Below are 288,358 nucleotides of genomic sequence, written 5' to 3'. Positions count from 1 at the left end.
ATTTTCTTTGTATTTGTATATTCAAGTCTGCAATAGGTTGTGTCACACGTGTTGACCTCAGAAGTAGGGCGCAATGAGGGTATGTTTTGTTTCCGACTCTGGAATGAAAGTCGGTGTTTCTTTTTCGACTGTACGTGGTTATTCAAAGATAATGCGCTTTTCTACGGATGACGTTTATGGGTGTTACTTCTTGACTGAATCATCATCATCATCATCAACCGATAGAGAGGGTTTTAGTTGGGCAGAAATTCCACATAACGCGATCGGGTATCTAGAGACGATTTCCCTCCCCTTCATCATAAAAAAGGTAGGTATGGTAAATGGTATACATTTGATAACGATAAAGACTAGATAATAAATTCATTAAAGCTGTTGAGCTTTAATGAATTAATTATCTAGTCTCATTCAAAAACAAACAAACAAAGTATACGAGATTTTTGTCTGTGCCCAACGGGTTAACAATATTGCATCAATATTGTTATACCTAATGTTACCTGTAATGCAAAAAAGATAATCATTGTAAATAATATTGGAGTAGGTACCTGGTACATGTATAAACGGAACCCTCATTGCGCGAGCCTGACTCGCACTTGGCCGGTTTTTTTTTTAACTCCTCACTGATTTTCAAGTTCCACTCAAGCGAAGCCGGAGTGGGCCAGGCAGTTGCTAAAAATTATATCACATGGAAATCATATTCCTCTTTTAAAGTCGGTGTATGTTATTTCAAAGGTAGGAATCGTGAATCACAGCGGTTCGTATCTATATATTATATTATGTACCTATCTGAAATGTGAATCCTTTACGTTCAAACGACGACATCCGTCGCATTTACATTTCCCGCTATGCATTATTCCAATTCGCAATCTGGAACCGTTTGTTCAATCTAGCTTTAGGTACTACTAGCGACCCGCCCCGGTTTCGCACGGGTAGCTTAATACAATTTTTGAAAAGGAGATTGCCCATTTTCTTAGGAGCATTGGGCCCCCAAAATATTATTGTTATGTCACCACGGTTTTAATTTTATTTTGTAGACAAATAGTTACCTTTTTATATTCTGCAAACGCTTTCCATTTATTCACCCTGGTTATAAAGAAATCGTATTTTTATGTTACTGATATTGAGGTTATAATATTTAATTAATACTTCTTCAAAATAAATGGATGTTTACGATTCTTACTGTAGTTGTGGATATTTTCAATGATAGAGTGAAATAAAAGTCGTAGTAAAACATATAATCGTAAAAATAACACATTTTTAAAAAATTAATTTAAGTTTTGACACCGCGTCGCCACAAAAGAGGGCCCCGTTCACGGACGATCTCCTTTAGCTTTATTATTATTTAATTTTAATTATCATTTATGCTAAAGCTTATTTTATTTCAATTATAATTTATGTTACTCAGGAATAATGTAGCTTTCTACTCGTGAAAGAATTTTCAGAATCGGTTCTGTAGTTCCACAGATTACTCCCTACAAACAAACTTAACTTAATAACCGAACGGAGCGCTTCTACTTTCTACAAGGAACAATTATAAGCGTACAGTACTGCCACAGAGTAGGGTACTGCCAGCAACTGAGCTTTTTGCCGGCTCATCTCAGTAGAAGCTGCTTTCCGAATCGGTGGTAGAGTCACCTTTTCATTTTATATAATATTTAGATATTATGTATTTAGATATTATGTATTACTCATATTATCCAAGCCGAATATTAAATAATATATTACTCATATTATTATTAGACATTATTAAAATTACCGGGTAGTAACGTGTACCGTGTAATTAATTAGGTTTTAATTGGTTCTACATTAAATTAATAGCACGTGCTTACATTATGAACGGGCTTACAGAGGTACATAATATGTTTCAATAATATTTCCTGGTTTAACTTTTTATTAGGGTTCCGTACCTCAAAAGGTAAAACGGAACCCTTATAGGATCACTTTGTTGTCTGTCTGTCTGTCTGTCTGTCTGTCCGTCTGTCTGTCAAAAAACCTACAGGGTACTTCCCGTTGACCTAGAATCATGAAATTTGGCAGGTAGGTAGATCTTATAGCTGACATTTGGAGAAAAATCTGAAAACCGTGAATTTGTAGTTACATCACACAAAAAAAAATTAAATTGTGGTAATGAACTAATAATTAGTATTTTCAATTTTCTTCCTGTGCCTGTGCATTCTAAAACAGATTTTTATTTATTTTTATGTATCATAGTTTTTAAATTATCCTGCAAAATGTCGAAAAAATACGACTGTAGTACGGAACCCTCATTGCGCGAGCCTGACTCGCACTTGGCCGGTTTTTTTATTTTATTCAGATACAAGTTAGCCCTTGACTGAAATCTTACCTGGTGGTAAGTGATGATGCAGTCTAAGATGGGAGCGGGTTGGCTGAAAGGGGTATGGCAGAATTTATTTAACCCTTGTACCTTTAGTTTCTACGCGGCATCGTACCGGAACGCGAAATCGCTTGGCGGCACGGCTTTGCCTGTAGGGTGGTAACTAGCCACTGCCGATAGTTAATTATTATGGATATGTCATGGGTTATACTCACCGAGAAGTTTAACGTCTGTGGTTATACTACTCTAGTACCCCATAACTATGGTTGCCTGGAAGAGATCGCTATTTTAATAATGCCGCCTATTGTACTTGCAAACTTCTTTGTTATAAGATTTGATGTTCAATAAAGAATATTTTACTTTATAGTAATCATCATCAACATCATCATCATCAACCAATAGACGTACACTGCTGGACATAGGTCTCTTGTAGGGACTTCCACACGCCACGGTCTTGCGCCGCCTGGATCCAGCGGCTCCCTGCGATTCGTCTGATGTCGTCCGTCCACCTAGTGGGGGGTCTTCCAACGCTGCGTCTTCCCGGTAGTAATACCACGGTAATATTATCTATAAATATTACCGTGGTAATACTAATAACGGGTATTACAATAATAAACAGCTAGTGCTAAAATATGAACAGTAAACTACAAAAGAATTTTATGATTATTATTTTTTCAAACAGAGATTCTTTTGTTTTTCATTGTTTATAAGAAGTTTTAATTAAAACAAAATTGAGTTCGAATTTTTCACAATTATTCGAAAACACGACTTTCCCAAAAAAAATTATACTTAACAATGAACAGAAATTAATTACAACGGAGTAATTGTTTTTCTTCGCAAAATGTTGATTTATCTAGATTTGACGTCATTAATAATTGTAAATCAGCACCTACCCTTATTATAAATGCGAAAGTGTGTTTGTTTGAGTGGTTTGATAGTTTGTTGGTTTATCCTTCAATCACGTCGCAACGGTGCAACGGATTGACGTGAAAGACCTGAAGAGTGAGTGAGTGAGTGACTGAGTGAGTTGAAATCAAAAAGGGGAGGTTTCTCCGCATGTCCCTCTGACTAGCAGAGGGCACAGTGGATGAGGCGGAGGATAGGACGTCACGCGGGCGACGTGCGCCGCGTCTGCAGTTGTCGCCCGTTGGGTCCCCGGGTCGGGAGAAGCACGCACTTCGCAGTTTCGCCTCGGACGTGCGGTGTGGGGTCCTCGTGAGCGGGGTCCCCGTTGGAGGCTCCGCCTCGGCGGATGTCGCTGGCTGGGTCGCGGTGGTTTGCTTCGGTGTTCCCATGACCCAGCCACCAGGTGACGCGCAGGAGCGCCGCTGGGTTTTAGTGGGTATTCCGGTCGCCTCTCGGCCGGCGAGTCCCGCATACCTTCCCTCCAGTTGGTTGGCTGGCTGGTTAGCTGGCTGGCTTCCAGGAGGGAGGGATGCGTAAACGCATTTCCCAGCGTTAAAAAAACGGTATCTCACAATTCGTTATACTTTTAACACATTCTTTTCTTACCTCATTTATCTTCCTAAGCTTTCGACTTATCCTACTCCGTATGAAAACTACCATATTCGGGAATAAACCAGGTTTTGTAGAGTACTAACATACAATGTCTTTGTTTATTTTATATTCTATCATGATTGAATCCCTGTTTATGGTACCAGGCGTCCATAAATTATGTAGATTCAGGTTTGTCTCGCAATACGCCGCATCTTCAACACATACGGTGTGTATCTTAGACGCAGGATAAAGTCAGCTTTTTTTATTAGCTGATGTCCGCGACTTCGTCCGCGTAGTTTTAGATTTTCAAAAATCCCGTGGGATCTCTCTGATTTAACGGGATAAAAAGTAGCCTAGGTCACTCTCCATGTCTTTAACTATAGCCATGCAATCGATCCGTTTCTCCGTTGCGACGTGATTGAAGGACAAACCAACAAACAAACATACTTTCGCATTTATAATATGGTTACTGATTATGTGAAAGCATTGAGGAAGTAAGATGAACGGTTTATTTTATGCATGGTAGTCAACATGTATTTGCACCTAACTCATGCCCAACGGAAAAAAATGAGGTTAGGAAAGGACAAACTTACGGGAAATGGTCTATCTATCTTTTTCGTTAGTCTGTTTACACGTATATATTATATTGGGCTTCTACCCACTTCGTATACAATTTTATAGGGGCTTCGTTATACTGCATATTGGCTAAGTAAAACCTTCTGCTCTTACCCAATGGATGTCCTTTGTTTCGTTTACAGTAAAGTACCTACGGTATGCAGAGGACCGTGTTTGGTGGCGCTATGTCCAACAGTGGACGCATACAGGCTGATGGATTAGATTAGATAATAGGATCGCAAAGATATATGGCTATGCTAATCCACTTGTGTGGTATATTCAAATCAAAAGTTAAAGGTATCTACTAGACAACCAAAGAAATGTAAATGAATTGCTATTTTCTGTCTATATCTTCCATTAGTCTATTCGTACAAGTATATGTATATTCGGCTTCTACCCACTTCGTATACAATTTTATAGGGGCTTCTCGTTATACTGCATATTGGCTAAGTAAAACCGTCTGCTCTTACCTAATGGATTTCCTTTGTTTCGTTTAGAGTAAAGTACGGTAAACTGAGTAGTCTGGTTCGCTTAGTTAGTAATATTGTTGAGTAGGTGAACTAGTTTTGTACAGTTATATTCTGAACTTTGTACCTATTCTTGTTTTCAGGTAGGTAACTATTTCACAGTGAAAGCCTTGGTAGCTCAACGGTGAAAGACTGAAAACCGAAAGGTCGCCGGTTCAAATCCCACCCGTTACACTATTGTCGTACCTATTCCTAGCACAAGCTTTACGCTTAATTGGAAGGGAAAGGGGAATATTAGTCAGCAATTAACCTGGCTAATATTCTTTAAAAAAATACACGCAGTTTTGAGCAAAGTAGGTAAAATTCTAGGTATTGATTTATAGATTTTCCACAACTTATTGAGACCGAAACACTAAACGACGTAGCTTTGGGTTGCGTAGGTACCCTCCGTCCGTCCGTCTGTCTGTCTGTCAGCGATCTGTAGGTATCTCGTGAACCGTAATATTTAATAATAAGTTCCATGTTTTTAAAAATCCCGTGGGAACTCATTGATTTTCCGCCATAAAAAGTAATCTATGTCACTCTCCAGGTCTTTAACTATAGGTACCCATGCAAAAAATCACGTCGATCCGTTTCGACGTGATTGAAGGACCAACTAACAAACCAACAAACAAACACACTTTCGCATTTATAATATGGGTAGTTCAGATACAGTATTATCTCTACATAGTATAAAATAAAGTCGCTTCCCGCTGTCTGTATGTATGTATGAACGCGTAGATCTTTTAAACTACGCAACGGATTTAATGCGGTTTTCACCAACAGATAGAGTGATTCAAGAGGAAGGTATAAACCTTCCTACATATAAAGCTATAGGTTAGGTATAAGCTATAGTTACATTCTCAAAAAATAGGAGATTCCTCTCTCTCTCCGGTCGTTCCTTCATTGCTGAAGATCGTGGTCCTGGCAAACTGCCCTCGAATGACTTATCTGTTTCCATCGGCTTCTGTCGGTGGCCACTTTTACAATGTGATGAAATCCACACCTGCTGGACGCCTTTAGCTGGTCGGACCAGCTAGTTGGTGAGCGGCCTCTCGGTCTTTTGCCCTCAGTGTTGCCCGTCACTCTGAGATTTTCTAAGCTGTCGTCCCCCCGCCTTCGAGCCCCGCCGAGGAGATTCCTAGAGAAATTGAAATATTGTGAATTAGGTCGGAAAAAAATCCTCTCCTTTGAGTTTCCGAGGCAATGACACCACATTAGTATCTATATTGCACCCATGCGAAGCCGGGGCGGGTCGCTAGTAGTAATAGTAAAATATAGTAAGTGATAGATTATAGTAGAGAAATATGAATTATCTGCTATACATAGAAGCTAATTAATTAAGCTTAATCCATTTTTATCGTCTAAAAAGATATAGTCGGGATTATAAGTCATTCGAACACTAGCGCATTTCGGAGTTAATAATAAGTAATACAGATCTCTAGCATTCGCAAGGTTAGGCGCAACGCACAACGAGAGAGAAGAGTGGAGCGGAGGTGAGCCGTATTTCTGGATAATAATTTACACAAATATTATTATTTACTTTAGCAAAGAGCAGTATAGCACGCTAGCCATAGGTCACTCTTGCCCTGAGTTAGACCCATAGCCTAATATTTGACATATCGTCTATTCATGATCAAACCGAGAGTTCTCTCACTTTACCGTTCACTCAAGTTGATACTAATTTCAATCATAATAATATTTCAATGTAGATTAAGCTAAGTTTAACTTGTAATAGGGTATTTGAAGTGATAATAAACTATTAAAAAAATTACAGAAATTTTATTATATTACGATCGATAAGTGCAATAAAAATGCATTTAAATTTTGCATTTCTTCGCCACAAAAACGCTACGTCGTCGTCGGGTAGCGTTCTTCTTATGTTCATGACTTCATGAGCTGTTATGAATTCGCACGGATTGGCAAGCCACGGTGTTTTCTTAGTGAAATACAGTACAACTTCAATACATGTGACGTCATAGTCGGAATTAACATCCACTGAAGCCGTTCTGGTAATAGCAGGGCTGGTTCCTATAGCCAAGCTGGCCAAGGAGCGGGCGAAGCTATTTGAAAGCAGGGAACAGACACCTGCAGAAGTTCGGGAGAATACCCTGACGGAGTGGGAAATCGAATGGACAGGATAAGGGAAGGGCACCTGGACAAGGAAACGGGTGACAGACCTAAAAAGTGTCACAAGAGGAAGTATGGAGAGGTAGACCGGTGGCTAACGCAGGCCCTCAGCGGTCACGGGGTGTTTAACACCTACCTTTTCGCAATTAGCAAAGCACCGAGCGAAGACTGCTACTTCTGCGGAGAGGAAGACACCCCGAGACACGCAATCTTTAAATGTCCTGGTTGTGCCGATCTAAGGTCAAAAGCGCTAGGATCGACAGACGCGGAGGGTGTGAATGCCCGCAACCTTATAGCGCGCATGTTGTCGAGCGAGGACGCCTGGCAACGATGTAGCCAAATGCTGAGGGCTATAATGATAAGAAGAGAAGAGCGGGAAAAAGAAGAAAAGAAGAAGTTAGAAATTGAGGAGGTCAGCACGAAGTAATGCTTACGCAGTTCCGTGCTCACCTTGGTAGACATGGGGAGGTTATTTTAGTCCGTGCGAGTCGGACACACCCTGCCAGCAGGCAGAAGTCCAAAGAAAAAAAAAAGTCGGAATTAACATAGCGGCTAAGGTCTAATGCGTTTTGGATATTTGTAGAACAGATAAAAAAGTGAAATTTAAAATGAATTATATAATTTTAAAAGCTGAAATTAAGAGTTTTCGATTGCTTATTACTATCTATATTCTATACTATACTATCTTATTTATATATTTTTAGATTTTTACTCACTTAGTGTAAAATACCGTATTTAAAAGACTCGACTCAGCTTCGCCCTGTCTGTGTGCGCCGGCCCTAACTCTTTTGTTTATACCCTAGCCATGATTGGGTTCATGTTTATGATACGCGGGCAGCATAAATTATGGAGATCCCAGCTTTGCGGCACATGTCGCCACATTGTCTCGTACATGCTTCCAAAGTATAGGCTTTTCTTCCGCGTATAACATTATCTACCATGCAGCTGACATTCTAATCACAATATTTAGATTACAGACTTAAAATACAAATAAGAAGTGGTAGGGCCATAGAAAGTACGATGTATTATGGATAAATTCTACTTATTAGGGTTACGCATGTCCAGAGGAAAAACATCGGCCAAGTGCGAGTCAGGCTCGCGCAACGAGGGTTCCGTACTACAGTCGTATTTTTTCGACATTTTGCATGATAATTCAAAAACTATGATGCATAAAAATAAATAAAAATCTGTTTTAGAATGCACAGGTGAAGCCCTTTCATATGATACCCCACTTGATATAGTTTCTTGACAGACAGACAGACAGACAGACAGACGACAAAGTGATCCGCGTTCCGTTTTTCCTTTTGAGGTACGGTACGGAACCCTAAAAAGGAATCCGTATAGGATCATTTTGTCAGGATTCGAATCCCGAATCCCCAGACCCGTCAAGGTAATCAAAATCTATACTTATCGGTACTTAAGTACTTCCCGTTGACCTAGGCAGACCTAGACCTAGAATCATAAGGCAGACAAAAATGTGAAATGTAATACAATCTCAATTGTTGTAATTGGCTGAATTTGTGCTATTCTTGTTACAACAATAGGGAGCGAGCGTCAACCAATCAGAGGTGATTGCGATCGTGACATTGTTGCTGTCATTCTACCGCAATCGCGCAGCAGACAGACAGACAGACAACAAAGTGATCCTAAAGGGTTCATTTTTTTCCTTTTGAGGTACGGAACCCTAAAAAGACATGAATAATGTATTCTAAGGAATAATATGTATATTATGTAGACAAGTAGATACAGATTTTCACATCAAACTTCAGTTCCTACAGTTTTACTAATAAATAGATGAGACGAAAACAATAGATCCTTCACAAAGGGTCCGCTTTCAAAGAAAAGCTTTGTGTCCATATATTTTACGCATTAGGTACCCTCAGATCTATTGTTTTCTATATCCAATCAACGGTATGGAACTTAGATGGGAAAAAGTAGGTAGTAGGTATATATGCGAAAGTGTGTTTGTTTGTTGGTTTGTTAGTTTGTCCATCAATCACGTCGCAACGGAGAAACGGATCAACGTGATTTATTGCATGAATATAGTTAAAGATCTGGAGACTGACATAGGCCACTTTAATCCCGCAAATTCAAAGAGTTCCCATGGGATTTTTAAAAACCTAATCCCACGCGGACGAAGTCGCGGGCATAGTAGTGAAAAATCTTTCTCACATTTTTGTTTCATGATGGCCTCTTAAAAGTTTCATTTCACTATGCAAAAATCTCAAGGGGGCCTTTCTTCTGCAGAAATTGAGGGAAAAGGTGCAGAAAATTAAGCTCGGAATCTTTCAATTGACTGTCGACAGCCCCGCGTAATTGTCTGACTCGGCAGAAAGTTAATTACTCAAGCACTCCTGGTAGAAACTCCATTCGAAATTAATTTAGGCATCAAGTTAAACAAGTAATGAACAGGTTTTATGATTAGTTTTAAGTCTCTGTACACGCTGTGCAATGCAAACAGCTTATAAGACGTATTATTTTCACTTTAGCCACAAATTATTTTTCACTTCAAGACTTCCATGGACGCAACAGCAGCGTTATGATTCCGATCCAATTCAACGCTGGATTGCTTTGAAATAATGTGAATAGCCAGCCAATCTGCAAAAAGCCAGCGTGGCAGACCTAAGTCCTCAATAGCTCAATCGGTAAAGGAGTTTACTGAAAACCGAAAGGTCGACGGTTCAAACTCCGCCCGTTGCACTATTGTCGTACCTACTCCTAGCACAAGCCCGACGCTTAGTTGGAGAGGAAAGGGGTATAAAAGTCATCTAACATGGCTAATATTCTTTAAAATAAATTTTTTTACAAAAAAAATAAAAACCGACTTCGTTACACAAACACTAAAAATTGAAAAATAATTTAATTTATTACCGAATATATTATGTATACAAGAGTTAATATAGTTCCATAATAATATTTTTTGGTTCCGGTGCCAATTAGCTTTAGCTGCGCGAATCGTCTAGACTTCATATTTTTATAGGACTCCACAATGGCACCTCATTGGCACCGACCCCAAAAAATATTATTATGGAACTATATTAACTCTTGTATACATAATATATTCGGTAATAAATTAAATTATTTTTCAATTTTTAGTGTTTGTGTAACGAAGACGGTTTTTATTTTTTTTGTAAAAAAAATTTATTTCACAATTTTTAGTGGCTCCATGGAATTATGCTATGACTGGTTAAAAATCTACTGTTTACTAAGCTATTACACTGATCGCGAGCAATTTACTCTTATCCGTTGAGGAGTTCCAGTATCTATCTTCGAAGATGTTCATCAGATCTTCACCAAATTGAAATGGGACCAACTTTGAAGTATACCCTTTCAAACAAAAAAAGAATTTTCAAAATCGGTCCAGGCGTTTTTGAGTAATCGGGGAACATACATAAAAAAAAAAAAAAAAAAGATTCCGACGAATTGAGAACCTCCTCCTTTTTTTGAAGTCGGTTAAAAACCGCTGAAACAGATCAAATCTGTATGGTGCAACATGCAGCATGCGATATGCACCGCCCGCACTACCACTGCTGCACCAAGCAAGCAATACGCACCATCACCACACAGGGATTTGTGTGGTGCTACGTGGTACAGTAACGGTGAGGATAGGCTAGCACTATTAAGTAGATAATAGAGGTCAGTGATTGTAGCTATTAGTGATCTGGCGTTAGTCAATCATAGGTGATTGCGATGATCAATTATCACACTGTAGCATTCAAACTATGGTGGTAAGCCCCCTCTTAATCGGCATCCATTTTACGTCGGGGCACACAAATAGCAGGCGATAACTAATTTGTTTGAACGGTTGATTTATTGGCGGCCGTTCTGCAACATTTGTCGCGCGACTGCGACCGCAGCTACATGACACACGCGCTAGGCTTGTCGAAAAAATATCTATACTTCGATATATCGATATTATTTGTCCGATACTATATGTTTTCATTCAAAATAACGTTGCTCGATCGGATTAGACTCAAAAGGCTAGAAACCAGAGTCGTAATAAAAAAATATATGAAATTGGTCATTGATTAGTCCCCTTTAAATTTTATTATCGGTTGGAACTGGCTGTAAACTAAATTGTTTATATTTAAATATGTTCTTATTCTTATTTTTTCATTAATCCTTTGTTTTACGTTCGACGACTTTTTTACTCGCTTCAAATATATATATCTCAAACAGGACGTCCAAGTTTTTTTTAACTGATATTTTTCCTATAAATTCAAAATATACCAATATTATCTATGACCTACGACTTACCACTTACAAATTAGAAATTGGACAGATCACAGATATATAACAATATTTTTTGTGAAAATTTTAATGACGATTTCGATACTTTAAAAATATCGATATCGATATTTTTGCCACTTCCGACATCCCTGACACGAGCTACATTAGCGGGGAATCTACTGACAGTACAGCATTATAACCAATTTAATTGACACTCAAAATGAACCTAAATTATGTTAATATCAGTCGAAAATCTGGTACAATAATACCTATGCGTAAAGCTATTCATCATCATCATCAACAACCCGTAGAGTCCACTGCTGAGCATAGGTTTCTTGTAGGGACTTTCACACGCCCCGATCGTGCGCCGCCTGAATTCAGCGTCTCCTTGCGACTCGTTACTTATTATTACTGCAGAATATATACAAAAGTATATAGCTCACACACCCGTGTTCAGTAGTAAGCCGGCGACGGGTAAATGATGACGATGATGATGATTTTGCAGAACTATTTCATTTTAAGATTTTATATTTTGCAAGAATCATCACCTAAATGAAATTTTGCCAAGTTCATTCCACTCAGGACATTCAAAATTAAAACGAAATCTTATTTTGTCTCTAAAAGCAAGCGCGGTGGAGGACGAACCTAATTAGAGTAATCTGCAGCCTAATGAAAAATAAATAGGCTTATTACGGTCATGCTAATGGCTACTAAAAACTTTAGCTCAACAACTTTAATAATTGGGTTTGTCTTTCAAGGAAGAATTGTTTATTAACAACTTGCCAATAAAAATCTAGTAAAGCCAGGGCTAGATACGAGTTGCTTCTTCCCGAGCGTAACCTGTCAAAGTCAAAGTCAAATGATTTATTCAAAATAGGTAATAAATTACTCTTTTTGATAGTCAGATATTAGATTTGTAAGATATAGTGGTGATAATTATTACGCAAACTTAAAACTAAAGCTACGAGGAAAAGACTTATTTAAAAAAATTATATGCCGTTGGTGGTTGGTACCTACCAGGTATATAACTGTGCTCAACTTTGCAGGTCTCATAATTTACTTGCCTTTGCCCGCGACTTCACCCGCGTCGACTACATAAATTTTAAACCTTAAGGGGTAATATTTTACGCTCTTAGGGATTAAATTTTCAAATACCTATTATTTATTATAGAGTTCAGTTGGGCCCCGAGCATGACACTACTGTCAAGAAGATCTTGCCATTATTACAATCGAGCCCACATCTCACTGGTTCCGTACATGTTTTTTTTAAAGAATATTAGCCATGTTGAATGACTAATATTCCCCTTTCCTCTCCAACTAAGCGTCAGGCTTGTGCTAGGAGTAGGTACGACAATAGTGCAACGGGTGGGATTTGAACCGTCGACCTTGCGGTTTTCAGTCCACTCCTTTACCGGTTGAACTATTGAGGCTCCATGCAAGTAGTGACCGCGCCCGATGTTGCTTAACTTCGGTGATCGGACGAGAACCGGTGTATTCAACATGGTATGGACGTTGGCTCAACATGGTATGGACGTTGGCTCAACATGGTATGGACGTTGGCTCAACATGGTATGGACGTTGGCAAGTGAGTAAGTAGTAACGGTTAAAAGGTACTAGGTGCTAGGTACGAAATACTAAAAACGACTCTACGTGTGTTTTGAGGGGTGTATAGAATTACAAATGAAGTCAACGACTTTACGCCGAAAGTTACACACAAAATGTTTCCATTATCCGCCGCAGGAATTCCAAGTAGCGAGAGCTTATATCTGAGCAATTATGCCTAACGACTCACGATGACGTCATAAGCGCGTCGTGTGTGAACATGATAACACTTACCCACCTTTGTGGCATTCTACTAATGTTCCAGAGGTTACAGATTAGCGTTTTTGCGCGTACATTGTACAAGGAAGATCGCACATTGACTTGTTGCAGCGATATATCTAGTACAAAAATTGATAAAACTTTTTATTCCCATTAGGTACATTATAACCGTGAAATTGGATTCGAGTATAAATTTAAACTTTATATGAACGTTATTTTCTGTCAATTCTGCGTGCAAAATTATTATCAATGTGATGTTACGGGTTTCCTTCAATAATGCTACACAAAACTGATTAAACTAATTATTTATTATACACAACATGCACTTAGGCTAAATCTTATCCTAGGTTTTAGACGCCAGGAGAGTTTTTTACTATTTTTGTACTGGAACTCTGCCAAAACCAGACCTCGGCTAGCTGTATTCAGGGTTTGTAAAGGTCAGGGTCCAAGAAGGGCATTCCCGTTAGGCCCTTCTGGAATTTGATGCAGAACACATTATTTGCTAATCGCAAAGTAATAAAGATTTCTATAAATCATAAAATATCCAAAACTAACACATAATTATTGCGTCACACACGCATTACTTCCGTAGGTACACAGAACGTCTTGTTGCGTTGTACAACTGATCGGTAATCCGTCAATCGTAATGGCCGACGTTCAAACTTCACTATTTTATGGAACAAATTACAAAATACTAATTAGAGTCTAATATGATTTCGTCGAGATCGAACTCGGGTATCGCGATATACATTTTATACTTAACAAATGTGATAAATCGTATGAAATCTTCCTTATCCATTATAGTGACAAAACCACACAGATCAGGGGTGTTACCACGGACTAGAGCTTATATCTCTCCTCCGTGGGTGTTACGGATATTCATATCCACAACCGCAAATGCAGAACATAGATATCCGCATCCGCATCCACACTAATACGTGTTAGAGAGGTAAACTTTGTAAGTTTAGATGTAGAGGGTATAATCTCCGGAAGTAATGATTCGATTCCGAAAATTGTATGAATTATACGAACAAAGTCGCGGGAAAAAGCTAGTACACATTCAATCCCAACTTAACTTTTAGAGTAGAGAGTTCCAGTATCTTTTTAAAAGCTTTTTATTACTTTAACTTGTTGGTATGTTGTCATTTCGTCGAAATTCCTAACTGACTTTTCGGCGACTTCCGACTCTTCGATTCACATCAAGATATTAAATAAGGTAAGAAACTGACTAACTGACTGACACAAAATCTAAACGCACATCACAAATCGTTGGGTCTAGAAACTTTAGGTTTTCTATATTACGTGATCTTGGTACGTTACCAAACAAAGAATTTGCAAAAATTCTGCCCGAATGAATTCGGGTACTTTACATAAGTAGGTACCTACTTGAAAAGATGGTTAAAATTAGAGAAAAAGGATTTTTTCGTAAAGTTAGGTAATTTAAAGTTTGACTAGGTAGATTTTATCAAGATAATAAAAAGTGTAACAAACTTCTGTCTAAGCCACGAACTACTTTACCAATTTTACCTGTAAAAATGTTCCGAGCCAAGTTTAAAAACTTAATCCGCCACAACTTTTGAAATATCTCAATACTTGAACACTTTCCAAGATAAAGTTGTGAGTTAGACTTGTAGGTCATCCGATATACCAATTTCTCTACCTATAAACTCGATTCAGTATTTCGAATTTCGGCTATGATGTTCGCCATTATCAAGCGATAGATGACCACTGTAGCTGGACATAGGTCTCTTATAGTGACTTCCACAATCCACATGCCATGGTCTTGAGTCACCTGTCCACACTCCACCTAGCGGGGGATTTCATGAACCTTTTAGCGCAAAATAAACAAACAAAAACACCTACACCAGCGCAACGTGCTGATGAAGATGACGACGATAAGGACGATGCAAGCTTTACCGGCTTTGACAATACCCCTGTGCACAACGACGTGCCCACCGCCTACAATACGGGCGCCGCGGACCCAACACACAACCGAGACCTCGAGGCCCTAAGCCAAGAAAGCAGCCCTTAGCCGACAACGGCTTAAAGGACGTTACCGGGGAAGCGTTCTTCCCCGCACCACACCCGGGCAAGGAGGCCATGCCTCAAGGCCCGTACTCCCGTCTTGGCCTAGGTCAAACGGAGAAGACCCCGCTGCTGTGGCAAACAAAAAAAGTATTATGGCAGTCCTTAGACTGCATCGTCACTTTATCTTTTTCGATCTCTATAGTGAAAACGCAGTCAAGGTTTTTATTTAAAAAAAAATTAAAAATGTTAGAAATAGTACCTCTTTAGTACCTATATTTTTTAATAAACACGACGATCCTTTGAGTCTTTGGAGCGATACTAAATAAAAAGCATAAAAACGATAGAAAAAGGTTGCTCTCGATCAGAGATACTTTTTATTCTGTCCAGCAGACATGAATAGGTTCTTTGATGATTTTCTTGAATGAGCGTGCGGAGTGTTTGATTCCGAGGTTTTGTCGCGGATCTCGGATGCCCCTTTTGATCCTTTTTCCCGGATGACCAGTTGGGTGTACAACATTTGATTACTTTCCATTTGCACTATGAAATTGTGGACTTTGGAAATGTACCAAGCTTGACTCTGTCTCAGGAGTTTGCGGTTGAGTCGTTGCGTTGTTGCCGTCGTTGGTTTAATTTTTCATAACAAAAATCTTTTATATGGGACCGTAGCGCACTGTTTACAATTCTACAACACCAACACCAAACAAACGAACAACAGAAAAAAAAACAAAAAACACGACAAAGAACAAAATATGAAGACAAAAAGATCACAAATACTAACTAATAAGTACGGCTTTCCATGCATCTCAACCGAGAAAACTTTTACTTATTGTAAATCGTATACGGTCTATCACTGGAACAGTAGGTATGTATTTTTAAAAGCTTATTATAATTAAAAGGAAACTCCGATTTGCTAAGTATCAAAGGGTTAGCTGATAAAATTAAGGAAGGGATCACTCAGAATAGAATTTTTTAATAATAAAAAAAATACGAGTGAATATTGACAATTATTAAAAGCACTAATAGGCTATTGATTACGTCCTAGAGAAAATAACTTAGACGTTCGCTGGTTTTTAGGGTTCCGTACCTCAAAAGAAAAACAGAACCCTTATAGGATCACTTTTTTGTCTGTCTGTCTGTCTGTCTGTCTGTCAAGAAACCTACAGGGTAGGTACTTACCGTTGACGTGGAATCATGAAATTTGGCAGATAGGTAAGTCTTATAGCAGACATTCGGGGAAAAATCTAGAAACCGTGAATTTGTGGTTACATCACACAAAAAAATTAAATTGTGGTCATGAACTAATAATTAGTATTTCCAATTTTCAAAGTGAGATAACTATATCAAGTTGGGTAAGGGTCAAGAAAGGTCTTCACCTGTGCATTTTAAAACAGATTTTTATTTATTTTTATGCATCATAGTTTTTGAATTATCGTGCAAAATGTCGAAATAATACGACTGTAGCACGGAACCCTCGTTGCGCGAGCCTGACTCGCACTTGGCCGGTTTTTATTACTGGAATCGTTCATGGGTTATAAAAGAAGAAAAAACTGCGGAGTGCTATTAAATTAGAGGGCGCCCTACCATGCATTATTTCCCATCGAGCGCCACCACGCCCTTCCTCAGCCTTCCTCATCCAGCCGCTTCCCGCCACCCTCTTTCAGTTACTTTGAGAACTTACCAACTTCTTTTGAATTAATAATTCATTAATTAATAATCTAGTAGGTCTGTAACTTCTTACAACGTTAGTAGTTTTACTTCGTTCATTATTCCAACCAGGATGTAATCACGTGAAGTTTCTGGTGAGAATGCAATCTAACTTTAGCAAACACTTAGGTAGGAGCCTTATAAAAACTTGTTGCAATGCAGAAACAACGTTAGAAGTTAGAGCCCGCATACAAAATTACAAAGTTTTATAGAGTAGCGTGAAGTCCTACCTACCTCGTCCATCTAATCCATACTAATCCATCTCCATACTAATAATTACAAATGCGAAAGTGTATCTGTCTGTCTGTCTGTCTGTTAGCTTTTCACGGCCCAACAATTTAACCTATTTTGATTAAAGAGACAGGACTAGCTTACGTCCCGGAAATTGACATAGATAACTTTTTATCCCGGAAAAACAAAGAGTCCCATGTGGTTTTTAAAAAAAACCTAAATCCACGCGGACGAAGTCGCGGGCATCGGCTAGTTTTTAATAAATCGAGTTTTTGATATTACGGGATTTTAGCAGGATGCCGACGTAACAAAAATTGTGCTAAGTAATTGTGCTCTTTTCCAGTTTTTTCATTTCAAAACTAGCTGATGATTCAAAACTTAGGTATTTAAAACATCTCATGGGAATTCTTTGATTTTCCGAGATAAAATATGTCACTCTCCAGTCTTTTAATGTATCCATGCAAAAAATATCGTCGATAAGTTGCTCCGTTGGGACGTGATTGAAAAACAAACCAATAAACCAACAAACATATAAACATACTTTCGCATTTATAATTATGGGAAGTGATTTTCCTTTTTAACTGACTTCCAAAAAGAAGGTAGTGCTCAATTCAGCCAGTTTTTTTTTTGTATACTTAATACAATATTATACTTAGAAGAATACTGATAATAATTATTGTACCTACGGTTTTCTTCTTATGTTCTCGTGTATAAGAATTCACATATTATTTACTTCCCTATTACAAAATTCAGCAAAAATCATAATAACACCGGGATCTTTTTTTATAACAAGCTTTGTTATGTTAGCCAAAATTCCCTTTTGTTATTAGAACGCCCAATTTTCCTGTTTCATGCAGTAATTGGGGAGAGTCGGTAAATAGCCAATTAATTTTCCGTCGATACGCAGCTCCTAGAGAGAATGAAATGTCGGAAACAGAATTAAGGCGAAACTACTGTACAATCAATCATGGTAATTATTTTTTGTATAGGTAAGTAGATTTTATCATCATCATCTCAACCGTACTTCCCCTGGGTGTTACGGATATTCGCATCCGCATTCGCAAATGCGGAACATTCTCATTAATTCAGACATCCGTATCCGCATCAAATTATTATAATTCGGAGCTTTTACGGATGCGGATACATATTTGCAACAAGTGCAAGTCCAAAACTTTATAACCGATTACCGGCAGAATTCTTTGAAATAAACAATTATTTCAAGTTTAAAAATAAGTTAAAAGAGTACCTACCTAATAAAATAAGTGCTACTACACAATTAGCGAGTACTTGGGTTAATAATATAATAGATTCAATTATTAGAGTAATTTGCAATATTGACATTCTATTTACTATTGACATTTTGTTTACTATTTTATAATAAGCAATTTTATTGAATTAATTTGTGATTATGTTGAGTTTACATTTATTAATATATTTTCTACGTTAATAATACTTTTCAGTTTCCGTTTATCGTAATTGTCATTGTCATTAATGTAATTAACATAATAATTGTAAATGCTAGGTAACTATATACCATTATAATGATGAAGTGACGTTCTGCAAAGAAAGTGGACTGGGTAAGAATGGCGCGTGCTTCGCGTGTGTTTGCTTGTTGATATCTTCGTTCGCTAACTGACCAATCAAAAAGTGTACAATTGTACCCAACAGTGATGTTACGGATATTCGTATCCGCTTCCGCAAATGCGGAACATTCATATTAATTCAGACGTCCGCATCCGCATCCGCGGATGGCAAAATATTGGCATCCCTAACAATCCCGATCTCAACCCATCGTCGCCGGCCGGCTAACTATAGATAGAGATCATAATTGTACAGATATTATGATACGGAAATTACCCGGGTCAAGTTCTGCCTACTGATACGCTAATTCAGTGTCTAAATCTGAATGATATCCACCAAAGTCAAGGAAATTTATTTTTAGTCCATTGACGGTTTTCTACGAAAAATTATTTTTATATCACTCTGTGAAGCACCAATGTAAAATCAACTAAAGTGAAATAAGCTCGGTGGATATAATTAAATGTTAGACACTAAGTTCGAATCACCCCGCCGCGCTGGTGATGTATTGTCAACGACATCACTATTTCGCCACTGTAGTGTATTTTTAGGGTTCAGTACCTCAAAAGTAAAAAAAAACCCCTTATAGGATCACTTTGTTGTCTGTCTGTTGATGAAGTTCTCTATTTTAAGCTCACTATTTATTCAAGTTCTTTGCAAACGGAGCGGATTGGAAGGCTTTTAAAACACGGCTATAAGCTTCGATCTCCATTTCGGCGCTTTGCGGCATCGCCAATGTTTGCGCAATCACACGAGCAAATATTCGCAGTATTTATGTCGGCGCCTGTCCTACAAACTGCCAGAGTGAAATTTACCTGAGCGAATCATTTAACGGAGCGATTTTTTTTAATCTAGTGGTGTTAAATCGAAGGTTAACGTGCACTTTCGAGGGAAAAATTAAATGGACTATGTACGATAATATCTCCTTTAAGGTATAATATGTCACCTGTTTAGAGGGTCGAGGGTTTGAAGTTAAAGGTGTTTAACTTTACGGAGTTATGTTTATGTTGAATTATCATATTTTATTTTTAAAATAAGAAATTAAATTATAATATGTATAAGTAAAACTAGTATTATATGAAAAGGCAAAAAACAAGGAGGACAGAAGGATAAAGGTTGAAAGCAAAAACGAGTTGCAGTTTGCAAAATGTTTTGTTCGCAATATCCCGTATTGGTGTACTAACTACATTGAGATCGTTATCCAACACTTAGTAGAGAGAAACATGAATTTGGAAATATAGGTCCAGTTAAATTCCAAAAAATGTAGTGTAGTAATGAATATTTAGCTTAAAATATCGCCCGTTTCACTGTTTGATCGAATAATGATAATATTTGTTTTTATTTCAGTCCCGTGCTTTAGCGGGCAAATTAAATTCTCACATGACTGACTTCATGTGTGCTCGATTTCGGGTCGCCATTTGTATTATACCATTGTTATTATTCAACTATAGTTTACAGGCATGTAATCAATACAACAATTTTCATTTTTACAAAACCAGTTAAAACTGATTATTGTAACTCGAATTTTGTCGAAAGTAGGTAAACTTATAACTTACAGCACAGCTGATGTTCGTAGAGTGAGCACGAATAGGTAGCTTCATATTTCAATTCTCAAGTAAAGTAATCGTACCAAATCATCATCGTCAAACGATAGATGTCCACTGCTGGACATAGGTCTCTTGAGTTGTAGGAACTTCTATTCGCCGCGATCTTACAGCGCTACCATCCAGGGGGGTTTGTCAATACTGCACTTTCCTGTTCGGCTTTTTGGAGTCGCCTTGTTCCATCTTTTTCCGTTTTTGGATTTCCGTCACCTTGGGACGCCAACGTCCATCGGTTCTTCGAATCATACTTATGCCCTGTCCATTGTCACTTCAGCTTCGCATTCGCAACCCGTTGAGCTAATGTCGAATACTTTGGTTCTTCTACGGATCTCGTCATTTTAAATTTGATCACGTAGAGAAACTCCGAGTAATTCTCTCTTCATCGCCTGCTGAGCAACTCTGAGATTTCTCATGAGGCCCATAGTTAGTGACCAAGTTTCAGATCCGTCTGTCATAACCAGTACACGCACTGATCGAAGACTTTGGTTATCAGGCACTGAGACCTGTGAATCCATAATATCTGTGCCTGTAAATATTTCTGACTATCTGATGCTATTTCATCCGCGTAGATTTAGATTTTTAGAAATCCCGTGAGAACTCTATGATTTTCTGGGATAGAAATTGCCCTATATCACTCTCGAGAACTTAATATTCATGCAAAAATTACGTCGATCCTTTGTCTGTTGCAACGAAATTGAAGGACAAACCAATAAACCAACAAGCACACTTTCGTATTTATTAGCGTAGTAATTTTTCTACTGGATTTTATTTTCCATGGCAACGAATATATGTCTATAAAACATACATAGAGGTATTTTTTTCAGCAACGCGACGTGCGACAAACGAAATGTCTGTGTTAGTTAACATTATTTTTTTCCTTTTCTAATACCATTTTTTGATTGGGAGTCTAGTTTTTATTCATTTTGTGATATTTTTTACGTATGTATTCCTTTTTCCAAAAACTATGCCAAACATCGATAGGAAACATTTTTTATAGTTCGCATAGATTGTGTTAGAAAAATTCTTGTTTAAATTTGCGCTCTTATCACTAAAGTGGTGTGCCTACATCACACATTTCTACAATCGCAAGAATGTTGTAATAGGTGTAATATTATGGTAATCGGGGTGGGGGGGACGCCCCGCACATCCGCACAGCCTCGGCGCTAACCCGATGCGGGACAGCGCGAGGCAATACACGAGTTATAATATGTACCTAAATAATCGACCAAGATACTCCCGGGGTTATTTTTTTTTAGATTTTGGTTCGATTTTTATATTTCTCTAACGATTTCGTCTGTGGTTATAAGTTTTATAATAATCCCGTGGAAAATCTTTCTTTTTTAGCTATAATGTTGTAGGATATGAATGATACCTACTGTAATACCTCTGGGAGTACCGTACAAAGTTGCTTCGAAGTATCATTCATATCCTGAGCAATCGCCTCTTTATATTTAGCTTGTCTCTAATGTTGCGGACTCGCAAGTGTGAGAAAGTTGATAATAAATATAAGGTATAGGTATACGTAGAAAACATTTTTAGATAAGAACCAACTACAAATGGCTTGTATTAAGTAAATGATGGCATTTTCCCTAAAGCTCAAAGGACGTAACCATCGCCAGTTATCTGGCACTCGTTTCACAGCGGCGCTCGCCATCCCGCGCTCTTCGCTTAACGATATTGTTCTTTTGACCCGAGGTTTTAATACTGTACTTTAACTTATGATAAAACTAGCTGGTGCCCGCGACTTCGTTCGCGTCGATTTAAGTTTTTACAATTGATTCTTAGTCGAAGCCTAAGTAAATGACGGCATTTTCCGTAAAGTTCAAAGAGTAAATAGCTCCGATACAAACGGCAAAGGACACCAAACTCCTCGCCAGTTATCTGGCACTCGTTTCACACCGTTCGCCATCCCGCGCACGATATTATTCTTTTGACCCCGGATGCCACAGAGTAACTCGACGTTTAAAGGTGTCGGTTAAAAGGTTTTTGTTAAGTAAACATTGGAATTTCTTCTTCAAATATTTTGAGACGAGAATTACGTGAATGGCGGACGAGTTTTAGGTTTGTTACTTTAACATCTACATACTACACAACATAATTTGATATAGATTACACTGCACAATGCATGATGCATTACTAAAAAAAAAATGGCCAAGTGCAAGTCAAGCTCGCGCAATGAGGATTCCGTATTACAGTCGTATTTTTTCGACATTTTGCAGGATAATTCAAAAACTATGATACCTAAAAATAAATAAAAATCTGTTTTAGAATACACAGGTAAAGACCTTTCATATGATACCCCACTTGATATAGTTATCTTACTTCGAAAATTGAAAATAGTTATTTTTAGTTCATGACCACAATTTAATTTTTTTTGTGTGATGTAACCACAAATTCACGCTTTTCATCCTCATTTTTCTCCAAATGTCAGCTATAAGATCTACCTACCTGCCAAATTTCATGATTCTAGGTCAACGGGAAGTACCCTGTAGGTTTCTTGACAGACAGACGGACAGACAGACAGACAGACAACAAAGTGATCCTGTAAGGGTTCCGTTTTTCCTTTTGAGGTACGGAACCCTAAAAAGTAAAAAAAAACTAACGTCAACTTTAAATAGTAGTCTTCTAAATATATAAAACGAAAAGGTGACTGACTGACTGACTGATCTATCAACGCACAGCTCAAACTACTAGAGGGATCGCGCTGAAATTTGGCATGCAGATAGATAGCTATTATGGCGTAGACATCCGCTAAGACAGGATTTTTGAAAATTCAACTCCTAAGGGGGCAAAATAGGGGTTCGAATTTTGTGTAGTCCACGCGGACGAAGTCGCGGGCATAAGCTAGTCCTATCTAAACACGATTCGTATAACGGCGCATTGTACATTTTTAAGATTGCTCCGTAATGACACTTGTTGCTCTCCTAACTGCTCTATCTTACAAGATTAAAGTCCTTTTAAAAAGACAAACTATTTCTGTACTACAGAATCTCCTATTTAAAGGTCAAAATCACTTCCCGCCTTTTAATTTATATTAGCTGATTCCAACTACTTCGTAGGCGTGGATTTAGGTTTTCAAAAATCCTGTGGGAACTCAATTATTTTCCAAAATAAAAAGTGGCCTATGTCACCCTCCATATGTCTTAAACTATACCCATGCAAAAAATCACGACGATCCGTTGCTCCGTTGCGTCGTGATTGAGGGACAAACCAACAAACAACAACCACTTTCGCATTTATGATATGGGTAGTGATTCTAGCCATAGATACTATGTGAAGAGATGTTTTGAGTACCTACTTAATTATTAAGGATAGGTACTGGACAAAACTTTAGGTTAGTTAAAAAGGCAGAATTACTCTTTTTTCCCTGCTTATCCATAATGAGCTTATTGTCGCGACTTCGTCCGCGTGGACTACACAAATTTCAAACCCCTATTTTACCCTCTTAGGAGGGGTTGTATTTTCAAAAACCCTTTCTAAGCGGATATCTAGGTCATAATAGCTAACTGCATGCCAAATTTCAGTTTGATCCGACAAATAGTTTGAGCTGTGCGTTGATAGATCAGTCAGTCAGTCACTTTTTCCTTTTATATGTTTAGATTCTAATCTGTACAAAACGATGTTATTTGCGTGCGGTCGCGTCGTAATGCCAGTCGGTCCACGGAAGATTGATTCGTAATGACTCGTTGCTATTATGATCTAGCTTACTTCTATGTTCTAAATGCTCAATCTGGAGTCCTTTTAAAAGAACATAAATAGTACAGCTATTGAATGTCCAATTCAATTCAGTTCAAAATTCTTTATTGCGAATATGGGTAAACATTGAAGATGTTACAAAAACAAAAAGGTACAGCCAAATTCTGCCTATTAGCATGCAATAATGATATGATATACCTAAGAACGTGTACATAGTTTTGATAAAATTAGTCACATTAAATACTTGGTCACAAAAAAAATACAAATTTAAATAATAGTATTACAAATGTCAAAAATTAAAATAAATCTAAAACTTCTATACAAGGTAATCATTAATCGAATAAGTAATATGTCTTTTCTAACAGTAGTTTTTTTCAATAAAGGAAGCTCTCGCGTCTCAATTATATTTTCCTTTATATTCCTTACTAGCTGATGCCCGCGACTTCGTACGCGTGGATTTAGGTTTTTAAAAATCCTGTGGGAAATCTTCAATTTTCCGGGGTAAAAAGTAGCCTATGTCCTTCCCCGGGATGCAAGCTATCTCTGTACCAAATTTCGTAAAAATCGGTTGAACGGGTGAGCCGTGAAAAGCTAGCAGACAGACAGACAGACAGACAGACAGACAGACACCCTTTCGCATTTATAATATTAGTATGGATAGTCCTTTTCAAAGTTGACAATTTCTTTCGCTATTTAAATACTTCAATTCATATTTTACAACTGTTTTAATTAACGTAGTATATTGATACGTTAGTTTCAGTTTTAAATTTTCAATATTATCCATTTGAACCGAACACTTATCGCATTTCACTGATATCGAACTTTAAGGTAGGTATTTATCGGATTTCAGTCTCACCCCTAAAACTTCAATCTATTGAGGAATTTAATTAACCTGCTACCGAAACTGTAGAATAGTTTCGTAATTAAATCATATCCATGTAGAATCTACCTACCACGAATGCAAAACGCATTTCGAAGCTAGATTTATTTTTTTAAAGAATATTAGCCAAGTTGCTGACTAATATTCCCCTTTCCCCTCCAATTAAGCGTAAACCTTGTGCTAGGAGTAGGTGCGACAATAGCGCAACGGGTGGGATTTGAACCGGCGACCTTTCAGTTTTCAGTCCGCTCCTTTAACCGTTGCGCTTGAAGCAGCAATTATAATTAATCAGCAGATGAGTTGTTTTTTTTTCAAAGATTATGATTTAGAAAGATCACTCATCCGATCCGAATCCGTGAAAATACGGATATAAAAAAACTCGAAAAGAATTCGGATATTACTTACGCACTAATCCGATCTCTGATCCAAATTCAAGCTATTTAGTGGACATCTTTAAAAATCGGATGTAGTGCGGAAGCTACATACAAACATATACCTGTCATTTGTGTTTCTGTGGTGCAATAAAGTATATACATACATACATACATACATAGTTCTATGACTGCTTCGGAACGTATTTCCGCGGAATCGGATCGGATGAGTGCGTATAATCACCCTAAAAGTCCCGGTTGTTCCAATTTAATGGCGATCCCCATCCAGCGGGCTGCAGCTATGGAAGTTTTAACAAGGCTTGAAGATCCAAGCTTTGGGATAGACCGCTGCATAATATTAATGCCGAGAACGTGTTTAGAATATTTTTCAAAGCTTTTGAAATAAGGGTGGAATAAAACTTTTGATTAATCTACCCTATAGCTGTACCTACTGCGTGTGTAGTGGCAATGGGCAGGACACATAGTTCGTACAAACGATAGAAGTTGGGGTCCCAAGGTGCTGGAATGGCGACCTCGCACCGGAAGACGTAGCGTTGGAAGACCCCCCACTACGTTGGCGGACGACATCCCGCCCGGGTGGGTCCCTACAAGAGACCTATGTCCAGCAGTGGACGTCTATTGGTTGATGATGATGATAGGCTGTACTACTTACACGTACAGTGCGACAAGGCTCACTTGGCACTTGAATGACATTGACAGGGGGGGCTGTTGGAGAACAAAGGCTTGGACTATTCAAACAAGAACAAAGGGGACACTTGACGGCAACGTTAGTTTCGATTTTCGCCACGCGCCAATAGAGCCTTGTCGCAAACCTAAATCCACGCGGACGAAGTCGCAAGCATCATCTAGCAAGAAATAAAATTTAAGTTATCATACAAATTTAAATACATACATACATAGTATATATCCACATATAAAATACATGTACTTACAAATAAATATATTAGTTTGTTGGTTTGTCCTTCAATCACATTTCAACGGACCAACTGATCGACGTGATGTTTTGCATGGGTAGATATAGCTAAAGACTGGAGAGTGACATTAGCTACTTTTTAGGGTTCCGTACCACAAAAGGAAAAATGGAACCCTTATAGGATCACTTTGTTATCTGTCTGTCTGTCCGTCTGTCTGTCTGTCAAGAAACCTACAGGGTACTTCCCGTTGACCTAGAATCATGAAATTTGGTAGCTAGGTGGGTCTTATAGCTGGTATTTGGGGAAAAATTTAAAAACCGTGAATTTGTGGTTACATTACACAAAAAAAATTGTGGTCATAAACTAATGTTGAAGCGCCTACAACATCTTCGCAGCAAATGCGTACCAATTCGTCGACTCATAATTTTATCGTTCATTTAATTATTTAATTGTTTCTTTATAGTATTTTGTTATTATATAAATATAAATTAGTCACTTTTATAACTCATGTTTAATATTTTGGAATCAAACATTAATAATCTAAAATCACACATTTATTATCTTTTCCAAATGTCAGTTCATGCAACATAATATTTTTATAACCACCCGCAATTTTCTATATATTTTTTATATCAATTGACGTTTTCATAAATTCCTTTGTTCTTTTTGTTAAAAACTAACCAACGGTCTGCGCTCAATAAATCTTTTACAACCGCAAGAAAAATCTTTTAAATAGTCATCCACGCATCTACAACTAATAATTAGTATTTTCAATTTTCGAAGTAAGATAACTATATCAAATGGGGTATCATATGAAAGGGCTTAACATGTGCTTTCTAAAACAGATTTTTATTTATTTTTATGCGTCATAGTTTTTGAATTATAGTGCAAAATGTTGAAAAAATACGACTGTCGTACGGAACCCTCGCTGCGCGAGCCTGACTCGCACTTGGCCGGTTTTTATAACAGAAAATCAGTTAAACAAAGTCATATCAGCTAGTATATAATAAAATGAACACCTGAATATAGATTACATGGTGATACAAGGACAGCCCCATTAATATGACATACCTAAGCGATAACTAAATACATTAAAGGTCGTTATGGGATAATCATCATCATATCTTACATGCCGTTAGCCCACCTACCCTCATAATGTGACGATAGCGGTAATTGATGTTCATTTCAAAGGTCCGTTGAGCAATGGCCATATTTAATGAAGCATTCACGGCCCACGGGTTGTGTCTTTCATGTCATTGGAACCTTTAACAAACTGGTAGCTGGTAGAGTTGGTAATCCAAAGTATGGATAATAATATAACTTATTGAAAATAATAAGCATTGCTACCTCTTCTGCCGAATTTCATGAATCTATGTCAACGGGAAGTACCTACTAATAGATTTTGACCGATCTTTAACACTAAAATGACAACTTTTAGCGTAAATAAATAAGATTATGAGTGTGAGAATTCTAAAACAATTTAACATTGGTCCTAGTTTACTTATATTTTATTAGTTGAAATATCTTTACTTTCCAAACATATCTACATTTAGTAGGTATTCTTTTCTCAAAATCAATTTTCCTAAACCCTTGATTTCGTTATAAATCATCGTGTTCGTGCCTCTCACCTTTCTCATACAATGTCAGGTGAAAAGCAAACAGGGTTACCCACGTGCGCCACCAATTTCGGTCGAGCGTACTGCGCACGGAGTGGCTGCGTCACCTTAAGACGCAGCGTTCAACATTGCGTCACCAAAAGATTTCGTATTTTAACAATCAGGTCACCTTTTCAGGTCACATCAAGCAAGCATAATTCCTTCGCACTTTACCTAGTACCTAACATCACTAATCACCTAAACGAGCCGGCAAATCGTCCTGAATATCTAATGAGTCGGGATGTAGGGCAATCGTTCGGAAACTCTCGAAACATTTACAAATCACCCATTGACTGAGTGAAATGTTTTGTCTGTAAACGATATATTGACGAGTTTCACCAATCCTAATCATTTGTTTGTGAAAAGGAATACCATCGGTACAAATCTCTCTCTCTTTGTAATATTCCGTACCAGTACTATGCATAAGTATGATTTCCGGGGCTGCGGCGGAAGGGTGCCCGGGGACTCCACAAGGACCTCAGCAAACGCCTTAAGGAGGCAACAGGCGACCCTCGCCCGGGCAGCTTTCTCGCGCAACGACTTTCAATAGCTATTCAGCGTGGGAATGCTACCTGCATAATGGGCATTGGGCACCCTACCTAGGGCTCAAAATTTTGATAAGTACTTTAATTCTTAGTTTTAGTTATTTTAATTTATTAAAATGTTTCTAGAAATGAATTAATTATATTTTAATTTAATAAAAATATATTACTATGCACCATACGTGTAGAGTCCTGGGATCCCCAACCTCCGGAATAGGAGGCCGAGTCACCGCTCTGTGCATCGCGTTGCGATGCGGCATCGTTTTTGCGATGCGATGTCGCACCGCAGTGTTTTGGCCTCGCCCTCACGTCGGTCTCAAGAGTCTTCAAGGTGTCAGAGGATTATTCTCATGACGAAAGAGTCGTCGAAAAAAAACGTCGAAAAAAACGTCGCTATTACGTAGACGAGTGTGATATGTCATTAATAGGAGACTCCATTGAGCATTGAGTCTATCAACTCTTTGTGACGTTCTTTTAGACTCAGGATATTAAATTTAAATAAAGTCGTAAATAAAGAGTTGCATTTAAAAATTGGAGAGGAATTCTTTTGAAATAGCTACGTGTTATTACCTACTATTTAAGAGAGACTATCATCAACCTATATTATATACGTCCATAGCTGGATTTAAGAGTCTTATGTAGGGAGTTTCGTGCCTCTGAATCCAGCGGCAGCGGAATGGTATTACTATACCTACCTATGTTATTAAAAGATCTTATGGTATAAAAAAAACCAGTCAAGTGCGAGTCAGACTCGCGCACTGAGGGTTCCGTACTGCAATCGCATTTTATCGACATTTTGCACGATAAATCAGAAACTATTATGCTTAAAAATAAATAAAAATCTGTTTTAGAATTTGCTAGTAAATCCCTTTCATATGATACCCCTTTTGGTATTATAATCATACTTTGAAAGTTGAAAATGCAATATTTGTTTATGAACACATTTTAATTTTTTCCCCTTGGATTAACTACAAATTGTGGCTAATTCCTTTGTACACAATCTCTAGACTAAACTAAAATATCACGTCTAAATCTATTGCTATCCCTTTCATAATGTTGCTTGCGGAAAAGGAAAGCACTAGATTTAGACCTGTTAATTTAGTTTAGTTTAGAGATTGTGTACTAGAGAATCGGCCCCATTGACGGTTTTTAGATTTTTCCCCTCATGTCTGCTAGAAGACCTTTTCTTGACAGACAGATAAGGGTAGATATAAGGGTTCCATTTTCCTTTTGAGGTACCGAACCCTAAAAACTGGTGAGAATGCAATATTACGAGTGCTCTTACATTATTCTCTCTCCTAACATGTAATAACATAACATTTCAGCGCTCTCTCGAATATTTTTGCGTGCACTAAAAATAAGTAATATAGAATAGCTCTCACACCCCGCTAATGAATTTGGGTAACAACGCGAAACGTTCCACGACGGGAATAAAAGGCTTTCAGGGCTTTTTATAATGCTCCGTGCTCCGTGCTCTAGGATAGCCTTTTTCATTGTAAATTAGTTAAATTGAACCTCTGACCGTTATGATACTGGGGTACTTTCAATTATTGGAAGCTTGACAACTGCCCAAAAGAGGATTGTAGTTTCTCAGGGTTCATGTTCATGTATGTAAATTTTTTTTATTCCACTACCTACCTACCCATATTATAAATGCGAAAGTGTGTTTGTTTGTTGGTTCGTCCTTCAATCACGTCGCAATAGAGCAACGGATCGACGTGGTTCTTTGCATGGGTATAGTTAAAAACCTGGAGAGTGAAATAGGCTACTTTTTATCCTGGATAATTAAAGAGTTCTCACGGGATTTAGTAAGCATCATCCCTATTATGTCAACACTGGCAGCAATATCGTCTGATAGTAACTTTCCGAACTTTCATCCATCAATTCTTATTGAGGTTAGTGATAATGGCAATACCAAGAGATATAAATTACAACAATACAAATCGAGCAGCGAAAGTTGTTGCATTATATTATAATTAATGACACGTCATTACTTTCATCCCCGATCCATCCCCTGTTTCTAATATCCGCCGGAATTATATAAGTTCGCTTAGGTCCATTTATATGAAAACCAATGATATACTATCCCTTAGAAATGTTACACCAACTTGCCTTGAATCTTTATCTATCAAAAGGCACGCAGTACGCTCGACTAAATTTGCCAGCACACATGGGTTTACCTGTTTGCTTTTCACCTAGCATTGTATGAGAAAGGTGAGAGGCACGATGATTTTCACCGAAATCAAGCGCGTGAAAAGGGTTGAATAGTCGTTTAATACTAATAAATAAATAAGTTATCTGTAAATGTCAAATTATTTTAGTATTTTGAAACTCCTAATCTTATTTAGTTGTCATAAATTTAGTGTTAAATTGGAATATTTCGAGGCTCCTAACTTCAAAGCCAATATTTTTTTCAAATACTATATCATCCCTGTACATTTATTTAAAAAAAAATTGTACCTTAAAATAATAATAACATACAATTCTATTAAATAAACTTAAATCTAAATTAAAAATATTTTTTCAATGTTTTATACAATGTATATGTTTGAAGTAGATTTTTTGAAAGGTGCGATTTTTTTGACGCCGAGTGTATATAAGTAAACCTAGATAATGATAAGACAATTTGGAGTCTTGTTGGGTCTTCCAATTGTCTAATGTAGCTTGATTCCGGCGACTTTTTAAAAATAATACTTTCCGGTTATCTTCAATTTGTGTATGATGTGCTCTTGTTCATCTTACATTTTCTATATCAACGCTAATAGGCCTTAATTTATAGCTATTTATGGGGCTCATAACTCAAGGTTACGCAATAAAACCACTCTTTATGATCGCTTTATACTGATTATCTCTAATGGATTGCGGAAATTTTCTTTGCAAGATTAATTTAAAAATATTATTTTCTTGTTATATTCCTACAAAAATCCCGTGGGAGCTCTTTCATTTGTCGGAATAAAAAGTAAGCCAAAAAATCACGTTGATCTGTTGCGACGTGATTGAAGGACAAACCAATAAACCAACAAACAAACACACACACATAACACATTTATAATATGGGTAGTGATAGTATCCAAATCATTAATGACGGTTATAACAAAATCATGATCATGTTAAGCTTTGTCTTGTTGGGTCATTGCTAAACTATGTACTTAATTCTAGGTTGTTATCTATGTATGGTTGTATGTAACGTATGATGTATTTAATTAGACTGCTTTTAAATTTTTCAGAGAAAGAAAGACTGAAAAAGTGCTAAGTATTTCATGAATGAACACTGAAAAAATACTTAAATTAATTTTAGTGGTTAAATTTATATGGTCTATATAATATTGTGACAAGAAAATGGAAATTAATTTCAGGCAAACAAAATCACGAGTTAAATGTTTATGAATGTTAAAATTATAAACAGCCATATTTCAGGTGATTTCAGCCTTTTGTTTCGATTTAATGATTCGAAACGTGGTTGTTAAAACAAAATCAAATGAAACGGAACGAAACGAGCTCCCGTTTATGGTTTCCGATTAAATAAACGATAAACATTATCGCCTCCCTTTCAGCGATAGCAAATAACTGTATTAAAAACACCGATTCTGAAGGGTCGAATTGAAAATTTATGGGAATTCTGGTGACCCATAACTTGAATGGCTTGCCGACTAGCGCAAGACCGTGGCGTGTGGAAGTCCCTACAAGAGACCTATGTTCAGCAGTGGACGTCTATCGGTTGATGATGATGACTAGTCATTAATGATGGCTCACTACTAAGCATGTATCTTCTCTCAGAATGAGAAGGGTTTTCGTCATACTCTACCACTCTGGCCCACTGTAAATTAATAAACTTCACACACCTTTGAGAACATTATACAGGATGTAACCATAATGCTAGCAAAAACGAAGACATGTGATAGTACTTATGATCACTCATGATAGCACACAAAAATGCGAAAAAAAATTTAAAAAATCCTATATTTTGTAAAAGTTCACGATATTATATATATATATATAAATAATCATCGGTAATCACTTAACATCAGGTGACCCGCCTGCTCGTTTGCTCGCTATCTCTATTAATATATAATAGATATATATAAATACAAATAAACCATCTGACTGACTAAAATCTTATCGTTAAAAACCTGATTCCACGCGAACGAAGTCGCGGGAATCAGCTAGTGTTTTTTTTAAATGATAATAATTATTGGTAACGAGAGGCTTGGACCCTGGGCTTTAACTGGAACGAAGGAGATAATTAAACCACCAACTAATGAGTGAGATACAGATTGTAAAATTCCAAACTTTCCCAATTAGAGTCGAGCCTGTGGCCGTCGAGAAATATACGGGAAAATATTCTAAGTAAAAAACCAGTCAAGTGCGAGTCGGACTCGCACGAAAAGGGTTCCATACCATCATACAAAAATATAACTCTAGGTACAACATGTACTTTTTAATTTTTTTTTCAATTTGAATGGCAGCCATTTTGAAATTCGTCATTTCGGTTTTTAGGGGTTCGTACCCGAAAGGTGGTAACGGAACCCTATACTAAGCCTCCGCTGACTGTCCGTCAGTCTGTCTGTCAGCGGGTTGTATGACGTAATAGGTAGAGTTGAAATTTTCACACTGTGTGTTTCTATTTCCGCTATAATAATCTCTAACTATTACAGCTCATAAGATAAAGTCCGCTTGCAGACAGATGGAGAATGGAGGCCCCTTGGCGCTCTTCGGGTACCTAAGGAATCCTAAAAAGTTGTTCCAGCGAACCGAATTTCCGGGTCTGGTGCCCTCAATTAAGTTAGCTTTGTTTCTTTTCTCAAGCCTGGGGCCACAAACAAAAAGGCCTTGTGTACTCCGCTCCTTACAAACAAATAACTAATATCGAATAAAGAACATGTTTGCAGAGAGAGCCGTTACGCACTCATACGATCAAAATCTGTAAAAATACGACAAAAACTCGGACCGAATTCTTACGCACTCTAGTATTTTCGAGGTAATACCACGTTACGAAATCGTTCGAACAAACTACGTCTACTGACGAAGAGAAATCGAATGACGGAAGTGGGATATAGCGCGTAAACTACCGTACAAATAGTTCTATGACTACTTCGGAAAGTATTTTAACGTTATAAATACTATCTGTCCCGGCTTACTCACGTGTGTAGTCGACGTTAGCCCGACTAGTTTCGAACCCATACGGGGTCCTTTTTCAAGGGGCAGCGGCACGTGCGTCCCGCAGTCAAAACCGGGGCGCGGGCGCGGACGGACTCCCTTGAAAAAGGACCCCGTATGGGTTCGAAACTAGTCGGGCTAACGTCGACTACACACGTGAGTAAGCCGGGACAGATAGTATTTATAATGGAAATCACTCACGGTAGTTTAAACGCTAAAGTATTTTAACGGATTCGGATCGCTAGTGCTATGGATGAGAGTTACGGATGGAAGCTACGGATATCGCGGATACGTGGCGCAGCGCAGCGCAAATGCGTTACCTACCTTTATACGAAACCTTATATTAATTTATTTATCAGTTTGTAATGATACTTAATCGATTTAACGTGCTAATTCTTTATAACATTTTGCTTTACTTTACTGCCTTTTAAAGTCTTATAACATCATTGTACCTAAATCTTTTGTATTAGCCAGTTGTTAACGTTTATGCTATGTGTCCTTTAGTTATAAATCCTTTTGTATGTAAATACTTGTGTATGTGTAAATGTTTTTGGTTAGTCAAATAAAATAAAATAAAAATAAAATCAAATTATACTTTATGCGTTGCGTAGGTATAATACCTTTATACGAAAATACATAAGTAATACAAAAACGCTTCAAAACTTCTCAGTAGATCCCTCAATAAGAAATTCTAAGAACTTTATTCAAGTTGGCGGAAAAATGGCCGCGAACAAACTAAACTAGTTGGAAGTTTGTACGGACCACCTAAGCAATTAATTTGCTCAGCAACTTCCTGTAGGATATTAAAAAGTCTGTCATTTTTCTTTTCGCACTTTGTATATAATTTGGATTAGAGCGGGATGTAAGATTGCTTGACGAATAGGTAGGTACACCTAATTTTTCGTCGAATCAAAATGTCTTAAGACTTTTAAGCAATATATTTTGCTTTAACGGTAAAGAAAACATCTTGAGAAAACCTGCATTCCTGAGAGTTCTCCATAATGTTCTCAAAGGTGTGTGAAGTCTGCCAATCTGCACTTGGCCAGGTGGTGGGTTAAGGAGACCTGTACTCAGTAGTGGACTGGCGGCAATGACTTGAGATAATAACCCGTGCTAGGGCTAAGTGGTGTAGTAATAATAATTTTTATAGGCGATGAGTTGATATAATGATTATTATCCGTGCGGAGCTAAAAGGAAAAGGTGACTGACTGACTAACTTATCTATCAACGCACAACTCAAACTACTGGACGGATCGGGCTGAATTGGGCTGAATAGCTATTATGACGTAGGCATCCGCTAAGAAAGGATTTTTGAAAATCCAACCCCTAAGGGGGTGAAATAGGGGTTTGAAATTTGTGTAGTCCACGCGGACGAAGTCGCGAGCATACGCTAGTAATTATTATAGGTTCTACTAACACACTAAGCTAATGCTAACAAAAAGGCAAAATGTTGATATAGGTACCTACCTATATAAGCATGTAGTACATATAATTAATGATTAATGGATAAGGTTCAAACCATTTTGAAACTGAAAGTCATCCTGACTCTTCCTAATTCGACCCTGTAGTTTAAAGCCACTTTCTCTAGCTAAGTTGAAATGGCAATAGGGGAGGGAAGGCCCCGCACACTCGCATAGCTCCCGCGCTAACCCGGTGCGCAAGAGCGCTGGTGACATGCGGGTGTGCGGGGTATCCCCCCGCCTCATACCCCGATTGCCATCTCAACCTGTCGCGGACTATACGTATTATTACCTACCTATATTAGTAGAATGTAGATACATAATATTATTATATATGTACTCAGGCACAGAGATGTCGTATTATTAGAGCACGCAATGTCTCGCATAATGGCCGTAATTCAAATGGTGTAGGTACACAATACAATACCTACACGAGATCAAACGAGTCGCAGTGAGCCCCTGGATTCAGACGGCGCGCGCTAGACCGTGGCGTTATGGAAGTCCCTACAAGAGATCTACGCACAACAGTGGACGTGTGTGGATTTGGACCTACTTTTGCTCATTATCTTTATCATATTTTCGAAAAAAGATAGAAAGATATTATGTTTACTTAAAAATGGAATGCCCTTCTGTCTGAAATCGAGTGATTATGTATTTTCTAGGTAAGTTTTCTAGGTCTTCACTAGGGTGCATCTTCACTTGTGTAACTAGCTGATAGTCGCGACTTCGTGTGCGTGGACTTAGATTTTTAAAATCCCGTGGAGACTCTTTGGTTTTCCGAGATAAAAAGTAGCCTATGTCACTCTACGGGTCGTTAACTTTATCCATAAAAAACTCAGGCCAATCTGTTGCTCCGTTGCGGTGTTATTGAAGGATAAATCAGCAAACAAACACACTTTCCCATTTGTAATATGGGTAGAGATTAGAATCTAATATAATTAGATTAAGATCCTTGTATGTTTTTACTATGTTTACTTGTGTTGTTGTTGTGTGCAATAAAGTATAAATAAATAAATAAATAATAAACCTACGTGTTCAAGAATATTTTATGTTACAAACTTATGGTTGTAATGTATGGATTGGTTTCTAGGCGTTTTTTTAACGCCCGCTGGGCGTATGTCTGCTCTAGGAGAATTTAACTCGATGCGCTCAGCATAATGTTCCGTGAAGTTAATACGATGCTTAGAGCGCCAGAGCAGTTCCAACTTTGTTAATATTTGATGCTTACAACAACAACAGCTCTTGTCGTAACCTTGAGTATGTTGCTTTCTAATGAGAAGTCACAATAGAACAACACTGATACAGTATTATACAGGATGTAACCAGAACGCTAGCAGAAACGAAGCCAAGTGATAGTACTTACCTACTGTTGATATGTGATACCATAACAAAAACACCAAAAAAAAAAAAAAAACCTATATTTTGTAAAAGTTCACGATATATTGCAAATAAAACAGCCTGACTAACGCTAGAGGTCAACGAACGTTGCGTAAGTAGGCCACTCGGAGTCAATACCGCGTTGTAGGTGGAGCATTGACCCCAGTTTTGCACGCTTTACATTGCGGCCCCATCGTACGTGGGGCATCGATCTACACAACGTTCGTTGACCTCTAGCCTCAATCAGATGTTTTACTTACAATGCGAACTTTTAAAAATACAGGATTTTTGTCTTCGTTTTTGCTAGCGTTCTAATTACACTGTATAGATTTTGTCGGTCTCTGTTCGCCTGTAAATAAAAAGATTTTAAAAACTATTTGAACTAGGTATATGCTTAAAGCGATCAATCAAGCTTACACTACGCCTGAAGGGTCATTAGTCTTCTAGATTAGTTTTTTTTAGAAACATGACCGTTATTAATACCTATTTTCTTGGAAACAAAGTACCAATGTCTAGACTGTAATGACAGTTTTTCTTAATCGCTAACATCGATGTATAAAATATTAGAAAATTTCAAATGTCTAGAATGATCTATGAGTAAAATCTCCTTGAGGGCATCTAAGAATGATGACTATATTATAAAAAACATATTTAAAAAACCGACCTTTGTAGTGGTTTTGGAAGTCGGTTTTTTAATATATTTTTTTATTTTAAGCTTTTTAGTGTAAGTAGTCATTGCTTGATAACTAATTCACTATCAGAAATTCCCGAATCCCCATGGCTTAGGAGTTCAGTACCTTGCAGCATCAGCAATGAGGAGTTGGAATCCGAAGTTCAATAGTGTAGTCTATGCTTGGCACCAAAAATAATATTGCATCATCCGCAGTTCCTGAATCACTATAGTTTAGGAGTGCTGTACCCTATATCATCAGGGTTGAGGAGTTGGGACTTGGAGTTCAAGCATAAAGTCGTTGCTTGGAACCTACAACATTAATTCACTTTGAACACTTCCTGAATCTCGATAACTTAGGCGGGCAGTATCCCTGCAGCATCAGGATTGAGGAGTTGGATCCAGTAAAATGGGACCACCACCTTAACATCCTCTGTTGATTTAAAAAAATTGCTAATCGGTCCAGAAACCTGGAAAAAATCGATGTACCTACATGCTTACATTAAAAAAAAGTCGAAAAAAAAGAAAACGGGCCAAATTGAGAACCACCTCCTTTTTGGAAGTCGGTTAAAAAGTTACGTTGACTACCTTGGTGTGGATATTGACGAGGTCCTAGGTTGGAGTCATGGATCGGACCATAATAAGTTATTGGATTATTCTGAAACTAGCAGCATTTGTGATAATTAAAAAAACATTAACATTTTGTAACCACAACATAATATTATAAACCTAATAGGAGTTTTTTTTAATGTATAAATTATTAAAACTGCATTAAAGATTTTCCACAAACACTTTTTTTCTTACTTAAAATGAATTTTAATCCATAAATATCAGGAAATAAACCTACTTTCTCCATTACCTTAATAAACAATGTAAAATATAATGATAATTTTAATATTATTGCCATATTTTCCATATTGCTGTAACTGATACAGCAATATGGAAACCTACCTACCACAGACCATATAATAGTACTACTACTACTATAATGTAGTACACCTTACTATACTTATGTTTATAGCGTAACACCTCCCCCCACCCTCTGCTACCCACGTAGGGCACGCTACAGCTGAAACAAAAACGAAAATGTCTGACACAGCCTTTACTATACCCTTGAACTATAGCCCTTCAAAACTAAGAGATCTATTTCTAAAAATACTATCAGTATAGTTTGTTAGGAGCTTGACTTCATCAGTATAAAGTAAAGCTCCTAACAAAAGTGTAATTTTCTTGAATACTTTTTAACTTTACGCTAAAATAGTCATGCATCTTCCCAAACGTGACGATTCCACATCCCAAACTTTTGCTAACACTTCCGGAAAGAATCTACGAACTAATAAATTATAGTCTAAGAGACAGTGCCGTAATAACAGAAAACAATTACTTGCCTATTATTATTGTGACCAAGTAACCGTCATTACAAAATATGCCTACGACATGTGAAGTGTTTTGGACCGCTACAAAAAGCGATGAGTAACGACCTCTATCGACTACGTATTCGACAGGTCAATCAAAACGAAAATAATTGCGAGCTGCAACACGCTTTCGCTATATCTTGATGGCCAGTGTCCAGCCAATTTTGACAGCTTCATAGCACACGATTTTTGTTAGAAACGACCCATCCAGTGCTTAGTACAAAGAGATCGTTGGTGATAGGAAGAGTGATCATACCCTTTCCAAGTTAGCTTGCTTTCATCTTAGATTGTCTTGCATTTTTTTTGTCAGTGCATTTTACTCTGCTTTATGGCTGAAATAATAATTATACAATTCTTTGTATCTAATTTGTAATCTGTCGCCAAGTTACTTAGTAATAGCTTAGCAATATTGTTTGTTAAATTGAATTGTTTAGGTAATCTTTTTTGACAAAATAACAAAATTTTTAAGTAACTCATGGGCAGACTACGTAAAATTGATTATTATCGGCTGTTAGTCACCGTAGGCTTATTGATCACAATTAATAGTTGTCATAAAATACAATGAATGTATAGTAAAGATTACACATTCTTATAGGTATAACATACTTTTCTGGCAGTACTTACACAGAAAGATTTTCAATATAAAAACTGTCAAAATGTCATATTTATTCGATTAGAAACTCAACTTTAACTATACACCTTCTCTTGTACTATATTCATTCTTTTCGTATAAAGACTCGTACATTACGCTCGGAAAAATTGTCTTATTATTCGGAAATTTGTCTTCTGCCCCAAGGGAGGTAAACCAAGTTTAACAAGATCAGAGCCGTGTACCCCAAGAGTAGGTAAACGTAGTACACTATTCGCCACAATTCACAAAACGGGTTATCTAGTTTGTTAGGTGAGGTACACATGGTGTTTTCTTTTTCGAATTTGAATCCAGTAGAAAATCGCAAATATTCGAATGACATGTCACAATTTTAGATGGATAGATAAAATACTGTAATATTACTTCGGTTTGTCTTGCCATTATATAGGTTTATTGATAAACAATGAAAAAATATTGATTTTAAAGTTACAGCCCTCGAAATATTCCTATTTTAACACTAAATTAATTATGACAACTCTGGGCGTAGGTAACTAAATATGATTAGGAGTGTAAAAATTCAAAAACAATTTAACATTAGACATAGTTTATTTATTTACTACTTAGTTGTAATATCTTTACTTTGCAAACATTTATTTAGTATTTTTCTAAAAACACTTTTCCTAAACCCTTTTTACGCGCTTGATTTCGGGGAAAATCATCGTCCCTCTCACCTTTCTCAGGTGAAAAACAAACAGGCTACCCACTAGCGCCGGCAACTTCGGTCGAGCGTATTCGGTATTGCGTCACCCTAAAAAAAAATTACCTTTAATGAAGACATGTTCTAAATTTTATCTTACCCTCCATGTACACTCAGCTTAGTATTTCACTCCTCGGGCGGGCAACAAGACTTGTATATTGACCCTTTTTATCAATTTCCTCTTTGTGTATCTTTGGTTTACTCGAGAGCGAATCTTCTGAACTGAGCAACTTATTTGCTTGTAGGTACTATTTACCTATTCTACTATTCTACGTTTGCGATCGGAACGAACGGGCGGCTGTAAGCCACCAAGGGTATTAAAATAGCCAACTTCTATCCATATCAATCCATACTAATACTTATCTATTTATTCAGATACAAGTGGTAACTACATGGTGGTAAGTGATGATGCAATCTAAGATAGATGCGGACTACTATAAACTAGCTTATTCCCGCGACTTCGTCCGTCAAACCCCTATTTTGCCCACTATGACTAGGCTTGAATTTTCAAAAATGCTTTCTGGGCGGATGTTTATGTCATTATAACTATCTGCATGCCAAATTTCAGCTCGACCTGTCCAGTAGTTTTAGCTGTGCTTTGATAGATCACTATAGAAATATGCAAAATCTGGCTAATCTCCCTTACTCAAAGTGAAAACAAACCCAAGAACAAATAATGTGTGACGTAATAAGACGTTCGCACCATTTAAAAGTTAGATTGATATCGGCAAAGTTTCACACACTCCCATTTTGTGGGCGACGAACAAAAGTAATTCGAACACGGTTATACATGTACCAGTATAAGACTTGTTTAGACATGTGAAAACATGTTTTATTTTTATTTTATTTTTTATTCAGATACAAGTTAGCCCTTGACTGCAATCTCACTTGGTGGTAAGTGATGATGCAGTCTAACCTGGAACCGGGATAACCTGGAAGGGGTACAGCAGTTTTTATTAAACCCATGCCCCTTTGGTTTCTACACGATATCGTAGCGGAACGCTAAATCGCTTAGCGGCACGGCTTTGCCGGTAGGGTGGTAACTAGCCACGGCCGAAGCCTCCCACCACACCAGACCAGAAATTTAGAAATTATAAAATTCCAAACCTCTGCCAGGAATCGAACCCGGGACCTCCCACTAATAAGACCACAGTGCTTACCACTGCGCCGGGGAGGTCGTCTAAAATGTTCATTAAATAATGTTTAAAAGAGTTTAAAAGTAAATTAATAGCTACAAATGGATCAATTAATTTTTTGGCCTCATCAGCATCAGCATCATCATCATGATCAACCCATTTCTGGTTCCCTACTGAGCATGGGTCTCCTCTCAGAATGAAAAAATAAAGGTGATAGCTCGCCACGCTGGCACAGTGCGGATTGACAAGCTTCACACACCTTTGAGAACATTATGGAAAACTCAGGCATTAGGTTTTTTAAAAGAATTTTAGCCATGCTAATCATGACTAATACTTCTTTCCCCTCCAACTAAGCGTAAAGCTTGTGCTAGGAGTAGGTACGACAATAGTGCAACGGGTGGGGCTTGAACCGCCGACCTTTCGGAATTAAGTCCGCTCCTCAACCGTTGAGCTAGTGAGGCTACGAGTATCTGCTACCTAAAACTAAGACGTATATACCTGCTTCAGCTCATTATTAAAAATTGATAAACTAGATCCCGTTATAGGCTGACTCGATTTTCAGGCGGCTGGGGAAAAGCAAGTAGATATTTTATGAGAGACGTAGTATCTTATGACGTCATTGGGCTAGGTGCCAAATTAATGTTATAAAACTTCGCACAGCCTCCGCACTACCTAGCTACCTCCTAACGAGTAGGTAGGAAACTAGGTAAATTTACAGCGTGGCTCTTCAAATATTTATGCACACCTAAACGCTCGCAAACTCAATACGCTTAGTATAAGACTAGCTTATGATCGCGACTTCGTCTGCGTGGACTACATAAATTTCAAACCCCTATTTCATCACCTTAGGGGTTGAATTTTCAAAAACCCTTTCTTAGCGGAAGCCTACGTCATAATAGCTATCTGCATGCCAAATTTCAGCCCGATTCGTCCAGTAATTTGAGCTGTGCGTTGATAGATCAGTCAGTCAGTCAGTTTTACGTAATCACCCCACCGATCTCTCCCCAAAGAGATCAGATACCTTAAAAAAACCGGCCAAGTGCGAGTCAGGCTCGCGCAACGAGAGCTCCGTACTACAGTCATATTTTTTCCACATTTTGCACGATAATTCAAAAACTATGGTATTATTAACATTGTAATGAATTTTCAGGCAGAAATTATTTCCCAGAACTTCGCGAGATTCAAATTTCCACCACGTATCCTATTACTCGGCCCGCCAACATAAAAAAGGTCTAAAATATAAATTACAAGTGCCCTTCATAAAACCCAATAAATTACTGAAAAATAAAAACCAATAGGTACATTCAAGACGATAAAGTTGCGTCTAGAGAAATATGATCACTGAGCGAAACTCAATCAAATCTGTATGATTCCCGATATATACAGGGTGTAACCAGAACGCTGGCAAAAACGAAGACAGGTGATAGTACTGATGATTACTGATAAGATACCACAACAAAACACGCGAAAATTAAAAAAAAAAACTGACTTTTTAAAACTTCACAATATAAATTGCAAATGAAACATCTGGCTGACACTGGAGGTCACCGAACGTTCCCTAAATAGGTCATTCGGAGTCAATGCCGCTTCGTAGGTGGGTCATTGACCCGAGTTTTGCACGCTATACATAAATGTGGGTTTAAAAAATATTAAATCACTAAAACTACAAAATAAGGCAAATGGATTGTGTTTAGGTAGTATAATATTAACGCTAAGTTTTTGCTACCGTTCTGGTTACACCCTGTAAGTATATTGTAAGCTATAAACTTCAGAATCTTAAAACGAGATACAATTTAGTGACACGACTGGAACTATTAATCTTATTTAAATGCACAACTAGCTGATGCCCACGATTTTGTCTGTGTGGATTTAAGTTTCTAAAAATCCCGTGGGAACTATTTGATTCTCCGAGATAAAAAGTAACCTATGCCACTTTCAAGGTGTTTTACTACCTAGGTATATCCAAGCAAAAAAATCACGTCGATCCATTGGTCCGTTGAGACGTGATTGAAGGACAAACCAACAAACAAACGCAAATTCACATTTAATATAACATGGGTATACTTATAAGTCCTGCAAATTGCTTTTGCGCTGGAACCATGTCACATTAACATCGAAATGACGTATATTTAAGTAAAAATATACCATCAGCTCGAAACTTCAGTCTAGTGCTAACGTCACTAAAATGGCGGCCACACGCATTAGCAATTTGCGGGAATTATACCAAGTGATTAAACTTCAATTACTTTAGCAATACCTACCGCTGAACTTTTGATTCGAAATGAATGTTTGATCATCATTATCCCAATTTCACCTACCTGCAAGGTGAATCCTACCACCTACCGAAATGTTTTTACGGCTCTTTAATACATAATGCGAGGGGATTGGAGTAAAGTTCGACAGTTTTTACGACCATCCTAATATTTTTTTCATCAGGAAAACAGTCTTGCGTTTTAAGGCCATTATTTCCTGAGGAAATCGGTTTTACGAGCAGTTTTTACCCGACTACCGACGGAAAAAATATGATTTTCTTACCTTTATTCATCATCATCAACCGATAGACGTCCACTGCTGGACATAGGTCTCTTGTAGGGACTTCCACACGCCACGGTCTTGCGCCGCCTGAATCTAACAGCTCCCAGCGACTTGTCTGATGTCGTCCGTCCACCTAGTGGGGACACTCCAACACTGCGTCTTCCGGTGCGAGGTCGCCATTCCAGCAACTTGGGACCCCAACGTCTATTGGTTTTACGAAGTATGTGCCCTGCCCATTGCCATTGCACATTACCTTTATTTAAGACTCTGTAATTAGTCATTTATATTCCGTTCAAAATGAGTTCTCACGCCTTCAAGTATTGATGTGTGGCATAACTCTCGTAGAAACTAATAAATAAACGTTTCCCTTCCTTTATTTTTAGGGTTCCGCACCTCAAAAGGAAAAACGGAGCACTCATAGGATCACTTTGTTGTTTGTCTGTCTGTCAAGAAACCTATAGGGTACTTCCCGTCGACCTAGAATCATGAAATTCGGTAGATAGGTAGATCTTATTGCAGACATATGGGGAAAATCTGAAAACCGTGAATTTGTGGTTACATCACAAAAAAAAATAATTGTGGTCATGAACTAATAATTAGTATTTTCAATTTTCGAAGTAAGATAACTATATCAAGTGGGGTATCATATGAAAGGTTTTTACCTGTGCAAACAGATTTTTATTCATTTTTAGGCATAATAATTAGTTTTTGGTTTATCGTGCAAAATGTCGATAAAATACGATTGTAGCACGGAACCCTCAGTGCGCGAGTCTGATTCGCACTTGGCTGGTTTTTTTAGCATCATTGCCGTCAAGCGCATCCGTATCTCGCAATAAAAAAGATCAGCTTCAAAGGCATAGAAGGCTGCACTGAACTTCAATTTCCCAATGTACCCCAATGTTGTATTAGCTAAATCAACAATTTCCTATTTCTCGGCGAACCTCTTGAGATAAATCTCCCTTGAGACTCTCGACACGAGTGCTTCAACACTGTGTGCTTTCTCACAAACATTGTCTTTGCCGTCTTCGATTGTGTTGGTCCTTTTCTTGTCAGACTTGCTCTCAAGTCTCATTTGATGATTGACTTCTACTAATGATAAAAAAAAATGTAAAATCTGTCAAGTGCAAACCATGACTCGCACACGAAGGGTTCCTTACCATAGTACAAGAAATAACACTTAATTTATTTTTTAATTTTCATGGCAGCCATTTTGAAATTTTTGCTATTTATTGTTACAGCGGCAATAGAAATACAGATTCTGTGAAAATTTCAACTCTCTACACATTACGTACATACCTACAGCCCGCTGACAGAGAGACAGAGGACTGACGGACACGTGGACGGACAGACGGTCGGACGCGGAGGCTTAGTAATTTGTTTTTTAACGCTGGGGAATGCGTTTACGCATCCACCCCTCCTGGAAGTCAGCTAGCTAACCCGCCAGCCAACCAACTGGAGGGAAGGTATGTGGGACTCACCGGCCGAGAGGCGACCGGAATACCCACTAAAACCCAGCGGCACTCCTGCGCGTCGCCTGGCGACTGGGTCACGGGAACACCGAAGCAATCAACCGCGACCCAGCCAGCGACGTCTGCCGAGGCGGACCCTCCTCCGGGGACCCACTCACCGAATTCAGTCCAAGTTTTCTACATCATAATTATTCGTATCGGATGCAGTGCGTAAAGAGCCTTGCTATGTAGATATATCAAACGTGTGCAAAGCCCAAACGTAAACTTAATACAATTCCCAGGTAAGTGTTATTGTTGCAAATTAGCCTTACCCTTGCGTATCCTTTTACCCAATTAAGAACACCCCACGACTTGAGAGTTTCCCTGCTAATTCATTTAATATATTCTAATCCGAAATTGTAATTGAGAACGCTTAATGGTTTGTGTTACTGACCACATTAAATATAAAAGTTTTACATCTAAATATATAAAAAGAAAAAGTGATTGACTGATCTATCGACGCAAAGCTCAAATAACTGAACGGATCGGGCTGAAATTCGGCATGCAGATAGCTATTATGACGTAGGCATCCGCTAAGAAAGAATTTTTTTAAATTCAACCCCTAATGGGTTGTGTAGTCCACACGGAAGAAGTCGCAAGCATAAGCTAGTTTAAAATACAGGGTGGAATCAGAACGCTAGCAAAAATGAAGACAATACAAGTGATAGGTACTACCTACTGATGATATTACTGATATGATAACACCAAAAAAAACACTTTTGTTTTAAAAAACCTATATTTTGTAAAAATTCACGATATATTGCAAATAAAACACCAGAATGACGCTAGAGGTCAACGAACGTTGCGTAAGTAGGCCATTCAGAGGCGTCGTAGGCGGTGCATTGACCCGAGTTTTGCACGCGTACGCTCATGAATTTAAGTCTGCGGGGAAGTATTCTGTAGGTTTCTTGACAGACAGACAACGAGGTGATCCCATAAGGGTTCCTTTTTTCCTTTTGAGGTACGGAACCCTAAAAACACAAAACTGTCAAAAATCACAGAATAAAATATTTTGTTATACTCCCTTATGTAAACATAGATGGTAAATTCTATAAAATCATGGTCGGTGTGTTCACTGAAAGTAATTTTCCGTGTCGACCTCGGTGGCTTGTTGCGACGAAGACTAATGGTGTCCTGTGGTGTGACGCCGACAACCCATTGAGGGGTGCATGAAAAATATACCTCGAAAGTGTACCTACCAACTACCTATAGTGAGCTATGTCAACACGAGGACCTATAGGCACTCTACTCATATGTGTTCTAGACCCGCGAAGTACCACAAAGGGAGTTTTGAGATGTTTTTAGGGTTCCGTACCTCAAAAGGAAAAACGGATAGGATCACTTTGTTGTCTGTCTGTCAGATATGTAAAACAAATTTTTATTTATTTTAATGCATCATAGTTTTTGAATTATCGTGCAAAATGTCGAAAAAATACGACTGTAGTACGGAACCCTCGTTGCGCGAGCCTGACTCGCATTTGGCCGGTTTTTTTTTTAATTCAGATACAAGTGCTACAAGTTAGCCCTTGACTGCAATCTCACCTGGTGGTAAGTGATGATGCAGTCTAAGATGGAAGCGGGCTAACAAAAGGAGTATGGCAGTTTCTAATAAACCCATGCCCCTTTGGTTTCTACACGGCATCGTACCGGAACGCTAAATCGCTTGGCGGCACGGCTTTGCCGGTAGGGTGGAAACTAGCCACGGTCGAAGCCTCCCACCAGACCAGAAATTTCGAAATTATAAAATTCCAAAACCCTGTCAGGAATCGAACCCGGGACCTCCCACTAATGAGACCACAGCGCTTACCGCTGCGCCAGGGAAACCGTCGAGTGTTTGATGAAAAATGAACATTGTTATGGAGGTTTTTCTGGGATATTATCGACAGGTCGAGGTCGCAATCGAGGTATCAGGCGGGGGATGCCCCGCACACCAGCACGTCACCCACGCTATCCCGCGCCGGGTTGTGCGGGCGGGCTGTGCGGGTGTGCGGGGCGTCTTAACTGTGGTCCCCACCCCGATTGCACATCTTGACCTGTCGCGTACTATACACCTTTTTGTTTTACAATCCGTTCCGTATCTCTTTTTTTATTCAGATACAAGTTAGCCCTTGACTACAATCTCACCTGGTGATAGTCTGAGATGGACACGGGCTAACCTAGGGAAGGAGTATGGCAGTTTTTATTAAACACATGCCCCTTCTGTTTTTACATTACAGTGGTAAATTAAAACTACCTGACTATTCATAAGCACTTTTAAAAAGTTTACATGAATAAAAAATTTTTTACAAAAAAAATAAAAACCGACTTCGATACACAAACACTAAAAATTGAAAAATAATTTAATTTATTACCGAATATATTATGTATACAAGAGTTAATATAGTTCCATAATAATATTTTTTGGTGCCGGTGCCAATTAGCTTTAGCTGCGAGAATCGTCTAGACTTCATATTTTTATGAGACTCCACAATGGCATCTCATTGGCACCGACCCCAAAAAATATTATTATGGAACTATATTAACTCTTGTATACATAATATATTCGGTAATAAATTAAATTATTTTTCAATTTTTAGTGTTTGTGTATCGAAGTCGGTTTTTATTTTTTTTGTAAAAAAAAATTATTTCACAATTTTTAGTGGCCCCATGGAATTATGCTATGACTGGTTAAAAATCTACTGTTTACTAAGCTATTACACTGATCGCGAGCAATAAAAGATTCCGACGAATTGAGAACCTCCTCCTTTTTTTGAAGTCGGTTAAAAACATTCTATTCTATTATATTATTCTATTCTACACGGTATCGTACCGGAACGCTAAATCGCCTTGAATATGTCTGAAATGGCCTTAGATAGCTGATTTATTAGACAACAAACCCCTAAATCACCTGCTACGGAAAAAAAGACACTTTCCTGCTCCCACACCTCTGAAGTGTCGGTACAATTTATGTGGCATCCCAATGGAAACAAAGATTGACAGCTACTCTAAGGGCCAGCGCTCACAGACGGAGTGGAGTGGAGTCTGGTCTTTTTGATAGACCTACAGCGGCGACAGTGTCGTGTTTAGTAGTGTGCGTTTCCGCTGCTTACATGTACTTAGATGCAGCGAACGCTGCATAGAGATGAATAGAAAACGTTCAAAACACAGGATATCTTTAGAAAATATTTTGGAAAGGAGTAAAGGAGTAATGTAGGAGGAGTTATGATAAAAGAATATAGGAAAATGATAATCTCCGTATAAAAAAGTCGGCAGACGAACAGCTAGTTTTCATACTTAATATAACGACCTGTTTTATGATAACGTTTGAAAAATGTACCGCAATGTCATAATTCTTCTTCCCCCAAATCCACCTCGACGACTCGAAAGCAAAAAGGGAAAAATTTTAAACAAGAAAAGCCTTTGGGGACTTTGAAAAATACATCACAAAAACACCTCTAGTTTAGACATCTAGTACAAGTTTTTATATCAAATACGTAATTCGATGACGAGTTCTTCCATGCTAGTCTTATTGCCCTTACGGCGATTACGACTGCACTTCCGTTATCCGAGTTCAATCCGTCATCCGTGATAATACCAGCGACTATCTACGATATCATTATGTCATAAGCTCCCATTCAAAACAAAAAGGAACGTATTTTCATGGACTCAAATCGGATGAGTGCGGTTTAGCTGTTTAGAGTCCGGAATCATACAATCCGTGTTGGGTTTGCCAAATTACTAGACTAGATTATGCCCGGATTTTGATTTTTTTTAATCCCATGGGAACTCTTTAACTTTCCGAGATAAAAAGTGTCCTATGTCAATTTCCGGGACGAAAACTATATACCTCTGTACCAAATTTTCATATAAATAGCTTAAACAGATGAGCCTTTAAGAATTCTGTGGGAACTCTTTGATTGACCGGGATAAAAAGCAACGTATGTCCGTCCCCGGGACGTAAGCTAACACTGTACCAAATTTCATCAAAATCGGCTAAGCTGTTGAGCTGTGAAAAGCTAGCAAAAAGAGATAGACAGACAGACACACTTTAACATTACTTAGTATGAATATGGATAAAACCTTGGTCCAAATGAACTCTGTTTCACCTAAAATTTTGTACAGAATACATAAAACATTTTTCGTGTGGAATCGATCAAATTTTTCGAAAAATGCAAACTCGAACTAGGGCTACTGAAAATCTTTTTATGAAAATTCAACTTACGGCTTCCCGTGGAAAGTGGACGGGATGTGCTCAGAGGAAATTTATCGACGCGATACGCTGTTTGAATGTTGAGGACTTTTTTGCTTTCATCCGTAGACTCTCGAACAAATAGGCTTTTCGTACTTTTTGGTCAAAAAATTTGGCAACGTTTGCTTCTATAACCGTTTAACGGTTGCCAAATTTTTAAACTAAGTCACACTTGATGATCTATCATCTACCTATCGCCAGCACTGCGCACGGGTCTCCTCTGAGAAAGAAGAGGGTTTGGTCATCGTCTACCACGCTGGCTTGGGATTGGCAAACTTCACACACCCTTAAATTATGGAGAACTCTTAGATATGCAGGTTTCTTTACGCTGTTATCCATCACCGTTAAAGCCAGTTATACTTATTTAGTTTTTTAGTTAAGTTAAAGAGCGGCCATAATGTTTTTTTTAAGAATATTAGCCATGTTAAATGACTAATATTCCCCATTCCTCTCCAACTAAACGTCAGGCTTGTGCTAGGAGTAGGTACGACAGTAGTGCAACGGGCGGGGTTTGAACCGTCGACCTTTCGGTTTTCAGTCCACTCCTTTACCCGCTGAGCTATTGAGGCTCTGATTTTTTTATCATTTGTTGTTATAGCGGCAATAAAAATACACATTCTGTGAAAATTTCCATTCTCTACCTATCACGGTTCACGAGGTACAGACTGCTGACAGACATACGGACGGACGGTCAGACGGACGGATGGACGGACAGCGGAGGCTTAGTATTAGGGTTCCGTTAGCATCCTTGAGGTACGGAACCATAAAAAGGGGCTTGTTCTAGCAGCGCGCGCTTTGACATAGTACAATATATTGTACGGTGTACCTAAGTATTTATTACTTTCACAAGAATTTTCACTCATCAAACTTGATATTATGTTTGTTCATTGAAAATTCTTGTGAACAAGAAATTACGTTTAAATCTGAGCAACAAAAATGTAAGCTGAAATGTTAACCTAATTAAGTTTGCATTTAGAAACATGTGGAAAGAATTACGGAAAATGGAAAATAGAGTTTTCCCGGAAATAAATGAACGGAGATTAATTTGAACCGTTGCTTTTAATTGGAAAATAATGATACTTCTGGTGCACGATTAATTAAGTAGTAATATTGAAAGCTGTGCCTGTTGCCTATTGCCTATAGCCTATTGATTAAAATATCAGCCTTTTATTCGGGGTTCGATCTGGGGCACGCACCTCTAACTTGAAAGAAAGCATGCAACCTCAAAGATTTATGAAGTCTGCTTATCCGCATTTGACCAGCGTGGTAGACTATGGCCTTAAACGCTTCTCAGTAGTGGGTCAGCGGTGGTTTTGATGATGATGCTGATGATAGTCGATACAGTTTCGGTGGAAATAACGTACGCCAAAAGAAAATATTGCCGATTGTTCATATTCATACTTAATAACTCATTTTAAGAAAAAGACCTCTTTGACACTAGACGTCCGATCTAATTCACTCGAGCGTAAAATGCATATCTCCCTCACTGAACCCTCCGAGTGTCGGATTTTACGCTTTAAGAGTACCATTAGTAAGTGTCCGAAGGTTTCCGAGAGCGGTCTATCCCATAGGTTCCGTACCTACTTCACATGTCTGCGTGCATGACCTACTTTACATTCAGTTTGAGGATATATTTCTTCTTCGACTTAACATGTTCCCGCGTTTTTAATCAGGATGCGGATTATTGGTTAAACCATTATCGACAGCCTTAAATGTTAATGCCCGCGACTTCGACTATAATATAATAATAATAATAATAATAATAGTTTTTTATTGTCAGGCATAAAGCCCATAAACACATTTAAAAATTACAATAAAATTTACATTATAAAGCATACAATAAGATGATAGACTAACTGAAATGGTTAAAAAACTCATTTCAGATGTCACAGGTCACAGGTATTACTTTCTGTTCTTATCCTGGTGTACAGATAGCCAATAACTAAAAAACCGGCCAAGTGCGAGTCAGGCTCGCGCAATGAGGGTTCCGTACTACAGTCGTATTTTTCGACATTTTGCACGATAATTCAAAAACTGTGATGCATAAAAATAAATAAAAATCTGTTTTAGAATGTACAGGTGAAGACCGTTCATATGATACCCCACTTGATATAGTCACTCACTTCGAAAGTTGAAAATACTAATTATTAGTTCATGACCACAATTTAATTTTTTTTGTGTGATCTAACCCTAAATTCACGGTTTTCAGATTTTTCCACAAATGTCAGCTATAAGATCTACCTACCTGCCAAATTTCATGATTCTAGGTCAACGGGAAGTACCCTGTAGGTTTCTTGACAGACAGACGGACAGACAGACAGACAGACAGACAGACAACAAAGTGATCCTATAAGGGTTCGGTTTTTCCTTTTGAGGTACGGAACCCTAAAAATAGGGCTGGGCATCCCTTCACAATCGACCTTGAGTAGGTATTGCATTGTTAGAGCTCCGACTATGCACAACCCGCTATTTTACCCGCTCATTCTTATAAATTCATTTCATTTCATTTCAGCCCCATCCGTTTAGTAGTTTAAGCTGTGCCTAGATAGATCAGTCTAGTAAGTAAGTAAGTCACCTTTTCCTTTAATATATTTAGATGACGTAAAAACATCCGCTCCGCTCCGTTTATGTAGAAACCGGGCCTAAGGTCTGAATTGGTAACTACAACTCAACAGCTACAGCCCAAGAAACAGCTTAAACTTTCTAAAAGCTCGTTTCATTTGAGCTTCAACTGCGCATGAAAAAGTCGCCTTGTGGAAACGATCTTATCAAGTTCGAGGTTAGACATCGCGGGTCAACGAACTCAGATTTTCCCGAGTGAAACACAAACGATATCGCTGTAATCAACAGGAAGGAATTTCCCGAGTCCCTTGGGTCTTTTATTAAATTTTGTGGAAATTCGAGGCTCTATTTGCTATTTGTTGCTATGGCTCAGCTTTGTTAAAATTCGTAGGTAAGTATTTCGAAATCATTTTGGTAGATAATTGAACTAAAGTGACCGATAGAGACGGTGAAGACTTTGGCCTTCTATTCGGGAGGTCAAGGGTTCGATCCCGGGCACGCACCTCTAACTTTTCAGATTAATGTGCGTTTTACGCAATCAAATATCACTTGTTTAACGGTAAAGGAAAACATCATGAGGAAATCTGCATGTGGCCGGGTTTTCAGGAATTTTTGAGTTTTTTACTTGAAATAATTTTAGTCAGTTTAATCCTCAATAGCTCAACGGGTAAAGGAGTGGACTGAACACCGAAAGGTCGACGGTTGAAACCCCGCCCGTTGCACTATTGTCGTACCTACTCCTAGCACAAGCTTACGCTTAGTTGGAAAGGGGAATATTACTCATTTAACATGTCTAATATTCTTTTTTTTTAATTCTTGCGAGTTCAAAATTCTTAAATGTTTCACCCTAATGCTAGGGACAATTCTAGTGAATTCGCGCGGGATTTTCACTTGATTTGACAATGTAACAAATTGAAATATTAGAGGGGAGCCATATCTACGGCAACAAGACGCCAAAGAAAAATTGCGAGCGCATTTTCCGCCCCTGGAATCCCACTACATTTGTCACTGGACTCTTAAAAAGATTTTTTTGTCAAAAGGAAATCTAAGTTCCTACGGAATTTTCTTAAGAACGTGAACAAACTGGTGGATGGTTTTTCATAAAAACATACATGACTTACAACGTTTAAGGAACTATGTTATAAAAGAAAATGCTATCTTATACACTAAAAGTGAAAGCTGACTGACTGATCTATCAACGTGCAGCTGAAACTACTGGATAGATCGGGCTGAAATTTGGTATGCAGATAGCTATTATGGCGCAGACATCCGCTAAGAAAGCATTTCTGCAAATTCAACTCCTAAGGGGGTAAAATAGGCATTTATTTATTTTATTTTATTTCCACACAAAAAGAAAAAACACTTACAATATTGGTTTCTTCGTGCTCGTAAGCGCTTGGCGGCTTGTCTGAGCACTGCACATTCCTCTGTAGATAATACTTAGTCTAATATTCTAGGTAGGTATGTGTAACTATTATGAACAAATGTAGGTAGGTAGTTTTAAAATAATTTGAAATTTGTGTAGCTCACGCGGATGAAGTCGCGGGAATAAGCTAGCGCCAAATAATATGTTAGTGTGCATGCGTTAAGTGGTAGCGTTAAAAAAAATTAAAAACGAGTAATCGTGACTGAAAATACATGGTATAGGTACGTAATCTGGGGATAATATAGAAAATAGGTAAATACTAGTTATACTCATGCATGCGAATTATAGTAAAGACTGGTCAATATTGCGGTTGCGTTTTGGAACTATGCCCTTTCTTATGCCCTTAAGTATGATCGACTAAAAATACTCAGGCTATGTGACAACTTAAGTGATTAAATCCTCGCAGAGAATGAAAATATTTTTGAAAAAAACTTTGAAGGAATCAAAAGAACTAAAGACAATACTTTCCCGACATTTTTACATAATGAATGTCCGTGATTAAAATGATTCTAGTAAATGTAGTAGTTCGTTCTTGTCTTCTAACAATGCCTTGAACGTATAGCGCAATCTTAAACTCTATAAAATTCGAAATGAAGTTCAAAATTGCTTGGCAAATTATCTTAGTATTATGCCGTACAATGTTCTCAAACACTGGCATGAATTAATTCGTACAGAACATTCTAGAATTAAATTTGACTAAGCAAGTTTGACCTAATTTATATGATTAAGGTTAGTATCATAAACAAACCATCACTGGCTCACTACTGAGCACGGATCTCCGCTCAGAATGAGCATGGTTCTGCCATAGTCCACCAAACTGCCCGCTGGCCAAGTGCGGACTTAGATTATAAGCTTATGATATTGATTATCATGTTATTAACCACAAATGACTTAGTTTTCGTAGACATGGTCATTTCGACCGCTAGATGTCCATTGTCCACTGCTGGACATAGTAGGGCTCTTGTAAGGATCGCCACAAAACACGTAATGTGCCGGTTGCATCCAGCGTCTCCCCGCGACTTTAACGCTTTTAACTTTCTTTAACTTATCATTTCAAAAATTGGGTTTAGAGAAATAGAACGGAAGAGCAACATACAATTTTTGGAGCAACATTAGGTAGATACCGAAATAGGTTGGCTTGTTTTATTTTTGGCAATTCGAGCTAACGCCATTCAGAGGAAAATTACACTTTATACGAATTCGTGCCAAAATATTCACAGTTTTATGGCAGCTTAAAATATTAAACGGGCGATTATAGCAGAGATATTTTGAATAAAAATTGCACGTGCACTCATGCCAAACAAAAGGCATCTATGGCATTTTTATAGTATTCTATCCCTCAAATAACGGCCGAAATTAATATTATCAATCTATCCGTAGTCTGTCGATAAGATACTCATTTTTGACAAATAACAAAGTTGCTAAGTAACCGATTCACAGATCAAAAATAAGATTGATATATTATTAATTTTGGCCGTAAATAATAACTTGCTTACACGGCGTAGAAAAACTTAGTGCTTCTAAAAATTCTTGAGCCCGTGTAGTTTTAAAACCGGAAATCTGTCATCCATAGACACAAATATTAGTTTCTAGAATATTTCTGCAAAATTTCATTGAGTATGCTTGGTTTATTGTTGTTCGAAGTGAGCTCCTCTTGACAAATCCTGGCTTATAGATACAACCTATTTTGCTTTAATCAGCGGTCACATTTTAACGGTACCCAACCGTTACATAACTTTAAACGCTTATTATGCAATGGGATCTTAGAGGCAATCACAGAAACTCTTCAACCATCTATTAAAATACTCTAGATATCAAACACTCCAAAGTATATAACTATAGTATATATCTAGACGAACAAAAAAGAGCAAACATCGGCAATTTCTCGATTGAACCGATATCAGCTGACTAATCGAACTGTTTGGGGAATTGTGCACAATTGGATTCGGAAACTCATCTATTCGTGTATATCTACTGCTATAAAACTAAAGTAAAAGTGTATTTTCCCAGCATCTATATTATAATACCACGCCTAAAGGTGATCGCATACCATGAGACGATCCGCAGGAGACGCGAGAGCCGGAAATGGTAAACGCAACACATACTATTTGACGAAAAGACAAACCAACTGACAGACAAACATTATTTAATAAATAAAGTATGTCATCTTTGTGCCTATCGCCACTTCAGCTTCACAATCCGTTGAACTAAGTCGGTTACCTACTCTAGTTCTCCTACGGATCTCCTAATTTCTGATTTGATCACGTAGAGAAACTCCAAGCATAGCTCTCTCCATCGTCAGCTGAGTGACTTTGAGCATTCTTATTGTTAGGTTGATTGTTGATAGTCTGTTAGATGGATTGCTGATTGCCTGGACACGCCCTAACCTAACCCTCTGACAGTTTTCTAGGTGTATATGCTTTCGGCGCATCTATGCAGTCTCTGGTGACCCTTGAAAATGTCGATACTTGAAAAGTGTGTGGAATTTAAACAAGAGTGTATTTATATCGTTTAAACTGAGTTTACATTGAACATTATGAGGCGCATAGTTAGTGACCAACACGTCACTTGTATTTATAGTACGCGACAGGTCCAGACTCCAGAATCCAGATGGCAATCGGGGTACCCGCACAGCCCCTGTGCTAACCCGATGCGGACGAGCGCTGGTGACGTGCGGGTATGCAAGGCATCCCCCCGCCTCATAAAAGTATGCTCCTAAAAAATGCATATTATACAGTTGAAGACTATATTTATGATAAAAAACCGGCAAAGTGCGAGTCAGGCTCGCGCAATGAGGGTTCCGTACTACAGTCGTATTTTTTCGACATTTTGGAGGATAATTCATAAACTATGATACATAAAAATAAATAAAAATCTGTTTTAGAATGCACAGGTGAAGACCTTTCATATGATACCCCATTAATGGATATAGTTATCTTACTTAGAAAATTGAAAATACTAATTATTAGTTCATGACCACAATTTTTTTTGTGTGATCTAACCCTAAATTCACGGTTTTCAGATTTTTCCCCAAATGTCAGCTATAAGATTTACCTACCTGCCAAATTTCATGATTCTAGGTAAACGGGAAGTACCCTGTAAGTTTCTTGACAGACCGCCATTGCGAACTAGTGGTAAATTAAAACTACCTGACGATTCATAAGCACTTGTAAAAAGTTTACTTGAATAAAACATATTCTATTCTATTCTATTCTATACCCCTATTGCCATCTCGAATCTCGACCTGTCGCGGACTATAGGTTGGCATAAATTTTAATCTTTGACCTATTTACTTGAAAGGGGCTAGACTTATTACTTAGATGCTTTGACTACCGTCATAATATTATGAATGTTATCACCTATCGCTATCAGTAACCCCGTTAGCTCCCTCATAAAGGTGGATGTTATCGTGTTACTTGTTCCCACATGACGGTATTCAGTACGAGCCGACACATTTTGCCGTCATTAGGCTTAATTGCCTGGATATTTGTTGAATGACCTCAATTTATATATTAATACTGAATGAAAACATTTATAGTTTACATTTTGGCAAAGCCCAAAACGTTGGGTCAGTTCAACATTCTGGGGAGTAAAATTAATGTTGAAATGGTATTTCAATATTCCTCCTATTTATGCCTTTGTTTTTCCTCCTTAATTTTTATGGGACTTTTGTCCGACACGGACACGCCAGCCTCGTCGTAGAATTTTGTTTTTGTAATGATAATGAAGTATAATAACGTCCTCCCGACAGAATTTCGGCCATGGCGACCAATTTCCATAGAGATTAGACATCTGTGGGGGTAACACCTATTATAGCGATTATAGTGCATCAGTATGGCTGCAAACTGCAAAATACATTTATTCAAAATTAGATGATGCCTGTGGCTTCATTTAGGGCGGGATTCAGACTTTTAAAAATCACATAGGAATTCTCTACTTTTCCGGGATAAAAAGTTGCCTATGTCATTTTCCGGGACGCAAGCTACCTCTTTACCAAATTTCATACAAATCGGTTAAATAGATATGCCTTTGAGAATCCCCTGGTAACTCTTTAATTTTCCGGGATAGGTATAAAATAACCTATGTCCTTCCTCGGGATATAAGATCTCTGTACCAAATTTCACGGGAAAAGCTTGCAGACAGACGGACACACTTCCGCATTTATAATATTAGTATGGATAGGTAGGTTGGTAGTCCAGTGGCGTGCATAGGAGTTTAAGCCAGGGTATGCATTTAGGTATGAACTTATTTTACGGCAGGTTATAATGAAAAATAAGCATTGATTTATTACAATGAGGGTAAGCAGTGCGTTTATGCTTCTATGAGCTGCACGCCACTGGTAGGTACCCATGGTAGGTACACTCTTTGATTTTTTTTTTAAATTCTCATTTAAAGAGCTGAGTCACTAGTCATTAGTGTGACTATGTGGCTCTCGTAAGTTTACTCTTTGATTAATTATTTATCAATGGTTGATTTTGTAAGATAATAATAATTGAGGGAATCATCATCATCATCAACCAATAGACGTCCACTGCTGGACATAGGTCTCCTGTAGGGACTTCCACACGCCATGGTCTTGCGCCCGCGCCGCCTGGATCCAGCGGCTCCCTGCGACACGTCTGATGTCGTTCGTCCGTAATTGAGGGAATACTGACAATTAATTAACTGAAAACTAAAGCTACGAATAGGTCCCCAGCGCTCCAAATGATCAGTTGATAGTCTGATAGACAAGTAGATGTTCAAAGCTATCAATCTATGTAGATGTCTCGGTTCGTCTAAAGATAAATTGTTTATCCATTCACTCGATACAAATTTATTGGCTGATCATCGCCAGTGGGCAGACAACGCGGATAAGTCGATTGACGTTGTAATGTTTTCGGATTTATTCCCAACCGAAGAAAAGCCCTTTTGTGTGAGATTTGAATTGAAAAAGTGAATTGACTGTCTCGTTGGTTTGCGACCAAAATTATTGATCTATCTATACGCTTAGTATAAGATTTAACGTTACGTCACTAAACGTTGCTAGAATTCGAGAGTCGAAACACAATACCGTCAAAGTAAAATGGACCTAAAAAGCCTTGAATTAAAGTCAAAAATTCAATGGCACTGATTTTAATTTCGTGACGTATCCACTTGGCGCTGCCTGTAGATGTTTAGACAAACTTGAGTTTTAAAACAAGACAGTTAAGATCCAGTTTACTATAATGCGGAAGGTTTTTGACACTCGAATACTATCAACGTTGGTGAGACATAAAATCTCGTACTAAGCGTACTATAATCTTTATGTATACTTTCATCGATATAGAATGTAGTACAAGATTACAAGTCACTTACAAAAACTCATCGCTCAAGTGACCACGTTTGCACACATATACATCTCTAAGTTTCTTATCATCATCATGGTAAACTCATCGCCCGGTTCACTACAGAGCACGGGTCTCCTCTCAGAGTGACTCCTCACTCCTCTCAAGGGTTTTGGCCATAGTCTACCCCTGACCTCCGATTAGGAGGCCGACGTCCTAACCACTAGGCTATCACAGCTTTGTAATTGTTTCTTATACGAAATGAAAAAGTTTTATAATATCAACAACTTAAGTTTATTTTAAATCTTATAGAGAGAGAGCCAGCCCGTGCCAGAACTTCGTTATTTTATAAAAGCTGCAAGTTTCTCTGCGTATTGTGCCCAACACTGGGAGGAACGTTTGTTTGGATCGATTCCACGGGTTCTAACCACGACCGTGCAACTACAATGCGTTGTTGCAACAAGAGTAGCACAAATTCAGCCAATCACAACCATTGAGATTGTAATAATGATTGATGCAGGTTTTACGAAATCGGCCTATTGTAGCTCGATTGCGGTAGCATGATAGCTACAATGTTGCGACCGCAATCACCTCTGATAGGTTTACGCTCGCTTACTACTGGCTACAATGGATTGTTGCAACAAAAATAGCATAAATTCAGCCAATAATTCGTTGAATATGTTTTAATAATAGGTACATGGTTTTTTTCTGAATGACGCTTTTACTCGTAAATGTTTTTTTCAAGTAGGGAAGATACCAGACGATAAGAAGTCCCCGACTGAACTGAACGAGAAACAATGAATGAAAATGATTACATTTCCCTGAAACAAGCACTCTCAGAGAAATATTCCCTTCAGGGTGGAGCTCAAATTGAACAAACGCTTCCAGATTGTGAATAGGAATAATGCATAGATAAAGAGCGGAACATTACCGTCCTTACCGAGCGAAGTGCTTCCCAGTATGCTTAGTATAAGATTTTACGTCTCACCAACGTTGCTAGAAGTCGAGAGTCTAAACACAAAGAGCAACCGCCGAGTTTCTTGCTGGTTCTTCTCGGTAGGAAAGTCATTCCGAACCAGTGGTAGATACATCCGACGATTCAATAATACTTGTAAAAGTTTAGGTGAATAAAAAATACTTTTATTCATTCATTCAAAATACGTCAAAGTAAAATGGTCCTAAAAAACCTTGAATTAAAGCCAAAAATTCAATGCCACTGATTTTAATTTCGCAACGTTTCCGCTTGGAGCGCTGGCTGTAGATGTGTAGACAAACTTGAGCTTTCCAGTTTAGTCAGTTAAGATCCAGTTTACTATAACGCGGAAGTGTTTCGAAACTCGAATAAGTAGGTACTATCAACGTTGGCGAGACATAAAATCTCGTACTAAGCGTACAGATTCGCAAATAATAAAAAAACTTATCATAGATAACTTTTGAGAGAAATGCTTTTAAATTTTTAAGCACCGGATATATTATTTTAGAGAAAATCGCAGCTGCATCTCAGTAGATACGGTTTGTTTGCGGAGTTCTTCTTCTGGAAAACATCGAGAAGAATCCTGCACGCCTGAGAGTTCTCGTGCTTGAAGTGTACGTAATATAAAGCTGGAGACTGACTTGTAACATTTTGGTGGAATGTATCGAGTTTTTGTAACTCAACCCTTTCATTCGCGGCGAGCGCCGCGTGCTCCACTCGACTGTCGGTTTTTTCACGAATCACGTGAGTGTTACATTACAAGTCAGTGGAGAGTACGCAAAAATGGAGTACAAGTCAGTCTCCAGCTTAATGTGCTTCACATACCTACCTTCATTACCTATTATTCTTTTGTTGGGATGCTGGAATAAAAAGATTCAATTTGCAAAAAAACCTGAACGCAATTAGTAACAATAAGTAGACAATAACCGAAACAATGTGCCGAATGGACACAATGGTGGTGACGAGCCCATACAAAGTATCCACGAAATAATTGGGAAAAGTATTCAACTTCACCCTAACGATGTGAGCCTCATTCGTGTTAATGAATGTGGCTTAATTAATAATTACGTTTATTCACTGTTACTGATTTTCTTCCAGTAAATCGAAATGTGTCGCCATTATTTTAATTTTGTGATATCTCCTAAGATATTATTTTAAATTAAATTATACTAAGGGCAATTTTGGTATACATTAAATACTTGGATGAGCAACAATTTTATTTTGATGCAACGCATCGCAAAGCAACGCTTCGCAACGTATCGCAACGCATCGCAACGCAACGCAACACAACGCAACGTATCGCATCGCATCACATCGCAACGCAACGGAGCTATAATGGTATCAGGATAACGTCAATGGATTCAGAATGGGTATCGTTATTTTTAATGTTAAAATAACGGTCCCTTGGTAACGCTACAAAAAATACCTGTCATTCGATCTCACACCTCTATATCTAGAACTATCACGTCATAAGGACTAGCTTATGCCTACGACTTCAGCCGCGTGGACTACACCAAACTCCAATTTTATCCCCTTAGGGGTTGAATTTTCAAAAATCCTTAACGGATGTCTAGTCTACGTCAGAAATAGATATAGGCATGCCAAACAGCCCGATCTGTCCAGTAGTTTGAGCTTTGCGTTGTTAGATCAGTCGCTTTATCCTGTTATATATTTAGATAATTTAATAAAGGGCCAATTAAAAATTACTCCGGATTTCTCAGTAACAAGGACTGTAATAAAAAGGGAGAGCCCTACTGACTGTATGTGTCCGAGGCTCGGAAATTGATGAACTGGTGCTTAATTCACTTGTAGAATATCTGCTTGAGCCAATTAAGATTTCACCACGAAATTCGCGGAGTCAGACAATTATTATCGCTGGGAATGTCCGCAAAATGGATGTTTGAGATAATTGAATTATATCTAAACGCTCATTGCAATTTCTTTGATGTTGTTTTACTCTACTCTTAATTCTAATCCAATCTTTACAGTTATTTAATGTACTATTAACTGACAGGTTACGCACGTCGTAAGAAGATGCTATTTTGTACAATATGGCATTGTTAGATAGAGATAGATGTATAATTACTGGCATAAGTATTGCTACCTTTACCGGTAATAATAACGGTATTAGTTAAATCGGTATCGACGTTAATAAACTGACACTTTAGTAACGCTACAAAAAATACCTGTATTTCGGTCTCAGGTCATACGTCAATCAAACATTATAAAGGATAATTTAATCAAGGACCAATTAAAAATAACTCCAGAGTTCTCAGTAACAAGGAATGTAATAACAAGAGAGAGCCCTATTGACTATATAGTACACTTTATTTGTCCGAGGCTCGGAAATTGATGAGCTGGTGCTTAATTCACTTGTAGAATAATCTGCTTGAGCCAATTAACATCTCGCCCCGAAATTCGCGGAGTCAGCCAATTATTATCGCCGGGAATGTCCGCACAATGGATGTTTAAGATAATTGAATTATATTCAGACGTTCATTGCAATTTCTTTGCTATGTTGGTCGGACTACTGAGTACGGGTCTCCTTTCAGAATGAGAAGGGTCGTAATCCGCCACGCTGACCAAGTGCGGATTGGCAGACTTGGACCCCCGTATTCGGAGCATCCGAGGCCCTAGATACTTATGTGTTTTACTCTAATATAAATTATTCTATACCCATAATATAAAATATGATATGGTAGATGGTATATAGTTTTGGATAAAAATGAAGAAGTACGTATTTTGATGAAAAACCCGATTTTCAAAATTTCCACTCGAGCAAAGCCGGGCGGATCAACTAGTTCCTAATAATATGACTGGATGTTGATTCTAAAACAATAAATTAGACTTATTATTTATTTTCCTTCAATTAAGCGTGGTTGCAAGTCAAATAAAATATTAATAATGAAAATCAAACACAAAATACCGCATTTTCACAGACAAATAAATAAACATTGTAGAATAGGGTTCACAAAAATAATTTATGATAAAGTTATCTATGTTAGCCCTTAATATTTTTTTAGTCTTTTATAATAATATATACTCTAACTTAGGTAGCTAATATACATTAGGATCATAGCAGACGCGAAGGTTTTAGCATCAGCGATCGCTGTTTTTGTTGTTTTTCGGAAGCATTTTTGCCGCGTTCGAACGCTATAACGTGCGATTTTAATATAGCGATCGAACGCAGGAAGTGGTCAAAACGCGATACAGTATCGATGCAGTCGCAAAATCGCTAATCGATTAAAGAAACTTTTCCATCGAGAAGTTGATAGAAATAATAAAGACGTGTGCTTATTCGGACTTTTTGCCAAAAGTCGGTCTCATTAATGGCTGTGACACGCAGACAGACAGACGCACTGAACGAAACTATAAGGGTTCCTTGTAGTTTTTCCTTTCCTTCGTTCTTTCCTTTGTTATTACGGATCCCTTTAAATCAATAAGTAACGTAACGTCGTAAAGTTGGCAACCCTATGAATATGTAGTAATTGAAACCACACCTTTCAAAGGCCCAAAGTTTGTTTGAAACTACGCCGAATGGATTCAAGAATTGCCAAATAATAAGCTATTATTTGAATGCGGGAAAGCTACTGTTTACTCTTGTTTACCCTTCGCCACGAATAGGTGGGCTCGGTAAACAGTTTACGTTTGGTTCAACGGACAACTATTTTCAATCAACTATTGAGGGTACTACGACGTAGGCATGTGCTACGCCGCTACGAAATATTTTTTCAAAAGTATTTCCTTCAAAATCACTACCTACACTTTTGCATTTATAATAAAATTATTATAAATGCAAGTGTTTGTTTGTTGGTTTGTCCTTCAATCATGCCGCAACGAGGCAACAGATCAGCGTGATTTTTTTTCATAGGTCCGAAGGACCGAAGTGGTCAAAGACCAAGAGTTACTTTTAACTGATTGTTAAAACTTTCCTAAAACCAAATACCTACTTAATCCCCAAATATTCCATCCTTATTTATGCATACAAAATTAGATACTTATGCTATCTTAAACAGATTACTAAAGATCATGAAACTTTTAGATCCAAATTAATATCACTCTTAGTTTGTTAAATAATAATTAAAATAAAAAAAACTCTACGTAGAAGTCACCTAAAACAAACCGAAAATAGAAACCTTAATTAATACATAATTAAAAGTACTTACTGCCACTGACGAAATTTGTGATACGTATGTTCACTCAGTACTGAAGCGACTGTTGAATGCCATCTAGTAGCGACACTTTGCAGTTATAGAAACTACTTTCAAAGGCCCATATTACAATGCAGCTCTTTGAACGAGAGCAGTTCGATTCCTGCCGGTTACGCCAATTTTTGTTATGTATTTAAAATTATTTAGTAATTTCCTTGAAGTGTAGGTAAAACCACAAAAAAATTATAAAAATAGACTATAGGTAGGTATTTATTGTTTCGCAAGATTTCCAAAACCCTAAATCCACGTGGACGAAGTTGAGGGCGTCATTATGTAATTGTAACTGTGTGTTTCCATAAAATATAAAAAAATCAAAGAGTTCCCACGGGATTTTTAAAACCTAACTCCACGCGTACGAAGTCGCGAGCATCAGCTAGTAATTATAATAAACGGACCTTGATTAAAACGCGAGAATATTAATCAGCTAGGGCATAAAATATAGCACTGGAAGGTACAGTTTTAATTAAGAACATCTCTTTCCAGAGCAACTCAAAGCAAATCGTACTTTCAAAAGTCAATAGTGATCTCGGACGTTTCCACTTTAATAAGAGTCCTCTTTTTTTATTTTTCCCTATTTCCTTTTGAAAAATCTAAAAGAAATATAGGTCAGTGGCATTATTTGTGGCATGTTATCTGGCAACAGTAATTAAAAATCTAATTGCTACCATTAAAACAAACAAGAAAATTGCAAGCAAGCGCAAAATCACAGTAGGTATAAAACAGGAAAAGGTGCTGATCTATTAACGTACAGCTCAAACTACTGGACGGATCGGGCTGAAATTTGGCATGCAGATAGCTATTATGACGTAGACATCCGCTAAGAAAGGAGTTTTGAAAATTCAACCCCTAAGGGGGTAACATGGGGGTTTAAAATTTTGTGGAGTCCACGCGGACGAAGTCGCGGGTATAAGCTAGTCTATAGCATATACGAGTAGCTTATAATAAATATCCGATTGCGGCAAGGAACGCATCGTTTCATGACGAGACGCGATTTCGATGCGATCCTGATGGGATCTATTTGTCATCGAACATTATATTATAAATGCCCTACCATGGATTTCTTACTTTTTGATCGAAAATCTCACTTCATTTGACGACGCATGAGTTGGCGCATGAGCGCTCGTCTTCTGTGTCCGAGTCAGAGGTCCTTGATTTGATTCTCGGCTGTGAATTTATGATTTCTAAAATCACTCAGGTCACAAAGTCACAGAAAAAACCACCAAATGGCATTGGCTCAACCAGTCAGACTGAAGTGCGAGGAAGCAGTCACAGTGACTCGATCTGGCAACTCACCCCGTGGGGTCTTCTAAAGTCATGCTTCCCTAGGATGAAAATTGATTCACCTCCAAAACTGGCATTGTTCTTCTGGACCGGCGACACACTCAAGTACATATTAAATAAATAGGTAAATAAACCATTTATTTCCAATTATCTTTACCTACCTGTAGGTAACTAAAGTATAATACAGTACACATAATACAGTAGTTTTAGAATGACGCATAGGATTTAATGTATTAAATCCTATGCGTTATTCTAAAACTACTGTATTATTGTAATAGAAGTTTTCATATTGATCACTATAAGAGACCTATGTCCAGCAGCAGCCCGCACATTAAAGCGCATAAAATCCGCCATTTTGATTATAATTTCAAGAATATTAGTTATGTACCTACCTACGCATTGACACTCGGGCCATCAAGACGAATCCAATGACGTATTTATCAAAATAAGATAGGCCGTTGAGCAGAGCGGACATAGACATACCTACAGATCAAAACAGAACCCCCTTTTAGGCTTCGCTGCAGTCGGGTAAAAAAGAAATGCTAAAGAAAGATAAGAAAACGAGTAATTGTAGTACGGGTTGAACTGAGTCATCCAATACAATAAATGTGATCGGATGTCGTTATTATCATGACACTGGTTGTCGTGTAATCCTGATCGGATTGAATCGATTTCTACCAAAAAATAATGGAAAAATGTACCTACGGAAAATCGAGAGAAAAAAAATACAACTTTTTTTTTTTTTTTAATTCAGATACAAGTTAGCCCTTGACTGCAATCTCACCTGGTGGTAAGTGATGATGCAGTCTAAGATGATAGCGGGCTAACGGAAGGGGTATGGCAGTTTTTATTAAACCCATACCCCTTTGGTTTCTACACGGCATCGTACCGGAACACTAAATCGCTTGGCGGCACGGCTTTGCCGGTAGGGTGGTAACTAGCCACGGCCGAAGCCTCCCACCAGACCAGACCAGAAATTTAGAAATTATAAAATTCCAAACCCCTGCCAGGAATCGAACCCGGGACCTCCCACTATTAAGACCACAGCGCTCACCACTGCGCCAGGGAGGTCGTCAAACTAAATTACTAATTACACTTAAAACTAAATTACCTACATATTCCGTTTTGATCGTTTCAACCACAGAACCAAATATCTCCGACGCAATAAGTATAGACAATGGCCTTGCCTAGACTGGTTGTGGGCTCTTCTCAGACCTGGGTGCGTTTGGAACCCAGATAAGAATGAGAAGGGTTGACCACCACGCTGACCAAGTGCGGATTGACACACTTAATACAGCTTTGAGAACATTATGGAGAGCTCTCAGGCATGCAGGTTTCCTCGCGATGTTTTCCTTCTCCGTTGAAGCGAGTGGTATTTACTTAATACTTAAAACGCACATAATTCCGAAAAGTTAGAGGTGCGTGCCCGGGATCGAACCCCCGATCTCCCAAACAGGAGGTGGACGTCGTAACCACTAAACTATCACGGATATATTAGTTTAGTATGTAACAAAGTTCATAATTTGCTTTAGTTCGATTGCTACGCGGTCCGGATCTTTTGATTTATATTTCATCTTCCAACTGCATTGTTTTACCTCAACGTTCATTAGTTATGTCTAGTCCATGTCTAGACTTTCCAATGCTATGATACCGAACCTATCAGGATAACTGTCTGGAACAATGGAAGAGTAGGATCAAATTAAACTCAACAAGTTTGAAGTAACTTGTTTTGTTTTAACTAGTTAATTCAGTCTGGTTCAATTCATTATGGCCTAAGAGCCAGCGCGTGCCAGACCTTCCTTATTTTATAAAAGCTGAAAGTATCTCTGCGTATTGTTCCCGACACTGGGAGGAACGTTTGTTTGGAACATAGTGGCTTTGGGAGATAACAGGTAATAAAAGTGTAAAAAATCTTACGTCACCTACCTATAGTCTGATTTTTGAAGTAGATATAATGTGCTCTTCGGAGTAGTCAAAGTCAAATAATTTATTCAAAATAGGTAATAAATTACACTTTTTGATGGTCGGTCGTTGAATTTGTAAGATATGTTCTCAGCGTACTTATTCTAAATCCTTTGATCTTTTATCGTTTTGTATTTTGTCTTTTTTCTTGTAGGTACCTTTATTTGTATTTAAATTTATTATTAATCATCTAGTTAGTGTAAGTGGCACTGCCGTTCTAATAAGATATAAAATAAATAAATAAATAAATATACCTAATTAATGGTGATAATTATTAGGCGAACTAAAGCTTTTTTTAATGGCAGAACCGCTTTTTGTTGTTAACGTGAACACGACATTATTATAAATTCAGCGGGCGGACGTTGGCTCCTAAACCGGGTAATTTTTTTCCGCTCCACGTAACTACTGAGGTATTTCCATAATCTAGCCAATTTTTATTAGGGTTCCGTACCTCAAAAGGAAAAACGGAACCCTTATAGGATCAGTTTGTTGCCTGTCTGTCTGTCAAGAATCCTACAGGGTACTTCCCGTTGACCTAGAATTTAGTTTTGAAATTTGGCAGGTAGGTAGATCTTATAGCTGACATTTGGGGAAAAATCTGAAAACCGTGAATTTAGGGTTAGATCACACAAATAAAATTAAATTGTGGTCATGAACTAATAATTAGTATTTTCAACTTTCGAAGTGAGTGACTATATCTGGTGGGGTATCATATGAAAGGTCTTCCTGTACATTCTAAAACATATTTTTATTTATTTTTATGCGTCATAGTTTTTGAATTATCGTGCAAAATGTCGAAAAAATACGACTGTAGTACGGAACCCTCATTGCGCGAGCTTGACTCGCACTTGGCGGATTTGTTTCAGTTGAGAACGGCTTAAAATAATACCTTTAACCTCTGAAAATAATCTCTGGCTACAAAATTACTTACTTAGGTTGCAAAGTACTTAGGTATTTCAGTGCCTGCCTATATAGGTAGTACGCGACAGATCGAGATGGCAATCGGGGTGTAAGGCGGGGAGGGACATGCACGTCACCCACGCTATCCCGCACTGAGTTCGCGCAGGGGCCGTGCGGGTGTGCGGGGCGTCCGGTCCCCATCCCCCGATTGCCATCTCGACCTGTCGCGTACTACACTTAGTTTCGAAGCAACGTTCAGGGTTTGATTCCTGTTTGGGTAAAGAATGCAGATCCTTTCAAGTTGTAGCTATACTACCTAGGGTCATAGGCTATCTCATAACTCCAAATCATACGTCAATCTAAAGGTACGTATACACGGGCAATTTAATTTCCGCAATTCCATGCAATTTCCGAATCCGAAAACTGTAAATTTGTGCTTCCATTAAAAAAAATGTATCTTTGTGTTACTTTCAAAGTAAGATTACTACTACAGCTACAAACCGTACTCGGAGTCGCTTAATCGTTACTTAAGTTTAGTTAAAACGAGACAGGGCTATATCCTTGCTATATCTGTCACATAAATCTGTCTCGTTTTAACTCTATCTTAAGTAACGATTAGCGACTCTGAGTGCGGCTGTAAGTGGGGTACCTACCTTATGAAAGAGCTTTACCTCTAGAATCTAAAACAGATTTCTATTTATTTACACGCATAATAGTTTTTAATTTATCGTGCAAAATATCGAAAAAATACGACTGTATTCCGGAACCCTCAGTGCGCGAGTCTGACTCGCACTTGGCCGGTTTTTTTAAAGGATAGTAGTTAGTAGGACTAGGTACTTAGTGTAATAAAAGAAACAATTTTATATGTGTAATTTTGCATATATTCATTTTATTGAATAATAATTTTACATGCGTCCTAATATATAGCTAATTAATTGTTTAAGCAAACATAGTCTTTAAATTAGGTAATTTAAAAATTTGATCACTTAAAACTAATTTAAAATTAAATTGAATGCCTAAATAAATTGATTGATTAATGCGTGACAATACATTAATAATTATTCGCCTATTAACGCATCGTTAATTTAATTCATCAATTAAAGAAAATTAAGGATAACTTAGTAATAAATATAAAAATTATTGTACCTAATCAAGAATAGTATTTTAGATTTATTACATAACTAAAACATAACCCAATGTTTAAATTTAAATGCGCTAAAACACACTTAAACTGAAAAAAATACGTTTAATTGTATTATTTAATAAATAATAACTGAAACGGGAAATGGTTAGAAAATCCAAAACTGAAACAACTCAAATAGAATAAACTAAAATAAAGGTCTTCACTTGTACATTCTAAAACAGATTTTTATTTATTTTTATGCATCATAGTTTTTGAATTATCGTGCAAAATGTCGAAAAAATACGACTGTAGTACGGAACCCTCATTGCGCGAGCCTGACTCGCACTTGGCCTGTTTTTAAATGCATGTCTTAGTTTACATATTATGTTATAGATACCTACCTACTACCTACCTACATACATAAATTATGCATTCTTAATTATTATGTATTAAATTTATTCAAAATACTTGTTCGTGCGCCTACAAAGCGAACCTTATGGGTAGGAACAGTTAAAAACTACATTGAGTTTATATGTATAATAAATAATAGGGTTTTGGACTGTAGTAATAAAATGATGTGATTTTTTGTATAGCGGTAGTTTATGGGGCTAGAACACATGACTAAGGAGAATAATTTTAAAAAATCATGATTTTTATTTATTTTTAACATTATTAATTACTAGATGATGCCCCCGACTTCGTCCGCGTGGATTTAAGTTTTTTTAAATCCCATGGGAACTCTTTTATTTTCTGGGATACAAAGTAGCCCATGTCCTTCCCCGGGATATAAGCTAACTCTGTGCCAAATTTCATCAAAATCCGTTGAACGGTTGAGCCTTGAAAAGCTAGGAGACAGACAGATAGACAGACACACTTTCGCATTTATAATATTAGTATGGATTAAGTTTACGCTGTACGGAAAGCGAATAATGACGTCACAATGCGTAAACGACAAAAAATCAAATTTTTAACATAAAAATAAAGAAATTTCTGCTGAAAAGTGTTTGTTTATGTTAAAAAATTGGAAACTATTTGTCGTTTACGTCTTGTTTTTTTTTTCCTACGATAAAGCTCCATTATAAAATGGTAGCTTTATTCCTACTACCATCTAGCCTAAAACAAGTTTACGTCTTGTGACGTCATTAATTGCTTTCCGTACAACGTGACATTATTAATTCATTAAGTATGTTAAAATAAATAAAAATCATGATTTTATTTTAATTATTCTCCTTAATAATAAACTATAGCCCCATAAATTACCGCTATACAAAAAAATTACATCATTTTATGCCTACATTCCAAGACCCTATTAGAGAAAAATACGGAGTTATATTATTATATTATAACTACATATTTTATAGCATGCTTTCATTACTTAACATAGACGTGATAATTTCTTAAAAATACGGTTTTATTACAGTTTAAGTATAATTTTACTTCCTAACCTAAATGAAACTTAATAATAACTTAATTTTCAATAACAAACTTGAATAAGCTCGGTTTAAGTTAGTTATACGCACAATTACTAAAATATTAACTTATAAAGTCTTTTTGTACACTGTAAGCATTTCATAAAAAGCTTAAGTAGGTAAGAAATATGATTTACTTAATATCTGTCATAGTTAAGTATATAATATACCTATAGAATACATAAGCCCACCCGTACAAAGTCGTGGCGACCCCGCTCTAGTATTATTATAACATATATAAATATAATAAATTGGCACATAGGAACATTTTAAAATGTACAATATAATATTATGTATACTACACTATACTACTTCAGAAGTTCATATAAAAGACACTAATGCCCGGTTTCTGAGTAGGTACTTTTATCGACAGTTTACCTATTCAATAGCGCTATTAGTCCGATAACCCGAGACAGTGCGTTTCTGAACAACGCAATGCATCTTAAATTCCATTTAAACTTAACTGACCAATGTGCGCCGTTTATCTATTCCATAAAGTTATTTGACGTTTCATCTGTCAATGGTAGTTCATGGTTTGCGTATTTTTAGATTTAAAAGTATTTTAATAGTAAGTTGTTGGTTACTTTGCAAAAACAGTGTTAAGCCACTTATTTAGCATACAAAAAAATACTATTATTAATAAAACTAGTGTTAGTGGCGAAATAAAATAATAATATGCATTTCAAACTCGTTTCCTGTAACAGACCCATCTAGTGACAGAATAATGAACTGGTTATCGGTTTCATAGTTTTTGTTGTATTAAAGAAACGCATGGACACTTAAACGACGTTTATCTTATACATAACTTTATTGAATTAACAGCTAATGAGAACATAACTGACGAGTTCAGAAACCGGTCATAAGAGATACTAGGGGTCCAGTAATTTAACTTTACAGCTATTAAAGTATTAATTTATGAGCCACTGTTTTTCGAATATATTAATCCTAAGAGGGCTATAGTTTACACCATTAATTATATCCCTTTATGTAAATCCTAAACTAAAGGGTATAATGCCCTATACCCTTTCGTCCTATTAACACTTTGAAATAGTCTGTTGGGAAAAACTAATTTATATACATATTATGTATAAAGATTACAATCAAAGGACAAATTCTTTACGGCTTCTTTGTTCAAATAGAGTTTTAAAAGCTCCTTGGAAATTTTAATCATATTTATTCATTGTTAAGGCAATATGGGATTGAAGTTGTACACGGATACTCTCTGACACATTGCGGGCGACTGACTGGGAGCGTAGTCTGGGCCACCCGAGCGTAGTACCACGCAATTTTCGAGTGCAGCATGTTCGCAGAAATAAGGAACGAAGCACGTGGAGACGGAGAACCTTTCATCAAGGACAGTTTGGTGCCACAGATGCTAAACGATGAAGAGGGGTGGAATAAGGGTGCAAAAATGCTCCAGTGACGAAACGTGTGAACGACGAATGGTCCAGCCAAAAGGCAAACGGGACCTGACCGGACAGCTCATTTCCTGAAGATTTGCGTATTGCAGTACCGGGAAGGACGGCCAGCGAAGGGAGGAGGTTTTAATCCGTAGGTCACTGAGAAAATCTCAGTGAAGTCGGGCATGTCAATTGGCATCCATGAGGATTTCCTCCTACCCAATAAAAATAAATAAATAAAAAGGCGATATGGGATTGAAGTTGTACACGGATACTCTCTGACACATTACGGGCGACTGACGGGGTAGCGGTAGTCTGGGCCACCCGAGCGCAAAATGGCACGCTTTTTATAATTATTTATATTTAAAATTCTATGCGCTCTGTTACTATAAAATAATACCGTAATCGCTTAGTGTATTAAACGTTGAACGTAAATACGAAATTTTATTGATATTGGTTTTATATCAATCGAATAAAACTCGTTTTTCTCCTAATGGTCTTGTAAAAATGCGTATTTTGGGGAAACTACGAGATTTTTTGTAACTAGCCAAATTGTGCCAATCGTGTTTTGGTTCCCGTAATTCACTAAAGAATATCTTTAAGTTTTATAATATTAAAAAGAGGGGGGTTCTTAACTGACACCTAACCTCAAGAAAAAACCTACTTTCCAAATTTCAAGTTAATATCTTTTCTTTCATCCCCTATTTTACCACCCTTATGGGCGAATTTTCCAAAAATCCTGAAACACGTATATCTTCATTTGTGACCGAAAACCCAAATACCAATTTTCATGCAAATAACTTGAAAAATGACGGACTTTCATACAAACTTCCATCCCCAATTTAACCCACTTAGGGGTGGAATTTCGAAAAATTCTTTCTTAGTGGATACCTACTCTTTACAAAGAATAGACCCTCCAAATTTCATTTCTTTAGGACCAGCGGTTTAGGTTGTGCGTTAATATATATGTCAGTCAGTCAGGATTTTGAATTTTATATATATAGATTAACTACCTATTCATATAAGTGCTTGTTGGTCATAGATATAATTTTAAGGTTTATATTAATATTAATATACATAAGTATTTAATAGGTACTTTAATATTAGTTAATAACCATTACTTAGGTAATAAGTATGTTTAATTGAAATATTATAATGGTATATAAAGTTTATACAACCCATGTGAAAGTAAGAAATTTCTAGGTTTTCACATAAAATAAATTACATTCATTTAACGTAAAAATCACTTACTTGATATTTTAATCCATAACTTAAATCATAACTTCTTGGTAAATGTTTTTATTGTACATTAAATTAAAATAAACAAGCACTTACTAACTTAATTAGTAAACTTTTAAACTTCATTATATTTATACAAATGCAAGATAGATTTTAATATAAATCTATTATTGACTTACCTACTAGTTAAAATTAATAAAGAAATAAATTAAATTAATATATACAAGTCGGAGGTAATGTACGTTAATAGAAAAGAGAAAATATAATATGAAAAAGTAAAGTATTACCTTCAACACGATCTTTGTAAATGTAAATAGAGGTTGCTAGAAAAAACAATATCTATTAAATTTACTTATATATAATAGACAAATCAGTACCCTTATTATAAATGCGAAAGTGTGTTTGTTCGTTGGTTTGTCCTTCAATCACGTCGCAACGGTGCAACGGATTGACGTGATTTTTTGCGTGGGTATAGATAAATACCTGGAGAGTGACATTAGGCTACTTTTTATCCCGGAAAATCAATGAGTGCCCACGGGATTTTATTCCACGCGGACGAAGTCGCAGGCATCAGCTAGTATTATAAATGAAGAAGTAGTTTGTTAGTTAGAATGTAAGTAGGAGGTAATCTCCGGAATCAATCATCTGATTTTGAAAATGTTTCACTGACAGATAAAAATACCACGCGGACCATAAGCTAGTATTATAAAATGAAATAAGAATCACTTACTAGGTGGTCTAGGTAGTCTAGTTGTTCAATTACCGGATCTCATCCCATCACTTGACGATAATTCTCTGTGGTTACAGATAAGGAAACTGATAATATCAAAATAACACCTTTAAAGCTCTACCCACACATATCCGTGCCGGAACGTGACCGTCCGTGATCCGCCAGTGCACTACATCATCATCATCATCATCATCATCAACCGATAGACGTCCACTGCTGCACCTAGGTCTCTTGTAGGGACTTCCACACGCCACCGTCTTGCGCTGCATGAATCCAGCGGCTCCCTGCGACTCGTCTGATGTCGTCTTCCGGTGCGAGGTCGCCATTCCAGGACCTTGAGACCCCAACGTCTATCGGTTTTTCGAACTATGTGCCCTGCCCATTGCCACTTCAGCTTCCCAACCTGTTGAGTATGTCGGTTACTCTAGTTCTCCTACGGATCTCATTTCTGATTTGATCACGTAGAGAAACTCCAAGCATAGCTCTCTCCATCGCCCGCTGGATACGCGTGGATTTAGATTTTTGAAAATCCAGTGAGAACTCTTTGATTTCCCGGGATAAAAAGTAACCTATGTCACTCTCCAGGTCTTCAAATATACCCATCAAAAAATCACGGCAATCCGTTGCACCAACAAACAAACACACTTTCGCATATATAATAAGGGTACTGTACTATAATATTTTGTTGTTATAACAGCCATAAAGATACTTATTCTATGAAAATTTCAATTCTCTAGTACAGTCTTCTATTACGGTTCACGAGATTCAGCCCGCTTCTTTTAGACAGGCGGATGGACGGACAGCGGAAGCTTAGTAATAGGCTCCCGTTAGCAGCTTTCGGGTACGGAACCCTAATTAAAAAGGATACGTAAACACCTCTCAACATCAGCAGGGGTCGCAAATCTTACGTTGGCACATCCAGGGGTCGTCAACTCTAGGAACACAACGTGGCCCAATTCTGTCAACTTCTGGCCCAGGTTCACAAAGTTCGTCGTTGGAGGTAACTGTGGAGCAAAATTAAAGCCATTTATTTGATTATGTCTATCGCCAAACACTATCTTGCACTACTTGAACGCATCTTTTTAGCGTTTAAACTATCTTGAGTAATTTCCATAATAAATGTTAAAGAAACCGGCTTTACTCACGTATTTATGCCCGGTTTTTGAGATACTTTTATTGAAGGTTTATCTATTCAATAGCGCTTTTGGACCGATAACTCAAGACAGTGCGTTTCTGAACAACGCAATGCAAGATAAACTCCGTTTTAACTTAACTGGCCAATGTGCGCCGTTTATCTATTCCACAAAGTTATTTGACGTTTTATCTGTCAGTAGGTAGTTCATGGTTTGCGTATTTTTAGATTTAAGTATTCTAATAGTAATTTGTTCGTTACTTTGCAAAAACAGTGTTTAGCCACTTATTTAGCATAGAAAAAAATACTATTATTAATAAAACATGTGTTGATGGCGAAATAAAATAATAATAAGAATGCATTTCAAACTCGTTTCCTGTAACAGATCCATCTAGTGACAGAATGATGAACTGGTTATCGGTTTCATAGTTTTTGGACAGTTAAACGACGTTTATCTTATACATAACTTTATTGAATTAACATCTAATGAGAACATAACTGACGAGTTCAGAAACCGGGCATAGTCGACGTTAGGCCCGACTAGTCTCAACCGCGACGCGTCCGCGTACTGAGTCCCTGTGAAAAAGGACCCCAGATGTGTTCGAAACTAGTCGGGCTAACGTCGACTAAATACGTGAGTAAAGCCGGTTTTCTTCTACATAATAATGAATACGTCTTTTTAATTCTAAGTAAAAGTTTTTAAAAGTTTTAAAGTTATAAGAACTTTTTTGAAAAAAAATACCATAGGAATGAATATTCTTTTTCATGTACAATAAAAAAAGTCTTAAAATGACACTGCAGTTTCGGTTGTGTATGGCATAGGAATATTAAGAAAGCAATTTTGCAAATTTCCTATGTACATATATATGGAATCCTGGAAGAAACTGGTTTATTAAGTACCTCATTAAACTAAACAAATCATGTATGATATATTATGACAAAATACTGAGCATAATATGTGGATTTCAGTATATTATATTCTGGAAATAAACGTATCAAATTAAGTTAAAATTTTAAAAAAATAAAGGCGGAAACATACTTATAAAAAATCTAGGTTGTACCTACAGTTACTCGGAAACATACTCCAAATATTTTAATTAACAATTTATTTGGAGAGTACGTCATATTCTGGTTCAAGCGTCTGATCAGGTGGCGTGTGGTGTTATAAGTATGTTTCCACCCAAATATAATCAACTCACATTAGTTATTTGAACCATCACAGGATCTGGCCCTTGGAACATTCTCACGTTAGACCAAAACGACATATTCGGCATTATGGGACCATTAGCCATTGGTCCATGGGGACCCATCACGGGACCTGGCCTAGGCGCCATCATAGGACCAGGACCTGGGAACCGATTGGGACCAACCATTGGACCTCTGGGACCAAGCATTGGACCTGGCATTGGACCTCGATATCTAGGTCCACCCATCATACCGTTGACATTCCCAGATTCGAGACCAGGTACTGGTGGACAATTGGGGTACATTGGACCTGGATTAACCGTTGGAAAACCTGGTCTTGGTCCTGAACCCATAGGCATTGGTCCAGAAATTCTTGGGCCCATCACAGGGGATGGTATTGGACCTCTGATGGGACCTTGCATTTGTTGCATTGCATTCACATTTTGGCCCTGCATTGAAACTGGTCTAGGTGGGATTTTATTCTGTGGTCGCAATACTGGGATGTTACTTCCAGGTCTACCTGCCAGCCCAAGATTGCTTTCATTTTTTTGGGTATTATCTTTCTCTATAGGTGATTCGTTTCTTTCGCTGTCCATGTCATTTTGACTATTCTGACTATTAGGCGTAGTTACCGACCGAACGAATTTAGCTACTTCTTCATCTATGGTAATACCAATTTTTTTCAAAAAGTTCGATTGGAAAAGACACGCGTCCAAGTTGGATGTTTTCCCTTTGAGAAACTTCTTGTATTGGTCTCCTACATCCGGCAAAGGTTTTCCGTATTTGCCCAAGCCTGGGCCTACTTCGACCAAGCCTTTGGGCAGTAATGTTTTGTTTTCTATTGTATTGTTTATTTTCACTTTGAGATTTTTGCCATAATATTGCTGGCCGTTTAACATTGATACAGCCTGAAAGAGAATTTGCAATAATTAACAATTATTTGTTTATAGATGGAACCATTTAGAACAATATTATTACGAGGGGACCAATGGACCGACAAATTATTAAATAAATAAATAAATAAGCCTACCTCTAAATTTTTTTTTTTTTTTTTTAAATTCTTTTTTTTGTTTGTTTTTTTTTCCTTCTTTTTACTTTCGTTCATTTTTTTCAAATTATTAGTGCCTTTTTTTTTTTTTTGTTTTGTTTTTTTTTTGGTCAATATTGCTTATAACGTATATCTAGCTCTAATAATTCAGAGGACAAATTATTACTTTATTTTTATTATTTTTACTAGCTGATGCCCGCGACTTCGTCCGCGTGAAATTAGGTTTTTTAAAAATCCTGTGAGGACTCTGTGATTTTCCGGGTAAAAAGTAGCCTATGTCACTCTTCAGGTCTTTATCTATATTATCCATGCAAAAAATCGTGTCAATCTGTTGCACCGTTGCGACGTGACTGAAGGACAAACCAACAAACAAACACACTTTCACATCAATAATAAGGGTACTGATTACCTGCACTGCCTCAAGTGGATGGCTGTACATGACGTTCGCATATTTTGTGCTGTTCATACAAACGGAGCAAATTAGCACCTTTCCCGCTAGCTCCAAAACTTCTTTCAGTTCCGATTTATCACACCTAAACTATCAATTTGAAAAAAAAATCCATTATAGTCGACGCATTTTAAACTGAGTCGTTGAGTTATCTGTCTGTTTCGCTCGCACTTACCTACGACCTGTAAGTGCGAGCGAAACAGAGATAACTCGGCGACTCAGTTTAAAATGCGTCGACTATAGTAACCTTTACAGCGATTACGCACTACACTTCCATCGTCCGAGTTCTATCCCGCTATTCGTCATCCGTGAGAATACCAGCGATTATCTACGACATATGGTACAAAAAGGAACGTATTTTCACGGACTCGGATCGGATTTAGTGCGTAACCGCTCTTAAGCACGATTTAAATGACACTACCTTGACATTGTGGCATATATTACGAATTTAAAAATAATTATAGTCCACACATAATGAGAACTCACTCGCCATATTAACTTGAAACTACGGTTTATCTTTAAAATAAGGACTAACTAAAATCGTACTTTGACATGACAGTCGACACAAAGTTAAAATGGCGAGTGAGATCTCATTTCGTACGCATTAGAAGTCATGTTAAAATTTAAATGAAAATAAGTCGAAGTAAAAATAGAGCTTTTAATCTAACTACTTACATACTTTTACTATAATCGATTTTCAAAAACCTCCATAAAATGGCATTCTCAATACAGCCCGATACAGAAACTGCCCGCCTGACACATTGACATATTCTATGACATATTTTAATGTATATTATAACAGGTGCATACGACGATTAATTTTTGTTTTTATTTGTCGATATTTCAACCCATGTGGTATGTACCCGTTATATACGTTAAAATATGTCGTTAAACCACGAAATAAGCTTAAAATCATTATATTCTATGAATATTCAAAAGTATCAACACTGGTTGGTTTGCAACAAAATAGATAAGGTTGAACCGGCTCCCTTTAAAAATGAATGGGATCTATAAGTGTTTGGTTTATTACCCCTATTGTTTACGTTCAAGTGGAAACACGCCAGCTAATATTGAATGCACTATACCTTAAATGCTATAAATACTTACATTGGTCACAGTAACCCAGTTCGTTATAGGTGGTGTGATACCCAACGAGTCTAAATAGTCCTCCCTGATGTAGTAATCATTTGAATCGGAGGTTGTACTTTGGTTTGGTTTGGAGAGGCCACTGGATTCTTCTGCTTGTGGATTCCCTGATTCACTTATTGTAAAATTGAATTATGAAAATAGTTTATTAAAATCATCGATATAAATGACAAGATATGCCCAAGCGAACAAAATTTTACACGGGTTTTGGAATCAAATAAATCAGCGCCACCTCTTAGATGCTAATGAACGACATGTTTGAAATCCAGATGTCACTAAGGTTGCATTGGTATTAAAGCACCACTGAGTCGGTGCCATTTTGTTTGTTCAATAGCCCTGTCCTGTCCATACGAAGTAATATATAAGTCAATGATTAAAATACATATTATTATGAAGTCCATTATTGCATGGCGCTAATCTAAATATATAAAACGTGTTTGTGTTAATAGAGGACTTGTCCAGTTCGTAGCCAGCTCCTCAATTGGGTATTTGACTCCAATTTTTTTATAACTTTATTATAAACTAGGATAAAAATAATGACGTACACTGAAAGAAACTAATTAAATCGATCAAATAACAAAAAATTTACAAGTATTAAATATTTCTGATTAGACGAGAGATAGCGATATAGAATTTTGACGTCACGCCTTACTAATTCCATAGTAGCTTCGTGCGGTTTCATACAAATTTTAGTTTTGCGCGAAAGGGATAGAAGACCCTCCCAATCCAAAATTAAAATGCCTGTAACTTTGTAAATCTTTGTTGAATTTTAATATTTTTTTCAGTGTACGCCATTATTTTTATCCTAGTTTATAGTAATATAAAGTAATAATATTTATCAAATTCAAAAGTAGGAAAATACCCAATTTATGAGTTTGCATACTTACCCTGGTTCCAATTGTACAGTAGTGTCAGATTCTGCATCACTATCCGCTTCATCTTTTACAGAATCTAGGAAATAAATGTTAAGTACACTTTTTAATTAAAATTATCCATCCATACTAATATTGTAAGTGCCAAAGGGTGTCTGTCTGTCTGCTTTTCACGGCCCACCTGTTTTGGGCAGGTCATAAACTAAAAATTAAATTCTCAAATCCAGCTAAGATCTGTTTTAAGGTTTCCATCACTCAAAAGACATCATCTCATCATCATCATCATCACCAACCGATAGACGTCCACTGCTGGACTCTATGGTCTGTTGTAGGGACTGCCAAACGCCACGGTCTTGCGCCGCCTGAATCCAACGGCTCCCTGGGACTCGTATGATGTCATCTGTCCACCTAGTGGGGGGTCCTAGTGCGTCTTCCGGTCCGAGGTCGCCATTCCAGCACCTTGGGACCCCAACATCTATCGGTTTTATGAACTATGTGCCCTCCCTCTACTTCAGCTTTGCAATCCGTTGAGCTATGGGTTACTCTAGTTCTCCGACGGATTTCCTCATATCTGATTTGAACACGTAGAGAAACTCCAAGCACAGCTCTCTCCATCGCCCGCTGTTTTATAATTTGTGATTACATCACAAAAAAAAAAAAAAACAAAGTGTGGGTACAGAACCCTTGGTGTACGAGTCCGACTCGCACTTGGCCAGTTTTTTGTACAATATACAGTCAATAAAGTCATACGCTTCAATGTCCATACTATAATATCTTACCCATTAGTTGTACATTTAGTTTTCCTTCAGTTTCCTTTTCCTTCAACTTTTTCAAAACTTGGTGCAAATGTTTCTTTGTTTCAAATCTGAGACGTATTTGGAAATCCTCCTCTGTATTATCTTCTCTACTGTCGTTGATACTTGATATATGTACTCCACACTGAAATACATACACTTTTATTTTATTTTAATTATTATATAAAGGCATACAAAACTGGTTATAACTATACATAGTCTAAATACAAAAATAATAGATTAGGATTAGCCTGGCCTGAAAATTCATTAGGCAGAAACTGTAGTTTTGGCATTCTAGCCATTCTTGGGGATTGCCAATCTAAATGATGATTCTTTATCATGGTTTGTGCTGGTCATAGACTAAGGATTAAATACAAAGCCCAGCTGAGATCTTTTTTTGTACAATGTGCAGTACAAAAATTATTCATGTTCAAACAACTACTTGTTTAGCATGTACTACAATCACTGAACTCAGATGATTCGCCTGCTTGTTTGCTTGCTATTTATGTTAAAAACTAGCTGATGCCTGCGTTCGCGTGTATTTAGGTTTTTAAAAATCCTATGGGAACTTTTTGATTTTCTGGGATAAAAACTAGCCTATGTCACTCTCCAGGTCTTAATTATACCCATGCAAAAAATCACACCGACCCGTTGCTCCATTGTGACGTGATTGAAGGACTAACAAACACACTTTTGCATTTATAATAAGGGTAAGTACCCTTTTTAAGATTATGTTAACTTACTTCATCTTTAACATAATTTATAACTTCTTTTGAAGACCAATTGCCTTGTGCGTTTGTTAACAACAGTGTGTATATCTGTTTCTCATCCACAGACTGAGAGTTATTCGTCAAAGCAACCTCATTTTGAGCGTCAGTGTACCTCCTACGTTTAACACTTTCATTTGAATTCTGGGAGTCCTCGTTATCCATAACTACGTCAGAACCTTCTGCAACCTTCCGTTTCTGGTTTAATTGTATATCTTGTAACTTCTTTTCAAAGACAGAGTTATTTTTATTGAGTTTTAAGTAAATTGTCTTTTTCACAGCGTCACGGTTTTCACACTTCTCAACAGGCTCAACTTTCACGTGTGTAGAATCCAAATCCGGCACCGAAACACTATCATTATTATTTTCATTTGAATCCATAGTATAAACACGTAGAATTATCACTTCTTCCACAACTGAAACAGTAATATAACATGTCTGATGTACAAACTACAAAAGACTACCTATCTGTAAAGTTTACACTCTACTACAACATTAATAAGCAATTAAGTCTACTGAAAAGCACTATTTTGCAATAACTATTAGTCAAAATTAGTTACTTATTTTCCTTTTTCTTTTACAGGAAATTAAATCTGCATTCTGCAGACGGCAAATAACAAAATTCTAAACATAATACAAATTACAATTATTCAAAATGTCAAGTTTGACACTGATATGACACTGCGCTGAGAACCCAGAGCCGTAAAACCAGTAAAAAAAGTAAATTTTCCCATTTTGCTCTTGCTCACATCGTACCTACCTACCATAGATTATCTACTCTACCTACCCTGGTGCAAACTGCAAAGAGTACCTAGGTACCTATCTATTTAATGTACCTAACGTAGGTAACGTGTTGTAACGTGGATCGTAATTCGTAATCGTTCGTATAATAGTGATCTCAGTGGCTCTACCGCGGTTGTTTGACAGCTACAATGTCACGATCGCAATCATCTCTGATTGGTTAATGCTCGCTCACTATTGGCTACAATGCATTGTTGCAACAAGAATCGCACAAATTTAGCCAATCAGAACAATTGAGATTGTAATAATGATTGATGCAGGTTTTAGACAATCGCCCTACAGCGGGCCGATTGCGAATCGACTGCATCTATCATTTAATGACAGCATCAATGTCAAAATATGGTTTTCCTATCACGGTTCGGTGAGACAGTCCACAAAGGATAGATGTGGACAAAAAAATGTTTTGACAGTTCATTTACACTATCGATAAAATTTATTGTATGAAAAATGCTATTGCGGACGCGTTTTGAAGTTTGATGTCATATAAGAACCAAGACAAATGTTACGTCAAATGAGGTTTTCATTGAAACAACTCGAGAGGTGTTTTTATCAGTGACATAAGCTATCCGCAAATCGTTTTACTACTCATATTAATTAAAATAAAGTTATGAAAGGGATTAAAAAAGGCTATAGTAATTCTTCTGCTAGATAAGAAATCAATTATTAATTTTAGAAGCTAGTATAATAGTATAAAAGCATTTTTAGATTAATATAAGTCTCATAAGTACTTTTAAAAGAATATGTGATGACTCTTTCATTAGTAGGTTTGATGCACAGAGTACATTAAATATAGAGGAATACTAACACTGAGAAACGAGAATCACAGAGTACTTTTTACACGCACCTATAACTTCTTGGAGAACAGTTATGTGCATTTTAACTAAATAATTAAATATCATTGCTTTAACGGTGATGGAAAACATCGTGTGGAAACCTGCATGCCTGAGAGTTCTCCAAAGTGTTATCAAAGGTGTGTGAAGTGAAGTCTACCAATCCGCATTTGGCCAGCATGGTAGACTATGGCCAAAACTCTTCTCACACTCAAGAGAACCGTACTCTATAGTGAGCCAGCGACAAGCTGAACATAATAGTATACCTTTGACTCCTTTGAGAACAATATGGAGAACTCTCAGGCATGCAGATTTCCTCATGATGTTTCCTTCACCGCTAAATCAAGTTAAGTATAATTAATTGTTTAAAACGCACATAACTCTTAGAGATGCGTACCTAGAATTGAACCCCCAACCTTCAATTATTCAGAGGTGGACATCCTAACCACTAGGCTCTTCGGGGAACTTCTAAAATTATTCCCCAAAGTAATTTCCAAAGCTAAATCATTTTCTGATTTAATTGATTTAGCTTTGGAAATTACTTTGGAATTTAAATTATTTAGGCAAATAAAACAACAGTTTGATGATTTTTTATGTATTCTTTTATTAAAGTAGATTAGATTCTGACATTTTAATTATATCACCATCTGCTTCTTATAAATCTAATCTGGCACCGTTCATTATTTTATTTGTCTCTGCACGGGGTCCAAGAGCTCGAGTTCACAACATATCCCAATCCATATCTTTGTTAGGATGAAGAAATGAATGTAGCACTGTATCACCTTTGCCTGAAAAAAAATTATGATAACTGAGTAAGTGACCACTGACTGTGTTGCTTAATCTATACCACTAGGCACTACCAGCTTCTGTTTAGGTATGACGTTGTCTGCGAAGACTTTAGAATCAGTGTATATGGTATCTTTGTTACTAATTTAGCTAATCCAAATTGTTTCTTTAAATATTTGTGGTGCGAAGGAGTAAGAAACATCCAAACTTTCATATGAAGAGCAACGTTTTAGGCAGCTCTAGATACATAAGGAAACATACTCGAGAAAGCACTTGTAGTGTGGAGGTACTTACTATGAAGTCATAACCACCAGTAGCAATGGACTCAATTTGTATAATAGGTACTTTATGAAACGCTGTTAAAACTCCTATAACTTTTCGGAGTTTAATACCATTGTAACAACTAAATATCACTTGCTTAGCTGTGAAGGAAAAGGAAGATCGTGAGGAAACCCGCATGAGAGCCTTTACTTGTATTGAATGATAACGTTTGTTAACTTACGAGTTCTAACTTCCAAGCAGCCACAGTCCGTCAATAAAGATCCCAATACTTAGGCAAATCAGTGCCCAGGCATTTGCGTATAAGTTCAGTGAGAAAAACTAAGTCTCCGGAGTCCGAGGAGCAAGCAAAGTTGCAGAATTAATCACAAAAAACAAACGCGCAAACTAAGGAAAAACAACAAAAAATTGTACTTTGTGGTCTGGGGTTCTAAATAGTTACCACAGACTAACTACTTATTTGTAATAAGTAACGTAGCCAAATTTAGGAGACTGTTATGTCCATGTAAATTACTAGATTACCAAGTGATTACCATAGATATTCGATTTAGTCGGGTTATAAATAGGTCCGTGCTACCAATACGTCATCAAAATGTCGATAATGACCAAATGCGATATAGTGCATTAGTCGTCCGCGATAGCAAATTTATCAACTGTAACGATCACGATTCTTAAGGATATTTCTATTGCGATGTCACATGTCAGTTTACGGCAATCGGCAGGCCGATTGCGAATCGACTGCATCTATTATTTAATGACAGCATCAATGTCAAAATATGGTTTTCCTATCACGGTTCGGTGAGACAGTCCACAAAGGATAGATGTGGACAAAAAAATGTTTTGACAGTTCATTTACACTATCGATAAAATTTATTGTATGAAAAATGCTATTGCGGACGCGTTTTGAAGTTTGATGTCATATAAGAACCTCGACAAATGTTACGTCAAATGAGGTTTTCATTGAAACAACTCGAGAGGTGTTTTTATCAGTGACATAAGCTATCCGCAAATCGTTTTACTACTCATATTAATTAAAATAAAGTTATGAAAGAGATTAAAAAAGGCTATAGTAATTCTTCTGCTAGATAAGAAACCAATTATTAATTTTAGAAGCTAGTATAATAGTATAAAAGTATTTTTAGATTAATGTAAGTCTCATAAGTACTTTTAAAAGAATATGTGATGACTCTTTCATTAGTAGGTTTGATGCACAGAGTACATTAAATATAGAGGTATACTAACACTGAGAAACGAGAATCACAGAGTACTTTTTACACGCATATAACTTCTTTGAGAACAGTAATGTGCATTTTAACTAAATAATTAAATATCATTGCTTTAACGGTGATGGAAAACATTGTGTGGAAACCTGCATGCCTGAGAGTTCTCCAAAATGTTATCAAAGGTGTGTGAAGTGAAGTCTACCAATCCGCATTTGGCCAGCATGGTAGACTATGGCCAAAACTCTTCTCACACTCAAGAGAACCGTACTCTATAGTGAGCCAGCGACAAGCTGAACATAATAGTATACCTTTGACTCCTTTGAGAACAATATGGAGAACTCTCAGGCATGCAGATTTCCTCATGATGTTTCCTTCACCGCTAAATCAAGTTAAGTATAATTAATTGTTTAAAACGCACATAACTCTTAGAGATGCGTACCTAGAATTGAACCCCCAACCTTCAATTATTCAGAGGTGGACATCCTAACCACTAGGCTCTTCGGGGAACTTCTAAAATTATTCCCCAAAGTAATGTCCAAAAGTCAAATCATTTTCTGATTTAATTGATTTAGCTTTGGAAATTACTTTGGAATTTAAATTATTTAGGCAAATAAAACAACAGTTTGATGATTTTTTATGTATTATTTTATTAAAGTAGATTAGATTCAGACATTTTAATTATATCACCATCTGCTTCTTATAATAAAACAACAGTTTGATGATTTTTTATGTATTCTTTTGTTAAAGTAGATTAGATTCAGACATTTTAATTATATCACCATCTGCTTCTTATAAATCTAATCTGGCACCATTCATTATTTTATTTGTCTCTGCACGGGGTCCAAGAGCTTGAGTTCACAACCTATCCCAATTCATATCTTTGTCAGGATGAAGAAATGAATGCAGCACTGTATCACCATTGCCTGAAAAAAAATTATGATAACTGAGTAAGTGACCACTGACTGTGTTGCTTAATCTATACCACTAGGCACTACCAGCTTCTGTTTAGGTATGACGTTGTCTGCGAAGACTTTAGAATCAGTGTATATGGTATCTTTGTTACTAATTTAGCTAATCCAAATTGTTTCTTTAAATATTTGTGGTGCGAAGGAGTAAGAAACATCCAAACTTTCATATGAAGAGCAACGTTTTAGGCAGCTCTAGATACATAAGGAAACATACTCGAGAAAGCACTTGTAGTGTGGAGGTACTTACTATGAAGTCATAACCACCAGTAGCAATGGACTCAATTTGTATAATAGGTACTTTATGAAACGCTGTTAAAACTCCTCTAACTTTTCGGAGTTTAATACCATTGTAACAACTAAATATCACTTGCTTAGCTGTGAAGGAAAAGGAAGATCGTGAGGAAACCCGCATGAGAGCCTTTACTTGTATTGAATGATAACGTTTGTTAACTTACGAGTTCTAACTTCCAAGCAGCCACAGTCCGTCAATAAGGGTCCCAATACTTAAGCAAATCAGTGCCCAGGCATTTGCGTATAAGTTCAGTGAGAAAAACTAAGTCTCCGGAGTCCGAGGAGCAAGCAAAGTTGCAGAATTAATCACAAAAAACAAACGCGTAAACTAAGGAAAAACAACAAAAAATTGTACTTTGTGGTCTGGGGTTCTAAATAGTTACCACAGACTAACTACTTATTTGTAATAAGTAACGTAGCCAAATTTAGGAGACTGTTATGTCCATGTAAATTGCTAGATTACCAAGTGATTACCATAGATATTCGATTTAGTCGGGTTATAAATAGGTCCGTGCTACCAATACGTCATCAAAATGTCGATAATGACCAAATGCGATATAGTGCATTAGTCGTCCGCGATAGCAAATTTATCAACTGTAACGATCACGATTCTTAAGGATATTTCTATTGCGATGTCACATGTCAGTTTACGGCAATCGGCCTGCAGCCTGCAGATCTGTGATATAATTCGGCAGGCCGATTGCGAATCGACTGCACCTATCATTTAATGACAGCATCAATGTCAAAATATGGTTTTCCTATCACGGTTCAGTGAGACAGTCCACAAAGGATAGATGTGGACAAAAAAATGTTTTGACAGTTCATTTACACTATCGATAAAATTTATTGTATGAAAAATGCTATTGCGGACGCGTTTTGAAGTTTGATGTCATATAAGAACCTCGACAAATGTTACGTCAAATGAGGTTTTCATTGAAACAACTCGAGAGGTGTTTTTATCAGTGACATAAGCTATCCGTAAATCGTTTTACTACTCATATTAATTAAAATAAAGTTATGAAAGGGATTAAAAAAGGCTATAGTAATTCTTCTGCTAGATAAGAAATCAATTATTAATTTTAGAAGCTAGTATAATAGTATAAAAGCATTTTTAGATTAATATAAGTCTCATAAGTACTTTTAAAAGAATATGTGATGACTCTTTCATTAGTAGGTTTGATGCACAGAGTACATTAAATATAGAGGTATACTAACACTGAGAAATGAGAATCACAGAGTACTTTTTACACGCACCTTTAACTTCTTGGAGTTATGTGCATTTTAAGTAAATAATTAAATATCATTGCTTTAACGGTGATGGAAAACATCGTGTGGAAACCTGCATGCCTGAGAGTTCTCCAAAATGTTATCAAAGGTGTATGAAGTCTACCAATCCGCATTTGGCCAGCATGGTAGACTATGGCCAAAACTCTTTTCACACTCAAGAGACCCATACTCCATAGTGAGCCAGCGACAGGCTGACCATAATAGTATACCTTTGACTCCTTTGAGAACAATATAGAGAATTCTCAGGCATGCAGATTTCCTCATGATGTTTCCTTCACCGCTAAATCAAGTTAAGTATAATTAATTGTTTAAAACGGACATAACTCTTAGAGATGCGTACCTAGGATTGAACCCCCAACCTTCAATTATTCAGAGGTGGACATCCTAACCACTAGGCTCTTCGGGGGACTTCTCCTAAAATTATTCCCCATAGTAATGTCCAAAAATCAAATCATTTTCTGATTTAATTGATTTAGCTTTGGAAATTACTTTGGAATTTAAATTATTTAGACAAATAAAACAACAGTTTGATGATTTTTTATGTTTTCTTTTATTAAAGTAGATTAGATTCTGACATTTTAATTATATCACCATCTGCTTCTCATAAATCTAATCTGGCACCGTTCATTATTTTATTTGTCTCTGCACGGGGTCCAAGAGCTCGAGTTCACAACATATCCCAGTCCATATCTTTGTCAGGATGAAGAAATGAATGCAGCACTGTATCACCTTTGCCTGAAAAAAAATTATGATAACTGAGTAAGTGACCACTGACTGTGTTGCTTAATCTATACCACTAGGCACTACCAGCTTCTGTTTAGGTATGACGTTGTCTGCGAAGACTTTAGAATCAGTGTATATGGTATCTTAGATACATAAGGAAACATACTCGAGAAAGCACTTGTAGGGTGGAGGTACTTACTATGAAGTCATAACCACCAGTAGCAATGGACTCAATTTGTATAATAGGTACTTTATGAAACGCTGTTAAAACTCCTCTAACTTTTCGGAGTTTAATACCATTGTAACAACTAAATATCACTTGCTTAGCTGTGAAGGAAAAGGAAGATCTCGAGGAAACCCGCATGAGAGCCTTTACTTGTATTGAATGATAACGTTTGTTAACTTACGAGTTTTAACTTCTACCACACCTCGTCACACAACTTCTCGAAGCAGCTACAGTCCGTCAATAAGGGTCCCAATACGGCAATCAGCAGGCCGATTGCCGTAAACTGACATGTGACATCTCAATAGAAATATCCTTAAGAATCGTGATCGTTACAGTTGATAAATTTGCTATCGCGGACGACTAATGCACTATATCGCATTTGGTCATTATCGACATTTTGATGACGTATTGGTAGCACGGACCTATTTATAACCCGACTAAATCGAATATCTATGGTAATCACTTGGTAATCTAGCAATTTACATGGACATAACAGTCTCCTAAATTTGGCTACGTTACTTATTACAAATAAGTAGTTAGTCTGTGGTACCTAACTATTTAAAACCCCAGACCACAGAGTACAATTTTTTGTTGTTTTTCCTTAGTTTACCCGTTTGTTTTTTTTGATTAATTCTGCAACTTTGCTTGCTCCTCGGACTCCGGAGACTTAGTTTTTCTCACTGAACTTATACGCAAATGCCTGGGCACTGATTTGCCTAAGTATTGGGACCCTTATTGACGGACTGTGGCTGCTTCGAGAAGTTGTTGTGTGACGATGTGTGGTAGAAGTTAGAACTCGTAAGTTAACAAACGTTATCATTCAATACCTACAAGTAAAGGCTCTCATGCGGGTTTCCTCACGATCTTCCTTTTCCTTCACAGCTAAGCAAGTGATATTTAGTTGTTACAATGGTATTAAACTCCGAAAAGTTAGAGGAGTTTTAACAGCGTTTCATAAAGTACCTATTATACAAATTGAGTCCATTGCTACTGGGGGTTATGACTTCATAGTAAGTACCTCCACACTACAAGTGCTTTCTCGAGTATATTTCCTTATGTATCTAGAGCTGCCTAAAACGTTGCTCTTCATATGAAAGTTTGGATGTTTCTTACTCCTTCGCACCACAAATATTTAAAGAAACAATTTGGATTAGCTAAATTAGCAACAAAGATACCATATACACTAATTCTAAAGTCTTCGCAGACAACGTCATACCTAAACAGAAGCTGGTAGTGCCTAGTGGTATAGATTAAGCAACACAGTCAGTGGTCACTTACTCAGTTATCATAATTTTTTTTCAGGCAAAGGTGATACAGTGCTGCATTCATTTCTTCATCCTGACAAAGATATGGATTGGGATATGTTGTGAACTCGAGCTCTTGGACCCCGTGCAGAGACAAATAAAATAATGAACGGTGCCAGATTAGATTTATAAGAAGCAGATGGTGATATAATTAAAATGTCAGAATCTAATCTACTTTAATAAAAGAAAACATAAAAAATCATCAAACTGTTGTTTTATTTGCCTAAATAATTCAAATTCCAAAGTAATTTCTAGTGGTTAGGATGTCCACCTCTGAATAATTGAAGGTTGGGGGTTCAATTCTAGGTACGCATCTCTAAGAGTTATGTGCGTTTTAAACAATTAATTATACTTAACTTGATTTAGCGGTGAAGGAAACATCATGAGGAAATCTGCATGCCTGAGACTTCTCCATATTGTTCTCAAAGGAGTCAAAGGTATACTATTGTATTATGTTCAGCCTGTCGCTGGCTCACTATAGAGTACGGTTCTCTTGAGTGTGAGAAGAGTTTTGGCCATAGTCTACCATGCTGGCCAAATGCGGATTGGTAGACTTCACACACCTTTGATAACATTTTGGAGAACTCTCAGGCATGCACGTTTCCACACGATGTTTTCCATCACCGTTAAAGCAATGATATTTAATTATTTACTTAAAATGTAAAAAGTACTCTGTGATTCTCATTTCTCAGTGTTAGTATACCTCTATATTTATTGTACTCTGTGCATCAAACCTACTAATGAAAGAGTCATCACATATTCTTTTAAAAGTACTTATGAGACTTATATTAGTCTAAAAATGCTTTTATACTATTATACTAGCTTCTAAAATTAATAATTGATTTCTAATCTAGCAGAAGAATTACTATAGCCTTTTTTAATCCCTTTCATAACTTTATTTTAATTAATATGAGTAGTAAAACGATTTGCGGATAGCTTATGTCACTGATAAAAACACCTCTCGAGTTGTTTCAATGAAAACCTCATTTGACGTAACATTTGTCGAGGTTCTTATATGACATCAAACTTCAAAATGCGTCCGCAATAGCATTTTTCATACAATAAATTTTATCGATAGTGTAAATGAACTGTCAAAACATTTTTTTGTCCACATCTATCCTTTGTGGACTGTCTCACCGAACCGTGATAGGAAAACCATATTTTGACATTGATGCTGTCATTAAATGATAGATGCAGTCGATTCGCAATCGGCCTGCTGCAGGCCGATTGCCGTAAACTGACATGTGACATCTCAATAGAAATATCCTTAAGAATCGTGATCGTTACAGTTGATAAATTTGCTATCGCGGACGACTAATGCACTATATCTCATTTGGTCATTATCGACATTTTGATGACGTATTGGTAGCACGGACCTATGTATAACCCGACTAAATCGAATATCTATGGTAATCACTTGGTAATCTAGCAATTTACATGGACATAACAGTCTCCTAAATTTGGCTACGTTACTTATTACAAATAAGTAGTTAGTCTGTGGTAACAATTTAGAACCCCAGACCACAAAGTACAATTTTTTGTTGTTTTTCCTTAGTTTACCCGTTTGTTTTTTGTGATTAATTCTGCAACTTTGCTTGCTCCTCGGACTCCGGAGACTTAGTTTTTCTCACTGAACTTATACGCAAATGCCTGGGCACTGATTTGCCTAAGTATTGGGACCCTTATTGACGGACTGTGGCTGCTTGGAAGTTAGAACTCGTAAGTTAACAAACGTTATCATTCAATACAAGTAAAGGCTCTCATGCGGATTTCCTCACGATCTTCCTTTTCCTTCACAGCTAAGCAAGTGATATTTAGTTGTTACAATGGTATTAAACTCCGAAAAGTTAGAGGAGTTTTAACAGCGTTTCATAAAGTACCTATTATACAAATTGAGTCCATTGCTACTGGTGGTTATGACTTCATAGTAAGTACCTCCACACTACAAGTGCTTTCTCGAGTATGTTTCCTTATGTATCTAGAGCTGCCTAAAACGTTGCTCTTCATATGAAAGTTTGGATGTTTCTTACTCCTTCGCACCACAAATATTTAAAGAAACAATTTGGATTAGCTATATTAGTAACAAAGATACCATATACACTGATTCTAAAGTCTTCGCAGACGTCATACCTAAACAGAAGCTGGTAGTGCCTAGTGGTATAGATTAAGCAACACAGTCAGTGGTCACTTACTCAGTTATCATAATTTTTTTTCAGGCAATGGTGATACAGTGCTGCATTCATTTCTTCATCCTGACAAAGATATGGATTGGGATATGTTGTGAACTCGAGCTCTTGGACCCCGTGCAGAGACAAATAAAATAATGAACGGTGCCAGATTAGATTTATAAGAAGCAGATGGTGATATAATTAAAATGTCTGAATCTAATCTACTTTAACAAAAGAATACATAAAAAATCATCAAACTGTTGTTTTATTATAAGAAGCAGATGGTGATATAATTAAAATGTCTGAATCAAATCTACTGTAATAAAAGAATACATAAAAAATCATCAAACTGTTGTTTTATTTGCATAAATAATTTAAATTCCAAAGTAATTTCCAAAGCTAAATCAATTAAATCAGAAAATGATTTGACTTTTGGACATTACTTTGGGGAATAATTTTAGAAGTTCCCCGAAGAGCCTAGTGGTTAGGATGTCCACCTCTGAATAATTGAAGGTTGGGGGTTCAATTCTAGGTACCCATCTCTAAGAGTTATGTGCGTTTTAAACAATTAATTATACTTAACTTGATTTAGCGGTGAAGGAAACATCATGAGAAAATCTGCATGCCTGAGAGTTCTCCATATTGTTCTCATAGGAGTCAAAGGTATACTATTATGTTCAGCTTGTCGCTGGCTCACTATAGAGTACGGTTCTCTTGAGTGTGAGAAGAGTTTTGGCCATAGTCTACCATGCTGGCCAAATGCGGATTGGTAGACTTCACTTCACACACCTTTGATAACATTTTGGAGAACTCTCAGGCATGCAGGTTTCCACACAATGTTTTCCATCACCGTTAAAGCAATGATATTTAATTATTTAGTTAAAATGCACATAACTGTTCTCCAAGAAGTTATAGGTGCGTGTAAAAAGTACTCTGTGATTCTCGTTTCTCAGTGTTAGTATACCTCTATATTTAATGTACTCTGTGCATCAAACCTACTAATGAAAGAGTCATCACATATTCTTTTAAAAGTACTTATGAGACTTACATTAATCTAAAAATACTTTTATACTATAATACTAGCTTCTAAAATTAATAATTGATTTCTTATCTAGCAGAAGAATTACTATAGCCTTTTTTAATCCCTTTCATAACTTTATTTTAATTAATATGAGTAGTAAAACGATTTGCGGATAGCTTATGTCACTGATAAAAACACCTCTCGAGTTGTTTCAATGAAAACCTCATTTGACGTAACATTTGTCGAGGTTCTTATATGACATCAAACTTCAAAACGCGTCCGCAATAGCATTTTTCATACAATAAATTTTATCGATAGTGTAAATGAACTGTCAAAACATTTTTTTGTCCACATCTATCCTTTGTGGACTGTCTCACCGAACCGTGATAGGAAAACCATATTTTGACATTGATGCTGTCATTAAATGATAGATGCAGTCGATTCGCAATCGGCCTGGCCTGCTGAATCACAGACTTTTATTTCTGGTCGGTGATCACAGAGTACTTTGTCCTGAATAAAGTAAATTGAAAAATAAAAAGCTGCGGTAATCAAATAAAAAGCGTATAATTTGAAACTGTAAAATATGTCGCAGAATGACGTGCTTTATGTGAGGAGGGATAAAATTACATCTGTAAGTTACCTTTTTGTTTCAATAGTAATGTAATTCGTATTAAGTATTTTGTTCATTGTCCGCTTTTGTTTTGTTGCGTTAGTTTGGTATGTTAATCAGGAATGGATTCTGTTATAAGTTAGTGTTAGTTTGGGATGGATTCCATAGTCGGGGTGAAAACCTCTTACCTCTTTCCAGGCTGTGTGTATGTATGCTACATCCATACACACAGCCTGTCCCAGCCACTTTTAGGGACCTATGCCCACACTATGTCGTCAGACCATCTTAGATTACTTCCCAGATTCCTTTTGCCTAGTGGTCCTGTCCGTTTTGTTACATTTTGTCCACCTCTTACCATAATACTACTGTTTTAGTATACAACCGTATACTAAAAGAGTAAAAAATTAGACAAATTGTCAACATGACATGGAGAGAGGACATTAGAAGCAAAACACGGTAATGGACGCCCTGGAACATGTCCTAAAATTAAAATAGCAATGGCTGCTTTTTATAAGGGTTCCGTAGTAAACAAGTTATGTGTTAAGCCCAACTTTTGGCTTGTATGTTTCAGTCTGAATCGGGAGATGAAGAGAACGATAATGACATCTGGGATGATTGTAAGCTGAACAATGCATATGACAAGGCTCTTAACATGGCCAATATTGAAGTTGCCAAGCGACTTGCCATGTCCACTAATACAGAGGGTGATGGTATGCTTTTATTTGTCTTAGTTCACCAACAATTTACTTCATCATTGTCATCCTATCACTGGCCCACTACTGAGCACAGGTTTCTTCGCAGAATGTAGGCCATAGTGTACCACACTGGTCAAGTGTAGATTGCCAGACTTCACGCAACTTTTTAGAGAGCAGTATGGAGAACTCTAGCATACAAGTTTCCTCAATGTTTTCTTTCATCATTAAAGCTAGTGATATTAATTGTTTAGAATGCACATAACTGAAAAACTTGGTGCGTGCCCGGGATCGAACTCAGAACCTCCCGAATGGGAGGTGGATGTATTAACTCTTAACCAATAGGCTATCACAGCTATAATAACAAGGTTGCTACATTTGAGTTTAAAACAAATTCTTAAAGTCCTCATATCTCCCATAGGTCCTCATATCAGCTACGAGTCTTATTAATTTTTTTGATACATCTACATAATCTAACCTCAGCTTGCCGGGATATTACAGACATGATCGAAATATATTATATTATAATATTACTAGCTGATGTCTGTGGCTTCGTCCGCGTGGAATTAGGTTTTTAAAAATCTCGCCAGAACTCTTTGAATTTCCGGGGCAAAAAGTAGCTTATGTCACTCTCCAGATCTTAAACTATATTCATGCAAAATTAAGGTCGATCCGTGGCTCCGTTGCGACGTGATTGACGGTCAAACCAATAAACCAACAAACAAACACTTTTGCATTTATAACATGAAGTAGTGATTAAGTATAGATATCATAAGTATATTTATATTAGTATGAATAGTATAAGTCATTAGTCATAAGTCTAACTTGTAATGCGCTTTGGCATTAGCTGTAAGCATATCAAGAATCTATCACTACCCATTTTATAAATGCGAAAGTGTGTTTGTTTGTTGGTTTGTCCTTCAATCACGTCGCAACGGATCGACGTGAATTTTGCATGGGTATAGTTGAAAGACCTGGAGAGTGACATAGGCTACTTTTTATCCTGGAAAATCAAAGAGTTCCTATGGGATTTTTGAAAACTAAATCCACGCAAACAAAGTCGCGGGCATCAGCTAGTAATAAAATAAAATAAAAATAATATATATTTAGTAATAAGATGTATGATGTGGCGTTAGATAGGGAAAAATGGAGAAGTCTAGAGGAGGCCACATAGGCCAAAGAGGACAACCTGATTTGTAAATTGCTGGTGTTACCAATTTTTTAGAATAAATTATGTAGGATAGGATAATTAATTAATAATAGGAAATAAGAAATTAGTAATACGGTTAGTTAGTAATATAAGATGTATAAGATGTATAATGGGGCCGATTCTCTTGTGCACAATCTCTAAACTAAACTAAATTAACACGTCTAAATCTAGTGCTATCCTTTTCGGCAAGCAACATTATGACAGGGATAGCAATAGATTTAGACGTGTCATTTTAGTTTAGTTTAGAGATTGTGTACAAGAGAATCGGCCCCATTGTATCCGAGAATAAAGGCTATTTTATTTTATTTTGTTTATTTATTTTAATAAGATGTAATTTCTAGGTTCTACACCCAAGAAGCCTGTCTTAACTCTTACTCCACCTAAAAGTAAAAAGAAGAAGAACAAGAGTAAATGGAAGGCAGGTATGAACTGCCGTGCTCTGTATGAGGAGGATGGGATGGAGTATGAGGCTATCGTCATGCGAATTATCAATGACAAAGAGTGTGTTGTACGTTTCTTAGGTAAGTTGTTGTATAGATTTCTTGTTGCGATTTTTGCAGAACATGGATATTTTATGGACTAAGAGCCAGCGCATGCCAGACCTTCGTTATTTTATAAAACCCCAACACAGGATGGAACGATCAGCGACTATGAAGTTTGGATCATGGTGACTTTAAGAGATAACAGGTAATAAAGGTGCTAAAAAATCTTAGGTGCCGTATTATACATTATATATAAGATGTATAAACGACGTACGTAGTATTAAGTCAAATTTCTTTATATTTTCTTCTGAACAGTATTAGAAATCACGTCATGCATCGAGGGTTCCAAACGCGCCCAGGTCTAAGAAGAGCCCACAGTAAACTCTTCTCATTCTCTCATTCTGAGACCTGTGCTCAAGCTGAACTGGCAATGGACAGGGAACATAGTTTGTAAAACTGATAGACGTTGGGGTCTCAAGGTCTGGAATGGCGACCTCGCATCGGAAGACGCAGCGTTGGAAGTCCCCCCACTAAGTGGACGGACGACATCAGATGAGTCGCAGGGAGCCGCTGGATTCAGGCGGCGCAAGACCGTGGCGTGTGGAAGTCCCTACAAGAGACCTATATCCAGCAGTGGACGTCTATCGGTTGATGATGATGAGATGTAAAAGACGTCTTTCCTAATCTTTTATCTTTTTGATACTTTCAGGCTATGAAAACTCCGAGATAATACTGATAAGCTCCTTGAAACCGTCTCTCGGTAAAGGAGAAAGGAACAAGCAGATTCAGGAAGCGTTAGCGGACGGCGACTTGAGCGTTCACTCCAACCCTGCCGAGGACATGGACTGCAGTGACAGGCAGAGCCCTGAAATCAAAGGTAGTATTTTTTTTAAGAATACTAGCTTATGCTCGCGACTTCGTCCGCGTGGACTACACAAATTTCAAACCCCTATTTCACCCCCTTAGGGGTTGAATTTTCAAAAGTCCTTTCTTAGCGGATGCCTACGTCATAATAGCTATCTGCATGCAAATTTCAGCCCGATTCGTCCAGTAGTTTGAGCTGTGCGTTGACAGATCAGTCAGTCAGTCAATCACCTTTTCTTTTTATACACTTAGATTAGCCCTGTTAAATGACTAATATTCCCCTTACCCCTCCAACTAAGCGTCACGCTTGTGCTAGGTGTAGGTACGACAATAGTGTTAGGGCGGTGTTAGTATGGCGCGGCAGACTAAGAGTAGGCGGGGACAGGATGGGCATAAGTCAGAAGTAGTATTCTTACAGTTTCATGCCTTAATAGAGACCAGTGTAATACCCGCTCATGTACCAGCTGAGTAGCATCGAGGACAACGCCTGATCCTCGCCCTCAGTCTCCTGGCGCGGCAGACTAAAAGTAGGCGGGGACAGGATGGGCATAAGTCAGAAGTGGTATTCTTACCGTTTCATGCCTTGATAGAGACCAGTGCAATTAATACCCGCTTATGTATCAGATGAGTAGCATCGAGGACCTGATCCTCGCCCTCAGTCTCCTGGCGCGGCAGACTAAGAGTAGGCGGGGACAGGATGGGCATAAGTCAGAAGTGGTATTCTTACCGTTTCATGCCTTGATAGAGACCAGTGCAATTAATACCCGCTTATGTATCAGATGAGTAGCATCGAGGACCTGATCCTCGCCCTCAGTCTCCTGGCGCGGCAGACTAAGAGTAGGCGGGGACAGGATGGGCATAAGTCAGAAGTGGTATTCTTACCGTTTCATGCCTTGATAGAGACCAGTGCAATTAATACCCGCTTATGCCATTCGCTAGAGAATCGAGAGGCGCGTCGTTTCGGCCAATCGAAAACAAGAAAACGTCCGATAGAAACTCTTAAAGAAAACATAAGTATCAGCGCGGTATCCATCAAACGGTCCAAATCTATGGAAACATCACGTAAGTCAGTTTATCCATAGTTTTAACTTATAGATATGCTTAGTATGAGACTACATCTCGCCGACGTTGATGGGTCTCGAGTGTCGGAATATATTCTTTATATTCTTTATTTATTTGCATTCATGTCTTACATCATAACATATATAATATTACAATATTACAACATGAAGCCCCGTCAGGGCATTACAAAATATAACATTTGTACATTATATATAAATCATAATATTACGTCATTCTAAACTTCGATACATAGTTATTTTAAGTAACAATTTCAGTTCAAGATTGGAAAGTATAGCATACAATAATTATGTATACTATGTAATACTTCAAAACTTATTACGTGTTAACAATTACAAAATTTCAAGTAAGTAGGTATAATATATTTAAAATGTCACATATTACTGTTAGACACGAATCTATACTAAAACCGTAATAGAGAGAGAGAGCCTCTGAGGGCCAGACCTTCGTCATTGTATAAAAGCTTAAAGTTTCTCTGCGCATTCTCCCTAACGACGATTACGCATTGCACTTCTGTCATCCAAATTCTATCGGTCATCCGTGAGAATACCAGCGATTATCTACGACATAATATGTCATAAGCTCCCATACAAAACAAAAAGGAACGTATTTTCACGGACTCGGATCGGATGAGTGCGTAACCGCCGTAGCACAGAGAGGAACGATCAGACCTTCATTATTGTATAAAAGCTTTAAGTTTCCTTGCGCTTTGTCCCCAACACAGGGAGGAACGATCAGCGATTATTAAGCTAGGATCATGGTGGCTTTGGCAGATAACAGGTAACAAAGATGTATAAAATATTTCTTCACATGTATAAAGCCTATTTTTTTATATATTTTCTTTGGAATAGTATTAGAAAACATGTCATGTCTTGCTAGACACTAAGGGCCGGTTGTTTCAACAAATTTTGACGGACACGTAACCTTTAAATATGGCGCTAACGAACGTAAGTATAGAAAAAGCGTTGATTCAGCATCTATTAGCGCTAACGTTCGTTAAAAAGTTACGTTTACGTTAACCAGTGCTGGCGCCATTGGTGATCGTCAAATCAGCCCCCCAATTGTGTAAGAATAACCATTTCATGGCTATCGCAATCGTCAAGAATTCTGCCCTTTGATTGGCTGTGAAAAAATGTAAACAGCGAATCAACCAATCAAAGGGCAGAATTTCTTGACGATTGCGATAGCCATGAAATGGTTATTCTTACACAATTGGGGGGCTGTTCGTAACTTCATACTTCCTACATACAGAACGTTTTATTTACAAATTATAATGGAATCAATTTAATTCAATGCTATTAATGGTAGTTTTTTTCAAGATGAAAGAGAATGTGTAAGAAAGAAAAAGTGTTTAAAATGCGAAGTAGCAATATTAACAACTATATAATTTAATATTAAATGAAATAAAAAAGGATATGGAGAAATAAGTTAATTTAAAGGGTTAGTTACGCAACCAAAATAACAATGACGAACAGTTTTTTGTACAATGAAGCAACGCTCTTAAATTAACAGGTGTTAAAGTTCGTCTACGTCTGTTAAATTTTAACGAACGTATCTTACGAAGACCAATGGTTTGAAACAACCGGCCCTAAGGCTGAGATCTGTAGACCGCACTTAGACTTTGCTCAGACTTAAGATTGAGTTAAAACGCGACAGATTTATTTGAGAGATATAGCGCTGTCTCGTTTTAACTCTGTCTTAATTCTAAACTAAGTCAGAGTACGCTCTATAGATGTCACCCTTAGTATCGTGGCAACCCCGTGCCAGACACTCAAGACATATTAAAGTTTGTGTTTTTTTTTTTTTTCATTTAATAAACACTAGACTTAATGCAGTTTAAATCGCAATAGGGTTTTTAGAAACTTTTTAAATTAAGTACTTGTTAAATCGATTTACTCTGACGTTATTGTGTTTCGAATTTTGACGCTCGAATTCGATCAACGTTGGTGAGATGTTAAATCCCATACTAAACCCACTCTAAAGTTGCTTATTCTGATTTACGTGGTGTTAGAAATTGTGATGATACGTCCACTATAAAGTACGTCTTTATATTATTCTTTAAGTAATTAGTTAATAGGTACCTTCGTTGCAGCTAGGCACCGAGGACAAACCTCTGTGGTTTTTTCGGTGTTTTTAGTTTAAGCTTTTATTTGTATGTATTTTGATTTGATAATAAATTAAAAATAAAATAAAAATAAATTTTCAGCATCTTTGAAGAAAAAGAAGTCAAAGAAAAACACTGCAAGGATAACTAATGGGTTCACCCTTCCCGACTTGCCGTCTATGCATTTGCCAAGTTTCGCTGATCTCAAAAATGTAAGTATAATGCGTCCGAACTGACAAAGGGAAAAAGTTTCCACCATACTCTCCAGTTCGTTAAATATATAATTATTATATCGTATTATTATGTCGTGATTGAAGGACAAACCAACAAACAAACATTTCACATTTATAAGAGTTGTGATCATAGACGAGGAACATTAAAACGGGCTTTTACATTGATGTTTCCGAAAATCTTTTCTGAGTAGGTACCTACGTACTTTATAACGTATCTTACGTTATAAAGAGCTAGTTTTGCCCGTGACTTCGTCCGCATATGTTAGTTCTGGATAAAGTAGCTTTCTAATGGTGAAAGTGATTAAGTAGTTTTAGAGTTTATCAATTACAAGCAAACAAACATTTCCTCTTATAGTATTAGTATAGATAATAATCCATATATTATAGAAAATCTCAAGTTTCTAGACCCAGTTGTCTGTAGTGATATCTCAGTCAGTCAGTTTCTTATTAAAAATGTTTGTTTTCAGTTAGCTGCAAACGACATGCCCATTCCACCCCCGCCTCCCCTGATTATGTCGCGCCAGGAGACTGAGGGCGAGGATCAGGCGTTGTCCTCGATGCTACTCAGCTGGTACATGAGCGGGTATTACACTGGGCTCTATCAAGGCATGAAACGGTAAGAATACCACTTCTGACTTATGCCCATTCTGACCCCGCCTACTCTTAATCTGCCGTGCCAGGAGACTGAGGGCGAGGATCAGGCTTTGTCCTCGATGCTACTCAGCTGGTACATGAGCGGGTATTACACTGGGCTCTATTAAGGCATGAAACGGTAAGAATACCACTTCTGACTTATGCCCATTCTGACCACGCCTACTCTTAATCTGCCGTGCCAGGAGACTGAGGGCGAGAATCAGGCTTTGTCCTCGATGCTACTCAGCTGGTACATGAGCGGGTATTACACTGGGCTCTATTAAGGCATGAAACGGTAAGAATACCACTTCTGACATATTACCTATCTCGCCCCCGCTTCCCCTGAGTTGCCGCTTAAGGAAATTGAGGGCGAGGATCAGACTTTGTCCTTTGATCTTTATTATGAGGCCCATAAGACCTTTTTAGTCCATGTACCTATAATATATCTTGAATAAACATTTCAAAAGTCACAAAGATTTTCATGTGTCTTTAAACTTTTTTTTTCTTTTCAGTGTTCGGGAAGGAAAAAGATCAATAAATTGAAAACTATGTGTTGCAAACTTTTGACTATTGTTTCCCTTATTTTTTTCGTAACTGTTAAGTAATATTTTGGTGGTTTTCCAGCAAAATTTATCTCAAACTAAAATAGTTGCTGGTGTTAACCTATTTTTCCTAAACTGACTTAAAAGGTAAACAAGTAACTTCTCGCCAAAATACGCACAGTACGCGGCCAAAAGTAATGTATATCGACCTTTAGAAGGAGATAGCAAATTTGTAGAGCACTGTCTCGGTCATTGAGACCGACAAAGCGTTATGTGGGTATATGAGTGAAAGACACAACGCTCTACAAAGCCCAAATATAATTCTAAAGGCCGATGTGTTTCGGCCGCGTACTGTAAGAGCGGAGGTACTGATTCTGAGCACAACCTAATTTTAGAGTATTCGCATCCTCTTCTTACTAATGTAATATGAAAAGGACAGACGCAGTTTGACGGTTTTAAATTTAATTTTTAGATGGTAAAACCCGTGATTTTAGCGCACAGTCGCGAGCCTACTGTTTAAATTTGTAGCGTGCACTAAAATTTAGTCTTTAAATGTAAAGTTCATGTTATGTCCCTTTTTAGCATTGTTAAAAAGAAAAGGATGCAGATACTCTAAATTTAGTTTAGAGAAAGACAACGGAATCGGTGCCACTGAAACGAGTATATTGACACGGAGAACTGACAATGAAATCGTAATACGAGTAAAAACCTAACTCCAGAAGGTCTAAAGCGCCAAGCAAATCGCGTCGCTTAAGCGTTACTCCCGAGGAGATTTCTGCGATTTGTTTATCTTATAAGACAGCTAAAAAAAGTATTGTACTAGTTTAATAGGTGTGCTAGTTACGAAATACGTTAGGTCTGTCTCGATTATTGAAAGGCAAAATATTTAATATTATTGTAGTAAATAAAATATGGTGACGAATTAAAAGATAAACAGTTGTTTCAATAAAATTTTATTTTGTAATTTCATTCACATAACATAAACTAAATAAAAATAGAAAATGCTGTGTTACCGTTTAAAAATAAATTAAAATAAAATTATGCCTCCGAAATCATTATTACGATAATAATTTGTCAAACTATGTACAAAATATACATTTTGATAATACACTGATAATGAGTCGTTTTTATTTTCATTGGTCTGTAATCATTATTTATATGAAGTAAAGGTGCATTTACACATTTCCACGAGATGCGAGACGCTTGTTTACAGTTCACACTACAGACACACTATAACTAATCTAATCCCCTGCCATCATGTTGGCACCATTGAAAATCACACAATAATAAACCCTAAGTTCTAAGAAGTAAAGCAAACAAAGCAATGGTGATGGCATAGGACAAGTGAGGATGACCAATCAGCATTGAGCTGTGCTGTGCTAAGCTAACTTTCTGGTGCTACATTTTTTCTACAAACAACAAGCTGAGCGACTGCAACAGCGCGACATCAAGTGCAAGCGAGATAGACGGAAGACTGAGCGAGGTGAGCAAAGCGATAACGAGTGAGCCAGCACGTATCGCGTGATCCTTGCTATGTTTTAAAAAAAGCCCACCAGGGTTTGTTTGTGTTCATTACAATCTAAGAGTAGCTTTAGCGCACAGCATAGAGCTCAGTGTTGATTGGTCACCCTTACAGCCGGTTCACACATGTCTCCGTTTTACTGTTCCGTTTTATCGTGTACGTTTTTTTTCGTCGATGGCGTATGTATAAGCAACTTCACACATGGCACAGTATTCTGTATACAGTAAAAAATATCGTTCCGTGAAAAAATTACATTCCGTTTTGTCATCGAATACTGGACGGACGGAACGGAAATATACGGATACGTAGAATTTTAACGGATAGATACTGTGTGGTATACTGCGAGTTTTCTGTTCACACATCGCATCCAGTAATGACGGATCCGTTGAACGTTATACGGTGCCTATGTGTGAACAGAGCATAAATTTATGACGTATCCGTTAAAAACGTACCAGTAAAACGGACTCCCATGTGTGAACGGGCCGTTATAGTGAACGGTACATTCGTCTCCGATGTCGTCTCACACTCGCGCAGTGGTGACATTATGCGCGACATGTCGTGTGACGAAGCGAAGAGCAAGGGCGAATGTGTAAGTGCACTGTAACATTTCATTGTAGTTGCCAAAATTGAAGTTTAAAAATTCAAAAGTTTTTTTATTGGTGGGTTTGTTTTACGAAATTATCAAGTCCCTTATAGCATGATTTTAGGAGAATTATAAAAATTAATGTCAATTGAATAAATTTCAATAACAACTATGTATTTGGAGATAAAAATATATTAAACTTCTTCTTGTTATAAACTATTAATTTTATCAAAAAAGGTTTTATAAAATAACTACCTACCAAAGTAAAAACTACATTTTAGTTGTTTTTTGGTAGGTGAATTGTTTTAAAAGAATTTAGATAAATCATTAAAACATTTATTTATTGCATATACCTACCTAACTATACTTATTCCTACTTAAACATTAGATCATGGCAAAGGATAACTTATATATTAATAGAAAATAATAATTAGAAACAATATTTACATTAAATACCACAATTTACACAACATTGATTAAAATAATTGATTCTTAAGGTGTTGTCACATTCCTATACTAGCTCTCGCTACTTTTAGTCGCTAAAACGCGCGGTTTAGCGATCTAAAGTTTTGCGTTATAATATTGTCATTAGTTAGACACGCGACTATATAATAATATTATTATGCTTAACACATTTTTGATTTATTTATTTATTTATAACAAACGCCTAAGTTATGACAGTGTAGCCAATAGTTAGCTGGCGTCAACCAATCAGACGTGATTGCGATCGTGACATTGTAGCTGTCATTCTACCGCAATCGAGCTGCTGGTTTTGATATTGATTTATTTATTGCTAGGTATATTATAAGATGATGCCCGCGACTTCTTTCGCTTGGATTTAGGTTTTTAAAAATCCCGTACTAACTCTTCAATTATTCGGGATAAAAAGTATCAACTACATCCTTGGAAGGGCAAGAACAGCGCCATCTATGAGGCTTTGAAAGAACACGCCCTGGAAAGTTTCTCATTGTTATTGTCACACTGTAGCTGTGAACTACGGCGGTATGCTTCACTTTTGGGGATGGCACATTTTGTATGACGACGTCCTCTAATAAAGCATGTTCAGACGAGCGTGCTGAGTTCGTGCGTATCGTGCGTGCTCAGGTCGATGGTCGCGGCCGGCACGCCCGGTGTGACCGCGCCCTCACCTGGCGGCGTGCTCGTTGGCGGCCTGAAAGTTAAAAAAAAATACTTATAAAAATGACATAGACAGTCCGGATGAAACAATAATTGTCCAAAGTTTTTGACAAATAACAACGTTATCTTATCGATCACTCGCTAACGGCCGAAATTAATAAATCAATTTATAAGGCCCGCAAATTGCTATTGCGCTGGAACCATGTCTCATAAGCATCGAAATGACATCATCTTGACATCATTTGAAGTATATTTGAGTAAAAATATACCGACGATATATAGACGTCACTGAAATGACGGCCACGCGCAGTAGCAATTTGCGGGACTTATATCTGTAGATTTATTTATTATTATTTTTATTCAGATATAGATTATAGGTAGGTACATGTTAGCTCTTGACTACAATCTCACTTGGTTGTAAGTGATATATTATGATGCAGTCAAAGATGGAAGTTTTGGCAGTTTTTATTAATATCCCTTCGGTTTCTACTCGCCATCGTACCGTAACGCTTAATCATTTGGCGGCACGGCTTTGCCTGTAGGGCGGTAACAAGCCACGGCCGAAGCTTCCCACAAGAAAATAATTCTTAGCGTGCACTACTTTAAATGTAATATTCATGTTCTGTCCTTTTTTAGCAATATTAAAAGAAAAAGATGCAGATACTCTACATTTTGTTTAGAGACAGATAACAATTAATTTCGGCCTTTAGAAAAACTATCCTAACGTATATCTGCACGATGCAAGATATCGCTGTGCCTGAGATTCGTTCAACGGGTGAACCGTGAAAGGTTAAGAAACAGACGCACTTTCGCATTTATAATATTAATAAACTGATTATTATACGCACACCTACTTATAAGTAGGTAGGTAGGTATATTTCAGTTACGAACTCGAGAACCAATATGGAGATTGCAATAAAAAATTGATTATGCGGTTTTGATAGGCGACATAACTACCTACATAACTGGTTATGAGGCAAAGTGTAAAATGAGACAGAATAAGATCATGTTTCGCAATATCAAAAATAAAAGGTAATCGCGGATAAATATAGAGTGAAAGACTGAATCTTGTATTGCATGACAAGTATAGTCCGCGACAGGTCGAGAATCGGGCTATGAGGTGGACGCACACCCCGCACACCCGCACTCGGCCGCACCGGGTTAGCGCGGGGGCTGTGTGGGTGTGCGGGGCGTTCCCTTGGATAGCCGTTTCAACCAGTCGCGTACTATACCTATACTATACCTCCCTATCCTATATACTATACCATCACCACGCCGTTACATGCGCTCATGCTACTAGGGTACACACCTGATGATGTAGGGCCCGCCTTGCTGCAGCAGCGTGATGGGGTGCGCGTAGGGCGCAGGCATGCTGTGCAGGCTCAGGGCGGTGTTGTTCAGGCGCCCGTTGCCCATCACCACGCCGTTGCACGCGCTCATGCTACTCGCGTTCACGTTGTTACTCGTGCTCAGCTCTGGAGAACGGAACGCTTTCACTAAGTTCGTCTTCTCTTTCTGCCACACGAACACGTTGTGGACCATGGCGCAGCCACAGAAGATTATGCCTACTCCTATGAAGACTGAGGTTACGATGGCTGGTGTTGAGTGGAACTGGATGAAGGTGTAGAGGATTATACCTGGAATGAGAATAATTTCATGTTAATACCTACCTACAAGAAAATTTATACACAGCCTAAAGAAATAGTTCAAAGCCGATCGACGGAGAACAGAGCAATCCTGCGGGATAAAAGGGGTAAGACAGACAAGGAGTTATTCCGATCGACAGCAAACTTTAATTTTAACCAACTGCAAAAAAGGAGGTGCGACCCGATCCGATTTTGATCAGTTGTTCGCATAAAACACGATGATAATAATAGCTGAGTTTGTTGTGGGCTCTTTGAAGACCTCTACGCGTTTGGAACCCTCGCAGCTTTAGTTTTAAATTCGCGTATAAATTATCACCATCATCTTACAAATGTAACAACCGACCATCAAAAAGTGTGATTTATTACCTATCTTCTTCTCTATATATAAAAATGAATCGCTGAATGTGTTGCTGATCGCAAATCTCGAGAACAGCTGAACCGATTTCGCTAATTCTTTTTGTATAATATTCCTTGAAGTACGAGGATGGTTCTTACGGAGAGAAAAAATTACAAAATAACAACACTTTTCTATATTCCCAAACAAAAGTTTCCCGGGTCAGCTAGGTAGTTTTGAATAAAACATTTGATTTGATTTGAGGTAAGATAGATTTTTACCGCAACAAATGCCTCATTGAAATTTAAAATAGGTAGAGAGATACCCTATTAAGTTTTTAACAAACAAATAATGTAAGTAAGTATTGATAAGTATTAGTAACTAATAATATCGACTGATTAATTAATTAATTACTCACCCGTTAAAAACACTGGGATTGAGATAAAAAAGCCTCCTACGGCGCAGACTCTTGTGATGGCCGACTTTTGCAGATATTTGTTGGATCTGTAATGAAAAAATGTTTATGTAAGAATCTGATAATGAACCGCTTTAAATAGCTAAGGATTCCATTGCCCAAAATCACCAGATAGGCAAAGCTGATAATTTTTTACGCATAGTACCGGCACACACTACAATATAGGTAGTTACCTACGTATTTATTTATTTTCTAATTTATAGACTAGCGCTTGGCTGCAGTCAGACCTGCGCCTGCGGGGTGATTCGCTAACTCAGTGTCTAACATTGAATGATAGCCACCGAGCTCATTTTTAAATCCGTTGAAGGTTTTCTACGAAAAAATATTTTAATTTCACCCAGTGAAGCAGCAATGTAGAACCAACCAGCCTCGGTGGCTGTCATTCAGTGTTAAACACTGAGTTAGCGAATCGCCTAGCTGGTGGCAAGTGATGATGCAGCCTAAGATGGAGCGCGCTTGCCTAGAAGATTAAGTACTTATAGTGACGCAGTGTTTACGCACCTTTGGCTAAAACGACACCTATGAGCATTGCTTCAAAACCATATATGAGCCTCAATAGCTCAACGGGTAAAGGAGTGGACTGAAAACCGAAAGGTCGACGGTTCAAACCCCGCCCGTTGCACTATTGTCGTACCTACTCCTTGCACAAGCTTGACGCTTGGTTGGAGAGGAAAGGGGAATATTAGTCATTTAACATGGCTAATATACTTAAAAAAAAAAAAAAACATGGCGGCCCGTTATCAGTCTAATAGGTACTTATACCTACTTAGTAGTCGTTGGTAAATAAGTAATTTATGATTTTCCTGGACTTAGGTATAATAGGTATTTACAAATCTATCTACATAATAAAAACCTATGCTTAAATTGTAGTATTGCCTTCCGTTTTCCTATTAAGTAAACAGTGACCTCACAAGGTGATCTGACCTAGACACAATCTTAAGTTCCATGCATACCTACCTATATTAACATATTATAGTTTTGGTATGGCGAATTTATTTTAGGTAGGCAAGCTCTTACATAATCAAGTTTTTAACATATTAATTTGTTTTAATCTCCGTGAGGCCGCACCAAAAATTTTTACATATTTGCACAAACCTAAACAAGGTTAGGTTTGATGCTGCGTCTTCTTGGAGTACCTATCTATTCGTAAACTTTTTCTTTGATGGTAATTGTCTACGTACATCTATACCTTGTTCAATGTATCGAACGTTCATAGGGCGCTCTCTCTTTCACAATAAATTGTAGTATAACTTGTAATTGTACTATAACTGTGATTGTGTGTGATCATATTATCATTGATCTGATCACTCTCTAAAAATGTAAGAGTGCGTTTAAATTGCTCCCTACAAAACATTTTTTAAATAAACCTATCAAAACACTCTCACATTAGGTACCTTTTAGTAATTATAAGCATTAGTTAAAGGTACCTTATTATTTTAAGTAGGGTACTACATAGCGTAATTAGTTCGTAAGTAAATATAACGGTTTGTTATAACCGTTTTTCTCGACATGTGCACTTGTCAACGGTTTCAGCAATTGCATTTATCTCTGATACGCTTCGATGCGTCGGGTCGGCACGTGGGGGTCATTTTATCACGCACTTGTGCTTTCAAAGGGTTGATTTTTCATCTAAATATTTATAAGGCAAAGGTGACTGACTGACTGACTGACTGACTGACTGATCTATCAACGCCCAGCTTAAACATCCGCTAAGAAAGGATTTTTGAAAATTCAACCCCTAAGGAGGTGAAATAGGGGTTTGAAATTTGTGTAGTCCACGCGGACGAAGTCGCGAGCATAACCTAGTTAAAATAATATGCCCAGTAATATGTATAATGCGTAAAAAATTACTTTTCACGCGCCATTTTAAGTTTGTGTCTTTCATGTCAAAAGTACGCTTTTAATCCTTATTTTAAAGGTGAACCGTACTTTTGCCATGACCGTTGACCTATAAAGTTAAAATGGCGCGTGAGAAGTCATTTTGTACGGATTATACTTGGAAGGTATATAGTACGCGACAGGTCGAGCTGGCAATCGGGCTATGAGGTGGGGGACGCCCCACACATCCGCTCGTTACCCGTGCTATCCCGCACTGGGTTAGCGCGGGGGCTGTGCGGGGCATCCCCACCCCGATTGCCACATCCCCCTGTCGCGTACTATAGGTTTTTTCCGCGGGAACTCTTTAATTGAGTACCTAGGTAACTTAGCGATCCTGAGATATTTACCTATGCCTTAGCTCATCTTAACTCTGCTTAGGATTTATAGATACATAATTATTATGTAATTAATAATTATACTACTTACTTAAAGCTTTGAGGAAATGTTTTAGTACCTACAGTCCTACACACTTACTTAGTAATTCAATGTTATAAGGTTGTTTAAGATATTTCTTACTAGGTAGATGATACCCGCGACTTCGTTCACTAGAATATATTTTTATTTTATTTTTATTTATTTTTTATTTTTCATGTACCAAAATTGTAGTTACAAAGTAATAATAAATTAAGTTACATTGGAAATACCTATATATACCTACCTAGGTATACCTATATATACCTACCTACCTAGGTTTAAAAAACTTCGTGGGAACTCTTTATTTTACCTGGATAAAAAGTTGAATGTCCGTCTACACTCCACAGGATGTGGTGGAATTTTAAGGATTTAGGTTTTGTAAAAATTCCGTGTGAATTTTCGGGACCAAAAGTAGCCTATGTCCTCCCCCGGGATGGCATAGGTACCTCGTCAAAATCGGTTATCGGGCCTTGAAAAACTAGCAGACAGACAGACGCACTTTCGCATTTATAATAATAAAAACCAGCCAAGTGCAAGTCGGATTCGCGCACGAAGGGTTACGTACCATCCATACTAATATTATAAATGCGAAAGTGTCTGTCTGTCTGTCTGCTAGCTTTTCACGGCTCAACCATTCAACCGATTTTGACGAAATTTGGTACAGATATAGTTTGCATCCCGGGGAAGGACATAGGCTACTTTTCATCCCGGATCCCCATTTGACATTTTCAAAGATGATGTCTTTCTCTTGCCGGTATAACAACAAATATACCAACTAAAAACGGAATAAAATAAATATTTAAGGGGGCTCCCATAATACAACAAACGTGATTTTTTTACTCGCTTTTATAGATAACTAGATGATGCCCGCGACTTCGTCCACGTGGATTTAGCTTTTAAAAATCCCGTGGGAACTCTTTGATTTTCCGGGAGACGGTACGGAACCCTAAAAAGTATGGATTAAGATTACGATCGAAACAATAGGTTCTAATCTATCCAGCATAATACTTATTTAACCAGACAGATGCAATAAACATATTATATTGTGAGTTAAATCAATCTATTTACAAAGTATCAGCTTGATGTAAATAGATGCTATATGTAAATAGATTAGGGCTTAGGTTATCAGTTTATTATTTATCAAGTTATCACTATAAGTTGCAGTCGCGGCTCTGTAGCACGCCATATTGTGATTAGTTGTACCTTTCTACTCAGTGTAATTCTGTTCTGTCAGCTGAGACACCGGTCCCTCTGCATCTACAGAACCTACAACTTTCAACAAATTCCAAATAACAGGTACGTAACCCTGAACGCTTAGAAACTTTCTTTGAGAGATAGTGCGCACCACGGTTCCGTACGTTTTCCCCCGTAAAATCTGTGAACTTTTATTTATTTATTTATTTATTTGACAATTTAAAACTATCATTACAGGCTAACCTAATGCGATAGCTAAGTTAACTTAAATTATTTATATCTACTTACTATTACCACAGAATATATAATATTCCATACTTTTTACTATGTACAACTAACTGACTTATAGAACTACATCAGAAGCGCGCGCACTGCGGAATTAATTCCGCACCGGATTTTGATAGATCTAAATTCAACACAAGCTTTACGCTTAGTTTAAGGGGAAAGGGGAATAATAGTCAGCTAAATAAACTTGACTAATATTCTTTAAAAAAAAACCCCTTACGTAGGTACTTAGGTAGGTACCTACCTACTAAGATAAACTTGAAAGTTTTATTTTATTTTATTTTATTGGCTTGCTAACAGATAATACACATATAAAATAAAAATTACAATGCACAGAGAAAAAAAATTTAGAGTGTACACCCAATTACTGGCAAACCAGCATGCATTTTAAAAGTGTGCAAGTGCTGGATTACCAGTTAACTAAAAGCTAAAAATCCAAATAATATGAAAAAGTCACTGTGTAATTTATAAAAATACTAAAATATATATTAAAACAAGAAAAATTACGAAGAAGCATACGAGTTTATAAAAAGCTGTGGTATCCTAGTGGTTAGGACGTCCGCCTTCCAATCGGAGGTCGAGGGTTCGATCCCGGGCACCCACCTCCAACTTTTCGGAGTTATGTGCGTTTTTTAAGTAATTAAAATATTACTTGCTTTAACGGTGAAGGAAAACATCGTGAGGAAACCTGCATGCCTGAGAGTTCTCCATAATGTTCTCAAAGGTGTGTGAAGTCTGCCAATCCGCACTTGACCAGCGTGGTAGACTATGGCCAAAACCCTTCTCACTCTGAGAGGAGACCCGTGCTCTGTAGTGAGCCGGCGATGGGTTGATCGTAATGATGATGATGATACGAGTTTATAATGCTGTACCTATCAATATACTGATGCAGCATTTTTTTAAATTCACCGCCATAATTAGGTAAGTTCGTAAAACTGGTATTGGTTTACATAATAATTGGAATTATGGAATTATGTCAGTGATCAGACTATAGTTAAGTAGGCACATATACACGGCAAAAAAATCGTGAGCATTCCATTCTCGCGGGGTTTTTATTTTCGGCTGTGTTGTGTTTGTGAATGTAATGGCGGGCGAAATGGCGGTAAAGGGGCTTGGCGCCGATGCATGCGCTCGCCGATTGCAATGTACGGGAATAGGTACGTACCTACTTAATAAACACTGCGTTCATATTGGGCGAGTTCCAGTTAAAAAAACCTACAGTCGTTTTTTTTTTCGTCATTTTTTCAAAAATCTGTTTTAGAATATAGGTATTACCTTCATATGATACCCCACTTGGTACTTATAATAAACTTACCTTGAATATTTATTTTATTTCAATTTATTTATTTATTTTTAAAGTGAATATATAACTAAATACCTATCCTGCGAATATTTCAAGCGTCTACCTGTTGCCGTTATCAATATCGTACAAAAACGAGCAATAAAATCACGTTTGTATGGGAGCCCCCTTAAATATTTATTTTATTCTGTCTTTTAGTATTTTTGTTATAGCGGCGACAGAATTACATCATCTGTGAAAATTTCAATTGTCTAACTATGTATCACGGTCCATGAGATACTGGTGACAGACGGACGAACAGTGAAGTCTTAGTAATAAGGTACGGAACCCTAAAAAAGGTTACGCACCCGTGACAAATTGCATAACGTAAGGAAAATGGCACCTGCATGTTTAAAATTTGGTAACTTTACGAAATTCCTCAAGTTACCGCAACTTTAAACTTTACATATTTACATAATCAATACATACCCAACTGTAAAATTTTACGACGAAATCATTTGCGCGTAATATTATTTTTTACTTGAGCTAGGTATGACTACCTACCTCAGCCTAAATATGTCTCGATTCGAACCTATAATATTATCTAAGTATATATTTATTTACTTTTTTCACGTTTGAAGCTTGGCAGCAGTTAGGTAAAGGTAGGTTCTTTGATGCACGGCCTGTAGGGTCTCTGTGTTAAAATCTAAAAAATTCTACAGTTGACATCATTACCCCTATTATAAATGCGAAAGTGTGTTTGTTGGTTTATTGGTATGTTGGTTTGTCCTTCAATCACGTCGCAACAGAGCAACGGATCGACGTGTTTTAGCATGGGTATAGTTTAAGACCTGGAGAGTGACATAGGCTAGTTTTTATCCCGGAAAATCAAAGAGTTCCCACGAGATTTTTAAAACCTAAATCCGTGCGTACAAAGTCGCGGGCATCGACTAGTTTTATATAAAAATTACAATGAAAATAAGTAGTTAGAACCTAAAATGTTGTTTTTAACAAGCATAATTCGCAGTTGCTGTACCGACAGTTCTCAATAATTAGGGTCTCATAACACTGTAGGTGTCAGTCCGCAATGTTTATTTTCACAGCCTTTCGTGTACTGAATGACTTAAGTGGCGATAATTATTATTTATTTACGCGCAAGACTCCGCGTCGAATAACCCTTATTTGACCAGTAATTTATATTTTACGTAGGTATATTATGCTTACATAATATGTAATGTACGTACATAGGGATAAGTATGACAGATAAATATTTAAAAAATTGAAGCACCTTACGTAAAGACATTTAATATTTACAGATTCGTAAAATTTTGCGTATTTTATATTTTGTGATAGGGTTGTCAATATAAAAAGTTTAACAATAATAATTTATTGATAATGGTGGACCAAAACATTAGGTATCTAATAATATCTTTTTCGGTAAGTGGTACTACTTACTGTTTATCAGTTTTACCACAGAATGTCTACATAGTTATAAAATATAGTTTTTGCCGATGACTTCGTCTGTGGTCATGATCTTCTTCTTCCTCCTTAACTTATCCCACGCTACGTGGGGTCGGCACAACATGTCTTATTATGTGATTGTATTTATTATTATGTATTTAATTCTGAATAATGTGGCTTTCTAATGGCAAAAGAATTATTAAAATTGGTTCAGTAGTTTCAGACTTTATCGATTACAAACATACAAATCTTTCCTCTTTTATATTATTAGTATAGATTTCTGAAACACCTAATTATCTATCTAGATTCTAGAACGATATATTATGTCAATCAAATGGAATGTAGCCTGAAGGCCTGAACTGTCCTACAATTGAATAAATTATCCCAAAAAATTAGCCTGAAATTGTGCTTTTTCAAGCCAGCTAAATTGGTCAAGAATGAATTGGACAATTTCGTTATATTTAAATATAAAGTTTTCTAATCTCTAGCACAGATTATAATACTCTAGTGTCTCTACCGTAGAGATTACAATACCTATGTATTGTTCTCTACCAAGGTCTGTACATTTGGTATATTATTAAAATAATGCCTTTGGCCAAGTCTTTGATTTCCTCTTTCCAAGACAATTCAAAGGAATTTAAAAAAGTCGACAACCCTAATCGTATAGGTTCGTATCGTAGTAATCTTCGAAGGAATTTCTACCTGCAATATTCACAAGGCTATAGTGATGTTGTAATTTTACAAAGGTATTAAGATACAAAGTACCTTTACCCAATTAAAAACCATAGTTTCGGACCCTATGGTAATATAAATAGAGGTCATTATCCAACGGAAATAAAATTAAAGCAAAGGGCTAATGATAAGGCTATGGAAATTGGAAAGTACATTAATCAATATGCGTCCTTGGCACTGTAGTAATAAGGTTTTGAATGCAATGTTAATTCTATTCATGTTACTAAAACGACCCTAAAGAAAGGAGTGTTTTGTTTACTACTGAACGAGTTTTATCAAGGACGAGAAGGTATTTTAAATATAGGTAAATAGCTAACAAACTAAGCGGGTCACCTGATGATAAGTGATTTGTTGATTACTGATTACTGCAGCCCATGAATATTTGCAACACCAGAGAAACGACCAGCAAGACCAGCAAGCTTTGAAGGATTTTTTTAATTGGTCCACATTGGTAACGCCACAGGTTATATAATATAAGTAGCATCCTCTATAATTTATGACATTGCGATAACTCAAAGAAGGTTTTATATCATTTGTGGGTCTTCGCATTATCTGTGCTAGTCTGCGATTAGCCTATTTAAATAGTAGAAAGTAAAAACGTAACGGCTTAATTCCATTATGAATATCGACTAGGCCAGCCCTTTACCGTTATAGCTGATGACGGAGCATCAGCATGAATGCATCATCTTACAAATGTAATCATTAGTGCTGTCATCGTCGTCATCAATCGATAGACGTCCACAGCTGGTCGTCAGTGGCCCTTGTTGAAGTTGGCCCTTGCCCACGGCCTCGCATTTACAGAGGCCTCGCGCTGAGAAATTTAAAATTTCAAGACCCCTTCAGCAATACAAATCTTTATCTTTACAAGAGGACTTCAGTAAAGCAAAAAGCCGAAGAACATTACAATGCCCCACCTATGACGCGGCATTGAGTCTGAATAGCCTACTTACACAACGTTCGTTGACCTCTAGCGTCAGTCAAATGTTTTATTTGCAATATACGATATATTTACAAAATTTAGGATTTTTTTAAATATTTGTTTCCGGGTTTTTTTTTTGTAATATCATATCAGTATTTATCATCTGTCCTTGTTTTTGCTAGTGTTCAGTAGGGCGATTGTCTAAAACCTGCATCAATCATTATTACAATCTCAATTGTTCTGATTGGCTGAATTTGTGCGATTCTTGTTGCAACAATGCATTGTGGCCAATAGTGAGCGAGCATTAACCAATCAGAGATGATTGCGATCGTGACATTGTAGCTGTCAAACAACCGCGGTAGGGCCACTGGTTACACCCTGTATATTATCACGAATCATTTGCCGAATCCGATAGTGGCGCCGACCCATAGCATCATGCATGTTGACCTGTGTAGAATTCTAGCAGGCCTCCAACCCACCCACGGCAACCAGTTTGCGGGGTCAAAGTTCGGATACCTATCCGTGACTAATTCGCGAATTTCGTACAGTCGTTTAGCTATTAATACCTAGTCAGTTAATTTAGATTTATTTAACCCCTAATGAATTATTAAAAACGGAATCAAAATGTTCGGTGGAAATCGGTTGTAAGTAGGTACCTATACCTATAGTACGCGACCGGCCGAGAAGGCAATCGGAGTATGGGGCGGGGGTCGCCCCGCACACCCTCACGTCACCCATCCCACCCGTCCGCACCCCGGTTGCCATCTCGACCTGTCGCGTACTATACATAACCTAATGTTATGTACTTACATAAGTTTTTACATAATTAATTGTAATTTGGCAAATATTTTTGAAATGAAAACTGTAGGTGCGTTGGACGATTTAGGGATGGTTAAAAAACTTCAAGATCGCGTCATTGGGGTCGATTCTCTTGTACATAATCTCTAAACTAAACCTATTAGATAATTCTGTGACTAAACTAAATAACGGGTCTAAATCTAGTGCTATCCTTTTCTGCAAGCAACATTATGAAAGGAATAGCAATAGATTCAGACGTGTCAGTTTAGTTTAGTTTAGAGAGTGTGTACAATCACCGAGGAGAAATCGAATTTTACAAATTTCCAAAAATGCCTCTGCCGGGAATCGAACCAGGGACCTCCCGCTTACAGACCACAGCACTCATCACTGCGCTAATGATATCGTCTAAAGTTCATAATATCATCTCTAATCTAATAATTTAAGTATAAATCTTCGCAGCTTCCAGTCGCAACGGTATAATTAGATATACCTACTATGTGCCTACTATATTATAGTAACTGCATTGAAACTCAGACATTCATCCGGCATCGACTTCCTTTAGCAAAATTATTAAATTATGAATTTATGATCAGTCACAATTTTATGTGTAGGATGTTAACCTACTTTTGTATAGAGATTTGTATTTCCTCTGTTCATGAATAGCTACCTACCTACCTAATACTAAGTACCTACTTTAATTATGTAAATAAATAAATAAATAAATAAATAAAAATCTTTTTTATTCGAATAAACTTTTACAAGTACTTACGAATAGTCGAAAATTTTAAAGTTTTAAATTAAAAATAAAATAAAATTAACTGATTATGTGTACCTATACAATATAACAGGAAAAACTGACTGACTGATCTATCAACGCACAGCTCAAACTACTGGACGGATCGGGCTGAAATTTGGAATGCAGATAGTTAGCTACTATGATAAGGGAGTAAAATAGGGGTTTGGTGTACACGCGGACGAAGCCGCGGGAATAAGCTAGTTAATAAATATATGTAAACTGTGTACCCATATGTCGTTAAGCACGTGTTGTACCTAGTCATACTTCATATGACATCTGAGACGCAGGAATTCCGCCTCGAAGCCTCAAAACGGCATTAGATTACCGCCGACCGCGCATTTCCGCGCCCAAAGGTAACCTCCAACACTTTAACTCTATTCTTGAATGGAATTCTTTATAACTAAAGTTTTACATTACAAAGACTTGGTAGGTATCTAAGATGGTAGGTACGATTGTAACAAGTTTTTTGGTAAAGCTAGATCCAACGATTTTGTCCCTCAGCATTTGTGTTAGAATTTTATTAAATAAAGTATCTGCATCTTTTTCTTTTTATTATTGCAAAAAAGGACGGGACATGAATTTTACATTTAAAGACTCTAAATGTTAGTGCACGCTACCAACAATAGGGTCGCGACCTCGCGACTGGCAGCTAAAGTCAAATTCAAATTCAAATTTCTTTATTAAAATTATTTTATAAACGTCGTGTCCCAAAAGCTGATCCACGCGTCTGGTGACCCAAGAGCTGGTGCTTATTTCGCTCAACGGTTGAGCCTTGCCGTTCAGCGAGGTAATAGCGCCAGTGTTTTGGGCACAATGCCCATAAATGACCATTTGGACGGCGTATATTTTTTGTAAATATAAATTTTTTAGTGATAAGTTTTTCTGTATGTAAGTATATACTATATATAGTTTTTTTTGTTGTATTGATTAATTTGGATAATTAATTGACTATAAAAAAAAAAATTCTTTATTGCGAATATGGGTAAACAGTGCAGATATTACAAAACGCGCGTCACGCGGTTTGACAGTTCTAAATTAAACTTACAACTGTCAAACTGTGTTTGTTCATTTCATCTTACATTATTAAGAAGAGGATGCGAATACTCTAAAATTTATAACCCCGAAAAGTCAGAGGTGCGTGCCCGGCATCGAACCCTGTAATGCGTGTGTATATACCTATTATCCAGAAGTAGCTAAATTAGCTCAGGGACCTTAGAAATAGGTTAGAAGCACGTTATGTTTATAATGGTTCAACCTAAAACAATGTTCATTCATTATAGGTTACGCTAGAGTCAGACCGTAACGATTATACAATGCAACCTCGACACGGTCTGACTGGGACATCTCATGTGCAGAACTTTAAGATTAGGTTTCCTAAGTGATAACTGTAGTGTTACATAATATTTAGAGGTAGTTCAGTTGAAACGCGGATCAAATTCATGCGTCCGGTCAGAAGATCTACGGAAATTAACACTTCAGGAGTTCTGTTGAAAGGTCCATTTCCGTGACCAGAAAGGGCCTGCGCCCACTGGCGGAACGGCACGGCAGGGGATCCATTGGCATCACTACATGCAAGCACGGCGGCAATTATGCCGGTGTATGCTGCGACGCTAACTATGGGACTCATAAGAAAGCTCAGAGTCACTCATCGGGCGATGGAGAGAGCTATGCTTGGAGTTTCTCTACGTGATCAAAACAGAAATGAGGAGATCCGTAGGAGAACTAGAGTAACCGACATAGCTCAACGGGTTGCGAAGCTGATTCTATCCATTGTACAAACTATGTGCCCTAGGGCACATAGTTTGTACAATCGATAGACGTTGGGGTCCCAAGGTGCTGGAATGGCGTGTGTGACAGTGTGACTCGTTGGGAATCCATTGAATTTTTAATCTCGTCGAGTCACACCCACAGCTATAGTTGTGACTCGTCCAGTGTATCAGTATTAAAAGGTTTATATTAGGTTACGTCTTAGTTTCTATTATGAGAGAAGATTTATTTTGTTTTTGATAACCAAGGCAATTTAATCTAATTGAATATATTAATTTTGAAATAAAAACTACATTAAGTAGCTCTTTAGATACCTACTAAAAGTTTTATTACATTCAAAGAGACCTTGGGCGACCACTCCACTTTATCAAAACAACTCGAAGCTAATGTTTTAAACATTCGACTCCCACTTTTTGTAATGAATGGACTCATTAACAATGTGTGTCGATGAACTTACGATTTACGACACGAGTAATCAGTATTTTAATCTATGTAATATGATTAGTTGAGAATTAAGATATTGTTGTTATGTACCAACTCCCATTGGCAGTTGATTTCAATATGGGATTACTCAAGGGGCGGATTAATAAGGCCTGAAAAGCCGGGAACGCATTGTTTTGGATGTTTCTCTGGTATAGCCTTGGCCTATTTAACATAGGATGCAATACTGTGGGCACCCCACTGTATTGCATCCAGCCAGGTAACCTCCCAGTGCTCCCAGTGTGCTGGTCCCGAGGGGAAGAGCAGTATTCGGGCCGGTACACCCCGGTAACATAGCTAATAATTTCTCTTCGGGGATATTGCTGGCTATAGCTAATGACCTGGCAGGGGGGAGGTTTCTACGCGTGCCCCTCTGACTAGCAGAGGTCACAGTGGACGAGGCGAAGGATGAGACGCGGGTGACGTGCGCGGGATCGCGTTTTTGCCCGTTGGGTCCCCGGGGAAGGCCGTTGGTAAACGCATTTCCCAGCGTTAAAAAAATGATGCAATACAGTTCTATTGGAATGTAGGTATCTACTATTTAAAAAGAAACCCCAAAATATCAGTCTTTCTCTCCCTATACAACAGAAAAAGTACCTACTAAGTAAAAAGTTATGTTTCCGCCCGGGATCGAACCGGGGGCCTTCTGCGTGTTAGGCAGATGTGATAACCGCTACACCACGGAAACGATATCATTACACTTGAAATTTTTTATCAAAAGAAAAAATTATAACTTATTTCATACATTACGACTTAGTGCCGCAACCTAGGAATAAATTGGACATAATGACCAGTTTTTGTATTGAAACCCTGGCAAAATATCGAATTTACTCTCGGATAAGACTTATTTTTTTTATTTTATCAAATCTACAAGCCCTCAGCAAGCAAGCCCCAAGCAAATCTACAAGTAATAATGGGGGTGCGATATGGAAAATGTGAAAATCTAGAACATATTATTATTATTATTATTTCTACCATGGAATAAGTTGCATTATTACATACTTTCCTGCCTAAGTAGATAGATAAGTAAAGATGGGTGCGTATAACGTAATCCCTACTCCCTTCGTCTGACCAATGGCTAAAGTACAAAACGGGTTATAGTAAAAAGCAAAGAGCGGCCCAAAGCCTTGCAACAAGGTCGTGGACGAAAATTCCAATCATTTCCGGCGAACACCTCTTGATTGTTTCTTAGAAGAATCTAACTGATAGAGGTTATAAATACTATCATTTCTTTATAATGAATCCATTCTTTGATAAAGTTATTGTAGCCTTTAGAGGTGGTCTATAGTCCACCATCATTATGAAGTTGGTTCAAGAATGTGGACAGAGCCTGTCATTTTTAGTGTTTTTGCTCATGTCTCTCTGTCATGGTAGGTAAATTAATCGATAATAATATAATCAAGAGTTAAATTCTCGTACTGTGCTATTATTTACCTACTGCATGATGCAGTCTGCATCCATCGATGACTGCATCATTCTCCCAAAAAAAACCTTTAACCATTATATTATGATTAAAGGAAAGGGGTCAGAGAAAAAACATTTTAGGTAGATCCATGCTAACGTTATAAACGCAAAGTGTGTCTGTTCTTCTGCTAGCTAGTAATTTTGGCTAAATTTTGCACCTACACAGATAGCCTGCATCCCGGGGAAGGACATAGACTAGTTTTTGTCCCAGAAAATTAAATGATTATCCCACGGAATTAAAAAATAAAATAAAAATCCATGCTGATGAAGTCTCCGCGCGGGCATCATCTATTTGGTATTTGTACCAAACACTGTACACTTGGTACAGAAATAGTTTGCAACTACGAAATATAGGCTACTTTTTATCCCGGCAAATCAAAGAGTTCCCATAGGATTTAAAAAAAACGAAACTTACGCGGGCATCATCTAGTACCTAATAATTCATTTTGTAGAAATTTCATCGACTCATATTAACGTTGCCCACCGAATAGTGTTGATAAAATATTGGATAACGGATAACCCATAAAGAGACTCATTATTGGGTGACAAAAGATTTTAAGTGATGTCAGATCACGGATAGCGGATGCTTATCGCTTTCTCGTGAGAAATGGGGCTGACGATTTAAGAAACTTTTTAAATATTTGGAACACGTTTAGATGTTTGAATTTGAACTTGTTGAATGTGGTTTTTGTCAAACTTCTTTGATGAATAATGTTACCTACTTTAAAATTGAAAATATTACAATAGCCTTAGCCCGCGTGGTAATGGTGCCGAGAATACTGGCTGCATTTCCGCGCTGGACAGCCAGGCTGACCCTTCTGTTACCAGATGAGGCTATTAATCGCGGTAAAATTTGAAATATGTTTAAAATGTATGTTTCACGAAGCGTGATTTAATTGTAATATCTAATACCTAGTACCTATGTACATTCGTTGAAAAATTATGTCATACAAACGTTTAGGTAGGTATGATTTTGCATTCGAAAAATTCAAAAGCATAAGTTTTAGCCCAAACTTTCGATTTTTTTATCCTGTCCATTTAGTTTATAGATTTGTGTAACCGCATTAGCACCAATAGTTTTCTTCTTAGAAAGTAATTTTAATATGAAAAATCTTTTTGGTAGATATTTTATGTAGATAAGCTATCGTTTATCAGCTTATCTATCTATAATATAAAAATGAATCGCTGAATGTGTTGCTGATCGCAAATCTCGAGAACAGCTGAACCGATTTCGCTAATTCTTTTTTATAATATTCCTTGAAGTACGAGGATGGTTCTTACGGCGAGAAAAATTTAAAAAATTGCCTGAAAAAGAATCGACTGTTAGGTGGTACGAAGTTCGCCGGGACAGCTAGTCCTACTTAATATTAATGGGTTAAACCAACAATACACAATAAAATACATCCCATGGTTTGTATTGTTTCACTCTAATTACCTTGAGGCCTTTGGTACGTTTAGTGTTTGCATGTGAAATAGGTGTTAGTAATAAAGAAGCTATCATAAATTGATCTTTGCTTCAAGTTACGTCAATGAAGGAGTTTAATAATAATGTTAGTTGTCGTAGTAGTATGTCGTTTAATGTTAGATTCCGTACATCGAAAGGATATAGGAACCCTTGTAGGATCACTTTGTTGGCTGTCTTTCGTGTCTGTTAAGATCCGTCAAGGGAATCAAAACCTATAGGGTATACCTACTTCCCGGCTCTTAGGTATACAGCAGACAGGCTCCGGGCCAATCTGTCGTGCCCTTTGTGCCTGATTTGGCCAGAATGTCAGCATTTTCGTTGCCAAGGGGGCGTCCATAAATTACGTGAGATGTTTAAGGGGGGGAGGGGGTCGAGTCAAATCTCATCTAATCTTACGTTGGAAAGAGGGGGGGCCTCGGCAAATATCACGCAAATTTTTTTCTGATTGAAACAAAAAAAAAAACTATTTTGGTCCATTTCATCCAGATTGTACATGCTTAAGATTTAATCTTAAGCGTAATCGTAATACGATTAAGATCATTCACTAATTCGTTCGAAAGAAAATAATTTCATTCAAGTAGCCAACGTGTTTACGTAAGAAACCCACATTTTGAAAAATCTCACGTGAGATTGGGGGATGAGGGAGGGGGTTGAATAAAATCTCACGATATCTCGCCTAGGGGGGACAGAAAATTAAAAAAAACACCTCACGTAAATTATGGACGCCCCCCAACTATTCCAGCGTGCCCCTGGTACCCAGAGTAGAACCACCCTGTTGTGTTGGGCCAGGGGTTTAAGTTTTCTCTGCAGTTTTCAAAAGGTTCGTCAACAAATAAAATGTTTATCTATCTATCAGCTATGCTCTGCTTCTACGGAGTGATATATGCTTTTCGGAGCATAACTCCGAAGAGTCCGGGATTCTTCTTCTTTTTTTATTCATTTAAGTTAGCTGTTAGCCCTTGACTGCAATCTCACCTGGTGGTAAGTGATGATGCAATCTAAGATGGAAGCGGGCTAACCTGGAAGGGATAATGCAGTTTTTATTAAACCCATGCCCCTTTGGTTTCTACTCGGCATCGTACCGGAACGCTAAATCGCTTGGCGGCACGGCCGTGTCGGTTCAGACTTCAGTAGCCACGGCCGAAGCTTACTACCAGACCAGACCACATATTTTTAGAAACTAAATGATGCCCGCGACTTCATCCGCGTGGATTTAGGTTTTTAAAAATCCTATGGGAACTCTTTAATTTTCCGGGATAAAAAGTAGCCTATGTCCTTTCCCGGAATGTAAGCTATCTCTGTACCAAATTTCATTAAAATTGGTTGAACGGATGGGCCGTGAAAGGCTAGCAGACAGACAGACAGACAGATAGACAGACACACTTTCGCATTTATAATATTATAGTATGGATTATAAAATTCCAACCCCCTGCCAAGAATCGAACCGGGAGCTCCCACTAATAAGACCGCAGTGCTTACCACTGCGCCACTAGGCTATAGTTATCATCGCTTTGAAGTCGGATATACGGTTAAACTACATATAATCTGCATTACCTTCAGCCCAAACATCCGCCGACACAGTTTCAGCATGAAAGTTTACACTATCCCCGTCAAATGTTTACGCGATCCGATTCGCGAGATAAGGAAGTGTTTGAGAAATATAATATTATGTTACGAAAACATATAATTACTGGTAGCCTCATTATTGCATTACATACAGTTAATAATATACATTTATGTCTGACTCAAATTAAAATTACGTAAGGTAGAAGTTCATGACATTAATTGAGGAATTACAAAATACCAAATCCCTTCAGCGGTTTTCCACTAGATTACAATAATTTACAACATGGGATTATTCAAGGGGCGGACCAATTTCTGAGAGGCCGGCAACGCGTTGGCAATAATCACTTTACATCTGTAGGTCGATTTCGTAAAACCCGTATCAATCATTATTACAATCTCATTTGTTGTGATTGGCTTTTGTCCGATTCTTGTTGCAACAATGCATTGTAGCCAGTAGTGAGCGAGCGTCAACCAATCAGAGGTGATTGCGATCGTGACATTGTAGGTGTCATTCTAGCGCAATCGCGCAGCAGGTGACCCCCTGCTTGTTTGCTCGCTATTTTTTTTAAGTCTGCCTGAAGGATTCAGCCGTGGCTAGTTACCTACAGACCCAACATGGGAGGATTCAGCCGTGCATGGCTATAGTTACCACCTACCTACCACCCTTGAGGCAAGGCCTTACCGCCAAGCGATTAAGCACTACGGTACGGTGCCGCGTAGAACTAGAAACCTATAGCTAGTTGGTATTGTTTTAATAAAACTGCCCTCTTCCTAGAAAAAGGTGTAAGTTTGTTTTTAGGAAGTAATCTCTGGAACTACTGCACCGATTTTGAAAATTCTTTCACCAGTAGAAAGCTACATTATTCCTACGGTGACATAACATAGGCAATATATTATTTTCAAAAGGCCTATTTAGGAAAGGCATTCCGAACCAGTGGTAGATGCATCCGACTATTCGAAAGTACTTTTAAAAGTTTATTCGAATAAAAAAGATTTTTATTTTTTTTTTATTTTTTTTTAAATCCTTTTTTTGTAGGGATCTCTCTTTTTGTGTAATAAGCTACCCATGCGAAACCGGGGCGGGTCGTAAGTATATAATAAATTTCACACGGACAAGCAATACCAAAGATAATATATTAAACAAGTACAGATCGCTCACTCTCTATTTAAAATTGTAACTAGTTCAAGACTATTACTAGATGGCGTCACTTGGTTCGTATGAAATATATTTTTTATGGATTTGACGAAATATCATATTTTACTTGCCTGGTTAATCAAATTTATTTATATTTAGTAACAAAATACAAAATTTTCACAACATCACCATCGGAAAAAGCTAATTCTTAATTTTAATTATTGACTCATTGAACTTTACGATATCCATAGCAAGTTCTATCTTTTGCTTTGGATAGTCAGCTATCCAAGTAGTATTACAAAATTCCAATAGAAGGCGTAACAAAATGACTTGTTACTTGAAAATAAAATTATTATTTTGCCTTTGGATTGGTGACGGTTGAATTATGATGAGAGCCAGTATGATTCCATAAATAAATTTAGTATCCCTGATTTATTCGAAAATGATACCAACATTGGCCTGATCTTGATACCAACAGATGTTGGTAGGTATCAAGATACGACAGGTCACTCCCAAAATTTAAATACCAAAAATCTTGATGGCTCCACTTAGGACCAATCAAAGCAAATATCTTGTTCACGAAACGCCGTATAGTGAGTCTCTGGTAATATAGTAAATAATTTATGGGTGAGGCTAATGGGCATCCCGGCACAAGCCACCTTCAGGGTTCTCAAATATGCCTTTGCCATGTGTTCTCTTCAGAATAGAAATTCATAATGTGTCATTCGCACACTAAAGCAACTAGGTACGTGTGCGAATCTTGAAAATTTACAAGATACCAGAGATAATTTATTAACTAAATTATATCTAAAGATACAGACGTTTGCCCGCGAAAATACTTGCTCAATCACGATAGGGCGTATATTTGTCATTTCGGCTATTTAAGGTAAGCATCCACAGTTCAGCATCGCACGTATTGGACGCATCGGACGCAACGGATGTTAGTATTATTTGCATAGAATACAACAACGAGCATCGATGATTACAAATAAATTATCCCTGAAAGAAACTGATAGGTACAACAGCTGCGTCTACGGATTACGTAAAAAATGTAATTATGAGAAAACAATGTGTTCTAAGTAAATGATAATTATTAAGGACTAGCTTATACCCGCGATGTCCGCGTGGATTCATGTTTTAAAAAATCCCGCGGGATCTCTGATTTTCCGGGATAAAAGTGATGTAGGCTAACTCGGTAACAAATTTCATCAAAATCGGTTAAACCGTTGGGCCGTGAAAAGCTAGCAGACAGATAGACACATTTTCGCATTTATAATAATAAGTATGGGAGTATGGATATTAAAAAAAATGTGACAAGTATTAAAAAATTGTTCTTATGTTGTTATGTCCCCATTAAGTAGACTCAAATTTTCATCTTAATGAAATTTTTAAAAAAGTCAAAAAGTCAAAAAAAGACCGCTGAGCCAAGACGTCATGTACTTCATAAAAAAATTAAAATTTGAGTTGGCTCTAAATAAAATTGGGTTTCATCAGCTGTTCGATAGATGGCACTAAATAAATTCGATAACTCACATTTTAGCTTGCACAATAACGCCATCACACTATAAAGAGTTGACCTACAAGGTACCGGCGACTTAAAGGAGCTTTACGCAAGCTTTAAATGAATGTATGACGTTAGCGATCTTACTTGTATATATTATCTTTGGCAATACTAAGAAGTAAGAAATGTTCTAAATTATCGCTCAAAATGCATTGGATGCAACCGTCTTTACGCTATTTCCATACAAAATACTGAATTAAATAGAAATATTCTAGTCGCGTTTACAAATTCTGTAGTGTAAAGCCGACTCTACACTGTACACTAATGGAATTAATGTGTTTTATTTATTAGGTTAGGTACCTACAAACTTGTGCGGTGCCACCAGGCGCCCGTGTAAATGTGGGTCCACACTTGCGCACACGCACGAACCATGTACATAACGCGCATCTAACGTTATGCCGACCGTCAGGCCCGGTCTCCACTTAAGCGGAGTTTATTCGACCAATCAGATTCTTAATAGGTGACGTGAAAAATGATCATGTCATCTTTTAGAAATATGATTGGTTGACTGAACACATCTCCTCTCCACTCCGCTTAGGTGGAGACCGAGGCTTACTGCCTCTATGTGCATGTGCATGTGGCGAACACGGATAATTAGGTACTCACTTCCAAAAACTCACGAACATAATATTATTGTGCATGCCGCGACTTATATTACATGCACGCGAACCACTTGCAAACCTCTCATGGAGACGTCTGGTCCACATTATGTTCTTCTGATGCGCGTTGTGGACACGGTTCGTGCGTGTGCGCAAGTGTGGATTTACCTTTAGAAATATAGGTAGATATCAGAAAGTGTAGGTAAGTACAATGTTGCATTGAAAACTTTATTAGCTCAATGGCGTAAAGGACTGAATGGTCGTGGGTTCAAACTTTAAGAGCCTAGGGGTGTTTAGGACTTCCAATTTTACCCTACTCGCATCTATACGTGCACAGAAATTGACTCTTTCTTAACTTTTGTGACGCGTACATTTTAGCCCATCTCTTATTTATTGTGTGTGTTAGGTACTTAATTTCACTTTACTTTTATTCGTTCAAAAATAATTAGGTAGTATAACAGGAAAAAGTTCATGTTATCAAATCAAATAAAAAATGCGATAGGTAACTGTTTGGTATGAAGTACATCGAATCGTTATAAGGCCAGTCACCTTGCCCGGTCTTTATGTAAGAAGTAATGAATTACGTCATGTAGGTTTTTCTCTATGCATTGCATATATTCTGAATGCAGGTGCGCGGCGTCTTCCATGGCAACTTTATAGTGAAGAGCTGGTGGTAAAAATGTGCGATATTTGGTTTTTTCAAAAGCTAAGCTTATACATACTTGAGGAGTGATTCGCTAACTCAGTGATTATCACTGAATAAAAGCCAGCAAGCTCCTTTGACATTTCGCTGCTTCAATACAAAAAGGACACCACGAACCATAAGTACTGGATTTACAAAATTTATAAACAATATCACAGAAGAGGTGCTTGATAATATTTTTGATTAAATTAATCATAATCACATAATGATAAGAATTTTCTTGGAATAAAAATGAGTGAGCTGCCAGATCCTTCCGAGTAGTACGACTAAAAGTGAGCTCAGGTTTAACCTTTATTATTACTTCGACTTCGTCCGCGTGTAATGTAGATAACGGGTACATACCACGATTAATTTGATGTTTTTATTTGTCGATATTTCAACCCAATTGCACGGAACGACGTCACGACGGGACGTCCCGTCCTCCCGTCGTGATGTCGTAGATATAGTGTAAATGCTTGTGATAATAACCAGTACTTACCACCGGCTTAGCGATGAGGAAGTCGGAGGAGACAAAAAGGCTAAGTTAGTCGTTGATAGAGGTATATACAGTGAGTATCCCGCTACCGCGGTTGCCGTCACGAAAACACGTCAACGCGGTAAACAACAGTGTGGAATGTGGGTGTTTCCCACAGACTTTCGCAGTTTCCAAGTCCAAGTCAAGTTTCGCAGTCGTCCAAGAATTGCGGTGCAAACTCGCACCGCAATTCTTGGACGAGATGAGAGCATAGATAGACGAAGGCGAGACACATACAAATTTCAAAATTGTTATCAAGTAGGCCCTAAAAAGGTACTATCAGCTCCTGGCTATAAACTTTATATTAATTCTTGTTGAACAAGTTCCACGTACTTAGATGCAACTTGTCTGAGTTTTCCAATTAAAAACGAGTTGATGGCGCCTTTTTAGTTAAATGCAGCGAAATAGTTTTGATTTTCCCACGCTAATGATGTGGTTGAAGGTAAATTAGGAAAAACTGTAACATGCCTTTTTCGATTCACGTTCCTATGTGCCTAGGTTTTTTTAGCTTAGGTTTTTTTTAAAGTTAGACATTAATAAACTAGTTGACTACGTCGGGTCCGCTCGAGTGAGTGGCATTTTTAAAAACCGGCCAAGTGCATGGCGGGCCACGCGCAGTGTAGGGTTAGGTAAAGTTGATTATGATATACATATACTACTGCTGTGAATTTTTTCCCGTTCCTATATACTACCATTTGGCTGATAAAGGGAGACTTGACTGTAATAAAAATTAGCACTTTAAAACATCATATTTTACAAACGGATCTAGAAATCGAAAAATGATGTTCCCCCACCCACAGTTTTTTTAAAGACCTATTCAACGATACCCACACTATGGTAGACGAGAAAAAAATCATCCCCACTTTACATGTAGGCGAGCTACACTAAGAAAAAATATTTATCAAAATTTTATTTCACCACTTTGTCGACGTGAATAATATTATATCTACCCATGCCAAATTACAGATTTCTAGCACTAATAGTCTCTGAGATTAACCGAGGACGGACAGACGGACGGACATGGCGTTAGTAGGTACTATTACATATTCTGTGGCTAGGGAGAGAACAATAGTAGATTTATCAACGTCAAACGTTAGTAAGGATGGACTATGGAGAAGCGCGTGAGGAGAGCTTCCAATTTTCGTTGACAGATAAGTTGGTAGTACTATAAAGGGAAGGTTACGTTATCATGACACATCGTTTTGGTTACCTTGTGAACAAGTGAGTGTAGGAATCCAGTCGGCTCGACTGAGCTGAGACGACAGCTACAGGTAGGAACCGGTCGTCTTCCGCAAACGCACCGTGTGACCTTATAAACTTGTTGTCATAGTGGGTAGGTATACTAGCTATGATTATGTTTAAATTGGTCATGATTGGGCCTCCGCATGTTGCAACATGCCTAATCTTGGGTATTTTGAATTTTGATGTCTAGATTAATTTAATAATTTTTTTAGGTTTTTAGGGTTCCGTACCTCAAAAGGAAAACGGAACTCTTATTGGATCACTTTGTTGTCTCATGTCTGTCTGTCGGTCTGTCAAGAAACCTACAGGGTAGGTACCTACTTTCCGTTGACCTAGAATCATGAAATTTGGCAGGTAGGTAGTTCTTATAGCAGACATTCGGGGAAAAATCTGAAAACCGGGAATTTAGGATTACATCACACAAAAAAATTAAATTGTGGTCATGAGCTAATAATTAGTATTTTCAGTTTTCGATGTAAGATAACTATATCAAGTGGGGTATCATATGAAAGGGCTTTACTTGCACATTCTAAAACATATTTTTATTTATTTTTATGCATCATAGTTTTTGAACTATCGTGCAAAATGTCGAAAAAATACGACTGTAGTACGGAACCCTCGTTGCGCGAGCCTGACTCGCGCTTGGCCGGTTTTTTTTAATTAATGGATGTTCCCTTCGCCCGACACTGGTACTGATTCTGAGCACAACCTAATTTTAGAGTATTCGCATACTCTTCTTAGTTACTAATGTAATATGAAAAGGACAGACGCAGTTTGACAGTTTTAAATTTTATTTTTAGATGGTAAAACCCGTGATTTTAGCGCACAGTCGCGAGCCTGCTGTTTAAATTTGTAGCGTGCACTAAAATTTAGAGTCTTTAATTAATGTAAAGTTCATGTTCTGTCCCTTTTTAGCATTGTTGAAAAGAAAAAGATGCAGATACTCTAAATTTAGTTTAGAGAAAGACAACGGAATAGATGCCAGTAACTTTGCGGTCTGTACATAGTAGATAGGACCTACCTACTGCAGAACTATTATATTATTCTGTGCTTCTACGTACATCTACATACATTACACATACCTACCTACAGCTAGATTTCAGTGGTTACGGAAAGCGATTACGGACTACGGTACTCCATTCTCCAAGACCCAAGATACCTATAACTAGGTACCTAGGCAGTCTACTCATAGATACGATACTATGTCCGTTTATAAGATATAAGGTAAGTATCGTAGCTTTAAAGTTTGCGTAATAATTATCACCACTATATCTTGGAAATCCAACATCTGACCATCAAAAAGAGTTATTAATTACCTAGGTACCTATTTTGAATAAATCATTTGACTTTTTGACTTTTGACTTTTTGTATCATTTAGGTACCAAGTAGATAGGACTAAGAAAGTAAAGTCAAGCTTATCTAAAGCTTTTTAGAAAGTAAACAAACATGCCCGTTATCTAATTTGTAACATTGTAGGTAGGTACCTACCTAACTACCTAATCACTTTTCGTAATGATAAAACAACGAAAACCAAGGCAACCAAGTTTGTATTCCAAAAAAATATAGGTAGGTACCTACTTATACTTACCGTCTTGTGTTAGGTACAAAACGGCTTGATTTTAATAAACTTAATTAGTTTAATTAATAGAAATATTACCTATATTTATATTGTAAAATGTTGTATGCCAGAAATGGCTGGAAGCATGCTGTGTTCACAACAAATAAATAAATGTTTAAAATGTTTACATAATAAGTAGGTACATAATACTTAAGTAAGTAGGTAGGTATTCGAAAATTATTAAGTATTTTATTTTCTAAAGGCTTAGGATAGGACGCTATAGGGTCCCCCAAAAAACAGAAAAATAGGAACTTTCCCTTTTTATTTTATTTTTATTAATAAGGTTTGCTAGCGATTTTTACAAAAATGATCTCAAATTACATAAAGTTAAATTACATGACGTTGTATGTAAAATCATTTAATTTTTTTTTATATAAAATGTCAAAATTTGTTTCGTTTACTGATATGGTCTTTATAATGTAACCATATAAAATGAAAAAATAGGTCAAAATATCTAAGGCAGGAGAATTAGGTACGCTTATAGTTCATTTTTTCTAAATTATTGAATTAGGTAAAGTCAAAACGCGTTTCGAATGTTGACAAGATTTAACTACAGACAAATAACATTGAAGTACAATGTACCTACTACTAAAGTTTAAATTTTTTTCTAAGTAGATAACGAATAATTATGATATCAAAAAGCGTGCGAGTTATCAACCGTCGAGCGTTGTTCATTTTTTACTGTGCCATTCAGATGTAACCGCCACTAGGGACCGTTAACACCTGCCTAGTGCTACGGGCAAACACCACGATATCTATAGATGTATTGATTCAACAATGATGTAAAAATATGGAGGAATAACGAACAAAATGAATAATAATATCAATCTATCTTTAATCTGTTGTTAAGTTACTTAGCAACATTGTTCTTTGTCAAAAAATATCATACAATTTTTTACAAATAACAACGTTGCTAAGTAACTTATCGACAGATTACAGAGAGGATTGATTATTATTAATTTCGACCGTATCTAGACAAGTAATTTGAAACCGGTAATTTGAAATTTGAAATTCATATTTATCGGCTGCTATAGGTATAACTGTTATAAATATCGCGTATCATGTATCCATAATGGTTCGCCGAAAAAACTCTACTTACAGTTATAACCTGTTGTGTAATATTTAACCTGAATAAAGCTTCAAAAGCTTGCGGATCGGAAATGTCGCCGAAAATAAACAAGCTAATACCCATTGTGCTCAAATAAGTGAAATAAGCTCGATTCCACGAGCGGTGTCATTTTATTGTATCTCCTAACATACTGGAACGCAATCAGCATTCAGCGAAACCGGTTCTTTGGTATTCTTAACGGATAATAGTCCCAGAGCCGAGACTCGAGACCAGATTGATTGATGTGCAAACAGTTTCAACTCACCGGCCGTTAGGTGCTGAGGGAGAGTGCACCAGCTTCACAGCGAACAAGAACTGGATAGCACAAACTAGTAAGCAACACAGGTTCAACGATAATGTCAACGCACACAGAGCTAACGTCACTTCGTACACCACAGCGAATTCCTCGGGCGAGCTAGTCGCCGGCGCGGAAATCTTCAGGAGAAACAACAAGGCGAGCAACGCGAGAAGTAAACTGACGAGGCACAGTAGCGCTAAAGATGTGAGGGCCTCTTCTGTGGCCGCTCGCGTGCTTCGACTCCTCGAAGGCGTCGGTCGGGGACTGGGGACGCCTGTAACGTTTCCATTGGCGAGTTTCGGCAGTGAGGCGACTGGTATTGGGGTTACGACAGGGATAGCAGCCGTGGTCGTGGGTGGCTGGGCGCCAGGGCTGACACTCGCAGACGTTCCTCCTACGGAATGTTTCGAGGAGTCTAGGGTAGAGACGTTGAGCGGTAGGTGGTGGTGCGGCCGCCGCGGCATGTTCTGGTAGCGGTGGTCGGCATCGTTCGCCGCCGGCGGCCGCTGAGCATGCTTCAACATCACGCAGCTTTCAAGCCGCGGGCCGCCATCGCGCCGAAAGTACCGGCATACGATCCGGTTGTGGTTCAAACTCACGGTTCACGCGACTCAAGCGTGCGGCGAACGCGATTCAACTGAGCTGAGGTCCCCCCTCGCTACCTGCCCACGTTATTATGTCAATCAAACTGGTGCAGGGTGCATACTGCCTTCAACAACCCGGCTCAGGTCCACAAAACCTTCCCTAACAATGAATAATAGTTCAAAACACGATTGTTCAAACTCTAAAATATGTAAGTCAAATACCTATGTATCAAATAGTTGCAAAGACAATAGTTTGTTTATATAGGGCACGTGTCTGAATGAGTGTTGTTTATAAACTTTGTGCAGCAGCTTCAAAGTATAAACTCATTAAAAGTGTTCTAATGACGATCTCTAGCATATTCATTACTGAGTAGGGTCGCTGTATTATGGACTTTTGATACGACTCCTGTGCAAAGCCACAACTTAAGAGAAGCTAAATATCAAACAGGTGTGTTTCAGAATTATATAGCATTCACCGACAGTAGCTGAATAGATACCGTTAGGTGCATAGAGAAACTTCATGACAAACGATTGTTTCCTAGTCTCTGGAGCAATGTAGAAACTGGTTCGACTAAATTACCTAATTGCAATGGCTCAACGAACTAGGTTGTATTAGCAGAAGCCAAGCCAAGATCAAGGCCGCCTACGGAACCAAAAGCAGCATTCAATGATTTTTTTAGGCAAAAATTAATGCGCGTTTTGAATCGTCGAAAAAATTAAAGCTAAGTAAGCTTTAATTTTATGATATTTGAGTAGTATCACCACATCACTATTAATCTCATGTATTTAAAGAACTTGTAAAATTTTACTTGAATAAAATAAAAAGTTAGATTTTTGTGAGCATTCATCAGTTCCTGTTATTCTTCATCATTCAAGTGATGTTAGAATGACAAAACTAATGAATAAGGTACCTATGTATGTATCAATTAAAAATACGTATTATGAATGTGACTTCAAGAAATAAGGTCAAGGTATGTGTTTTACAAGTCCAAAACATTCCAAAAGGCCAGCTCCAAAGTATGGAGATAAAATCAATCTCGTGGGATTTTTATTAGAATTTTTTATTGTGTAATGTAACCCATAAATAGTTTGTATTCCTATTTGTATGCAAATAATTCTACATAAAAAATAAGATTTTACACGCCGATAGGCTCAGGCGATTTTTTAAACAGCTCTGTTTTTCAAGATTCCAACAGATTTTCTTCATATCTGTTACCTACATCAAATGAAGTTTTGTTGTTAGATAGTATATAGGAAAGTAAAGAGGTTAGGTACAACGAATAAGGATTCTAAATTCTTTTAAAAGTTTGAAGCTACCTAGGAATCGAGCTATTAACATATTCTTTAGATTAGTTATCCCATCTTTAGCCAATATGGACATAGGCCTCTTTCAGGCAGCAATGACATGCACTATCTTCAACATTTCGCATCCAGTCGATGCCATTCACCCTTCGGATATCATCACTTATTCCTCCGTCATCCAGAGTTTCTTGGCATTTCCTGCTTTACTTTCCTCTTGACCGCTACCAGTGTCAGGAGAAGTGGGGCCGTTTCGAACTAAGGGTAAGTATATTAATTGTGTTGTTATAAGGATTTATGCCCTAATCTCCACACTGGGCTGGGGATTTAGCTAGACTAGATTTATTGCACCGGTGCTGCTGCTCACCGACACTAGCTTGTGTCATTTATTCAAGTTTAGTTAATTTGGTAATGAGTAGGTTACAACTTACACCTAAGTCAGTCACCCAGAGCCTCGATCGTCAGTCAACAAGTACTCCTTGTTGACTGACGGCACGGACAGGTGATGTGATGAGGTAGAGGCCTAAGTTACCTTTCCCTCCTGCTTAAACAATAGTAACGAGTTATAAACCCACAGTTCCTAATCATGACCTACTAAGATAATCTAAATATAACATGTTACCAATTCCATATAAAATAATACGATAAGATTAGGCATGCCATATGCCCTAAAGGGCACTTAAGGTGGAAGTAAAGTAACCTAACACCAATATGTCTGCCCATTCATGTGTTACCACCGGTCTATATTCAAGCTGGACACGCGTGAAGAGACCAGCACCTGTCTGACAGATGTTTTAATATAAATTTATGCAAAAAATGGACAATAATTATAACAAAACTGTTGGATACCCCACTTAATATAGTTATCTTACTACGAAAATCGAAAATATCTACTAATCATTAGTTCATGACCACAATTTTTTTTTGTGTGATGTAACCATAAATTCACGGTTTTAAGATTTTTCCCCTCATGTCTGTTATAAGACCTACCTTCCTGCCAAATTTCATGATTCTAGGTCTACGGGAAGTACCCTAGGTATAGGTTTTCTTGACAGACCGACAAACAGACAGACAATAAAGTGATACTACAAGGATTCCGTTTTTCCTTTCGAGGTATGGAACCCTATTAATTAAAAAGTTACCTAAGAAATTGCCGAGCCAGTTAAAGTTATGATTTATCAAGTGCTCTTGACTCGCGCGGTATCTATCAATCCTGTTTGCAATTAATCTAAAAAACTAATAAACCACCATTGAAAGGACGACGTCCGCGATGTCGGTATAAGGTTGCATCTTCGCTGAGATGACAATCATTTTCATTTCTACTTGACTATCTCTATCCACGGAGAGAAGTTATTATAGGGCTCTTTCTGTTACGTAACCCCATACAAATGACAAAGACAAAAAGTCAGTGGGTGTTAACCATTTTGAGTGACAAACCAATCACAAATGAGCCCATGTTTTATTACTCTATCCACGAAAACAAGTTAGTTCGGAAAACATAGGCTCGTTTGTGATTGGTTGGTCAGATCACTCAAAATGATTAACGCCCACTGATATTTTTACCCAACTGTGGCGAAGCCCAAAGGAGAGTTACAAGTACGCGGCAAAAAATAATGTACATTGACCTTTGGAAGGAGTTAGCGGATTTGTAGAGCATTGTCTCTGTCGTTGAGACCGAAAAAACGTCATATAGGTATGAGTTACAGAGTTTAAAGAGACAAGACGCTTTTCAAAACCCAAAAATCATTCTAAAGAGCGATGTACATTATTTTCTGCCGCGTAATGTATATGTTTGACCTGTTATATCCGTTCATATGTCTGCTCGTAACTTTACTTAACGGCTCAACTGATTTTGATAAATGACATATTGTCATGAGATTCGTCGAGCAATGATAGCACGTTGTCTTTGTCATGTGTACGGGATTACGTAACAGAGAGAGCCCTATATTAAATAAGTGAAATAGGAATTGTCCGCGGAAGTCATAAATCATGGAGTTCCTACAGTGGCGTTGCATGTCACAGGACGGGGAATGTCAAAGAATGCAGCTTGTCTAGTTCACGCCGCAAACGACAGCATACTTAGACTAGTCTAGCTGTACAGTAGGTACAGCTACTGTGTACTTAGATGAAGTAAATTAATACATACGTTAATTACTATTTACAAAGTTGTAACACAAAAACTTAATGTGCACTAGAATAAAAAAAACCGGCCAAGTGGGAATCAGACTCGCGCACTGAGGGTTCCGTATTACAATCGTATTTTATCGACATTTTGCGGGACTGACACCTACGTATTTTATTGGGACTTGAGTACATCGATGGACTTGAGAGTATTATAGTTGCTGTATCAATGTGCGCATACGACATAATCGCACATTAGCACAAGCTGCTAGTATTGGGTCTTTAATAATAAATACACTTTATTTGTACAACCACAAGAAGGATTAAAATACAACCTATCATTACAATAGAGTATTTTATATATTATATGTATTTATATTTTTCATATATTATGTAAGTATATAATTATTTATTATAGGTATTATTATTGTATATAAGCTGATTTGGGTAGGTATTTATTATAAGATATTTATGTAGTTTATTAGATTCTAGTACCGTAGACCTATTCCATTTCTTGATACGCCTTACTCACAACCTTGAATGGGAAGCTGGAAGAAATCTCTGTTTAGAGATAAGCATTTCCAATGTAACTTAATTTATTATTACTTTGTAACTACAATTTTGGTACATGAAAAATAAAAATAAAATAATTAAATAAAAACACAGACAGAAGGAAGATACCAAAGGCGGCCTTCGCTAATTAGCGATCTCTACCAGGCAACCTTAAAGATTGGAAAGTATAAGGAAAATTAGACTGCAGGTGGTGTGTAATATACTAATAAACATACATTCAAATAACTGATACATACTAATACATGTATTAAATAATATGTATAATACCAATATACTAATAAAATAGACTAATATATACTCTATAATCGTACTTAAGGAGAAACAAATATGTCTTTACTCTGTATAAGGTCATAACTCTGCAGATAAGCTCTAAAGATGTTCGCAAGTCTGTTATTGTTTTCGTTTCGCTCGAAATGGTCGCGTGAGTATCAATATTTGAAAATTAAAAATATTCTAGTGCTAAGTTTCGTAAGTGCTTTGGAATTTTAAAATTCTGTATTATACTACCTACCTATTAAAATCAGAATATAATACAGTTTATGTATTAATTTTCTTCAAAGTTATTTTGCACGAATTTTTGGTGGCAAGTTTCAACCTTGAACTTCGTTTTTTATTTGAAATTTGAATGGCGTCAGCTTGAAAACTGTGCTGCCAACGTATGGAGTTTTCCCTAAAGTCGGAGATAATAATTTAAATATTGTTTTCTAATGAGTTGATACATAATAATAAATGCTAATTACTACGGAGAGTACTTTTGAATATAAATTGAAAAAAACAAAATTTTATTCATAATTTATTTTTATAATAAGTTATAGCTTGAATAATTTGCTTTTATGACAATAACATTTTTTTTCGGTAAATAAAAGTTACAACTAGGACCTACGTACGTGGTTCCTTTCTCAATACCTTAAACAAAATCTAATTTCTTGAAAGAATAAACTTCCCATGTAGGTACTGTTAACTACTATGTTATATTCAATCATAACTCATAACATGTACCTATACAATGGGGCCGATTCTCTAGTACACAATCTCTAAACTAAACTAAATTAACAGGTCTAAATCTAGTGCTTTCCTTTTCCGCAAGCAACATTATGAAAGGGATAGCAATAGATTTAGACGTGATATTTTAGTTTAGTTTAGAGATTGTGTACAAAGGAATTAGCCACAATATCTTGTTCTTGACCATATTTAAATTTAATTTACAGGCCCGTAATGGATATAATAGTCATCGGTTGTGGTGCATCAGGCATTGCAGCCCTTCGACGTCTCCATGATGCCGGTCTAAAAGTTCTTGGTCTGGAAGCTGCTGATAGAATCGGAGGTAGAATATGCACTGTGGAATATGGCGACTGCTATCTTGATTTAGGTGCTGCATGGTGAGCATTCGATCAAAATTTTTTTCTTTCTTACTAATGGCAAAATCCTGAAATGTACCTTTCTGTTATTTATTAAAATGGAGTCAAACTGACATCGAACTAAACTTTTAAATAACTCGTCGGTATCGTAAACCTAACGGCGGTTACGCACTCATCAGATCTGAATCCGTGAAAGTACGTTCCTTTTCGTTTTGTATGGTAGCTTATGACATATATCGTAGATATTTTTTATATCCGTACTAGCTTATGCTCGCGACTTCGTCCGCGTGGACTACACAAATTTCAAACCCTTATTTCACCCTTTTAGGGGTTGAATTTTCAAAAATCCTTTCTTAGCGGATGCCTCCTACGTCATAATAGCTATCTACATGCTTTTCAGCCCGATCCGTCCAGTAGTTTGAGCTGTGCGTTGATAGATCAGTCAGTCAGTCACCTTTTCCTTTTATATATTTAAGATTTTCACGGATTCGGTTCGGATGAGTTCGTGATCGCTGTCAGAGTCTATTCAGATGATCTGCATAATATATGGACTAGGTACTAGATGATGCCCGTGAATTTATAAAAAAACTAAATCCACGTGGGATTTAGTTTTTTTCATCCTGTGAGAGCTTTTTGATTTTTCGAGGATAAAAAGTAGCATATGTCCATCTCCGGGATGCTAGCTATCTTCATACCACGTTTGGTCAAAATTGGTTACACAGGTGGACCATCAAGAGGTAGCAGACATACAGACACACTTTCGTATTTATAATGTTAGTATGGATATGTATTATTGGACTATGGCTGTGTTCTACTTTACGAACAGGCATATTGAATTTTAAACATCCTAATTTCTTATTATTTTTCGTAATATTCACAGGTGTCATGGCGAAAAAGACAATGTAGTATTTGAAATGGCCAATCCTCTAAATCTCCTTGCGAGAACAAAACCTGATCATAAATACTACCTTTTGTCGAATGGAGATTCAATATCAACTGAGACAGGTGAAAAACTTCTTCAAACTTTGGACGAGGAAGTGGGAAAAGCTGATAAAAATAATTCCAAATCAATTTCAGACTATGTTCGTAATGCGTAAGTATTTCTGTATACATTATAACAATTAGTTAAAATTAATTTTTGCAAGATAAATAAGTTTCAAGAAAGGCAATAAAATTTATATAATATATTACTTACATTATATAAAACTAAAATGTATCACTTTGCAATGCCCTAACGCAATAATTACAAATGATTCCATAAATAAGTAAAAAGTTTGTTCTTGTAATTTTATTTAAGGGCAAAAACAAATCCGACATTCCAAAAGGATCCAAAATTAAAGCAATCATTTATTGAATGGTACGAAAAAAACAATCATTTAGGAGGTCAAAGTGATCCAAAAATGGGCAAATCGCTTAAAGGACTAGAAGAATGGTGGGTGTGTGAAGGCGATTTTTTTCTGAATTGGAAAGGAAAGGGTTACACGACTTTCTTGGATCTTTTATTGGTAAGATAGAAGAAGAATTTTTACTATGCAGAAAAGTTAATTTTACTATTGTGATACAGCCCAAGTCAGCATTAACGTTTGTATACGTAGCTGCCAGAAAGAATCTCATGAAATGAAATTCCAAATTTAGCAACACTTTACTCCAAGAAGTTGAACATCCCGTGTACATGTAGTACTCTGTGGTGAATATTAATAATTCACCACAATGCATTATGTACACAGGATACTTACAGTGCTGCTAACTCCGGAATCCTACTTCAATATTTTTCATGAGATTCTGGTCTACCTATATATATCCATAACTCAAACTTCAAACTCACGTGAATATTTTTTATTCTAGAATAAATACCCCGACGCTTCAAAAGAACTTCCAATCCCTATCCACCTTAACAAAGAAGTAGAAAATATTAAATGGTGCACGAGCAAACCAGACTTACAGCGTGGCAATCCTCTAGTACAGATAAAATGCAAAGATGGCAGCCTGTATGCAGCTAAAAGCGTTATAATAACAGTTTCAATTGGAGTTCTGAAAGAGCGGTAATTATTTCAGAAAAACTTTCTTCACTAAGAACTATGTTTTTATTACATTAACAATGGCTATGTTAAGGTACCAAAACTTTCATTGCTTTTCAGATATAGCCAGTTATTCAGTCCAGAATTACCAGTGGAGAAAATCAACTCTATAAACAACCTCGATTGTTGTATACTCGATAAAATTTACATTGAATTTACCAAACCGTGGTGGCCAAAATTTCCCTCAAAGTTTAACATTTTATGGAGGGACGAAGACAAAGCAAAGTTTACAAGACAAGAACGATGGATCACAGAAATCTTTGGATTCAATACTGTGGAATATCACCCTAACTTACTCCTTGCGTGGACATCTGGGGAAGGTGCGATAGAAATGGAGAAAGTTGATGAAGAACAAGTCAAAGCAGGCGTTAAGAAGCTGATGCAAGTTTTGTTTCGCAAAGAATTCCAACTGAACCCTGTGAAATCTATATTAAGGTAATTTTATTCGTTACTAGTAGGTACATAATGCAGATATTATAGAAATGCAAAAGTGTGTCAGTCTGTTATCTTTATATGGGCCATGGTTTCAACCAATTGTGTTGAAACTTGGTACAGATAACTTGCATCCCTGAAACAGCTGATATAGGCTACTTTTTATGCCGAAAAAGTAGAGTTCCCACGTAATTTTTAAAAATCACGTTTACGACTACGAACTACGAAGCCACGTGCATAATCTATTTGGTGTAGAGATATCTACCAACAGCGAGCTTAGATCCCGGAGACGGACATGGGTTATTTGTTATCCTTTAAAATTAGAGAGTTCACATAAGATTCACATAAGAAAATCAAAGTCCACGTGTACGAAGTCATGGGCATCTAATTTTTGATATGTTATTCTTATAAATAACAGTGTGCTTATAATATATTAGAAGTGCAATAAATCAATATTCTGCACTTTAGTCGATTTTTGTTACTGTAGAATTTTTTTTTTTTTAGTATGATGTGGCCACAAATGAACCGCAACCGGCAAGCCAAAACTTGCACAATTCAGTCTCAATCAATATTACTTATACACTGCATTATATTCACGTTACAAATGCGTCTTGATTAAATTTTTAATAACTCTTTCAGGACACAATGGGCATCCAATCCTCTCGTCAGAGGATGCTATTCCTACCGTAGTGTCAAGACAGAAGAAAACGGTGCCAGCGCGATAATTTTAAGTGAGCCTTTATGCCACGGTAATGGTTTCCCCGTGGTTTGTTTTGCTGGCGAGGCTACTTCGCATCATAGGCATAATGCTGTTCACGGTGCAATCGAGGCAGGCTTTAGGGAAGCCGATAGATTGATTGAAAAATTTAAACAAACAAAATAAAATGTTATTGTTAAAATTTCATTATTTAAGAGATTTAATTATTGTTTATTGATTAGTTTATTAAGATATCTATCTATATCGATTATTATTTATATGCTTATTTAAATCTTGGAAGAAGAAATTTTATTTTAATATTGTTAAAATTGCTTTGTTATTAATATTAATAAATAAGTTGTTTAATCTACTGGATGGAAATGCTGACTGACTGACTGATCTATCAACGCACAGCTCAAACTACTGGGCGGATCGGGCTAAAATTTGACATGCAGATAGCTATATGCCGTAGACATCCGCTAAAAAAGGATTTTTTCAAAATTTCAACCCCCAAGGAGGTAAAATAGGGGGTTAAAATTGTGTAGTCCACGCTGATGAAGTCGTGGGAATTCTATAATTGATACTAAACTCAGTGTGTTAAAGTGAGGTTTGTTTACTATCAAAAAAAAACAGCACGACAAGGCTCTTTTGGCACTGGAATGACATTGACAGGGGGCGCTGTTGGAGAACAAAGGGGACACTTGACGGCAACGTTAGTTCCGATTTTCGCCACGCGCCTGAAGAACCTTGTAATGTCAAGTCGTCATATTCGAATGTCAAAATATTATATTGTATAAACATGGCTCTAATTTAAAATATTTATTACCTATCTCACATTATATTATAATGTAGTTTGAATGATTATAATAACTATCAAGGCCTCCTACTAACAGTTATGTCTTTATTGTCTGTAAAGGTGCCTTTTACCACTGTTGTTAGTTTTTTCATTTTGTATACCTAAATAATTAAATAAATGATAATTTTACTGTTTCATTTTATTTTCTAACGAATACTCTCTTCTTTAGTTTTAGGTACCTACCTACTTTACTGTTTTTATTGCATTTTTAGTCACTTGAGATACCACGAGGAGGATACTTGAGGTAGGTACCGTACAAAATAAACTCAAAATATTATTGTGACTTGGTTCACATAGTAGGTAGTTAGTGTTACTTTTTTTGGCCACATTGGGACAAAAAAGGCACCTTCAGCTAAAACCTTCGGCTTCAGCCGAAATGGAACGAAGATTTGGTTGAAGCCGAAACTACTGGGAACGAGCGAGGTTTTAAGCAAGCGTCGAAATTGACGAACGAACTGTTACAAATGCGCGAGAGCGCAATATTGAAGAGGCGAGGGGCAGTGGTCATACTGCATTGCGCTATCCAGACACCATCGCCAGTATTATTAAATCATAACAAATAAATAGGTATTATAATTATTTTGAATTATTATTTATGACAAGTTTAACAAGAAAACAGTCACCATAAACTTAGAAAAGAATTGTTTTATTTAGGTAACTACTTTTAACCTGAATTTCTTTGAAAGCCGATCCTTCGAAGCTTCAGCTTCAGGTGGAAATCGACTTTCAATTGAATACTATCAATAACTATCACTTTAACTAACGTGGGTTGGATCCTTTTCGCTTAAAAATATCAATATATCATCCTTAAAATTCCTTAAGTTGGAACGGATTTTTCATTGGGGAAATGGTATTTTAATGACAGTTTATGGCAGCCCAAAATTTGACATTTGGGGAAAATGGAAAGCACAGATATACAACTAGCGTGTTCCCCTCAGTCCCTCTCGCTCAAGCAGAGGTACTTACTTGTCAAATGTTATTCCTTCTATTTTACATTCGCTTCGGCTGTTTGTAGCCTAGTTTATTGCAACCCACAAATGCACAAAAACTTTTAAAACAAAAAACATATAAGCAAAGGTTTCGTGCGTGACATCGTTTCCGTATGTAAAAAGTAGGTACTCTGTGCATCGGCCGTCGTCTAAGGGAAAGAGGTTGCGATCCGCGCTCTGGGCTGGTCTGTATACATATTAATCTATGGTGCTGGGGCCTACTCCAAAGGTTGTCCATCGCCATTCAGCGTGGCAATAGTGCCAGCTTAATGGCATTAATGGGCACCTTTGGCACAGGGGCAACCAGGGGCGGACTTTTTGATGACGTTTAATTTTAAGTTGGTAAGGTTTATTTAAGTTTGTATGTTTTATTTTAATATTTTAAGTACCTAGCTACTTTTAATTTAGATTTAAGTTTATTTAATAATTTAATCTACGATAAAGTCTTACAAAACTAATTTTGTATAAATAACTAACTAATTAAATTACTAAGTTTCGCATAGGTCACATATCTAGACCGTCCTGCTAAAACATTCATATAATTCCAAAAACATATCGGTTGCATATCTGTAGGTAATATATCTGTGGGTATAATCGTCCATGGTATAATCATAAAATGAGACATACCGCCATCTATTGAAGACTTTTGAAAACACACGCAGCGCTACTGTGAACTGTCCTCTCCTCTGCCACCCTCTCCACTAGAATTTTTGAACGGCTTGCCGCTTGATTATAAAATATTATAATAGGTACTGCTAAGTGCTAATTCAAAAATACTTGTTATATTATTATCAACGCAGAATTTTGCGTAGGTACTATGTAATTTTGCAGTACCTAAGTAGTATCTCTACTGTGGTATTGGTAATTGGTATTAGTACGCAATATATTTCCCTACTTTAGTTTACCGCGCCAGAGCAGATTGAATTATTTGGGATTGGTCATTGGCTGAATTTATGCTATTCTTGTAGCAACAATGAATGGAAATGTCTCGATCGTATTGCGCAATCTTTTGTAACTAAAATAACATAAATATAGCTTACTCTAATCTAATCAAATTCAAAAGTGATTGTGACCGTGACATTGTAGAATGTAGCTATATATAGTATATCTATGATTGTAGCTGTCATTCTGTCATTCTACCTCAATTCTACCGCAGTCGAGCCGCTGGCGCTGTACAGAGGTACTTTGAATAGTTCGAAAATCTTTTCGGTAAGAAGCAATTCTTGATAATCATTGGCTATGATATAAAAACGTCGTTGTCATGTCATTGTTTAAAACTATAATACCTTAATGGTTATCTTAGATGGTTATCGTTTCGTTTTGATTTTGTGACTACTAGGTAGGTAGGTACTACTAGAATTTATTAAAAATGTAAGTAACAAAGTTTTAGGTTAGGATGCCGCGCGTTAACATGTTTTCATCTAGGTAATATTATAAGTACATTGTTTTGACCATATTAAAATTTAATTTGCAGGCCCGTAATGGATATAATAGTCATCGGTTGTGGTGCATCGGGCATTGCAGCCCTTCGACGTCTCCATGATGCCGGTCTAAAAGTTCTTGGTCTGGAAGCTGCTGATAGAATCGGAGGTAGAATATGCACTGTGGAATATGGCGACTGCTATCTCGATTTAGGTGCTGCATGGTGAGCATTCGATCAAGATTTTTATCGTAGGTACTATAGACAAGTCGTGAAAAGTATAGTCCGTAAAAATGACTCCTCACGCGCCATTTCAACTCTATTCTATGGGTCAACTGTCATGTCAAAAATTAGGAATGTCAAAAGTATCGATATATCGATATTATTTGTTCGATATAAGTATCGATATTTTTGAGCAATATTTAATTTTTTGATATCGGTATAAAATTCCAACCATCGAAACGGTATAAAAACCTAATAAGAATATCGATAAATATCAATATATCGGTGTACAAGACAGATATTTGTGGCGGTTGTCACAGTAGAAACTAGATGGCGCTGTTCAATCAATAAAATTCGTAGTCCCGAACAAATGTACCGCCGACAATACTCGCACTAACGGAGTTTTCTGCAATCTGGACTATATATAAAAGTTTCAAGATACAACCGTCGCCCCAGCTGGCGCTACCGAGCACACTGCACTGCACACCGCTCCCGTACATGTTCATACCGATATATCGATAATTTTGTAAACCTTGCATTTCAGTCGAAACGTAAGATGATGATAGTATGTTAGGCTAAAATATAGTCATTTTTAGAACGGGAATATTCTTATAGAAATTGTACCGATATATCGATATTTTTTGGCACTTCCGACATCCCGGTACAGACAGTACGGTTCACCTAAAATCGTACTTTTCACATGAAATTTGACACAAAAAGTTGAAATGGCGCATGAGGAGTACTGCAGTACGGAACCCTCGGTGCGCGAGTCTGACTCACACTTTACCGATTTTTTGTTATATTTACAGGTGTGATGGCGAAAAGGACAACGTAGTATTTGATATGGTCAACCCACTGGGTCTTCTCGGGAGACCAAAACCTGATCATAAATACTTTCTTTTGTCAAATGGAGAATTAGTATCAACTGAGACAGGTGAAAAACTTCTCCAAACTTTGGGCGAGGAAGTGGGAAAAGCTGATAAAAATAACTCCAAATCAATTTCAGAGTGTGTTCGTAATGCGTAAGTTCTTTTGTATATTATTATGGTCTAAGATCTGTTATTAGAAATAGTAGATATTTTTCATCTGTTAATTAATCGTGTTAGAGAATATATGGTATATAATATATAGATTGATACATCGCGAATAGGTTGCCCATAGGTTGCTTAGCTAAATCACAATATGCCGATGATATTAAAAAAACCCCTATTAGTTATTTATGAAAGCATGTTGAAAAAACAACTAGTTTTCCCTCCGCACAACTATGGGGCTGCCAGGACAAGTTGCCAGAAACAGAAGTAATACAATATATAATATAACCTAATTATAATTATTATTACTTAGGTATATAAAACTAAAATGTAACACTTTGCAATGCCCTAACGCAATAAATGCAAATGAATCCATAAAATGAGTAGGTAGGTAAAAAGTTTGTTCTTGTAATTTTATTTAAGGGCAAAAACAAATCCAGCATTCCAAGAGGATCCAAAACTGGCACAATCAATTGTTGAATGGTACGAAAGAAACTACCATTTAGGAGGTCAAAGTGATCCAAAAATGGGCAAATCGCTTAAAGGACTAGAAGAATGGTGGCCGTGTGAAGGCGAATCTTTTCTGAATTGGAAGGGAAAAGGTTACAGGACTTTCTTGGATCTTTTATTGGTAAGATAGAAGAAGATTTTTTACTATGCATGAAAAATTAATTTTTATTATTGTGATACAGCCCAAATCAGCATTAACTTTTGTAGCACAGATCCTGTGTTTTTCTTTTAATCCATACTAGTATTATAAATGCGAAAGTGTATCTGTCTCACTGCTAGCTTTTCATGGCTCAGCAGTTTAACGGATTTTGATAAAATTTGGTACAGAGTTCGCTTAAATCCTGGGGAAGGACATAGGCTACTACCCTGGAAAATCAAGGAGTTCCCACAGGATTCTTAGATGAATTGAAAATGTCATTTGGAGTACAATGATACAGTTAAGCCCGGGGCCAGTGATATGATTAGTCAATGCCCGGGGCACATTAATGTGCATCAATGTAATACATCCATACTAATATTATAAATGCAAAAGTGTGTCTGTCTGTCTATGTCTGCTAGTTTTTGACGGCTCAACAGTTTAACCGATTTATATAAACTTTTGTGCAGAGGTAGCTTGCGTCCCGATAATTGACATAGACAACTTTTTATCCCGGAAAATCAAAAAGTTCCCACTGGATTTTTAAAAAACCTAAATCCACGCGGATGAAGTATTTCTATAAGATAATGTTCGTTTGACACATCTATTATCACTTTAATATGATACTTTATTAATAGTTTTAAGGATATAAGAATAAATAAAATCTCACGTGAATATTTTTTATTCCAGAATAAATACCCCGACGCTTCAAAAGAACTTCCAATCCCCATCCATCTCAACAAAGAAGTTGAAAATATTCAATGGTCAGACTCCGAGAGTGGCAATCAAGTACAGATAAAATGCAAAGATGGCAGCACGTATGCAGCTAAGAGCGTAATAATAACAGTTTCTATTGGAATTCTGAAAGAGCGGTAATTATATTTTTATAATTTTTTATAGTTTTACCTACACTTCAAGGAATCCATACTAATATTATAAATGCGAAAGTGTGTCTGTCTGTCTGTCTGTCTGTCTGCTAGCTTTTTACGGTCCATCCGTTTAACCGATTTTGATGAAATTTAGTATAAAGATAGCTTGCATCCCGGGGAAGGACATAGGCTATTTTTGATCCCGGAAAATTAAAGAGTTCCCACGGGATTTTTAAAGACCTAAATCCACGCGACGAAGTCGCGGGCATCATCTAGTTCTAAATAATTTTAAATACATATCAAAAATTGCATTGCGGACCGGAAGGAATCGAACCCGCGTCTCTTGTGATCGCGCCCGCCGCAATTTTTGATATGTAGGACGTGGGTATTTAAAATTCTTTAGCGGTAATTGGGTATTTGACTCCAATTTTTTTTATTACTTTATTATAAACTAGGATAAAAGTAATGACGTCAATTGAAAAACTAATTAAATCGATCAAATAACAAAAAAGTTATAAGCATTCAAATATTTCTGATTAGACAGAGATAGAAATATAGAATTATGACGTCATTTTGACTAATGCCATAGTAGCTTCGTGCAGTTTCATACAAATTTTCGTTTTGCGAGAAAGGGATAGAAAACCCTCCCAATCCAAAATTAAAATGCCTGTAACTTTGTACCTAAATCTTTGTTGGATTTTAATATTTTTTCAGCGTACGTCATTATTGTTATCCTAGTTTATAATAAAGTAATAATATTTATCAAATTCAAAAATACGAAAATACCCAATTATATACCTTAAAAAACTTTCTGTTCTTTTAATACGTTAACATTGACAGGTACAATAACTTTCATTGCTTTTCAGACATAGCCAGTTATTCAGCCCACAGTTACCAGTGGAGAAAATCAACTCGATAAACAACCTCGATGTTTGTGTACTCGATAAAATTTACATTGAATTCACCAAACCGTGGTGGCCAAAATTCCCCTCAAATTTTATGATTTTATGGAAGGACGAAGACAAAGCAAAGTTTACAACACAAGAACGATGGATCACAGAAATATTTGGATTAAATACTGTGGAATATCACCCTAACTTGCTCGTTGCGTGGATATATGGGGAAGGTGCGATAGAAATGGAGAAAGTCAGTGAAGAACAAGTCAAAGCTGGCGTTGAGAAGCTGATGGAAGTTTTGTTCAGCAAAGAATTCCAACTGACCCCTGTGAAATCTATATTAAGGTAATTTAATTCTTTACTTGCACAAAACAGAAATAAGTACCTAGGTTAATGCAAATATTAATATTTTGAAACATACATACGTACCTACCTACTAATATTAGAAATGTGAAAGTGTGTCTGTCTATTACTTACCTTTAAATGGTTCATCCTTTGAACTAGTTTTGTCGTTTGGCATAGATAGCTTGCATCTTGGAGACACAGCGTAGGCTACTTTTTAACCGACTTCAAAAAAAGGAGGAGGTTCTCAATTCGCCTGTATATTTTTTTTTAATGACCATAAATCAAAAAGTTCCCAAGGGATTCTTTAAAAACCTTAATCCACGTATCTACTAGCTACTACCTATACGAACTGTCGTGGGCATCATAGTACTATTATACATCTCTACATAGTATAAAATAAAGTCGCTTCCCGCTGTCTGTATGTATGTATGTATGTATGTATGAACACGTAGATCTTTTAAACTACGCAACGGATTTTAATGCGGTTTTCACCATCAGATAGAGTGATTCAAGAGGAAGGTTTATAGCTATTGTTACATTCTCAAAAAATTAGAGATCCTTAGAGAAATTGAAATAATGTGAATTAGGTCGGAAAAAAATCCTCTCATTTGAGTTTCCGAGGCAATGACACCTCAATGACACCACATTAGTATCTACATTGCACCCGTGCGAAGCCGGAGCGGGTCGCTAGTCATACTATAATCATAACATATATAATGTTACAAATGCGTTTTGTTTTGATTTTTAATAACTCTTTCAGGACAAAATGGGCAGCCAACCGTTTCGTCAGAGGAACCTATTCCTACCGTAGTATCAAGACAGAAGAAAACGGCGCCAGCGCTGTAACTTTAAGTGAGCCTTTGTACAACGCTAACGGTTTCCCCGTGGTTTGTTTTGCTGGCGAGGCTACTTCGCATCATAGGCATAATTCTGCCCACGGTGCAATCGAGGCAGGCTTCAGGGAAGCCGATAGATTGATTGAAAAATTTAAACAAACAAAATAAGATGTTGTCTTTATTGTATGTAAAGGTGCCTTTCACCGCTATCGATATCGTTGCATTTTTTAGCAATAGCAATTTATAAATATTGTATACGGTTCTATGTTAATAAATGATTTTTATTTTCTAATGATCTCTCTTTTGTTTTTTGATGCATTTTAAATATTAGTTAGTCACTTGAGATTTTTTTCCGATTGTCGCCACGCGCCAAGATAGCCTTGTCGCGCTGTACTTGACCATAGATCATATAACGTACCTAGTGATTATTCATTATAACTCAGATTATACATGTTATAAACTCTTTGGATCATAAGAATTTCTAAGTAGGTACTACTTGGTTGTTTTAATCTCTAGACTAGTATATTGATCTGTGGTTTTAATCAATAGGTAGGTATATATAGTAGATAATCTATGGTAGGTACATTGCAAAGAGAATAATAATATCTCAGAACAAGGACTATAATCTATATACATAGCCATCACAGAGTACTTTTTATGATAGCCATATAGCACAGAGTACTTCAGTGTCCTAACAGCCCATACAAATCTTTTTTCTTCGTGAAAAATAGTTCGTCACTTTGCAGTAGATGGCGCTACTTCGGAGAATTATTTCTTCGGTGAACTTCAGATGTTATTAGTCTGTGTTCTGTGATTTTGTTTCCTTTTGTGATCCGTGAATGTGTTCTGTTTGTGTTTTTATGATAAATTCTACGATTTTGCTTGCTCCCTGGACTCCGACGGCTTCGCTTTTCTCACTGGACTTACGCGCAAACCCCTGAACACTGATCTGCCTAACGATTTGGACTATAGCTGCTTGTGAGAGAGGTTATTTTGTTGTGTGCCGAGATACGGTAAAACTCGTAAGTAATCAACTTATAAATTATTATTTAAAGCAAAGGTAATTAGTCTTCGTCGCCTTCGTGTCTATGCTAAAAACTGATGCAGATTTCCTCACGAAAAGAGGAGTTTTAACAGTGTTATGAAACGTTTGATATATTAATAACTTGAGTCCATCTGTTAAGCTACTGGTGGTTAGGGCTTCATAGTAAGGTAGCTCTCCACACTATATTTGCTGTCTTGAGTACGTCTCCTTCTGTATCTGACCTTTGGTCTAATAAAAGCTTCATTAAATGTTGCTCTTCAATATTTATATTATAAACTAGCTTATGCTCGCGACTTCGTCCGCGTGGACTACACAAATTTCAAACCCCTCTTTCACCCCTTTGGGGGTTGAATTTTCAAAAATCCTTTAGCGGATGCCTACGTCATAATAGCTACCTGCATGCCAAATTTCAGCCCGATCCGTCCAGTAGTTTGAGCTGTGCGTTGATAGATCAGTCAGTCAGTCAGTCACTTTTCCCTTTTATATATTTAGATAATATGTAATTTTGGATGTTTGTTACTCCTCCACATCACAATTAAAGAAACAATTTGGATTAGGTTAATTAGCAACAGAGATATGCACCAATTCTAAAAGGTTAATTAGCAACAGAGATATGCACCAATTCTAAAGTCCTCGCCGACAAAGTCATAAACAGAAGCTGGTAGTAGTACTCATTGATGATGATGAATTATGCAACGGTATATGGTCAGTTCTCACAATTTTTTTTCAGGCAAAGATGGTACAATTCTATATTCATTTCTCAATCCTGAAAAAGAAATAGATCTGTATCTTGCGTGGACTCGAGCTGTTGGACTAGACACATCTTTGGATCCTCACTATGTGTATCGAAACCGACGAGTGTGCCATGCTTATTTTGAATTGAAGTTTCAGATTAAGACGAAGGTGATATAATTAAAATGTTGGCATTTAATCTATTTAATAAAAGAAATTATAAAAAACTGTCTAATCGCTACACTGTTGTTTTATTTGCCTAAAGTAATTCAAATTCCACTGTCTCCAAAGTAATTTCTAAAAGTCAAATCAATTAATATTTGATTTTTGGAAATTACTTTGGGGAATAATATTATTTAAGAAATATCCTGAGGAGCGCGATTTGTTCGGCTTTAGGGATGTCACATATCGCTAGATGGCGCTATGCAATCAATCTGAGTGTTAACTCTATACCCTATATTCAATGTACTCTGTGGAGTACTTTTAACATATGGAATATATGGAATATAGCCATTTTGTTGTGATGTTGTGTGGAAGAAGTTTTAATAATTTTATAAATTTTTTATGCCTATAGTAAACAAAAATAATATGCGTTATTTACCCGCATTGCGTTATAATTGTATACAGTTTCAACGTATGTATGTAAACATATATTTACGATTTATTTTGAAGACTTTCTAAGTAAAATAACATAAACAACAATGGAAGATTCGCTGTTGGAAGTTGTTGAAAACCCAATAGAAACTGCCCCAAAAGTAAAACTAAAGCGGTGCCTGGAATGGCTTCAAAGCCAGAATGAGTTAAAGAAAGTTTCAAGTGATAATCATGAAGATATCCAGTACATTACAGACAATAACGTTTCTCGTAAGGACTCCTCAGTTTCTGATGTAGATGATGATACGACGGTGCCTGCAGGGGTAGATGAACGTCCTATTGAACCGAAGGCTGTGGTAAATATCTTTTATATATATTTCTGCTAAATATATTTCTGCTAAAACTGGCAAAAAATATCCTAAGGCCATGGGAGCAAATCTCTACTGAGAATAGTCATCTACATAGGGGATATTATGGTACAGAAGTGCGTCTCAATATTCTCTCTGATAGTCTGTCTTACTGCTATACAATTTGAGATGCATCAGGCATAAGACCAAAAACTTTATAGGTTCCCTGAAGCAAAGGAGTGTAACAAATCTAACTTTCAAACTCCAGGCTGCTGCTTCTAATTTCTTGATAGAAAACCTAATAACTTATACATGTTTGGCATTCGAAATGGTGACTGTGCAATGACCTTGACTGCATTAGTGATAGACACTGATAAGTTTGTGATATGCCAATGTAAAAACCTTGCAAATAGCTGATCATGAAAATGAACTTGTAAAAAACTTCATTAAACACTAAGGATCCTTATTGAACAATTGTCAAGTAGCACAGACAATGTAAGAACACATGTTGTATACCTATCTTATTTATGAACTAGCTTACGCTAGTTCGTCTGCCTGGACTACACAAATTTCAAACCACTATTTCATCCCCTTAGGGGTTGAATTTTTAAAAATCCTTTCTTAGTGGATGTCTACGTCGTAATAGCTACCTGCATGTCAAATTTCAGCCCGATCGGTCCAGTACTTTGAGCTGTGCGTTGATAGATCAGTCAGTCAGTCACCTTTTCCTTTTATATATTTAGATAAACTAAATATATTTTCAGCCTGTAAGACACCTACGTGTAAAGAGTCTGGACATGCAGTGTGAATGGCAATCATGCAGGAGTTATTTCTCCGACTATGAAATTTTCCAAAAACATGTCGCTGAGCATTCTTCTGAGCTGCATGTCATCGATGTCAGGGGAAATGGTAAGCGTACAAAAATTAATTGAAATTCAAAATTGGTTGAGTGCACATTATCAGAACATGCATATTTTAGCGTTCCATAGCAATGCTTCTTAATGAAAACTTTGACAAGTGCTAATAGGACTCACATTGGAAGGAGTTCTGTACCTTTGTAAAAGAAATGACAAATAGAAATTATACACATTTTGTGAAAATTTCTATTCTACCTATTATAGTTCACGAGATATAGCCCGCTAACAGTCAGACAGACAGACAGACAAACGGAGGACCAGATGGACGGACAGGGGAGGCTTAGTAATAGGGTCCTGTAGGCACCCTTCGTGTAGGCAACCCTACAAAGTAAAAAATTAGGCATCCAATATTTCATAAATGGTAATTTTTCCTAAAACTAAGAATTTTATGTGAACATAAAAAAAAATCTCAGGAGATACTATGTTCCTTACTTACCAGAAAAATTCGTTTTTTAAAAGATTTAATCATAGATAATACACTATAGGATTTAATATTAACAATTTGAATATGTCAAATACATGTTTTTTTTATTTTTAGTGGATTATGTTTGTCTATGGGATGTATGCGGTCACAGCACGTCAGATTTCTCAGAAATCATGCGCCATATAAACTACCACGCGTATCACGCGCGTCTGTTGGCCATTGGTTTCAACGGCAGGGCTTCTTTGAAACTTCAGCAATGTAGGAAGGATTCTAGTAAAAGAAACCAGCTATCTCCGTTGAAGCATAAACACTGTTGTATGTGGGTGGGATGCTCCCAAAGCTATAATTCTATACAGGTAAGATTTGGGATCCATGTAAAAGTGCAACCTTAGGGCGTTTGTGCACTCATGCGTACTCGGTTCGTATCCCTGATTCTTCGTAGTGGCCGTCATACAAATACGTACTAATTCGATTCGTAATTTTACGGAATCTCTGAATCGGAAATATTAAAGCATAGATCATATAGATATAGGTATTATTTTTGTTTTTAGTGGTGGTAGTAATTAAGCGCCATCTATGAAAATTTTTTCGAACGTTTGGCTAGAAACTTCCTCATTATTTATAACTAGCTTAGCTCGCAACTTCGTCCGCGTGGACTACAAAATTTCAAACCCCTATTTCACCCCCTTAGGAGTTGAATTTTCAAAAATCCTTTCTTAGCGGATACCTACGTCATAATAGCTATCTGCATGCCGAATTTCAGCCCGATCCGTCCAGTAGTTTAAGCTGTGCGTTGATAGATCAGTCAGTCAGTCACCTTTTCCTTTTATATATATAGATTAGTGTGAGCGAAACAAGTTCAATGTCCCTACATCAATAGCACAATCGAATAATTTTTCTAATCCCTAATCGTGTCCTATCGATTAATCACTAATCGATTTTTCCACAACACATCAGTTAGCAACAGATTAGTACAGAAGTGTTGCCTAGTACAAACACAATTTTTCCCCAAACAAAATGAAAACTTTTTGTGAAGCCAGAACTGTCAACTATTTCTATTGAAATTCGATTTAAAAAATTGTTTAATATGGGGTATGGCGGTCAAAAATTGTGTCGTTCATTGTAGACATTCTTCGACCACGTAAAGCAGCACATAAAGTACTCAGACAAGCACCTTTGCTCGTGGGCTGGTTGTGGCGCCGTGTTCCCGCGCCGCCCGCTGCTCACCATGCACGTGCGCTCGCACACGCAGGAGCGCCTCATCGCCTGCTACCACTGCGGGCAGCACTTCACCTGCAACAGGAAGCTGAGCGACCATCTCATGAGGCAGGTTGGTGTAGCCTGCACTTGGACCCCGATTTATCTAGGGCAGTTGGGGACACATCTTAAAGCTAAGGCCCCAGTCCTATCCAATCTGATACAATCTTAGCTATGCCAATCCAATCTGTCAATGTCAATACTACCCTTTTTTTATAATTTTTATTGTGTTTTACCTACACTTCAAGGAAATTTCTAAATAATTTTAAATACATATCAAAAATTGCGAGCCCGCTAAGCTAAGCTACGGGCTATAGCTTAGTGGTCAGAGCGTCGGGCGTGATCCCAGGAGACGCGGGTTCGATTCTTGCCGGTTCGCAATTTTTTATATGTATTTAAAATTATTCAATACTACCCACTCAGCAGACTGACTAAATCCTACCCAATCGGTTAATTCCTAACTTCTTCCTATATCTGATCTAATCAAACCCAACCCAATCTTGAGTTTATCTAAAACTTTGTCATTTTGACAGATGTAAATGTATTGCTATGCCATCCCTTTCATAATGCTTCTTATGTTAAATTTAGTTTACAGATTATTTACAACATAATGAGCTAATTGCGTACATTAAAAGCTTGTTCAATGTTCATACAATCATAATAATTCGTTCTTTATTTGTGCAAATAAAGATTGATTTGATTTGATTTATATTGGAATATTTTGAAGTTGGAACAAACCGCAATTTCTTGTGTTAAGATCGTTTTCATGAATATAACCCTAAGAAGCTTCACTTCCTTTTACTCACTGGATATTTTTTTAATAATCAAAATTATTTTTTAGAATGTCGACGCAGAGACGGGTATACCATGTGACATGTGCGGGATACTGTGTGCCTCGCCGTACCTAAAGCGAGAACACGAACGCCAGCACATCTCCGCATATGCGTGCGCCATGTGCGACATGTCAGCTCCGTCGCCCGCCGCGCTTGCATATCATATGCGCTATAGACATCTTTCGTCCAGCGGCACGAGAACCCATGCGTGTCCACACTGTTCATATAAGTGAGTTCATTAAGGACTGAAACACAAAACTGAGATGTGACGCGATGTGAATCCGGTATTTGACAACTAGTCAAATCAGTAACTTTTTATCACACGTCAAACAATTACCCAAATATACCCAATTATCAAACGCGTGCTTAGTATGCGAGATTCAAATACCCAATTATACTAGTAGGAAGTTTTAAAGTTTTAAAACAAGTGTTAATTTCTTTCACCAACCGTATTGTATTCAACAGGGCTGTCACAAAAAGTGATCTCCGCAAACACATTCCAATCCATTTTCGCAAAAAGAAAAGAAAGAAAACTGAAAGCGACGTCCAAGTTATCTCCGACGACGACAGTTCAGAGGAAATAGTAAAGAAAAAAAAGAAGGTTGTTAAAAAGAAGTACGCATGTCACATGTGTCCAGAAAAAGAAGTCAAAGTGTTCTCTAGGGGGACAAGATTAACTACACATTTGGTCAAAGTGCATGGAGCGCAATGGTCATGTGGTCATAGTCGATTTAGGTAAGAAAAGTTGTAATAGTGATTTTTCAGGATTTTCTGCCTGGAAAGAGCATTTTTCAACCTTGTCAGTCATCCAGCCACTTCCCGCCACTCTATATCGTCTGTTCATTGGGTGACTGCAGTGGACGCCCACTGGCTGATGGTGATGATGATGATTATAGGTGACCTTCATGTCAGCCTCATTGTTACAAAGTTATTACTAAAAAGATAAAGTACCTATTTCACATAGTTTATAATATTGCGTTTAACTAAAATGATTTAATGTTACTGGCTACACTAGTGTTTTACCTACTTAGATGGAAAATTGAACATGTAAAAAGAATATTTTTCTTTTGAGTTACGTTTTTTTGGTACATACACGTACGCTAAGGCGCCATCGCCACGGATGAGGAAAGCGCGGCGATAGTCTCGCCGTGTTACAAAATTCGATAGAAATTCTATGGTCCCATCTCCACATGGCGATACTATCACAGCGATAGTTTTTATCAAATTTTGTCACACGGCGAGACTCGCCGTGATTCTCTTTCAAATACTTAAATAAGTATAATTATTTTTTTAAATAAATTTTTAGGTATCAAATAAGCGAAGATGGCATGTACAGGTTGACTACAACCAGATTTGAATATGAAGATATTTCTAAAAAAATCGTCGACGGATACAGTGGTCCGAAGGAGTCTTTGAATAACACATTAGAGTTCGACGTCAAACCAATAGCCGAAGCCACCAAAACTACGCCGAAGAGATTCGAAATATCACTCAAAAACAGTAATTTAAAGGAAAATGAACAGAAAAGTGGGGATGTAAAAAGTTCTGTTGATGAAAATGCAGTTGAAATTATGATGTGTGATGTCGATGACGATGGCAACATTATTAGTACGAAAACTATACAATCGTACCAATTGTTAATTTAAGTTTTATATTATTTAAGTATATTAAATCAAATATAAATACATAGGTAGGTATTCTATAACATTTTATTTTAATACACCTACTTCGTGACACCTAATACTACCGTTTTTTTAATTTATAGACTAGCGCTTGGCTGTAATCAGACCTCTGGCAAGTGATGATGCAGTCTAAGTACCTTTCGGGTATAAAAGGATCACGCTGCAGACTAAAGAAATACAACATGTGAAAGTGTTTAGTTTGTTGGTTTGTCCGTCAAACACGTTACAGTGTTTCGACGTGATTTTTTTCATGCGTATAGGTTAAAGACCTGGATAGTGACATAAGTTACTTATCCCGAAAAATTAGAATTCCTAGGGAATTTTACACCCAAATCCAAAACGAAGGCGTGGACATTTAACCAAAATCGTGGGATAACTTTGTTTATAAGTCGTAGTAAGTAAGATAAGTCCGATTTAAAAATCATCTAACTAGTTTTACCTTTTTGTTCATATTGTAAACTGTTCAAGAATTTCTGGTGACACCTAATTTTACAATAATTAATATAACACGAAAAACTGGCGTCCTAAAAACCACTGCTATTTTTAACCGACTTCAAAAAAAGGAGGAGGTTCTCAATTCGTCGGAATCTTTTTTTTTTTTATTTTTTTTTTATTTTTTATGTATGTTCCCCGATTACTCGAAAACGCCTAGACCGATTTTGAAAATTCTTTTTTTGTTTGAAAGGGTATACTTCAAAGTTGGTCCCATTTCAATTTGGTGAAGATCTGATGAACATCTTCGAAGATAGATACTGGAACTCCTTAACGGATAAGAGTAAATTGCTCGCGATCAGTGTAATAGCTTAGTAAAAAGTAGACTTTTAACCAGTAATAGCATAATTCCATGGGGCCACTTAAAATTGTGAAATAAAAATTTTTTACAAAAAAAATAAAAACCGACTTCGTTACACAAACACTAAAAATTGAAAAATAATTTAATTTATTACCGAATATATTATGTATACAAGAGTTAATATAGTTCCATAATAATAATTTTTGGGGTCGGTGCCATGGTGGAGTCCCATAAAAATATGAAGTCTAGACGATTCGCGAAAGCTAATTGGCACCGGCACCAAAAAGTATTATTATGGAACTATATTAACTCTTGTATACATAATATATTCGGTAATAAATTAAATTATTTTTCAATTTTTAGTGTTTGTGTAACGAAGTCGGTTTTTATTTTTTTTGTAATTTTTTTTATATCAATGTTACCCATTTCAACTATAGTTACCCTAAAAGTAGGGTATTTTAGTTTCGTTATAGATGGCAACATTTCAAAAACGGAAGTGGTGATTCCAGCTTCAATATAATTAATCAAAATAATTTATTTACACATTAAAATTTTTCAGTCTTAACTACACTTATAATAATAATACCTTTTTAAAATAATATTTAACTGAATTGTTTTTTACATTAATGTCAATGAGAATAAAAACATATAGTGAGAATACAAAACTACTTCAATTTTCCTATTCACAAGAAAAGAAACCTGAGAAAATAAAATAGGTATAAATGTGGTATTAATTAACTGGTCACACCGATGCCCTTGGATGCTCGGGCCTCGGCTGTCTCTTGATTGACAATTTCATTCAATAAAATATAAAACGTGCGTGCGAAACGGCGAGCGCGTAAAGTGCGGCGTATTTGTGGCTCGAGAGAGTCCCACGTTGCAATAAGTGCTTCGTCTAATTAATTAGACCTCCGCGTGTGGATCATTGCTTCGTTCCCGTCCAACAGCGGTGAACGAACGGAGGTCATTTCACTCCGAAGCTGATGAAATCAATTGTTAGTCTCGAGGAAGTAGTGAATAAAGTAGATCAGTTCTCACCCCTAACTGCAAGAATGCCTAACATCAAAGTGTTCAGCGGCAGCTCCCATCCCGACCTAGCCCAGAAGATCGTGGACCGTCTCGGAATCGATCTCGGCAAAGTGGTAACCAAGAAATTTAGCAACATGGAAACGTGTGTCGAGATCGGCGAATCCGTCCGAGGCGAGGACGTTTACATCGTACAAAGTGGCAGCGGCGAAATAAACGATAACTTGATGGAGTTACTCATTATGATCAATGCTTGTAAGATCGCGTCTGCATCTCGCGTCACGGCGGTCATTCCTTGTTTCCCGTACGCTAGACAAGACAAGAAAGACAAAAGCCGAGCACCTATCACGGCCAAACTCGTCGCTAACATCCTATCAGTGTCTGGCGCTGACCATATCATCACTATGGATCTTCATGCGTCACAAATCCAAGGTTTCTTCGATATCCCTGTCGATAACCTTTTCGCTGAGCCAGCTGTACTGAAGTGGATAAAAGAGAATATTCCCGATTGGAAAACTAGCATTGTTGTCTCTCCTGACGCTGGTGGTGCTAAAAGAGTAACTTCGATCGCCGACAGATTGAATGTAGAGTTTGCTCTGATCCATAAAGAGAGAAAAAAGGCTAACGAAGTTGCCTCTATGGTATTAGTTGGTGATGTTACAGATCGTACGGCAATATTGGTAGATGACATGGCGGATACTTGTGGAACTATTTGTCATGCTGCGGAGAAATTAATTGAAGCTGGGGCGGTAAAAGTGTATGCAATACTAACTCATGGAATCTTCTCTGGACCAGCTATTTCAAGGATCAATAACGCCTGCTTAGAAGCTGTGGTTGTAACAAATACTATACCTCAGGAAAGGCATATGCAGGATTGCCCTAAAATCCAGTGCATTGATGTGTCAATGATGCTGGCTGAGGCTGTCAGGCGTACCCACAACGGTGAATCTGTTTCATACCTCTTCTCTAATGTTCCATATTAGTTCATTTTTTAAGTTTTTAGGTTATGGTCTCCAACTGTCTGCATCTGCTTCAAGGTTTTTGTCAATTAAAAAAAAACAATATGTGCATCCAAAAATTGATGGCTATAAATGAACACGGTCTATGTTGATATTTCAAACCAGTGACACATTTTCAGTGTTTTTTGTTATGTTGGAAACCTATTAATATAGTTTAGCTGTAATGTTAGTATAATCTCATTATATTTAAGCCTAGCAGTGTGCTGTTTAAGCTGATGCGAAAAATCATTTTTTTTCTATGAATTTTTATATATTATAAAAATAATTGTATTTTGATACAAAATTTCATGACATACTATAGGTGTTTTTATGTGTAGAACACAGATCAAACCCATAAGAATAGCCTGCTATTTTTAAGTAATAGTCATATTACATGCATTTAAATATCCAATATGATTTCCTAGAACAACTTTACGAAAAAATGTGATATTCAACACTAAATTGTTTTTTGTACAATTTAATTTTCAGTGGACCTAAAAAGTCCAGATATGAAGTTTTAAGCCATAAATTATTATGAACTCTTAAAAGACATGTTTTTGTTGATTTTCTTTAACAAACTATTATTATTAATAATATGTTAAGGTAATTGTTTTAACATACCTACTAGAAAAATGTCTTTGTTATTTGCGATACCATTTATAAAAATATAATATGTGGCCTTTATTGATGTTATAAGTAGCAGAATGATTTGTCAGGTCTTTGATTTGATGTAAAATATGTGTAGCAAATTGTGAAACATTAACAAAATAGTATATTTTATTGGCAGTAAACTTGTGCGGTTGTGCCACATAGCGTTATGTACCTAAATTATGTGAGATTTTTTTCTAAATTTACTTTAAAAGATTACAACTTATGTATATTTGGTCCTTACACTAAGCTAAGACATTAATAAAAAAAATAAGCATTCTTTTTGTTTTTTCATTTTAATTTTAAAAAAATTTAATAAGTATTTTTTCTCAAAATCTATATTAAAGTAGATGCAGGGATTTAGGTTTTTAAAAATCCTATGGGAACAAATTTTCTATAATCTCTCCATTCCCAGGCAAATTGGTTCAGTCATTGTGGTCTGGTCTACTATTATAAATGTGTATAAGTAGCTACTATTTATCCCGGAAAATAAATGAGTTCCCACAGGATTTTTGAAAAGTCTAATCCATGCAGTCGCGGGCAGTAAAATCCTGACCATTTGATTCTGGAGTTAGTGTGTAGATCGTAGAATAGCTATTCCTAAAGAATTTTCGCTTTGATAATAATAGTTATTATTTAAATTGTTTTTGATATTACATCATTTTACTAGCTATCTTTGCAGCAAGTTAAGATTTGACCCTGGGTCAATTGGGGCTGATGTTTGTATAGTAGGCGCGTCTCTCGATATCAATATAATGAAAATAATGTACTATAAGGCTGCTTTCCACCGAATTGCTACATTGCTAATTCATGTGTGTGATAACATCCACCAATCATTTTCATTGCTCCATATAGCTTAGCATTGATGAAAACGGGTTTAACGAAACTAAGTTTTTTTATATGGAGGGATGCGTGCTATGCTACGGATGGCAGCTACGGATCCTTCAGTTGAATGTCGATACAGTAGCTCGAGTCGCGCATCTACAGTACGCAGCCGAAAGTTATGAACATCGGCCTTTTTAAAAAAAAAAAGAATATTAGCCATGTTAAATGACTAATATTGCCCTTTCCTCTCCAACTAAGCGTCAGGATTGTGCGATAGGTACGACAATAATGCAACGGGCGGGCGGGGTTTGAACCGTCGACCTTTCGGTTTTCAGTCCACTCCTTTACCGGTTGAGCTATTGAGGCTCTAAAGAGGCTCTTTAGAATAATATTTCATCTTTGTAGAGCGTTGTCTCTGTCACTCATGCCCATATGACGCTTTGTCGGTCTCAACGACCAAGGCAGTGCTCTACAAATCTGTTGTCTCCTAAAGATCGATCATCACTTTTGGCCGCCTAGGTAGGTACTGTACCTCGCGGCGGCGCGGCGCGGGCGCATCATCAGCACATCTAACCTTACCCGCTCCGGTACTACACATAATATATAGCTGCAGTGCTACATCTCAGGTGGAATAGCAACCTAAACCACTAAATAGATAAAGCCATCGAGAATAATGTTTGCGAACACTAAGTAGGTATAATAACAATTTGCTAATTGCTTTCGTCTTTCTTATGTATAGTTACTATCCTACCCTACTATGTGAAAGTGTGTATGTTTGGATGTTTGTTACTCAATCACGCAAAAACGGCTGAATGGATTTGGATGAAAAGAGATTGCCCATTTTCTTAGGAGCTTTGGGCCCCCCCTAATATAATTGTTATGTCACCATGGTTTTAATTTTATTTTGTAGACAAATAATTAACTCTTTATATTCTGCAAACGATTTCTATTTATTCACCCTGGTTATAAAGAAATCTTATTTTTTATATTGCTGATATTGAGGTTATATTTAATTAATACTTCTTCAAAATAAATGCATGTTTACGATACGAACTGTAATTGTAGATATTTTCGATAATAGAGTGAAAAAAGTCGTTACAAAACATAATCGTAAAAAGATAACACATTTAAAAAAAAATTAATTTAAGTTTTGACACGACGCCACAAAAGAGGGCCCGTTCACGGGCGATCTCCTTTGGAATGGAGATAGATTATACCCTGGATTAACACATAGGCTACTTTTTAAACCGGAAAATCAAAGAGTTCCCGCGGGATTTCGGAAAATGTAAATCCACAGCTTGTATCACATACGCACACATACAAAGTCCTTTTAGGTTGTAGATTGTGATGAAATTAGGAGTCATGTAACATGTTTGTTCATAGATAAACATTCAGTGCGATAATAGACTACTCTCTGGCGCAGTGGTGGCTGCCATACATGAGGTATCGAGTTCGATTTGGTAATATTTAAATAATTTAGTAATTTTTAATTTTTTGGTATTTCTTTTAAAATCTATGGAAGCGCGCTTTATCTAAGGCTGCATCATCACTTGCCAGCAGGTCTGATTGCAGCCAAGCGCTAGCCTATAAGAAAAACTTCAAACAGCTTCGATACGCTATAATAATCATCTATCTACCTCTGACGCAGTGGTATCTACGAACCTCGCAATCATGAAAACTCGGGTTTGATCCCAGATTCGGCCATATTGAACAATGTTACGAGAATGGATATATTTTTTAACTCTTCTTAATATCTCGTAGTATATCGTAGTATTCAATCTGATTGCATTTTTTTATCATGGGTGAAATCGCGGTCAAGCGCAAATTGGTCAATGCAATGAGTTAGGTAGTAGGTAGGTACCTATTAAGTACGTGAAAATATACTAACTGGGGGAAAATGTGTTTTCAGTAAATATAAATATCTACTAAGTACAGTACGCGGCAGAAAGTAATGTACATCGGCCATTAGAATGACATTTCGGCTTTGTAAAGCGTTATCTCTGTCACTCATACCTATATGACTTTTTGTCGGTCTTTACGACAGATACAATGGTCTACAAATCTGTTATCTCCTTCTAAAGGTCGATGTACATTACTTTCTGTCGCGTACGGTGCGTAGGTACCTAGGTATTACTTAAAGCGGTGATAGCCTATCTTATTGGTAAATCTTCTGCCTCAGGAGGTTTGATCCCGTGCACGCACCTCTAACTTACCGGAATTAAATATGCGTTTTAACTTTTAAGCTGTAATTTGTATCACTTGCTGTGCTATAATGATGAAGGAAAACATCGTGAGGAAACCTACATACCTGAGTTCTCCATAACGCTCTCAAAAGTGTGTGTAGTTTTCCAATCCGCACTTGGTAGGCGTGGTGAACAATGGCCAAACCCTTGTCGTTGTGAGAGGAAGTACCTGTGCTCAGTAGTGAATCGACAATGGGTTGATGATAATATCTACCTACCAATAATGCACACTGCCCGGTTCAATTTAGAAAATAATCTCTGACGGTTTATTTTGTAATATTACGTTAACACCTTGACCTCACCCTATCTATCGTAACGAAAACAAATAACATAAAATACGTCATGTGTCTACTTACTAGATAATATTATGATTATAATAAACTAACTACATGAATGTCGTAAGTACCTACGTGGTAGATAATTATAATTTACGTCAGATACCTGATAAAAATAATGCTAGTTTTAGAAAGCTAGATTTCAAGAAATCTTTAAGGTTTTAAAAGTTACTTTACTTACCTAGTTTCCCCCCCAGGTTTAAAGTGAAATACATAGAAGCGCGAATTATCATAGGATGTAATATTTTGCGCCGCACGCCGCCTGAATCCACCGGCTCCCTGAGTTTTAATGTCGTCTGTCACTTCAGTCTTCCAACGCTACGCTTTCCAGGATGCAAGGTCACCATTCTACCACCTTAGGACCCCAACGTTTTTTCGAACTGTTCCCTGCCCACTTCAGAATCAGACATCCAAACGAGTTGCAGGGAGCCATTGGATTCAGACAGCGTAAGATGGTGGCGTGTGGAAATCCCTACAAGAGACCTATGTCCAGCAGTGGATGTCTATCAGTTGATTATGATGGAGGTGACGAGCGAAGCAAGCTGGCGACCTCCACGGTGAAACGATTTTTTAATTACAGAGCGACAAGGCCATCTTATATTAATAGTTATAAATAATATTGGCGCGTGGCGAAAATCGGAACTAACGTTATTGTCAAGTGTCCCCTTTGTTCTTGTTTGAATATTCTATACCTTTGTTCTCCAACAGCGCCCCCTGTCAATGTCATTCAAGTGCCAAGAGAGCCTTGTCGCACTGTAATTTCTTGAGTTAAAAATAAAAAGCTGTTTAACTTAGTGTAAGGTTTTATTACAAGTAATGTTAATGAGCGTGCGTGTGGTGCGCCTGCGCGGCCGCCTTCCTCATCTGCACAAGCACATTGCTCATCTCTTCACGCTTCCTCTTGGCGCGGATGTGAGTCCCCAGGCGACGCTTCAGGAACTTCAGGGCGCGCTTGTCCTTCGATACCTGAAATGACATAAACAAAAATAGATATTTTTTTTAGGGTTCTGTACCCGAAAGGTGCCAACGGGACCTTATTACCAAGGCGCCAACTCCACGAACGTGAATCGCAGCGATGGTCTTGCTGTGTCACAAAATTAGACCTCTATGGGCCTATCTCCCTACAGGGTGATACTATCGTAGCGATAGGTTTAAATATCGAATTTTATCACATGGCGAGACTATCGGCGCGATTCTCTCGTCCGTGGAGAAGCCTCTACTGTCGATCCGTCTATTTGTCAGCGGGCTGATATAACGATACTAGGTACAGTTGAAATTTTCAGTGTATTTCTATTGCCGCTACTATAACAAATAAAAAAACAAGATGGCTAATTTCTAAATGGCCACCATGCAAATTATGACAATTTAAAATGTTATATCTTGTATGTTGGTACTGAAAAAAATATTCTCAGGCATGTAGGTTTCCTCACAATGTTTTCTTTCACAGTTAGAGCAAGTGATATTTAATTGCTTATAATACAACTCCATAAAGCTAGTTAAGGGGCTGTCTCCACGAGCGAGAGTATCGCGACGAGTCCGCGCTTCTATCGTCGGGTAATCTCCACGAACGAGCGATTATTCCGCCACCATATCGTCACGACTCGTGACGGAATCACAGCGTGTCCGCGACGTGTGCGTAATCCCAGCAAAATAATGTTGAATTTCAGGATTTGAGTTGGATAGATTTTTAGTGCGTAACGTCGTGTAATTGTGCGTGAAAGTTTTAAATTTGTGCGTCCAACCAATAAGTAGATATTCGAAAAAAACGCGTTTTGCCAGGAATACGTCATCCCAGCTACACATTTTTTTCCCAATGGACGTACGAGAAAAAAAATAGGTCCATGAATTAGTGCGTTTTAAGAGGTAAATGTGCGTGCTAAAATTAAATTTGTGCGTCATAACACTTCGAAGATATTCAGTTTTTTGCTGGGATGACGTTTAACCATTTCTTATATCTCTTAAACGGTTAAACGTATAGACGTGATTTTTTTTACACATATTGCTATGAATAAGGGACAAATCAACGGTATAAGTTTATCTTTAGAGGTCATATTTAAAGTACTAGGACCTAATAACGTGATTTTATTTTTTAATTATAAAAACTGAACGGTATTTTTTTTTTTAAATTCTGTTTTTACAAGCATTACGCACAAATTCATAGCAACATGTGTAAAAAAAATCACATCTATACGTTTAACCGTTTAAGAGATATAAGAAATGGTTAAACGTCATCCCAGCAAAAAACTGAATATCTTCGAAGTTTTATGACGCACAAATTTAATTTTAGCACGCACATTTACCTCTTAAAACGCACTAATTCATGGACCTATTTTTTTTCTCGTACGTCCATTGGGAAAAAAATGTGTAGCTGGGATGACGTATTCCTGGCAGAACGCGTTTTTTTCGAATATCTACTTATTGGTTGGACGCACAAATTTAAAACTTTCACGCACAATTACACGACGTTACGCACTAAAAATCTATCCAACTCAAATCCAGAAATTCGACATTATTTTGCTGGGATTACGCACACGTCCGCGACGACTCGTAACGGAATCGCCGCATTTTCGATGCGTTGTGTTTTTGTTGAAAGAGTTCAGTTAGGTGCCAGACGAGAGCGAAATAAGTAGTGTCTCAGTTAATAAAATAATTCTTAATTATGAATGTAGTGTTCTGGGGTGCTTGTGCAAGTACGCTAGTGAATATGCAGCTATTCTTATTAAAAAAAGAAAAAAAAGTGTCGATACGTGTCCTTGCTTGGCGAGAGGCAACGCTGAAATGACGCTGCGTTTGAGAGCGCGCCCGCCGCGCGCTCGCTGCGAGAGCGCCACGTTCTGCGGCGAGCGCGCCACCAGTAGCGACGATGCCGCGGCGATAGGACGACGTTACGCGCGCACATTGCCACTCGTCGCATCGCCGCGATATCATCGCCGTGTGGAGACACGTTCTTAGAGAGTATATAGAAATACGTGGCACGACGATAATATCGTCGCGATACTCTCGCTCGTGGAGACAGCCCCCAATGTGTCGGGAATCGAAATTCAGACAACCCTAATAGATGAAGTCATAATCACAAACCACTAGGCTATCACCGCAACCATTAGCTAACTACATATACCTGTATGTAAAACCTTAAATCATACAAGTGTGATTTGAAGTTGTAACAGCAATTTGTACAGGTCATAGACTAAGCTAAGGATTTAAACACACAACTCACAAGCCTGAGATGTTTTAGTGCAATGCCAACGACACACAAACACAGACAGCATAACTATAATTATGATCACATGCTCAATGACAGCTACAATGTCATGATCGCAATCACCTCGGATTAAATTAATATAGTTGGACGCTCACTCACTCAAGTGTACCATAAATTCAGCCAATCACAACCAATGAGATTATAATGATTGATGCAGTTTTTCCACAATCGACTCATGTTCAGATCGGACTACTTTTTTTTGCACTCACAGTACACAGTTTGGAAAAGATTTAAACAAACACAAACCTTAAGCAATTCCATAGCCCTCTTCTCATAGGGTGCATGGCCAACCACTTCACGGACCAGATCCCGCACAAACTTAGAGTGTTTGGTTTGCAGCTGAAATAGAAAACAATAAACTATTAAATCACTACCCCTATTATAAATGTGAGTGTGTTTGTTTCTTGGTTTGTCCTTCAATCACGTCGTAACGGAGCAACGGATCGACGTGTTCTTTTTTATGGGTATAGTTTAAGACCTGGATAGATAGGCTACTTTTTTAATAAAAAAATAAAAGAGTTCCCACGAGATTTATAAAAACCTAAATCCACGCGTACGAAGTCGCGGGCATCAGCTAGTAGACTGATAAGACTGTATCATGGGAAACGGTGAACTATTTGTGAGACTGTGTCAGCAGGTTTGCCTAACATTACTGCTGTACTTACAAAATGGATTTATCAAATTATTTATTACTAGCAACCCGCCCAACTTCGCACGGGTATGTACAAGTTTCGTAGGGATCTCTAATTGTTTTCAAATATATTTTTTTTTGAAAATACAACCCCTGGGTTTGAAATTTGTGTAGTCCACGCGGACGAAGTCGCGAGCATAAGCTAGTTACTTTTTCAAGATTAATCGCACAAATTATTTAATCAGGGTAGGAAAAGGTCCTTAGAACAACAAACAATAAAACATTTTACTGTTCACAGTCATCTGTAATGACTACAGTTTTATGATAGCCTACATTCTCCGACTAAGAAATCACATAGTACCAAATTCGTGAAGGTTTTGAGATTTTAAACATGTAAACTTAACCTCAATAGTAAACAATAAAAACAAAATGCTTACACCCTTTAGTCTGGCTGGTCTGATTCTGATGGCTTTGTCTGTAATACCCTTCTTACCAGCGGATATCTTTGTTGTTTTGTGGCCTTTTCGCAGACCCACTGCGATCTCAAACCGGGGAGCCATGCTGGAAAACACAAATATACAGCTTCTTCAAATAAAATATCTCGATCTACATCACTTTTATATTGATAAAGCACTAATTTTCTCACAAATTAAACGAAATGATATAGGATTTTAAAGATAAATTAAAGTGAAAAATTAATTTACGTACTTTCCGGATTCACTATTTTATACAAAAAGAATTTGTCAAATTCAAATGACAAGCTTTTTGACATTGACAATGACACTTGACAGTTTCGACTTTTCGATCGTTTTCGACCGTTACCCATAGATAATCAAATATACGTTGCAAGCTAAAACGCACTGGTGCACTGCTCCCGATCTGAATTCGATTTTCTTGCAATACGCAATTTTCTATTAGCAAATACCAAAATAATATTAGAAGAATAGTTCATTGTGTTAAATTCTTTTCTACCTAATTTTTATTTGAAATTATCAAGTAGGTGTTAACTGTTAAATATTTATTTAAAAATGAGCATGTAACTACCGTATTATGAAAGTGAAACCCAAACTGGCAAAATATACTACCTGTGGTCACGAGTCACTGTAGGATCCTCCGGGTGCTCAACTTATATGATATGAGTATTACCCATAATTTTATTATACTAATGTACTCTGTGGCTCCAGATCTCCCTAGAAGTAGAACTATGCCCTAGACCCCAATCTATCAAAAGCATATCAAAAGCTCCAAAAGTAAATGTCAGTGACATATCTGTGATGTCAGTAATGTCAAAAATATAAGAATTTGGAGGTTATAATTCGGCATTTCGACCATAAATTTTTTAATTAAATTGATAATTCATTAAAAGCATTAACAGTAAATGATTATCATTATTGCATTTAAACTACGTTTTATATGCATTCTCATTATTTTTATTCTAAGTAATGTGTGACAAACTGTCTATAACCTCCAAAAAGTTATGTATTTCTTGATAATATTCTTTACACAGATTCTTTAATAAAAATGGAAGTCGGTGCAGTAAAACAAGCATTTAATAATGAGGTACGATGTGATTGCTTAGTAAAATAAGTACTACCGTTGTAAAACATCACTTTTGCAAGAGTTAATATAGATTTTATGTTATTATTTTTCAAAAACATGAATGATGTCTTGTTTTTATTATAGCTATCTAGTTTTATTGGCCCATAGCATTGGCCTTAGATACGGGCTCCCATAGTTTAGGGGCCAGAACTCCATGAAAGTTATATGTAACCAAGTTTTGATGAATAAGTATTTCATTTCACTAAGTATATTATTATAAACCGGTTGAGAAATGATTTAGAATAATAATTGACACAAGATAGCATATAATATAGGATTCAAGCCTGGTTACTGCATCAAGTTTGTCAAAATGTGTTGAAATGGAACCAAAACATGTTTCTTTCTAAGTACCATATCAGTCTAGGGCAAATGCCTAGTTGTACAATATATTGAAATTCTATATACTCTATTTGCAGATAATACTTCTCAAAAAAAATCTAAATCAAGCCAAAGTACAAACTATACACAAGCTAACAAGAAAAGCAAAGACTTTAACAGAGAAGAAGCTACCTGAGCCTCTGAAAGAAAAACTAAAAAGAAAAGCTGAGTCAGCAGTTAAAGAAGTTTTGATTATTAAGGTAAGATTTAGTTAATTCTATCACTCCTTACGAAATTTCTCCTCCTCCATGGGCCTAAGGCAGAGAGCTAATATTGCATACTTTATTGAGTTAAAACAAGATGGATTTTTGAAGAGACAAAGAATGATGGGTCAAGTTGGAAATGTTAAGAAATGGAAGGTCAAAAATAAATAAAAATCATGATTTTTTTAAATAATACTCTTTAATAATGAATTCTAGCCCCATAAACTACCGCTATACAAAAAATCACTTCATTTTATTACTACAGTCCAAGACACTACTGATAATTATTGCAATTGTAATTGAATTTATGGAGTTCTTGCTCCTATAGTGCATTTAAGCAAAAAAGTATCACACTAACTGTCAAAAATGCCAAACTATGGTATTGGGCCTACAGAGTTTCAGCTATATTTGAGTCAAATATCCTCAAAATGGATCCACAGTTTAACTGTACTTACAATAAGAGTTTTAATTTTACAGTTTTAGGGTGATCTACTCTTCTTAGGGTTCTTTTAGTTTTCAGAGTCTTGCCTTTGCATCTAGCTATTGACTAAGCTGTGGCTGAATTCTAGAGCTATCAACAAGACAGACATGTTGACTTTATAATTTTATTATTAATAGCCACTTCTGAAAATATTCACGAATCAGTAACTTGTAAATATTTTTTTCCATTACTTACAGAAAATTAAAGCGAGGGACATTGCAAGGTTTATTGTAACACATACTGGGAAACTGAATGATTATCTAAACAAGCCAATAGTTGATAACAATAAAGCATGTGCGAGGCTACTCCTTCACAAGGCTTTACAACACAAATATAAACTCATAAGAGAAACATTCTCAGACATATCAATAAAAGACCTGTTCATGTCAAGGCAAGAAAGAAGAAAGCTAAAGAAAGAGGCAAGAGAAAAACAAAAGAATAAAAAGAAAGGAAAGGACAAGAAAGGTAAATCTGATGCTGTTAATGTTGAAGGGGAATGGGATGTTGAAATGACTGATGACAAAAATGTCACGCCTAGAGATGATGCAGTAGCGTCTGATGATGATTTAAGATTAGAAAATGATAAATCTGATGTTGAAAGTAACAAATCTGATGATCGAATAGATAATTCTGATGAAGAAAATGACAAATCTCATCAGGACAGTGATGATGATGGTGGTGAAAGTGAAATTAGTGATGAATCTGAAGTTGTGTCATCTGATAGTGATGATTCAAATGAAAAAGTTAAAAATGTTGATAAACGTAAACCATTCGTTTTGAAGACAAATGACAGTGATGTTGAAAGTAATAGTGAAGAATCAAATGAATTAGTCACTCCGAAAAGTAAAATAGAATTACCAAGAAAGGTTAAAAATTCAAATATTTGTAAAAGAACTGACAAAAATGAAGATTTGAATGACATAGACAATATCAAAAGTAAAGTCGATACAACGAAAACGAAAACGAATGTGAATAAAAAAGATAAATTATTCAATAAAGATTTAAATTTGAATAAAGCTAAAGAAGATAACTCAATAATAAATGTAAAAAATAAGAAGCTTGATAAAAAAGCTAATATAAACAAAAACAAAAACCTGAAACACAAACTTGAGAATAGAAATTTCCATAAAGAAATAGATGAGACACCAAATGAAGCTATAAAAATGGTAGATCCGTTCTTTATTACATCTACAGGAGAGAATTATATGTCCCTTGTTGAACCTAGACAACCAGACGAAGTCAAAGAAGTCCATAGACAAGGTAATAGACAATATAGAAGAGCTGTCATGTTTGGCAATGTTCCAAGAGCAAAACCAAAAAGGAATTTTGAACCAAGAAATAACAATTTTAACAAAAATAGCTCAGAAATGGATAATAATAAATTTAACAAAAACAACAAGAATTTCGACAGAAAAGAAGGTTTTAATAGAATATCTGATAGAAGTATTAATTTTAAAGATGATTCTGTGCCAGAAAAATTACATCCATCGTGGGAGGCTAAGAAAAAGCAATCTGGTATTTTACCTTACCAAGGTAAAAAAATTGTGTTTGATGAAAGCTAATGAATATAAAGTAAATTATTTGAATAGATTTGGCTGTTTTAATTTTGATGGATCTCTTAGCTTTGGCAGAAAATAAGAAAACACATTGACAAAAAAAAAAGACTGGAACATGGGTATAGGAATTGTGCAATTACTAAACGGTAGTAGGCGGTAGGTGGAGATGGCAATCGTGGCGGGGACACCCGCACTGCGCCTGGGCTACCCGGTGCAGCCGAGCGCGGGTCCCCCCGCTTCATACCCCGATTGCCATCTCGACCTGTCGCGGACTATTGATACAACAGAATTAGTCACATAATGTACCTACCTACATTATTTAATTAATTATTGGCATTAACAATTTCCCAAATTTTATTATTTATTTTTATTATTATTATTATTATAAATTAATAATTCCTAAATTTTGTCAAATTTGCTTAAACGTAACGCATGGGACTTGAAAATATAACAGACGGACAAATACAAATACACGGCACACTTTCGCATTTATAATAAATATATGCAAATGTGTTTTTATTTGTTGGTTTGTTCTTCAATCACGTAACAACGGATCGACGTGACTTGCGTATAGTTAAAGACCATCAGCTAGTGAATTATAATTATTATACTATACAGTATATACTGTTACTTAGACTGCAATACAAATAGTGTGTTACGGGGCGTATAATTAGTGCGGTTAACACCAACCCCGGCCATATGTCGGGCGCGTCAGCGACCCAATATGAACGACATAAATCGCCGGACCGTTGTACCTATATGTGTAAATGTTGATGTTTGCATACATAATAAGTAGGAACTTGATTATTATTTATATGTGGTGTGTAGGTACATTATTATTCACTAGATGATGCCCGCAACTTCGTCCGCGTGGATTTAGGATCTCTTTGATTTTCCGGAACCAAAAGTAGCCTAACAGGATGCAAGTTATCCCTGTCAACATCAGACAAACGGATGGGCCGTGAAAAGCTAGCAGACAGGCACACTTTCGCACTAATAATTTTGATAAGGGTTATATCACTAGATGATTAATATCCGGGCCGCGACCTCGCCCGCTTTAGGTTTTCAAAAACCCCGTGGGAACTGTGATTTTCCGGAACAAAATGTAAGTATAGTGTGCGGGGACGCCCCCGGCTCCGCACATTCGCGCGTCACCCCCGCTATCCCGGTGCGGGATAGCGCTGGTGACGAGGGTGTACGGGGCGTTTAGAAAATCCGCCCTTATTCCGTCTAGATTCTCTGTGCAAAATTTTAGTTTCAAGTTGGTTGATGTTGATGAATCAGTGAATCAGGACTTTTCTTTTTCCGTTTGATGAATGTTGTAAAATATCGTAGGTACAAAATTTATCAAAATTGGGATTTTGTAGGTCACAGATAGACTTGCCTAGTGACCTGAATGTTATGTAGGTACACACTATAACTACAGTAGGTTAGCTAATAATTAAGCACAGATGGAATTCGTAATTTCTCATACACGTCGTCCGCTATTAATTTACCAGAGTTCATACACGATGCTTGATATACATAATATCAACATTAATGACTTGATTGTTGACCTACCTACTGTGCTATTACAATTTGAACAGGTAGGTAGGTACCTATAGAAATTCAGTAGTAACCATACTCCATACGGAAATGCGAAAGTGTGTTTGTCTGTCGGTATGTTTGACTCTGTTAACTTGTCTGACGGCCAATCCGTTTAATTAACAGATTTTGATGAAAGGTACCTACAGAGATAGCTTGCATCTTGGAGACGAACAGGTTGTACAGTAGGCATATCTATAGTACGCGACAGGTCGAGATGGCCATCGGGTTATGAGGCGGGGAGACGCCCCGCACACCCGCACAGCCTCCACGTTAATCAGGTGCTGGCGAGCGCGGGTGACGTGCGGTGTACGATCTACATAGATTAGATGGTATCTATCTAATCTATGTAGAGATTGGTATTTTTTTACTTTTTAAAAAGAATATTAACCATGTTAAATGACTAATATTCCTGTTTCCTCTCCAACTAAGCGTCAAGCTTGTGCTGTGCTGTGTCAAGTAGGTACGAAAATAGTGCAACGGGCGGGGTTTGAACCGCCGACTTTTCGGATTTCAGTTCACTCCTTTACCAGTTGAGCTATTAAGGCTCTGTTATTGGAGACGGGTCGTAAAAAAATTGTTTGTTTACTTAATTCCTAGTGCAGTGGGTAGGAAACTCGTTCTGGTGTGTAAATTCAACATTCAAACAAATAAATTATTACTATTAGTTACTTGTAGGAACGTTTTCATAATTCAATGGAATTGCCTACCGATCTACTTACTGCATTCTACAGATTGCATGTCCAGTATAATGTACAGTCCCGGTATTGTATTACCGCAATAACATTTGATATACGACGGCCGCCATTTGTCAGCCCAATCCAAGTGTTGAAGCAGGTGTACGATTGCATACGTCTGCTATGCGAGTGGCATTCGCAATTTAGCTGCGGCGATATATTCGCGAGGAATGCCACGTTGCACCCCCTGCTGCGTTCTTGGTTGGATACGCGATAACTGTCTGGACGTGGATTGTGTTATAGCAGACCATATATTATAATAAAGTGGCATTATAGTGGCTCGAATTCCGTGTAAACTGTTTATGATAAACGTCTCTATATTCCAACAATTCTGAATCAAGCAATGTATTGCACGTAACGATCGTATCATTGATCTGCAATTTTGTCATACAGGTAGGTAGGTATTTAGAGATTCACAAGCAGCGGAAAATCAGTACCTAGGTACCCTTATTTTATTGGTTTATTGGTTTGTTGGTTTGTCCTTCACTCACGTCGCAATGGATCGACGTGATTTTTTGCATGGTTATACCTGGTTAAAGACCTGGACAGTGACATAGGCTACTTTTATCCCGGAAAATAAAAGACTTCCCATGGGATTTTTAAAAACCTAAATCCACGCAGACGAAGTCGCGGGCATCATCTAGTTAATCATAATATTGTGATCTCCATCATACGTAAAGCAATACAAAGTAACAAAAACGTTAGACTTGGCCGAAAGCGGCAAAAGCCCCCAAAGGGTCAAGCGTTAAGAGCACGCGCACAAAAACAATTTAAAAGTTTTTGTGACTTTGCGAGACTCTCCTCTCACTGAATACATGAATATTAAAGAATTCTACCCGCTTTATATCTCCCTTATTATGCTCGGACGAAGTTTTATCAACAATTTATACAGCGCTCGCGAAAGAATACGCTTCAATTTAATGAAACCCTACTTGCTAAAAAGTTAATCCTATAGCAGGTAGGTAGTGGTATGGTCTATAAAACTGTTTGCGATAAGAAAAAGTTTCTACGAGAGTTCTTAATGACTGTTAAACTACCTAAAGAGGTTTTAAGTACCGATCTATCTATCTACTTACCTATCTAAATATTACTTGAAAAATATTGTGTAGGTGCGACAAAAGGTAAAATAATAAAAATAATTAAAAGTAAAAAGGTTATAATAAATCTGAATAATGAAATTAAAAAGAAAAGCCTGGCTTCTGACGCCCAACCAAAATCCTTAGCCCTATAGAAAGCTCAAATTTTGCACAGGGATCTAAAATTCCCACGGGATAGGGAATATGGAATAAAATGTTCTTTGCATTTATACTGAATATCAGTGAAATAATTTTCAGTATCGGATCATTAGTTCCGATATTAGGTACTTCCTACATCCAAACTTACTACAAAAATACTTACTTACTATAAAATATAAAAACAACATACAGTCGAATTGAGAACCTCCTCGTTTCTTGAAGTCGGTTAGTAAAAGATATTAGTGTAGATTACCTACCTTTTTCCTGAATCAGCCTAACCGGGAATCGATCTGAGCATCTTAGCCTCAATAGCTCAACGGTTAAAGGAGCGGACTGAATTCTGAAAGGTTGCCGGTTCAAATCCCACCCGTTGCCTTAGTTGGAGGGGAAAGGGGACTATTAGTCATCATGATGAACTTGTCTAATATTCTTTAAAAAAAAAACTTCCACTTACGAGTCAAATATTCATTACAATAAAATATGCATATGAAATCCTTTTTGTAGGCTTTATAAAAATGGATCTAGATTTCCCTAATATTCATGACTGTGTGTTCTGTATTCCAGTTTCCATCAAAGGGTTATTCGCAAAAAACTCATAAATTGTTTTTGCGCACATATAGGTACAACGTACCTACGGTTTGCCCAGGTTTACATTTTGGCGATTTTCCTCAAAGACAAACCAAAAAACAACAAACCAACAAACAAACGTGTTGCCGGCAAATCAAAGAGTTCCCACAAGTTTTTAAACCCCAAATCCACGCAGACGAAGTCGTAGGCACGGCCTATAGTTCTACAGTTTGTAAATTAAGTAGATAGGTATCATGAAATGCAACGTAGTCAATAGGTAGGTACATTACGCGGCAGAAAATAATGTACATCGACCTTTAGAAAGAGATAGCGGTTTTGTAGAGCATAATTATTGTCTCTGTCGTTGAGACCGACAAAACGTCAAATAGGTATGAGTGACAGAGACAACGTTCTACAAAGCCGAAATGTCATTCTAAAGGCCGTACATTATTTTCTGCCGCGTACGTACTGTACGATCTTGTTACCCGTATGGCTATCCATGATGATCAATGTAATCAATAGAACAACCGGCCAAGTGCGAGTCAGGCTCGCGTAACGAGGGTTCCGTACTACACTCGTATTTTTTCGACAATTTGCACTATACTTCAAAAACTAAGATGCATAAAAATAAATAAAAATCTGTTTTAGAATGCACAGGTGAAGACCTTTCATATGATACCCCACTTGATATAGTCACTCACTTCGAAAGTTGAATACTAATTATTAGTTCATGACCACAATTTAATTTTTTTTGTGTGATCTAACCCTAAATTCACGGTTTTCAGATTTTTCCCCAAATGTCAGCTATGAGGTCTACCTATAACCTACCTGCCAAATTTCATGACTCTAGGTCAACGGGAAGTACCCTGTAGGTTTCTTGACTGACAGACAGACAGACAGACAGACAACAAAGTGATCCTATAAGGGTTCCGTTTTTCCTTTTGAGGTACGGAACCCTAAAAACAAACTGGATTCATGTGGATCTATGTCCTAAATTGGATTACGGACCAAAACTTGGTCAGTAAAGTTTTCAATTCACATTTTGCTTTGTTATCGAATGTATAAAAGTGAGCGCAGACTAAAGTCAAGATTTAACACACTCACTCACAGTCACAAACACACAGATACACACACATTTAGTCAAAAAATTCAGCACGCAATATTTTTAATTTGAAATTCTAAATTGTATGTTATTTCTTATTACGTACTTTTATTTGTTGATAGTGCTCGAGATAATAAGTCAGACTAAGTATGTATAATCAATTATTATTATCAATTTTTGGGTAGGCAAGATACGGGCTTTCTTAGTTTAAGGGTCAGGTTATCAATCGTGCTATACCTACTAAATTTCACTTCGCGGTTACAAGATCCTATAAGCTGCGTATAGTGCGCCTTCAGAAAACGCCTATAGAAAAACAGATTAAAAGAGTGCAAACGCAGACTGTCTAATGTCTGCGCAGGACTTCACGCGTTTGCATTTCTGTCTAGTTTTATTTTTTAAAATCCCTGTCCACCCGGTCACGTACCTGGGAATGGGATCACGTTCTAAACGAATAATTACGGCGAAGCGCTGTTACACGACGGAACCATTTAAATATGTCACTCTAATCCCATTTGAAAATTAAATTTGTCAAGTGTAGGTATGCCAAAACAGAACACGCATGCATGCATTGAAATGCTGCGTGCTATTAGGAAACGAATTATTAAGGACGAATGGGATAGGCGGAAACAAGATACCTGAAGTCAGCCATCTTTCAGATGAAAAGCCTGATCTGAAGGATAGGCGAAGGAGGTGAGGAGGTTTTTAGTCCGTAGGCCGTCGGGCAGCATTCCTAATGGAGTCCGGCATGGCCGAAACACCGAGGTAGGTATCCATGAGGATTTTCCTCCTCCCCAAACGAAAAAAAATCATGCCTATAAAAACCGTCTCATCGCAAACCAAACATTACTTACTAGATCTTACTCGAACCAGTGGTAGATGCATCCGACTATTCGAAAGTACTTGTAAAAGTTTATTCGAATAAAAAAGATTTTTATTTATTTTATTTATTTATTTATTTATTTACTGCCGCACTCAGAGTCGCTATATATCAGAGAGCTATATATCTCTCACATAAATCGGTCTCGTTTTAACTCAATCTTAAGTAACGATTAGCGACTCTGAGTGCCGCTGTTAGAGGCGTTATTAGAAGTAAAAAAAATACCCTCTTACAATAGAGTTTCACAATGTCTTTTTTAAAAGGTCGGCCATTATTACCTACTAGCCCGCGACTTTGTCCGCGTGGACTACACAAATTTCAAACCCCTACTTTACCCCTTAAGGGGGTTGAACTTTTAAAAACCCTTGCTTACGTCATAAAAGCTATCTGCATGCCAAATTTCAGCAAGATCCGTCCAGTGGTTTGAGCTGTGCGTTCACAGATCAATCAGTGTCAGCTTTTCCTTTTATAAATATAGATTTTACTTTCTGAACTTTGTTCGTAGTTCGAGGAATTAGCTTGGGAAACTTATGACGACCTCCGAAACTGCCGCAAAGCGATTCAGCTGAAAGTTCGTTTCCATTAGTGGATTGTACCTACTTATTGGTATTTACTTACCTAGTCATTTGCCATTAGGTGGGTGAGATTGCAGTCAAGGGCTAACTTGACATCGATTTAAAAACTACTTATTAAGCAGTTTAAGGTCATATATTATAATTAAAACGCAGTCGTTTTAGTTTTCAAATACCTATTTAATATTCAAAATATTACAAATTAAGTTACCTGGGTCGAATATGGCCAGGCGATAAATATGGCCACATACTATTATTTCTAAAACACAACATTTTTAAAACTAAACGTGGACCTTACTTGGTCGAGATTCGCAACCAGCCCCCCAATTGTGTAAGAATAACCATTTCATGGCTATCGCAATCGTCAAGAATTCTGCCCTTTGATTGGATGTGCAAAAATGTAAACAGCGAATCAACCAATCAAAGGGCAGAATTTTTTGACGATTGCGATAGCCATGAAATGGTTATTCTTACACAATTGGGGGGCTGATCCGAACACCGCACCCGCCACCCCTCCCGCACAGACACCAGCTCCTCAGGAGTCGTCCAAGTAGGAAACCATGTCACCGTTATTAAAATCTCACGTAGGTAAGTTTTGTCCTGCATTTAGGTTAGTTTTCGATTTCATTAGTTTCTTATTTTCATGCTGTTTGGCAATTGTATTTTGTAATTTCTGTGTGTATTTCTCAAAATACTTTTGTGTTTATGATCCGTTTGAATAAAAAGAAAAAAATGGCGTGACTGAAAATATGACCATTGGCCATTGGCCATTGGCCATATTTACTGTATAAAATTATGGACACCTGAACTTTTTACTTTTTATTTTAGGTCATACCACAATATTTACCCTGTAATAAGAAATATATTATCGAAACCGATATCTTCTTTTATTTAACTAAGCTTCTGCAGTTTGCAGTTACTTCAAAAACAGTAATTATTCATGCAATAAATATGGCCATATCTATGGGCATATTAACCTACCCCGTCGGAAATACGGCCATTTTCCCATTCTTTACAAAAAGTAAAGAAAATCTGTAACTATTAAATGTTTTTCATACTTTTTTCAGTATTAATATAGTTTAATAGGTACTCTTTGAGATAAATACTCTGCCATGCTCTCTAGTCTTCAAAAACATGAAAACAATAGACACGAAACCTTAAGGTGGCCATATTCGACCCAGGTACCTTATGTTAATTATAGGATATACCTTTAATGGTCTACAAATCACAGATTAAAACAATTTGTTAACATCTACTTAGGTACCTACCTATATTCCTTCGTCGTTGCCTGAAAATGCGTCCGCAAAATGTCCCTTCTAAAAACGTCGTGAAATTGGTTCCGTACTCGATCGGTGAGAAACAGGTCCTTATTACTAAAACTCCGCTGTCCGTCTGTCCGTCTGTAAGTGGATTGTATCTCGTAAACCGTAATAGGTAGAGAGTTGAAATTTTCACCCCGTTCATTTTTAAAATGATATAAGTAATTTGGTTTATCGCTTTTATCTATCGCGAGTGATACTCATTATAAATACCCCCTAAACCATATCGCAGCCCGCAGTCTGCTGTGCACCGCGTCGCGCGCAGAAGCCTATGAATAAGAATCCCAGGTGGGTTTGAAACTAGTCGGGCACACTCCGACAAAAAGTTTTTTTTTTTTGGCTTCTGTCGCGGCCAACTTTTTATTGGCATCTCTTTCTCGGCACACTACAGCGAATAAATCTATCCTTTTCACATTAATGACAAAAAAAACAGTTTCGTTATGGCCTCTTAAGAGTATGTTTCCATCATAGACGAGCGAGCCATAAGCTTGCGGTAAAAATTACGATGATTTAACTCTCAGCTCATTGTTCCCGATAGATGGGCGAGCCAAACAGTTGTTCTCAATAATATCATAGTGCGTCCTTTTCATTTCTATTTGTGCAAAAGAGAGCGCTAAAGAAAAGTTATACAGTTTTGAGGCGCGAAATTTCAAACATCGCTGGCTCGTCGGCTCTCAAAACTACGGTCTTGCTACGATCCAACAGCGAGCTTTACCGGGGATGGCACAAAACTGCGGTAAAACTCGCACGTCGATTTAGGGCTTACATTCGAAAACTAACATTCGAGGCTCAGTCTTAAACTCACAACTATCAGTGAAATACCGAATCTCATAATCTTGTCTTGGTATCATTTCCCGTGCTTAGTTGAGGTTCCCCTGTACTCCTTTCTCTTTCACTCTCATCTGTCTGTCCCCTTTTGTCTTGATCTTGAGCCTCCTTCAGGGAGTCTGGAAGCTTCTGGTTGTTCGTTTCTGGCAATGTCATCACCAGGAACCCAGAAAGTGCAGACATTATGCCGAATATTAAGGTTGGTAGAAACTCGTAGTATCGAGACTGAAAAAAAATAAGTTATAGTAAGTTTAATAAGTAAAACAAAACTTTATCGGGAGTCAGGACTGGCCATTTTAAAGAAGACTGTTTGAATAGATAAAATGATTATTTGTATCCATATATCCATACTCTGTCTGTCTCTCTGCTACCTTTTCACGGCCCAATCATCATGATCAACCCATCGCCGGCTCCCTACAGAGCACGGGTCTCCTCTCAGACTGAGAAGAGTTTTGTCTACCACGCTGGCCATGTGCGGATTGGTAGACTTCACACAACTTTGAGAACATTATGGCGAACTCTCAGGCATGCAGGTTTCCTCACGATGTTTTCCTTCACCGGTAAAGCAAGTGATATTTAATTAATTAAAACGCACATAGCTCCAAAAAGTTAGAGGTGCGTGCCCCGGGATCGAACTCCTGACCTCCGATTAGAAGGCGGACGTCCTAACCACTAGGCTATCACAGCCCAATAGTTTAACGGATTTTGATGAAATTCGGTACAGAGCTAGCTTATGTCCCGGGGAAGGATTACTCTTTATCCTGGAAAATTAAAGAGTTCCCACGGGACTTAAAACAAACCTAAATCCAAGCGGAAGAGCGGACATCATCTAGTTATAAGTATTTCAAGATTATTATCTCATAGAGCAAAATAAAGAACTAAAATAAAAAGTAAATAATACAGAACAGGAAGAACTGCGCGAATCAAAACTTCATGTTGTCCTAAATTCTAAAATTCAACTTTTAATAACTTATATCTTCATCCGAGCATTTTTTTGATATATTTTTAACAAAATTTGGGCTCCAACAAGCACGCTCCAACCTAGACGTCATCATTGCTCTGTTTCTCAGGCAAACCTATCTCACAGTAAAAACCGGCCAAGTGCGAGCCAGGCTCACGCAGCGAGGGTTCCGTACTACAGTCGTATTTTTTCGACATTTTGCACTATAAATCAAAAACTATTATGCCTAAAAATAAAATAAAATCTTGTTTAAGATCCACAGGTGAAGTCCTTTCATATGATACCCCACTTGATATAGTTATCTTTCTTAGAAAATTTGAAATACTAATTATTAGTTCATGACCACAATTTAATTTTTTTGTGTGATCTAACCCTAAATTCACGGTTTTCAGATTTTTCCCCAAATATCAGCTATAAGATCTACCTACCTGCCAAATTTCATGATTCTAGGTCAACGGGAAGTACCCTGTAGGTTTCTTGACAGACAGACAACAAAGTGATCCTATAAGGGTTCCGTTTTTCCTTTTGAGGTACGGAACCCTAAAAATGATTTTAATGATAAATCTTACTAGTAGTGGAGTTTGGGGGGCAACTGCCGAGCCTATTCTTCCAATGGTGGAACAAATCGCCAACAACGAAGTTCTGTAGTTGGTCGGAAAAACCTCCGCTGCGAAAATATACAGCGAGTTGTATGCCAGGGTGATAAAGAATTTTCCGCCGAGATAAAATGCTGTAGCCCAGTTGCCACCTGAAAAAGTGAATAATTATTAAGTACTAGCTGATGCCCGCGACTTCGTCCGCGTGGAATTAGGTTTTTCAAAAATCCCGTGGGACCTCTTTGATTTTCCGGTATAATAAGTAGCCTATGTCATTCTCTAGATCTTTATCTAATCCATGCAAAAATCACGTCAATCCGTTGCACCGCTGCGACGTGACAAACCAACAAACCAACAAACCAATAAACCAACAAACCAACAAACAAACACACTTTCGCATTTATAATAATGGTATTGATCATTTTTAAAATATCTAGAAATTTAAAAGGCCTTCTAAGGAATGGATCTTTTTTAATTTAATTGGATGAAAGTTAAAAGTTAACCCTTGGTCTGCCATTAAGCAATGACGCATACACATGAAAAAAAAGTGGTTAAAACGACGGCCTCCTGGAAGTGGGTTTCAGGGTCTGACCTCGGGTACGCACTTCTAACTTTTCAGAGTTTTGTGCGTTTTAAAAAATTAGTATCAAATTGCTTTAACGATGAAGGCAAACATCGTCAGGAAAAATATGGCCGAGAGTTCTCCGTAGTGTTTTCAAAGGTGTGTGAAGTCTGCCAATACGTTTTTTTTTTTAGAAATAATATTAGCCATGTTAAATGAAGTAATATTCCTCTTTCCTCTCCAACTAAGCGTCACGCTTGTGCTAGGAGTAGGTACGACAATAGTGCAACGGGCGGGATTTGAACCGTCGACCTTTCGGTTTTCGGTCCACTCCTTTACCGGTTGAGCTATTGAGGCTCTTAGTCAGCAGCATGGTAGACTATGACCAAACCCTTCTCATTTTAAGACAAGAGTTCTGCTGATTGCTTAGTAAAATGATGAATTAAATGGTGTTCAAATATAAAATTACCTGGTACAAATCCGTAGCAAATAAGTATAATGCCAGTCAAAATATAAGCTATAGCTATGACTCTCTTCCTTCCGAATCTATCCAAGCAGATTAACTTGCAAACATTCGCTGGTGCTTCAATTACGATCACCACAATGTAGTTCACATAACTGTTCCCGGATAGCTCAATAGCATTGATGGAAAGACCGTAGTAGACCAGAGTAGAAGTCGCCCAGAGGAATGAGCAAGTGAACAGTCTCTTCCATATCATAGTAGACATAAGTAACTGTTTGAAAGTAGACCGACTGGTTTCTATAACCTCAAATTTCCTCGCATCACGTTGCTTCATGGCATGTTTTTCAACTTGATCGTAATGCTCTTTAGGGACTTTCACATTGTTGAATTTCTCACATTTTGACAATACATTTAATCCTTCTTCATAACGCCCTTTGCTAAAGAACCAACGGAAGCTTTCGGTTAGGGACCATAAGTAGAAGAACACTAATATGGCTGGGATGTAGATGACGAGGAGGAGGTATCGCCAACTCTGCAGCCACCAGGATAGAAGGGTGACGGTGACTCCTCCAAGTATGAACATGGTGTTGAACAGTAGACTGACGAAGACTCTGCCCTTTGGTCCGACCAGCTCCAAAGCTGTAATTGAAATAAATAATAATACATTAGCAATGTACATACAGGATGTAACCAGAACGCTAGTAAAAACTTATCGTTATTCTTATACTACCTACCCAAACACAATCCAATACTGCAATAACCATTTGCCTCATTTTATAGTTTTAGTGATTTAGTATTTTTCAACTCCGCAATGTATAGCTACAAAACTTGGGTCAATGCCCCACCTACGACGTGGCATTGACTCCGAATGACGTACTTATGCAACGTTCGTTGACCTCTAGCGTCAGTCAGATGTTTTATTTGGAATATATCGGGAACTTCTACAAAATATAGGACTTTATTTTTTATTTTTCCGCGTTTTGTTTTGGTGTTATTATATCAGTAATCACCGGTAGTATTCACATGTCTTTGTATTTGCTGGCGTTCTGATCACACCCTTTATAGTACGCTACAGGTCGAGGTGGCAATCGTGGTGAGGACGACCCTCACACCCGCACAGTCCCCGCGGTAACCCTAACCCGCGTGCGTGATAGCGCGAGTGACGTGCGCTTATGCGTGGCGTCCAACCGTCACATACCCCGATTGCCATCTCGACCTGTCGCGTACTATAGTTGGGACTATACACTATAGTGGTGATGTACCAAGTGGTTAGAAAATATGATAATTATACTCTCATGAAATTGATGAGTTCCAATCGTGTTAACTTTCACGCCCATCAGGTCTGAGAAGAGCCCACAACAAACTCAGCCGAATCCACAACTCATACGAATTTCAGAATTCTTTCATTATAAAATCTTATGTTGCTGATAATTCAGCTTTTAATGTAATATATTACTTAGCCTTTTTCATGCCAAGTCATGAATGTCCGCTGCGTAGGGTCATGGGTAAGATAGCTAAACAATGGTCACCGGAAATTCAGCTTCAGCAAAAAGTGTAATTAGTCTCAAATAATTAATTAGCCGAAGCAGACGGGTCCTAAATTATTAGGACTATGTTCATGAAAATACTGTGGCGTTGATAGGTAGGGTTATGTTATATGAAAACTGACGATTTTTTTTTTGGGAAATGTAGTCCTGACTCCTGACTCACTCGCTGGTCATTGTGACGTCATTATTCACATTCCGTACAGCGTGATGTACGCCTAACATGTTACATAACGTTCAAATGATACCTACAGGTCAGACACCAGCTTTAGATGTTTAGTGTTCAGCTTATTAGGTAAGTACAGATTTAAATAAAAAAAATCCTAAATTAAAAAGTCAAGATCAAAATTTATATTCGTCACGCTTTTATTGAGCCAAGAGTCGAGAGGTAACAATAGGGAGATAAATCACTCAGATTAGAAATTAGAATATTCTAATAAGCACTTACATAATTTAATTAGGTACCTACCTAAATTACTTAGTCGGTTATATTTAAATTTTAATCAAAATAATCACTACCCCTAATATAATAATGCAAAAGTGTGTTTGTGTATTGGTTTGTTGCTTAGTCCTTCAATCAAAGCACAACGTTGCAACAGGTTGGCGTTTTATTTGCATGGATATAGTTAAAGACCTGGAGAGTGACATAGACTACATTTTATTTCGGATAATCAAAGACTTCCCACGGAATTTTAAAATCTAAATCCACGCGGACGAAGTCGCGGGCATCAGCTAGTTCTATATAAGTTGTAACATTCGACATACTTTATTCACGACGCGACCGGACCTTATAAATCTTAAGAGGTTCCGAGACAGTCAAGCACGTAGATTTGTTTTGCTTGATCAAGCGGCTTGATGTCATGATGATTGACATTGACAGGGGGGCGCTGTTGGAGAACAAAGGCTTAGAATCATTCAAACAAGAACAAAGGGGACACTTGACGGCAACGTTAGTTCCGATTTTCGCCACGCGCCAAGATAGCCTTGTCGCACTGTATGTCTCAGTGCCACTCTGTGACTCGTTTTTGATGAGATTTAAATTGGATAGTAAATACTAACTAGGAAGGATAGTAATAACTCTGGTTTTATGATTTTTTAAGGATTTTTTCCTGCTCAAAAAATGACCAAATGACTTTTAAAACTTTAAGATTATTTGACATTTGAAAAATCATCATCACCATCATCATCAACCAATAGACGTCCACAGCAGATGTCTCTTGTAGGGACTTCCACACGCCACGGTCTTGCGCGCCGCCTGGATCCAGCGGCTCCCTGCGATTCGTCTGATGTCGTCCGTCCACCTAGTGGGGGGTCTTCCAACACTGCGTCTTCCGGTGCGAGGTCGCCATTCCAGCACCTTGGGACCCCAACGTCTATCGGTTGTACGAACTATGTGCCCTGCTCATTGCCACTTCAGCTTCGCAACCCGTTGAGCTATGTCGGTTACTCTAGTTCTCCTACGAATCTCCTCCCTTGAAAAATCAGCCCATCGTCAATTAAATTTTATCATGAATAAGTATTTGACAGATGGACGAGGTCTATGATTGTAAAATGTTTGTAAAATGTTAATGTTCTTAGATTAACTTCGGAATTAATAAAATAATAATTACCTAATAGCACGAACTGTGCTGAATTCAAATATTATGCAAAGTAAATAGTAATCAGAAATAATAAAGAATTGATTATCTGTAGGTAGATTACTTACTGGATTGGATTATTGTATAATACTAAATACGTACAGCCGTTGACAGATATTATAATTATATCAATGATTTTGATTCAATATTTTGATTAATTTTCCACATACCTACCTACTTAAGTATTTGTTTGTTTATTTATAGAAATAGTTTAGAAAGTAATTTTTCTCAATGAATTTAACTACAATAGAATGATTAAGTATTTCTTACTTTAACTTTTTAAGCCACTTTTTGTAAAAATACTACAAGCGTTCAAATGGAAATGGTTAATCTAAAAAGTGCTAGATTTGCCAATTGCTTTTTATTGCTCCTTTTTCTCGATATACCTATCCAAATTTAGCTACGCAGAGGGAAAGTTATGATTGACTAGGTCGAACCTATTTCTAGATGATTGAATTTAAAAAGGCGTCTCCTTTTTTAATCTAAATCAGTATTCAGTACCCATATTATAAATGCGAAAGTGTGTTTGTTAGTTTATTGGTTTGTCCTTCAATCACGTCGCAACGGAGCAACGGATCGACGTGATTTTTTGCATGGGTAGGTATAGTTTAAGACCTGGAGAGTGACATAGGCTACTTTTTATCCCGGAAAATCAAAGAGTTCCCCCGGGATTTTTAAAATCCTAAATCCACGCGTAGGAAGTCGTGGGCATCAGCTAGTGGTTACATAAAATCTGACTGACTGACTTATCTTTCAACATAATATAGCTCAAACTACTGGACGGATTGGGCTGTTTGGCATGCAGATATTTAGTACTAGCTTATGCCCGCGACTTCGTCCGCGTGGAATTAGGTTTTTAAAATCCCGTCGGAACTCTTTGATTTTCCGGGATAAAAGTAGCCTATCCAAGTTTTTATCTATACCCATGCAAAAATCACGTCAATCTGTTGCACCGTCGCGACGTGATTGAATTACAAACCAATAAACCAACAAACAAACACACTTTCGCATTTATAATAAGGATACTGTTGGCGTAGACAAGAATAGAAAGGATTTTCGAAAATTTGAATTTTAAAAATTCATCAAAGGGGGAAAATTGTGTAGTCCACGCGGACGAAGTTAGTTTTTTCATTAGCCATTCTGTTTATTGAGGTAGATAATATTAGGTATGACACAAATGCAGTAGGTACAGCCTACAACCATGTTAGCTACAACAATTATGTTATTTATCTAGGCTCGAAGTGCCGTAAAGAATGTATATTAAACAATAAATTGAAACAAATAAATAATCATGAGCTAACGGAAGGTATTTGTCCAATGTCATTTATCTATTTATGTAAGTTAACTGACGTAACCAACACGCACGTAGTTACAACTGTTTCGTCCTACAAAGCCTTCCTCCGGGTTACTAATGAACTACTGATTGTCCACATTGATTCATAACTGAACGAATCCTAATGCTAATCGCATACTAGGTGTATACGCACGCACTGTAAGAGCCGCACGTATCTGAAGATTCTGAAGTGGCAATGAGCGGGGCACATAATTCGATGTCGATCATCGTTTGAATCGTTCGAAAGTGCAGCGTTTTTACTTTTCAGACGACATCAAACAAATCGTAAGGAGCCGCTGTACGGCGGCAGCATTTAAAGACTGCGGCGTGTAGAAATCCCTACATTGTTTCTATTGTTTCAAAAGTTATTCGAAAGTTATTAGAGATGTGGGCTGTGGCCTGTGTGTGTGCAGCGGTGGAGGCAAAAGTTGTGTGTGTTTAAAAGGATTGTTGTCTTACTAAACAAACTGCAATGTACATTTTTCTTGAATTAATTTGTTTATTGTTTTCACGCAAATGTGAGACACAATACAAGTCTCACAATACATAAGTACATTTACAAGTATCGGCAGAAAATTAGTTCACGACCTCGTTTAGTGTAAAACTCGACAGGCGTCCGTTTAAAATCACTTGGGAAGTCGCCTTGTCCTTAAAATATTACTCGGCTGGCAATTGATTTATTATCGGCTTAGATACTGATTTACTTTTACATTCAGTGCGTACTTGTGTACAGTGAGGAGAAAGGATCGTCTGTATATGCGATCATCATTAAGGAAGCAAATAACTATTTAATACTCATAGTTAATAGAACGTGAGTTCAGAATTATGTTCCGTGCCGACTGACCTTAATGGTTTATGTTAGAATGTTAGGATATTATTATATCTCAGTCTATTATATAGAAAAAGTATTTAATAAAGTATTTTTAGATAAATGATTAGGTATCCGTACTTTGCGCTTGAGTAAATTGGTATAAGTATGACAAAGTGTGACCAAGTGTGAAGTTGGAAACTTTGTTATTAGCTGATATTTGAAGGTGATAATGTTAATCACTTACGAATATAACAAATAAAAGTACGCGACAGACTGAAATGACGATCGGGGAGGGAGCGCCCCGCACACCCGCACAGCCCTCGCGCTAACCCGGTGCGGGCGAGCGCACGTGACGTGCGGGTGTGCGAAGTGTCCCTCCGCCTCATACCCTGATTGCGATCTTGACCTGTCGCGGTAATCACTAATCGTAAATTAAATCTTCAAAAATAAATCAGTACCTAAGTATTAGGAATGAAGAAAAGTAGGTAGGTATTACCTTTCGATATATCTAATACTTAGTTCTAATACCTACTGGCTACTACAATTCTATGAACCGTGTCCTAGTATGTACGAATCAGTCAGTATGGACTTCATCACCCAAACACCCCGGCCCTAGAAACTCGAGCACTATGAAAATTTCGTGATTCAACGACGATGCTAGAATCACTCCGACCATTCCAAAGATGTCTTTTGCAACACTTGCGAATACAAAAGCCAGAAAAGTTCTATTCTCCTTAGACTATAACGTATTTTTTTTAAATACCTACCTTTCAAGAACAAAACAGGCAGTATAAACTCTTCCACCCAGAGCCGGCTCTAGAAATTCGAGCACGATGAACATTTTCATAGTTCAATGAAAATGCTCGAATCACTCTGAAGACTCCTTTCGCAACACTCTTGAATACAAAAACAAGAAAGTTTTTATGCTCTTATAACGTCCTATTTTTTAATAGGAATAAAAACTCACCAAGACCAAAACAGGCCGTGTAAACTCCTCCACCCAGAGCCGGCTCTAGAAAGTCGAGCAATATGAATATTTCATAGTTCAACGAAAATGCTCGAATCACTCCGGAGACTCCAATCGCAATACTCGTGAATACTAAAGCTATAGATGGCTTCTATACTTCTCAGATATAAAACTAGAGCATTTTTATCTTAGATACCAATAAAAACTCACCTAAAACAAAACAGGCAGTATAAACTCCTCCACCCAGTGCCGGCTCTAGAAATTCGAGCACGATGAACATTTCATAGTTCAACGAAAACGCTCGAATCACTCCGAAGACTCCGTTCGCAACACTCGCGAAGACTAAAGCTATAGATGGCTTCTATACTTCTCAGATATAAAACTAGAGCATTTTTATCTTAGATACCAATAAAAACTCACCTAAAACAAAACAGGCAGTATAAACTCCTCCACCCAGTGCCGGCTCTAGAAATTCGAGCACGATGAACATTTCATAGTTCAACGAAAACGCTCGAATCACTCCGAAGACTCCGTTCGCAACACTCGCGAAGACTACAGCCAGGCGTCTTCCGTATCTGTCAGAGATAAGGCCGGTCAAGGGTATGGAGATGAAGAAACCGGCATTGTGGACGGTTCCGACTAGGGATCTCTTCCAGTCTTGACAGCCGAGATTGAACTGGAAAAAATAAGTACGATTTTGTTATCGCATTTATATATAATATTTTGGCGCCTTTTAAAATGGAAATGGCGTTGCGAAGCAGCCATGTTGAGTCGATTGTATAAATGCGGGTGATTGGTGGTTTTTAAGCTAGTCTCGTTCTGACGCGAGACTCGATCGACTATTATATAAATGCTTTTTGTGTTTAGGTCGCCATTTTGATTGAGTGTTCTGTGTTTGAGTGACTGGTCAAGTTAATATCGTAGTTAGTTTATATAAGGTAAGAGTTTTAACTCTCGATAAGCCTGTGTGCGTCGTGATTAATATTTACAATTCACTTCTGGTATGTTTATAATTTACATTAGGTACTTTGTGTTTTATTTCTCATTGTTAATAATAATAATTTACCTACCTATATAATATTATGTTGAGGGTAATGTAGGAAAATAACCCAAATAATTTCTTGGTATCATAATGCAGAGGATTTCTAGAGATAGAGACTCAATATTCTATTTGTTGTGTGGGTCAGCTTGCTGAAGTAAGTTTGAATAATCTGCATTTTGGGGAAACCGCTCTTCCTTCCTGTCTCAACCATAAAACATTTCAACAAAAATACAATACAAAATTAGCATGCAATGTGTTGAGTGTATTGCTGTATAAATGTATGTGTGTGTGGTATATGTTGTGTGTGAGCGCGCGCCGCACGCGCATATAATGTCTGTGTGTTTTTATGTGTGTCTCTCTGCATTTTTAAAACGCAACACTCGGGCAACTCGAGGCTCAGTTCATTATATTGTTGTCATTATAATAATCTTTATCAAAGAAACAAGATTTTTATTTAGATAAATGTAATGTTATGTCCGTTTCACTGTAATCATCATGTATTTATAATTGGTTTATTAATAGCAATGTTATGTAGGTACTTACCTACCTATATTGAAATTTTAGGTATATAAGTATTTTTTTAAAGTTTTAGTCATGTCTCTGGTTTATTATCATACTAGATGATGCCCGCGACTTCGTCCGCGTGTATTTAAGTTGTAAAAATCCCGTGGGGACTCTTTGATTTTACGGGATAGAAAGTAGCATATGTCCTTCCCCGGGATGCAAGCAATCGCTGTACCAAATTTCGTCAAAATCGGTTGAACGGATGGGCCGTGAAAGGCTAGCAGACAGACAGAAACACTTTTGCATTTATAATATTAGTATGGATATAGTATGGATGATAATTGCGCTAAATAGAAGAGCTTATACTAATTACATATATTATAATGAAGATTAAAACGGGCAAATGTAATAGTAGCTTAGTAAAAACAAGAATGTTAATTAATAATCGCTAAACGCATTCCTAGAAGGTATTTCCTTTCACAGAAACACGTGCAATATAAAACGCGTGCTACTATATCTACTCGTGTGACTGAGTCACTTCGACCATAACTCACAGTCACAGCTAATCACTATTTAGTACCAATGTCGCAGATTCGATAATATTATCCACAATCCAACTATTGAACTAAATTATTACTAATTAGTATCTATAAAAAACTTTTCTAGGCTATTTCAAACAAAAAATCGTGTTCTAAGTATGAAGCTTTCAGGACGACATCAGCGCAATTATTATGCTACCTAAAAAAACCAATAAGTTTTTGCGTTAAACTCAAGGCCTTAACCGAATCCTTTTGCTCGACATGACAGGGTACTTACGTACCTACTGGAATTTTACTTTTCAATTTGACAGTAACATAGAATGCAACAAAAAACTGGAGCGCGAGCGCAGCGAGCGCGTTATTTTGTTTTAATGCAGAAACAATTGTAAGTAAAACAAGTAGCCAAGATCTTCTATCCGTAGGTACCTACTCCCATGCAAAAGGTTCATAATAATTCAATGGCAAAAGGTACATAGCTAATTATTTCAAAATCTCAGACACTTAAAAAGGTATTTCTTGATCTTTGATATTTGTATAAGTTTATGTACTGAAGTGATGTTGTTGCTAAGTAATCAATTAGTATGTCCGTTCGAAATATGCTAATTTATTGTAGTATGTTATGGTAGGTAGGTACTAGATGTGGAATGCAATAGTTACATTGCATTGCATACGCCTGTGAATAAGTAAATATTAATTAATCTGATGGTTATTGTTATATTACCTTATTAGACACAGGTATTAGGTACACCGTGCATGTGAACATAATAATTTCAGAGCCTCAATAGCTCAACGGGTAAAGGAGTGGACTGAAAACCGAAAGGTCGACGGTTCAAACCTCGCCCATTGCACTATTGTCGTACCTACTCCTAGCACAAGCTTGACGCTTAGTTGGAGAGGAAAGGGGAATATTAGTCATTTAACATGGCTAATATTCTTTTATAAAAAAAAAAAACAAAAATAAAAAAATAATATTGTGTTACTAAGGCCAGTATAATATGTAGGTATGAACAACACGATGGATTCTATAGCTGGTAAGCTAGGGACTTTGGAAATCCCGTGGGAACATTTTGATTTTCCGGGATAAAAAGCATCCTATATCCAAGCTATCTCTGTTGTAGCTATAATGTAAATAAATGGATGGGTTCTTAAAAACTCTGCGACATGTTCAGGAACAAAAGTGGCTTATCCTTCCCCAGGATGCAAGCTATCTCTGTATCAAAGTTAAAATCTGTTGTAGGTTCTTATGGATAGGCTAAGTACCAAAACAAGGAAAATTAAGTTATAAGTAGTCAATATACAAAATACATTCGATCATTTTTTAGGGTTCCGTATGTCCAAAGATATTAAACAAAACCCTTATAGGATCACTTCGTTGTCTGTCTGTCTGTTGTATCTGCCAAGACCCGTCAGGGAACTGAACCTTAGTTTTCTTCTCGTTGACCTAAAATCAAGAAATTTGGCAGGTAGTAAATGTCTTGTAGCACAAGTAAAGGGAAAATCCGAAAACCGTGAATTTGTGGTTACAAAAAAATAAAAAGTTTTGTTTCTTGTACGTTTGTACGGAATCCTTCGTATGTGAGTCCGACTCGCACTTGACCGGTTCCTTATAATGTAAAACGAAACAATTTAGTTCGAGAGCATAATAATGTCGTAACGCTGGTTTAACCACAGTAATGGCGTGAATAGAGTAATTTTAAGCATTTAGTAGTTTTGATGTGACAACTATCAACACATTAAATTAAATATTATAATAAAATGGTACTTAATAGGTTTTCTGTTCTGTGAATTATGAATTGTTATTGCATTGCAAACACAATGTTCAATTAGACGATAGAGTTCTCATAAGGTTCTCATTCCTAAGATTGGTGTTGGAAGCTTAAGAATCTCTATATAATATTCCTTGAAGTACGGGGATGGTTCTTACGGAGAGAAAAATTTAAAAATTGCCTGAAAAACAACCGACTGTTAGGCGGTACGAAGTTCGTCCAGGCAGCTAGTACATAGACTATAAAAATTAAAAACGCGCTGGATGCTAAAATGTCTTGGTAGTATTTAATATGTCCATCCCTAGAATGCAAGCTATCTCTGTACCTACCAAATTTTGTAAAAATCGGTTAATCGGATGAGTCTTGAAAAGCTAACAGAAAGACAAGTACACTTTTGTATTTATACTTAATAGAAGTAGTATGGTTTAGTATGGATTGTACCACATTAAAAAGATACGTTACCCAGTAGGAATGTCATCCATTCAAACTCAACAGAGTTTTAGGATGTCAAGCGTAAAATTGTATAATTATTATTTGGCTGAATAAAGAATTAAAAAAAAAATGTAGATCAAGTATCTACAATAGGCGACCTTATCACTAAAATAGCTATCTCTTCCAGAACTTCAGGGCAGAGGATTTTTAATAGAAATAAAATAAGCATGGATTTTAGGTTTTGTATAATTCCGTGGGAACTCTTTGATTTTCCGGGATAAAAAGTAGCTTATGTCCGTCTCCGGTATGCAAGCTGCACTCGTCAAAATTGATGAAACAAATAGGATTTCCGCGATAAAAAGTAGCCGTAAATAGTAGTAAATGTCCGTCTCCGGGATCCAAAATATTCTCTGTACCATTTACAAAATTGGTTAAACGGATGAGCCGTGACAAAGTAGACAGATACAGACAGATTTACACACTTTCGCATTTACAATATTAGTATGGATTATTGTAACCTTCCATTATATATTTTACAGTGCACGTTGGCATCCCAAGGTGCTGAAATAATGACCGGAAAGTTGCAAGCATTGTGTTAGATGTTGTGTGTTGCAAAGCCATCAAGCGCGACCAAAGCCTCCTTACCTACTATAGACCTGAGTGCAGATGATAAATTCCTAAACTGACAATTGAACTTTTTTAATTTTCATTTTTCAGACACAAGTTAGCCCTTTTCTGCAATCTCACCTGGTGGTAAGTGATGATGCAGTCTTAGATGGAAGCGGGCTAACCTGGAACGGGGTATGGCAGTTTTTATTAAACCTATGCCCCTTTAGTTTCTACACGGCATCGTACCGGAACGCTAAATCGCTTGGCGGTATGGCTTTGCCGGTAGGGTGGTAACTAGCCACGGCCGAAGCCTCCCACCAAATAAAGACTTAGGTCCTAAAGGCTCTTTACGCACAGGATCCGATCCGAATCCGAGAATTCTCGATCCGAAGTAGCTGTATATTACGTACCTACCTATAGGTATGAATGATTGCGCATAAGACTCGAATTTCGTTTTCCGAAGCTGATAATACTATCTTCAATATCGATTCGGAGTATTGTTCACGGATCGAATTAACCACAATATTATACTTGTTGATACAAGACGTAATATTGCGCTTGCGCACTACGTCCGATCCGAATCATATACGAATTCGAACGTGGAGACGCAGACGGCCAGTCTCAAGAATACGCACGTAACATCCGCAGAAGATATCAAAATTCGAATGCGATCCAAATTATTTAGATAAGAGTTTTCTCGGATTCGGATATGATTCGGAACGGATGCAGTGCGTAAAGGGTCTAAGGACTCTAAGGGCATTGTGCACTCATCCGTATTCGGTTCGTATCCATGATTCTTCGAAGTGGCCGTCATACAAATACGTACTCATTCGTGTTTTTACGGAATCCGTGATTTCACGGATGAGTGCACAAACGCCCTAAGGCAATAGCGTAGGTAAACCACTGCGGCAGAGTTAAACAACAGTTTCGAACCTGGGACCCTGGTAACGATTTTTTAACGGCTATGTTACTATAGCTTTTCATGATTTGATCAAATAATTTTAATCATCGACTTAATAAACTAATATTGATTGCACACAGCTTTAATCGGTGAAAGAATGAAATTAAGGTAAATACTTATGAAATTTTCATCCCTTATACCCTAGGGGATGATTTTATAAAACGCTGACACAAGTTTCTTTTACATATAAACTTACTTTTTTTATGTATTTGGCCAATTTCCATATTTTTGACTTCACAAGTTCACAAGAGACAACTTCCATACAAACTTTCATCCCCTATTTAACCCCAGGGAACAATTTTCAAAAATCTTTCTTACTGCTCACCTCCGTTATGTAAGAAACTTCCGTGCAAAATTTCATGATTCTAGATCTAGATTTAAGCGGATTTAGGCTTTAGGCTTTGCGTTGTCATTTTTTTTTATTTTTTTTGTCTGTCAGTAAAGCGTTCTCCTGGCCGCAGAGGGCATGACCCGGTTACCACAAAACCGGCCAAGTGTTAGGGTGTGAGAAGCCATCTTGTCAGATGTTGCAAGCAATACGCGTCTTAGGAAAGTATTTAGGGAAATACTAGCTGATGCCCGCGACTTCGTCTGCGTGGACTTAGGTTTTGTAAAAATCCCGTGGGAACTCTTTTATTTTCCGGGATTAAAAGTAGCCTATGTCACTCTCCAGGTCTTTATCTATACCCATGCAAAAATCAATCATCACGTCAATCCGTTGTACTGTTGCGACGTGATTGAAGGACAAACCAACAAACAAACACACTTTCGCATTTATAATAAGGGTACTGAAGTACTGATTAGCAGTAGGTAGGACTCCGGAGCAAAATTTAAATACTTAGGTTGAGATCTATAGAGCGCACTTTGACTTTGCTCAGACTTAAGATTGAGTTAAAACGAGACAGATGTATGTGAGAAATATACATCTGTCTCGTTTTAACTCTATCTTAAGTTTAAGCTAAGTCAGAGTGCACTCTATAGATTTCATACTTAGATGCAATGACATAAGACGCCATACCTAATTAAGTTTGTGATTAAACTCGACATTGATTTATTTCTCAAGATCAAAGGTTGACACAAATCGATTTATAATTCTATAGATTTTACTAGCCGTGTGCTCCATGGAGTTTCCCATGGGTAATATCTCAGGAACTATATATTATTATAGTTTTTGATTTATCGTGCAAAATGTCCAAAAAATACCCGAGTACGGAATCCTCGGTGCGCGAGTCTGACTCGCACTTGGCCGGGTTTTTTGCATGATAGGTTTGTGCTTGACGCCAATCATGCTATGATGAGGTCTAAGTTGGAGCGCGCTTGCCCACAAGATTCCTTGTTCCTTCTTGGCTTCAAGGTACCTAAGTTATACTTCTGAATACCGTGATTTGCCTCGTCTTAAGCATGGTGTAAGAAGCAGAGAAGAGAACGTACCTCTTTGACAATGGAATGCTCCTCAAAGTAGATATAGGAGTCGCATTTAATCTCCGTGGAGGTGTCGAAGAAGTGTGGCGCACAAGTGTCGTTGAACCCGTAGTCGGTATTTGTGAAGTTGACAAAGGGTGCGTATCGCAGACACTTGGCAGGCGTGCCGTCTTCCTGTAGCGGTGCTGTGAAATTCGCGTCTTGATCTTCGCATTCTGGTATTGCGCATCTGTGAAAGAAAGGCAACGTGCAATGAGCACCAAATATCTGGCAATGTGCTCATCATTAACCTATCGCCGGCCTACTGTGAGTACCAACCTAACTGTTCTCCTCTCAGTATTTTTTACGGTTCCGTACCCAAAAGGCAAAACGGGACCCTATTACTAAGACTCAGCTGTCCGTCCGTCTGTCTGAAATCTCACCTGGTGGTAAGTGAAGATGCAGTCTAAGATGGAAGCGGGCTAAGATGGAAGGGGTATGGCAGTTTTTTATTAAGCCCATGTCCCTTTTGGTTTCTACACGGCATAGTACCGGAACGCTAAATCGCGTTGCGGCACGGCTTTGCCGGTAGGGTGGTAACTAGCCACGGCTGAAGCCTCCCACCAGACCAGACCAGAAATTTAGAAATTATAAAATTCCAAACCCCTGCCAGGAATCGAACTTGGGACCTCCCACTAATAAAACCATAGTGCTTACCACTGCGCCAGGGAGGTCATCAAATCAAAAGAAAGTAACTCTTATCACCTATTGCAGACTATCGTAAGCAATAATTTTTAACACATTCTCACGTTCTTATCATAGGAAAGGTAATTTCTATAAAAAAAGATTTCTCCATTCAGTTACAGTTTATTCTAAATTTCTAATAATTCTGTAATACATAGAAAATGTACGTGATTTTCTTTTATTGATAAGCGAAATGAGACCGTAATAAAACTTATGTAATTCTATTTAACTAATTTTTAAAAAAAAATGTTTTATTGTACTTAAATAAATAAAATATTATACTTAAATATTGTACTTACCAAAAAATTTGGGGTGGGTACGTGCTAGCAGTGGCGTGCACAGACTTTTAAGCCAGGGTAGGCATTAGTTAGGTAGAAATCTGTTTACTGGCAGGTCATAATGAAAAATATGCATTGACCTATTACAACTGGGGTACGCAGTGCATTTATGTCTCTATGACCTGCACGCCACTGCGTGCTAGGGGTGGTAAATGACATTGTATCGATAAATATTATTATAATTGATTTCGATATATTATATCAGCGACGCTACTGTGTGTGTGTGGTTATTAAAAAAACTAAATAATAGCACTCAACCGGCTTTGAAGTAGGGCTTATAATGAAATATGAATTTGACTTTGAATACCAAGTATCAAATAAAAAAGTATAATATCAATTGGTATAAAATAATAATTAGGTCCTTCCTGTTTAAACCCTCAAAAGCTTTATGGCTTTATGATGTAAGAACAAATTGAAATTCTGTGTCCGTACATACATACCTCGGACTTCATGAATTAAACGTGACCAAAATATTCATCTTAATAAAATATTCGTAACTATAAGCGTAAAGTAGCTTAGACAGATAAAATAGACACTTACTTAATATAATTTTTAACTTTATAGGTTTGTGTTTGATTGTGTGTACAACCACACCTAATAGTAAGTGATGATGCAGCCTAAAATGGAGCGCGTGTGCCTAGACATATATTTTTATTATTCTTTTGAAGGTAGTACTTACTGTCTCTCTGTGTCGTATTCCTCATTGATTGAGGGTCGTGACCTCTTCCATTAAAAACACAGTGGTAGAAGTTTTTTTGGGATAATAATGCGCTTGGTTACCAAATAACTATTGCGTGAAAGAACAATATTTCGACTTTTAGGTTGTTTAGTTATTATGTATCAGATACCAGACCGCGGTCTCCGAAGCACAAAGGGAACGGAAAGGCCATATTCAAACCTCCTAAATCGGTCACCCATCCAGTTACGGACTTGGGTTAATGTTGCTTAACACTCGCAATCGATTGATATGTGTTGTCACTAATAGGCCACACGCCCACTGCTTTTCAAGGTAACCTTCGAACTAACCGATTTTAGTCGGTTTCTTAACTATTGAGCCTAACCCTTGCTTTAATTAAAAAAAAACAATTTACCTGTATCTAAGATCCATAGCCTCGAAGTTATACACAGATGAGTACATTCCCGCGAGTAATACAGGAAACAAGATTAGCAAATAATTCAAAACATTGAACTTTCCGAACGGCCCTAGAATTTGCAAAATGTCGTCCACTGTCACCTCATTTTCTTTATTTTTTTCTGGATCCATTTTTGATTTTTTATTTGTAATTAATATCGATATTTTTAATTGACTCCGACTTTAACACATCACTATCTTTGCCAAAATGTTTTTATTTTAAATTTGATTTGAAAATCGAATCTTGTATTTGAAACAAGAACGCGACGTGATTGGCTTGCCCGCCAAGGGTATAGTGCGCGAGAGTCGTTAGATTGAACATTTTTATTGTAAAACTATTTTTTACATTGCATTCGCTTATCGTAGGTAAGTAGGTACCTATTGACCGAGGCATAATTTCTTTAACCATAACTTTTGTAAACTAAGCTAGTAGGTCAATCTTTAAGTATTTGTCTGTAAATCGTGATTCGTGACCTTCCGTGATTTTTTGTTTTTGGTAGAGCACGTTTTTATTTTTGTATTTGTGTTAATATTGTACAGATTAAAAAACAAGTAGGTATGCAATGCCAATTCAAAATCCTCTATAACTCATTTAGAAATGCTACATATAGATCCCCTCGATCCATACTAATATAAATGCGAGTGTGTCTGTCTGTCAGCTTTTCACTGCTGGTAGGTTCAGATACCTACCTACCTAGGTAATTAGGTATACCTAGCTTGCATCACGAAGAAGGATAACCCGGAAAATCACAGAGTTGCCCTCAGATTAATTATTCTAAGGAGTTCCCATACATTAAGTAATGGCATACTTTATGATCATGTAATATATTATGTACATAATTTTCTTTCGCAATCAACTTTTCTTGATAACTTCACGATGATTTTCTTCACCGAATCACGTATACCAATAGCTAGATACTCGAACTACTTTTAGAATAACTTAACACTTACTTAGGTACTACTTATCTCCTTCGGCACTACAAACCTTTGTGGGTCTTGGCCTCCCCTACGATTTTCCTTCCCTTTTTGGGCGTTTTCTTAAAAAACCGGCGAAGTGCGAGTCAGGCTCGCGCAACGAGCGTTCCGTACTACAGTCGTATTTTTTCGACATTTTGCACGATAATTCAAAAACTATGATGCATAAAAATAAATGAAAACCTGTTTTATTATGCACAGATGAAGACCTTTCATATGAAAACCCGCTTGATATAGTTATCTTACTTCGAAAATTGAAAATACTAATTAAATTATTTTTATTATTTGTATTAATGTAACCACAAATTCACGGTTTTCAGATTTTTCCCCGAATGTCTGCTATAAGACCTACCTATCTACCAAATTTCATGATTCTATGTCAACGGGAAGTACCCTGTCGGTTTCTTGACAGACAGACGGACAGACAGACAGACAGACAGACAGACAACAAAGTGATCCTATAAGGGTTCCATTTTTCCTTTGAGGTACGGAACCCTAAAAGTAGTAAAAGTAAAAGTACCCTCAAGAAACCTACAGGGTACTTCCCGTTGACCTAGAATCATGAAATTTGGTAGGTAGGTGGATCTTATAGCTGGTATTTGGGGAAAAATTTAGAAACCGTGAATTTGTGGTTACATTACACAAAAAAAATTAAATTGTGGTCATAAACTAATAATTAGTATTTTCAATTTTCGAAGTAAGATAACTATATCAAGTGGGGTATCATATGAAAGGACTTAACATGTGCTTTCTAAAACAGATTTTTATTTATTTTTATGCATCATAGTTTTTGAATTATCGTGCAAAATGTCGAAAAAATACGACTGTAGTACGGAACCCTCCTCGCGAGCCTGACTCGCACTTGGTCGGTTTTTTCTTGTTCTTCTACAGGGTTAAAATAATCGCACATTCAACGAAAACGGCGGAAGAATAAACTTTGTCCGAGCGAATGTGAATAAAATAGTGCAGTTTTATTTCAGCCTCCACTTTACCTAGGTATTTGGTGGCGCATGAAGCTACTTTGGAGATAGCGCTCCCACGGAGTCAAAAAGTTTCAATCCCACAAAGAGCTTTCTTTGGTTACACGGGCATAGTGATGTGACGTCACCGCGTCGGTTCATGTCGATCTTTCTGAAATATCGAATTCAAAAAATTGGTCAAGTGGGAGTTCGACTCGCACACGAAGGGTTCCGTACCATCATCCATACTCCATACTAATATTATAAATGCGAAAGTGTGTCTGTCTGTCTGTCTGCTAGCCTTTCACGGCCCATCCATTCAACCGATTTTGACGAAATTTAGTACAGAGGTGGCTTGGATCCCGGGAAAGGACATAGACTTTTTATTCCGGAAAATCAAAGAGTTCCTATGGGATTTTTAAAAACTTAAATCCACGCGGATGAAGTCGCGGGCATCATCTAGTACAAGATATAAAACTAAATTAAATTTTCATGGCGGCTAAGTTTCAATTTTTATTGTATTTTGTTGTTATAGAGGCAATAGAAATACACATTCTGTAAAAAAAAAACTCTCTGCCTATTACGGTTCACGAGATACAGCCCGCTGACAGACTGACGGACGGACGGCCGGACGAACATCGTAGTCTTAGTAATAAGGTCCCGTTGGCACCCTTCGGGCACGGAACTTACGCGGAAAAATATTTCGATTGGTTCACCAACAAATTCCTGAAAAGCTGCCAACGCATTGGTAATCACTTACTTAACTTCGGGTGACCTGCCTGTTCGTTTACTCGCTATTTTTATTAAAAAAAATCAGTGTGAGGCACTGAATTATCGAATCAGTAGACAGTTATTTTATCGATATTCATATTCTGTACATCACTCACCTCTTTTTACCGGAAGTGCAATATCGGATACGGGGTTCACGACAATGGGACAAATACACAAATCCTTATACAAAGACGAGTTGCGATAACATTTAAATGTGAGCAAATCCTATTTTCAAGTTAGTTGGTTGGACAAATTCCGAATATAAGCTTTTGGTACGTACCATTGTCCACTACGTCGGTCGTCGGCCAAGTGCGGATTGGTAGACTTCACACAATTTTGAGAACATTATGAAGAACTCTCAACACGTCATGCAAGTTTCATCACAATGTCTTCCTTTACCGTTATAGCAAGTAACATTTATTTATTTACTAGCTTATCGACCCCAACGTCTATCAGTTTTCCGAACTATGTGCCCTGCCCATTGCCACTTCAGCTTCGCAACCCATTGAGCTATGTCAATTACAATTTTGTTACTTACTAGCCCTGCCCTGGCAAACTTCGTTCCGCCTAACAGTCGATTCAAATTTTTTAATTTTTCTCTCCGTAAGAACCATCCTCGTACCTACTTTAAGGAATATTAAAAAAAAAAAATTAGCGAAATCGGTTCAGCTGATCTCGGGATTTGCGATCAGCAACACATTTAGCGATTCATTTTTATATATAGAGAAGATTAGCAATCAAAGACAATTTAATTTCTTACACTTATCTCCGAAAAGAAAAGTGCGTGCCAAGGATCGATCGACGGATCCCCTGAATAGGAGACTGACGACCATTTTGCAATTTAACTTTATTGACTTCTACCACAAAATGTAATTTTATATTATTGCTTAGGCTAAACCTAGAACATGTTTCGAATAGTTGTGGCGATAATATTATAGTAAATAGTTTCTATGATGATATTTGTTAGATTATCTCGATTTATGATTTATTATGATTACCACAATCATAATAAATCATAATAGTTGTGACATACTTGCCTACTTAGAAAATATAAGGTATCATAAGCATCGATGTATATAAAGGGTGAGAAAGTTAGAGCCGGAAAGTCCTTGAGTGGAGACCGCGTATAAGCAAGGGTTAGTATAGGCACACGAGTAGATATAGGGCGCCCTCCAGAACGATGGACCGACGATATAAAGAGGCTGTTGGGAAGTGGCTGGATGAGGAAGGCTGAGGACCGGGTGTGGTGGCGCTCTTTAGGGAAGGCCTATGTCCAACAGTGGACATCCACAGGCTGGTGATAATGATGATGATGAAGGGGTAAGTGGTGTAGGCTGTAGACATCGGCTTTGTATTTGGGAGTTCGGGGCTCGATCGGAGCAGGCTTCTCTAACTTTTGGAGTTAGCTACGTGCGTTTTTAGCTTTCAACTAATAAAATATATGAAGGAAAAACATCACGACGAAACCTGAGTGTTCTGAGTTCTCTATAATGTTCTCAAAGGTGTACGAAGTCTTCCAATCTGCACTTGTCCTGCGTGGTCTAGATTATGGTCTAAAGTTAAACTTTCTCATTCTAAAAGGATGGTTTGAGTTGATGACGTTGATGGCGCTTGTTGGCGGTAGTAGCGTGAAGGTTTCTGAGATAGTACCTTTTTTCCGTGGGGAAATCCTCGTGCATACCACCGCACCTGGCGAGGCACGGAGGTTATGTTGGACTCTTACCGACTAAAACCCCACGATGTTCCACGTATCGCCTGGTGGCTGGGCTACGGGGCCAAACACGTTCGCGCAACCCAGCCAGCGGCGCCTGCTGAGGACCCACCTCAGGGGACCAATAAAGTCCCTACACACCGTCTGAGGCGCACCAGGAACACGAAGGTGCGCCTTCCGACTCGAGGACTGGTTTCTTTCCGGACGATAGGCTCCCCGTGTCTATTGCCCGAAAGTCCTTCTCAAGGGGGTAGGCGGTAGTCGTGGGCGACTCGCCTACGCCCGACCCTCCTACGACGGATGGCATGAGAACTGAAATCATCGTCTACCATGAACGTAGACAAAAGAAAAATAAAGACTTTTAAGACAAGTTAGAAAGTAAGTGTGACTCACCTAGTTTCTTTGAATCCTAAAAAGCTTAAAGGTACAAACTACATAATAAAATTGAAAAAAGCGTATACTTGCCAGTCTTCCGATTCGAAGAATTTCACTTAGCCTGAATTTTATTGAAGCTACGGCTGTGTAACAATTTTTTTTTTTTTTTTTTACCGTCACCTTTTTCCGAGAAACTTTTCTTATATTTATTAATACTGGCTGGTTTTTAAATTCCTTGGCTTTGCAGATACCAACCTGTTTCTCAGAGGAATTAGAGCTAAGAAAGCTTCGACTTGGTTTTAAAGAGTTCTTCTATTTTCCTTGAGTCTTTTAGCTTAAATAGCTTATACGAGATTTCGCTTATTAGAAGTGAAGAAAATTCTTTTCGCGGAAAATTTATAAAAGCGCTGATTCCGTTCCCTTTACTGTATTTTTTTTTTAACTAAAAAGAATATTAGCCATGTTAAATGACTAATATTCCCCTTTCCTCTCCAACTAAGCGTCAGGCTTGTGCTAGGAGTAGGTACGACAATAGTGCAACGGGCGGGGTTTGAACCGTCGACCTTTCGGTTTTCAGTCCACTCCTTTACCGGTTGAGCTATTGAGGCTCTAGAGTACGTATTGGAGTTATAGCTTAGAATAAGTACCTAGGTACTAGTGGCGAAGGGTCTATTGCCAGAACGCTGGCAAAAACGAAGACAGGTGATACTTCTGATGATTACTGATATATAAATAATTCTAAATACATATATAAATAATTTTAAATACATATCAAAAATTGAGGAACCGACAACTGCAAAGTGTCGCTACTAGTACTGAGTGAACATACATATCACAAATTGAGGAACCGACAACTGCAAAGTGTCGCTACTAGTACTGAGTGAACATACATATCACAAATTTTGTCACTGGCAGTCAGCGAAACCTTGGCCTAGCATTAAAGGCGACGGGCGCGATACCCAGAAGACGCAGGTTCGAATCCTGCCGGTTCCGCAATTTTTGATATGTATTTAAAATTATTTAGAAATTTCCTTGAAGTGTAGGTATAAATAAACACAACAATAAAAATTATAAAAAATATAGATTACTGATATGATAACACCAAATCCTGTATTTTCTAAAAGGTCACGATAAATAGAGGTTGCAAACAAAACATCTGACTCACGCTAGAGATCAACAAACGTTGCGTAAGTAGGCCATTCGGAGTCAATGCCACAGTATCAGTATTAACGTCAGTGGGAAATCTCAATAGTGAGACCAATCCAAAAATTTTGAAATGGAACAACTTTCAAAATATTTAAATCTTGCTCAGTCCTGGGAGAACAAAACAGACTGTTTGCATAATAAGTTGACAAAAATCCAAATCTCGTGAATTTAAAGCTCTTCTGAGGGCAGTTAGGCCGTGAGCACACTGTGAAATTAGATACGTGTTTAATGTTTAACACGACGCAGCACTTTCGCTGTTCACAACATTTGCATAGAGCAGGGGGTACACAGAAATTGTTAATTTATATATCTAATATATGTATATACAACGTTAGTTTTAGTAGGTATACGCAAACATAGTTTGTTCAGAATCAGTAACAGAATCGACTGCAATCATTTTTAGTACGGGTTATATTTTGACACAAAAATACTTTAAAATTCTGCAAGTGTGAACACCTAGTTGAATGACCGTATGCACCAGCTGATTCGGGCCGCGCAAGCGGGAGCGCGTATGATGGACGCCAGCCGTCCCGTTCGCTCACAGCCGCTTGCATGGGGTGACCATGTTTTTCGAGGACAACTACTCAGCACAACAAGCTTATAACTTTTCATTAAATATTTTTGAAATTTTGTGTATATATTCTTTATGTAAAAATATTCAACGTAACTCACTGACTGATCTATGAACGCACAGCTCAAACCACTGGCCGGATCGGGCTGAAATTTGGCATTCAGATACTCCGAAAACTCTGAACAGTTACAGGTGCGTGCCCGGAATCAAATCCCCGATCCACCGAATAGGAGGCGCACGTGTTGACCACTATACGCTATCACGGCTATCTACCTATACCTTTATCATATAATGTATGAACTATGAATACATAGTCAGAAATTATACGATTTTGGTATGGTTAATAATAATAATATGTATGTTTGCACAATTATATTACTCCCATACAACAATCACAGGATTCACAGTAAAGTCTTTCTTAAAACATAAAAAAATAAGTAATAATAAACCAAATCACTGAATTAACATTTCTAGATAATTTAGATACAAAATTACAAAACCTGAGTCTAGAGTCTAATGCAAGCTAAATTTTTTTAAGGTATCGTATTATTATTTTTTATTTTTATTTTTTCCTAATTATTTTATAACAATAGGTATGTGATCCTGCCAAAGGAAGGCTCAGACACTCGTACTAAGGTAGCTTGTGTTACGAGTGTAGAAATTTATTTTTTATATGGTTATAGAGTAAATGAACAAAATATTTTAATTTAATTAATTGAATCTGTGATGTAGCTGCTCTGTGGCATGTTCAGGATTTATTCACCGCTGGGGGCTAAGCATTAAGCGAAATACTCGTTTCTTATGAACGTATCACCAACTTCATTAATATTCCATTAGTTTTATGCTATGCTTTTGTACCTACGTACCTTTAGGTACACCCAGAGAGAATTCAACCTCAAGAGTACGCTTGTACAAGGGTTTGCATGAAAACAAAATCGTAAAATGTTGGCGGGGGAAAGGGGAGAATGATTTGTTGTGATTGGTGGATTCAAAAGTCACTCAAGAGCCTCACCTGGGGCCAGCTCTCATCAGAAGGGCTGGCTCATTTTTTGCACAACGGATCAGCCTTGGCCTAGCTTTCCAGCGCGGAAATGCAGCCATTATTCTTGGCACCATTCCACGCGGGGATGATTTGTATAGTAATTAGATAAGGCTAGCTTTAAGTTTGATTGTATTATTTTCATTAAAAAATATCACGAACAATCATCAAACTACAACAACATCGTGAAAGAAAAACATCGCGTGAAAACCTCGATGCCTGAGAGTTTTCCATACTGTTCTTAAAGGTGTGTGAACTGTGAAGTCTGCCAATCCGCACTTTGCCAGTGTATTAGACTATGGCCAAACCCTTCTCATTCTGAGAGACGACCCGTGCTCAGTAGTGAGCCGGCGATGGATTGATGATGATTATGAAATAAATAGCTGATGCCCGCGACTTCATCCGCTTGGAATTACCTAGGTTTTTTTTTTAATCCGTGGGAACACTTTGATTTTCCGGGATAAAAGTAGCCTATGTCACTCTACAGGTCTTTATGTATATCTATGCAAAAAATCACGTCAATCCGTTGCACCGTGATTGTCAAAAGTCGATTACTTTCGCATTTATAATAAGGGTACTGATATCACTACCTGTGTGTGTTTGTTTGTTGGTTTGTCTTCAATAACGCCGCAACAGAGCAACGGATCGACATGATTTTTAGCACGGATTATTATGTAGTTAAAAACCCTGAGAGTGTCATAGGCTAGTTTTATCCTGGAAAATCAAAGGGTTCCGCGGAATTTTAATTTAGAACGTCTACACCTAGTTTATTTCCCTGGCAAGTCTAGTTTAAGACTTGGAAGTAAATACTTGGAACATCGCAGAAGCGGAGTTTCGTAAAGCGATATAAGATGTCATTAGAAACAGATTTGCCTGATAGCGAATTTATCACAATGGCATATTGATATCACTTGCAGTTTGCACTAACAACCTTACCGCAGGGCCATGGCTTTGTCGCATAAGCGGTGGCAGGGTGCATGCAAATTATGCAAGGCACCAAAAGCATCATGTGCTACGCTACGCTGAAACAGACAAATCTGTATGGTGCAAGTCACAGAGAATTATACCTCAAGAGAACGCATATACAAGGTTTTGCATGAAAACAAAACACGTAATCAATTTGCGTAATGAGAGTACCGAACGGGCGTGGGCCAACTTTTAGGCTGAGATCAATAGAGCGCACTTTAACTTTGCTCAGACTTAAGATTGAGTAAAAACGAGACAGATTTAAGTGAGATATATATGTTGGCCACACAGCAATAGCTGTCATCTGTCACGGCAGTTGACGTTGACGGGTGACAGCTGGAACGGTGACGTTTGATTAATTCTTTCCTGAGTAGCGCACAGGCCGATTTGAAGTAGGTAATGAGCATAGCAGAAGACTGGCAGACGATATCCTAGGGGATCGTCCTAATAAGTCGATCTTTTAATATATAGATACTAGCTCTGTCTCGTTTTAACTCTGTCTTAAGTCTCAGCAAAGTCGGAGTGCACTCTATAGATCTCACCCTTAGACTTTTATACTAAGCAACTGCCTTAGCTTGGCGATCGCGGGTGTCCGGTTATTAGGAGTCTATAGGTGGTGGTCTGTGGGTGCAAGTGCAACATGCAGCATGCGATATGCACCGCCCTTCTTCCCACTGCTAGTTGCCGCTTTTGCGACTAACCCGTGGCTCTGCTGTTAAACTATCGGACTTAGTACAATATTGCACGATATTAAAAATGTCATCCATTTTTACTTATTTACTTTCAGAATGAAATTCAGTTTTATAAAACCTGGTTACAGCGATTTTAAAATGACCTTACTTTAGGGTCCGACCTACTTTTCGAGATTTGAAGACTGCAAAAAGATGCGATAATAAATCGTGATACTTACGAGTAAATAGAACTAAGTACTAGTTAGTAATCATCAGTACTTACTGTCACCTGTCGTCTCAACTAGTGGTAAGTGATGATGCAGTCTAAGATAGAAGCGGGCTAACTTAGAAGGTATATAACAGTTTTATTAAACCCGTACGACATACCCTATATCGGTATCTACACAGCATCGTATCGGAACGCTAAATCGCTTGGCGGCACGACTTTGTCTGTAGGGTGGTAACCACAGGTAGGTAGGTGAGGTAGGCCACAGCCTTCCACCAGACCTGAGATAATTTAGTAATAATAAATTTCTAAATTACTCCCGCTGGGAGTTAACGTTCCACTTATGGTACCTGTACCTACTATTATGTTTTCAGCACGCTTTTACTCCTCACTAACGTTGATAGTATTTGAGAGGCGATACACTTAAAGGCGTTAAAGTAAAATAGTCCTTAACGGCCTTGTTTTAATGCTCAAGATTGTATATATATTTACAGCCAGCGCTCCAAGCGGAAACGTTAAAATCAATGGTAGGTACCAACTGAATTTTTGTATCGCTTTAGGCCCATTTTACTTTGACGTTATTTTGTTTCGACTCTCGAATACTATCAACGTTGGTGAGAAGTAAAATCTTATACTAAGCGCTTATAGCATTGCGCATTGCGCTTACCACTGCGTCAAGGAGGTCGTCACAGTAGGCATAGTCCACGACAGGCCGAGATGGCAATCGGGGTGTGAGGCGGGGGGTACACCCCGTATACCCGCACGTCACCCGCGCTCGCCCCCAACGGGTTACCGCGGGCGTTCCCGCCCTGAATGCCATCTCGACCTGTCGCGTACTATACATGACATCGTCGCGCTGTGCCGAGCCAACTGTGTGTATAGCAAGCCTTTATACCGTTTTATGAGAACTCTGCACTCACTTAGAGCGAAGTTCGCTGTAAAAAGAAACCAAGTAAGTATCCAATGTTGGGAAACTATTGCAATTTGTTTGAGTTGGATCCTGCTTCTTGCAAACTTCCGCTGTCTTCTTTGACAAAAACATTTTTTCTCCATTTTCAAAGTTTGAAACACACACTTGACAAGTTTAAATTCTGAAGAGTAGTACACATTGAAGAAAGCGTTAGGCCAATGCAGTTCTACGACCATCATCATTATCATTATCAACCGGCAGACCAGACGTCCACTACCGGACATAGGTCTCTTATACAGGGTGTGACCAGAACGCTGGCAAAAACGAAGACATTACATTCCGAGCTACGCAGCAATGTCGCGGCAGCAATGTAGCAGAACATTGCTGCCTAGCTCGGAATGTAATGTCATATAAGCTTATAGAGATTGTATGGGGACCAGTAGCCCAGTAGTGCCGCGACAGCACTGTGACAGCTGGTGACAGCACTGTTGCGGCAGCGCTGCTGCGTGCAGCGTGGTTCGGAATCATACCTTTATGATAAAACTTGCTTTAACAGTACAAAACACACTTGCAGCACTGTACACGATTGGAACAAAGATTGGGGCGCGTCATCGTGGATTGAACTAGCTATAGTTAGTCTTTTACCATAATAACCCTTCTTGTCGGATTAAGTAAGTAGGTACCTAACTACCTAGCTAAACTCTGTCGTGTTTAGTGAAAAATGTGAAAGGTTTTTTTGGTATTACCATCGTCCAAAAAGACATGATACAACGGTGTTGAATATCTTAAAATTGCTGCTTTCAATCACACAAAGAGCCTTTACAGTTTGCTTGCAAGTTAGTGCTGACAAAAAATATATCGATAAAAAATACATCGATTACGAATCTTTTTTTATCGCGAGATAGGTTTGTACTTGACAACAATCATGCCCAATGAAAAGCAATCAAAACGTTGCTTGCGTCTCTTTGAAAATTATGTAGTTTCTTTAAAATGTAGTAGTAAAAAATATTTAACCTACTGCAATTTAAAGCATGAATGGTTTATTTTTTAATGCATTACTCAATGCGTTTTCTGCAACATGCTCATAGTAATCCCAACAGATCTGTCAATTATTCTTTCACTATCTTGTGTTTTTATCGATATCTTTCGCATTACTAGTAGACGATCTAGAGAAGTGCAATATTTCGGAATTTTGATTGTTTTCGAAAACTGAATTCTCATGTATCAATTTAATATTCTTAGGGAAAATAAAGTTCTTTAACCGTAAATTCTATGTTTCTCTCGTCATTTATTATCATGATCGGTGTGATAAACCCATCGCCATCTCACAAGAGAACACGGGTCTCCTCTTAGAATGAGAAGAGCCATAGTCCACCACGCTGGCCCATTGCGGATTGGCAGACTTCACACACGTTTGAGAACATTTATGGAGAACTCTCAAGCATGCAGGTTTCTTCACGATGTATTCCTAAGGCAAGTGATATTTGATTGTTTAAAACGCACATAATATATTTATCTTCTTTATCAGCTGCGTAGAACATAAGTTTTTCAGTCTATGCTTTATCGTCGAGTATCGATACTTTCCCAACACATCACTAGACTAGGAGACGATCTAGAGAAGTGCAATATTTCGGCCGCGACCCGAGTGTTGTCTGAACAAAGGGGTCGAGCGCAGCTTAGTTGCATCCGAGGAAATCTCGGAAACGTACACCTGCAATTGTATACCTACCTACTTCTGAATCTCTAGGACGAGTTTGATAGTTTTGGGCAACGAAATTCGATGTTCAGTCGGACCTCGGATGTCCTACAAGAACATCATACTTCGTTTACAAAATTATGCTCGCTGGCGATAAGATTTTCACAGCCAACGAGAATAATTTTGTGAAAATATAAATCTATAGATTGCGCGCAAAAGAATTTTTTCAAGCCTTTATTGCTGATAGTTTTTTTTAATAGTTATCTAGAATTTTAGTCTTTATAATATAGAATTTGTAAAGAATTATTGATATTGTAACAATCCTTAGTCTATGTTCGTTTTAAAATATATAGGAAATGAAAAACATTTAGTAACAACTATAAGCTTACTGATTGGAAAATCTAAACATATTGTTTTCTGAAGGCGTTAAAGAAATAAACTAGGTAGGTACCTACTAAACAAGTTGAAAATAGCAATGTTTTTATCTTCAATTCTTCAATGCATTGGATAAATTAATACATATTTTTAAAAGCTTATTGTGATCTGACAAAACTGAAATTTTTAATTACATGTATTTCCTATTTTTGCTATTTGACAATAGTAATTGCCTTAAGCTATTTTGACGGGTAGGTACCTCAGTGAGGTAGGTACGAAAACTAACAAAGTTTTCGAAAGCTCTTACTAGGATTACTATAACGAGAGTTGTTTAAGATAGCTAGGTATATTGTAATAAGAGGAGGAACATCAGCAATATTAGGCAGCAGGAGGAAAATTACGGAACATGTTCTCATATTTTGACTACCTTTTGTTTTATTTTGGTATTCGATGGCTAGATATTCAAATACTAATTACGAGACATTTCACCGCGATTAATAGCCTAATCTGGGGACAGGAGGGCTGGCTCATTTTTTGCGCAACGGATCAGCCTGGCTGTCTAGCGCGGAAATGCAGCCAGTATTCTTGGCACCATTCCACGCGGGCATGGTTTGTATAGTAATTAGATAAGGCTAGCTTTAACTTTTATTGTAATATTTTCATTAAAAAAAAAACCAGCTGTGGACGTCTATCGGTTGACAATGATGATGAAGATGATGAACCCAGAGCGGGCCAGCTAGAAGTTCGTATTTGTACATTGAAGCATATTTAGATGCAATAGTTTTTATTTCAGACAGGCAGGCAACTGCAATCAAAGCTCGCTTTGCGGAAATATGAACAGTGTGAATATGTGAATATTCAAGTCCTGTGAAACGAATACATCATACTCTTTTATATTGCGAAACGTGTGGTCGTTTTCACACTCCGAGGGACACTGTTGCAGCCAAGAGTCAACATCCTCTAGTGGGGAGAAGTTCTATGTGAAATTCACTTTTGCCGAAGTATGAGACCACAGGGTCTAAAAATAGAGGTATTGAAAAGTGTAGATGTTACGTCTTGAGGGTTCGATGGGACCCTATTACTAAGTCTCCGCTGTCTGTCGAATAATGAATGAGAGTTGAAATTTTCATAGAGTGTATCCGCTATAACAACAAATTATAAAAATCTCAAAATATACATATAAAAAAAGTAAATAGTGTGTAAAAAAGTGGTAAGTATATTTATATGAAAACACAAAACTAGGTAGGTACAGCTTTACAAATTTTGTTGTTCTGTGATCTCAAAATGAGACAGCATAATATTCTGGAATGTGTAAAACAGCCAATAGATTTTCATGAAGATGGTAACTTGATTTTTCTGGTAAACTGGATTTTGAATTTACTTAATTTTAAAAATAAAATTGCAATGCGGACACTTCAATCTACTACACAGTAGTAACTTGTAGTGTGCAATCTACTGTAGTGTCCGAAATTTTAAGTCTTCTCGAGGACGTATTACTTTTTCGCACTTTTAAATGAGACTGCAAAAGGGATATTATTTTTCAGGTTTTAAAAACGGTTGATAAAACACGAATAGCGCGTTGTGTGCTCTTTTGTGATGATTACGGGCGAAATTAAAGTTTTCATGCGAAGGCGAAGTTAAGCTTTTAGATTAGTTGAACCTAAAAAATTGTGGTCATTTCTACAGTGCGTTGATACCTAACTACCAAAACAGTAGGTAACTAGATAATCCATACTTCATACTAATATTATGAATGCGAAAGTGTGTCTGTCTGTCTGTCTGCTAGCTTTTCACGGCCCTACAGTTTGACCGATTTTGATGAAATTTGGTACAGAGTTAGCTTACATCCCGGGGAAGGACATTAGGCTACTTTTTATCCCGGAAAATACAAGAGTTCCCATGGGATTCTTGAAGGTCCATCCGTTTAACCGATTTGTATTTAATTTGGTACAGAGGTAGCTTGCGTGCCGAAAATTGACATAAGCAACTTTTTAACCGGGAAAATCAAAGAGATCCCACAGGGTTTTTAAAATACCTAAATCTACGCGGACGAAGTCGCGGGCATCATCTAGTGCCTAATAAAGGGAGATTTTTTTACTTGAGAAGAGTACCTAAGTAATATTATAAATTTTTATTTAACTTTCACTCAGTCTCAACTTTAAAGTACTTAGGTGAGCACCTACTTGTAAGTATAATATTATTTTCATTCGATAGAGTTCTGCCTCTAGATTCTACAAGAAAGAGGAATATCGATACCTAGGTAGTAGGTAGGTACAGTATAAAATAAGTTGAAATCAAAAAACCGATTATTTATTACTTATTATTAAAGGCATGAAGTTGCCAACCACAAAATTTGTGATGCCAACAGTCAAAATATGTTTTTTAGTACTTACAACAATTTTAAAATATGCCTTTGAGGATGTAAATGCAATATTTCCTTGTAAAGTCTTCAACGTTTCTTAAAAGTGTCAAAGAATTAATAATTCAATCTTATAGCAAATCGGTCTATAGTACAGAATCGGGTTAAGTGTTTACGTAACGTGTAAAAGCTTCTTCAAGTGAATACCAGAAATACCCGTGATTCAAAGAACACACTCGCTCTCACAAACTTGCCGAGTTTTATTGGGAAATTGAGTTTTTCGACTTATTTTGGTCGGAATGTTTCAGCGCTTCACTGGCAGTTGGGAACTGTGCTCAAAGTAGCAAGTAAACATTCTAAGTGAAGAGGTTTCTATACAATTGGCAAATTTACAACCTTTATGATGGTTTGGCGCTGATTTTGTTGTAATGTTTTTCAAGGTTTTGGTATTATTGATATACTTAATGTAAGTATCCGATTATAACTTGCTTTTGCCATAATATTCTTGAAAATTGAACATTTGAAAAGAGCAACCGTCGAGTTTCTGGCTGGTTCTTCTCGGTAGGGACTGGTAGGGACGGTATTCCGAACCAGTGGTAAATTATTTTGACGATTGAAAAGGACTTGCAATAATAATAATAGGTACTTAGGTACAGCTACTAGAATTAAGTTAGACAAGGTGTAGAAATAAATTATTTATTAAGTAGGTACATAGTGAAGTAATGAAAATTATTTTCCTTTATAACCGTAAAGTTTGAAGTCACAGTAAATCTGTTGACAGTTATAGGTCACTGGCTTTTTTATTTTGTTTAGACTTTAAGCGCATTTATACCTAAGTACTAGACTCTAGCCTAGCTAGAGGTTACGACCTTCACTATACATGTACCTACAACGTAGCGAAGTGATACACCTGTTGCAAAATAAACACAATTTTAATAATAAGGTTATAGAGGAGTTTTGACAGATGCCTTCTTGCTCGCAAGACGTGGTTGAAAGAGAAAATGGCCGCCGCCAGTGTTGCCAACTTAAGTGTTGGGGATACCATTACACAATATTGTTTATGCTTTATGAACAACACCTACAGAGTGACTTTAATAATGTTAATATGCACTATTATACTGTTAGTTTGTAGATACTTTGAATACCAAGAAGCTTAGATTTAATTAATGATCCGTCTGCCGTCAAGTCATAACCACTACGATAGAAGCATTAATTATTATAATTTCGATTGTGCATTTGGCCTTTGGCAGATTACCACTAAGATCACTGATTGAATTACACACCTATATTAATACCTATACCTATAACTAGGCTAGATTATATTAAAGCCTATCTCAAATCTCAATGTAGTTACTTACCTAATCAGAGGCGTCTTTACCTATGGTGCAGGGTGTGCGGCGCACACGGGCGCCGGGTCTAAGGGGGCGCCGAGCGCCCTCTAATGCGACACCTCCAAAGATGCGTCGATGCCGGCGCTCTCAAAGACCCTGCGCTCGTGTTATGGCCGACGCCGTCATCATTTAAAATATGCACTATTTGCATCCGAATTTCCGTTTGAAAATATAACTGTTAGTAGGTATTCCATTTTGACCCTGCTCCTACTAGACTAGAGGGCGCCAGCCGCCACAAGGGCTAGAGACGCCTCTGTACCTTATCATAATCCTAAAGTAACTGTAGTACTTACTCGTGAGTCGTAACTAGTAACATAAGTAAATAAAAGGATTAACTGACTGACTGACATATCAACGTAGTACCTACAGTACGCGGCCAAAAGTGATGAACATCGATCTTTAGGCGACAACAGATTTGTAGAGCACTGTCTCGGTCATTGAGACCGACAAAGCGTCATATGGGTATGAGTGACAGAGACAACGCAACAAAGGTGAAATATCATTCTAAAGGCCGATGTTCATCACTTTCGGCCGCGTACTAGAAAAAACATGCGACAATGCGGTATGCCCCGGGTAGGCTAATCGAAACATGAATACTGAGAGTTTAAGAACTTAGCCATGCAGCAGTCTATTTTACGCAGAGACAACATCGTTCTGTAGAATTAGAATATTACGGGACCAAAATCAGCCAATGATTCTTGCTACCAATCATGCAGTCCTGTGGCATGCCACAATGTCGCACTGTTGCTGCGGAGAAAAACAGCCTTTATGCGTTGTATCTAAGGATAAAAAAGTATTTAAGAACGTATTGTACCTACATTAAATATGCATATGTACTTGTACCTATCTATGTTTTTTTTCAATCAATAAACAACTTATTCATTATTTAATATTATTTATTATCTGTGTAGAGGTTAAGAGGCCTATAACAGCGTTTAGTCTCTTGATTAGTCTTCTCGCCGTCGTACCTGTACGTTGTAGTGTCGTACCCACGTCACTCGCGCATACTAAGTAATTACTTAAGCTCGGTTAAATATTTAGCCTCGTAACTCCTGAGACGCGAGCGCGCGGAGGTAGCGTGCATATAATTATGATCCATTTATATCTTAAGATTTACCTGAGTCTTGAGTGTCGGATGCGATCGAGATATTATATTATGATGCTCCTATAGTCGGGTTTATACCGAGGTCAGAGCCTATGCATTGGATTTTTTCTGCTGCAATAGACTGCACGATTGCCCTAGGCGATTTATCTATTTCTTTCCAGTTGTTGCCCCTAAATGCATTGAACGCATTTTGGGGTAAAGGAATTTATTTAATTACATATTTTTCTGTTTTCGGTGGAGCTAAATCCATACTTACTACTTTATATCATAAATGCGAAAGTGTGTCTGCTAGCTTTTCACGGCTCAACAGTTTAACCGATTTTGATGAAATTTGGTACAGAGATAGCTTGCTTGCTGGGAAGAGCATATGCTACCTTTTATCCCAGAAAATCAAAGAGCTCTTACGGAATATTTACAAAACATAAATCCACGCGGAAGAATTAGCGGGCAAATATCTAGTATTATATTTTTCTGTTATACAAGTAGGTAGGTATGCAATCTTAGTGTCTAAGTTTATCTAGACAAATAGGTCGAAATAAATTCTCAGTGCATAAAGGCGCGAACAAAAATTAAATTCGTACCTACCTAAGATTTTTAAACTATTTTATCGTAGCATATAAACGTACCTAACTACTCTTAGTAGGAGTGATAATAGTTAATACAATATGCATGAGTTTAGTGTTGACTTTAAAAAATATCTAAAGTTCATTTTGTGAAGTTTACCCTTCGAATCTTGATACTTTAAGTTTTAAGTACAAACTATCAAACCAATAAACCAACAAACATTCGCATTTATAATAAGGGTACTGATTATTCTAAGAACCAAGTAAAATTTTTGCTGCTCTTTTTAACTTTTTTTTACCACAAAACCCCAGACTTAATTATAAATTAATATAGAGTCCTAAATAGCTCCTCAAAATTCTAGTCGAAGAAAGCAGATTAAAAAAACAGAAGCCAAAACAATTTTTATTGAAAAAACTTTATTGTGAAATTATTATACCTATTTTAACAATGTGATTGGTTTATTAAAACTTATTAATTCGAGGGTTTAACAAAAAATCTATCAAGTATCTTAAATATCTATTACCTACTTAGTATAAAAACATACTGTACCGTGTATCATTAGGTGATGACATTATTTGCACCTAATTAATCTATAATGTCTTTTATGCTACGATATTCAGTATGTAACCAGAACGCTAGCAAAAACTTATCGTTATTGTTATACTACCTAAATACAATCCAATACCAATGGCAATAACCATTTGCCTCATTTTGTAGTTTTACTAATTTAGTAATTTTTCAAACCCGCAATGTATAGCGAGCAAAACTCGGCTCAATGCCCCGCCTACGACGTGGCATTGACTCCGAGTGGCCTACTTACGCTACGTTCATTGACCTCTGGCGTCAGTCAGTTGTTTTATTCGCAATATTATAACGTAAACTTTTACAAAATTATAGGATTTTTTAATATTTTTTTCAGTAATCATCAGTACTATCACCTGTCTTCGTTTTTGCCAGCGTTCTGGTTACACCCTGTATAACTAATTTAAAGGCTAACCGTCCACAAGATATGAAGCTGCATAAATGACTACATACCTACGAATACAGTTCTCATAATAATTATTTTTGCACACTTGTACCGACTTGTATTTTATTGCATACACTGTAGACGATCAACCTTATCAATGCACTTTAATAATCATAAATAACTATATCAATAATTTACAGTTGTGAGTTGAATCAAAGAGACTTTAATCGTGCAGTTGGAAACTCTACGAATCAATATTTCAAATTATTATTCAACATACATTCATTGAAAAAACCGGTCAAGTGCGAGTCGGACTCACACACGAAGGATTCCGTACCATCGTACAAGGTATACCTAACACTTTTATGTAGCACAATTTCAATAAGTACTTGAACTTGAACATGACTTGAACGCTTGAACAAAGCAATGTGCGTGATACACAACTTTTATCGCCTTTATGCACAAATTTTTATTTTTTTACAAATTTTGGTCCCACTCTATTTGATTTTAATGTAACAACATACAGACATATAACTTAGTGTCTAAAATACTGTCCATAAATGTCTGAGTGTGGAAATAATTGTACAATAACTTCAGTCTACAATACAATAAACAATGATTAATCTTATTTTACACATAAAACGCTTACTTTTGCCAGTAAGTAAGTAAGTTAGGCAAAAGAAAATTCAATGTAGGTACACGTTAGCAAAAGGATGTAGCGTTTTGAATATAAATAACATAATATTATCTAACTTAAGGATATTATAATAGTTGTATTTAGTACATAAGTACATTAATATATATAAGTACATTTTTCATAGAAAAATCATTATTTTTGGTTAAATTTCATCCGAGTTATACTAATCATAGGTGCCTAATTAAGATCGGTTTAAATCTTATTTTTCTAAATTAATATTTTATCGTGACATGGCCGTGATCCTTGTTGATTAATCAGATATAATATTTAACTATGTATCAATATAATTATAACCATATCTATTATTAAATATAATTATTATATAATCAGTAGTTTTAAAGGTAATTTATCATACATTTATCAATTACCACAGCGTGACAGGGTATGACAAGGGATCAATATGGGTCAAGACAGGTAAAGTTAAATCTGATGTTAAATCAAAACTCAATTAGGTAGGTAGGTACGTACTTAATAAATATACAAATAGAATATATCGAGCGAAATATCAGACGAATGAAAACAAAACTTTACCTTAGAGTAAAATAGTGCGACATTTCGGCATGCCACGGGCATGGTTTAGTAATAATATTAAAAATATAGCAAACCATTCTACAGCACGAGTGTACAATGTTGTTTTATCATGAAATATTGCTACATGCAGGCCGCAAAATTAGCATGCCGCAATGTAGCATGTTGTTGCTACGGCGTAAAACAGCCTTAAGTAACAACCGAGTCACCTATTACGCACTGTGGCCGGTGATTCGGTCTATGGTGATCGTCATATCCTTTAGTTTAAATTAGAGCTCTTGACGCCCCCCCCTGCCAGACACTTTTTTGAAAAGTTTATGGGTGTCTGGCAGGGAGTTGTCACGACACTAAGTGTCTGGCAACGCATGACGTGATTTCTAATACTACTCCGAAGAAAATATAAAAAAAATTAGACTTCATACTTTGACGTAGGTAAGATTTTTTACACCTTTATTACCTGTAATCTCTCAAAGCCACCATGATCCAAACAAACGTTCCTCCGAGTGTTGGGGACAATACGCAGATAAACTTTCAGCTTTTATAAAATAAGAAAGGTCTGGCACGCGCTGGCTCTCTCTCTATAAGTTTCCATAAAATTGTATTTCAGTGGATAGTCAGTGAAAGGTAACATTGTTAATTCATAATTGGAACAAAGACAATGTTGCCAACAATACAATGGTATGCGCCATTGTCAGCTTTATGTCCGCAACATAAAGAGAAGATAAAAACGTCATACAAAAACTTATTAAATTCCCTTTGAGTAAGCAGCTGTAGCCTGTAAAGGAAGTAAATGAGAAACTAAAGTTTTATATCATTGGTATATTAAAACCAAGATATACAGACGGCTTTGAACTTTGAACTATAGGTATATATCGCGACTCTTCACTGTAAAATCTACTGGATCGGTGGTAGTCTTGGCTTTCGTATAAAGAGAGTATGCCTTTGCATGCTACATCTATTAGATTAAGATCCTTGTATATTTTCCTTCATAATATGTTTTTTTTTTAAAAAAGAATATTAGCCATATTAAATGACTAATATTCCCCTTTCCTCTCCAATTAAGCATCAGGCTTGTGCTAGGAGTAGGTACGACAATAGTGCAACGGGCGGGGTTTGAACCGTCGACCTTTCGGTTTTCAGTCCACTCCTATACCGGTTGAGCTATTGAGGCTCAAAGCTTTTACTTTGTGTTGTGTGCTCTCTCTCTCTCTCCGGTCGTTCCTTCATTGCTGAAGATCGTGGTCCTGGCAAACTGCCCTCGAATGGCTTATCTGTTTCCATCGGCTTCTGTTGGTGGCCATTTTCACTATGCGATAAAATCCACACCTGCTGGACTCCTTTAGCTGGTCGGACCACCTAGTTGGTGAGCGGCCTCTCGCTCTTTTGCCCTCAGTGTTGCCCGTCACTATGAGGTTTTCTAAGCTGTTGTCCCCCCGCCGTGCGTGTTGTGCGCAATACAGTATAAATTAAAAATAAATAAATAAAAAGAATCATAAGAGTCTCAAGTTGGCCTAAGTGAAATATTGTACCTAGGTATTATATTTTTTTTATTATTTCGAATCTGGTACCACCGGCAACAGAATTTTTTGCTTGATTTACTATTTTTATATTTATATTCCGCGGATAAGTTAGTATAGCTCCTCTCTCTATTACGTAATCCCATACAAATGATAGAGCCAAACAGAGAGAGCGCTATACTAACTTCTTTCCATGGATAAGCTTGGATAGCTCTCTCTCTTTGTTATGTAATCCCATACAAATGATAGAGCCAAACAGAGAGAGCGCTATACTAACTTCATTCCATCGATAAGCTAGCATAGCTCTCTCTCTCTCTCTCTGTTATGTAATCCCATACAAATGATAGAGCCAAACAGATATACCGATATAACTACAACTTCATTCCACGGATAGGGTATAGTCAGTGGCGTGAAGTGAATTTAGGTATGAACTTATTTTACGGCAGGTAATAATAAAAAAATAAGCATTCATTTCTTACAATGAGGGTAAGCAGTGCGTTTATGCCTCTATGAGCTGCACGCCACTGGTTACAGTAACTTATAAGATGCATTTCTGTATTCGGAGCGTAGTTACTAATCAAGTTTTTAGATAGGAATCCATTTGAAGAACTTTATCCACTCATCTTCTTTTCACATCACATCTTCTTTAGTCTTCCTTCTAGACAATGCTTCGGCTTCTTCGATAGTGTCAGGTAGCCTCACGTTCCTGGTCTCTGGCAGCATGAGCACCAGCACGCTGGATATCAGGCACATTCCACCAAACAGAACTGTGGGCATCGATGTGTGGTACTGTGACTGAAACAAAAGAAATACCTACTTATTAAAAGGTTACGTGACAAGTCGAGAAGGCAATCGGGGTATGAGGCGGGGGACGCCCCGTACACCCGCACATCACCCGTGTTGGCCCGCACCGGGTTAGCACGGGAGCTTTGTGGGTGTGCGGGGCGTTCCCTCCCCGATTGCCATCTGGACCTGTCGCGGACTACAACTATACATAATTGCTATTACACCAATTTAAACAGTAGGTATGTAAAAACACCTGCAACCATCATCATCATGATCAAGCTATTGCCAGTTCACTACAGAGCACGGATCTACTCTCAGAATGAGAAAGGTTTTGGTCATAGTCTACCAGGCTGGCCAAATGCGGATTGGCAGACTTCACACACCTTTGAGATCAAATATGTAAGTCAATGTCGTGAATTACCATCGGGTCAAGCCGTGAATCATTAGGTTCAAAGCTGATATTAAATCATTGTCTTTTTTGCATGTTGTTGAAGTGATAAGTGTCAACTTTTCATACAAAATGATAGGTGACCTCTAAGCTCTGTGCCAAAAATAGTGAGTTAGAAACACTTGACACGTAGATGTCCACCTATTGAGCTGTAAGTTTCAGCGGTCATGGTTGTCTCTACAAACAGAAATTACTTAAAATCTCACTAGTGGGATTTAGGATCTAAGGATCAGGATGAAGTGGCGACATCTAGTTTCTATATGTGGAGATTAGACATTTTAACGTTAATGAGGAAGTAGAGGTGTCAACGGCGCAATCAGCTATCCTATCTTGCCAACAGAGTAGCACACGCTGATTAACCTCGTCATAGATCCTGAATATATTATAGTGCTCCGAAGAGAAAACTTCATCAGCGCGATTCAGGATCTATGGCAAGATGTAAGACCCTGTACTGACTTCTAGTTTCTGTGTGTGGGTGACCGATTTGAATGTTATTAAAGAATGGTTACCAGTAGAGGTGTCAGCGGCGCAATCAGCTATCCTGTTCTGCTAGCAGAAGCTCTCACACTCACACGCTTACCTGATTAACCTCGTCATACATCCTGAATATAATACCTATAGTACTCCGTAGAGAAAACTTCATTAGCGCGATTCAGGGATCCATGGAGAGAGGTGCAAGACCCTGTGGCGACATCTAGTTTCTGTATATGAAGAATGTTACCAGTAGAGGTGTCAGCGGCGCAATCACCTATCCTGTTCTGCTAGCAGAAGCTCTCACACTCACACGTTTACCTGATTAACCTCGTCATACATCCTGAATATAATACCTATAGTACTCCGTAGAGAAAACTTCATTAGCGCGATTCAGGGATCCATGGAGAGAGGTGCAAGACCCTGTGGCGACATCTAGTTTCTGTATATGAAGAATGTTACCAGTAGAGGTGTCAGCGGCGCAATCAGCGATCCTATCCTGCCAGCAGTGGAACACACGCTGATGAGCGTCTGTCGCATGTTGGTCGGGAACACCTCTGACACGTAGATGTATACTGAGCTGTACGTCAACGTAACGCTCCATTTTGCGATGAGGTATATGGGGATGGACCAGATATCCGCTGTAAAAGAAATTAAATATATCAATCAAGAAGATTAGGCAATGAGATTTGATACGTAAGTCAAGAACTGGGTTGTTATATCTATCTAGACATACCTACTCATAGTCGTAGGTATGTTATTTTGCTGAATTTCAGTCAACACCAGCTGTTAAGCTATATTAAGTAGGTAACAGTAACAACTACGTAAGACAACGCATCGGCGGTTCCTCTGGTGCTGCAAATGTTCATTGTGGCGGTAATCACTTAACATCTGACTCGCCTGCTCGTTTGCTCGCTATCTCTATTTAAAAAAATGACATTTTGCACAATTGTTGGCGAAAACATGATGCACTCTCAGACCTCTACGTGCTCTCTGAGACACGGGGGTATGTATGGAGTTAGTTTAATTCACGTCAACTTGAAAAGTTTCACTAGGGTCTCTATACTTTGTAACCTAATATATAATACTAGATGATGCCCGCGACTTCGTCCGCGTGGATTTAGGTTTTTTAAAATCCCGCAGGAACTCTTTTAGTTTCCGGATATAAAGAAGCCTATGTCCTTCCCCGGGATGCAAGCTATCGTCAAAATCGGTTGAACGGCTAGGCCATGAAAGGCTAGCAGACAGACAGACAGACAGACAGACACACTTTTGCATTTATAATATTATAATAATATAACTTAGTAAATCCATACTTCCATCCATACGGATGAAAGTATGGATTTACTAAGTTACCTTGTTTTATCCTAAACTGCATCGTTAACTGCTAGTTTAAGCTAAAATAGCAAAGTTAGTAATAAAACGAAAACTGGTAAATCATAAAAAAATCGGTTAAGTGCGAGTAGTACTAGCCCAAGAAGGGTTCCGTACCATCGAACTAGAAATACCACTTTTTTGATTTTTTTAATTTTTATGACGGCCATTTTGAATTTTTATTTTTTTTGTTGTTATAGTGGCAATAGAAATGCACATTATGTGAAAATTCTCTCCTACTATGGTTCCGAGATACAGCCCGCTGACAGACAGACAGACGGACGCACGAACGGACTGACGGACGGAACCCTAAATATATCCAGACAGGGTTATCAGTTATCAACATAGACACTAAAATGAAAGATAAAACGGTCATGTATTGTAAGAATGATCGACGGAGTGTATATGTAGTACACACGTGTAGTAGGTGCCTACTGTTTCGAAATTAAAAAAACTGGGTCAATGGATAGAAGCTGTTTTATTCAGAAATTAAACAGAGATCCGCGTGTTGAAAACCCTGTGATATCGTTAGGATATTAATTGATCATTTATCATTGCTTTTTTAGGGTTCCGTATCTCTAGAGAAAAAAAGGAACACTTTTTGTCTGTCTGTATGTCATGTCTGTCAAGATTCGTCAAGGGAATCAAACCCGTTGACCTAAAATCATGAAATTTGCCAGTTTGCAATGTCTTGCAGATAGCACAAGTAAAGGGAAAAATCCGAAAACCGTGTGGTTAGATACTTACATCACATTGTTAGGGGTCCGTACCTTTAAAGGAAAAAAAGACCCTTATAGGATCACTTTGTTGTCTGTCTGTCCAGCTGTCCGTCGTGTCTGTCAAGAAAACCTATTGGATAGGTACTTCTCGTTGACCTAGAATCATGGAATTTGGTAGGTAGGTACCTAGGTCTTATAGCACAAGTAAAGAAATAAATCCGAAAAACCGTGAATTTGTGATAACATTACAAAAAAAATTAAAATGTGTTCATGAACAAATAATTAGTTTTTTTTTTAATTTTACACATTTGTACATTCTAAAACAGTTTTTTTTAAAAATGCATAATAGTTTTTGATTTTTCGTGCAAAATGTCGAAAAAATACGACTGTAGTTAAACTTTTTTTTAATCATTATTTGTATTTCATATACGATGGTACGGAACCTTTTTTTACGACTCCAACTCGAACTTAAGCGGTTTTTAACGGTTAGGAAATCGTGACACTGTATGCTTCAATTTGAAATTACTTGCAGAAATATCTAAAGGTTTTTGGGTTCAGTAGCATGACGGACGATTAAAGTTCGTTTCGGTTACGTAAAATTTGATCATGCACCATCAAAAAATAAAGTGTGTTCTTACCTACCTGTCATCACCAAAAAGTAAAGTATGTTGCGTAACGGGGGTTACGCACTCAAATAAATAAATAATCATTTATTTGCAAGAATGTTTGTACAAGAAAGATGGAAATTACACTATAATCAGAGGCCATAACATTCTACTAAATTAATAGTGTGCAAATATTTTTGAGTGACAATTTTCTGATCTTTCGATTCCGATCAATTTTTGAATAATCATCCGATCAGAGTTCGTGAAAATACGTTCCTTTTTGTTTTGTATGGTAGCTTATGACATATATCGTACGTAGATAATCGCTGATATTCTCACGGATGACGTATAGAACTCGGATGACGGAAGTGCCGTCCGTAATCGCCGTAAGTCAGTAATCATACCACCACGATTCAAGTTAATGGCGTAATAGTCTGAAGTTAACAAATCCTGAACAAATAATTAGTATTTTCAATTTTCAAAGTAAGAAGCACCAAGTGGGGTATCACATGAAAGGGCTTTTATATTCTGAAACAGATTTTTATTTATTTTTATGCATAATAGTTTTTGATTTATCGAGCAAAAAGACGAAAAAAATAATCGAGTACGGAACCCTTGGTGCGCGAGTCTGACTCACAACCTTTAAGTTTATGGCAAATTTTAAATGTAGGTGTAATTCGTGTAGGTGTAATTTTCAGATCCTAACTAGCAGGTTGTTTATTAATCAAGATTCATTTAAACAAAGCAAGACCAGCGCATTCCATCTATGATCTCTTTTCTGACTTTGATCGTGTTTCCAACAATGTAGATAATAAAACTCCATACTTACACGTCGGCAAAAACGCGAAGAGCAAATTCGTAATCGCACACGTAGAATAGGTCACCATCATTGTCTTTTTCCTGCCGTACTTGTCCAACACAATCACCACCACTATATACGCAGGTATCTCCACCAACTGCACCAACATGAAAGTCACATACTTATTAGAACTCAACGACACTGAGTTGATCGACATCCCGTAGTAAACAAACGAGCATGTTGCCCATAAGAAAGAACATATCAATAATCTGTTCCATATAATACTGGAATGTATCGCTTTAAAGAGTTGAGATTTCTTATCCACTTTCTGGTTTTCTGGTTTCAATAAGGGATCACTTAAAGAATCCAATTCTAAATTTCTCGGGTCTAAATTGTTGATTTTTGCAGCCCTCTTCAAGGTTGCGATAGCTTCGTCCTTTCTGCCTTTGCTGAGCAGCCATCTTGCGCTCTCGTTCATGAACCAAACGTATACTCCTACAATAATGGCTGGGCTGTAGAGGATGAGGATGTACGTCCTCCAGTTGTCGACGAACCAAGCGAGAACTGCGATGAGGACGACACCCACGACGAAAGTCATGTTGCACATGGCTGAGACGATGACTCGCTGTTTTATGCCGACAAGTTCCACCGCTGAAAGGAATTTTCTAGTCAGAAAAAGTGTAAAACAGGAATACCGAATAAAATCTCGGGTAAGATACTATTACGTACCTATACAATTCTGTACATATTGAAAAAGAAGTAGATGTTATTTGTTTCCATACTAGAGGATGCCCGAGATTTCGTACGCGTGGATTTAAGTTCTTTAAAAATCGCGTGGGAACTCTTTGATTTTCCGGGATAAAAAGTAGCCTATGTCCTTCCCCGGGATGTAAGCTACCTCTGTACCAAATTTCATCAAAATCGGTTAAACCGTTGGGCCGTGAAAAGCTAGCAGACAGACAGACAGTCTGTCTGTCTGCTAGCTTTTCACTTTTAGTAGGTTGGTAATTAGCCACGGCCAAAGCCTCCCACCAGACCAGACCAGAAATTTAGAAATTATAAAATTACAAACCCCTGCCAGGAATCAAACCCAGGACCTCCCACTAATAATACCACATGTGGTCTTATTATAACTCCCTGGCGTAGTGCTTATCACTGCGCCAGTTAGTTACCTCATATTTAGTTTGCTATTTATCACTGTCACGTTCATCACTGAGAAGCCGCAATAGCCTAGTCCACCTACTATTAGGAAGATCGAAGGTTCGATACCGGGAACGCACCATTAAATTTTCGAAGTTAGAGGCGTTTTAAGCAATTAAATATCACTTGCTTTGACGGTGAAAGAAAACATCGTGAGGAAACCTGCATGCCTGAGAGTTCTTCGCCAAAGCGCACGTACCTACTTGGCCAGGATAGCGGATTATGACCTTAAAGCCTTCTCCATTCCGACAGGAAATCTGTGCACTCTGGTAATGCACTCGTAAACGTTTGGCAAAATTGTGGAGTGACACTGTATTGTGGAGAATCTAAATCTCTATTTTTCCTTCATTTTGCCCAACCTGAAGGGCAAAATTGTGGGATCCATACTAATATTATAAATGCGAAAGTGTGTCTGTCTGTCTGTCTGTCTGTCTGCTAGCTTTTCACGGCCCAACGGTTTAACCGATTTTGATGAAATTTGGTACAGAGGTAGTTTACATCCCGGGGAAGGATATAGGCTACTTTTTATCCCGTAAAATCAAAGAGTTCCCACGGGATTAAAAAAAACTAAAACCCACGCGGACGAAGTCGCGGGCATCATCTAGTTATTTATAATGGAAATCACTCACGATAGTTAAAAAAAAAATGGTCATTTATTTAGGCAACTTGAACCCATTTGAACATAAAATTGAACCCATTATAAATACTATCTGTCCCGGCTTACTCACGTGTGTAGTCGACGTTAGCCCGACTAGTTTCGAACCCATCCGGGGTCCTTTTTCAAGGGAGTCCGTCCTCCCTGGAGGGAGGGAGGGAGGGGTAGTTTAAACGCTAAAATTGAACCCGTTTAAACGCTAAAGTACAGTAAACTTACCGAAAACATACGCGGAAGGATATAAACCGCCACCGAAGGCGGCTTCCAGGAAATGCAACACCAGATACGTGATGTAATCCGGCGAGAAGGCCCTGGATATGCCAAAGATGAAGCTGGCAGTGGCGGCGATACCTACAGCGACTCTTCTGCCGAAGCGATCTGAGATCGCGCCCGTCACAAGCATGGCTGCGAACATTCCCGAGTTATGCACGGTCCCTACCAACGCCCGCTTCCATTCTTGGCACCCTAGATTGAACTAGATAAAAAATTTGTGTTATACAGTATTTGTCTGGATATTTTCAAATATTTTTATGGCGAGCAATGAAGTTAATAGGGTAAGGCAAAGTGAATCACACTCATCGAAATTTTTAGGGTTCCGTACCTCAAAAGGAAAAACGGAACCCTTATAGGATCACTTTGTTGTCTGTCTGTCTGTCAAGAAACCTACAGGGTACTTCCCGTTGACCTAGAATCATGAAATTTGGCAGGTAGGTAGGTCTTGTAGCTGACATTTGGGGAAAAATCTGAAAACCGTGAATTTAGGGTTAGATCACACAAAAAAAATTAAATTGTGGTCATGAACTAATAATTAGTATTTTCAACTTTCGAAGTGAGTGACTATATCAAGTGGGGTATCATATGAAAGGTCTACACCTGTACATTCTAAAACAGATTTTTATTTATTTTTATGCATCATAGTTTTTGAATTATCGTGCAAAATGACGAAAAAATACGACTGTAGTACGGAACTCTCATTGCGCGAGCCTAACTCGCACTAGGCCGATTTAGGCTCGTTTTTTAAGTGTACTATGTGTATTTGTACATCACAGCTTATAGCGGCCTAGTGGTTAGCACGTCCACCTTCTAATCGGAGGTCGGGGGTTCGATCCCGGGCACGCACCTCTTACTTTTCGGAGTTATGTGCGTTTCAATGAATTAAATATCACTTGCTTTAACGGTGAAGGAAAACATCGTGAGGAAACCTGCACGCGTGAGAGTTCTCCATAATGTTCTCAAAGGTGTGTGAAGTCTACCAATCCGCACATGGCCAGCGTGGTAGACTATAGCCAAATCCCTTCTCACTCTGAGAGGAGACCCCGTGCTCTGTAGTGAGCCGGTGATGGGTTGATCATGAATATGATGATATTTGTACATGGACGTGTTTAAATGATCAAAACTAGCTTATCTCCACGACTTCGCCCGCTTGGCCTACATAAATTTCGAAGCCCTATTTTAAACGCTAAGGGGTTGAATTTTCAAAAATCCTTTCTCAGCGGATGTCTACGTCATAATAGCTATCTGCATGCCAAATTTCAGCCCGATCCGTCCAGTAGTTTGAGATGTGCGTTGATAGATAAGTCAGTCAGTCAGTCACCTTTTCCTTTTATACAGGTTGTAGCAAAAACTTAGGATTATTGTCATACTACCTAAACACAATACCAATAACCATTTGCGTCATTTTGTAGTTTTAGTGATTTAGTATTTTTCAAACCCGCAATGTATTGCGTGCAAAACTCGGGTCAACGCCCCACCTACGACGTGGCAATGACTCCGAGTGACCTACTTATGGAACGTTCAGTCAGATGGGTACCTTCTTACCTCTTTAACAAACGATCTTCCTTCCTCGTAGACAAACCCGTCGCAAGGAATGGTAATATTGGTGAACTCCTCCGGCAGACACTGTGCCACGGTCCTGTTGTGTAGAGGCGCGTATCTGCTGCACGAGTCAGGGCGTTTCTTTTTCACGTCAAAGGGTATGGCGTACTTCTGCCAGGACGTGTCGTTGAATCTCTCTTCGCACCCTGTGACTTTGCACCTGCCAATTGGGTATTTTCCTACTTTTGAACTTGATAAATATTATTACTTTATTAGGTATTAACTAGGATAAAAATAATGACGTACGCTGAAAAAAATATTAAAATCCAACAAAGATTTACAAAGTTGCAGGCATTTTAATTTTGTAGTGGGAGGGTCTTCTATCCCTTTCTCGCAAAACGAAAATTTGTATGAAACCGCACGAAGCTACTATGGCATTAGTAGATGTGACGTCAAACTGCTGTATAACTATCTCTGTCTAATCAGAAATATTTAAATGCTTATATAACTTTTTTGTTATTTGATCGATTTAATTAGTTTATTCAGTTTACGTCGTTATTTCTATCATGGTTTATAATAAAGTAATACAAAAATTGGAGTCAAATATCCAATTCAAATTAATATTTATAGACCACTTCATAGTTTTTAGGGTTCTCTACCCGAAAATTTAGGAATAACTATAGTCCGCGACGGGTTGAGATGGCAATCGGGGTATGAGGCGGGGGGACCCCACACCCGCACGTCATCTACCCTCGCCTACACCGGTTAAGCGCAGTGGCTGTGCGGGGCGTTCCCTCCCCGATTGCCATTTCTGCCTGTCGCGTACTAACAGATACTGATTTAAATAGTTGCCAATTAAATTGAGATTTGAGGGTTCTTCGACTACTAATAATAATAAGCATTGCATACCTACTCTCTCGATATGAGATCTCAATTATCTATTTATCCTACATAGGTATAATCAGTGGCGTGCACAGGAGTTCAAGCCAGGGTAAGCATTTAGGTATGAACTTATTTTACGGCAGGTTATACTGAAAATTAAGCATTGATTTATTATGAGGGTAAGCAGTGCGTTTATGCTTCTATGAGCTGCACGCCACTGGGTATAATATACCTATTTGTTAGTGTAATTAATTATTACCCAATATCTGCGTATCGATTTCCTAACATGCATCTAGATTCTAGATAACCTTTATAGGCGTCATACTGATACGTTATCAGCAAGCTATGCGTGAGATTACGGTGGTTATTGCTTACTGTTTTAGTTAATGCGTGATCAACTGATCATCTCTGATCTCTAGTGATATTAAAGCATAGATAATGCAATGGTGATAATAATAGCGGTGGTAGCTAAGTAGTTAAAACTTCGGGGGGGTTCAGAGTTCAATCCCGAGCATACATAAATTAAAATATATCACTCGCGAAAACATCATAAAAGTTCTCTATAATATTATCAAAGGTGTGTGAACTGTATCAATTCGCACTTGGCCAGCGTGGTGGACTATGGCCTAAGCCCTTCTCATTCTGAGATCAAACCCGTGTTCAGCAGTGGGCCATGGATGATGATAAGTGCAATGGTGGGTTTGCCACGCTTTTCGATTGATTAATCGCATGCAAACTAAATAATAACCGGACTAAATAGACTTGTCATTTTAGTTTACAGATTGTTTATAACATTAGCCACAATTTCTAAAAGAACTAAGTAAATATCAAGGAATATCTACTAAGCACTAAAGTCAGCTTTTCATAATAATAAATAGCTTTCTTTTGATACCACAACTTTAACAATAAATCTAAATCCTATTGTACTACAAAAGAAATTAAAAATAGCCGACCTGTACATCTGTTCCTGAGCTTCAAAGATGAATCCGCACTCGAAGAAACTGGTCAAAAGTACAGGGAATAGCAGCAAGACGAAATTGAATAGATTGTAGCGGCCATACGGCCCCAGACTCTCTAGGATGGAGTCTAGGTTGATTTCTTTCTTGTGCTCCATTCTTCTTTATTCCTTTGCGGTTTCTGTAAAAGGATTGAAGTTTTAGAATTTAGGTTAATGCATTGAATACTGTGCACTAGCTACATTGCGATTCATGTCCCAAGTCTTAACAAATACATCAAATTTGTTGTGAAAGAAAGTTTTATCGACTTACTCGTAGGTAACAGCTGTGATAGCCTAGTGGTTAGGGCGTCCGCCTTCTAATCGGAGGTCGGGAGTTCGATCCCCGGCACGCACCTCTAACTTTTCGGAGTTATGTGCGTTTTAAGTAATTAAATGTCACTTGCTTGAACGGTGAAGGAAAACATCGTGAGGAAACCTGCATACCTGAGAGTTCTCCATTATGTTCTCAAAGGTGTGTGAAGTCTACCAATCCGCACATGGCCAACGTGGTAGACTATGGCCAAACCCTTCTCACTCTGAGAGGAGACCCGTGGTCTGTAGTGAGCCGACGATGGGTTGATCATGATGATGACTCGTAGGTAAGTACCACCCGTACTTGATACAAAAGCCTCAATAGCTCAACGTGTAAAGAAGTGGACTGAAAACCGAAAGGTCGACGGTTCAAACCCCGCCCGTTGCACTATTGTCGTACCTACTCCTAGCACAAGCTTGACGCTTAGTTGGAGAGGAAAGGGGAATATTAGTCATTTAACATGGCTAATATTCTTTAAAAAAAAAAAATGTCGTACAAGTAACTTAGCGCGTTATTATACTAGTTACCTTCGATTGCGGTTTATACCTTCGATTGCGGTATATACCGCAATCGAAGGTCGGTGACGTATGATTATTTGGGCTGTAATGTGATCGCTAATGCCACCTGTGGTCGCACGATTGCGGCTATGTGTACATTATACGGTTACCGGTGCTGAGGTGTCTGAGGTGTTATTGTGGGATTACCTTGAATGATCGACTTAGTCGAGGAACTATAGTACTCGTAAAAACGAAATAAATAGGATTTTCTTTACAATAAATATTAGCGGTAGACCGCAATTTATTTGCATGATAACAAGTTGAATGAAGATAACATGAAGCCTCAATAGCTCAACCGGTAAAGGACTGGACTGAAAACCGAAAGGTCGACGGTTCAAACCCCGCCCGTTGCACTATTGTCGTACCTACTCCGAGCACAAGCCTGACGCTTAGTTGGAGAGGAAAGGATTAGTCATTTAAAATGGCTAATATTCTTTTAAAAAAAAAAAAGACAAAGATACAATACAATTCTTTACTTTGCAGAAACACATTAATTTACATAAGGTCTTACAGAGTTAAAGGAACACAGTCAGCAATAGTGGTTTTAATTATTTATTTTATTATCTTATAATACTGCGAAAACATTAAAAATAAAACGTAGGTAGGTACTATTTAGGCACATAATTGTACAAAGTTAATTTATCTACCACGTCCGCCTGATGATGATTTGATGTTATCTATTAAAGACGACCTATTATCTTTTACATAAAGATAAAAAGATTATACTGATTAGACACAGGTTAGCATACAATACACGTGTTGACTTTTGATAAAATCATAAAACCGTAGAGATTTTATTTTTTAGTGTTCCTTACTAATAAGTAAGAAAAATCGACTAGACCACGCTTATGGAAGGGTTCCGTAGCTATATTAATTGCTAATAACTTTGGTGGTCATTATTTCTAATTTTTTTTCAAATACTGTCTATGATACCTTATTTGATTTTAATAATACTTCATAATGATGACTCGAGGACATAAACCAATTTTTTTTAAATTAAATACAAGTAATCAATGTGTGTGTGATTGTTTGTCGGTTTGTCCTTCAATCACGACGCAACAGAGCAACGCGCAAAGCATCGACGTAATTTTTGCATGGGTATATTTGAAGACCTAGAGAGTGACATAGGATACAATTTATACCGGAAAATCACAGAGTTCCCACGGGATTTAAAAATATCTAAATCTGCGCGGACAAAGTCGCACTCACGGGCATCAGCTAGTATACAGTAGGCGGCCGAAAGTAATGCAATTTGTAGAGCACTGTCCCTGTCGTTGAGACCGACAAAACGTCATATAGGTATGAGTGAATGGAACGCTCTACAAAGCCGAAATGTCATTCTAAAGGCCGATATGTACATTACTTTCGGCCACGTACTGTACCTATTTTGTAACGATGAATCGAGGGGGTAATCTATTTTTTTTAATCAAAAATATTAATTTCAGTTTACATAATTCAGTAATCTACAGAACGGCTTCAGTGTTTGTCGAGCCAATTAGCAGACTAGCACAAAAGTTTGTGTATTATTTGATGAGCAAACACACTTGGTTGACGTAGCTAACAATTACAGTTAATAACAGGATATGTTATGTAGCTGTGATGTGGATTAGATTGCATTGTGAATAATTATTATTAGCTTATGCTCGGAATTCGTCCTCATAGCTTTAGGCTATCGGATGGCGCAAGACCGTGGCGTGTGGAGGGCCCTACAAAAGACCTAGCCCTGGATGTCGATCGTCTTCAGTGTTTGTCGAGCCAATTATAAAGACTAGCACAAATAGTTTGTGTGTATTATTTGACGAGCAAACACAGTTGGTTGACGCAGCTAACAATTACAGTCAGAATATATTGTTATGCAGGTGTAATGTGGATTAGATTGCATTATGAATAATTATTACTAGCTTATGCTCGGAATTCGTCCTCATAGCTTTAGGCTATCGGATGGCGCAAGACCGTGGCGTGTGGATTGTGGAAGTCCCTAAAAACGACCTATGTCTAGCTGTGGATGTCGATCGTCTTCAGTGTTTGTCGAGCCAATTACCAGACTAGCACAAATAGTTTGTGTATTATTTGATGAGCAAACACACTTGGTTGACGTAGCTAACAATTACAGTTAATAACAGGATATGTTATGTAGGTGTGATGTGGATTAGATTGCATTATGGATTACTAGCTTATGCTCGCGAATTCGTCCGCCTATAAGGTTTCCTTTTTTCCCTTTTCCTACGGAACCCTAAAAATGTGTGGGATAGAGTAGTAGGTGTTCTGGTAGCTTGGGCCGACGATGACCATTTACAAAATTGGCAATTTTTTTTATTGTACAGGTGTCAACTGTTAAGACACCTGCTACGCGAGCAGTGGCGTACACAGGAGTTCAAGCCAGGGTATGCATTTAGGTATGAACTTATTTTACGGCAGTTTATAATGAAAAATACGCATTGTTTTATTACAATGAGGGTAAGCAGTGCGTTTACGCCTCTATGAGCTGCACGCCACTGTACGCGAGCTACCTGCTAAAAAAATACACACTTACTCACTTTTCTTTTAGTGCTGATTTTTATGTACGTTTTTAAATATAATAAATCATTCAAATCTGTTTCGCTTTTGTCTAATAAGTAAAACAAATGAATCACGCGACGTTTGACGTCAGGAAACTTTTGTTAATCAAATTAGGGTTTCTGCTCGAGTTTTGGAGCAAGGCTGACAGAGTGACGTCTACCGCATTTCCCGTTAGCTACAGATTCTATCGATTACAATTATATTTTACTCGGTACTTATAGTCTAACCCTCTAACAAATAAAACCTGGAATAGCGGTGGAATAGTTTTACTCTGTTTTGTCTTTCTCTGTCATCAGTAATTTGACATTTGAAGGAAAAAGACAAAACAGAGTATAACTATTCCACCGCTATTCCAGATTTATTTGTTAGAGGGTTACCCTCTAACAAATAGACGTGGAATAGCGGTGGAATAGTATAATACCTACTCTGTTTTGTCTTTTTCCTTCAAATGTCAAAGTACTGATGATAGAGAAAGACAAAAAACTATTCCACCGTTATTCGACGTTTAACTGTTAGGCAGGGTTTAAAAATTATTTTGGTGAGCATTAATAAATTGTACCCGATTCTATCTAGCTACTTACCTATAGAGAGAGAGCCAGCCTGAAAGTTTCTCTGCGTATCGTCCCCAACACTTGGAGGAATGTTTGTTTGGACCATGATGACTTTGGGAGATCATCATCATCATCATCATCATCAACTGATCGACGTCCACAGCTGGACATAGGTCTTGTAGGGACTTCCACATGCCACGGTCTTGGGAGATAACAGGTAATAAAGGTGTAGAAAATAAACCGGCCAAGTGCGAGTCAGGCTCGCGCTATAGGGTTCCATACTACAGTCGTATTTTTTCGTCATTTTTCACGATAATTCAAAAACTAAGATGCATAAAAATAAATATAAGTCTGTTTTAGAATGCACAGGTGAAGCTCTTTTATATGATACCCCACTTGATAGGTATAGTTATATTATATACTTCGAAAATTGAAAATACTAATTTTTTAATTTTCTTCGAAATAGTATTACAAATCACGTCATGCATTTGTGGAGGTTGCCACGACACTAAAGTGTCGTGGCAACCTCCTGCCCTTATACTTAATTTATACTTAATTTAAGGATGTCTGGCTGGGGGTTGCCAAGGTACCAATTAGTATTCATACATACAAGGTTTCCACGGGATTTAAAAAATCTAAATCCATGCGGACGGACGTCGCGTCGTCTAGTAAAATTATCTTGGTTTATCAATCTAAGGTTTAATCTGTAGACGAAGTTAAAGACTGGCTGGGTACCTACGACAGTTTTAATCGTACAACTGTGCTCGGTATAGAACGCGTCAGATCAAGATGGCAATCGGGGTGGGGACGCCCGGCACACCGCTCAGCCCCCGCGCCTAATTCGATGCGGGATAGCGCGAGCGGATGACTGTGGGTGTGCGGGGCGTCTCCCCGCCTCACTTCCGATTGCCATCTCGACCTGTCGCGTACTTATAAACATTTCGCTCCGTGAATGTGGGTCGCATAGCTAATCGCACTGCGCGTCGTAAACTCGCGGCGATAAGTTAATCCTACCACCAGGTATTATTTTATTAAAATATTGGTAATATTATCGATCCGAGGAACTGGGAACCAGTGCCGGCAAAGCTCAACGGAGTTGTGATTTGTCACGTGAACATTAGCATTTCGCGTGGTGTATGTGGGTCGCATAGCTAATGGCATTGCACGATAAACTCGCGCCGATAGATAAAACCTCTACCTATTGGTACTCGCACCTTCAGTTCACTTTGATGATGCTGTCTAAGATGGTAGCGATGGATGGTATACCCCTTTGGTTTCTACACGGCATCGTACCTTAACGCTAAATCGCTTGGCGGCACGGCTTTGCCGGTAGGGTGTTAACTAGCTATGGCCAAAGCCTCCCACCAGACCAGATATAACATGATGTTAACAACGACGAGCGTCACATGGCGCCAGGTGGCGCGGCGTGGCTCATTAGCATTTCGCGTGGTGTATGTGGGTCGCATAGCTAATGGCATTGCACGATAAACTCGCGCGATAGATTAAAACCTCTACCTATTGGTACTCGCACCTTCAGTTCACTTTGATGATGCTGTCTAAGATGGTAGCGATGGATGGTATACCACTTTGGTTTCTACACGGCATCGTACCTTAACGCTAAATCGCTTGGCGGCACGGCTTTGCCGGTAGGGTGTAACTAGCTATGGCCAAAGCCTCCCACCAGACCAGATATAACATGATGTTAACAACGACGAGCGTCACATGGCGCCAGGTGGCGCGGGCGTGGCTCATTAGCATTTCGCGTGGTGTATGTGGGTCTGCAATAGCTAATGGCATTGCACGATAAACTCGCGCCGATAGATAAAACCTCTACCTATTGGTACTAGCACCTTCAGTTCACTTTGATGATGCTGTCTAAGATGGTAGCGATGGATGGTATACCCCTTGGTTTCTACACGGCATCGTACCGTAACGCCAAATCGCTTGGCGGCACGGCTTTACCGGTAGGTAACTAGCCACGGCCAAAGCCTCCCACCAGACCAGAATACCAGCTATAACATGATGTTAACAACGACGACCGTCACATGGCGCCAGGTGGCGCGGCGTGGCTCATTAGCATTTCGCGTGGTGTATGTGGGTCGCATAGCTAATGGCATTGCACGATAAACTCGCGCCGATAGATAAAACCTCTATTGGTAATCGCACCTTCAGTTAGTTCACTTTGATCCAGTGCTCTCAGAATGAACAATGCATATTCGTATTCAGTGGCGTAGGCTAGGTAACTATGGGCCCTGGGGCAAATAAAAAAATGGGGCCCACTGCTATCTAAACTGGTTAGGTTTCTCGAAAGAAATCTCACTCAAATTCACAATAAAACGCACATCGATGAATAATAAAACGCACATATCGCTATGCGTCAATTGACTACACTGCCACCCACAGAAAGAATTTAGGGGAATTCCTAGATATAACTTTTGAATTTATCTCAACTGAGTTACCACGGGTTGCAAACTGTCATATTTATTTTGAAAATGGGAGAATAGTCAAAGTTCAGTTCGATTGAGATTTTCTGGTAAGGATTCGAGGGCCCTCTGAGCTTGATGGCCCCGGGGCACTGCCCCGCCTAGCCCCTAGGTAGCTACTGCTACTGTTCGTATTGCCACAGTGTAGTTAAATCGGACAGTAACCGACCAGAATATTGTTGCGTCGGACGAACCAATGCGTGGAAAGCAATACAACAAATATACCTAGCCTGGGTTTAAAAGTGTCGTGACCAATTGATCAGCTTCATTTAGAAGACAGACGGTCGGTAGGTGACCGGACAACCAAGTAGGCACTATAATACATATATATAACCATTTATATAGAATCTTTAGTGGCTACTCATAAAATAAAGTCGCCTCCCGCTGTCTGTATGTATGTATGTATGTATGTATGAACGCGTAGATCTCTTAAACTACGCAACCGATTTTAATGCAGTTTTCACCAATAGATAGAGTGATTCAAGAGGAAGGTTTATAGATATAGTTTAGTTCTCAAAAAATTAGAGATCCCTAGGGACATTGAAATAATGTGAATTAGGTCGGAAAAAATCCTCTCATTTGAGAGTTTCCGAGGCGTGCGCTGCATTTAGGACCATTTAGGTCAAAGTTACACGAAAACAATGTATAGTGAAATTATTTCTCTTAAAAGCATACATGTATCTTTAAGGTTGGCTCACAATAATCGATTTTATGGTTTTTCAAATGTGATCTGAAACAAGCCTTACTTTCGAGGGTGTTTTACTGACATACTATTGTTTCTTATCAAAATAAAATAGTTGATCATCTGTAATATTCCATTTAGACCAAACATTGACCCTTTACATCATTTAATTTAGAATAATATCTTACGAGATATCACAAAATTAAAATAATATGAAATATCGTAAAATTAAAACTAACGCGCAACAAACCGAGACGTAGGCGGCTGTGCCGGGGCGCCTATACTCTCCTCACTGACACCACATTAGTATCTACCATTGATGTTGGAATCCCCTCTACTATATTCTAGGATAATTCTAGGAGTATCTTACATTGCACCCATGCGAAGCTGGGGCGGGTCGCTAGTCTACACAATAAAAAAGATTTGTTTAGTATATTGTCCAAAGATCATGCTTGTCGTGGTGATGACTGTTGGAGCCAAGATTAAACTTAAATCATAAAATTGGTATGTAAGACATAATTAACTAATTTATACAAAACTAGCTTATGCCGGCGTGGACTATTTAACCTTTAAAGGGTTGAATTTTCAAAATTCCGTCTTAATAGTTACTGCACGCCAAATTTCAGCCCGATCCGTTCAATTTGGTGCTGTGTGAAAGATCAGTCAGTCAGTCAGCTTTTCCTTTTATATATAGAATAGATGGACTGACTATAGCTTCCATGCTTCAAGCTTTGGAAACTTGAATTTTAAATCATGAAACCTTAAACCATTTTCAGAATCCCACCCGAGCGAAGTCGAGCGAAGTTTGGTAGCTCTTATAGGCAAAAATAAAATAAAAAGATTTTTATGATTTCTTTAGAGACCGCCGGCCGGGCGGCGGATTGAAAGATTTTCGTTGGTTTAAAAGTCTTATTGCAAACTCATAAATTAACAAGCTTAGTATTATTCGAAATCATCGAATAAATCGTTATTTCAGTTGGAGCTTAAGCAAATGAACCGTTATCAGTTTCCACGAACAAGTAATTAATAATATTTATTAATAAACAGTGTTCCAGCGTTATTAATAGTAATTTATTATAATAAGCTCTTTTATTCTAAACAATCAATGGGTTTCACTGTTTAACATTAGGTACTGTGATAAGCTGATAATGTTTTAAAGCAGCTTTTAACTTTACAGGTTTAACCATAACCTACACTGATAAAATACGACAACAGAAACACAGTTCACAACAGAAATGGTAGAGATTTATATGAAAGAAGACATCTGTTTTGGTATTAAATGGATCTTAGAAAAGCCAAAATATAAGGTGGTGAAATAGGGATTGTGTAATTTGTGTAGTCCACGCGGACGAAGTCGCGAGCATAAGCTAGTCTAAATATACATTTATGTACCTATAAAGGATTGACTTACTGACTGATCTATCAACGCACAGCTCAAACTACTGACGGATCGGAATGAATTTGGCATTGCAAATCATTGACTTATAATGTATATGGAGATAGCTATTATGACGTAGGCATCCGCTAAGGAAGGATTTTGCAAACAGTGAAAAGGAAACTGTCTGTTTATTTTAAACCTATCCTCGTTTCATTCAACCAGTCGACGCCGGGCGGTTGTCAACCCCATTCAGAAATAACTGAGAGCGCAACTCGATTGTTATTTAACAATGCGCTGCGTTCCGCGTACCATGAGTAGGTACAATGGGATTAAATATACTTCATATCCGATGGCCCCAGGAAATGGTGTTTTGTCAAAAATCTGGCCAAGTGCGAGACCGACTAATCACCGAGGGTTCTGTAGTTTTAAGCAAATAATTTCACTTGCTAGAAACGGTTAAGGAAAACATCGTAAGGAAACCTGCATGCCTGAGAGTTCTCCATAATGTTCTCAAAGGTGTGTGAAGTCTACCGATCCGCACATGGCCAGCGTGGTAGACTATGACCAAAACCCTTCTCACTCTGAGAGGAGACCCGTTGCTCTGTAGTGAGCTGGCGATGGGTTGGTCATGATGATGAAAGGAACTTAACAAAATTCCAAAATTATACACACTAATTATTTAGGTAGTTTTTAGGGTTCCGTACCTCAAAAGGAAAAAAGGAACCCTTATAGGATCACTTTTTTTTGTCTGTCTGTCTGTCAAGAAACCTACAGGGTACTTCCCGTTGACCTAGAATCATGAAATTTGGCCAGGTAGGTAGATCTTATAGCTGACATTTGGGGAAAAATCTGAAAACCGTGAATTTAGGCTTAAATCACACAAAAACAATTAAATTGTGGTCATGAACTATAATCTAGTATTTTTCAACTTTCGAAGTGAGTGACTATAATCGAGTGGGGTATCATATGAAAGGTCTTCACCTGTAGCATTCTAAGACAGATTTTTATTTATTTTTAGGACATCATAGTTTTTGAATTATCGTGCAAAATGTCGAAAAACAATACGACTTGTAGTACGGAACCCTCATGACGCGAGCCTGAACTCGCACTTGGCCGGTTTGTTCGTACGTAGGCCAGTACCCTTGGAAGCGAGCATATTGTATTGGTACCTACCTAAGTACTCTACCTTAGTAGTTGTTATGCGTATAATTAATAGTGCTCGGGATCAACCACGGTTGACAACGAATTATAATTGGTTCGTCGACTCTTGAGCAAGTGATATCTAATTGGGACAGCCTTTACACTATAGGCATTCAAATTGATAGAATTAGAATAGATAGGTATTTGAATACCAAAAATTCTGTAGTAGGTACCTACTTACATGTATGTTCGCATCTTTGTCACTGATACACGTACTACGAATTTTTGTCTGCCACTTCTTGAGTTTTTTTTTTAATTTTTAATCGACGCCAGGTCCAATCTTTTAGTAAACGGGTTATAGGTACTACTTCTTTAAGAATTTATAAAATATTTTAATGATACCTAGGTATATACCTACCTACTGGAAAATATTTTTTTGTTATTTATTATAAAATATTGCTATAGGTACCTATTGTATGAATTAACCTTGTCATTAAATACAATATTCTTTGTGAATCCCCTGTGAAATATCCCATGAGAATAATTATTATCATGGGGGTCAACTCAAATGTTGGAAAGTGACCGCGCGTGTGTGTACTGTGCAATTCAATTAACGACAGTTAGCGCATGCGTAGAAGTTTTGTTAAACATCTGTTGGATTTTCCCAACATTTTCACTAAAAACCTTCACTTTTATTATTTTTCTTCTTACACCACTGTTAATACAAAGATGTTCGTACTCACATGGGGGAAAAAGTTCGCAGAATTTCACGTCCCACTTCACAAAAATCAATGGAATGTTTTTAATTATATTATTATGTTCAGACGTCAAATTTAATTTTCACACATGTTACACTCAGCACTATTAATCCTTGTATACAAAAAACACAAATAATTCTATGAGTAGATGTTTTAAAAATCGATTTTGCGCTTTTAGAAATCGAAGGTGCAGCCGGCCGGGCGCCACCCGGCGTGATTAATCGCGTGTGTCACAGGCCGATCGTTTCGCCTCACCTCATTGGCCGAGTCAGAAACAAGACGCAGTTGAGTTGAAACGCTACCACGATCGACGCGCTTACGCCCGACTGTTCTCACATAAACCTCCTGATCAATTTACTCATATGCATTGCTGCGTTTATTTGATTTTTTTCCCTTGTTCTTTTAAGTTTAAGGTAATGTACATCGAACATTTTGTGCATTATAAAGTTGAGGTATGGAGTAATGTTTAGTAGCGGGATGCTTCATGCAACGCATGTGTTCCCATCAAATCAATCTCTACATAAAACAGTAAATAAATACAAGTCCATACCAAGTACCTGCAACGATGAAGTTTTAAAAATAAGCAACGGCTCAAAACTGAAAGCTATTTAGAGCTATAATTATCATCTACCTACCAACGCGTTGGTGGGGAAAACGTAGGGAAAAATTATTGAACTTATACCTATGGGATAAATCGATTTACTTTTCATTAAAAGGTGACTGACTGATCTTAAACGGATCGGGCTACAGATTGCAGATAGCTATTATGACGTAGACGCCCGCCAAGAAAGGATTTTGAAAATTTAATCCTTAAAGGATAAAACAGAGGTTTAAAATTTGTGTATTTTTATATTTATTTAGTTTTTTTACCTTCAGTTCAAGGACATTTCTAAATAATTTTAATACAATATATCAAAAATTGCGGACCGGCAGAATCGAACCTGCGTCTCCTGGGATCGCGCCCGAGACGCCTAAGCTATGGAACACTAAAATTTGTTTAGTCCACGCGGACGAAGTCGCGGGCATAAGCTAATATTATTATAAGTAGGTAGGTAATTAAGTACAGTAATTAAGTAAGTAAGTCTAAAGTAAAGATAGATTCTTGTTTATGTATTTAAACACTTTATGCACTAGAGCATAAAAAGTAGTTTTTAGTCCGCTTACAGCTTATATAAAGAGGAACTTTACGAGCATGACATGAGAAGTGAAAAATGTTTTTTTAAACCGCAAAAAAGTCGAAAAAAGTTTCAAGGTCAAAACCTTGTTGACTGGATATCATGTCGATAAAGGCCGTTGCCGTGTGACCCCAATGATGCTGCGTGACCTGGATGACATTACAGGAAAGTTTACTTATTGATTTAAATGTGGAATCGATTGGACTCTTGTTTATATATACGTATTATTAAAAACTATTAAAGTTCGTTTTGTACTGAGAAAATGAAAAAAACCGGACAAGTGAGAGTCATACTCGCGCACCGAGGGCTCCGTACTACAGTCGTATTTTTCGACATTTTGCACCATAAATCAAAAACTATTATACATAAAAATAAAAACAAAAATCTGTTTTAGAATGTACAGGCAAAGCACTTTCATATTACGATACCCCACATGGTATAGTTCCTTATCTTACTTTGAAAATTGAAAATACCAATTATTTGTTCATGAACACATTTTAATTTTTTCTGTGATGTTTTTTCACGGTTTTCGGATTTATTCCTTTACTTGTGCTATAAGACCTACCTACCTACCAAATTTCATGGTTCTAGGTCAACAGGAAGTACCCTATAGGTTTTCTTGACTGACAGACGGCGTTGATGATTCTAGGGGTCCAAAAAGAAGCAGATTTGCCCATAAGTTATCTGGCATACGGCACACGTCATGACCTGCCCAGTCACATTTGCTGTCTGTCAAGGAATTCTGCTGTATACAAGAGACCTAGATGTCCAGCAGTGGACGTCTATCGGTTGATGATGATGATGCTGCGTTCTATGGCTCTTTTTCAAGGCCTCCCACTAGACCAACCAGAAATTTTGAAATTACAAAATTCCAAATCCCTGCCAGAATTCGAACCCGGGACCTCCCACTAATAAGACCGCAGCGCTTACCACTGCGCCAGGGAGGTCGTCAATGTCCATGAGCTTTCGCTTGATATGTAATGGAAAGTTACATACCTACAGTAGGTTATTGTATTCAACTTGCATCGATAAGAATGCGCTTGCACATGTTTACAACACCCCTGCAGAGAGATCGCGGTGGTCTAAAAATACCAACAGCCTCCGCTGAGCTGAGCGGTTTAACCCGTTAACTTGTGAAGTGCGGGACTTCACTCAAACAACTTTATTGACAAACTAGCTGATGCCCGCGACTTCGTCCGCGTGGAATTAAGTTTTTAAAAATCCCGTGGGAACTCTTTGATTTTCCGTGATAAAATGTAGCCTATGTCACTCTCACTATCTATATCCATACAAAAAATCACGTCAATCCGTTGCACCGTTGCGACGTGATTGAAGGACAAACCAACAAACAAACACACTTTCGCATTTATAATAAGGGTACTGATACTTTAGTGCGAGTCGTACTATTGTCAAATGCATACAATATGCGCGATTGCGGCAGAATGACAGCTACAATGTCACGATCGCAATCACCTCTGATTGGTTGACGCTCGCTCACTATTGGCTACAATGCATTGTTGCAACAAGAATAGCACAAATTCAGCCAATCACAACAATTGAGATTATAATAATCATTGATGTTATAGGTTTTACGAAATCGACTTAATTTTACATGACTGTCAGAAAAAAGGCTCAAGAGTTAAAGCTACAAGTTGCATTGCGTCAGCCTGAGCGGTGCCGCTGCGTCATCCTACATAGAAATCGCTGTACCATGCCACACGATGCGTTACGTCGTGCCGCGCCGCATCGCACGCGCAACGTACTTAGGACCAGTAATGGGGCTAATTCCGTTGTACACAATCTCTAAACTACTTAATCTATAATGACACGTCTAAATCTATTGCTATCCCTTTCATCATGTTTCTTGCGGAAAAGGATAGCACTAGATTTAGACCTGTTAATTTAGTTTAGTTTAGAGATTGTGTACAAGAGAAACGGCCCCATTATTGGTGCTAATTCTGAGCACAAGTATTCGCATCCTTTCTTACTAATATACTTGATATAAAAATGACAGAGTCTGATAGTTTTAAAGTTAATTTAGAGCTGTCAAAGCTCGTGATTTTAGCTGCCAGTCGCAATCTTATTGTTTTTTGTAGCGTGCACTAAAATATAGACTGTGAAATTCATGTCCCGTCCTTTTTTAGCAATAATAAAAAGAAAACGATGCAGATACTTACTCTAAATTTAGTATAGAGAAAAACAACAGAATCGGTGCCACTGTTAGTATAAGATTAAACAGCGCATTTATCGTTAATCGTTTCGTTTGCTCCTCACGATCAACGTTTACGTGTTATTTCTCAGTACCGAAGGACGAGGCGGGAAGGGTTGTCTTCCTTTTTTTTCAATCTGGGCTGGTTTCCGCACTTAAACGTTTCCGTCTGTTGTGCGTGCATTGCTCCTCCCCGCTGAAGTCTTCACTCCAGCCATCCAAGCTCGCTCCAGAAGCCGAGTAGACCGGGGGAGGGGTGGTGCGTTGCAAAGCCATACTTTTTGCCGAAGCGGCAACGCAGTGCTCGTGTGGCACCCCAATCATTTACCAAACCTCGCAATACTCAGATCAAATTCATAGGATATTGTGGTAACTAGTCACGGCCGAGGCCTACCGCCAGACCCTGCCGGGAATCGAACCCTGGATCTCGCACTAATAAGATCTCAGCGCTCACCACTGCTCATAAGAAAGCTCAGAGTCACTCAGCAGGCGATTGAGAGAGCTATGCTTTTAGTTTCTCTACGTGATCAAATCAGAAATGAGGAAATCCGTATCATAACTAGAGTAACCGACATAGCTCAACGGGTTACGAAGCTGAAGTGGCAATGGGCAGGGCACATAGTTCGTACAACCGATAGACGTTGAGGTCTCAAGGTGTTGGAATGACGACCTGACACCGGAACACGCAGCGTTGGAAGACCCCCTACCACACGAGGTGGACAGACGACATCAAATCAGTCGCAGGGAGCCGCTGGATTCAGGCGGCGCAAGACCGTAACGTGTGGAAGTCCCTACAAGAGATCTATGTCCAGCAGCGGATGTCTATCGGTTGATGATGCTGATGATGATGCTCACCACTGCGCCAGGGAAACCTCTCTAGTCTCTGTCACAGTCAAAAGATGAGGTATTTTTCTATAACTTATATTCAGAAAGGATTCTCAGATAATTATTACAAATTTATTAGGTATAAGTATTGATTTAAAAAAAAAAATATTTGTGATCAAATTGGAGACCATTAATCGTGGATATTTTGTTAGTTATATTTTGTTAAGTATATTTAACTATTTTATTTTTTACCTACTGTTAATCTGTCAAGTTACGTCATTAAGTAGTACGTTATTAAGTCTGTCTGTTATTAAGTTAATCTATACTCTTAATCTTTTAAGTTAGTGCATGTTAGTTTACAAGTAAAGTTTCACCTGTAATTGACGACCATACTGTTTATTATATATATTTAAATGTGCGGTCTTTTATGTATGGAAGTTGTCGGTGTTAAATAAAAAAAAAAAAAAAAAAACCACCCGATTGAAGCCGGGGCAAATCAGCTAGTCCAAACGGATTTACATCTTTCACCTCTGAATTTTCCAAATATTTGACGATCGCTAAAATTATTCAGTGCAACGGCGATACTAGATTGATTGGAGAGCATTCCATATTTGGTTAGGGCCATTTTCGACTGCTGTACTGTATACAACTCTGCGCCGCGAGTGAAGTCTGTTCAGTACATTTTATTTTTACACAATCCGGCACAATTTGAGTGAATGTAAACGCGGAATGCATGTATCATTCATCGGATTTCGGCTGAAAAATAAGATAAAGTTTTGCTTTTAAAAGCAAAAACAGATAGCAAAAAGCGCGTAGCATATTGAGTGGTTGAACTCATTGAAGTATGAAGATAGTGTATTTATTTTAAGCAATTTAAGGGCGCGGTCGGTTCGATGAATTGGCTCAAGGTAGGTAGGTACAAGTAAGTAAGGTACCTATAATATAATATAGTACGCGACAGGTCGAGATGGCGATGAGGGAGGGAACGCACTGTACACCCGCACAGCCCCCGCGCTAGCCCCATGCTGGCGAGCGCGGAAGACGTGCGGGTGTACGGGGCGTCCCTCGGCCACAATACACCGATTGCCATCTCGACCTGTCGCGGACTATATGCAAATATAAGTACGCCACGTGCTTTTTCTAAGTTTTACAGTTATCTGTGTGTGCGTGTCATCATCATCATGATCAACCCATCACCGGCTCACTACAGAGCACGGGTCTCCTCTCAGAGTGAGAAGGTTTTTGGCCATAGTCTACCACGCTGGCCATGTGCGGATTGGTAGACTGTGTGTGTGCGTGAAGCGAGATTTAATGCTGCGCATAGACTGATAAGGTAAGATGGAATCAGTCAGTAGGTACCCTTATTATAATATGCGAAAGTGTGTTTGTTTGTTGGTTTGTCCTTCAATCACGTCGCAGCAGAGCAATGGATTGACGTGATTTTTTGCATGGGTATACCTAGCCAAATACCAGTGGGGTGATTCTCAGTGTCTAACACTGAACGATAGCCACATTTTTTAATCCGTTGTAGGTTTTCTACGAATAAATATTTTACTACCACCCAGTGAAGCAGCAATGTAGAACCAACCAACCTCGGTGGCTATCATTCTGTGTTAGACACTGAGTTAGCAAATCATCTAGCTGGAATAGAATAGAATAGAATGTTTTTTTTATTCATGTAAACTTTTTAAAAGTGCTTATGAATAGTCAGGTAGTTTTAATTTACCACTGGTTCGGAATGCCGTAGAGTGGAGAGTGGAGAGTGACATAGGCTACTTTTTATCTCGGAACTATCTGGACTTTATTACGCACTGTATCTCATTCTTTAAACAGCTGTGAAATACATTGATGTGCATATTATGCAAGCGCAATGTGCCGTTCGCGGTTCGGTGTGCGCTGACCCTTAACCAGTTTGCGCTGCATTAACGCCTTGTAAAGTTTAAATGCAATGTGCAACAGCAGGGTTTTTTTTACCTTAAATGTACAGGCGTATATATTTTTTTTAAGGGTTCCGTACCTCAAAAGGAAAAACGGAACCCTTATAGGATCACTTTGTTGTCTGTCTGTCTGTCTGTCAAGAAACCTACAGGGTACTTCCCGTTGACCTAGGATCATGAAATTTGGCAGGTAGGTAGATCTTATAGCTGACATTTGAGGAAAAATCTTAAAACCGTGAATTTAGGGTTAGATCACACAAAAAAAATTAAATTGTGGTCTACTAATAATTAGTATTTTCAATTTTCTAAGTAAGATTACTATATCAAGTGGGATATCCCACCTTTGACGACCTCCCAGGCGCAGTGATGAGCGCTGTGGTCTTAATAGTGGGAGGTCCCGGGTTCGATTCCTGGGAGGGGTTTGGAATTTTATAATTTCTAAATTTCTGGTCTGGTCTGGTGGGAGCTTCGGCCGTGGCTAGTTACCACCCTACCGGCAAAGCCGTGCCGCCAAGCGATTTAGCGTTCCGGTACGATGCCGTGTAGAAACCAAAGGGGTATGGGTTAAATAAAAACTGCCATACCCCTTCCAGGTTAGCCCGCTATCATCTTAGACTGCATCATCACTTACCACCAGGTGTGATTGCAGTCAAGGGCTAACTTGTATCTGAATAATAAAAAAAAAACCTGTGCATTCTAAAACAGATTTTTATTTATTTTTATGTATTATAGTTTTTGAATTATCCTGCAAAATGTCGAAAAAATACGATTATAGTACGGAACGCTCATTGCGCGAGCCTGACTCGCACTTGGCCGGTTTTTTATTCAGATACAAGTTAGCCCTTGACTGCAATCTCACCTAGTGGTAATAAGTGATATGATGCAGTCTAAGATGGAAGCGGGCTAACCTGGAAGGGGTATGGCAGTTTTCATTAAACGTTCCCCTTTGGTTTCTCCACGCCACCGTACCGGAACGCTAAACTTTAGTTTTGTTAAAACGTAAGTGCTTCTCTAAAAATCACTGAAAAGTTTTTCTGGAAAACTGACTAACTCGTAAAAAGAGTTTTTCTTTAAAAGATTATATTATAGGTGTTTCCATTTTTGTCATTTTTCTTTTTCAAAATCTTAAGGGGATTTTCATGGTAAAGTTAAATCAAAGTAAAATCTGTCAACGATAAAACAAATTAAAACTTAAGTTTTCGGTCTCTTTTAAGCAGATACAATGTAATTAAGTAATATATATTATAATGGATAGATTTCACTAAATAAAACATGATACTTATTTAGATTTTCATAAATAATTATTTCTTTATTAAAAATGTTTCACATTGAATGTATTTAACAAGTACACGATTTTTTAAAAGCGTCTACATATACAAAATGTAATATCGAGAATAGTCAAAGGTGATGTATACAAATCTAACAATCCTAAAATATCTTACAGGTACAAATTAAGAATCTCTCTTCTACAGGACGCATGTTTGTACTTTGAATACTGTTGGTTAGACGTGTAGGAGGCGATCGTAGGTAGGGATAGGTTAAGTTAGCCTTGTCTCGTTAACTTTGATTATATTATTAGTTTATCTGGTCTGCTACATATTGTATTTAGTTATAAAATCTCGTGTCAATCTTTGAGTTCTTTACATGTTAGTGTAAAATGAAAACCAAAAATATAGGTATGTATGTATAATATAGGAACATGTTACTTTCTTGATCATGGATAACGTCGCTTAAGTTCTAACACCACGTAAGTCAAAATTAGCAACTTTACAGAAGAGCGAAAGAAATCTCGCTGTTACCAGAGGTTCGGGGTTTTTGATGTAAACCATGCAGTTAGGTACTTTTTATTTCTGAGTGTCTGTTGGACGTTATCCTGTACGCTTAGTATGAGATTTTATGAATTGGGTAATTTGACTACATCAAAAATAAATTATTTCTCAGTGATTAGTAAATAGAGGGTCTTCCAAAACACGTAAAATCCACGTCCGTTGCTGGTTTTAAGTGTAATAACCATTTTAAATTATCGATTAAACAAAAAAAAGCACGTCAAACGATTGTGACGTCACTAAGCGCGTGTTTTGACGTTTGATAAAAAGTTTCTGATTTGACTAGTTGTCAAATACCGTATTATGTCTCACCAACATTGATAGTGCCTTCTCCATAAACGTGACACTGGCGAAACACTCTGTGCCCAGCTGGCACACCTAAAAGCCAATAATTGGGAATTGAATTGAACATTGATAGTAATCGAGTGTCAAAACACTTCCGCGATATACTGGAACTGGATCTTGACTGCCTTGTTTTAAAGCTCAAGTTTGTCTACACATCTACAGCCAGTGCTCCAAGCGGAAACGTTGCGAAATTAAAAACAGTGGCATTGAATTTTTGACTTCAATTCAAAGCACTTTAGGTCCATTTTATTTTGACATTATTGTATTTCGAATCTCGAGTTCTAGGAACGTTGGTGAGACGTAAAATCTTATACTAAGCGACAAGTGTACTGTCTCTAAGTAAGGGTACTGAGGGTACTGATTCTATTCTAAAATGGTCCCCTAAGTAAGCCCCTATCTTGACTATGAATTCCAGTGTAAGAGGGCGGGACAGGAAAGCCGGAAGGGCATTCTATATTCTAGTGGTATGTACTAGAACGAGGAAGGTAATTTACGTGTGGAATGTTGACTATGTACGGGTGCAGGTAGGGTTGCCAACCGTACTCTAAAATAGAGTATTGTACTCTATATCATGTAGGCGTACGCAATAATCTCTAACACTAATAGAGTATGCTAAAATACTCTTTTTTACACAATGTTTACTATACTAGTGCCAGTCGTGTATCATTATGCAAACCCATTATGATAACCAAAAAGTCGACTATTTACTGTCAATAATTTATGTTGGTATCCTCAATTCCCCAAGCCACATTCGGACGTTTCTTAATGTAGCCACTAATGACATTATGTTATGTCATGTCACAAGTTGTTTTGAGAAGTGTTTCGAGGTTACATTAACAAGAATTTCATTGTCGCAGGTATATTGGAGTCATACAATTATTTAAAAAATCATGAAAAATTGTTATGTTGCGCAAAAAGCACAAAAAATATATTTAAAAAATTATAAAATAAATGATCCTCTTTTTTGGAAGTCCGTACTCTTTATTTACCTGATTTGAAATCATATATACTCTATTACTTCTGATAAAAGTTGGCAACCCTAGGTGCAGGTACGTATAACTATGTATGCAATTTTTCATTTGCAACGCTCCGTCCTGCAATAGACTTTGTCAAATTCGAGGGAGCTTTACGCAGGTTCCTTCTGGTGTTTCCTATTGGATATTCTCTCAGCTTCCTCCACCGTGTCTGGTAGAGCCACGTTGATGGTTTCTGGTAGGGAGAACACGAGCACGCTCGCAATTAGTGCCATGCTCCCGAAGAATATCGCTGGCAGGTTGTGGTAGTATTTATTCTGGGGACAAATTGTAAGTATTGAGTTCAAGGGTCGTCGAAAATCATCGTGTTTATCACAGCTTTGTGCCCTTTGGATGATACGTTGTGCTGTTCGAGCAGTTGACGACAGTTCAGCGATCACCCGCTTAAGCTGGGCACATGGCCGCTGTGGCCGGCGGGCTGATTACGTAAAACGTTGCAGTAGCGACAGCAACGCGACAGCAGTAGCAATGCGACAGTTCATAGATTGTCCGATAGATGGTGAACTAGAGTTCGATTACTGTTGCGAGATTCGTAATCACCTCGCCGGTCTCTGCCTAAGCGGAACGGAGAGATGTTTTTAATCGACCAATCAGATTTTTAAAAGATGACGTGATAATTTTTCATGTCATCTATTAAGAATCTGATTGGTGGACTGAAGTGGAGACCAGGCCTTAGGCCTCGTTCAGAGAGAAGTGGTTGGCGGCACTCGAAGCTGTAGATACCAGCGCAGCGCGGCGGCTGCGGTACGGTGCCTTCAGCGGTACATGAGGCGCAGCAGTGACCGCCGCGAGAAAATTTGTATACCTAAGTATTTAAAGTATACTGACTCCTTTACAATCTTTGAAAATACTAGAATGAGGGGGAAGGATACTTAGGTAACCACTGCGCGTGACAACGCTAAGGCATGAAAGCTCTCATAAAATATCAGCGCAAACGCGTCTCTCTGAACGAGGCCTTACTAATATATTTTAAATACAAAAGAACAAAGAAAAACTTAAGATCGCGTATTGCGTAGATAAACCGCGAAGTTATAATTAAACTGTAATAATCCAATTAATATTAAACACCAACTCGCACTCACAAAGTAACAGAACAGTATTAAAGTTTATCCGAGTTTCCAGCAACAATGAACAGATTAATAACAAAGTTTTCATAGCAATCGCTAGAACAACAACGGAGTACGATATACCTAGTACTTTCGAACAGCCTTTTCAACGATCACAACCCAAGCGGATGTCCTAATACCTAAAAACCAGCGAAGTGCGAGTCAGGCTCGCGCAACGAGGGTTCCGTACTATAGTCGTATTTTTTCGACATTTTGCATGATGATTCAAAAACTATGATGCATAAAAATAAATAAAAACCTGTTTTGGAATGCACAGGTGAAGACCTTTCATATGATACCCCACTTGATATAGTCACTCACTTCGAAAGTTGAAAATACTAATTATTAGTTCATGACCACAATTTAATTTTTTTTTTAATTTTTTAATTTTTTAACCCTAAATTCACGGTTTTCAGATTTTTCCCCAAATGTCAGCTATAAGATCTACCTACCTGCCAAATTTCATGATTCTAGGTCAACGGGAAGTAACCTGTAGGTTTTTTGACAGACCGACAGACAAACAGACAGACAACAAAGTGATCCTATAAGGGTTCCGTTTTTCCTTTTGAGGTACCGAACCCTAAAAATAAATTGTTTACTTACAAGTAAGGGCGTCATCGGCGCCAACGTTGACCCGATTCTGCCCAACGAGGAGCAAACAGCCAACAGCGACTGTCGGACGTTGGTCGGGAACACTTCCGACACGTAGATGTACACGGAACTGTATGCGACTGTTATAGAGAACTTTCCCGATAGATATATGACTAGAGACACCCATTTTTGATCTGTGAATCAAGGAATTTAAAATTAGAAAACTTGACACATTTTACACATTATAATATCACACATCTCTATTTATAAAAATGAATCGCTGAATGTGTTGCTGATCGCAAATCTCGAGAACAGCTGAACCGATTTCGCTAATTCTTTATAGTTCATAATATTCCTTGAAGTACGAGGATGGTTCTTACAGAGAGACGTAAGTAATTCAAATGTTGTATAGAAGCAGGCGTTACTTTGCAGAAGTCCATGATATAAAATGAACAAAAAGCTTAATTTGCTATAATCCGCTGAAACAGGTCAAATCTGTATGGTGCAATATTGCACCAATTGGTGCAATGCAATGCATTATGGTGCATTTCACATGCTGCATGTCGCGCCATACAGATTCGACCTGTTTCAGCGGATTATAGCAAATTAAGCTTTTGGTTCATTTTTTATGTAAGTAATTCACTTTAGTTATATTCAAGAGACGATTTGACCCGGAAAATTCAAACGAAAGGCGTTCTAGTCTTCAATAGCACACGCGGAGGGCGTCGGATGGTAATCCAGCGAATATAAAACTCGTATAAAATCCTATTACATATAAAACTCCGCTTAATTCTCAAAACACAGTAATATACGCAGTCGACTCCCCGGCAATCTTATATTTTATCGCTATTACAATTGCAATATCCGACCACAGACTAAAAGGAAACTATAGATGGAAGTCTAAGGCAAAAATGAAACCTAAGATGACAGACGCTAGGATAAAGAAAAAGACAATAAGAAAATAGAAATATTTTGTGTTAATCATGACAACGATCTAGGAAAGCTGATTAGAAAAAATATGCCCAAATTTTTCAATATCCATTAACAATTACATGTTGTGCCAATAAACAAAAGCGTCGCTGGATATGGCATTGATATTATACGAAAAGGTACAGCGCTTAAAAATTTTGCAAGTGGTCTGCTGGGTTTTCTCGTTACCTAAAAATAAGCACCGCTTACTTCAGTGATGAGTGACTGATGAGCCATTTCAAAAAGTTACATTCTAAGTTTTGAACATTTGGACTACACTAGCCGCTGCAGTTCACGAATATTATTACAATAGGCCTCACTATCATCAATACGTTTCTTCCATCTATCTGTTCCCTATAGTCTGCGTATCAGACCTACATCAAAACGTTTCCGCGTTCATTCATTTATTCATGCAATGTTTGTTAAATAACCTTTCGAGTTGTCCGAAATCCGAGGGAATGTCATTCGTAACTGTAATAGGCGAGGAGCTTATGTATCAGTTTTAACTGCTCGTTTTTTTTAAATAGAGATAGCGAGCAAACGAGCAGGCGGGTCAGTGATTACCGCCGCCCATGAACATTTGCAGCACCAGAGGAACCGCCGATGCGTTGCCGGCCTTTTAGGAATTTGTTGGTCCGCCCCTTGAATAACCTTATGTTGTAATCTAGTGAGAACACCGCCGATGGGAGTTGGTTCCACAGTTTGCATGTGCGTGGAAAGAAGGATCTGGCACAGCGGACGGTCGAAGTGCACCAGACACCCAGGTGGTAAGGGTGAAATTCCTTACGGTGGCGCGCGGTTTACCCCCATATTCTGTAAAACTAGGCACTTTTTTTAAATAAAAAAAATTTAACTTGCCACAAACTCGAATCTGAGAGAAACGTAGTGGCCGAACGCCACGTGACGTGACCACACGAGTAGATACTCTGTGACGTGACGACCACGCTGCTCTGACTTCCGAGACGGGGCGACGACGCGGCGGGATACTACTACTGGTTTGCGAATTTTTCCAAACAATACTTCCACGATTAAATTTTTTTGCTTTAAGACTAGGGTCAATATAAGCTGTCGAAAAGGATAGTACTACTTAAGGCGGTTAGCTTAGCCACGATTGCAATCGATTGCAATTTGCAACGCTTGTACTGTCTACCTACTGAGGGACGCACTACTCTCTAGGTGAGGCGCATAATGGCGCGACGGATTGTGCGCATCTATTGTACCAAGTTTTTTATTATAAGTAAGTGCGATGGTTTTCTCGGTTGAAATGCATGGAAAGCCGTACGTATTAGTTAAGTATTTGTGATCTTTTTGTCTTCATGCTCTGTTTTTTGTTGTGTTTTTTTTTTTTTTTTTCTTTTTGTTTTGTTTATGTACGTTTGTCTGGTGTTGTTCTGTTTTGTACTGTGCGCTATGGTCCCAAATAAAAGGTTATTTATTTATTTATTTATTTATTTATTATGAACTACCATCACCATACGCGCAGCCTTAATTTTTTATGGTAACTCTAAATTAGTGGTGTATAATTAAGTGGAACAAGTCATCGAAAAATACAAAGAATTTAACAAAACTCTCTATATGGCCTTTATCGATTATACCAAGGCGTTCGGCAGTATCTCTCATATTCAATATGGCGGGCATTAATAGAATGTCTAGAGACAAGAGAAAATGTCTAGAGAAAATCAAGACAATCTACAATAATAGTACCAGTAGATGAGTAGAATTAAGCTAGAGACCAGAGGCGATGTAATACAAATTAGGAGAGGAGTCATACAAGGAGATCCGTTGTCTCCAAAGCTGTTCATTGCAGTATTGGAGGACATATTCAAAAAACTAGACTGGACACATGAAGGTATCAAAATCCCAAAACGGTACCTAAGTCATCTTCGGTTCGCAGACGACATTGCTCTTTTTGCCGAAAGTAGTCAATCTCGAAAAATTTATACAATCGCTAAAATTATAACTAACAGTTACCCCAAGCAAATACATCTAAATAACTTACAAATTGAATACGTAAATTCTTACATATACTTGGGAAAATAAGTCTCATTTAACGAATTAAATACAGAAGAAGAAGTAGATAGAATTATTACATTAAGTTGGAATAAATACTGATCAAAAAAGATATTATGAAAGGAAGTACAGAATGCAAATAAAAAGAATCATAATGGATACATGTATACTCCCTACGCTAACTTACGCCAGTCAGACCTTTGTCTATACTCTATACCAACAAAATTAAGCAGAAGATAGCCGTTCGCCAAAGAGCTATGGAGAGAACTACTTTAAAGTTACCCAGGCTACATAAAGTCACAAACAAAAATATAAGAACAAAGACAAAGCTACAAAGCTGACCGATGCATTGCAACGAGCATTACAATTAAAATGGAGATGGTCAGGACACCTGGCTAGAACAACCGATCAAAGATGGACTCTTGCAACAACTATATAGTCTGACCCTTCAGGAAAAAGGCGAGTGGGAAGACCAAGGTCACGTTGTTGTGACGATTTGATACTCATACAAAAACTGGATAAAAATGCAAAAGTTAAAATTAAATGGCAGAAACTGGGGGAGGCCTACACCCAATAAGGGATCCTTAACTATAAAATTCTAGCATATTATATTATCATAGTACTATATTAGGTTAAGAAACAAAACTGTAATAATTAAGCGAGAAATTCCGAAAATGAGCAAGCTTGTTTAGATGTCAAAACAATAGGCTCTGTCAGCTCTTAGATCGTAAGAGAGACCACATTTCAACGGGCGACGGATGCTGAAATCGGCTTAACTCGAATATTCCATTAATTCAGGCCACTGAACAAACACTGTCATCACTAGATAAACAATAACACCGCAAAATTCCGAGATCTAACCAAGAGACGTTAAGGGGAGATGTTGCACACGTTACTTTTTATGTTATAATTTTAATCTGCACATAATTTCGAACTATATTTATAATTTTTTTTATGATAGTGTTTTACCTACACGTCTTTAAATTTCGATAACTGAAAAGTGTCGCTACTAGATGGCATTAATAGTCGCTTCATTACTGACTACTGAGTGAACATCCATATCACAAATTTCGTCACTGGCAGCAAACGAATCGTGCCTTAGCGTCAGGCGCAATCCCAGGAAACGCAGATTGGAATCCTGCCGGTTCCGAAATTTTTGATATGTATTTAAAAATTATTTAGAAATTTCGAACTAAATACTGTTTTTAAATGTGCAATCACTATTTTTAAAAAATTAATTAAACAAATCTACTAGAAGACACTCAACGTAAGCTCAACTCAGACACCACTCACACAGCATTTTCATAAGATGTACACTCCAAAATGCATTGATTTGTGTGGTGGTAGTGCATAATATCTTATTTAAGTTGCGCTGGGTACTAGAATTAGCTAGGTTCTTTCAAATTATATTTTTCTAGAAGCTCTTAAATACTTTTTCTGGTATTAAAGAAACAGCTAGTTTTTTATTAACTGATTTAGAATTCATCATCAGATTATCAAGTGATCTGTTTGTTTGTCCATTCAAGAAATTATTCGACTATCGAGAGTTGAGACAAACTCTCCTTTACGTAAACGGTTTTCTGGATTATCAAATTGGCTTTTGTTCGCGTCAAATCATGCTTGGATGAGATTGGGAATAGAGAAAGAGCCAGCGCGTGCCAGACCTTCGTAATTTTATAAAAGCTGAAAGTTTCTCTGCGTATTCTCCCCAACACTGGGAGGAACGTTTGTTTGAATTTTTGTTTGGATCATGGTTGCTTTGGGAGATAACAGGTAATAAAGTTGTAAAAAATCTTACGTCAAAGTATGAATTCAATTTTTTTTATATTTTCTTCAGAATAGTAACTACCTATTAGAAATCACGATAAAACTAGACTGTATACTTTGACGTAAGATTTTTTACACCTTTATTACCTGTTATCTCCCAAAGCCACCATAATCTAAACAAGCATCCAAACAAACGTTCCTCCCAGTGTTGGGGACAATACGCGGAGAAACTTTCGGCTTTTATAAAATAACGAAGGTCTGGCACGCGCTGGCTCTTAGCCCAGAAAGATACTCGTCTTTGACGACTGGTAATATGATTTTATTATCTTTGAAAGTATATTTGTGAAGAGATTGTGTTATTTGATATAATATGATATCTCGATATCATTTGTTTACCTTTAATCTCGATGAAAACCTCTTGACTAAATAAAGCTGCTTCCGGGTGGATTGTAATTTATGTGAACTCATATTAAAATCTCTATCAAAAGTTACGAATTAATATTAATCTGAGGTCGAAAACTAAAATTACAGGTTAATTTGCATGATTAAGTAGGTACATATAGTTACTGTAACTTATATGAAATTGTAAGGTTTTTATGTAACAACCAGGCAGGTCATCTTAATTTTTTTAAATGAATATTTATTACTAGCTGATGCCCGCGACTTCGTACGCGTGGATTTAGGTTCTTAAAAATCCTGTGGGAACTCTTAAATTTTCCGGGATAAAAAGTAGCCTATGTCCTTCCCCGGGTTGCAAGCTGCCTGTGTACCAAATTTCGCCAAAATCGGTTGAATGGTTGAGCCGTGAAAAGCTAGCAGACAGACAGACACACTTTCGCATTTATAATGTTAGTATGGATTGTCGTTGTCTATAATTTTTTTTTAATTTAATTGCAGCATCGAGGGAAGTAGTTAGCCAATGAGTTGCCGACTTCATTAAATACATGGTCATACAAAACGACACAACATGTAGATGCGAGCCAAAGGGTTTTAGAACTCAAAATCCAGCATAAATGATAATATCCCAGATTTAAATAAACCCTTACCACCTTCGCTTGCACCAACCGCTGTTAAAATGTCTATCTCTTCTTTTCTTGTCAGCCGCGAAATCAATTTTTCAAAAAGTGACACATTACAATATTTAACTAAACCGGTTTGACGCTGATTCGAAACAAGTTCAAAAATTTAATTGGATATTAAACTAAATTAATCACAAAAATCTGATGGAATCTCATGCTTGATCTCCACTTAAATTTTAAAATTTTCGTCGAACAACTCATAGTAACCCTCATAAGCAGTTTGGTGCAAGTGGACCATAGAAATCTTATAATAAGGTGACGCATAACTTAAAAAGACGTAAAAATCAAAGAATGCTTACCTTTTGGCACAAAAGACAAACTTATACATAAACACGCACTCAGAACATAAGTTAATATCAACACTTTCTTCCTTCCAAATCTGTCTAACACTAAGAGACACACAATGTTCGCTGGGATCTCCACAAACGCAACCAGCATAAAGTTCACATACTTATTCCCAGCTAGAGACACTGAGTTTATAGATAGCCCGGAATAAACGAAAGTACATGTTATCCACAAAAACGAGCATGTCGCTACCCGTTTCCTTATAATACCAGATTTGATCACTTTCATTAAATTCGACTGCTTATTCTCCTTATTTTCCTCTACCTCAATTGCTTCTTTACTTTTTTCGTTATCTGTATCAGTTTTAAGTTTTTCTAGTTCACCAAACGATGATAGAACATCTTCAGATAAGTTTACTCGGTTCATTTTCGCCGCTTTTTTCAGAATCGCCGCAGCTTCACTATGTCTTCCTTTGCTGATCAGCCATCTGGCACTTTCATTTAATATCCAGTAATATGAGACTACAAACATGGCTGGTATGTAAATAAGCCTGAGGAGATGTCTCCAATTCTGTAGCCACCACGATAGAGAGGCTAGGGACATGAGGCCCAGGACGTAGACGGCATTGATGAGGGTGTTCCCAAAGACTCTGCCCTTAGGACCTACTAGTTCCACAGCTGAAAAAAAATTCTTTGTAAATAAACAACAATTCATGGTAATTATCTAATTATGAAACATCGTGAAGAAACCTGCATGCCTGAAAGTTCTTAATAATATTCTCAAGTGTGAAGTCTACCAATTCTATCCGAAGTCTATCAATAGTAAATGTTTTTTATTAATCAGTAAGTTTGAAAATAGATTTTGAGCTTATAATGGTCAAATGGGCAAATTTAGTTGTAACTAAATTTTTCAGCAATTAGATGAGATTGTAGTCAAGAATCTCTCAAGAAAAAATCTTTCAACAGAAATGAATCACCTACTCTAAGTTTATGTAATGAGTGAACTTCATCATGATCAACTGATAGACGTCTACTGCAAGACATAGGTCTCTTGTAGAGACTTCCACATGCCACGATCTGCTTGAATCCAGCGGACCTCTGCGACTCTCTTGATGTTATCCGTCCACCTTTGGGAGCACCAGCATTCCAGCACCTTGGGTCGCCAACGTCTATCGGCTCTTCGATCTATGTGCCCTGCCCATTGCCACTTCAGCTTCGCAACTCGCTGAGCTATGTCGATTATTTTGGTTCTACTACGGATCTTCTCATATCTGATTTGATCACGCAGTGTTTCTTGCTGGTGCTTCTCGGTAGGAATGGTTTATCCCTATTCTATTAAATTAAATTAAATTCAATTCCATTCCATTCCATACATTCCATTCCATTAATTCCGTTCCATTCCGTTCCATTCTGTTCAATTCCATTCCATTCCATTCAATTCTATTCTATGCTATTAGCTTAATACTTACCAAGAACAAAAGCAGTGCTATACGCTCCAGCTCCTAAAGCAGCTTCCAAGAACTCAAAGACAAGCATCATGATATAGCTGGTGGAAAAGGATCTCAGGAACCCAAAGATGCCGTTCATAAGTGAGGCCACAGCCAAGGCAACCTTCCTACCGTATCTGTCTGATATGATACCAGTGAGAGGCAGTGATATGAAAAGACCTGTATTGTGAATGGACCCGACGAGAGTCCTTTTCCAATCTTGACAGCCAAGATCGAACTAGAACAAGGAAAAATTATAAAAAAACCGGTCAAGAACCGGTCAATTGGTGAGGAACCTGCATGCCTGAGAGTTCTCCATAATGTTCACAAAGGTGTGTGAAGTCAGCCAATGCACAAGTGGCGTGGTAGACTAGGTCAAACCGTTCTCATTCTGAGAGCAGACCAATGCCCTGTAGTAAGCCTCATCATGATGATGATGAGCTTTAAAAATAAGATAAAAGTCAATCCAGCTCACGCCATCACAAGTGGATCTAAAAGGATAATTATTACTCAGCCAATCATTGTTTGCTAGGTTTGCTGGTCAAAAGTCAAATTAACCTAATTTTTTTGTTAGACATGAGATACGTTATCAGTTATCTTATCACCACGCCTCCGACACGCGTCTAAAACACCCGTCTATCACGCATTTGATAAACTTGTAGTATAAGAGACGACGGCTTAAAAGGGAACTGCCAGGTGGCCATAGTAAATTTGGCCTTTAGGTGCCCACACATGAAACTATATGGAATCAACAGTATTATAATACAGCAATTAATTGGTAAAAATTTGGATTAAATCAAGAGAGGGTTTTAATGTTACAAATTGTTTTTATTTTTTATCATCCATAGGATTTATTTTCAAACTATACAAACGCATCGTACAGTAAGTTTTTGTCACTTGATGAATGGTTTTAAATACATGAATCATCATACATAAGTATTAAAAACTCAAACATTTTGAACAAATATTTGTTATCATTACATCATTTTTTTGACAATAAGAATATTATTTTGGGCATTTTTGGGCCAAATGTCGGCATTCCACTTTGATGGCATAGATTATACTAAATAAATAGATAAAAATCTAAGAATCGGGACCGGGAGCCGCAGTTGAAATGGCTGCAAAGCAAGTGGCGCAGTAGTTTAAGTGAACTTTTGTGTTCTTTATTGATAAATAAATGTCTTTAAACCGTAGTATCCAGAGATTAATATTTTCATTAGAAAAAAAAATAGTTGAATTATCTCTCTGTCTGTGAGCTTACTGTATCTAATGAACCGCGTCTAATAGATGAAATTGAAATTTTCACGTGTGTATTCAAGGATTTCAAAATGGTCGCAATGTGAATTAAAAAGTAGGTAAGGTCAGCAACAAAGCTAGGTTTGCACCCGCCAGTACAAGCGACTATGGACAGATGCATACCTAGCTTTGTTGCTGACTGTACATAATCTTATACGATTGTTTCTACGGAGCTTGTCGTGCGCGACTCCAACTCGCACACCGGATTTGTTATTTTAGGTCTATTTTAGTTACAAAAAGTGTATAATCGAATGAAGTTAAGTTTTTTTCGATGTAGTTCTATAGCTTTATGTTGGTGATCTCTTGGCGTACTTGATGATTTATGAGAATTACTACGATGGGCCGGAGCGGTTACTCGTATGACCGATAACATTTTTTGCCACGCGGATGCTCCTATCTTTTGATATATTATTATAGGTACTATTTTGTAAATTAAAGGTACAAGTCCGAGATGGGCCGTAAATGTAGACCGCGAACTGCGAGCGTCACCACTGGTTTCTATGAAGCTGTGTGAAATTTATTCCGAGCGCGGCAACACTGCGGCTTGCAGCCGCGACCGCAGACGGCATACAGTACAGATTCATAGAAACCAGTGGTGTCGTCGTGTCTGTCAAGAAAACCTATAGGGTACTTCTGAAATTTGGTAGGTAGGTAGGTCTTATAGCAAACATTAGGGGAAAAATCTGAAAACCGGGTATTTGTGGTTACATCACACAGAAAAAAATTGTGGTCATGAACTAATAATTAGTATTTTCAATTTTCGAAGTAGGATAGCTATATCAAATGGGGTATCATATGAAAGGGCTTTACCTGTGCATTCTAAAACAGATTTTTTTTATTTTTATGCATCATAGTTTTTGAATTATCGTGCAAAATGTCGAAAGAATACGACTGTAGTACGGAACTCTCGGTGCGCGAGTCTGAATTGCACTTGGCCGGTTGTATTATTATTTAATTATAAAAATATTGAACTCACATCTCTAACAGCAGAATCTTCATCACTATAAACAAATCTATCACAATCCTCCACTATGGAAGTATCAAAGTCCTCTATACTACACGTTGCGGTGTGGTTGTTGTGCTGAAAACGTTTACATTTCGACAGCGCCTGCTTTTCCTTAGGTATTGCGTGTTCGAGCCAAGTGTTGTTGTTGACTCCTTCGCAATTTGTGATGTTGCATCTGTAAAGGAAGAGTATTATTATAGAACAACTGGTGACTGGTGAGTACCGATTCTGATGGCAACTAAAATTTAGCATCTCTTTCTTACCAATGTGATAAGAAAAGGATAGACAAACTTTTAATTCAAAACTGTCAAACTTAGTTACTTTAGGTACATTGAGTACAGTGTAGCATAGTAATTAGATAAGGCTAGCTTTAAGTTTTATTATAATATTTTCAAAAGAAATAATATAACGAATGTTATATATTATGTATTATTTACCTAATTATTATTTAAGTGCATCTTTATGTAACTAGTTACTAGACGGAAGAGCGGAACTGATAATTACTTAAAAACAAGTATCAATTTATGATAAAAAAGTGCAATATAAAATTCAGACATTTAATTGTACTTTACATGACGTTGCAACATAACATGGAAATGTAATTAATTTAAGTGCAGAACTCTATGGATAACTTAGTATTATATTGATAAAAAAAAATTTTTTTGGGGCCCAAGGCGTTTATGAGTCAGTGAGTTAATCAGCAGGCCGATTGCGAATCGACTGCATCTATCATTTAATGACAGCATCAATGTCAAAATATGGTTTTCCTATCACGGTTCGGTGAGACAGTCCACAAAGGATAGATGTGGACAAAAAAATGTTTTGACAGTTCATTTACACTATCGATAAAATTTATTGTATGAAAAATGCTATTGCGGACGCGTTTTGAAGTTTGATGTCATATAAGAACCTCGACAAATGTTACGTCAAATGAGGTTTTCATTGAAACAACTCGAGAGGTGTTTTTATCAGTGACATAAGCTATCCGCAAATCGTTTTACTACTCATATTAATTAAAATAAAGTTATGAAAGGGATTAAAAAAGGCTATAGTAATTCTTCTGCTAGATAAGAAATCAATTATTAATTTTAGAAGCTAGTATAATAGTATAAAAGTATTTTTAGATTAATGTAAGTCTCATAACTACTTTTAAATTTTAAATGATGAGTCACTTCGTCTCCTAGGGGCTCCCGTACTAGATGCATCAGTTCCTCAATTTGTTGAAAATACTATTTCAAAATTTAGTAGTAACTCCCACCGTATGTTTGAAATTAATCCACATATGGCTCTCACAATATTGCGGTTTTGTTTATTTGTTCCAAAATTTACTTACTATCTAAGATGTTCTCCACTTTGGAAATTTAATACTTTATTGGACAATTTAGATGCTTTTGTTAAAAATATTCTCACTAGTATTCTAAATTGTCCAATAAGTAATCAAGCATGGTCCCAGGCTTCTCTTCCAATCAGGTATGGAGGCCTGGGAATTCGCAAAATTTCTAGTGTTTCGCTGCCAGCATTTCTTTCCTCTGTTTACAGTACACACACTCTCTATGGCAAGATTATATCCAATTCTTTGGGTTCCATAGAGGTGTCTGGCTTAACAGAGGCAAGAAATGAATGGTCCATGCATAGTCCCAGCCAAGTGCCGGTTTCTCTTTCTTCCCAGAGACAGTGGGACGACATTATTTGCAAAACGACATTTGACACTTTACTAGCAAACGCAAATTCTAAAAAAGACCGTGCTCGTCTTCTCGCTGTCTCTGCAAAAGAGTCCGGCTACTGGCTACATGCTCTTCCCTCTGCCAACCTGGGCACTCTGTTAGACCATACGACACTTTCTGTTTTGATTGGTCTTAGGCTTGGCGCCACAATAAACCAGCCTCACCGTTGCCACTGCGGTGACTGCGTTGACGCCTTCGGCCACCATGGACTCTCCTGTTCGAGAAGCGCTGGTCGCTTCTCCCGCCATAGTACCCTTAACGACATCATCCGGAGGTCCCTTGCCACCGCCCATGTGCCAGCTGTACTAGAACCTATTGGTTTGGCACGTGGCGATGGCAAGAGACCTGATGGTATGACGCTCGTACCGTGGAAGATGGGCAGGTCGCTTGTTTGGGATGCAACTTGTGTAGACACTTTAGCTGCATCCCACATTCAGGCGACCTCCTCTATGGCGGGTGCAGCGGCCATCAGCGCCGAACAGGCCAAAAGGCGCAAATATGAAAACCTCGATGGGAGCTTCGTATTCGTGCCTTTTGGTGTGGAGACCTTGGGGCCGTGGGGCCCGGGGGCTCGAGCTCTTTTTGAAGAAATTGCGAAAAGAGTTATCGAGTCAACCGGGGACCCGAGAGCTGGCAGCTACCTTGGCCAAAGAATTAGTTTGGCCATCCAAAGGGGTAATGCTGCCAGCATCTTGGGTACAATGCCTCGCTGCGGTGGTCTCGATGAGGTTTTAGATTTAATTTAATTTATTTTAGTTTTAATTTAATATTGTTTTCTTTTTTTTTAGATTTAAGTTTATTAATAGTTTATTTGTTTCCATCTTTTAAAAGAATATGTGATGACTCTTTCATTAGTAGGTTTGATGCACAGAGTACATTAAATATAGAGGTATACTAACACTGAGAAATGAGAATCACAGAGTACTTTTTACACGCACCTATAACTTCTTGGAGAACAGTTATGTGCATTTTAACTAAATAATTAAATATCATTGCTTTAACGGTGATGGAAAACATCGTGTGGAAACCTGCATGCCTGAGAGTTCTCCAAAATGTTATCAAAGGTGTGTGAAGTGAAGTCTACCAATCCGCATTTGGCCAGCATGGTAGACTATGGCCAAAACTCTTCTCACACTCAAGAGAACCGTACTCTATAGTGAGCCAGCGACAAGCTGAACATAATAGTATACCTTTGACTCCTTTGAGAACAATATGGAGAACTCTCAGGCATGCAGATTTCCTCATGATGTTTCCTTCACCACTAAATCAAGTTAAGTATAATTAATTGTTTAAAACGGACATAACTCTTAGAGATGCGTACCTAGAATTGAACCCCCAACCTTCAATTATTCAGAGGTGGACATCCTAACCACTAGGCTCTTCGGGGAACTTCTAAAATTATTCCCCAAAGTAATGTCCAAAAGTCAAATCATTTTCTGATTTAATTGATTTAGCTTTGGAAATTACTTTGGAATTTAAATTATTTAGGCAAATAAAACAACAGTTTGATGATTTTTTATGTATTCTTTTATTAAAGTAGATTAGATTCTGACATTTTAATTATATCACCATCTGCTTCTTATAAATCTAATCTGGCACTGTTCATTATTTTATTTGTCTCTGCACGGGGTCCAAGAGCTCGAGTTCACAACATATCCCAATCCATATCTTTGTCAGGATGAAGAAATGAATGCAGCTCTGTATCACCTTTGCCTGAAAAAAAATTATGATAACTGAGCAAGTGACCACTTACTGTGTTGCTTAATCTATACCACTAGGCACTACCAGCTTCTGTTTAGGTATGACGTTGTCTGCGAAGACTTTAGAATCAGTGTATATGGTATCTTTGTTACTAATTTAGCTAATCCAAATTGTTTCTTTAAATATTTGTGGTGCGAAGGAGTAAGAAACATCCAAACTTTCATATGAAGAGCAACGTTTTAGGCAGCTCTAGATACATTAGGAAACATACTCGAGAAAGCACTTGTAGTGTGGAGGTACTTACTATGAAGTCATAACCACCAGTAGCAATGGACTCAATTTGTATAATAGGTACTTTATGAAACGCTGTTAAAACTCCTCTAACTTTTCGGAGTTTAATACCATTGTAACAACTAAATATCACTTGCTTAGCTGTGAAGGAAAAGGAAGATCGTGAGGAAACCCGCATGAGAGCCTTTACTTGTATTGAATGATAACGTTTGTTAACTTACGAGTTCTAACTTCCAAGCAGCCACAGTCCGTCAATAAGGCAAGTCCCAATACTTAGGCAAATCAGTGCCCAGGTATTTGCGTATAAGTTCAGTGAGAAAAACTAAGTCTCCGGAGTCCGAGGAGCAAGCAAAGTTGCAGAATTAATCACAAAAAACAAACGGGTAAACTAAGGAAAAACAACAAAAAATTGTACTTTGTGGTCTGGGCTGGGGTTCTAAATAGTTACCACAGACTAACTACTTATTTGTAATAAGTAACGTAGCCAAATTTAGGAGACTGTTATGTCCATGTAAATTGCTAGATTACCAAGTGATTACCATAGATATTCGATTTAGTCGGGTTATAAATAGGTCCGTGCTACCAATACGTCATCAAAATGTCGATAATGACCAAATGCGATATAGTGCATTAGTCGTCCGCGATAGCAAGTTTATCAACTGTAACGATCACGATTCTTAAGGATATTTCTATTGCGATGTCACATGTCAGTTTACGGCAATCGGCCTGCTGCTGCTCGATTGCAGTAAAATGACAGCTACACAATGTCACGATTGCAATCACCTCTGATTGGTTGACGCTCGCTCACTATTGGCTACAATGCATTGTTGTAAACAAGAATACCATTTTTTTAATTCTTTTTTATTCAGATACAAGTAAGCCCTTGATTGCAATCTCACCTGGTGGTAAATGATGATGCAGTCTAAGATGGAAGCGGGCTAACCTGGAAGGGGTATGGCAGTTTTTTTATTAAACCCACACCCCTATGGTTTTCTACACGGCATCGTACCGGAACGTTAAATCGCTTGGCGGCACGGCTTTGCCGGTAGGGTGGTAACTAGCCATGGCCGAAGTCTCCCACCAGACCAGACCAGAAATTTAGAAATGAAATTATTAAATTCCAAACCCCTGCCGGGAATCGAACCTGGGACCTCGCACTAATAAGACAACAGCGCATAACACTGCGCCAGAGAGGACGTCAAAAACCATAAATTCAGCCAATAACAACAATTGCGATTGTAATAATGATTGATACAGTTTTTCCGCAACCGATCTACTAGGCTTTTCCTTGATGATGCCCACGACTTCATCCGCGTCAATTTAGGTTTTTATAAATCCCGTGGATATTTTGATTTTTCGGCATAAAATCCTTCCTCAGAATGCAGTATAGTACCTAGTGAAAGTTTTTCCTCGATATTTATTTATTTTTTATTTTTATTTTCCATGTACCGAAATTGCAGTAACATAGTAGTAATAAATTAACATATTGATAGTCCAGTGAAAAAGAAGCTCTTTAATTGCATGAATAAAAGTTGTAGCCAAGTCTTAACCGACAAGAGTTAGATGGGAACCAATTATTGCAGAACAAAGAACTAATTGCTTTGGATCTTTCTTTTTTTCATCAGAACGGAACTTCAATCGGTAGTGAAAAATCAAACGATTTGAATAAATAATTATTTTCAGGGTTCCTTTTAGGGTTCAAAAGGAAAAACGGAACCCTAATGTAGGATCACTTTGTTGTCTGTTCGTCTGTCAAGGAACCTGTACTTCCCGTTGACCTAGAATCATGAAATTTGGCAGAAAGGTAGGTCTTAGAGCAGACATGAGGGGAAAAATCTAAAACACGTGAATTTGTAGTTACATCACAAGAAAAAAATTCAAATGTGTTCATGAACAAATATTGCTATTTTCGACTTGAAGTGAAGTGAAAGTTTTTCCTCATAGTCCAGTGAAAAAGAAGCTCTTTAATTGCATGAATAAAAGTTGTAGCCAAGTTGTAGTCTTAACCGACAAGAGTTAGATGGGAACCAATTATTGCAGAACAAAGAACTAATTGCTTTGGCAACGTCCAAGACAAGTGATTAAGAATCTTTTTTTTTTATCAGAACGGAACTTCAATCGGTAATGAAAAATCAAACGATTTGAATAAAGGATTATTTTTAGGGTTCCGTACCCCAAAAAGGAAAAGGAACCCTTACAGGATCACTTTGTTGTCAACATTGCACTCAGCTTGTGGACAGTGTCTGTTGCTCGTAAATGATCATAATCACAACCCATTGCTGGTCCAGTGCTGAACACGGGTCTCCTCTCAGAATGAGGAGGTTTTAGGCCATAGTCCTCCACTATGGCCCGGTGCGGATTAGCAGACTTCATACACCTTTGAAAACTTTATGGAGTAGCACGATGTTTACCTTCACCGTGAAAGTAAGTAATATTTAATTACGTAAAAACGCACCAACTCCGAAAAATTAGAGGTGAAAGTAAGAAAGAAAATACATTTATTTGTTGTTGGTGTCACTGATAAAAACAAAATATACAAATGTAATTTTTCATCTGTGACATCACCCCAAATGGGTGTAAAGAAAATGCCTCAAAAAAGGAAACACAAATGACACTATCAGGGCAAGGAAATAACATTCGACGTAAATTTCCAATAGGATTTGCAAACTCAAACGTCCGCTCGCCCCGTGATCCGAATTATGATCGGTCCGGACGATAGGTGACGCCGAATCGATTTGCATCCGTACACCAATCGTGCTGGGCTTGAATTTATAGCCGGACTGAATTTCGCACTATTGTGATTGGGCTGTGAAATATGGGCGAGGCGACTGGATTAGAAGTATGGGTGTTTGTGACTAATTTTACATGCTAGTGGAAAGAAATAGTACCGTGCAGACCACAAACTTCTCTTTACGATTGAAAATTTCATATTTATAAGATGCCTACGATTTAGGTTAGGTGGTAGTAGGGTGGATTTAAAAAACCCGTGAGATCCCTTTTTTCGTTGTAGAAATAGCTTGTACTAATCTAAACTGTTATTATCTGTAATATTATCCCAGTGGGGCGATACATTTTTTTATCGCTAAGCAAAGAGCGTTCACATCAATATATTGCGTGATCCCTAGTTATCTCAGCAGTTATTTTTATTACGAAACAAATTATATCGTAACAAATAAAACTTTATGTACTTTAATTACTGTAAATAAGATAAGGAAATTAATCACAAGGAGAATTTATTACTTACTATATATAATAGACAATGCCTGCGCTGCGATGTCGTCCACGTGGATTTAGGTTATATTAAAACCTCGAATTCCAGAAAATAGACAATTAGATGACGCCCGTGACTTTATTCACGTGGATTTAGGTTTTTCAAGAATCTCACTGGGAATAGAAACTCTGGAGGTCGATTCCGTAAAACCTGCATCAATCATTATTACAATCGTAATGGTTGTGATTGGCTGAATTTATGGTATTCTTGTTGCAACGATGAAATTATTGAGCCGTCATTCTACCGCAATCGCGAGCACAAGCTGCCCGAAAAAACTACCAACAGATTTTTTACCTATATTTTTTACGTATCCTTTCGTCGATATTGAAATCGGAACCTGACAAAGCCCACCTAAGCCTAGATCTGTCCACGCGTCTAATACGACCGTAATTCTCGTGAGGATTTATAATGATTTACCTTCGTCAATTTGATAAATAGTTTCTAAGAAATGGACGAGCCTGTCCTCGCACAAAGGTGGATTGATATCCACCTTTGATATCACAGAAAAGATTACTTTCAAGGACAAACTTGATGTTGATGATGATGATCGGCTTTTGGCCATCGATTTACAGTACGCGGCAGAAAGTAATGTACACCGATCTTTAGGAGGAAGCAGATTTGTAGAGCGAGCAGTCTCACGGAGCTCATGATTGATAGTGTCGACAGAACAGATGCAAGTGATGCCATCAGTTATCTGTTGATGTCAAACGCGGCTACATAGTCGGGAAGTAATCGCGTTGGTGCTGTAAACTTTGGTGATGAAATGGCGCTATCATGGAAATCTTAGAGATTTCTATGGACTCATTCGTTGAGAGTTTTTTTTCGGCAGAGATTCAGATAATTTTCTGGTTCAGACGCCTTGGCAATCGATGTGAATAAACAATCATGAATAAGCGACGCGAATGTCGCAACGCGCGATTTGAAGAATGTGGTTGGCTTCGTGAATTTTTAGGATACAATCAACAGTAATTTCATGTGTGTTCGCGCAAACTTGCGTTGATCGCGTCGCGTAATCGCGTACAATAGTGTTGTTAAATGCAAGATTTTAGTAAGTAAATCTAGTGCCACGTACAAGTAACACAATTAATATCAGTCTCGCGGAGCTCATGATTGATAGTGCCGGCATTAGAACAGATGCGAGTGATGCCATCAGTAATCTGTTGATGTCTAACGCGGTTACTTAGTCGCAGAGTGATTGCATTAGTTTTGAACGTATGGTACGCGACAGGTCGAGATGGCAATCGGGGTGGGGATACCCCGCACACCCGCACAGCTCCTGCACTATCCAGGTGCGGGATAGCGCGGGCACACGAGTAGATATATAGCAGAGGGGAAGCTTCATACTAGCGGCTGGCTGTAGGTTCACTCACTCTAGCGCAGCTCACGCACACCACGACGTGTCACGGACGCTCCGTTTGCCGCCAAACTGGGCGCACGGAGCGTCCGTGGCACGTCGTGGTGTGCGTGAGCTAGTGTGAAGCTTCCCCTCTGGTCTATAATATCTACTCGTGTGGCGCGGGTGTGCGGGGCGTCCACCCGCCTCATACCCTGATTGACATCTCGACCTGTCGCGTACTATAGTTTACTAAAGTCACTTGAACTAATGGTGCCAATCGGTTTTTTAAACAAACTTTAATCCATACTTATATACTAATATTATGGGAAAGTGCGTCTGTCTCCTGCATGCCCGCCTGAACAACAGGGTTAGGCTTTCGTCTAACCCTGCACACGGCATTGGTCTACTTTTTATCCTGGAAAATCAAAGAGAAAATTACAATAATCTAGGGCTAGGTAGGTGTTATTTCTCAGAACGTATGTACAAAATTTCATTGAGTATGACAAGTTAGTATTCAAATAATAGCAAAACTACGTTTGTGTGGACCGCACTACTAATAAACCCCTCTTAAACCAGCAGCGCCGTAATTGAAATGTGGGCGCATAGTATTTTTGTTCATTTTGTGAGAGTTGGTATAGGTACCGGGGTTTTATCGAGCTTTTACGATAAAGTTTGGGTGTCATTTTTTATCGTCTAGTTCAAAACTCTCCTAGAGAAGTTGGCGGTTTGTGGAGTTGTTTAGCACAAAAAGTCGTCAATTAAAATTAAAATAATACTAGACAGAACAGCTTCAAAATAATGTAGGTATATCCACAACTAGTTAATGCCCGCGAATTCATCCGCGTAGATTTAGTTTATTTTTAAATTGGGTATTTGTTTATGTCAAAAATAAATTATTTCGGTTTTAGATTTAATTTAATGTTGTTTTATTTTACTTTTAATTTAGATTTAATTATATATAAAAAAAATAACAAAAAAATGCGATACCTATGTCTGGTTTCTGTCGGGTCTGGGTCAGAGTTTTTCTTTCATGATTCTACGTCAACGGGCTAGGTTAGGTTATGCGAAGGCGGGAAAGGTTGCTAGTTAGAGATATAGATATTCTTTAGATAATCTGTCTTTCTATTTGTAAATAGCGTGCAAAAATCCGTGTAGTAGTTCCTGAGATTAGCCCGATCAAACAGAATTGAACATCTCCATATATAAAAATGAATCGCTGAATGTGTTGCTAAGCGCAAATCTCGAGAACAGCTGAACCGATTTCGCTAATTTTTTTTTTATAATATTCCTTGAAGTAGGTACGAGAAACCTACGAGAATGATTTTTACGGCAAGAAAAAATTGCCTGAAAAAGTCTAAAAACAACACTTTTCTATATTCCCATACAAAAGATTCGTAATAATACTTAAAAGTCAATTTGAACTTTAATACCACACCATAAAGTTTACCTAAGTGTTCGTGGAGGGGTTCCGGGAAGGCAAAACAATTGAGTGACGTTAATATCGTATAAATATTAATGTCAATATTTGTCAATATTTATACGATGGGTAACATTTCTAAAAAATTGTCTGTGGAAAAAATAAAAAATTAAAGAATCGACTGTTAGGCGGTACGAAGTTCGCCGGGTCAGCTAATTTAACAATAAAAGATCACCAATTAACTCAAAAAGAGTCAGATAAAAAGCAAAAGACTTAATCACCGCCAGTGGACATTGCCGGCACAATTAGTCCGGACGAGGCATCCTTTAGCGCTGCAATAATTAGGTAGCTAGGTACTGTTCTCACTTGAACGGAACCTAGAGAACGTTGAAATGTTCGTCTACTTGAAACTTTGGTAGGAATCAATTTTATTTATGAGAAGAGACCCGCCGCGGCTTCACTTCTGTGGGAGTTACAAAACGAAAAAACGGCAAAGTGCGAGTCAGACTCGCACACCAAGGGTTCCGTATTACAGTCGTATTTTTTCGATATTTCGTACGATTAATCAAAAACTATTTTGCCTAAAGGTCAGAATGTACAGGTAAAGCCTTTTCATATGATAGCCCACTTGATATAGTTATCTTAATAAGGCCGAAACACTTCTCTCTCTGAGAGTAGACCCGTGTTCTGTTGTGAACCGGCGATGGGTTGATCATGATGATGATGATGAAATGAAATTAAGCTGCCTTAACTACTGGTCACAGCAAGTACAATTAGCCCGGCCGAGAATGAACCGGCGATGGGTTGATCATGATGATGATGATGAAATGAAATTAAGCTGCCTTAACTACTGGTCACAGCAAGTACAATTAGCCCGGCCGAGAAACCCCTTTGTTCAGCAATAATTGCTACTCTCAAGTGAATGAAACTACGGAAACTTTGGAATCTTTGTCGGCTTACGATAGACGTAGATCGACACAATCATTCTATAGAATGGGACCGAATTTTTCCACTACAGACGATTCAGCTCTCCAAATTGATCAAGTGATCAATTCGAACACGCGACGACTATTTACGTGAGTGACATAGTCAACTTACTACGTAAAGACATATATAGCATTTTTCTTTACTACTGTTCGATAACTTTGTGTTATCGCATTCTCTTTTATATACAACGCTAGAAACCTACGCCACAAAAAGAAATTGATATGCGTGAATTGTTGTTATGGTGTAAATAATGTAATACTTTTCGACCTATATTGCGTTGTAGCAACGTTTTATTTTTCTGTCAGTGTGCTTTTGAGGCGCCGAGGGGACCTCTTTTGGCAGAATTATGTATAACTAGCTTATGCTCGCGACTTCGTCCTCGTGGACTACAAAAATTCCAAACCCCTATTTTACCCTCTTAGGGGTTGAATTGTTAAAAAAAAATCTGAGGAAGTCAACGTTAGAATAGCTATCTGCATGCCAAATTTCAGCCTGATCCGTCCAACGCACACTTGATAGATCAGTCAGTCAGCCAGGTTTGCATTTTGTAAAATGATGCCCTCAAGCGGGTTGAAATGCCATATTGGTACTTAAAGGCGCCAAGAAATTAATCTAAAGTCTAAACTTTTGTTTGTTGTATAGCTGATGACATACTACAGAAAGTTTTTGGGTTGAAATTTTCATGTTTTCATCAAAATGTAAACATACGATGAATTAGAAGTTCTTGTCAGTTGTTTGTTAAAGAACTTCGGATCTTTCAATTCTATATTCTGTGTCTATATTATTCATTCTGAGAATTCGCTATTATAAACTTTCTACTTACTTGAATTTTTCTTGTATTAACTTTTGCATGATACTAACATTATGTTTTTTATATACAAAGGTATTTATCATACCTATTGTTGCGACGTTTTAACTTTAAGTTACTTTTTATGGCACTCACATATTTTATTAAAAGTTCAATTTATATATATCTACCTCTACCATAGATGGATGGAGGCGATGGAGAGAGCTATGCTTGGAGTTTCTCTACGTGATCAAATCAGAAATGAGGAGATCCGTAGGAGAACTAGAGTAACCGACATAGCTCAACGGGTTGCGAAGCTGAAGTGGCAATGGGCAGGGCACATAGTTCGTACAACCGATAGACGTTGGGGTCCCAAGGTGCTGGAATGGCGACCTCGCACCGGGAGACGCAGCGTTGGAAGACCCCCCCACTAGGTGGACGGAAAGTACAAAGAAGTAAATATATTCGCCGGGACTATTTATCAAGTTGACGAAGGTTAATCATTAGACACCCGTGTGAGTATTACATTTAGAGAAAGCCTTCCTATTAGCTTTGAAGACAGATTCAGGCTCAGAAGGGCTTTGTCCAGGCCCCTCTATTATATCGGGGGGTACCACATTTATACGTGTCAGGGGATAAAATGTTGTATGTATGTTTCAGTTAGAAGTGTAGGTTTGTGGAACAACACCAAGGCTTGAGCGCACTTTGACTTTGCCCAGACTTAAGAATCTTAAGATTGATTTAAAACGAGACAGATTTATGTGAGAGATAGTACCTATACATCTGTTTTGTTTTAACTCAGTCTTAAGTCTAAGCAATGTCAGAGTGCACTCTATAGATCTCACCCTGAGATTCCATTTTAACTTAGACAGAAAATCATAACGTACTTATACTAAAAACTAGCTTATGCTCGCGACTTCGTCCGCGTGGACTACACAAATTTCAAACCCCTGTTTCACCCCCTTAGGGGTTGAATTTTCAAAAATTCTTTCTTAGCGGATGCCTACGTCATAATAGCTAATTTCAGCCTGATCCGTCCAGTAGTTTGAGCTGTGCGTTGATAGATCAGTCAGTCAGTCAGTCGGTCACCTTTTCGTTTTATATATTTAGACAACAGGGTCACAATTCAAAATCTCGATTTTTCTAAATGGCCCTTTCAAGCTTTGGGTTTAGCAGCAATTGAGCTTGAAATCCCATGGGAAGTCTTCGATTTGTTGGAAAAAGTAGGCTACGTCATATATCTATTGCAAAAAATAACGTCGATCCGTTGCTCTATTACACCGTGATTGAAGGAAAAACCAACAAACAAACACACTTTCGCATATATGGGTAGTTAGTAGTAGTAGGTGATTCCTGTCGATCCCCCGTTTCCAGCAAAAGTTTTAATCCAATATCACATAAAATACTCAAAAAATAAAACTCTAAATAAAAAAGGAAAATAAAATTTGGCCGGGTTCAATACGCAATTTCGGCGTTTTCATTCGGCGATATTCAGTATTATGTAATCGGTAACGCGTACGAATGTATGTAATCCCTATTAATTGGAGGATTTCTGGGTTAAGCGTTAATAACGCCGAATTACGTCAAATAATGTGCACAGTGACAATGGCGATGGTAGCGGGAGGCGTGAAACGACGTCATTATAATAAGGCTATAATAAGGCTTTTATTACACGAGTCAAATAATAATCGCCTATTTAAGTACCATTAAGTACCAACGATCTTTTATTTCGTTGATGATCAATTGAGCCCATTTACGCTTGGGTTCTGTAAAAGATCTCACTCTCAAAATCACTTTGTGTGATTATTTTTAGAGTTCCGTACCCAAATGGTAAAACGGAACCCTATTACTAAGACTCCTCTGTCCGTCCGTCTGCCTCTGCCACTAGGCTGTATCTCATGAACTGTGATAGTGGATGTATTTCTGTTGCCGCTATAAGCCGCAACAAATACTAAAAAACAGAATTAAATAAATATTAAGGGGGCTCCCATACAACAAACGTGTTTATTTTTACTCGTTTTTATAGGTAGCATGATTTACAGTAAGATGGATCATACACTGCTATTTAACAACAACAATATGTTACATATCTGAGGGAATATGTATTTCATATACGTGTATATCCTAAGAAAATGAAGCTGTATGCATAACAAAGGATGAAATCTTGCTCGGAGCTGCACGTAGACACATCACCGTATCAAGCGGTACATTTGCACGCTCGATGCGTCCATTTACATATATTTGCATTCAACTGCGCCTCGACTGTCATCTGCCATACAATTCCGTGATTGTGTACGCTGTGTCATGATACTGGGAATCTAATTTGACTATAATACAAATTAGGCTTTCAATTTGAGGTGGTATTAATAATATTGTTAAAAATGTTAAATTGCAGAATTGTATTTAATTACCTATTACTACCGGGACACCGGCCTGTCCACATACAATTTGTGTGTGGGTAGCGGGAAGCCTGGGATCTGAGTGAATCCTGAGGAGTGATTGTCGCTTCTTTTAGTATACATAGTTACTCTTCTGTGATGCTAGCAGCTAGCATGATTTACAGTAAGATGCAAGGCTATTCAACAACAACAATATATTACGTATCTAAGAGAATATGTATTTCATATACGTGTATATCCTTAGAAAATGAAGGATGAAATCTTGCTCGGAGCTGTATCAAGCGGTACATTTGCACGCTCGATGCGTCCATTTACATATATTTGCATTCAATTGAGCCTCGACTGTCATCTGCCATACACTTCCGAGATTGTGTACGCTGTGTCATGATACTGAGAATCTAATTTGACTATAATAGAAATTAGGCTTTCAACTTGAGTGAAGTCTTATTCATGATATTGTTAAAAATGTTAAAATGTACAATTGTTTGGAAATATTTTCTATTGTCCTTTGCTTAAAAAGGTGCTGATTTATCTGGCGGCCACAATTAGTATTGACAAGGAACTGTAAAAAGTGATATAGGGTATCCAAGAACCTGCACAGATCCAAAGAATTAGATGAAGAGAGTGAGTGAATTAGTGTGTACTTTTAACGTAGAGTACGCGGCAGACAATACTGTAGGTACATCGAACTTTAGAAGGAGATAGCGTATTTGTAGAGCATTATCTCTGTTGTCGTTGAGACCGACAAAATGTCATATAGGTATGAATGACAGAGACAACGCTCTACAAAGTCGAAAAATCATTCTAAAGGCTGATGTACATTATTTTCTGCCGCGTACTATATGCATATTTGCTAGCTTGTGGCGACCCATTTTGTTTCTCAGAAAATAAGTCTGGCGGTCCTGGGATCTTGCTCTATGCATCTATATTAGCATAATAGCTTATTATGCTAATATAGATGCATAGTGTCGTAATTTGGCTGTCTGCAATATACATAATATTATAAATGGGGTTTCTATGGTTTGCTTTTAGAATTTGGCTGTGTTGGAGCTTTATTATACAAAGGAACACTGTTGTTGGAGCTTTTACAAAGCTCAGATGAGCGGTATTTTGTCAACGACAGGGGTTACTGATGCCGTCGACACCCTGGTGGCTGCCGTGATGACCTCCCTGGCGCAGTGGTGAGCGCTGTGGTCTTATAGTGGGATGTCCTGGGTTCGATTACCGGCAGGGGCAATTTGGAAATTTATTATTTGTTTCTGGTCTATTCTGGTGGGCGGTTTCAGCCGTGGCTAATTACAATTATTCAATGGGTTGGATCATGAAATGGTGACAAACAGACAGACAGACAGACACATTCGCAAATCTATAATATAAAAATGAATCACCAAATGTGTTGGTCATCGCAAATCTCGAGAACCGCAGAACCGATTTCGCTAATTCTTTTTTTATAATATTCCTTGAAGTACGAGGAAGGTTCTTAACGAGAGAAAAATTTAATTCAACCTCCCTCAATTTTCTAAACTCCACCCGAGCGAAGCCGGGGTGGTTCAGCTAGTAATTAATATTCAAAGAAAGTGCCTACTAATGACACCTGGAATAGCACTGCTGAATAGCGGAGTGTTTGAGAAAGCTCACGCGATAATTTCACGCATGCGCAGTATGTAGGTAAACACAACATAGCACAAACACCTAACCTCAAAAGCTCAACTTTTATAAATATAACTAAGTACGTACATCAATATGATCCATTATTACATAGGATTACATAAATATATACCTACTTCACACGGTTGAAAAACACTAAAATGGCATACAAAATTTGTTTTGACATAATAATTAGAGTTTTACTAAATAAAACCGACTTGAAAATTAATGAAATAATCTCCATACCTGTAATTTATATCCGTAGCTTCAAACACGTAGACCGAGCCGAACATTCCCGCCAAATATACAGGAAACAGCAGCAATGCATAATTCACTATATTGTACTTTCCGAAATATCCTAACTCCTGTAAAATCGCGTCCAACCCCAAATCTTGACTCATTTTGACCGGTTTTATTAACGATTTTTACAACATATTTTTTACTGTAAGCTCACACGTGTTTGTACTCTACCAAGACTTTTGTATCTGACGTTTTTATCACGCATGCGCGCTGTGATCCATTTACATATTATATTTTTCGCGGAAAATATAATCACGTTCGATCGTCCAAGCGTTCGATGTAAAAAACGCTCGAAGCACAAAATGTGCTCCTCACACCAACAGATGGCTACTTACTATTTGTATGTATGGGCTGGTAACTGGTTAGGGACAAAAATAGTTGAAAGTCCCGCAAAAATCGTACGATCCTACGGTTTATTTATGTGTGACAGTGATAGACACTTATCGCTTTATCGTAACACATGTGTGTGAGGGAAACGGGTATCATTTGATTGTTTCGCGCTTAAACAGCTGTTAATCTGTTGTATAGTATTATCGCATCGATAGTGTGTTGTATTGTTCATTCATCGTAACTTGACGCGTACGAATATGTTGGCACCATTGCAAATCACACAATAATAAGCCATAATTTCTAAGGAATAAAGCAAACAAAGTAATAGTGCCAATATATTCTCACGCGTCAAGTTACGATGAACGAATAATAGTACGATTTTAGTTCACACGACTCTCATATTTTGCGTTTGTGTTTCAAAGGTTAATGTTATACAGCTCCTCAAAATAATGTGTTTAATTAATGACTAAGAGGAGTCACCTACGCGCTCCCCAGCGCTCTTCATACAAACGTATTGTAGTTTGGTTCTCATTTGAAAATTAACCAACCTAAGGGCGTTTGTGCACTCATCGGTTATTCGGTTCATATCCGTAATTTTTCGAAGTGGCTGTCATACAAATACGTAGGTACATTCAATTCGTATTTTTTTCACGGATCCGTAAAATCACGGATGAGTGCACAAACGCCCTAACTCGAGATGACTCGACATATCGCGAACTACATTATATGTATATTACTGTAGACACGTTCTTGAAACTAATATCTATAGTACGCGACAGGTCGAGATGGCAATGATTAAAACCTTAGATTAATTATTCTATAATCTAAGGATTAAACATTGTATTAATTATGTCTTCAGAGCAGTGGCGTGGAGGTCATAGAGGTATAAATGCACTGCTTACCCCAGTTGTAATAGCTCAATGCATATTTTTCATTAGGACCTGCCAGTATATAGGTTCCTACCTAACTAATGCCTACCCTGGCTTCAAACACTGTGCACGCCACTGCTTCAGAGTGATTGAAGACTAATCACCAACATTTTTTTCCGATGGTCTGATAGATCATAGAGTTAAGTATGAGTACACTTTAGAGATTATTGATTACAAATTAACTATTGTAGAGTTCGAAAGTATCAGCTGATCCTACAATACGTAGTTCTATCTAGACCACTGCAGTACAGTAGATCGTACTTAGACCTAATAGCTGTGACGTCATTATTACTTATTCCTGAAATAATAGGTTAAGTACCTAAAATATTCTATTTTTGGGCTAATAGGTGCTATTCTCCAGATTATTAAAAGTAACCATATTTCAACTAAAAACAAAAAACAAAAAAAAAAAACTAAGTACCTACTGAAAAATGAAAATCTTGTACTTAGACTACCTATGAAATACAGGTAGAAAACATAGATACCTACACAGTTTCCATCTTGATTGTAGATACAGGAATGTAGAGACTAACTAAAGACCTAGCGAAGATAGCAGGCATTATACAAATTAGTGTAGCCATGCTTTTTATGGTTCCGTACCTCAAAAGGAAAAACTGAACCCTTATAGGAACACTTTGTTGTCTGTCTGTCTATCTGTCTGTTAGTTCGCGCACGCGTGGCACAGAAGGTGGAGCTGCCCTGAAGTGCGGCAGCGACGACGAAGAAGAGAACCTGGACGAGGAGGAAGGAAGCGAGTAAGAGGAGGAGGATGCGACGAGCGCAGAGGAGGAGAGCGACAGCGAGGATGACAGATACGCATTAACAAAGAGCAACCGCCGAGTTTCTTGCTGGTTCTTCTCTGTAGGAACGGCATTGCGAACCAGTGGTAAATTAAAACTACCTGTCGATTCAAAAGCACTTGTAAAAAGTTTACTTGAATAAAACATATTTTAAACAAACTTAATTATTGTTTCCTCACCTGAATTCGTTCTGAAGCATGGCCAGCACGAGGCTGATGTTTTTTCTAATCATGATCTTTTATTTCTTTCATATAAAGTCCGTCCACCAAAAGCAAAATCGAGAATCCTTATGCAACGTAGTTTTAGTGGAATGGACAAAGAACGTCTTGTTGAAGATGCTCGCCTTTTGGACTGGTCTGCTGTTATTAACGCTGCTACGGTTGACATGAAAGTCGAATTATTTAACTCCTTTCTCATTCAGCTTTACGACGTTCATGCTCCGGTTAAGCCTATAAAAATCAAACATTTACCAGCACCTTGGCTAACAGATGATCTCAAAAAACTTATTATGAATAAAGGCTTTGCGAAAAGTAAACTTAAGGCCGAAAAGTCTGATAAAAATCAGCGGAATTATAATAAAGCTCGGAATCGCTGCAATACATCGTGTAGAGACGCACAACGACGCCACATTCACAAATCTGTCGAAAACGGCGACCCTGCCAAAGTTTGGAAATTTCTAGAATCTCTTGGAGTTGGTAAAGCATCCCCTAGTTCGCCTCATCAGAATATTGATATTGATCTCCTTAATAAACATTTTACTTCAGCTAGTACAATCGATAACTCAGATAAGGATCGCACTCTGAGTATTCTTTCATCTATGCCAGCTCCTGATTATCAACCGTTTAATTTCAATCCTTTCACTGAATGTGATGTTAAAAAGAACATATTATCAGTCTCGTCTAATGCCGTGGGTGATGATAGCGTTAGTCGTAATATGATCTTACCTATCCTTGACGTTGTTATTCCTGTTCTAACACATATTTTAAATGTATCTATCTCAACGTCTAAATTTCCTGAAGCTTGGAAAAGTGCTCAAATTATTCCTCTCCCAAAAAAGGCTCATGCCTCACATTTTTCTGAATTTCGCCCTATTTCAATTCTCCCATTTCTATCTAAAGTTCTTGAGAAGCTAGTTTTCCACCAATTGTACCTATTCCTAAACAGAAATTGCCTTCTAAATCCCCTTCAGTCTGGTTTCCGGTCGGGCCATAGTACGACTACAGCGCTAGTAAAAGTCACCGACGACATTCGACGGGGCATGGATAATAAACAGCTCACTGTGTTGGTATTGCTGGATTTTAGCAATGCATTTAATTCCGTCGATTTTGACATCTTGCTGAGTCTGTTACGTTCCATTAACATATCTCCATCAGTGGTTGGTTGGTTTCAGAGTTACCTCAGTGGGCGGCGGCAGCGTATTTGCATCGAAGGTATGTTTTCATCTTGGTGCGAATTGCGTGCTGGGGTTCCTCAAGGTGGCGTGTTGTCTCCTTTACTCTTTGCTATCTTCATTAATTCAATTTCCCAAATCATTACTTCTCTCTATCACATGTACGCAGACGATCTCCAAGTGTACACTCAGTCAACTCTCGAAGACTTGCCCTCTGCTATTTGTACTATTAACAGGGACCTGGCGGCTGTCAGTGAATGGAGTAAGAGTTATGGTTTAAAAGTGAATCCTTGTAAATCCCAGGCTATTATTATTGGTGGTGCTGGCTTGATTTCGAGGGTTGATTGGGATAATCTACCAATACTTACATTAAATGGTGTTGTTATACCTTATAGTGCTACTGTGAAAAATCTCGGTGTCTACTTGGACACTACTCTCTCGTGGTCTCATCAATTAAAGGAACTCAGTAGAAAGACCTTTGCTGCCATGGGTTCTCTCAGGCGCCTACGTTCTTTGCTTCCCATTCCTACTAAGATTATGTTAGCTCAATCTTTACTGCTCTCTATTCTCGATTATGCAGACGCAAGCTACATTGATTTAACCGAGGACCAACTTAATAAACTTGAGCGAATTCAAAACCTTGCTATTAGGTTTATATTTGGCTTGCGCAAATATGACCATGTCTCCGAATTTCGTTCAAAGCTCAAATGGTTACCCATTCGCTTTCGCCGGAATCTGCACATTGTTTCTCTTCTGTACTGTGTATTGTTCAATCCAATGACTCCAAGTTATTTAAAAGAAAATTTCAAATTTCTAGGCCATGACAGACCAGATAGAGTTTTACGATCAGCGGGAAAACTCATTCTAGCGCCACCTACACATCGGACAAAATACTTTAAGAATTCCTTCACGGTCACTGCTATCTGTTTATGGAACGAGCTTCCCTCGCAAATCCATCGTGCTGAATCCCTTAACAAATTTAAAATTGACGTCAAAGATCATTACCTATCTCTTTGCTATCATCAGTAACGGCATAGTTTATTATTTAAATCTATATGTGTATATATATCTATGTAGTCTTATGTATGTCTATTATACTTTATTTGTATGTATTAGTGTATTAACAATATGTATTTTATATTCTTATTATATGGTTTAGTTTATTTAGCTATTGGTATTTAGGTTTATTTTACACCACCTCCCATTGTCCATTTGTTCGTTTTTTCCCTAGCGTTAAGGTTGTCTGGAAGAGATCGCTATTTAGCGATAAGACCGCCTTTTTGTACCTACTTATTAAGATTTCTTTTTGTAACCTGTCATTTGTGTTTCTGTGGTGCAATAAAGTATATACATACATACATACATACATATTCTATTCTATTCTATTCTAACAGGACAGGATGTGGGTAACAGGAGACACCACGAACAGCGACGGGAATCTCCCGTATCTGTGACGTCTGCCCCAGAATGGGGAGAGTGACCTGATGGGGACAAGGAAGCAAAAAGAAAAGAATGCGAGAGTCAAGAAAGCGGGAAAGAGCCATCGGGCAAGTACCGGACCGGCGCGTTTCGGCCCACATAACCGTGAGGTTGGTGGGGCCATGGGTGGTAGTGGGTTGTCCGTCCGCCTGTCAAGAAAGTAGAAACCTATTGGGTACTTCCCGTTGACCTAGAATCATGAAATTTGGTAGGTAGGTAGGTCTTATAGCACACTTAAGTGGAAAAATCCGAAAACTGGAGTGGAGATGCCCCGCACACCCTTACAGCCCCCACGCTTACCCGGAGCAGGATAGCTTGCTGGTAGGGTGTGCGGGGCATCCCCACACCTCATACCCCGATGGCCATCTCAACATGTCACGAACTATTCATATATAGAGGTTGTTTCTGATTTATGTTTCAAAATTAAGTAAGGACTAAAATTGTTTTTGTTAGTATGGTCACTGTAGCAACGTGCATTTATGTACGGAACTGCCGGTTACTCGGTAATCTTTCAATTTAGATGAGTGCTTAACCCTGAAATTAATTTTCATATAGTAATTTATTGACTATTCATACATCTACCTACTATAATAATATGTAGGTATTGTCACGGATTTTTCACAGTCTATTTTTATCTATGTAATTTTTTTGAAAAATCCGTCCTTATTTTTTGTCTAGGTACCTACCTATGATAAAAAGGGAACCTAAATGTGCATTTCGACTTTCGTAACGCTATAGTAAGGTTTAGGTACGTACTTATTACCATGTTATTTATAAGTAGGTATATATAATAATTATAAGATATAATTTTACTGATTTTCCATACTATACATGCTAGGCTTCCATAAGAGACTTATCGGTATATTATAAAAACTTAGCTGTGTTATGTAGTTAACGAGTTATATTATGTACTATGTAAAATCTCTAAGAAGATTATGGTAAGTTGTATCTAAGGGATATGCGGTAACTTAAGACATCACGCTTTGATACGAGTTCCAACGCGTTCCAAGAGCGATTATGCACACAAAGAACAAGAGGTTAAGTTTTCACTTAACTTAAGCCTTCTGACGTCAACCAACCTTTTCTCTTCGATTTATTTGAGTTAGTATGATTATAAGGTTCATGTTTCGTATTAATTTATCTCCAGCCTGAAATCTACTAAAATAATTAATAAATAAACAGCTTTTATTATTCCTTACGCACACACTTAACTTTGAATACAGTTTTTCATTTTATCTTATTATTAGCATTATATTACATACAATTTTTTTTATTACTATAAATGATTTATTTATTTAAGTATGTAATTATTTACAATTGCAGGTGCTACCTGGCTAGGACCCACTCACCAAATCTCTTAAATATATACATATAATATTATATACGTTTAATAATTTACATATAGTAATGTTTTTAGTAGGTAATTAGTATGTGATTATATTGTAAGGACCGCCTTATGCGGTAAAAGCCTTCTCCAAGACTTTCCATGTACCTACCTAAAGAAATAAATAAAAATAATTCTTATTCAATTAAACTTTTACAAGTATTTTCTAATCGTCAACAGCATCTACCACTGGTTCGGAATGCCTTTCCTACCGAGAAGAACCAGCAAGAAACTCGGCGGTTGCTCTTTTCAAAGATTTGATAATATACAATATTATGCCATGCATAAGCAAAGTAGATATATTATGATCTACTAATATTATAGATGCAACAATATGGCTGTCTGTGTGTGTACACAATGCGGTACCTACATAGGTTTATTCCAGGAAATCAAAAAGTTTTTATGGAAATAATCTAAATCCACGGGAATAAAGTTGCGGGCAGCATCTGATAATTCGTAATAATCTAGAGTGTTACCAGAACGCTAGCAAAATCTGAGCGTTATTGTTATACTACCTAAACACAATCCAATACCAATAACCATTTGTCTCATTTTGTAGTTTTAGTGTTTTAGTATTTTTCCCCGCAATGTATAGCGTGCAAAATTAGGGTCAATGCCCCGCCTTCACGTGGCATTGACTCCGAGTGGCCTACCTACGCAACGTTCGTTGACCTCTAGCGTCAGTCAGATGTTTTAACTTTTATTTGGTATGTATCGTAAACTTTACTTGGCTACAAGATTTTTCACATAACAACAAAATTGTAACAGCAATTATAGACTCCGAGAAATTTGCTATTTTTTTAATTTGCACAGCAGTTCTGTAATCTGTGGCCCTATGTCACGATCGCAATCATCTCTGATTGGTTAATGCTCGCTCACTATTGGCTACAATGCATTGTTGCAACAAGAATCGCACAAATTCAGCCAATCAGAACAATTGAGATTGTAATAATGATTGATGCAGGTTTTAGACAATCGCCCTACAGTTGTACGAAGATGTCACGAATTCTGTGTGCTATGTCATACAGACAGACACACTTTCAAATTTATAATATAAGTATGGATGTTTACCATTTTCCTCAACCATTATTATCTTCCAACACCGGTGTAGCATAATAATTTTTTTTTGCAAATAAAAGATGATACACTGAGAATAGTTAACATAAAGACCACTATATATTATAGTTCGCGTCAAGTCGAGATAGCAATCGGGGTATACGGCGGGGGGACGCCCCGCACACACGCACGTCACCCGCGCTATCCCGCACCGGGTTAGCGCGGGGGTAGTGCGGGTGTGCAAGGCGTCCCCACCCCGATTGCCATCTCGACCGGTCGCGTACTGTAGGTGCCTATATATTCAAAATATTATTATACTTAATGTGCATAACAATAAACCGAGCTCCTCAAGCGAGTGTAAAAACAATTTGCAACGTCACACTCATAGCCTAATATTACGAGGACTCCACGGGGACAATAGCGCCCCGCGATAATTCACTTGGCGAGTTCGCACAATGAGTCTCCGTCGATAGCAGCCGGCCTTGTTTACTGAGCCTTTATGAGAGCTTCGAGTTATCTTCTCGACTGACTAGCTCTGTGCAGGAGGCTGTAAATTGATCAAACAAGAAACATGATTAACTTGAGGGAGGTACAGCTTTCCTCTTCGAGTTGAATGTAGCTATTAATTAATTCTCAGTCTTGTTCTATTTTGAAACCTTTGAAAAGAGGTTTCATTCGCATTTAGAATTATTTAAAATAACGAAATAATGTACCTGAGACTTTGTTTTTTTTTAAATAATGAAGCAATTTCCAAGTATGTGGGAGAAAAAGCAATTTACAACGTCGCAATCACAACTAATATCACGGGGACTCCACGGGGACAATAGCGCCCCGCGATAATTCACTTGGCGAGTTCGCACAATGAGTCTCCGTCGATAGCAAGCCGGCCTTGTTTACTGAGCCTTTATGAGAGCTTCGAGTTATCTTCTCGATTGACTAGCTCTGTGCAGGAGGCTGTAAATTGATCAAACAAGAAACATGATTAATTTGAGGGAGGTACAGCATTCCTCTTCGAGTTGAATGTAGCTGTTAATTAATTTTCAGTCTTGTTCTATTTTGAAACCTTTGAAAAGAGGTTTCATTCGCATTTAGAATTATTTAAAATAACGAAATAATGTACCTGAGACTTTGTTTTTTTAAAAATAATGAAGCAATTTCCAAGTATGTGGGAGAAAAAGCAATTTACAACGTCGCAATCACAACTAATATCACGGGGACTCCACGGGGACAATAGCGCCCCGCGATAATTCACTTGGCGAGTTCGCACAATGAGTCGCCGTCGATAGCAAGCCCGCCTTGTTTACTGAGCCTCTACGAGAGCTTCGAGTTATCTTCTTATTATTCTGTGGCATGAGGTTATAAATTGATCAAACATGAAACACCATGTTTCAACTTAAGGTACAAACTACCTCTATGAGTTGAATCTAGCAGCTAGCTAGAGCTCTTTCAAGCAAAAAACCAGCCAAGTGCAAGTCAGACTCGCGCACTGAGGGTTCCGTCTTCCGTATTCGGGTATTTTTTTCGTCATTTTGCAAGATAAATCAAAAACTATTATGCATAAAAATAAATAAAAATCTGTTTTAGAATTTACACGTAAAGCCCTATCATAATATGATACTCCACTTGGTATAGTTATCTTACTTTAAAAATTGAAAATACTTTATTTTGTTCATGAACACATTTTAATTTTTTTGTAATGTAACCACAAATTCACGGATTTC

General features: G+C 37.7%; 13 protein-coding genes and 1 non-coding gene across 20 annotated transcripts; 7 read left to right on the top strand and 7 right to left on the bottom strand.

Moving 5' to 3' along the window:
• Positions 1–68,724: 68,724 nt before the first annotated feature.
• On the bottom strand, positions 68,725–81,827 carry LOC117989999 (uncharacterized). Of its 3 annotated transcripts, none has more exons than XM_034977423.2 (10): positions 81,719–81,827; positions 81,135–81,574; positions 80,377–80,536; positions 79,613–79,676; positions 78,687–78,840; positions 77,541–77,669; positions 76,098–76,991; positions 74,635–74,770; positions 73,767–73,831; positions 68,725–73,359 (listed from the first exon to the last, which is right to left on the bottom strand). In XM_034977423.2, exons 2-9 carry the CDS (start codon positions 81,537–81,539, stop codon positions 73,806–73,808), a joined length of 1,968 nt encoding a protein of 655 aa, XP_034833314.1. In that variant the 5' UTR covers positions 81,540–81,574; positions 81,719–81,827; the 3' UTR covers positions 68,725–73,359; positions 73,767–73,805. The 3 variants fall into 3 exon arrangements, with proteins under 3 accessions (XP_034833314.1, XP_069360242.1, XP_069360241.1); XM_069504141.1 differs by having other exon boundaries at positions 68,725–72,012; XM_069504140.1 differs by having other exon boundaries at positions 68,725–73,831.
• An 11,701-nt stretch (positions 81,828–93,528) lies between these two features.
• Positions 93,529–102,623, top strand: Smn (survival motor neuron). 2 transcript variants are annotated; one of them, XM_069504203.1, is made up of 8 exons: positions 93,529–93,696; positions 94,247–94,385; positions 95,919–96,098; positions 96,769–96,936; positions 97,863–97,985; positions 100,210–100,319; positions 100,808–100,956; positions 101,486–102,623. In XM_069504203.1, the coding sequence occupies exons 1-8, from the start codon at positions 93,649–93,651 to the stop codon at positions 101,514–101,516; spliced, it is 948 nt and encodes a 315-aa protein (XP_069360304.1). In that variant the 5' UTR covers positions 93,529–93,648; the 3' UTR covers positions 101,517–102,623. The 2 variants fall into 2 exon arrangements, with proteins under 2 accessions (XP_069360304.1, XP_034833474.1); XM_034977583.2 differs by lacking the exon at positions 97,863–97,985.
• A 1,317-nt stretch (positions 102,624–103,940) lies between these two features.
• Positions 103,941–133,272, bottom strand: LOC117990126 (uncharacterized). The gene is made up of 4 exons (XM_034977580.2): positions 132,456–133,272; positions 107,156–107,241; positions 106,067–106,394; positions 103,941–104,791 (listed from the first exon to the last, which is right to left on the bottom strand). The coding sequence occupies exons 1-4, from the start codon at positions 133,010–133,012 to the stop codon at positions 104,683–104,685; spliced, it is 1,080 nt and encodes a 359-aa protein (XP_034833471.1). The 5' UTR covers positions 133,013–133,272; the 3' UTR covers positions 103,941–104,682.
• Positions 110,668–142,623, top strand: LOC117990124 (spermine oxidase-like). Of its 2 annotated transcripts, none has more exons than XM_069504180.1 (7): positions 110,668–110,800; positions 138,274–138,444; positions 139,304–139,516; positions 139,721–139,928; positions 140,269–140,465; positions 140,562–140,936; positions 141,573–142,623. In XM_069504180.1, exons 2-7 carry the CDS (start codon positions 138,281–138,283, stop codon positions 141,814–141,816), a joined length of 1,401 nt encoding a protein of 466 aa, XP_069360281.1. In that variant the 5' UTR covers positions 110,668–110,800; positions 138,274–138,280; the 3' UTR covers positions 141,817–142,623. The 2 variants fall into 2 exon arrangements, with proteins under 2 accessions (XP_069360281.1, XP_034833469.1); XM_034977578.2 differs by lacking the exon at positions 110,668–110,800 and adding an exon at positions 137,464–137,486.
• Positions 119,831–119,903, bottom strand: TRNAV-AAC (transfer RNA valine (anticodon AAC)). Its single transcript has one exon. It is a non-coding gene; the product is annotated as a tRNA-Val (tRNA).
• A 1,889-nt stretch (positions 142,624–144,512) lies between the features above and the next one.
• On the top strand, positions 144,513–150,032 carry LOC117990125 (spermine oxidase-like). 3 transcript variants are annotated; one of them, XM_069504182.1, is made up of 7 exons: positions 144,513–144,684; positions 144,950–145,120; positions 145,927–146,139; positions 146,572–146,779; positions 147,485–147,666; positions 148,530–148,904; positions 149,665–150,032. In XM_069504182.1, the coding sequence occupies exons 2-7, from the start codon at positions 144,957–144,959 to the stop codon at positions 149,906–149,908; spliced, it is 1,386 nt and encodes a 461-aa protein (XP_069360283.1). In that variant the 5' UTR covers positions 144,513–144,684; positions 144,950–144,956; the 3' UTR covers positions 149,909–150,032. The 3 variants fall into 3 exon arrangements, with proteins under 3 accessions (XP_069360283.1, XP_069360282.1, XP_034833470.1); XM_069504181.1 differs by lacking the exon at positions 144,513–144,684 and adding an exon at positions 144,822–144,846; XM_034977579.2 differs by lacking the exon at positions 144,513–144,684 and having other exon boundaries at positions 144,930–145,120.
• A 1,983-nt stretch (positions 150,033–152,015) lies between these two features.
• On the top strand, positions 152,016–157,632 carry Hinfp (Histone H4 transcription factor). Its single transcript, XM_034977577.2, has 7 exons — positions 152,016–152,467; positions 153,223–153,367; positions 153,914–154,155; positions 154,926–155,129; positions 155,898–156,118; positions 156,355–156,624; positions 157,196–157,632. The coding sequence occupies exons 1-7, from the start codon at positions 152,219–152,221 to the stop codon at positions 157,533–157,535; spliced, it is 1,671 nt and encodes a 556-aa protein (XP_034833468.1). The 5' UTR covers positions 152,016–152,218; the 3' UTR covers positions 157,536–157,632.
• A 1,498-nt stretch (positions 157,633–159,130) lies between these two features.
• Positions 159,131–161,316, top strand: Prps (phosphoribosyl pyrophosphate synthetase). Its single transcript, XM_034977581.2, has one exon. The coding sequence runs from the start codon at positions 159,348–159,350 to the stop codon at positions 160,371–160,373; it is 1,026 nt and encodes a 341-aa protein (XP_034833472.1). The 5' UTR covers positions 159,131–159,347; the 3' UTR covers positions 160,374–161,316.
• Positions 161,317–165,224: 3,908 nt separating this feature from the next.
• On the bottom strand, positions 165,225–169,158 carry RpL36 (ribosomal protein L36). The gene is made up of 4 exons (XM_034977586.2): positions 169,041–169,158; positions 168,770–168,893; positions 167,948–168,040; positions 165,225–165,405 (listed from the first exon to the last, which is right to left on the bottom strand). Exons 2-4 carry the CDS (start codon positions 168,890–168,892, stop codon positions 165,259–165,261), a joined length of 363 nt encoding a protein of 120 aa, XP_034833477.1. The 5' UTR covers position 168,893; positions 169,041–169,158; the 3' UTR covers positions 165,225–165,258.
• A 435-nt stretch (positions 169,159–169,593) lies between these two features.
• Positions 169,594–172,579, top strand: LOC117990267 (serum response factor-binding protein 1-like). The gene is made up of 3 exons (XM_034977731.2): positions 169,594–169,892; positions 170,348–170,509; positions 171,191–172,579. Exons 1-3 carry the CDS (start codon positions 169,854–169,856, stop codon positions 172,553–172,555), a joined length of 1,566 nt encoding a protein of 521 aa, XP_034833622.1. The 5' UTR covers positions 169,594–169,853; the 3' UTR covers positions 172,556–172,579.
• Positions 172,580–179,382: 6,803 nt separating this feature from the next.
• LOC117989842 (organic cation transporter protein-like) lies at positions 179,383–200,019 on the bottom strand. The gene is made up of 6 exons (XM_034977236.2): positions 199,672–200,019; positions 197,529–197,748; positions 190,665–190,920; positions 183,959–184,591; positions 182,901–183,079; positions 179,383–181,595 (listed from the first exon to the last, which is right to left on the bottom strand). Exons 1-6 carry the CDS (start codon positions 199,842–199,844, stop codon positions 181,371–181,373), a joined length of 1,686 nt encoding a protein of 561 aa, XP_034833127.1. The 5' UTR covers positions 199,845–200,019; the 3' UTR covers positions 179,383–181,370.
• An 18,996-nt stretch (positions 200,020–219,015) lies between these two features.
• On the bottom strand, positions 219,016–239,441 carry LOC117989844 (organic cation transporter protein-like). Its single transcript, XM_069504177.1, has 7 exons — positions 239,427–239,441; positions 231,999–232,182; positions 230,167–230,383; positions 228,568–228,823; positions 226,524–227,144; positions 223,459–223,637; positions 219,016–222,086 (listed from the first exon to the last, which is right to left on the bottom strand). Exons 2-7 carry the CDS (start codon positions 232,157–232,159, stop codon positions 221,922–221,924), a joined length of 1,599 nt encoding a protein of 532 aa, XP_069360278.1. The 5' UTR covers positions 232,160–232,182; positions 239,427–239,441; the 3' UTR covers positions 219,016–221,921.
• Positions 239,442–249,909: 10,468 nt separating this feature from the next.
• LOC117989843 (organic cation transporter protein-like) lies at positions 249,910–279,607 on the bottom strand. Its single transcript, XM_034977237.2, has 6 exons — positions 279,216–279,607; positions 263,380–263,584; positions 261,090–261,345; positions 259,636–260,298; positions 253,524–253,705; positions 249,910–252,071 (listed from the first exon to the last, which is right to left on the bottom strand). The coding sequence occupies exons 1-6, from the start codon at positions 279,368–279,370 to the stop codon at positions 251,907–251,909; spliced, it is 1,626 nt and encodes a 541-aa protein (XP_034833128.1). The 5' UTR covers positions 279,371–279,607; the 3' UTR covers positions 249,910–251,906.
• Positions 264,692–265,949, top strand: LOC138403486 (uncharacterized). Its single transcript, XM_069504194.1, has one exon. The coding sequence runs from the start codon at positions 264,692–264,694 to the stop codon at positions 265,877–265,879; it is 1,188 nt and encodes a 395-aa protein (XP_069360295.1). The 3' UTR covers positions 265,880–265,949.
• Positions 279,608–288,358: the final 8,751 nt, after the last annotated feature.

The sequence above is a fragment of the Maniola hyperantus genome, chromosome 17 (assembly GCF_902806685.2).
Source record: "Maniola hyperantus chromosome 17, iAphHyp1.2, whole genome shotgun sequence".
In the NCBI taxonomy this organism is placed as follows: Eukaryota; Metazoa; Arthropoda; class Insecta; order Lepidoptera; family Nymphalidae; genus Maniola; species Maniola hyperantus.
Note: the sequence above shows the minus strand (reverse complement) of the source record. Positions and strands in the feature narration are given on the sequence as shown.

What these genes read in the sequence shown, in the direction of transcription:
- Hinfp (XM_034977577.2), top strand. Translation starts at nt 152,219, where the DNA reads ATGGAAGATTCGCTGTTGGAAGTTGTTGAAAACCCAATAGAAACTGCC. An exon ending in CATCGATGTCAGGGGAAATG is followed by an intron (nt 153,368 to 153,913) that starts GTAAGCGTACAA and finishes TTTTATTTTTAG; the next exon opens with TGGATTATGTTTGTCTATGG. An exon ending in AAAGCTATAATTCTATACAG is followed by an intron (nt 154,156 to 154,925) that starts GTAAGATTTGGG and finishes CGTTCATTGTAG; the next exon opens with ACATTCTTCGACCACGTAAA.
- RpL36 (XM_034977586.2), bottom strand. Translation starts at nt 168,892, where the DNA reads ATGGCTCCCCGGTTTGAGATCGCAGTGGGTCTGCGAAAAGGCCACAAA. An exon ending in GACCAGCCAGACTAAAGGGT is followed by an intron (nt 168,041 to 168,769) that starts GTAAGCATTTTG and finishes TTTCTATTTCAG; the next exon opens with CTGCAAACCAAACACTCTAA. An exon ending in GGGCTATGGAATTGCTTAAG is followed by an intron (nt 165,406 to 167,947) that starts GTTTGTGTTTGT and finishes ATGTCATTTCAG; the next exon opens with GTATCGAAGGACAAGCGCGC.
- Prps (XM_034977581.2), top strand. Translation starts at nt 159,348, where the DNA reads ATGAAATCAATTGTTAGTCTCGAGGAAGTAGTGAATAAAGTAGATCAG.
- LOC117989843 (XM_034977237.2), bottom strand. Translation starts at nt 279,370, where the DNA reads ATGAGTCAAGATTTGGGGTTGGACGCGATTTTACAGGAGTTAGGATAT. An exon ending in AAGATTCTGCTGTTAGAGAT is followed by an intron (nt 261,346 to 263,379) that starts GTGAGTTCAATA and finishes TCCTTGTTCTAG; the next exon opens with TTCGATCTTGGCTGTCAAGA. An exon ending in CGCCGATGACGCCCTTACTT is followed by an intron (nt 252,072 to 253,523) that starts GTAAGTAAACAA and finishes ATTTGTCCCCAG; the next exon opens with AATAAATACTACCACAACCT.
- LOC117989842 (XM_034977236.2), bottom strand. Translation starts at nt 199,844, where the DNA reads ATGGATCCAGAAAAAAATAAAGAAAATGAGGTGACAGTGGACGACATT. An exon ending in GCTATGGATCTTAGATACAG is followed by an intron (nt 197,749 to 199,671) that starts GTAAATTGTTTT and finishes TTTCTTTCACAG; the next exon opens with ATGCGCAATACCAGAATGCG. An exon ending in TACTGCCTGTTTTGTTTTAG is followed by an intron (nt 184,592 to 190,664) that starts GTGAGTTTTTAT and finishes TTTCAATTACAG; the next exon opens with CTTTGGAGCTGGTCGGACCA.
- LOC117990124 (XM_034977578.2), top strand. An exon ending in TCAGACTATGTTCGTAATGC is followed by an intron (nt 139,517 to 139,720) that starts GTAAGTATTTCT and finishes ATTTTATTTAAG; the next exon opens with GGCAAAAACAAATCCGACAT. An exon ending in CCTGTGAAATCTATATTAAG is followed by an intron (nt 140,937 to 141,572) that starts GTAATTTTATTC and finishes TAACTCTTTCAG; the next exon opens with GACACAATGGGCATCCAATC.
- LOC138403486 (XM_069504194.1), top strand. Translation starts at nt 264,692, where the DNA reads ATGGCTCTCACAATATTGCGGTTTTGTTTATTTGTTCCAAAATTTACT.
- LOC117989844 (XM_069504177.1), bottom strand. Translation starts at nt 232,159, where the DNA reads ATGGAGCACAAGAAAGAAATCAACCTAGACTCCATCCTAGAGAGTCTG. An exon ending in GCTCAGGAACAGATGTACAG is followed by an intron (nt 230,384 to 231,998) that starts GTCGGCTATTTT and finishes CCCAATTGGCAG; the next exon opens with GTGCAAAGTCACAGGGTGCG. An exon ending in TCCTTCCGCGTATGTTTTCG is followed by an intron (nt 227,145 to 228,567) that starts GTAAGTTTACTG and finishes AATTCCTTTCAG; the next exon opens with CGGTGGAACTTGTCGGCATA.
- LOC117990126 (XM_034977580.2), bottom strand. Translation starts at nt 133,012, where the DNA reads ATGTTGAAGCATGCTCAGCGGCCGCCGGCGGCGAACGATGCCGACCAC. An exon ending in CCCTCAGCACCTAACGGCCG is followed by an intron (nt 107,242 to 132,455) that starts GTGAGTTGAAAC and finishes TTTTCATTACAG; the next exon opens with ATCCAACAAATATCTGCAAA. An exon ending in GGCGGGCCCTACATCATCAG is followed by an intron (nt 104,792 to 106,066) that starts GTGTGTACCCTA and finishes TTTAACTTTCAG; the next exon opens with GCCGCCAACGAGCACGCCGC.
- LOC117989999 (XM_069504140.1), bottom strand. Translation starts at nt 81,539, where the DNA reads ATGGATTCAAATGAAAATAATAATGATAGTGTTTCGGTGCCGGATTTG. An exon ending in ATCCACTTGAGGCAGTGCAG is followed by an intron (nt 76,992 to 77,540) that starts GTAATCAGTACC and finishes ATTCTCTTTCAG; the next exon opens with GCTGTATCAATGTTAAACGG. An exon ending in TGATGTTGAGAGGTGTTTAC is followed by an intron (nt 73,832 to 74,634) that starts GTATCCTTTTTA and finishes CTGTAACCACAG; the next exon opens with AGAATTATCGTCAAGTGATG.
- Smn (XM_069504203.1), top strand. Translation starts at nt 93,649, where the DNA reads ATGTCGCAGAATGACGTGCTTTATGTGAGGAGGGATAAAATTACATCT. An exon ending in CACTAATACAGAGGGTGATG is followed by an intron (nt 94,386 to 95,918) that starts GTATGCTTTTAT and finishes TGTAATTTCTAG; the next exon opens with GTTCTACACCCAAGAAGCCT. An exon ending in GCAGAGCCCTGAAATCAAAG is followed by an intron (nt 96,937 to 97,862) that starts GTAGTATTTTTT and finishes GCCATTCGCTAG; the next exon opens with AGAATCGAGAGGCGCGTCGT.
- LOC117990125 (XM_069504181.1), top strand. An exon ending in CTTTCTTGGATCTTTTATTG is followed by an intron (nt 146,780 to 147,484) that starts GTAAGATAGAAG and finishes TTTTTATTCCAG; the next exon opens with AATAAATACCCCGACGCTTC. An exon ending in ATTGGAATTCTGAAAGAGCG is followed by an intron (nt 147,667 to 148,529) that starts GTAATTATATTT and finishes ATTGCTTTTCAG; the next exon opens with ACATAGCCAGTTATTCAGCC.
- LOC117990267 (XM_034977731.2), top strand. Translation starts at nt 169,854, where the DNA reads ATGGAAGTCGGTGCAGTAAAACAAGCATTTAATAATGAG. An exon ending in AACAAGCATTTAATAATGAG is followed by an intron (nt 169,893 to 170,347) that starts GTACGATGTGAT and finishes CTCTATTTGCAG; the next exon opens with ATAATACTTCTCAAAAAAAA. An exon ending in AAGAAGTTTTGATTATTAAG is followed by an intron (nt 170,510 to 171,190) that starts GTAAGATTTAGT and finishes CATTACTTACAG; the next exon opens with AAAATTAAAGCGAGGGACAT.